At 48.7% G+C, this 242,572-nt stretch overlaps 15 protein-coding genes, 2 long non-coding RNA genes and 1 pseudogene across 29 annotated transcripts; 8 read left to right on the forward strand and 10 right to left on the reverse strand.

Moving 5' to 3' along the window:
* Window positions 1–48,313: 48,313 nt before the first annotated feature.
* Window positions 48,314–49,212, reverse strand: LOC101823474 (annotated as a pseudogene).
* Window positions 49,213–53,238: 4,026 nt separating this feature from the next.
* Rpl29 (ribosomal protein L29) lies at window positions 53,239–55,383 on the forward strand. The gene is made up of 4 exons (XM_005139232.4): window positions 53,239–53,351; window positions 53,733–53,777; window positions 54,257–54,321; window positions 54,916–55,383. Exons 2-4 carry the CDS (start codon window positions 53,741–53,743, stop codon window positions 55,264–55,266), a joined length of 453 nt encoding a protein of 150 aa, XP_005139289.2. The 5' UTR covers window positions 53,239–53,351; window positions 53,733–53,740; the 3' UTR covers window positions 55,267–55,383.
* Window positions 55,384–56,629: 1,246 nt separating this feature from the next.
* Acy1 (aminoacylase 1) lies at window positions 56,630–61,894 on the reverse strand. Its single transcript, XM_005074855.4, has 15 exons — window positions 61,676–61,894; window positions 61,187–61,291; window positions 60,663–60,727; window positions 60,470–60,574; window positions 59,880–59,974; window positions 59,540–59,616; window positions 59,361–59,450; window positions 59,214–59,270; window positions 58,723–58,796; window positions 58,588–58,637; window positions 58,309–58,453; window positions 58,157–58,225; window positions 57,148–57,227; window positions 56,970–57,030; window positions 56,630–56,887 (listed from the first exon to the last, which is right to left on the reverse strand). Exons 2-15 carry the CDS (start codon window positions 61,278–61,280, stop codon window positions 56,723–56,725), a joined length of 1,227 nt encoding a protein of 408 aa, XP_005074912.1. The 5' UTR covers window positions 61,281–61,291; window positions 61,676–61,894; the 3' UTR covers window positions 56,630–56,722.
* A 1,504-nt stretch (window positions 61,895–63,398) lies between these two features.
* On the reverse strand, window positions 63,399–72,502 carry Abhd14a (abhydrolase domain containing 14A). Of its 3 annotated transcripts, none has more exons than XM_013117106.3 (6): window positions 72,359–72,502; window positions 69,321–69,455; window positions 67,959–68,172; window positions 67,703–67,818; window positions 63,929–64,164; window positions 63,399–63,739 (listed from the first exon to the last, which is right to left on the reverse strand). In XM_013117106.3, the coding sequence occupies exons 3-6, from the start codon at window positions 68,150–68,152 to the stop codon at window positions 63,557–63,559; spliced, it is 729 nt and encodes a 242-aa protein (XP_012972560.1). In that variant the 5' UTR covers window positions 68,153–68,172; window positions 69,321–69,455; window positions 72,359–72,502; the 3' UTR covers window positions 63,399–63,556. The 3 variants fall into 3 exon arrangements, with proteins under 3 accessions (XP_012972560.1, XP_012972559.1, XP_040595483.1); XM_013117105.3 differs by having other exon boundaries at window positions 69,321–69,575; window positions 72,359–72,501; XM_040739549.1 differs by lacking the exon at window positions 72,359–72,502 and having other exon boundaries at window positions 69,321–69,724.
* An 853-nt stretch (window positions 72,503–73,355) lies between these two features.
* Abhd14b (abhydrolase domain containing 14B) lies at window positions 73,356–77,946 on the forward strand. Of its 3 annotated transcripts, XM_013117013.3 has the most exons (5): window positions 73,408–73,473; window positions 74,282–74,330; window positions 74,443–74,670; window positions 75,830–76,071; window positions 76,444–77,946. In XM_013117013.3, exons 3-5 carry the CDS (start codon window positions 74,460–74,462, stop codon window positions 76,621–76,623), a joined length of 633 nt encoding a protein of 210 aa, XP_012972467.1. In that variant the 5' UTR covers window positions 73,408–73,473; window positions 74,282–74,330; window positions 74,443–74,459; the 3' UTR covers window positions 76,624–77,946. The 3 variants fall into 3 exon arrangements, with proteins under 3 accessions (XP_005074917.1, XP_012972466.1, XP_012972467.1); XM_005074860.4 differs by lacking the exon at window positions 74,282–74,330 and having other exon boundaries at window positions 73,356–73,473; XM_013117012.2 differs by lacking the exon at window positions 74,282–74,330 and having other exon boundaries at window positions 73,386–73,473; window positions 74,407–74,670.
* A 449-nt stretch (window positions 77,947–78,395) lies between these two features.
* On the forward strand, window positions 78,396–88,743 carry Pcbp4 (poly(rC) binding protein 4). 5 transcript variants are annotated; one of them, XM_013117008.3, is made up of 14 exons: window positions 78,396–78,628; window positions 78,900–79,008; window positions 84,836–84,980; window positions 85,115–85,138; window positions 85,238–85,270; window positions 85,493–85,609; window positions 85,834–85,965; window positions 86,110–86,238; window positions 86,479–86,553; window positions 86,894–86,938; window positions 87,013–87,076; window positions 87,189–87,241; window positions 87,328–87,497; window positions 87,874–88,743. In XM_013117008.3, exons 3-14 carry the CDS (start codon window positions 84,900–84,902, stop codon window positions 88,160–88,162), a joined length of 1,212 nt encoding a protein of 403 aa, XP_012972462.1. In that variant the 5' UTR covers window positions 78,396–78,628; window positions 78,900–79,008; window positions 84,836–84,899; the 3' UTR covers window positions 88,163–88,743. The 5 variants fall into 5 exon arrangements, with proteins under 5 accessions (XP_012972462.1, XP_012972464.1, XP_012972463.1 ...); XM_013117010.3 differs by lacking the exon at window positions 78,396–78,628 and having other exon boundaries at window positions 78,823–79,008; window positions 88,071–88,743; XM_013117009.3 differs by lacking the exon at window positions 78,396–78,628 and having other exon boundaries at window positions 78,824–79,008; window positions 87,355–87,497.
* Window positions 88,744–88,942: 199 nt separating this feature from the next.
* On the reverse strand, window positions 88,943–90,991 carry Gpr62 (G protein-coupled receptor 62). The gene has a single exon (XM_013117011.3). It carries the CDS (start codon window positions 90,651–90,653, stop codon window positions 89,577–89,579), a length of 1,077 nt encoding a protein of 358 aa, XP_012972465.1. The 5' UTR covers window positions 90,654–90,991; the 3' UTR covers window positions 88,943–89,576.
* Window positions 90,992–96,761: 5,770 nt separating this feature from the next.
* Window positions 96,762–102,803, reverse strand: Parp3 (poly(ADP-ribose) polymerase family member 3). The gene is given in 12 exon segments (XM_040739550.1): window positions 96,762–97,335; window positions 97,657–97,702; window positions 97,704–97,813; window positions 99,325–99,502; window positions 99,733–99,819; window positions 100,002–100,148; window positions 100,370–100,596; window positions 100,675–100,798; window positions 100,958–101,140; window positions 101,311–101,436; window positions 101,909–102,092; window positions 102,671–102,803. Coding segments are annotated over 11 exon segments (1,575 nt in total). The 5' UTR covers window positions 102,086–102,092; window positions 102,671–102,803; the 3' UTR covers window positions 96,762–97,165.
* On the forward strand, window positions 102,667–111,839 carry Rrp9 (ribosomal RNA processing 9, U3 small nucleolar RNA binding protein). Of its 2 annotated transcripts, none has more exons than XM_040739551.1 (15): window positions 102,667–102,798; window positions 104,065–104,147; window positions 107,132–107,241; window positions 107,621–107,688; window positions 107,772–107,813; window positions 108,079–108,205; window positions 109,629–109,753; window positions 109,835–109,927; window positions 110,283–110,383; window positions 110,463–110,597; window positions 110,681–110,743; window positions 110,929–111,074; window positions 111,155–111,234; window positions 111,509–111,582; window positions 111,682–111,839. In XM_040739551.1, the coding sequence occupies exons 1-15, from the start codon at window positions 102,796–102,798 to the stop codon at window positions 111,773–111,775; spliced, it is 1,344 nt and encodes a 447-aa protein (XP_040595485.1). In that variant the 5' UTR covers window positions 102,667–102,795; the 3' UTR covers window positions 111,776–111,839. The 2 variants fall into 2 exon arrangements, with proteins under 2 accessions (XP_040595485.1, XP_005074922.1); XM_005074865.4 differs by lacking the exon at window positions 102,667–102,798 and adding an exon at window positions 103,476–103,807.
* Window positions 111,840–114,883: 3,044 nt separating this feature from the next.
* Window positions 114,884–116,952, forward strand: LOC101823557 (IQ domain-containing protein F1). Its single transcript, XM_040739993.1, has 3 exons — window positions 114,884–114,992; window positions 115,322–115,423; window positions 116,505–116,952. Exons 1-3 carry the CDS (start codon window positions 114,990–114,992, stop codon window positions 116,943–116,945), a joined length of 546 nt encoding a protein of 181 aa, XP_040595927.1. The 5' UTR covers window positions 114,884–114,989; the 3' UTR covers window positions 116,946–116,952.
* A 13,424-nt stretch (window positions 116,953–130,376) lies between these two features.
* LOC101823821 (IQ domain-containing protein F5) lies at window positions 130,377–131,805 on the forward strand. Its single transcript, XM_013116980.3, has 2 exons — window positions 130,377–130,407; window positions 130,535–131,805. Exons 1-2 carry the CDS (start codon window positions 130,377–130,379, stop codon window positions 130,975–130,977), a joined length of 474 nt encoding a protein of 157 aa, XP_012972434.2. The 3' UTR covers window positions 130,978–131,805.
* A 2,703-nt stretch (window positions 131,806–134,508) lies between these two features.
* On the reverse strand, window positions 134,509–149,532 carry LOC101824087 (IQ domain-containing protein F2). Of its 2 annotated transcripts, XM_040740198.1 has the most exons (4): window positions 149,441–149,532; window positions 149,234–149,281; window positions 135,997–136,071; window positions 134,509–134,951 (listed from the first exon to the last, which is right to left on the reverse strand). In XM_040740198.1, exons 1-4 carry the CDS (start codon window positions 149,456–149,458, stop codon window positions 134,565–134,567), a joined length of 528 nt encoding a protein of 175 aa, XP_040596132.1. In that variant the 5' UTR covers window positions 149,459–149,532; the 3' UTR covers window positions 134,509–134,564. The 2 variants fall into 2 exon arrangements, with proteins under 2 accessions (XP_040596132.1, XP_040596133.1); XM_040740199.1 differs by lacking the exons at window positions 134,509–134,951; window positions 135,997–136,071 and adding an exon at window positions 148,262–148,709.
* Window positions 149,533–159,115: 9,583 nt separating this feature from the next.
* Window positions 159,116–164,432, reverse strand: LOC121137594 (IQ domain-containing protein F5-like). Its single transcript, XM_040740213.1, has 4 exons — window positions 164,328–164,432; window positions 163,246–163,317; window positions 160,700–160,798; window positions 159,116–159,548 (listed from the first exon to the last, which is right to left on the reverse strand). The coding sequence occupies exons 1-4, from the start codon at window positions 164,343–164,345 to the stop codon at window positions 159,132–159,134; spliced, it is 606 nt and encodes a 201-aa protein (XP_040596147.1). The 5' UTR covers window positions 164,346–164,432; the 3' UTR covers window positions 159,116–159,131.
* A 41-nt stretch (window positions 164,433–164,473) lies between these two features.
* LOC121137598 lies at window positions 164,474–197,279 on the forward strand. Of its 2 annotated transcripts, none has more exons than XR_005874896.1 (5): window positions 164,474–164,555; window positions 171,232–171,336; window positions 172,806–172,892; window positions 194,412–194,890; window positions 196,299–197,279. It is a non-coding gene; the product is annotated as an uncharacterized LOC121137598 (long non-coding RNA). The 2 variants fall into 2 exon arrangements; XR_005874897.1 differs by having other exon boundaries at window positions 194,412–194,490.
* Window positions 176,393–178,761, reverse strand: LOC121137595 (IQ domain-containing protein F5-like). Its single transcript, XM_040740214.1, has 3 exons — window positions 178,612–178,761; window positions 178,308–178,448; window positions 176,393–176,834 (listed from the first exon to the last, which is right to left on the reverse strand). The coding sequence occupies exons 1-3, from the start codon at window positions 178,627–178,629 to the stop codon at window positions 176,406–176,408; spliced, it is 588 nt and encodes a 195-aa protein (XP_040596148.1). The 5' UTR covers window positions 178,630–178,761; the 3' UTR covers window positions 176,393–176,405.
* LOC121137596 (acyl-CoA-binding protein-like) lies at window positions 188,263–190,763 on the reverse strand. The gene has a single exon (XM_040740215.1). It carries the CDS (start codon window positions 188,674–188,676, stop codon window positions 188,398–188,400), a length of 279 nt encoding a protein of 92 aa, XP_040596149.1. The 5' UTR covers window positions 188,677–190,763; the 3' UTR covers window positions 188,263–188,397.
* On the reverse strand, window positions 194,564–226,765 carry LOC121137597. 2 transcript variants are annotated; one of them, XR_005874894.1, is made up of 6 exons: window positions 226,600–226,765; window positions 226,250–226,356; window positions 207,435–207,586; window positions 195,445–195,600; window positions 194,780–194,868; window positions 194,564–194,652 (listed from the first exon to the last, which is right to left on the reverse strand). It is a non-coding gene; the product is annotated as an uncharacterized LOC121137597 (long non-coding RNA). The 2 variants fall into 2 exon arrangements; XR_005874895.1 differs by lacking the exon at window positions 195,445–195,600.
* Window positions 226,766–226,857: 92 nt separating this feature from the next.
* On the forward strand, window positions 226,858–227,521 carry Iqcf6 (IQ motif containing F6). Its single transcript, XM_005074866.3, has 2 exons — window positions 226,858–226,962; window positions 227,100–227,521. The coding sequence occupies exons 1-2, from the start codon at window positions 226,858–226,860 to the stop codon at window positions 227,466–227,468; spliced, it is 474 nt and encodes a 157-aa protein (XP_005074923.1). The 3' UTR covers window positions 227,469–227,521.
* The last annotated feature ends 15,051 nt before the right edge of the window (window positions 227,522–242,572 follow it).

Consider the following 242,572-nt stretch of genomic DNA (forward strand, 5'->3'; position numbering starts at 1 on the left):
TTGCCTGAGGGGAGCCTGTGCCACCCTTCCCTACGTGATACACTGAGCACCCAGGAGAGGCAGCACCCCCAGCGTCTTTCTTCTTTCCCCTTCCTTCCCTTTCCCAGGAAAGCACAACTCTGATGGCCCCTCTCAGACTTAGGAATGTGAGCCACAGTCATTTACATAGGACCTCTCCACTCTTGCTGAAGGGCACCTTTCAGGGGACAGCCACTGCCAATTCACTGAGAGACCCTGGGCAGGCAACCTTCATAGTAATCGCCCAGTCTGATGATGATGATGACCTGGAGAGACCCGGCCCTCAGACTTTAACCCTCAGTCTTGGCTTCAGTTTTGGACGATTTGGCTTCAGTACTCAGGAGGAGCCCAGGGACCAGTGCCTAGCCTAAGAGGACCAGTGCTGAAGTCCCTTGGGGTCTACGGGCTGCCAGGACAAGGTGGGACCAGGCCAAGCTTTTTTCCACTCCAGCAGCAGACCCCTTCCCAGCAGCCTCTTCTGTTTTCCTGTCCCTCCTGTCTTCCCAAAGGACACCCTCCTTCACTTGGTCCTGAGGCCTAGGGGAAGTCAGAGTGCTCTTAGCAGAGAGCACTTAGCCTCTGGTCCCAGATCCACTGACTGCTCTCCATGCTGTGGTCTGGAGACCAGCATGAAGTCTGGCCATCCCCATGTGACCATTAATCTCAGTCCACTCTCTTCCAGTCTTGTCTTTGGATCTGCTCAGCTTCCTATCCTATTACTATCTCCCTCCCCACAGCTTCCCAGCCTGTCCACCCTGGCCCAGCATCTCTGGGAGCCCCTCTAGGCCCTCTAAGCCAGCCAAGATTGGGTTTCTACCTAGCTCCGCCTCTCCTCCTCCCTGAAGAGCTGGGAGCTGAGAACGGTGTACGTCAGACACGGGCAAAGCCTTGCTCACGCCTGTCTGAGACCCCTCTTTCTCTACCCGTTCCCTATGAGGGGATGGGAGACTGGATGACAGCAGTCCCCCTTGGTCACTAGACATTCTGGTAGTCTAACTTCTGCCTTGTCCCTCCCACACCTCTGGCCAGAGAATCTGAGTGTGATTTCTGTACATCTGTGATTCTCTGCCCTGGGCATCCTGCCCAGAAATGGCATTTCTGGGGCAAACACCTGTGTTCTGGTTTTTGACTTGGCTTCCGAAGGGAAAGAACAGGACTGTTTGACTTTCCTGCCGGGCCTGTTGTCGCTGACTTGCAAAAACTGAAAGTCCCCTGTCCTTGGCAGAGGCCAGAGACCTAGCTAAGCAACCCTCCGTGGTCCAAGCCCCTGCCTGCCGCGCACAGCCCCTCCTGGTTGGCCTTGCTTGAGAGTTGTGCTGACTGGTGAGATCCTCAGCAGTTCTAACTGCAGCAAGAGTGATGGTGATAATAACATACCCTGTGTGGTCCCGGTGTCCTGCAGGCTTAAGATGATAAACTCATTTAATCCTCCCTGCAGCCTTCGGGGGAGCGACTGAACTAACCCTGGTGGGTGATGAGCAGGCTGAGGCAGACCAGTGCAGCCATGCCACACAGGGTTTGGGGACCTTTGGTGTTTGAGATTTTTTAAAAAATAATTTATTTAACTTTATTTTGTATGTATTGGCATGAAGGTATCAGATCCCCTGGAACTGGACTTACAGACAGCTATGAGCTGCCATGTGGGTACTGGGAATCGAACCTGGGTCCTCTGGAAGAGCAGCCAGTGCTCTCAACCACTGAGCCATCTCTCCAGAACCCCGTGTTTGAGATTTTTAAAAGGACTTGTTTGTGTGGCCATACGTGAATTTGGGCATACTGAGGAGGTCAGAGGACAACTTGTAGGAGTCGCTTCTTTTCTTTCATGGCTTGGGTCCAGGGGACAGAACTCTAGTGTCAGGCTTGGCAGCAAGCAAGCTGACCCATCTCACCGACTCCTAAAGGAGACTTTCGGTCTTGATCCCCCTCCTAAGCCATGGCATCCCAGGAGCAGTGTCTCCTCGGAAGCAGAACATGGAGGCCCACCGAAGGGGTTCCAGTGTATCTGTAGGGAAGGAGACAGTTAGCAACAGTAAGGGAAACTTGGAATGGAGTCGGTGCTGTCCTACCCGAGTATATAAGCTGGAAGACCAAAGAGGCAGAGACACCAGCTCTAATAGGAAACAGCCTGGGAGACTCCTCAGAGACTCCAGTGAACCCCAACCTTCCGAACATCCTGCCTTCAGTCCTTGTGCGTGTGGCTTTCTGTTTCTGGAATGTAGAATTACTCACCATCCCTTTCAAGTGATTACCTCTTATCTGCCTTTTCTCTGAGCCCCTGTGTAGTATCAACCCTGGGCTGGGGAACATGGTCAGCTCTGAGCATCTGTCTGTCCTTGTGAGCTGTACACACAGAGGAACTGCCCAGGTCCCCAGAGGGTTTGCCCCTTTTCACCCCTCACATGGCCCGGTTACCCAGTCCTGCCTGTCCGGGCTTAGAGTGATGCTGAGGAGGTGGCAATGGGCATCCCCACGGTGCTGCCCCATGCCTCTGCCCACCCTGATTGCTACCCTGCCCTTGGCTGGGTTCCAGCCAGAGAAGGTTCTGGCCACTCCTGTTCAAAAGAACTGCCATTGCCCCAGCTAAGTGGAGGGGTCTGGAGGCCACACTAATTGATTAATTAAACCCTCTCGGTTAATTAGCTGCATCCCTCCAGGGAAAGAAGCCTAGAGCCGAGCCAAAGCCTAGCTGGGACTGGGGGAGGGGTTCATTAGCTGGGGTCAGACCCAGCCCGAAGTTGGATGCTTGGTGACTGGGGAGGCAGTGCAGAGAGGGAGGCTGGAGGTTTGTAGAGGAGTTCTGGGCTCTGGAGCCAGCTGGTCCAGGGGGGGGGCCGGGGTGGGGTGGGGGGAGTGCCGGGCAGGAAGAAGGGGCCTTTAGCTTTGTCCTGGACCCCCAATGACATTCCTGAGCACACCCGCCATGAGCTGTAGAGACTGGGGTGGGTGGGGAGTTGGCCCTAGGGGAAGAGAGAGACACAAAGGAGCCGGAGCAGACCTGCTGGGACAGGGAGTTGACGTGTTCCTGCTAACCCAGGACTGGGAGCATCCAGACAGTCTTGTCCCCCCGTTGCTGCTTCTATGCCTTGGGGGAGGCTTTGAGTGCCAGCACCAGAGCCTGAGATTTGGGTTGGGGGGGGGGGCAGGCTGTGGCAGGTTTGAAGCAGGGCAGCACCTGATCAGGTTTGGGCCTCGCAGAGAGGCTTGTAGGAACAAGAGAAGGGTGGGAGCTGGGGCACTGGGGCTTCTGGTCCCCATGAGGCAAGGATACCCTTCAGGTCCAGGGATATCAACAGATGAACTCCCACCTTGCTGGCTAGGAGCGCCCAAGTCCTTCCTCTGCTTCTCTTTCCTCGCTGTGGGCAAGGTGGGGGGGGTGCAGTGATGGGAGGAGGCCGGAAGGAGGTGCCCCTGAGGCCACAGCCTTGGGATATGAATGTCACTGGCATGTTTCCTTGCCCCAGGACAAAGCACCTTCTTACCTCCAAGCTCTGGGTGGCACTTACAGTCACTGAGGTTCCCCTGGATGTGAAGTGAGGTGCCCAGCCCCCCATCAGATCGTCAGAATTCTGATTCCAGGGTCTCAGAGGGACACCTGTGCCTAGCCTGGCCCAAGAGGAAGAGGGATTGGCCATGGGTCAGAGGCAGAAAGCCCAGGACATCCCGAGCAGCCACAGGCAGCAGGCAAGGGCTACAGCCTTGGCACAAAGCCTGCCATGGGCTGGTTCTCCAGCTCCCTGAGTGGCTGCCCAAGTGGGAACAATGACCCTTTCACGGCACGCCTCCTCCAGTCACAGCAACTTTGGCGCCGCAGGACAAAGGGGCCGTTTCATCATTGTTGGATTGGATCAACAGCCTGCCGGACAGAGCTCTGCTGCACACCCCCTCCAGTCAGGCCCAGGACTCTGTCTGGTTCTACCACATGGGTCCCAGGGACCCTCCTAGTCTCTACCTTCCTTGTCCTGGCTAGCTATGGGGATGCTGGACCTGCTTCTGAGCCTCCCCAGTGTGGGAAGACAGTAGGGCAATGGGCTGTCAGGCTCTATCCAAGTTGGCCATACTGAGATGATCTTCCACCTGTGCCATCTGTCCCTAGTCTGTCTGACCCCAAGGAGGGAGCATTCAAGTGGAACAGGGCAACACAGCCTTTGGAAGGGGCCTAGTCCTGAGGGTAGAGAAAGCAGACTTGTCTGAGTCCTTGTCCCCACCTAGCCTTCTGCTGCTAGTGGCGTTCCATAATATGAGCTAGTCTGAGGCCAGATCTACTCATTTGGGCTAGCTTCAGCCCAATGTGGACACCTGGCTATGCAGACGCTCAAGAGCTTGGCTTGAGCTGGGGTTGACTAAGGGGAAGATGGATAAGAGCCCTTTACCTTGCTTTTTGTGAAGGATACTTGCTTGGAAACCAAGACACAAAGTACATCACTGCCACTGCCAGAGCCACCCCACTGACACCAAAGCCACTGACACCAAAGCCACTGACACCAAAGCCACTGACACCAAAGCCACTGACACCAAAGCCACTGACACCACCCCTCTGCCACCAAAGCCACTGCCACCACCCCTCTGCCACCAAAGCCACTGCCACCAAAGCCACTGCCACCGCCACCCCACTGCTCCATGATCAGGACTAGAACCAGCCATCTGGGGCCCTACTTCCTCCCAAAGAAGCAAGGTCTGTGGGACACAGGACAGGTTGCAATTTCCTGAACCTTTGGGCCTGAAAGCCACCCTGGTTTTGATAGTTTATGGGGGTCCAAAGACCTAGGGGAGAGCAGAGGGTCAAGGCAACAGGTCTGGGGACCATAGCCGCTCACAACCCCACAGTATGAGCCATCCAAGCAGCCTGCTCCCACAGGAGCACTTTTGGGCCCTTCTGCACGGCATGGGCACAGACCCGGCCATGGCAGGCTGTTCAAACACAGGGCCTGAGTGTGCAGCACACATGGAGAGTGGCCCCCTGAGTTGCGGATGGATGGACTAGGGGCGCGTGTGTTTCATCCCCACTTCGCAGGTGAGAACCTGAGGCTCTGAGGTAGTGGGCATCCGAGCCGTGCTGACAGGGCTGCAACACCTCAGCCGTTAAGAACATTTACTCCGCTTGAGTTTGGTTCCCAGCATCCACATCGGCAGCTCACAACCATCTGTAACTCCAGCTCCAGGGGGAGCCAATGCTGGCCTCCTCAGGCACCCACACACACGTGCACACTCCCCACCATACTCACACAGTTAAATAAAATCTTGAACATACACACCGTGACTCTAGCAGGGAAGGGGCAGAGCTGAGCAGGGAGCTAGAACATGGGCGGGGCTCAGGGTGGCCCCTGGACACTGGGCAGTGTGTCGGATGAGGAGCACCAGCGTGGCATGTGTGGGTGTGGGAGACCTGCCCGGCTGGGCTGCCTCCGCCGTTCCTGCCACCACAGTCCCTGCAGGGCTGGCGGCTCTGCATACGCATTGCCCATTTACCGTGCCTCACTTCCTCTGACTAACCCTAAAGAATCACCCCTCCAGGGGAGTGGAGCCCTGGCATCCATCGACAGGAAATGCCCAGCTCAGCCTTCCCGAGAGCCACGTGCCCTGGCACCCTCATCTGGGTGCTTGCCCAGGCCTCCTAGGAACACAGGGTTAGAGGTGCTGCCTGTGCTTAAGGCTGCTGAGCTCAGCCTGGGCCATCGTTAGGTAGTCTGGGTAGAAGTGGGTCCCCTCTCACACAAAGCTGCCAAGGATCCCCCTGCCCCAGATGCCAGTCTTGCCAACACCCTAGCTTTTAGAGTTCTTGGTGTCGAACAACCCAGGGCATTGAGAGGAAGTTAAGGGCCAGGCAGCCCCCAGAAGACGAACAAGGCCTGGACTTTTGAGCATGTTCAACTTCCCTCAATTCCTCGGTAGTACCATTCAGGCATAGTGTCTATCCAAGAGGTTGAGAGAGTGTGACTGCCTCAATGCCTGGAGAAATGGGAGCCTGCCCATAGACAATGGAAACTAACCCCCCTGCCGGTTGCCTAGGTGATCCTCTGTAACTGTCATCAGGGTAAGGTAGAGAGACTTGGGCTTTGGGCAGTTTCTTGATCAAGGGCACCTCCCCTGGTAAGAGCCTGTCCTAGGCAGACTCCACAGAAACCCCAAGAACAGGTGCAACAAGCCACAGAGGTCCCCAGAAGGGCCAGGAGGCCAAACCCCTGGATTCCCACTGTAACTCTGCCCCTGAAGGGACACAGGCTTGCAGCCAGGTCCTTCCTGGTCTCTGTTCCAGTACTCCTTAAGGCTACACATTGGCCAGATGATGACCCTAGTTCAGACTGAGTTCTTGCAAAATACCTGCTAGGCCAAACACTCCAGTGTCTGTAGCCAGAAGGCTGAGTCAGCATGTTTCCAGAGAGTTCCTAGGAGGGTATTCCATTTGCCCCTTCATGGAGTGGAAGGGCACAAAGATTCAGTTAATAGCAACACCAGCCAGCATTGTAGCTGACTCAGGTGACAAGGTATTCTTAGATGGGGACTAGGCATGGAACAGCCTGCCTAAGACCAGTGACAACACTCACGCTGAGATTTACGTGGAGTCACCTGAAAGCATTTTCCCCACTCAAACCATAAGCAGTGCAGCTCCGGGGTGGGCATGGGACAAAGAGAAGGCCACGTGGCAGCTGGGCCAACAGCCTGTACCCCTGAAACTCCTCACCACCTCCTTGTACTCACTGCTTCCTGGGCCAGTCAGTGACTCCAGGCTATGCGATCCAGGGCCAGCCCTGCCCTGTCTGGGCTGTAACCACAAGTCGTGTACAGTGAGTTCCTGCCCTCCTTAAAGACTGTGGGCAGAATCAGAGATCTCAGATAAGAAAAGGCTGTGGAAACAGCTCAGTCTGGCTTTGCCATCAGATTGGTCTGTAGACCCTTCAGAAGGGACCCTCTGTGTGACTTCATGTCTTTGAGTCTCACTTGAATGAGGACAATGACGATACCTCATCAGGGAAGTGGAGCCCTGGATGCCAGATGTGGGGTACCCTGGGGCCTCAGGGGAGATGAGGACAGCCCCTCCCAGGACAGTAGTAGTGCATGCACAGAGGGTGCTCAACAGTTTTAGGAGTGCAGGCTGCTGGGCCAACTGTCCCAGGCCATCACCCTGAGGGCAGATGATACCAGACTCTGGTTCAGGGAATGGCTGCAGTGGCTCCTGGGTACCCATCAGTACCTGTTGCTGTTAACCCAAACTGCAAAGGCTTCTCCTGCTGAGGAAAGAGCCTGTGGTTTGGAGTTGCACTGTTGGGTCCATGCAAAGTACAAATAGCCCCACCATGGCATCTGCCCCAGTTGGAGGACACAGGAATAGATAGATACCCCGCCTCTAAACAAGGAATGTACGCTGGTGATCCTATCGAGTGGTGGAAGGAACAGAGTACCAGGCCATTGTGTCTAGGGGCACACTTGTGGGGGAAGGTGGTATCTCTTCCCCGACCATGATAGTCTGAGCCAGTGACCTGGGGGAATCCAGGGTCCTGAACCAGTGGCAATGGACTCTGCCAAACTGCCCTCCCAGGGCTCTCCTCCTTGACCTCTGGGGCAGTAATGACTGGTGCTCCAAGCTAGAAGACTTGGCTCAAGCTCTCCAGCATACTCCATTAGGTTCGTACTTAAGTGTGAGTGTGGACACCGAAGCCAGTGTTTAATAAAATGGGATGCAATGGGGACTCCCAAGGCCCCGGCTCTTGCTTGGACAGGAGGGATAGACTGGAGCTGCTTTGTCTTGGGTCTTGGCTCTACAGAGAGGCTTAGGAACCAGGCTGTCCCATGGCCCCCTATTAAGGCTATCCCTCTGTGCCAGTGGCTGCCTCATGTTTGAATTGGTATCACCTCTTCCAAGGACAGATAAAGGCTGTGGCTTGGCTGTACTCTCCCCAAGACAGGGCTAACTAGTTCAATCTTAAATCTCCAAAGAAGGAAGTAAAGTGGGAGGGGCCAAGAGAAGAGACCACAAGGCCTTGGAGCCTTGGGATCATGGTAGGGCCCTAGACGAACTCACCCCTGGCTCCAGGTATGACTGAGCTACCAGCATGGGGGTGGATAGCTCAGTCAGACGTGGTTCAGTTCTCCCCAGCTGTCTGGCAACCTCTCAGGCACATGCCATATTGAGCTACTTTCTGGAAGCCATGTGGTCACTTTAGCCTGGAAATCCCGTCTACTCCAGTGTGTCTGCCCCAAGGAAACTGCCACCTGAACGCAGAGAAGGGGCAGCCTCTAACTCGATCTGTGATCACATCAACCAGTCAGCTATGTCCAGACTCCTTCACGGGGATCGTGCCCTCCCACGGGCTTGTGGTTCCACATCTATGCCCTTCCTCGTCTGCCCAGGCAGATCTGTTTCTCAGGAATACAGATGCCCACAGAGGCAGGGAAGAGCAGGCTGAGAGCTTTAGCCTTCCTGTGTGCCAGGCTCCATTCTAGGCCCACAACACTCCATCCTGTCCTCACAGCAAGGTTTTATTCTCCCTGTTTTGTCATGCAACAAAACCAAGGCATCCAGTGAGACTGAGACACAGAGCCAGGGAACTCAGCTATAACCCTGCAGGCAGCAGAGGGAATCCTAAGAGGCATGTGGGCAGCGAGAGCATGTAAGCCTTTCCAGGTCCCTCAGCCTCTGCTGAGTCTCTGCAGCGTTTCCCTTCCAAACACTATAGCAGATGCTAGAGACAGAGGGTGGTGTTTGCTCCTCTCTCTCTCTCTCTCTCTCTCTCTCTCTCTCTCTCTCTCTCTCTCTCTCTCTCTCTCTCTCTCTCTCTCTCTCTCTCTCTCTCTCCCTCTCTCGGCCATGCATACCCCCCAGCCTCTGCTGCAGGCTCTGGATGTGCCTGGAATTCCAACACTGAGCTGCAAAGACGTCTGGCCAGAGCCGCAAGGTCAACCCCTCTCTCAGCACCGCACACACTACTGCAGCATCAGTCTGGCCTCAGAGGACTCCCACTGCCCCCCCTCGCCCCCATCGTGGAGAAACAGAGAATGAGTCAACTCCTGTCCCATCTCCAAGGGTAGCACGGGAGAGAGGCGGGATTCCTGCAGTTCCCTGGACCCATCTCTTCAAGGTAACGGCTGCCGAGCCACCCACATGCAATGTCCAGAGGGCTGAAGGCAGAGCCAGGCGAAAGCCAACACCCTTCCCCAGGAAAAGTATAGTTTAGCAAAGAGCCATGTGAGGCGGGCTGCGATCCCCTGAGAGCCACAGATGCCCTCCATGTGGACTCTGAGGGTCGGGATAGCCAGGTTAGAGCCCCAACTGTGCCACCTAAGGCTCTGTAATTTGGGGCACTTTACCCTAGCATGTCCCAGATTCCTGTTTGGTAAATGGAGATAATCTGAGCAGAACCTAATGAGTTTGGAAGAGGCAGGCAGGGCAAGATCTGATGTGACCACGAAAGCGCCTGCCACTGCCACCTGAGTGGGGCGTCAGTCCGTTCGGGCCCTACACAAAACCTTTTGTGTGCACATTGAATCATCACAAAAATCCCATGAGACACACCTGTTCTCCTCAAGAATTGGTATGCTCCATGGGTCACAGACAGGCGGGGCGGGCTGAGTCGCCTTGTTGTGAGGACAGTGATAAGGGGTGAGGAAATGTTGACTTGAAGGACAGCAGGGGTTGGGGGGCAGGAATGAAAATTGGATGGGATGCACTTGAAGACAGCAGTCCAAGCATAGGCAGGTTCTAGGCCAGCTTGTTCAGAGCCGAGTGTTAGTCTTGGTCAACTTTCCAAACTGCTGCAAAGGGAAATTGTTCCTGAGATCCCACTCTTAGTAGATGCCTGAGCCCTCAGCCCTGCTGTCATGGCTGCCAGCCCTGGTCTCAGCCGTGCTGCTTAGCCTAGTTGGGCTGAGATAGCGGTCCGTGCTCAGGAGGTGCCAGGCTTAGGTCCTTGATCCCAAGTAACCAGACTCCTATCCAGACCCTGACTGTCCGTGAGACACAGGTGCAGCTCCTGTCTTGTCTCCCTCCCCCAGTCCCAACCCAACAGAACGATCAATCGTTGCTCTCCAGCCTGCACATGGAGCTGGCGTGGCTCCCAGAGAAGTCACCAGCATGAATGGATTCCTTGCCCTGCCACCCCAGCCCCCAGCGGATGAGGAATCGTCAGCAGTGAGGCCACAGGAGGCCTGATGTGCCCTGGCAGCTTTCTCCTTCCTACGGAGAAAGCACCAGCTCCAGGCTGGAGACCCCAGGTCAAGGCCCAGCCTTGCCTGCTCTCCCTACACCCTACCAGATAGGGATCAAGGAGAGAAAGCTCTCCATGGTCCTCTGCCCTAGCCATTTTGTGTTTTGCTCCCCTCATCATGTGACAAGCTACTTGGACCCTTGGCCAACCTCAACCTGAAGACCCACCAGACTTGTCATTGGGCACCTGTGAGGCCCCCAGTGGTGGACTTTCGGGCATGGGAATGAAGCCTGAGCCCACTGAGGTGTGGGTCTTATTGCTGTCATGAGGGGGGAGGTCCAGGAAAACTGTAGGGGTAACATCTGGGTGGAGGTGGTCAGCTGCCATTAGGCAAAGGAAGCAAAAGCACTACCCAGTCAAGGCCGGGCCAGGGAGAGGACGCTCCTGGCTTGGGTTTTAGGCTTTAGGGCCAGCGGTCAGAGCCGTTCGTAGCTAGTTCTCAAGCATCCTGTGGCAGCCCAGAGCTGCTCTGAACCTCACCAGGCCAGGATGTGCAGTACTGAGAGAGGCAGGCTCAGGGTTCACAGTGGCTGGAGCCTGCTCTGACTAGCACTGGGTTCCAGTGGCCCCGTCTCGGGCAAGCCCTTAGCAGCTCTCACTGCACCCAGGCCACAGAATTCTGAGAAGCAGTCCTATCAGATCTTGGCACCAGCGTTCTCCAGCTGAGCAATCTCAGGCCAGGCTGGGTGAAGTAAGTTGCAGTATTTCAACGAAAGGGATCTAGGAGGCTGCGACAGGAAGGTTTTGACTGCATTCACTAGTTGTCTTCTTTTTATTTTTATTTTTTATATAAGCAAGGACTCTCTATGTAGTCCTGGCTGTCCTGGAGCTCAGTATGTAGAGCAGGCCTTCCTTGAACTCAGAGGTCCTCCTGCTTCTGCCTCCTGAGTGCTGGGTTAAAGACATGCAACACCGTGCCCGGCCCACTGGTTGTCTCTTGATCCAAGTTGACACCCCTGAGGCTTACTCCTTTCCACACTCTCCCATCCCTTGTCCTGTTTGGCAGATGGAGAAGCTGTGCTGAGTATAATGCCCTGACTGGTCCAAGGCCACAGGAAGTGTGTGTCAGAAGTGGTGTGGCTTGCCTCACCTCGGTTTCCCGGGCCACAGGAAATAGGAAGGTGTTGGGCTAGAGGCAGAGATGGGGAAGCCCCAAGGCCGTGACCCACTCTGGAGAGGCCTGGCTGTGTGCACAGCCCTTTCTAGCCTCCCTCTCACCCCTTGAAGCTTCAACCCCTCCTCTCTGATGCTGTACCCACCCTGAGCGTCGTCCATCTTCCTACTATGGGGCTGGGCCCAGAACCGCTGCAGGGGACAGACACTGAGGCGGGCGTGCGGTTCCTTTGTTCCTTCCCATTCAGGCTCTGCCCAAGGAAAACAGGAAGCCCAGATGAGGGTCTGGTCGTCACAGGTCAGCCCCAGACAGCTACCCACAGGTAGAAGAAAGTGCCATGTCTGACCTAGGACTGAAAAGTGTCTAAGGTAACAGGAAGGTGGGAGCACACAGTAGGGGACAGGGAAGGTGACAGAGACAGAGGAGGAAGGAGCTAGGTCAAAGTCCCTAAACTGTCATTCATGTTTGGGTCAGGAAGTGTTCCTGGGGTCTCAGCTCTGTTCATCTCCCTTTGTCCACAGCAAGTGTGCAGAGCCATGGTAGACAAGGGGAGGCTTTGAGGGGCCCCTGGTGGGGATCTGTGTGCACATAGAGGGTCCTGAGGATGTCTCCTGGGATGTCTGTGGGTGCCCCTGCGTACGTGTAGTCAATGCCACACGTGCCCTCAACTGGGATAACAAGCGTGCCACAGAGAGTTGGTCCACATCTGCTGAAACCATTTTCCCCTAGCCATGGGCTTGGGTTGCCTCTCTGCCTTGTCCCAGCCCCACCACCGGCTCCTGCACCCATGCCATTGGCATCCAGCGGAAGGACCTGAGACAGGGATGTTCAATTCCCCAGGATCCCACACTGGGAATCTTGCTGACTCGGGTCCCCTTGCCAGGACTGGGCTCTTAGGTAGGGAGGTACTCTGATCTGCCTTGGCAGCTTCCTCCTTCCTATGGAGAAAGTGCCAGCTCCAGGCTGGAGGCTCCAGGCCAAGGCTCAACCTTGCCTGCTCGCCCTACACCCTACTAGATAACGATCAAAGAGTTAGAGAAAGTTGGTCCCTCTGAGTGTGTGCACTGGGTATGAGGATTATTGATGCTCTGTGATTCCCAGCAGGGTTTAGCCCCTCTGGGCCTTAGCTCCTCATCTGTAAACAGGGATTAATAATTGTGCAAATCTCCCAGGGTCATGAGAATTAATTAAACAAGAGAATACCGGAAAACGGAGCTCAGCCAGCGTCTGGGGCAAAGCCAGAGCAGAATGTACTATTCCCCAGGTTTCTTTGGTTGTCCTGTGATCACATAGCTGCTCTGTCCCCCGAGAAGACCTACCTGCTCTGTCTGGAGCCCCAAAGCCAGCACCACCTTTGTCTCCCCATACAAATACCAGAACCACTTCCTAAGGTGAAGAATTTTCTAAGAAGGCTTTCTTTGCCCTGGCTTCTGGTTCAGGGGCCAGCCTAAGTACTTGTGTCCTAAAGACTGGAGGCTTGTGTCTCCCCATGGCTTAATGTCAGGTCACTCAACCAGTGTCATGTAACAAAAATACTTTCCATACCTCCCAGTCCAAATGAGCCCATCTTGGAGTGGGGGTGGAGGCCCCTGGCCAGATTGAAGGCAGGACCACTCAATATGGGAACCTTCAGGGCCTAAGGTAGTCAGGATGGCACCCATCCAGCAGATCTGTGAGATTCTTTCTGCATGACTGTAATGATCACAGGCTCCCTTCTGAAGCCCAGGGACCCTTCTGATCCCAATCTAAACCTTCACGTCTTCCCAGCAGGGCCCAGGCGAAAAGAGGACCCAGAGTCTCCTAGAAGATAGTTGTGGGCCCCAGACCCCACCAGTCCCCTGGGGACTTCTATTGCCTGCCAGATAGACTCAAAGGGAAATATCTAGGTTAAATATGGGAGAAATTCAGATTTCCTCTCCAAGACTTGCCCTGGACCCTGAGGTCTAACTCCTGAATACACTAGCCCTTAGGGATGCCAGCACAGAGGGCTGCAAAGGTGTTTGCCATAGTGGGGTGGTTAGTCTGCTTCCGGCACGGAGAAGGTCTCCTCCCTTCTCTGTCATCCTTCTCTTCCCCATCTCTGTAATCCAAGGCCTAGACTCAGCTCCTTGGCTTCCAAAAAGGGCACTGTCATTTTTTAATGGGGCATTCATAGGGACCCAGCAGATGATGGACACATATGTCCCCAGTAAGGAACTTGTCATATGCTGGCGAGGTGGCTCAGAGGGTAAAGGGGCTTACTGCCAACCCTGAAGATCTGAGTTCACGACCCAGAGCCCACATATCAGAAGGACAGTGTCCCCTGCAAGTTGTCCTCTGACTTCCACAAATGCACCGTGGCACAGGCATGTGTACATAACACTATAAGTAGAGAAATGCAATAAAAACCTTTTTAACATATTGTCATCAGCCAGGTGGTGATGGTACACACACCTTTAATCCCAGCACTTGGGAGGCAGAAGCAGGCGAATCTCTGGATTCAAGGCCACCCTGATCTACAGAATGAGTTCTAGGATGGCCAGGGCTACACAGAGAAACCCTGTCTTGAAAATAAAAAAGGTAAATAAATAAATTTTAAAAAGGAATTGTTTATGTCACATGTTTACTCCTTACTGAGTTATTTGTTCAGTTGTTTTTCTCTTCTCTTTTTCTTTTTGTTTTTTTGTTTTGTTTTGCAAGATAGGGTTTCTATGCAGCTTTGGAGGCTGTCCTGGAACTCACTCTGTAGACCAGGCTAGCCTCGAACTCACAGAGATCCACCTGCCTCTGCCTCCCGAGTACTGGAATTAAAGGCATGCACCATTCTCCTGCCTCTGTCTCCTTCAGCAAGTCCTGTCATGCTCCAGGACAGACCCCAAAGCTACAGAAAAACTCTGTCTCAAAAAACCAAAAAAAAAAAAAAAAAAGCATGTGCCACAACCGTCCTGCTGTTCTTCGTTTTTTCTTTTCTCTTTCTTTCTTTTTTTTTTTTAAGATTTATTTATTACATATGCAGTGTTCTGTCTACATGCCAGAAGAGGGCACCAGACTGGATTGTAGATGGTTGTGAGCCACCATGTGGTTGCTGGGAATTGAACTCAGGACCTCTGGAAGAGCAGTCTCTAGCCTCTGAGCCATCTCTCTAGCCCTTCTCTTTATTTTTTTGACAGAGTCTCTCTTATATAGTCCAGGCTGGCCTCCAACTCTCTATTCTCCTGCCTCAGCTTCCTGAGTGCTAGGATTGCAGGCATGTGTCACCACATTTGGCTGTTCAAAAGCATTTATTGAACTCTACTGAAAGCCAAAGGAGGGAGGAAAGACAGAACAATGCAGACACTTCAGGGTTGATAGCTTCTAGCTGGGCAGAAGGACCCTAGAACTTCCTTTACCTGGGGAGCTTGTTCTAGCCTCTGCCAGTCAGTGCCCAAGACCACCATGGGCTGACAGTGGACCACTCTGGCTTGGAAAACTTCTCCAAGTGCTCAGCCTTCAAATTCAAATTGGCTACTTCCAAGAGATGTTGCCTGGATCTACCGAATTCACCTGTCTGGGCACTGTGTCCGTCTGGGCACACCGTGATGGGAACTGCACAGAGGTCACATGGGGCACAGTAAGTACCCAGTAAGGTGTGTCATGAGTTTTCTTCCCTCCCACCCTGTTAAGCAGGGCAAAGGGCAGGTCGGGGCCCTGTGCTGGCTTCCTCTGCTGCTTCCAATGCCAAACCCTATACCTCAGTTTCCCTTTATGTCAGTGAGACAGAATCCCAGGGGTCCTGCCATTGCAGAGTTTGGCCAAAAGGAAGCATAATTCCCATGGGGCTGAAGCAGTCTATTCACCGAGGACCAGTACCTGTGACCTGCAGTTGTGGTAACAGGCATTCATAGCTTGGGTGTGGGGGTGGAAGTGGGCCCAGGGTGGAGACATGATTCCTCCTATGACCTCCGAGTGACCCTGGGCTATCCTCTGCAGACAGCTCCTTCCAGCTCTGCTCTCTGGCCACTGCTTATCTTCCTGATAAGTGGCCCAGTGTCCTTGCAGAGGAAAAGCTGTCTGTGTCCTTTAGAGCCCTCCCTGCCTGGCCTGGGCATAGCTGGGTGAAGGCCTGACCCTAGGCACATGACCCCTAGCCCAAGAGTTTGGCAGGTAATGACAGGGCTCTGCACCCAGGGAGCTTGGCTGTCCCCAGATAGTCCTGACCACCACAGTGTGAAAGGAGAAACAAGGTTTGGCCTTCCAGACTCTGAAAGAAGCAAGGTATGGGGCTGGAGAGATGGCTCAGCAGTTAAGAGCACTGGGTGCTCCTCCAGGGGATCCCGGTTCAACTCCCAGCACCCACATGGCAGTTTACAGTTGTCTGTAACTTCAGTTCCAGAGGATCTGATGCCCTCATACAGACATGCATGCAGGAAAAACACCAATGTACATAAAATAAATTAATTAAGAAATAAAAGAAGCAAGGTCTGGTTCTCACGAGAGACTTCTCATTCCTTCTCTGAGTGCCTATTCCCTGCATGCCCTACTGCGTGCATAACATGGGCCCTCAGATACACTAGGGAGGAACTGGACATTGCTTTGAATTGTGACCTGTATGTGACTCTTAGCAACCACAGTTGGGGACTCATCCCACCACAGACAGGGCATCTGTAGAAGAGGGAGGCCTGTGCTGTCTCTGTGCAGTCTCTCGGTCCTCACAGCTGTTTAAACACATCACTGGAGCACCAGGACCAGGCCCCCACCAGACACAGGAAGTTTTCAGGAGCCTGCAGACCCCTACCAGCCTATCTCTCTGCAGAGAGCAAAAAGCAAGAAAAATGTCTTCTCTTCCCTTTGGTCCAAACGCCACTAACCCTGCTTCTTCTCCTGGCTTTAGCCTGATGCCCACATCGGCAAAGGCTGGCTTTGTCTGTCTGCCCACATGTACAAGTGCTCATCCAACTCACAGTGTGTATTCAAGCTGAAGGAAATCTACCGATGGGTGGATGCTGGTTCCATGTGCTTGGGCATCTGAATATTTTCATCCAAAAACAAAAAGTGAGATAGGGTCTTATAAACTTACTGTGGAGTCCAGATAGGCCTTGAACCCCTAATTCTCCTGCCTCTACTTCCCAAATACTAAAATTACAGGTGTGTACCACCATGCCCAGCTGCAAATATGTTATTTTATTTTAAAAAATCTATTTCATTTTGTAACAAAATGGCCACGAACTTAGCTGGCATCACTGCTGTTGTTAATAGCTTCATGGCTGCCCCAAACCTGCCACAAGTGACACTGTCTGAGGTCAGAAGCGTGTCTCCCCATGGGTTAATGCTAGGTCACTCAGCCAGTGCCCTGTAGCAAAACCCTTTTCCATACCTTCCAGTCTCAAACATCCCAGTCTGAAGTGAAGGTAGGAGCCCACAGCCAGATTTTAAAGACATTGGGAGGACTCTATACTCAAATCTTAACCAAGCCTTAGTTATTTAGACATGGCTGTGAAGAGACCCTGTGACCAAGGCAACTTGCAGAGGGAAGAGTTCATTGGGCTTACAGTTTTCAGAGGGCATATCTATGACCATCATGGCAGAGAGTAGGCAACAGGCAGGCAGGCATGGCCCCGGTGCAGTAGCTGAGGGCTTACATCCTTAGCCATTAGCAAAAGGCAGAGAGAGAGAGCTAACTGGGAATAGTGTGGTCTTTGGAAACCTCAAAGTACCTCTGACTCCAGTGACATACCTCTTCCAAAAAAGCCACACCTCCTAATCCTTCCCAAACAGTTCCATCAACTGGGAACCAAGTATTCCAATATAGAAGTCTATGGGAGCCATTTTCATCCAAACGCTATAAACCACCTCTGCAAACTTCCTCAACAGGTGGATATGGGCTAATATACTTATACTGGGTACACCTGAACTTGCATTTTTTTTTGTTCTAGAAATACTGTGGTTTCTACATTCATTTACTCAATAATCATATGTATTTATTAAGAACACACTCTGAGTTGGGTGTTGGTGCACGCCTTTAATACCAGCACTTGGGAGGCAGAGGCAGGCGGATCTCTGTGAGTTCAAAGCCAGTCTGATCTGTAGAGTGAGTTCCAGGACAGGCTCCAAAACAATACAAAGAAAAGTAAAAAAAAAAAAAAAGAAGAATATATTCTGGGCTCAGTCTTTGGGTGAAAGTAATAAGATACAGCAACAACCAAGAAAATCATTGTATATTCTCTATAGTGGAGTCTGTTGTCAATCAAACACACACACACACACACACACACACACAGAATGATCTAATTACATGTTGAATGTGCTGTGGAGCAATGCAGGGGGCTGCAGGCACAGGGACCTATCCAAGTCTTAGGAGCCTGCGAAGCCGCCCTGGGAGCATAGTAAACATCAAAATGGGCCAGGTGTGCAAGCTCACACCTTTAATTCCCGCACTCAGGAGGCAGACAGTGAGCTAGAGGCCAGCCTGGTCAACATGGTGAGTTCCAGGACATAGAGAGACCCTGTCTCAGAGAGAGACAGAGAGAGGGAGGGAGGGAGGGAGGGAGAAAGAGAGACAAAATGGAATGATTCACAATTCACAAAATGGAGACACTCCTCAACATGCTGACATCATCATAACATGCTGACATCACAGAACATGCTGACATCACAGAACATTCTGACATCATCAGAACATGCTGATAGCAGATGCAAGCACCTGAGTGTAGTAACCAGCAAGACCCTGGGAGCAGTTGACCAATCAGGATCAGGCCAAAACGTCTGCAATCAGAAGATAAGCCTCGGAAGGACCTGAAAACCAAGATTGCAGGCAGCTCAGCGGACTCTGGCCTCCATGTACCTTAACACACACTAGTCACGCACTCTAGCAACAAGGGACCCTTTCAGTGACTGCATCTCCCACCATAATACCCTGACTCTGGCCTGGCTGTCACTTTGTGACCATTGAGTGTCCAGCACTGGTTGACCTGGCTGAGCATGACTGAGGCCATGACCAGTTAGGCTCCGTCACTCTCAAGACAGCACTCACTCACTGCCTTTCTCTCGCCAGGGGAGGAGGACATGGTGGCTTGCTATGCACTGGGCTATCCCCTCTGGATACTGCTGGTATCACTTAGATTGTTATATTCATTTGTTATGAGGTGCGCCCCACCCTTTGTGGGTGAACAATAAACAGTGCATTTGAAGAGGACACCTGACTGTCTGCCTCCCTGTCCTGTTTGGGAAAGACAGGGACTACGAAGCTGGCTCTTGAGCAGAAAGTGGCAGGTAAAACCAGAAGGGGAGGCGGGCCTCGTGGTGATACATGGGTTTAATGCCAGCACTCAGGATGCAGAGGCAGGTGGGGCTCTGTGAGTTCAAGGCTGACCTGGTCTACAGAGTGAGTTCCAGGATAGTCAAGGATACACAGAGAGCCTGTCTCAAAAAAAGCAAAGAAACAACAACAAAACAAACAAAATAACAAAAGAGGAAGGGAACAGGTTCCAGGCAGAAAGAAAAGCCTGACAAGGCCAGATGACCAGAGGGAGGCAGGGAGGGATGGAGCCAGGTAGCATATAGAGCCACTTGGGGAGCCATGGCAGGCCGGCCCGAAGGAGCAGGGGGCAGTGGTGGTTTTGACAGGCTCCCCTCTGGTTGCCAGGTGGAAAGTGGGTTCTGGAGGTCTTTGCTCCCAAACGTCTGGGGCAGGTTTTGTTATTATGGCCAGGGATTTATTGTCACCTGTTGCCTATGTCCTGGCTGTCTAGACTGAGAGCTCTGGGGGCAGGAATCGGGGTTAGGTCTGCATCTAATTCTTTTAGTCCTTCTCCCTCATCCTCTTCTCTCTTTGACATGAGGTTTCATTGTTGTAGCTCAGGTTAGCCTTAAATTCACTACATAGCCTAGGTTGGCCCTGAACTCATGATCTTTCTTCCTCAGCCTCCCAAGTGCTGGGAGGCTGGCATCTAATGAATTTCTAAAAGGCCAGAAGCATTGCAGAGTCCAACACAGAGGAGCTCACTGATCAAGTGTCCTCTGTCTGATGATGCCCCTGTCTCTACCTATGGGCTGTTATACACAACTTGGTCAGGCACCATTAGGCCAGCACAGGCGGGGTGTGCACAGTAACAAGCTTCATACTTCCTATGCCCCCATGCCGCTGTCAAGTGGGGAAGCTCTCACCTGGAACCCCACAGCCATATGGTCAGAGCTGCTGGCGCCGTCCATCAAGACCAATCAGTCTGGCAGCCAAAGCCACGCAGGCTGTAGGACTCAGGGCCCTGTCCAGAGTCCACCTGTCCCCAGGCTTTCTCAGGCAGAGGAGGTAAGGGACAAAGATGGGAGCTGGGGGTGGCTGCAGGTTAGCTTGCAGGGAGCCGTGGCTGAGAGCTTAAGGAGAAGAGCCCCTCATCCAGAAGGACGGCCCAAAGCTGAAGTTGGGCAAATCCCAAGCAGCTGGTGAGTGAAGAGCTGTGAGTCAGGGCACGGGCTGGAGGAGCCTCTAGCTCCTCGACATCCTGTCACGCACCCTTTGTCCCCTGGGGCTTGAGAAGCCGTGGGCTCCTGCCCTGCACCCAGTCCCTGTGATCGTGGTGTGCGTAGAGGAGGCTAATGTAGGGTATTCCAGAGAGCCCTCCCTACCTCATCCCTCTTTACAACACACACACACACACACACACACACTCACACATACACTCATATTCACACACACACTCACCCCCACTCACACACACCACACTCACACACACACTCACCCCACACTCACACACACACTCACCCCACACTCACACACACACTCACCCCACACTCACACACACCACACTCACATACACACTCACACACACCACACTCACATACACACTCACACACACTCACCCCACACTCACACATACCACACTCACACACACACTCACCCCACACTCACACTCACCACACACACCACACTCACACTCACCACACACATCACACTCACACATATTCATACATACTCACCCCACTTACACACATACTCACCACACACACATATTCACACACATTCACACAATACCACACACACATACTCACACACACAAACACCACACACACCACACATACGTATTCACACACCACACACACATTCACACACACCACACACACACTCACACCACACAACACGCACACACATTCACACACCACTCACACCACACAACACACACACATTCATACACACCACACACACACACCACACATTCTACACACACACACTCACACACACACCACACATTCTACACACACACACATACACACGCAGTCCTCTCCCATGGTGGGCTCTTCCCCCTCCCTTCTTCAGGAAATCTGATTCCTACCCCTACCCACCCCATAGTTGATTGACAAGGTCCCCAGATCTGAGTGCACCCCTGCTTCCACCCACCCCTGGTGTCACACCCCAACTCTGCTCCCTTGGAATTGTCTTCCCCTTTCTCCGCTGGTTAAAGACACACTCGTTCTTTGAGACTCAGTTCATCTGCTCCTTCTTTCAGGGAGTCCTTCCCTAACTCAACAGGAGTTCCCACAACCTCTTGCTAGTCCCCTGCCAAAGTTACTCACCCTGTCCTGTAACTGTCTGACCACATGACTGACACCTTCATAGCCACTCGGTGTTTCAGAGGCCAGCACAGTATCAGAAAGAGTATAAATGAATCATCTCCGAAATGCCTTTGAACTTGGGACTGGTCTTGACTGGACCTCTTTGGCTCCAAGCTCACTGTCAAATACCTCAGTATTGATGGGGAGGGCAGGGGGCAAGGACCTGGGGATCCTAGCACTGAGAAAGGGCTCCCTTTAGAACTCTTTTTGTAGCATGGTCCTCACTTGGGAGCTGGCCAACGGCGGGCCTCTGAGAGCCGGAAACAGGAAGGGAACTTGGCTTCTGTTCTCCCACCCATCTCCGATTTGGAAGAGGTGCACCCTGTGATTTGGAAGACTAATTTGGTGTGGGGTCAGGAGAAAGCACTGTGTGCCGAATGATGATGCCATGGGATTGGAGAGCACTCCCTCCTCAGATGGGGACCTGAGGCCTTGACCTTCAGTCACAGGCCACGCTGCTCATGCTCCAGGAGACATCTGAGGAGGATGTGGGCAGCCAGGGCTCAGGCATAGAAAGGGAAAAAAGGAGTAACCCTGTTGCTGGGACTTGGTGCTCCTCAGACATTGTCTTCACCTGGTCAAGGGTACCTTAAAGACCCAGCTACCTGAATGGGGCCTTCCTAGGGACAGTGGGCCCCAGACTAACCTTGTGTTTTGTAATTCCTCTTCTGCCCAAGTGGTCATGTTAACTGAAGTGTGTCAACCCAGAACATGGTTTTTGTGCTTAAGAGCTCCCCCTGAGGAAGGCTCAGTGCTACACTGGGATCCCAAACACTCAGTGTGCTCACTAACTGGCTAAAAAAGATTTTCTATGGGTTTAGCCCCATGTTCAAGCAGTCTACTCTGGTAGATAGCCCACAACAGACAGGTTCTTCTATATAGCCAAGGCTGATCTTGAACTTGAGTCCTTCCTGACTCAGCCTATTGGGATTAAAGGCATGCAGTTCTTGTAGCCTTGTTTCCAGCATTTAAACATGTTTTTTACCTCCTCCCCTGTAAAATCCTCTGTGATTGGCAGCCTGCTTCAGGTCACCTGCCTTTTAGGTGCCTGGTTGCTCTCTCATTAGGACATGGTTGCCCCTGTTTTGGCCCAGAGCCCTGCCCAGGGGTTGGCTCAGCAGAGCTTTGATATCTCATAGGCAGAGAGGTCACTCCACTCATGACTGTGTGGCCCTGGGCCAGAACTGGCACTTCCCTGGGCCTCAGTTTGCTAGTCTGTGGGTCAGACACAACACTCAGTAGTGGGCACTCTTGAGGGAGGAGCTGGGTTGTCCTGAGCAGTTCTTAACCCTCCTGCAGCCCAAGCCCTCCTCCCTTATGCTGCAAGTCTCCCAGCCCAAGCATGTCAACGTGGGGTGGGGTGGGGGAATCGCCCTTTGTATGACAAAGCTGGGCAGAAACCTGGAAGGGCAGAGCAGGTAAAAGTTGGAAGCTGTGACTCTGATGGAGGGTCAGGTGACAGGCTCAGGCAGAGTGGGACAAAAGACTCTCTAGGGTGCCCTCCCCCCCACAATGTATTAGTCCTTTCAACTCAAGGACCCAGGCATCCCAGGGTAGCACACCCTCCCCATGCTGCCCCCCCACCCCGCCCCCAGTTCACCCACACCCTAGCAACTCCGAAACTCCTGCTAACTGAGCTCAAACCGTCTGTCGCTGGCGCTGGTGATTCACACACTCCGCTCCTCTTTCCTCTTCCTGACTAATTATAGCTCTTGCGTGTTTTTCCTCCTGGAAAAATGTCGTCTTAAAAAATATATCCCCAAGACAGAGGTAATTAATTTGGGAGCCTCGCTGTATACATTTCTGACTGACTTTGAGGACAGGCAGGTCCCAGGTATGGGGGTATATACTGAGTCACACAGGAAGGACTGATGTAGGGTACACTTGAGGATAAGTTGCAGAAGCTCAGCCCATCCCTCACCCCACCCCCCACCTCTGTCCCATCATGTCTTTAGGGGCCCTGGAGAATAGCAGTCACAGTAACAATCATGGAGACTCTGCTGAACACTATGTCCTGAGCTTGGGAGCAAAACACCTGCTGTATGCATAGACATTTGTACCCTGGTATTTGCTAAAGCGTGCCTGGATATAGATACAACTCTTTAGAAGAGGGTCCCACAGTCATCAGCAACCTAAACAAAGAGACTCCAGGAGAATTAGCCCTGTGGATTAAGCTTTTCCTCTCTTGCCTTTAGGGAACCACAGTGACTGTCCCAGAACAGAGCACCACTAGCATCCTCCAAGCTTCACCGAAGCTTCAGCGGGTGCCTGAGTGGGCAGCCTGGCATGGGAGTAGGGTCCAATAGCAATCATGAAACGGGCAATCTGAGTCTGGATCAGAGAGCGCGAGGCAGAGCCAGAGAGGAAGCAGAGAGCCATAAGGTACCAGGTGGAGACAGAGAAGAAGCCGGAACCATGGTTAGATCTGGTTCCAAGACTGGAAGATAAGGATAAAACCTAGAGAGACAAGACAGGAGCAGGGACCCAGTAAGGAGAGTACTTGGAGTCCTGGACCTAGTCACAGGGACAGCTGAGATGGGCAGGAAGCCCAATCCTGCACAGCAGTGTTGTGGCTTCTGCTAAAAGACCAGGGGATATGACTAGGGACTAGGATACAGCACGGGCTGAGGACCATTGGGAAGAGAGTGGAGAAGAAAGAGTCAGGCTCGTGCCTTTACAAGCTTAGGGATGCTGGTGAGGCTCCAAAGAGATCTGACTTCAGATATGAACATACCCTGTGCCTCTACCAGTTCAGGAAGACAGCTGCAGTATCCCCAGGGCAGGGTGCACTCTGGCCTTGGGTTTAGCAGAGCTAATGTTGCTGGGTGAAAGCAATCCTGTTCCAGGACAGAGTCCTCTAATCCATGCTCTGTGAGTGGCCATCTTCTCTCCACTCTAACATAGAGATGAAGACTGGCCTAGGGGCTTGGAAAATCCAGGCAAGGCTGGAACAGCTCATTTCCTGCATGAGGAAATGCAGTCAAGCCCGGACCTCCTTTCTACCCCATTCCCCAACTGTCATTAAGAAATATACCATCAGCCGGGCATGGTGTCACATGCCTTTAGGCCCAGCACAGGGAGGCAGAGGCAGGTAGATATCTGCGGTTTCAAGGCCAGCCTGATGTACATAGAAGGTTTTAGGCTAGCCAGGGATGCTTGTGTGAGACCTTATGTCATAACAAACAAACAAAAATAAAGTAGAAATAAATAGAAATATTTCCCCCAGACAGGGATAGTGGCATAGGCTATGATCTCAGTACCTGACAGTCTAAAGCAGAAGGATAATAAATTCAAGGGTAGCTTGGGCTACACAGCAAGTTCTAGGTCAGCCTAGGGCACAGAATAAGAATTTGTCATTTTCTTTTTTTAATGAAAAATATTTTTATTTTGCCAGGTGGTGGCGCACACCTTTAATCCCAGCACTGGGGGGGGGGTGCAGGGGCAGGCGGATCTCTGTGAGTTTGAGACCAGCCTGACCTAGAAGAACGAGTTCCAGGACAGCCTTCAAAGCCCCCCCAAGAAATTGATTTTATCTGCATGGGTGTCTTTCATGCATGAATGCCTGTGTGCCAGGTGTGTGCCTGGTACCTGAAAAGGGCATCAGATCCCCTGGAACTGGAGTTACTGGCAGTTGTGAGCCACCATGTGGGTGCTGGGAATTAAACCCAGGTCCTCTAGAAGTGCAGCCAATGCTTTTAACTACTGAGCTCTGTCTTAGCCCTAAGATTCTGTCTTAAACAAATAACAAAACACCTAGTATGGTGGGGCACACCTGTAACCCCAGTTTTCAGTAGGCAGAGGCAGGAGGATAACTGTCCAGTTTATAGCCAGCCTGACCTTCATAGTGAGTTCCAGCCCAACCAAAGCTACATAGCAAAACCTTGTCTCAAAAAACAAAACAAAAGAACAGCAACCAAATAAATAAATAAAAGAAGAAGAAGAAAAGGAATGTGTGTGAATACATATGTGTACATGTATATATGTGTACATGTATGTATATCCTCTCTGCCAGCTCATAAGACCAGAAGCCTATCCCTTCTCCAGACTCCTCAGGCCAGATCCGTAGCATAGTATATAACCGCTTCTTTCCCTGGGCCCATCCCGGCAAGGTCTGTCTTCTGTTTAGACCCCTCAGGACAAAGCTTGCCAGATCCCCAGGACAAAACTTGATACCCTCCTCAGACTTCAGAACAGGGTTATCACCTCCTCAAACTCTTCAGGACAAGGCCTGATGCTTTTGGACCCCCCCCAAGATAAGTTTTGTCTCCTCAGACCCCTCAGAATAGAGCCCTGTTGCTCTCTCAGACCCCTAAGGGCAGAGCCCATCAGGTCCTCCCTCAGATCAACTAGATCAGGGCAGGACCCCTCCCCCAGTCCCAGGCCTTCAGGCCTCTGGCAGCTGAGGAGGTGTCGACAGCTTGCTAACCACAGGCAGACTGCATCTGACTTCAGCTATCACCTCCCCCAGCTTCTCTGGACACCTGACATGGCCTCCTCCTCATGGCCTGGGTCAGGGCCCAGTGCCCAGGACCTTTTAGCCAGGCAGCTGTCAGGATTTCCGGCACGAGGATTCTCTCAGCCACTTTCTTGTCTGGAATCTCCTGGCCAAGTCTGTGCCCTTCTGGGGTCTGTGTCTGAACGTGGGAGCATCTGTCATTAGAAAGGAGAGAGATACAACAGAGAGCAGGTGGCCTTTGGTGGCCTTTAGCCCAGAAGGCTAGGACAGTGCCCATGAGCCCCAGGCATGGGGGAAAATGACTCAATTCTGGGACAGGGCTTTAGCCAGGGAACGAATCAAAGAAGCTGCAGGCTCCTCACTGGTGGCCCAGGGAGCCCGCTGGGTCTGCAGTAATACATGATGGCTTGGGTTTGGGGCTTTTCTTTGTTTTGTTTTATGGAAACTGATGGTTTTTCATGGGCCTGCATAACAAACCAGAAATCTTCTTTTTGCAGTCGTAACTAGAGACAACACAGTGAGGGTCAACTCAGCTCACACTGGATAGACCATGCCACCCACCTCAGTTTCTTTATCTGTAAAATGGAGTACAATAAACCCTTTCCCACAGTCTTCTGAGGACAAGATTCTCACCTGCAACTAAGACATAAATGGGTGATATACTTTGGGCAACCCAGGCTCCACCTCATGGCTCCAAACCTTTCCCTGGAGCTATCTTTGAGCCCATAGGCAGCCCTTAGCTACCATCCTAACTCACTGTAGCCCAGGGAGGGCTACACTGAGCTCTGTGGGAAAGGGAAGCCTGGATGGGTACTTATAATCTGAGGCCTAGAGGGGACTCCCCCCCCCCACCGGGGAAGAAACATGGCCGGGCCCCTCCCTCCCTGTCTCTGCAAACGGGACACTGTTGGCTGAGTGCCTGCTACTCTGATGTGGGAGTCACAGGCCACGTCCAGAGTTCTTCCATCTCCCATGTCTTCACTCTGCCTCCCTGCCTTTGCCTTCCAAGCCATCCTGACCTTTGGCCCCAGCTCCTTCACAAGATGAGAGGGAGGAGAGATGGCCACCCCCATCCCGGACCGTTTTTAGCCCCCTGGGAACTCGGCGTCCTCCCAGCAAGGGTGCGTGGGTCGTAGTGGGTATTAATAGCTTGGCTGGAGGAGGTGACAGGGATTCTCATAACCAAACTCTGGAAGCTTCACACCCTAGGCGGGTCAGACAAGCCTCTTGTCCCCGCCTCCCCTATTGGCTGTAAGCGTCACCATTTCTGTCCCCCAGGGGCTGTCTCAGCCCCACCACCCTCACACAGGCCTCTAGCTACCCCGTGGTTTGAATCTTCTGCGGTCCTCTTGGGCCAGAGCCCTGGTGGGTTGGTGGCTTCAGGCTGCTCTGTGACCTGCCCATGGGAGAGGAGAGGAGAGAGGCCTGTGACAAGGCTTTCGCCTGCCTGCGCCTTTCCCGGTCCCCTGCTGGCCGCTCATCCTGGCACGCTCCTCCACCACTGGCTCTGCCCAGCTGTGCTGCCCTGTCCCCAAATGTCTGTTCCTGTTCCGCTGAGCATAGGAAGAAGTGGGGAAACTGAGGCAGAACGTTGAGACTCTGGAAAGAGTGCCTGCACACTGATCAGGTGCCACCTGTCAGGGATGCTCGGCCAAAAGAAAGGTACTCGGGCTGTGACTGGGGAGAAACTGACAACACCGAAGGCGGCGCGCCGGAGGTGACCCACAGCTCAGGGACTAGCAATGCAGGCCTGCCGTGGGGGTATCCTGAGCGCAGGAAAACAGAGTTGGAGACTCCTCCGAAGTGGGACTTTGCTTTCAGCCCTTTCAAAAGTTCAACCCTTGGAAGCCCTATCCTGCTTACTACAGGAGCCTCTCTGCTCCCAGCCCGGCTGATTTACTTCTAGGAAATGGGAGAGTTTCGGAGTCTCTGAGGGCCCCCTCCTCAGTCAGCAGCAGTTGACTAACACCATCCTCTGACCCCTGACCTCTAACCCAGCTTCAGCCAAAGTCCTAACCTTAACCACTGTCTGAGCGTGAATCTCCACCCTCAACAGATCTGAGAAGTTTTCCTGCCCTCTGACTCCAGACTCCAGCTCAACCTCTGGCTGCCAAGCAAGATAAAAAAAAAACTCAGCTGGGCATTGGTGGTGCAGGCCTTTAATCCCAGCACTCGGGAGGCTGACGCAGGCCGATCTCTGTGAGTTCGAGACCACTCTGGTCTACAGAGTGAGTTCCAGGACAGCCTCCAAAGTCACAAAGAAACCCTGTCTCGAAAAACAAAAAACAAAACAAAACAAAAACTTGAAACCTCTCACCTCAGCTCGAATTTAAGACTGGTCCCTAGCAGCTAGATGGATGCAGGATCTCTGATCCATGACCTGACTGAGCCTCAGATCAGGGTCAGGCCAGGAGGACTGTTCCCTTTCTCCCTTCCTGACCTTCCATCCTTGACTCACCCAGCTCCCCAGCTCTGGAGGGGGCTGTGTGCTCCTCACCCTGCACCTTGAAGCAGGATGACACTAGGAACACGTCACACCAGGTGATTTGTGACTTGGGAGAGCAGAGTCTGAAAACAAATGCTATTTCTGGGATGGATCTTAGTGGTTTAGACCGAGGAAGCAGAGCCCAGTGGGATGGGGAGGGAAGGAGGCAGATGAACCCTCAGAGACATAAATACTGCACAGCGGGCTATAGGGGCCTTAGATAACTCGAGGCTGGGCAAAACTCTGCTGTGGCAAAAAAAGACAGGCATCCATACCCACAACCGGGAGGAAACAAATTGTAATAACATCCATCCTCAACTCCTGCACCTGTTTTCCTTTCCAGTGAAGGAATATGTATGTATTCCTGGTGTCCCAGATGGAAATTAGGTAAGTGATTCTCCTTCCTAAAAGCAATGAACCGAGCCAAACTGCACAGCTTCAGCCTATAAGAAGCCTCTGTATTCCCATCTGTAAAATAGGATCCCGCACTACCTTCGATTCAGGATTTTACAACTGCCAAAGGCAATTGTGGAGGACATGAGTCTCTGCACATGTCTAGCACACACATGGAGAGCTCATGTGTGGTTAGGTATGGTGGTGAGAGGTGAGGGTAGGAGGGTCGTTCATGTCCAGCCTCAGCTACATAGTGAATTTGAGGCCAGCCTGGACTACATAAGATCCTATCTTAAAAAAAAAATAAACAAAGGAGGGAGAGCTAAAATCAGCTCTGATTATGAGGTGAAGACCCCACCTGCTGTCCTGACTCCAGTGTTCCTCTCGCCCTCTGAGCCAAGGGCTCCTGACAGACGCCTTGGAAGCCTTGAGTAAGATTCTTGGCCTGCAGCAGAAGCTCACAATTGCAGGAGCTGGGACAAATGGAATTTGCCAGCATGGAATTAGGTCACAGAACTCTTAAAACCAAGAAACTGCATAAGTCCCCCAAACTCAACATCCTGAGGGACAATGCTCACCAAATTTCCTGTGCCACAAACTGACCAAGAAAATATGGACTCCTGCCTTGCAGCAGCCTGGGCGCTTTCAGATCCTCCTAAGTGGCCCAAAACATAAAGGGAGGGTAAGGGCTCAGAGAGGGGAAGGGATCCCTGGCTTCACCATGGTCTTATCTTTTTAAAAGTTCATTTCATTATAATTATGTGTATATGTATGCATCTGTGTACGGGTATGTGCACATGGGTGCAGTTGCCTGCAGAGGCCAGAAGAGGGTGTAAGATCCCCTGGAGCCAGAGTCACCAACTGACCTCTGTGGGTTCTGGCAACTGAACTCAGGTCCTCTGCAATAGCAGCATGTGCTCTTAACCGCCTTCTCTCCTACTCTACTATAGACTCAAATCTTCTCATTTCCTGGGGATTCTTCTTCTCGGCCAGTTCAGGTGTCCTGATGGTCCAGCTTCTTCTAGACCACCCCCTTGGCCTGTCCACCCTCTTGTGACTCCTAGGGTACCACGTTCAGCTGAGCGAGTCTTTGGGATTGTCCCTGCTTCCCTTGGCCTTCTGACAGTACCCTACAGACTGGGATTCGGACACACTTGTCATCACAAGCCCTGTCCTCTCTGGCTATGTGAACACTGACAGTATGTGGGGACACCTACAGTACGCCAGTCTTTCACAAGCATCATTCCTAATCCAGGAACCCCGAGGACCAGGTAAGGGGATTACAGACCCAAGACCACTTTGCTGAAAGTGGCAAGGGAATTCTGAGGAGAGAAGGTATGTAGCAGCTGTCAAACAGATTATGGTTTAAGGGGAAGCAACAGACACCTAAGGCCTGATCACTGGTGTGGGGTGGGGGTGTAGCCTCCACTAAGGCTGGCTGAGCCCAGTCCCACATGACCTTTCTAGATAGTTAATGAGGGCCCAGACACCGCTCAGTAATTGGCCTCATTAGGCAACTAGGGCTGCCCAGGGGATGGGGTGGCGGATGCTGGGGCCCTGTGGGGACAGGCCAGACAGCAGCCTGTTAATTACCTGAGAAATCAGACAATTAGGCTTTCTGCCACCCGCGCGCCCATGTCCTGCTGGCCCCTAATTACTGAACGGCTGCTGAGCAGACAGACCAGGAGTGACCTGGATTTGGACCGGGGGCCAGCTTCTGCTATCTCCCCACCTCCTCTCTGCCTCCTCTCTACAGGCTTGGTATCTTCTCAGGGATAAACCCTTGCAGACCCTCTGACCTCCACTCCTTTTCCAGCCCTGGGCCCTCTTGTCCTATCTCTCCTACCAAAGGCAGCAAGAAGTGCGTACCAAGGTGTGCACTCTGACGGGATGCAGCAGGTGGGCTGTGGGAACAGGACCCACGGCCGCAGCTCCCTTTGCATGGTTTCCTCAGAGACTAGGTAGCAGGCTGTGCCCAGGAGCAGGAATGTCTGAGGAGATGGAGTTGAACATTCCCTCCCCCAGAGCCTGAATGTACCCCCAGGAGCTGTGTAGGTGGGGCTAGACCTGTCCTTGGGGATCCCTTCCATATAGAAGATGGACCTGAAGAGAGCAAGCCTGTGGTTGGGGAGGTATGAGGAGAGGGGCATGTTGGGAATTTCGGGAAACCTACCAGAAATAGGGTAATCAGACTGAGTCAGGTAAGGACAGTTTAGCAGCACATTTGGGGGCCTGGAGGTGGATTCTCAAACAGCAGCTGTGCATTAGGCAATTGACTGAAGAGAGCCAGATGGGCTCTGCCCTGGTGTGGTGAGTGGGGAGCTGGGGTAGCTAAGTGGGCAGCGCAGAGACATGGGCTGTGCCTCATCCTGTAAACATACAAGTTGCTGCTTTCCATCAGGGTCTGAAGGAGGCTGTGTGAGCATGAAGAACCAGCTTGCCCTAGGAAATACCTGGGCTGCTGCTTCCCACGCTGAGGCTTTTTGCTGGTTCTGTTATGGGACTGAAAAATCCTATCCACTGTTTCCATGGAGGATTGGGGGGGGCGGCAAAATTGCTCCTCAGAAAGGCATGCCTAGCCTGGAGAAGTCAGGAAGTTGAGTTAATCAGGCTAGGGGTGCACTCGGTTGGTAGTTGTACGCATGAAGCCCAAGAATCCTGGGTACCACATAAACCCAGACGCCCTGGTGCACATTGTAACCCCAACATACAGGGTATGGAAGGCAGGAAGATCGGAAGTTCTAGGTCATCCTCAGCTGCCATGACAGCAAGGTAGGAGAGAGACAGGCAGGAGACTAGACTGCAGGAAAGGCTGGACACTGGCATTTGTGAGCTGACGAGAGTCAGGTGGATTCTTGTCTCTAAGGGCAACGTCATGATGTGGGGCGAGGGGTCATCCAGAGACCCTGCCCCCACCCTCCTCCAGAGAAAGGGCTAGGAAGCCTTTGTGAGCGTCCTCTACATGGAGGCTGGATCTTGAGACTCACAGTGACCTGAAGCCAGAGGCTGAGAGCTGAGTCTGGAGCACACAGCTACTGAGTCACTCTTCTCCCCTCCCCACTGGCTTGAGGGCAAGCTCTGTATAGCCATGCTGTGCCCTCCAACCCTAATTGCTTAGGTACCCAGGTATTTCCTGATAAACACGGGGCACCAGCCTCAGAGATGTGGGGCCTCAAGGCTTTCGCCAACTATTTCCCAGAGAATCAGCCCTGGGATACATGTACACATGCGCGTGAGCTTACACACACACACACACACACACACACCACCTGTAGACCTAACTGCTTGTTGGCTTCTGCGCCCTACTGGGTTGGAACATCGCTATTCATTAGAACAGTTTGTGCCCTTGTACCTTCAGGGCACCACCGCAGACACTACAGTCATTGTCTCGATGATTTTATTCCACTGGCCACGTGCTTTCACCTCCAGAGGCAGGCCAGGCCCCGCTCCACACCATCTCCTTATGGCAGCTGGCTTGGCGCACAATACGCAGAGGGAGCACCGTGGGTGCGTGTAAGGTGAATAGGAGGCACGTGTATCGGGGGCGGGAGCCCTGAATGAGTGACTTGTCCAAAGACTCTCAGACAGTATAGCATATGAAGGACTTGGACCTAGGACCTGCACCTACAAGTGCTGCCAACTTACCCTGCACTTAGTCAGAACCCCCTGTAGGATGTTCTACACAATGGAGCGTCTTTGACCTGTGCTCTTACTTCTAGCTGACACTGGCCAGGGTAGATCACTAAGTCCTCTCTCTCTCTCTCTCTCTCTCTCTCTCTCTCTCTCTCTCTGTGTGTGTGTGTGTGTGTGTGTGTGTGTGTGTGTGTGTGTGTGTGTTCTGTTGTTTTCATGCTTGGCCAGATCCAAAAAAATTATACTGTAGCCAAGCAGTGGTGGCAAACACCTTTAATCCCAGCCACTTGGGAGACAGAGACAGGCAGATCTCAGAGCTCAAAGCTAGCCTGGTCTACAGAGTGAGTTCCAGAACAGCCAGGGCTACACAGAGAAACCCTGTCTAGAAAAACAAAAGCAAAGAAGAAGAAGATGATGATGATGATGATACTTCCTGTTCCAGAGCTCCCATGTGATGTCACTTTTAGGGTTCAGAGCTAGCAGGGAGCACAGCTGGGAGAAGGGCGGTATGGTAAGAGGGGTGAAGGGAGGGAGCCAGACAGAACCAGACAGCATAATGGCTTCAGAGCCTGCAAATTCCCACCCCAACTCAGCTTCCACCTTCTCCATGCCTCAGCTCAGTCAGCCAGACTTAGATACAGCTTGCTTCTGCCAATCACCGACTCGGTGCACACAGGCAGCCTGCTTCCTGTTGAATCCTCATCTGACTCACCCAGAATCAGGCAAACAATGAGATAAATACAAAAGTTCTCTGGATACAAACTCCAGGCCTCGTAGGTGTTCCACAAATGATGGCCACCTGGTATTCCATTTTTCTAGAAGGAAACAGAAGCCTGGAGAAGTAGGATAATATCCCGAGGACAATGGCAGGGCCAGGCCTAACACTCAGATTCTCTTGTACATGTAGCAACATGTGGCCACAGCGAATCCTGGTGTGGGGAAGGTTCAGTAAGGTCCAGCAGCTGAAATCTATGGCTTCATTTGGCTGTGTGGAAAAGCCATTCATGTTCAGTGACTCTGTCTTGTGGTTCCATAGCAGGGTGCCTGGCTCTCCTCATGAGGACTGCCCTGAAAGGAGACTCTGCCCACACAGTTTGTCTACAGCTCTGCCCGGAGCAGTCATTGTTCCTTCTTGGGGCTGAACCCTGCCTGCCCCACCTCTGCACACCGGATCAGCTTCCCAGAAGCTATCTTAGGCCACACTCTTGGCCTGAAGCATCTCTGGATGTGGCTAGACACACGTCTTGCCTTTGAGGACATTGGACCAGGATGGCCAACACCTTCTTGGCTCATTCTCAGAGTTGTACCAAGGTACAGGCTGCTCCTGGAAGACTGTAACATGAGCTGGGCCTGGTGGGAACTGTGTCATGGCAGCTCTCAGGCCAGGGACTGCAGGCTGTGCTGTGATTAGGCTCTGCAGAGTTGTACCCTGGCAAGCTAAGACCTGGACCTCAGGGTGTCATCAGAACCTTATTCTTTCCCCACAAAGGGGACTAAATGCCATTAACCCTCCCCCTCAACTGCATGGAGCATGACAACGATGTGTACATCACTTTCAGTTTCCAGTATCACCTCCCTCAGGGAGGGGTTGCATATACCAGGGTCTGAGCAGTATGGGCTTCAGTAGTGGTTTCTCTCTTCCTGGGCTGTGACCCTAGGAGAAGGGCCATGCCATCATTATTCTCCTTCTATAGATGAAGCTGTGAAAACTCAAGAGAGAATGGTCCATAGTTTGCAATCACACTCCTTCCAACTAGGCTCAGCCTGACCCCCTGAGCAAGCAGGTACCCCAGCTACCACCAATAATACAGAAGGCATATCTTCTACTAGCAGATGGACTAGAAGCCCAGACAGCCAGGCTGAGTGGCAGGGGTAGCCAGGGTCCTTGCACTATAGAGAAGAAGGTAGCGGTCATCCCAGGAAGACATCCTGGTTGGACCTATCCCTTTGCCTACTCATCGGACAGAGTTAAGAGCTCTACATTCTTGTGGGGTGATGGCAGAGGTGGCAAGGACAGTGACTACTAGCAGACAGCCGTCAGAAAAGATGCTGGCTGCATAGGCTCACAACTCTCTTGCAGTAATCTGTGTCTTGTTCCTGTCACTAAGAACTGACAAGCCCTGGATGTTCCCATAATCCTTTCCAAATGCCTCATTCTGACCGTCAAAGCAAAAAAAAAAAAAAAGATCCCCAACCGGAAACCCCGAGTCCGCCTCCCCACCGGATGGAGAGCTCGAGGCAGGTACTCACTGTTCACTCTCACAGTCTGGCAGCTAACACACAGACACTCAATGTATGTGTGCTAAGTGCACGCGTGGTTGACCTGATGGCTATGCCATGGTGTGTGCAGATCCTACAGTCGCTGCAAGAGAGTGCCCCAAATTTAGCGACTTGCAACAATGCAAATTTATTAAAGAAAAGGGTATCTCCATGGGCTGAACTCTCCCGGGGCTGCAATCCAGACGCTCTCAGGGAGTACCCACTTCCTTGCCTTTCCAAGCTTCCCATTTTCCTTGTCTTCTGGTCCTATTCCTTTAGACTCGGACATACTGGCCAAGTCCTCCTCACACTGTCCTCTCTCTGGACCTCTCTTGTGAGGCCCTCTTCTCCTCTCCAAGACCCTTGTGATTACATCAGGCCCACTCAGAAAATCCAAGGTAATCTCCCTATTTTGACTCCAGATAACTAGCGGCCCACATTCTGTCTGTAATCTTAATCCCCCTTTGCCATTGTTAAGTAACAATCTGGGTTCTGGGATTAGGACATCTTTGGGGAGCCATTATTCTGCCACTTACACATGTTAACTGCATGGACGTGTGCACGGTGGGTTGAGGGATGGATGGGATGACGGATGGCTGTCGGACGGCCTGCCTGCAGTGAGGGTGAGGTTGTTGAGACAAACTCCCTCCTTCTGTTTTCTGTTCAAGCAGTTAAAGAGCCCTACATGGCTGAGGGAATTTGACCAGGCCATGTTCTTCCATTCCATTTTATCTCCCCATCTGACCCTGGCACCCTCAGGCAGAGAGAGCTCCAGTCCACCTACCAGCCTGGCATTCGAAACTGTATCTGGACCCACTCATCTTGAGTGAGAGAATGACTTCATGGGACACTCAGCTAAGGCAGGGTATTGGGGAGTGTGCTGGTTTAAATGCTCCCCATGGCTCAGATGTTCCAGCATTTGGTTCCCAGTCAGTGGCACTGTTTCGGGAAAGCAGTGCAGCCTTCACGGAGGCTTGGCGAGTTCACAGCCTGACCCCACTCCTGCTCACTGTCTCTGCTTTAAGCGTGTGGCTGAAGAGTGAAAGCTCAGGTTGCTGCGTCTTCTACCATGCCTACAACTTGCTGCCATGCCTCACCACCGTGACAGATACTTCTCCCTCTGGGACTGCATGTGCAAATAAATGCGTCCTTCCTTCTGTAAGTTGTCTTGGCCACAACGTCTTATCCAAGCAGCAGAAAAGTAACTGATACAGTCTGAGTTGGAACTCCTGGCAAATGTGATGGCATATGCGTGAGCTCAATTCTCAGAACCAACTCAGTTGTGTGGGACTTTGTCCTGGAGTGAAGGAAGTCAATTAACTATGTGTCTTTACCTTGTTTATCTGTTTCAATGTAACAGGCTTGACACCAAAAACCCCCTGCAAGGGGTAATGGATAACAGTATAACAGAGACACTTGTCATCTTCCACAGACCTAAACAAAGACAACACCAACCTGCCCTGCCAGTGCACAAGCTCCCTGAGGTCTAGGACCGGCTCTGTCATGCTCACACCTGTGTCTCCCAGCATCATGAAGGGTGCTTGACACCCGTGGGCCCTGATAAATGCCCATGGGCAGAAGCTTCTGGCGGGCCTCCTTCAGCCACCCAGAGTGTCCCAAATTGCCATGTGTCCCTTCCCAGCCCTTTAACTGTTCTATCGTGTTTATATCAACCTCTCAAATGTATTTATTTTAGTTTGGGGCTTTGAACTGAATTGCAGCCCCTTGTGATTCGCTTGTTTCATCGGCACTAATATGGTCTAGGATTTACCCATGTGACTAGGGAAGCTGCAGTTAACTTCTGAATCCAGCCTCTGCTATTCCTGGAGTTTCTAGTTTCTGCTTGGAAACAGTGCTGCTAAAAATGACCCAGGGCTGGGCTGGTTACTGTTCTTAGAGTGATCACTGGTCTTTTCCTATTCAGGTAGATGCACACCTTCTCTTCCTTTCCCTGAACCCTTTGCAGGCACTGCCTGGACCTAGTCACTGATGTTTTTGTAAACTCAAGCCAGTCATGGATGAGTGCTGGGATTGGGGCAGGGGGAAACAGGCCAGGTGGAGACACAGACGCAGGGAATGTCTCATATCAGAATCCATCCTTAGCTGGGCAGTGGGGGCACACGCCTTTCATCCCTGCACTCAGGAGGCAGAGGCAGGCGCATCTCTGTGAGTTCGAGGCCAACCTGGCCTACAGAGGGAGTTCCAGGACAGCCAGGGCTACACGAGGAAACTCTGTCTCAAAAATAAATAAATAAATAAAACAAAAGCAAATGAAATAAACAAACAAATAGATAAACTCCATACCCATGCACTCCACCTCCAGTCCTCCATAGACATATCGGATCCCACTGGCCCTAGATTCAGAACCGGAAGAAATAGTAAAACGAGACTTGATGCCGGATGGTGTTGGTTCAGGTGTTCAGCCGTCAGGTCAGGTGAGTTCCGCTTCGCCAGCTTCAGTGTGCTGAAGAAGCGAGGACAGATAGCCTCAGTACTGTCCCACTGAGGCATTACAGAGCGCCAGAGAGCTTGGTGAAGGCTGGGGAGCTGATGTTAAACTGTTAGTTCCTGTCTTCCTGCTTCCGTGACCCACCCCTTCTCCAGATGACTGCCATGCTGCCCTCTTGCTGAGCAGCCTCCGGCCTGCCTTCCTGCCACTTGGTTCCCTCTCCCTGCTCTGTCCCAGTGGTCCTGCCTGCGGAACTGGGGATGGTCGGGAGGGAGGCCCGAGAGCATCACTGCAGGTACAGGAGTCTGGGCAGCCACCAAGCACATCTACCCTCTACAACCCCCTTCTCTATCCGGAGAACTCCGGGTCTGACAAAGGCCCACTATGCTTTAAAGGGTGGCCACTGGGCAGCCCCTTCAGCTGGCACTAAGGTTTGGGCAGTAACCAAGAGCATTACAGACAGGTGAGCATGGCCTGCACAGTGGGGACTGAGGCCAGTGCTTGATTTCATAGTCGCACCTAATTTTCGGATGGGGATGCTGGTTTCAGTGTCACACGCAAGGAACAAGACATAAGTCCAGATGCACGCCTCTGCCTGATGCCTGGTAGGCCTGCATTCCAGGCAGAAAGCCAAGGGGGGGGCTGGGTTCCTGCTTGGAGGGAGGGAGGGAAGGAGGGAGGAAGGAGAGAGCGAGGTCTTGTCCATACAGTCTGTCTGCCATGCCACACAGCAGCCAGGTCAGTCACCCCCCCCCCATACAAAAGAGCAGGGGTGAAAGCGACCTCCAGCCCAGCGGGCGGTCCGGGGAGAAGACCTGCAGGCAGGAGGAAACTGAGAAGGGACCAGCTCCCTTCCGCAACTACACCCTTTCCCCACCTGCCAGCACTCGCTCTTCTCTGCTTCCTTTCAGGGAACCCCCTCCTGGCTGCTGCCACATTCCCTCCAATGCCGCCCCCGCACCCCCAGGCCCCTCCTCTGCGCCAGGGTGGGAGCCGCAGCGATTCAAGTTATTTTTAGCCAAACTGCCTCCTCCTGGAGATTCGAGTCAAGGGGAAGCCGCCCCCGCGCCTCCAGGAGCTGCTTGCGGAAAGCGACCGATTAAAACCAGTGCTGCGCGGGCTGGGTGCCAGGCGGGTAGCAGGCGCTGAGACAGTCCTCTCCCCCGCTGACTCCGAGAGCTGGTGTACGTTGTTAAGAGTGCCGGGGGTCCCCAAATGCCCTTTATTGCCACCTCTCAGCCTCTGGTGATCAAACCAACCCACAGGTCCTCTTCCAGCTCCCCTCCCCCTCCCGCACCCACCCCAAACCACACCCACATCCCAATCCATTCTAAGCCAAGCACTAAGAGGGCAGGCAGCTCTCCTTCCATCAGCTGGGTGTAGGGCAGGGGAACCTCTGTTTTGCCTGTCTAGCTTTCTGCTCTTCCCTCCTTCCTTCCTTCCTTCCTTCCTTCCTTCCTTCCTTCCTTCCTTCCTTCCTTCCTTCCTTCCTTCCTTCCTCTCTTCCCTCCTTTCTTTCCTCCTGGTCTCTCTTCTCTTTCAGTAGGGTCTCCTGTAGCCCAGGCTGTATCAAACCTACGGATAGGCTAGACTCCTTAACTTCTGATCTTCCTGTTCTTTGCCCTGGCCATTCTGGGCTTACAGGGGAAGGGCTCTAGCAGGCCCAAACATGCCATCCACAGGTTTTGCCTTTACCCTTCTGCTCCATTCCCTCTACCTTGCTAAACTGTTGGATTATATTCCTAAAGCTAGGCAACAAGGTCTATTCCCTTATTTGGCCACTTCCGCCTCCTGAGGCTGACTACCAAGGTCCAGCTATCAAAGCACTGAACTCCTGCGATCAAAAGCCCCCTTTTGACTGCCCTAACTAACATGACCAATGAAAAGTAAACACCTCATCCTAACACAGGGTTTCCCCCTTTTACCTTTATAAACTGACAGTTTTTGCCTAGGGGCCACATCTGTCTCCTCTCTATCTAGAGGCAGTCCTTTGTCCCTCCTGGGCAAATACCCCTTCCCCCTCCCTTGTTCCCTTCTCCTTCCCCCTCATCCTCAATCTCCTGTCTTTGTCTCTTATTCCCTTCCCTCTGTCCCTGTGGGACAAGTAAATCTCCTTTGTACTGAGAACTTGGTCTTGGTGTGTCTTGTCCCAATACTGTTCCTTTCAATAGGTACACACCACCGTGTTATGGCTCAACTCACCCTTTATCTTTTGGGTGAACAATCTGGCAAGACGAGAAGGTGCCAACTCTCTGGCTGCCAGCTTCTGGTCTTCAGGAGTTACCAAGAGGCAAAGGCCAAAGCTACAGGCAAGCATAAGAGGCAGGGGAAGTAGCCTAGGGATCAGATGTGGCCAGTGAGTACCTGTATGAACAGGTCACCGAGTCAGGGTCCTGTAGAAGCTTGGACAAAATGGGTCTGGAAACCTCACCCCAGTCCACCCTGATTCTGGCAATGAGAGAGTGCTTGAGAATGCAGAGGTTTTCCTAATGACAAGAATGGGGTGGGGGGGACATCTTAGAGATGAAGGGGTCCTATGTCTCCCAGCTGCCACTGCTGTCTCAGCTTCCTTCCTTGAGCTGTCATCAGTGTCCAAACCAGAAGAGCGCCTAGGAGTAGTTTGATGGGGAAAGGCTCAGTTGGCTTTCCTCGACCTCAGCCTTTTGCAGTCTGGGATTACCGAAAGGTCTCGGTGAGAATGTAACAATGTCCAATCCTAACCATGCAAAGCTCCCTAGCTCCTGTCCCATGGAAAGGAGTTTTCCCTGCCTGACCCTGAGTTAGGATGAGTTCAGGAAAGGTAAGATGCACCCCATACCACCCCCAGCCCCAACACACACACACACACACACACACACACACACACACACACACACACACACACACGGGTCTCGGGAGTTTCAGAAATTCAGTGACAGTTCAAGGAAGTCTGGATCAGTTGGAGAGCTGTGGGACGCACTTGGCCCTTGTCCTGTCCAGCCTGCTATGTCCTTCCTTCCTGTCTGACCCCACAAGCTCTGCCTTTTCACAGGAGGGCTCCCAGGCCTCTCTTCCATGTCCCTACCTCCCTTTCAGTCACCTCTCCACTCTGGGTGATTTGTTCCCCAGGCCCCAGCCTCTGAGCACTCTAGCACTCTAGGTGGTGGCAGCAGTGACCCTGGCCTAACAGACACAAGTCTGGGACTTGAGCCCTACCAGGACAGCCTCTGATCTCCTCAGTGGAGCCTGAAGGTGGCCCTTTGTGTCTACAGGGTCACAGGAATCTCCTCCCCTGCAGAGGGGAATGGAGAGGCAAGAGGGGAGGGGGAGGAGCCCTTGGGCAGCTAGTCAAGTGTCTTACCAGTGTCACCCAGCTAGTCAAGTGTCTTACCAGTGTCACCCAGCTAGTCAAGTGTCTTACCAGTGTCACCCAGCTAGAAAAGGAGTGGGCTGGGATGGAGCCCAATGCCCACTGCCACATCCCTTGTGTTAGGGGACACGAGATGTTTAGGGGCATTTCCCAGCTCTCCAGTTCTCCCTGTGACAGCAAGTAGCCTCTGTGACTAGAGGCAGGCACCTCTCAGAGTCCAGGAGTTGATGGGGGGGCAGGGCAGGGTTTCTGGGGACCCCTGGGAGGAACTGCCAGACACTGTCTGCCCCGGCTGTGCTCTTCCCCCGGGGTGCTCCTCCTCTGGGTACTCCCCTGGAGTGCTCCTCCCCTGGGTGCTGCTCCCCAGGTGCTCCCCCGGGGTGCTCCTCCTGTGCCCTTCCTCACTTGCCGGGCCTCAGGCCTTTCCTCCTTGCCTAACTTTGCCATATTCTCCCCTCCTGCCACTGGACTGGGTCCTTCTCGGAGTCTCAGTTTCCCCACCCGTGAGCCTGTTGATCTGGGCAAAGGGGCTTGCAAGCCTGGGACTGCTGGAAGAGGTGGGGATTCAGAGAGTCAGGGCTTGACGTCTGAGGGCCATGATAGTCCCTCTCATCCATTCAGAGGAATTCTTTGAAAGGTCACGTCATCCTGCCCTCTCTTCCCCCTTCAAGAGCCTTCGAGAAGATCCCCAGGGAGGGGCGGTCCTGGGAGGCAGTCAGAGCTTTAACCCCAGGGCTGCTTGGTGAGCAGAGTCCTCCTCCCCACCCCCCAGGCCCTTCTTCAGCCTGAGCTGGGGGTGGGGGCAGGCAAGAGGGGAACCAGGCAAGAAGGGGTTACAAGAGAAAGGGGAACTGGAGGGGGTTGTGGTTGTCAAGGCAACGGCATTGCTGGGGCCAGTGGAGGCTGCTGGGGAGGGAAGAGAGAGGGGGTGTCCTCTCAGCCCTCTGCTTCATTCTTCCTGTTCTGATGCTCTTTGTTAGAAGAGTCGCCTTAGCCTCCTTTTGTGTCTGGGGGAGGGAGTGGGGAGCCACTCCAGGGACCGGTTCTGCCTAGCGGAGCTCACCTACTCCCCCCCTCCCTCCCTCCCTCCTCCCTCCCACCTTCCCGACCGCTCAGTCTCTGACTCTGAGCTTCTTGGTTCTCACCTGGCAGTCTGTCTTCCCAGACCAGCAACATGGCCTTGGCCTGAACTGACAGGGACCTGTCCCCCTCCCTGGGACACACATACCTCCCTCCTTTCTGGGCCTGCTGAAGGTTGACAAGAGGACCAGAGTAGAAGAGCCACCTCTCCCCCCGCAGACATTCTAAGTATCTGTTGGCCACAGACACCAGGGACTTTTATAAGTCACCTGGATGTCATTGTTATTATAGGTATCCTTGCATGGTCTCATGGAGGACAAACCATTCCATGTCCTCTGGGACCCTAGTGTGACCCTGGACCACAATACTTTTCCCTAGGGTTCAAGACCTCTAAACGGAGCCTGCTTTCCAAACTGTGATGTGGGTACCCAGAACATCGTTGCCCCCCCCCCACCCCCTGCTGCTGTGCTGCCTCCAGAGCTAACCCTCAGCCTCCAGGACACACAGCCAGGGCCCCGGGAGGCTTCCTGCTCGTTCCCTGTTGGGTACTGCAAACTGAAGTTTGGTGAGGAGAAATGCTCTTCCAGCCAGTGAAAGTCAGAATTTAAACCTAAGTGTGACTGGAATTAAAGTCTGCCGCTTTAACCGCTGGAAGGTCTGGCTTTGGAAAATCTGGAAGTGGCTCAGAGAGGCTGTGCCTAGCGGCGCTCACAGAGTCCCCTTTTCTTGACTGGGGGAAGACATCTCAACACCACCCAGGAGTCTTTAGCCCTGGGTGACCTGACATAAGAACCAACCTAAAATCCAGAGGCCGTGTCTGCAGATTTGCTGGTCAGAAAGGAATGAGAAGTGGCCTCAGCCTGGGTCTTTCCGAGAGGGAGCAGAGCTGCCAGCTGCAGCTGGACTTCATCTATGGTCCCATGCTGCCCCCTTGTGGACAATCTCCCATTCCCCGTTTGGGACACTTTAGCTCTGAGCAGCAGGAATCCTGTGGCCTGGAGCTGCAGAGCTCTGTGATCACCTAGCAATGGACTGGCCTGCACCTCCCACTTCCTCTGGAACTGACAGATCCTGAGCCCCAGGGCGACTTGCAGGCAGTGCTTCTTTCTCTCTCCCAGGAGCTTTGAAATCCAGGCTCTTGACAGGAAGTAAATTTAAGAACTGTATTTTTCACCGGGCGTTGGTGGTACACGCCTTTAATCCCATCACTAGGGAGACAGAGGCAGGAAGATCTCTGTGAGTTCGAGGCCAGCCTGGTCTACAGAGCAAGTCCCAGGACAGCCTCCAAAACAACACATAGAAACCCTGTCTCGAAAAACCAAAAAAAAAAAAAAAAAAAAAAAAAAGGAACTGTATTTTTCAGGGCTGTAGAAATGGCTTAGTGGTTAAGGGTAAGTGCTGTTTTTCCAGGGGGGGACCCAAGTTCGAATCTCCGTGCCCAAGTGCCTAGTGACTCACAACTATCTGTAACTCCTGCTTCAGGGCATCTGATGCCTGATTTCTGCTAGTGTAGCACACCAGGGCCAGGCAATGGTGGTGCTTGTCTTTAATCCCAGCACTCAGGAAGCAGAGGCAGGCAGATCTTTGTGAGTTCAAGTCCAGCCTGATCTATACAGTGAGTTCCAGGACAGCCGAGACAGTCAAAAATAAATGTTTTTGTTTGTTGGTTGGTTTTTCTTAGACAGGGTTTCTCTGTATTGCTTTGGAGCTTGTCCTGGAACTCACTCTGTAGACCAGGCTGATTTCAAACTCACAAGAGATTCACCTGCCTGCTAGGATTAAAGGCGTGTGCCACCAATGACTGGTAAAAAAATGAATGTTTTTTTAAGCAAAGAATTGTTGGTGGGCAGTGGTGGCACACACTTTAATCCCATCACTCTGGAGGCAGAGACAGGCAGATCTGTGAATTTGAGGTCAGAGTTAGTTCTAGGGCAGCCAAGGCTACACAGAGAAACACTGCCTTGGAAAAAGAAAGAAAGAAAGAAAGAAAAGAGTTGTATTTTTCAACCCTTCATTCCTTGTTCCTGATTCTTTTTCCTCCAGCCTCAGCTGCTGTTTGCATGTCTCTCCTATGAGGACAGTCACTACCCCTGAGAGCAGACAGTGGTTTGGGAACAGTTTGAGGGGTCAGGGTCTCTCCTACCCCAAGCTGACCTGGAATCCCACATGTGGTCAAGGATGAGTTTGCAGTTGTGAAGTGTGTGCATGTAATTATTCAGACATTTATTGGGTCCCCACAGATACCCAGTACTATGAAAGCTAACATAACCCCAGCTGCCTCCAACCCTGTCACTTTATTGAGCTGACTCTGTTGAACCCCACTTAGATTGAGATGTGGATCTGGAGAGGCCAAAGAAGGCTGTGTGGTTTAGATAGTTGGCATGTCAATTGTTTAGTCCGAGTTTGTCTTGTCTCTTAGGCTTTCATCCTTCTCCGTCTATGTCCAAGATGAAACTGGCTGACCCATGCCCCACTGAATTCAGCCAGTGCTCTGCTCAAAGACAATAGCTCAGAGAAGGGCAGGATGGTCCAGGTCTCCACGTGGACTAGACTGGAGGCAAAACCACTTACCCAAAGGTAGTGCTGGTCATCGTGGCACACTCTAGTCCCAGCCCTTGGGAGGCAGAGGCAGGCTTGTCTCTGTGAGTTTCAGGCTACACAGAGAGACCCTGTCTCAAAGAAAAAAAAAAACAGAAAACAAGATACAAATAGAAACGGAAGGATGCTAACCACAGAGGACCCGAGAGGAAGGGTAAAGTTCTCCACTGCTGTCTTTGTGCCTGATGCTTGACATTGTTTAGGCACCTCTTCTCAGAATAATATCAATGTATTTGTGTATTTTTTCTTTTCTTTTCTTTTTTTGTCTTTTGTTTCAAGACAGGGTTTCTCTGTGTAGCCCTAATGGTCCGAGAACTCAGTATGTAGACCCAGGCTTGTCTTGAACTCAGACATCTGCCTGCCTCTCCTTTTATGGGATTAAAGGTGTGTGCCACCATTGCCCTGCACAAAGGATTTTCTTCAAAAAAATATTTTTTAGATTTGTATGAGCGTTTTACCTGTATGTGTACCATGTGTGTGTCTGGTACCAGTGGAAGCCAGAAGAAGTCGTTGGATTCCCCCAGAACTGGAATTACAGACGGTTGTGAGCTACTATGTGGGTGCTGGGAACCAGGTTCTCTACAAGAGCAATTAGTACTCTTGAACAACTGAGCCATGTCACTAGACCTGTCAAAAAGATTTCCATGGCCGGGCATTGGTGGCACATGCCTTTAATCCCAGCACTGGGGAGGCAGAGGCAGGCGGATCTCTGTGAGTCCGAAGCCAGCCTGGCCTACAGAGCAAGTTCCAGGACAGCCTCCAAAGCAATACAAAAATGAAACCCTGTCTCAAAAACAAACAAAAAGATTTCTATGGCTTGCCGGGCGTTGGTGGCGCACGCCTTTAATCCCAGCACTGGGGAGGCAGAGGCAGGCGGATCTCTGTGAGTTGGAGGCCAGCCTGGTCTACAGAGCAAGTTCCAGGACAGCCTCCAAAGCCACAGAGAAACCCTGTCTCGAAAAAAACCAAAAAAAAAAAAAAAAAAAACTGTGTACAAATTGTACACATTGTAACAAGATGTAACAAACTGAATGACAAAAGGGTTCCCAGTAAGATTCCCTTATGAAGACCCAGAGGAGCCGCAAAGGAAAGGATGGTTAGGAGCACTGGCTGCTCTTCTGGGGAATCTAAGTTCTGTTCCCATCATCTGCGTGGCTACTCAGAACCACCTTTAACTCTAGTTCCAGGGGACCCAGTGAGCATCTTCTGCCCTCTCTGGGCTCCAGATACTGGGATTAAAGGTATGCACCACCACACCCGGCATAAATAAAATTAAAAGAGAAAGAAAAAGGATGATTGGCAGGTGGCTCCTGGTCATGTGCCCCTTGGACAGGAGTCACTGAGTTATAGTCAGAGGAAGGTCTTCACTGCCTTCCTCCCAGGCTGGCAGCTGGTCTTTCACCTCTGGTCTCTTCCTTTCACAGCCCAGTGGTATTGCATAGAATCTGCCTCTCCATCAGACTGTGTGTGGCCTTTCCATACTATTCTTTGTACGGCTGCCAATTTTTTAAAGATTTATTTATTTATTATGCATACAGTGTTCTGGCATGAATGCCAGAAGAGGGCATGGGATCTCACTTTAGATGGTTGTGAGCCACCATGTGGTTGCTGGGAATTGAACCCAGGACCTCTGGAAGACTAGCCAGTGCTCTTAATCTCTGAGCCATCTCTCCAGCCTTTTTTTTTTTAAGATTTATTTATTTATTATGTATACAGCTTTTTTGCCTGTATGTATTCCTACACATCAGAAGAGGGCACCAGATCTCATTCCAGATGGTTGTGAACCACCATGTTGTTGCTGGGAGTCGAACTCAGGACTTCTGGAAGAGCAGCCAGTGCTCTTAACCACTGAGCCATCTCTCCAGCTCTATGGCTGCCAATTTTTAAAAATGATTTGTTGCCGGCATTGGTGGCACATGCCTTTAATCCCAGCACTCGGGAGGCAGAGGCAGGCAGATCTCTGTGAGTTCACAACCAGCCTGGTCTACAAGAGCTAGTTCCAGGACAGGTTCCAAAGCAATACAGAGAAACCCTATCTCGAAAAACAAAAACAAAACAAAACAAAACAAAAAAAAAAAAAGGAAAAAGATTTGTTTATTCTTATTTTCTGTGCATTGGTGTTTTGCCTGCAAGTATGTATGAGGTTATCGGGTCCCCTGGAACTGGAGTTACAGACAGTTGTGAGCTGCTGTGTGGATGCTGGGAATTGAACCTGGGTCCTCTGAAGAGCAGCCAGCGCTCTTAACCACTGAGCCATCTCTCCAGCCCCCAATATTCACTTTGTAAAGATGAGTGTGGGGGGCTGGAGAGATGGCTCAGAGGTTAAGAGCACTGGCTGCTCTTCCACAGGTCCTGAGTTCAATTCCCAGCACCCACATGGTGGCTTACAACCATCTATAGTGAAATCTGGTGCCCTCTTCAGGCATGCAGGCACACATGCAGACAGAATGCTATATACCTTCTAAAATATAAATCTTTAAAAAAAAAAAGATGAGTGTGGATGTGCACATGCAGAGGGTAAAGTTAGTTCTTTCCTTTCACCATGAGATCCCAAGTTTGAACTCCGGTCACTGGGCTTGAATTTTTTTTTTTTTCTTTTTGAGACAGGGTTTCTCTGTGTAGCTTCGGAGCATGTCCTGGGACTCCATCTGTAGACTAGGCTGGCATCAAACTCAAATAGATCTGCCTGCCTCTGGCTCCCAAGTGCTGGAATTAAGGGTGTACACCACCACCGCCCAACTGGCCTTGGGTTTTACCACTGAGGGACTTTACCTGTTGAGGCATCTTGCCTGTCCCAGCCTGGTCCCTTTAAAATCATCATAATTCCCTTTGCAAAACTCCACAAAAATTAGTTACTTTCATCCCTGCGCTCCAGTCTCTGGCCCCACCGCTCCTGTTGACAGTGGCACAGTGGTTTCTGTTTGCACTGGCTGTCTCAGGGTTCTGTCCTGTTTAAACAACTAATGTCTGAGAGCTGCTGGTTACTGCCGAGGGCTTCCTTTTGTGGTCCATGAGTAGAAAATAATTGCTAGGGGCAGGGTATGGTTTCTGTGAGTTCCAGACCAGCCTGGTCTTTAAAGCAGATGTCAGAACAGGCAGGACTATCAAATAGAGAAACCCTGTCTTGAAAAACAACAACAAGCCGGGCGTTAGTGGCACATGCCTTTAATCCCAGCACCTGGGAGGCAGAGGCAGGCGGATCTCTGTGAGTTTGAGGCCAGCCTGGTCTACAGAGCGAGGTCCAGGACAATCTCCAAAACAACACAGAGAAACCCTGTCTTGAAAAAACAAAAGCAAAAGAAAGACAAACAAACAAAAGGTTGATTAAGAAAACCAACAACAACAAACAAACAAAAAAGTGCTGGGCAGTGGTGGAACACCTTTAATTCAGGAAGTCAGAGGCAGAGGCAGGCATATCTCTTAGTTCGAGGCTAGCCTGATCTACAGAGCTCCTGCACGGCTAGGACTACAAAGAGAAACTGCATCGGAAAACAAAATGAAATGAAACAAACAAAGCTGTTGATGTCCAGGTATGATGGAGCACACCTTTAATCTCAGCACTTGATAGGTAGAGGCAAACGGATCTCTATGAATTTGAAGCCAGCCTCTGCTGCACAGTGAGGTTCAGGACAGCCAGGACTACATATACTCAATAAATTAAATAAAGATTATTTATTTAACGTGTGTTGGTGTTTTGTCTGCATGGAAGTGTGTGTATTACATGAATGCAGTACCTACCAAGGCCAGAATTAGATCTCTTGGGTGTCAGATCCCCTGGGACTGAAGTTACAGATGGTTCTGAGCCTAAACATGGGTGCAGGGAATAGAAGCCAGGACCTCTGGAAGAGTAGCCAGTCGTCTCTCTAGCACCTATTTGGTTTTCTGTTTGTTCCTTTTGTTTTGGTTGATGGGACTGAATCATGTATGCTTTCATTCACTGTGCATGCCCTTTCCCATGATATCTGTTGCTCATCATATGCCTATCCCATCATGAACAGGCACAGGATGGACAATAGGAGTGTTCCCTAAAAATCCACCTGGAGGACACCGTTTATCTTATTGCTCATGCACCCAAAACTAGCGCATTCATTGCCTCTAGTTCTAGAACACGTTTCAAGATGTTTTTGCCACCCCGGGCATTGGTGGTGTATGCCTTTAATCCCAGCACTCGGGAGGCAGAGGCAGGTGGATCTTTGTGAGTTCGAGGCCAGCCTGGTCTACAGAGCGAGTTCCAGGACAGCCTCCAAAACAATACAGAGAAACCCTGTTGCTAAGGAGCTATTAGAGCAGTGACCAGTATAGAGATGAATGCGTATGTAGCTGATGCAGGTTAAGTGCTTTGTTGGGAAAGGGGTGTGTGTAACTAGAACCATGTGGGGTCCCCGGACTGGCAGGCTAGCACTGTGCTTGCCTGTCTCATGGGCACCGGCTGAGCCAGACATCTTACCCCATCCTCCATCCTGCCTCTGCTCACAAGCCCTTCATCCGTGGTCAGCACTCCACACGGATTTGTTCATGCAGAGACCTCTTCCTGTCTGGCTTCCACTGCTTACCTCTTGGTGCTAAGTGATTTGTCAGCCCATGGGCTTGCTCTTCTCTCTCCCAACTCACACTGCCCTTCTCAGGAATGCCTGGGTAAGCTGTGTAGCAGGACATTTCTCTCCCACTCACCAGTTCCCGAATAACCACTCAGAGACTTAACATTGGTTACAAACTGATTGGCCTATTAGCTCAGGATTATTATTGACTAGATCTTACAGCTAAATTAACCCACTTCTTTTTTTTTCAACATCCAAAGCTTTTTTTTAAATAACAGTAAGATCCAGTTAGTTTTTGTAGCCACGGCTGGCCCTTCTGCCTCCGGAACATTCGAACTTTGGGCCCTTGGAACATACATAGGGTTTGGTATGGTTGTGTGGGGTTCCTGGGGCCTTACCAAAATGCCGGTACACCTCTTGGCCCTTCCGAGGACCAGACAAGAGCACAGTGCAACGGCCCTATGGAGACTCCAGGGCTGGCTGGTCAAAGGTGAGGGTCTAGCCCCCAGCCTTCAGAATGCAACTTCCGGACCGGCTGCTCACCCGCAGTGCACGCACCTTCAGCTTGGGCACTTCGAGAATCTGCACGTCATATGTGACTGTCCCCACCACCACAGCTGTCTTGTTCTCTCGGCCAGGAAGCTTCATCTTTCGGATCATCCGGGACAGGGACAGAGGTGGCCGGTTAGTGCGACTCATAAACAACCTTGGCAGCACAACCTGATTGAAGGTGGAGTTGCTTCTTCTGGACAGAAACCTGTACAGTTGACTAGCAGCGGCAGGTAGATGTCCTGGCTCCTTGCGCTGAACCTTGCGGTCCTTGTGTGGAATGTCAACACCCATAATGTTGCCTCCTGCTCGGCCAGGTGCCGAAAGCAAACTAACCCATTTCTATTAGTTTATATTTTACCACGAGGTTTGTAGACTGTTACCTCACATCTTTCTCCTCCAGCAGCTGTTGACAACTCCTAGACTCTGCCTTTCTTCTCCCTGTATCTCTGCTTGGATTTCCCACCTGGCTCTATTCTGCCTAGCTACTGGCCAAATCAACTTCTTTATTAACCAATGGTAATAGAACATATTCACAGCATACAGAAAGACATCCCACATCATTTCCCATTTTCTGTCAAATCAAAAAGGAAGGTTTTAACTTTAACATAGGAAAATTACATATAACAAAACAGTTGTCAAGCAAGAATTACAGTTAAAATATTTAGTCTATTTGTGTTTGGCAAAATTAAAGAAAATAAATTATCTTGTTGAGTCTAAAGTTTTGTATCTAATTTAATTTCTATTACAACTATTTAGTCTTCAAAGACCCCAGAAGGTTGAAATGTACTTAAGGACAGGGACATCAGGCTATCTGAACAGTCATACAAAGTTTCTCTGTAATGTTGAGGCATCCATCTTTAGCCTACTGGCCTAGAGTGTCTGGCAGACTTCTCAGTGAAGCAGGAAATATAAAACTGTCCCGACTATATGGGCAGTTTGTCAGTCTTTTCTTCCTTGTCCTGCAGAATGTCTAGAAGACTCTTCCATGAAACAGGATCCCTGAAAGGACTGTCCCCTCTTGTTTTGGCAAGTTCAGCAGTCACTTGCCTGTGGGTCCTACATGTTCAATTTATACAGCATACAGTCAAGCAGTCCAGGCAAGAGCAGTTTCTTGCCCAAATAGAGGATAGTCTTGCTACACTGAAAGCAAACTCCATTAGGAGCTTCTTCCATGCCCGTCACCCTCTTGAAGAAACTGATGATGCCAGGAGCAGATGTGACTCACTGCTGAGAAAAGTCTAAGTTCTTAAGACATTTTAAATGCCATTTTCTGTAGGTCTTTGAAATGTTTGAAGATTATCTATCTATCTGAAATATATCTCTGTATATCAAGAAAACCTAACTAAGATGACTGTAAGTTTGACTGCTATAGATGACTATTAATTTGTGTTTTTTGTTTTTGTTGTTTTTTTTTTTGGTTTTTCGAGACAGGGTTTCTCTGTATTGTTTTGGAGGCTGTCCTGGAACTCACAGAGATCCACCTGCCTCTGCCTCCCAGGTGCTGGGATTAAAGGCGTGTGCCACCAATGCCCGGCTTAATTTGTATTTCTTAACTATACATAACATTTTAAATGCACTGCATAGCCTTAACCAAGAGTAGAAATATATATAGAGTAAAACAAAATTGACCTTAGATAAACCAAAATCTATACAAATGTGAAGGTATACGGTATATCCAGCCTATGAGGTGGGATGGTTCAGTGGGTAAAGGCACTTGCCACCATGCCTGACAACCTGAATTTGGTCCCCAAGATCCACATGGTGGGAAAGAGAGAACAGACTACCTTTAAGTTATCCTCTGACTGCTGGGCATTGGTGGCACACACCTTTAATCCCAGCACTCGGGAGGCAGAGGCAGGCGGATCTCTGTGAGTTCGAGGCCAGCCTGGTCTACAGAGTGAGTTCCAGGACAGCCTCCAAAGCTACAGAGAAACCCTGTCTCGAAAAACCAAAAAAAAAAAAAAAAAAGTTATCCTCTGACTTCCATAGACTTCCATATTCCTGCCATGGCATGCTCTCTCTCTCTCTCTCTCTCTCTCTCTCTCTCTCTCTCTCTCTCTCTCTCTCTCTCTCTCAAGATTAAATCAACTGAAGAGATGGTTTGGTGACTAAGATTACTCCGTGCTCTTCTAGAGGAACCCAGGTTCAATTCCAGCACCCACATGGGAATTAAGTCCCAGAAGATCCAGTGTCTTTTTTGGCCTCCCTGGGAGCCAGACATGCACATGGTACAGACATACACACAGACAAAACATGAAGAAATAAAATTTAAAAACAGGTATAAAAGGACCCAAGGCCTTACTGCAATGGGGAATGGACTGTAGGGCAAAGAACAGAGGGCAGCTGAGTCACTGGGAAGCAACACTTACTCGATTTTTTTCAATTTTTCATAATGTCTCTAAATGTTTTAATTAGTTAACAATTATGTTTTGAACACATTCATAGCTATCTAGTGTGCATGGGAGCTGAACACAGCAGTGAGTGTATTCCCTACATTTGTATCTTTTTTAAAAATTTATTTTAGAAACAACCTTATTTTATGTATCAATCACCCCATTTCCTTGCCCTCCCAACCTCCCATGGTCCCCACTGACTCCCCCCAACCCACCCAACCCACTCCCCAAGGAGAGTAAGACCTTCCACAGGGTATTATCAAAGTCTGTCACATCATTTGGGGGAGGGCCTAGGCCCTCTTTCGTGTATCTGGGCTGCAATAGTAACCCTCCATAGGGAATGGGCTCTCAAAGTCCATTTGTGCACTAGGGATAAACACTGACTGCACTATTAGAGGACCCAGAGACTGCCCAGGCCTCCCAGCTGGCCACTTACTCAATTTTGATGTCTCCCTCTCTCTGCCTGTTTCTCTCTTTGGTACAGGGATTGAATTTAGGGCCTCCTGCATATTGTACAAACATGTATCATGCTACCACACAGCTATATTACCACTGTAAGGAAAAGTATTGGCTCAGGACCCCAATACCAAGTTCTCAGCACAAGAGATTTATTTGTCCCAGAAGGATAGAGGACAGGGATAAGGGACAAAGACAGGAGATAGAGGAAGAGGGAGAAAGGGAAGGGAATATGGGAAAGGGGGCAGGGGTATTTGTCCCAGAGGGTCAAAGGACTGGACTGCCTCTGGATAGAGGAGACAGATGTGGTGCGTAGGAAAATGGCGGTTTGTAAAGGTAAAGGGGGAAGCCCTGTGTTAGAACGAGGTGTTTGATTTTATTTATTTATTTTGGTTTTTGAGGCAGTGTTTCTCTGTGACTTTGGAGGCTGTCCTGGAACTAAGTCTTACAGACCAGGCTGGTCTCGAACTCACAGAGATCCGCCTGCCTCTGCCTCCCCGAGTGCTGGGATTAAAGAGTCCACCACCACCCAGTGGTGTTTAATTTTAATTGGGCATGTTAATTAGGTGAATCACAGGAGGCTTCTGATTGCTGAACTTTAGTAGTCAGCCCCGGGAACAGGAAGTGGCCAAATAAGGGACTAGACCATGGTGGCTAGTTTCAGGAATGTAAGCTAATGATGTTTTTTTAGCAAGACAGAGAGAATGGAAGAAGGTTGAGGCCTGACAGAGCCACAGGGTCGAGAGGGCCTTCAACCACTGTAACTTGTCCTGTCTTTAAATTTTGTTTTGTTTTGTTTTTTTGGTTTTTCGAGACAGGGTTTCTCTGTGGCTTTGGAGGTTGTCCTGGGAACTAGCTCTTGTAGACCAGGCTGGCCTTGAATTCACAGAGATCCGCATGCCTCTGCCTCCCAAGTGCTGGGATTAAAGGCGTGTGCCACCAACGCCCGGCTGTCTTTAAATTTTTTAAAACTTCCTTTTCTTTTTCTTTTTTTAAGATTTATTTATTTTGTATACAGTATTCTGCCTGCATGTATGCCTTCAGGCCAGAAGAGGGCACCAGATCTCACTACAGATGGTTGTGAGCCACCATGTGGCTGCTGAGAATTGAACTCAGGACCTCTGGAAGAGCAGTCGGTGCTCTTAACCACTGAGCCATCTCTCCAGTCCCTAAACTTCACTTTTTTTTTTTTTTTTTACGAGACAGGGTTTCTCTGTATTGTTTTGGAGGCTATCAGTCCAGCTCGGCCTCGAACTCACAGAGATCCGCCTGCCTCTGCCTCCCGAGCGCTGGGATTAAAGGCGTGCGCCACCACCGCCCGGCTCAAGTGAGGTTTTTAAGAACACAGATTCGTTGGTCCCTACCATTCATGCCTTGCCTTTCGGGGTCTTTAATGAAGACAAGCCCCAAGAGCGAAGCAGGCACTGGAGGAAGAGAAAGATTCAGGGCTGGCCCGCGTCGGGGTGCGTGCCTGCACCGCGCTCTTAACCCCAGGAGCAGAAAGCTGCAGCGGGAGGATGGAGAGTCACAGTCCAGTCTAGGCTGTAGTGCAAGAACGACCCTGTCAGAAAGACAGTAGAGGTGGAAATAAAAGAAAGAAATCTGCGACGCCAAAGAGGGCGTGGCCAGGCTCAAACCGTGCCGGGTCTAGGCTCCAGCCCTTCCTTTCCGGTTGTGGAACCTTTTTTCTCCCCCAGTACGGAGGGAAGCTTTTTCCGTTGGTCCTTCCGGCGGCGTCGGTCCTATTTCCCGTGCTGCACTGCGGCCTTTCTCTTTCTCTTCCGGTCCCAGCCGCTTCGGGAGCCGCCGGATACCGTGAGTGTTGGCCGTGCGGCATCTGATGCCATCCGTGACTCGTGGGCGGCGGCGGGGCGTGGGGCGTGCTATGCGGGCCTCGGGGAGGACAGGGCGTCCCGCTGCGGGGCTGTGGGGTGTAGAAGCTGCGGGGCGGGAGTGGCGCCCGGCCGTCCTCAGGGAGTGGGTGTTAGGGAGAGCCGCCTCGGGGGCCGGCGAAGTTAATTTCAGGACCCCGTTGCCCGCGTTTGAGAGGTAGGGTCGGGTGCTGTGGCCGCTGCGAGGCCGGTGGATGAGAGCGTCTGCCGCGGCCGTGTTCTGGTTTTGCATGTTTCACCAGCTTAGGGTGAGAGGTGGCCCGGTCTGTGGGACCCCAGCCATGATCTCGTGTTTTTCTTGCAGGTTCAGGCATGGCCAAGTCCAAGAACCACACCACACATAACCAGTGTAAGTTCTTTGGGCTCCAGCCGGTGCCCGTGCCCTCGCAAGGATTGGTTTAGGGTCGCTAGATTATAGCGGACGGGAGGACGTGTCTCCCTTCCGGGAGCCTGAAGCTGGTGGTGGGTTAGCTAGTTTTCTAATTACAAGTTTGGGAGCCAGAAACCCACCTAAGCCCACGGTGCTTTACACTCGGTCCTGAGTGTTTTCCCAAAACTCAGAAAGATAATGCCCGCTGTGGTGTTAGTTCGGTGGTCCTCAACCTTCCTAATGCTGCGAACCTTTAATACAGTTCCTTGTGTTGTGACTCCCAACTGTAACACTATTTTCGTTGCTACCTCGTAACTGTAATTTTGCTACTGTTGCAAAAAGTCATGTAAACATCTGTTCCTGTGGTCTTCGGCGACCCACAGGTTGAGAACCGCGGTTAGGTGGTCTTACTAGGAACTACCTCTTTTTTTGATCTGTGGATGTTTATTACCCTACAGCCAGGAAATGGCACAGAAATGGCATCAAGAAACCCCGGTCACAAAGATACGAATCTCTCAAGGGGGTGAGTGTGTATTCCAGATCATAAATTATCCCTTGATTTCAGGGTCTGTTTTTGTTTTGTTTTTTCTGGGGTTAGCCTCTGGGTACTCCTAACTGCCCTTTGGCTTAATGATTTTCCAGTACTTTCTGGTCCTTTCTTTCCCGCCGGACTCAGCAAAGCTTTCCTTGGCCTCCCCATCCCTGGTGTGGTTTGCCTTCGATGGAGGGAGAGATGGATCTCGTGTGATGGACCTGTGTGGCTTGTCTTCTGCACTGACTAGTTCTATGTGCTTGGTCCCGCCTAGTGCTGGACTAGGGACCGCTTCGTTGCATGTGTGTGTGGGCAGGGCTTAGCTGAGCCTGCATTTAGCCTGTTCTTTGCTGCAATCTTGCTCTGATGTGAATCTGGTGGGCTTGGTATTTGACATCCTCCACTGAGGAGGAAGGGGTGGCCCTAGGGGAATTTCAAAAAACCTGCAGCTGAAGTTCTCCTGTAGAATTTCATACCCTCCAGTTCCCTCATTAATTTGATGTATTTAGTGTCACCCTTGTGGATAGGGATCCAAGAAATGACTTGGGACTGTGGTATATTACCATATACATCTCTGCTTTCCAGGTCGACCCCAAGTTCCTGAGGAACATGCGCTTTGCCAAGAAGCACAACAAGAAAGGTCTGAAGAAGATGCAGGCAAACAATGCTAAGGCAATGAGCGCACGCGCAGAGGCCATCAAGGACCTGGTGAAGCCCAAGGTGGTGAAGCCCAAGATGCCAAAGGGCCCCAGCCGCAAACTCAGCCGCCTTGCTTTCATCGCTCACCCCAAGCTTGGGAAGCGGGTTAGAAACTACATAGCCAAGAGTCGTAGGCTCTGCCAATCAAAGCCTAAGGCTCAGTCCAAGGCAGAGGCCTCCGCTCCGGCTAAGGCTCAGGCTCCCAAAGGAGCCCAGGCCCCTGTGAAGGCCCCATAGAAAAAGGTTTCTGCCACTGTGAAGACAGATGGACTGGTGTGACACACCTACACATTATCTGCAGGTGATCGTGCCCTGTGCTGTTTTTACAAATAAACTTGAGGCAAGACCTGTTAACCTGTGTCTGTTGTCATGGATGGGACTAGGGTAGAATTGTTACCCTCTAGAGCGGGGGATGATTGCAGCTTTGGGTGAAGGGGATATGGTTGGGAGTCAGGAAATGGGATCCTGGACTACAAGAGAGGGACTTAGTAAATGGAGTAGTTGGTACCTGGGGAGCTTATGTGGGTTTCTGGCTCCCAAACTTGTAATATCAAAACTAGCTAACCCACCACCAGCTTCAGGCTCCCGGAAGGAGACATGTCCTCCCATCCGCTATAATCTAGCGACCCTAAACCAATCCTTGCGAGGGCACGGGCACCAGCTGGAGCCCAAAGAACTTACATCTAGACTGCTGTGTAAGCTGAGGGAATGGAAGAAACAAACATCTGTCAGGTAGGGAAGGAACCTGCTCTCCAGCATGCTTTGGCTTGATGTTGATGACACCGACTTCTATCTGCGATGGCATCACTCTAAGTGGCTTTACAGGCTGCATTGGACCCTTTTACGTTTCTTTGTAAGGTGTATGGATGTCATGATGCTCATATTGGAATAGAGGACAACTGGGATCAGAACTCAAGATGGTCAGGGGTAGCAGGCTGAACCAGTTAGGCAGCCCTGGCCTTGCTGGTTCTAGTTGTGGGTTAGGCTCTCAGGGTCCCCGGGTTAAGCTGACTGCCGGCTTCAGGTAGGGTCTTACTCAGCAACCAGTGATTTCATGTTTCTGACGCTTTCTGTAGGATAGTGGATCCTCTCCAAGTACAACTGACCTTCAGAACCAGTTTTAATCCATCCCTGGACCCCTAGGTGACTTAGGGGGTGCTGTAATGCAAGTCCGTGATAGGGTTGTTCCGAGGTGTGTTAGTGTTCTTACTACCCATGCATGGAAATTGATCACATGGCTAGGGAGGGCAGGAGAGGCAGCCTTGCTGCTGTAAGAAAAGTAGTCCAAAGGCTGTAGTACTGCATGGTGTGCACAGAGCAGTTTAGAACAGTTAAAGACGGGCCCAAAGGCTGGGCGGTGGTGGCACACGCCTTTAATCCCAGCACTCGGGAGGCAGAGGCAGGCGTATCTCTGTGAGTTCGAGGCCGGGCTGGACCAACAGCCTCCAAAACAATACAGAGAAACCCTGTCTCGTAAAACCAAAAAAAAAAAAAAAAAGGGCCCAAAGGCTCAGTTTTCCCATCTGTGCAATGCGGATGAGAGCAACAAGTTCCCAGAAAAACAAATCCCCACTCCATGACTGTCCACAGTATAAAGAACTTCCCATCCAACACTGGCTTTATTACCAAGCAGGGACAACCGATCCTTGGCAGTGGTTGGGCTGAATGTTGCAGAGGTTGGAAGGCACAGGACTCAGCTTTCACCGGGCATGGCAGGCACACTAGCAAGTGCAGAGATTAAGTGCATATATATGTCAACCCCACGTAGAAACACAGCCTCATGTAGTCGTTCATTATGGTCATGTAGCAGCACAGGTGTGTGGTTCATGGGCGAGAAGCCCAAAGCTGGAATCCCCACCTGCAGGGGGGATACGGCACTATCAGGGGAAAGGCAGCCTTAAGACCAGCCCGCTGCCTGGCATGCCTTGTGAGTAGCTCACCGCTCGGATATAACGGCTATCAGTGGCAGCAGGGAAGATCTCTGGCTCTAAAGTAAGGTTCCTGCAGGGGAAGAGCCTGGTAAATGGGGAAGAACCAGAGGGGCACAGGGCGGTGGCAAAGACAACGAGGAGAGGTTCCGGGATCTGGGCTATGGGGAGAGGGCTGATGAGTGCTCACATTTCCTTGCAGGCCCCATTGAAAGCTGCCCACCAGGGATCTGAATCATCAATGTGTGTCATTCGAGGCTCCGTAAATTTCTGGGGATGGGGAGGGATGACAGGATAAGGACCAGGACTTCAAGTTCTACTATTCATAGATTGTACCATGCTTGGCACAGGACACACCCACCCATCTACCAGGCTTCCAGGATAGCCAGTGTCGCCCCAGGTCCTCTTCCAGTCCTTCAAATGCCCTAGGTCCCAGAGTTTCCCCAATTCCTCATTCTCTATCTATTTCACACTATTCTTCATACCCTAGCCTAATGCTTAAGGCCCTGGGCCTCAGACTGGCAGAATACATATTCTCTGAATACAAGGTTCCACTTTCCTGGACCACATGTGTACATAATCATATAATCACATCACAGTATTTTTTCTTTCTTTCAAGACAGGGTTTCTCTACACAGCCCTGGCTGTCCTGAAAGGACACTATGTAGACCAAGCTAGCCTCAAACCCACAGAGATCCTCCTACCTCTGCCTCCCAAGTGTAAGCCACCATGCCTTGCCTTGTTTTGTTTCTAAGACAGTCTTAGGTAGCCCTTGCTGGCCTTGAGCTTACTATGTGACCCAGGCAGGTCTTCATCAACCCGCATCTATCCTAGTGCTAGGAGTAAAGGCATGTGTCACACTGTTACTTTACGAGGTCCTGGGGATCAAACCCAGGGCTTCAAGTATGCTAGACAAGCGCCCTACCAACTTAGCTACATTCCAAATCTCCTATCAAAGTACACAAACATTTATGCTCCACCCCCTGCCATGCTGTAGGGAATATGAGCCAAGACCCCATTTTATCCCTCACCATTCACAATGGTCTCTACAGCTATTGCTGATGGGTAAATGAAACATCTTATAGCCAAGGGACTGGCCAGATGTGTACAGATGCACCGGGCATCCTACATCATCATCTTCAGTAAGACAAGTCTCTAGAGGCCCTGATGCTCCCTCATCACAGGCCCCAAGTCCATACCTGAGCAAACTCAAAGGTGACCCCCTCGCCCGCTTCCTGGCACCAGCTCTGCAGCTGCTTCTCAAAGGCCTGAAGGAAGGGAAATGAGCTGAGCCTCTGGAACAGGATGGAGAACCCAGGCTCTCTCCCTCCAACCTGGATGGAGGCGGCACCTTCATGTCCACATCTGGTGCCACTCGGATGTCAAAGCTGGCACTCATGGCAGCAGGTACCACATTATAGGCAACACCACCTTCTAGCTTAGTCAGGTTCACAGAGGTCACGGCCCCTTCCTTCAGGTGAGGGTTCGCCTGCAGCCTGCATCGGTGCAGGGCGCAAGGGGGCGGCAGAGGGCAGGAGCAGCAGATAAAAGGGTTGCACACGTCTCCCTCCATCTTGCACATCCTTCCAGAGCCACCCCCACCCCCCACCCACCCCCCAGGCTGCCTTACCTCTGCTTTTCCTTCTCTCGGAATGCCAAGATGGAGCTTATGACCTTATGCTAGGAGGGTATGAGGTGAAACGTGAGCGCGACCCTGGCTGGGACAGGGCCTCCCGAATGCCCAGTCTCCCCACGGGCCACACACCAACTTCTCTGCCGCTGTGTCCTCAATGAAGCGTGAGGCATGGCCTGGCTTCCCAGTGCTGGTAACCCGTATCCCTGGAGGAACAAAGTTCTCAGCATCAGAGAGCTGGAGACACAATGAGCCCTACAGTGCTCTGAACTGAGCCCCTGGCATAGTGCAGGATCCTGGCAACAGTCAAGAGCTTGCCCTTAGAACCTAGGAAGGAGGCTGGGAGGCAAAAGTCTGGATGCCCCAGACATGGACTTCTAAGACAGCCTGTGCTGTGCAAGCCCTAGCTAGCCCTTTCTGGCCGAGTTGCCACCTGGCTGGAAGCGGCCCATGAGGGGTGAGGGGAAGCCATTCCTTAAGTAGCTGTCACAGTAACCACATGAAGCTACACAGCATAAGGGTGGTGCAGGGTGGGACTGGGTGCCTTGGTCAGCTGACCCAGGGGATGACTACAGGAAAGGAGGCGGGAGAGAGTGATTCCCACGCTCCAAGTCCATACTCACACCAAGGACTCCGTTCACTATAGAAGACAGTGAAGGCATCGGAGGGGTTGGCCAGGCCTGAGGGAGAAAGTGAGTATACACACAATGGAGTGACTCGGCTTCCCCTCGCAGCCTCTCTATACCCGGGAGGCTTGCCAACCTGCTCACCCTCATCCAGGGCAAAGCCTGCCCGCAGAGCCTGGAACTCAGGCCGCTTCACAAACAGCTCCATCCCTTTGTGACCTCCGACCTCCTCGTCTGTAAAAGTATCGGGATGAGATATGAGAAGCCTCACAGCACACTTTCCTTCGTCTCCTCAGAGATGCCCCTCCCCCAGCCACTCCTACCAGGCACAAAGGTCAAGTGGATGGTTCTAGAAAAGCGGTGGCCCTCACTCTTCAGTCTCCTCACAGCCTCCAGATACCTAAGGAAGCAGAGCTAAATGCTAAGGATACGCAGGGTGTAGTCTTGCGCCCTAGATACCTCCCTGCCATGTATTTCAGGGACTTCAGAAAACTCCCTGCTCCTTTCTGGTCCTGTTTCCCCGTACATAAATGGTCATGGCAGTAATCTCCACTTTATCTAGAAGGTCAAGATGATTCCTGCTTGGCCTGGGGTCTTCAGTCACATCTGTGTTCCTGTTGAGTCCAGAAGGCCAGCAGGAGACTGGGAAGGGAAGGTACTCACTGGATGCTGACACTCTTCATGTCCTGGGTGCCCCTGGCATAGATGTAGCCCTCGGAATCCTTGAAGGCTTCAAAGGGGTCATGATGCCAGTGTTCCTGGGAGCAAGGGTGGGAAGAGGGGCCGGGCAAAGAATTGAAATGGCGAGAGGGTTGGAAGAAGGCTAAAGAAAACAGCCAGCTGATTTGCATCCTCCATGTTCCCTGCCTTCACTCCCTCCCTGGCGCAGAACCCTTACTGGACAAAGGCTGCTTGTAAGAGCCATGCCAAGTGAATGTTAAGAGTTAGTGGTGCATGAGCCAGGCATAGTGGCGCACGCCTTTAATCCCAGGATTTATGAGGCAGAGGCGGGCAGATCTCTGCGAGTTTGACACCGAGCTGGTCTACATAGTGAGTTCCAGGACAGACAGAGCTACATAGAGAGACTCTGTCTTGGCTTGGGGAGGGGGGAAACACACAAACACAAACCCAAAACCACAACGACAACAACACCAAAAAACAGTGAAATCAGCACCATGGGCCCCTGGGGAAAATCCATGAAGTTTACACACTTTGTCCATCCTCCAGGCTTGCATACACCCATCTATACATACCTTAAAGACAGGTACCACGTCCGTATGGGAGTTTAGCAAGATGGAGGGGAGTGTGGGGTTGGTGCCTGGCCAGGTCAGCACAGTGATCACATAGCCAGGCACCACCTGCAGAGAGAGAGGACAGGAGGCAGTCAGCACCCGGTGACAAGGTGTCCCCAGCCCATCCCCACCCTCCTCAGGGTCCCTGGCTCACCTCGACTTTCTGACAGTTCAGGCCCAGCTGGTGGGCTCTTTCCTCAAGGAAGGCAATGACCGCCCCTGGGGAAACAGAGAGCCTTGGCACTGCTTTTGCTGGTACCCACCAGCCCAGGAAGCCCAGAGATATACAGAGGTGTGCTGGCCTCGAACTCACAGAGATCCACCTGCCTCTGCCTCCCGAGTGCTGGGATCAAATGTGTATGCCGCCACCACCGCCCCACTGGGCTGTAGCCTTTGGTAGACTGGGAACACGGTGTGACTGCCCCAGCCTCCCCACTCCACTCTGGCCCTCGAGGAGCGAGGCGAAGCCACTGCTTAACTAGCTGCCCGGAGTAACCACGTGAGGCCGCACAGCATAGGGAAAGAGGGGTGCGCAGTGGGTCTGGTTACCCTGATGAACTGATACAGGAAGGGGATGGCAGAGTGGGGCTCCACTGGGTGACAGGTGCTGAAGACAGTGTACAGCACACTCCCAGCCCTTGAGGCGCCATCACAAGCCTTATGACCCCGCATTCTCACCATAGTCTGGATTGGGCTGCACAGTGCGGATGCGTAGGTACTGGCGGAAGAGCGTCACGGAGGGGTGCTCGGACTCGGGACCCTGGGTGGTCATGGCGCTGCGTGCTGGTTTGAGCAAAGTCAGTAACTAGTTACCACTCCCATCTCCCGCCAGCAGCTGGGGCCTGATGGGTTGCACCTGCACTCTGGCCTTTCCAATGCTGCTCCCACGGGGAGGAGAAAACCTGGGCTTGACTCCCCCATTCTGTGCTGTGCTAGTTACTTTCTAAACATTTCCTCACGTCAAGGCAGTAAGTTTGTGCCTCTGTGGACCCACTTGACAAAAGAGAAAGCTGAGGCTTAGAGAGGTTCAGAGCCAGCTAAGGAAGTAGAACTTGGTTTCAATGAGACATTGACTCCCTACACCCTCCTCAAAACATTTCTTCCAAAGGGGGGGCTTTTATGCCACGGAGACCCAAATCCCTCAACCCCTCCCTAAGGTCCCCCAACCTTGCTCTCTCCAGGTTTCGGTCCTGCGTTCTCCTCTCTCAGGGACCTCTCGGAACCGTGGTCAGGACTCAGGGTCCACCGAGGTCGCAATCTTAAAACCGCCCAGATACGCCCACCACGTGGCCAGGGCGGGGTGGAGGGGCGGAGACTGGAGACTATAAGAGCCGTCCCAGTTCCTGTGGCGGAATCGGTACGGTTGTCCCGGCCTGGCTCTGTGTGGGGCCTGCGCGGGGTAACTGGATCCACCCCCTGGGTCCTCCTCGCTGCGGCCAGCTCCGCCTTCCCCATGCTCCGCCCTGAATCCTGGACCGCCAGCTCAGGATGGTCTCGCCCCCAGAGGATCCTCCTCCGCCTGCAGCCTCCGGATAGGGCAAGAAAAGAGGGCGGGGCCTGGCGCTAAAAGTCGCCGCAGCGGCTTTGGGTATTCATCTGCTTTCTCGGTGTCAGGCTGCAAAGTGCAGCCTGTCCCTCTGTCCTCTCTGTCCTTTTCTTGCCTCCACTCCTCTGGGAGGCCCTCCTAGATTGCCTCACTTTTATGTAGTTTTTTTTTAAACGTCTGCCCTCCCCACCCTATGAGTTCCAGGATGCCGATGTGGCCAGGGGGTTCTAACCCTGGCCAAGAAGAGTGGGCGTCTGGGCAAGGTGCCATAAATGAAAGACAAATGCCCGTATGGGAGAGCATGCGGCTGTGAACATGTTACGGTGTGGCTAAATCCGTGTAGCGGTGGATATGACAGTATGAGTCTGAGATAGTGGAGGTGGCAAGAGTCGTGTGCAATCGTGTGCACCAGGTACAATCATGACACCGCAGTTACGGGAGATTGAGAAAGAGCACCTTGGCTGACCCTACATCAAACCCTAAGCTCTTCCGCCTCCAGCAGAGAGAGAGAAACAGAGGCATAGCTGTTCCTCTGGCCACCAGCAAGCTATGTGTACCTGTAGCTGCCAACTTGGGCACCTAGCTGCTCTTTGTACTCACAGCAAGTTCTGCCCCTTGTTCCAGAGGCTGAGCCAACTTGGGAGGGAGAAGGGACAGAAGACTTCAACCCTGGGACCAAGGGAGCAGGCTGGGAGGATCCAAGAGGGGGCCATCCCACCCTCTTGGGGTTGAAGTCTCTGTATGCTCATCCCTAACAAGGAAGCAATCGGGTTTGGTGATTCAACAACAGCTTTAATTTTTTTAAATTTACTTATTAATGTATACAGTGTTCTGTCTGCATGTACCCCTGCAGGCCAGAAGAGGGCACCAGATCTCATTACAGATGGTTGTGAGTCATCATGTGGTTGCTGGAAATTGAACTCAGGACCTCTGGAAGACCAGCTAGTGTTCCTAGCCACTGAGCCATCTCTCCAGCCCCAACAGCTTTAATTCTCAAACCACACAGCATCTCCACGTTCATGTACTCTGCATTGCTCTCACGCAGTTGGGAAGTCATCTGTATTCTCTACCAATCGCCGTGGAACTGCAGCCACAACAACACCTTTAAAAGCTCCCTCAGTCCTGTTAGTAGGAATTTCACTTACCCACATTCATTTCTCCTGATACTGTCACCATGCCAATTTTATAGAGGAGGAAACTGAGACACAGAGGAGGGAGCACAGATTATGAGGACTTCCAGGAGCACCGCCTCCAGCCTCCCTATCCATCCCAGTGCAAATCCAGACCAGCCTCCCACCAGCAGCCTCCCCAGCACAAGTCAGGAAACACAATGTCACTCTCCAGGCGAGACAAAAGGGCTTTTCTTTATTGTGCCTGTGAAATGGAATCAAAGGTCCTGGCTGGGCTTGACCCTCTGTTCCCAATCCCACTCAGGGCCAGCCTCCCTGGAAGAGGAGAGAGGGTCTAGACTGTTCAGGGTCAGTTCTGAGAAGTGAGTCCACTCAAGGCAAATGGTCAAGAAACTCAAGAAGGGCGTGGTGGAAGGCTTCTGGACTGTGGAGGTAGCAGGCATGGCCCGCTTTGTAGAGCTTCACCACGGAGTGGTTGGGCAGGTGGTGGAGATGCTGAAGTGACTCTCGTGCCAACGTGTGGTCCAGTTCCCCATACATGATCAGAGTTGGGGTCTGCAGGCAAGGCCAGAAGATGTTGATCCTGGGGCTTGGTGAGGATCCAACCCACAAGCTATTCCTTTAGGGAGCCTTGTCCCCACGCTACAGCTCTTCCACCCAACTGCAGGGGCCAGCCCCCTAAGGCCATCCCCCATGTGACGGGGACAGAGTGCCAGGATCTCTCGCAGATCACTGTCTAAGTACCTTCACAGCCCAGAATTGCTCCTGCGTGTAATTCCGTGTGGAAGTGGGCGCAATGGGCACAAATCCACGGAGCTGGTGGTGGCTTCGCATCAAGAAGGGCAGGGCGTAGCTGCCACTCATCGAGGGGCTCACCAATACGGCGTTCTGCACCTCCAGGTCCCGCAGCACCTGCCTCAGCAGCTTCGCTCGCCCTGCCTCTGTGCTTGCTTCCTTGGAAGGCGCTGAGTTCCCAAAACCTGGGAACAGCAGCAGGCACTACCTGAGAGGAGCTAGGACAGCGGCTCTGAACCTTCCTAATGCTTCGACCCTTTAATACAATTCCTCATGTTGTGGAAAAACAATTTTTTTGTTGCTACTTCAATAGTGTAATTTTGCTACTGTCATGAATCATAATGTACATAACTGATATGCAGGATATTTGATATGTGACCCCCAAAGGGAGCTTGACCCACAGGTTGCGAACTGCTGAGTCAGGAATTGCTCAGGACTTCCTGCCCATCACGGTGGGGGAACGAGCTGAGGACCAGTGGCACATACACATTCTACCCCAGCCGTTCTCAGAAAAGTTTTCACACTACAATAGGCCCAGCGGAAACTCAGTTTTCCAGCAGGTGAGATGGCTCAGTGGCTAACAGCACCTGCTGCACAAACCTGGGTGACTTGCATCTGATCCCTGGAACCTATGGGGTGACAAAAGGAGACTGGCTCCCATAAAGTGTCCTCTGACACACACACAGAGAGAGAGAGAGAGAGAGAGAGAGAGAGAGAGAGAGAGAGAGAGAGAGAGAGAGAGAGAGAGAGAGAGAGAGAGAGAGAGTGCATGCAGGGTTGGGAGAATGAACACCCGACGTATACATTTACACTTTACTTTCCTGGCTATACCATGACTTGTGGGTCAAGCCAGATCCTGAAAACCTCCTACACTGTTAATGCTGCAGTGTAGACCATGGGAGACATGGACAGCTTTGTATGCTCATTCCTCAATTGGTAGATTTAACATTTTCAGTGTCACCTGAAATACCCAAATATCTCTAACCCACGCTTCTTTCAACAGAGAGAGCTGGGCATGGTGGCACATGATTTCAGCACTTAGGAGGCAGGCGCAGTGAATCTCTGAATTCAAGGCTAGCCTTGACTACAGAACAAATTCCAGGACAGCCAGGGCTACACAAAGAAACCCTGTCTCAAAAGACAAACAAACAAAAGAAACATTTGGAGGCAATACTTTCTCTAGGTTTTTTTTTTTTTTTTTTTTTTTTTTGGTTTTGGAGGCTGTCCTGGAACTTGCTCTGTAGACCAGGCTGGCCTCGAACTCACAGAGATCCGCCTGCCTCTGCCTCTGCCTCCGAGTGCTGGGATTGTTTCTCTAGGTTTTAAGTTTTTTGACAAATACTATGTTACCTTTCAGAAAGGCTATATAGATTTATCCTTCCAAAGGTAGATGCCCATTCCTTACATCTTCCTAACACTGATTATAATGACTGAAAGATGTTTCTCCTTTTTTTTTTTTTTTTTTTTTTTTTTGGTTTTTACGAGACAGGGTTTCTCTGTATTGTTTTGGAGGCTATCGGTCCAGCCCAGCCTCTAACTCACAGAGATCCGCCTGCCTCTGCCTCCCGAGTGCTGGGATTAAAGGCGTGCGCCACCACTGCCCAGCTCCTTTTTTTTTTTTTTTTAATTGTTTTCTTTTTTGGTTTTTCTTTTCTATTTATTTATTACATATACAGTGTGCTGCCAGAAGAGGGCACCAGATTGACTTGTAGATGGTTGTGAGCCACCATGTGGTTGCTGGGAATTGAACTCAGGACCTCTGGAAGAGCTCTTAACCTGAGCCACCTCTCCAGCCCCCCCTTTTTAAAAAGATTTATTTATTTATTATGTATACAGTGTTCTGTCTGCATGTCTGCAGGCCAGAAGAGGAACCAGATCTCATTATAGATGGTTGTGAGTTTCTGGGAATTGAACTGAGGACCTTTGGAAGAGCAGTCAGTGCTCTTAACCTCTGAGCCATTTCTCCAACCCGATGTTTCTCCTTTAAAAAAATTTTTTATTAGTTGTTTTGTGTGTGTATGTGTCTTCTTTTTTTTTTTCCTCTCTGTATAGGTGGGTTGCCTGGGGCCTTGCATAAGCTAGGCAAGGACTGTACCATTGAATTATATTCCCATGCCTTTTTTATTTTTATTTTGAGACAGAGTCTCTATTAAGTTGCCAGGTTATCTCTGAACTTACTCTATAGTCTAGGCAGGTCTTGAATCTGGGATCCTCCTGCCTCGGCCTCCTGAGTTGCTCAGATTATAAGTCTGTACAACCAGGCCCACATGTGTCTCCATGCTTGGAAATGCTGGAAAGTGGGGGCTGCCACTCTCAGATGCTTAGAGACGGGAGAGAGGTGTTATTGGTTTCTAAGGACTTCACTTTTTATTTGTCTTCTTCTTTTGGTTTTTCAAGACAGGGTTTAAAACAGCTCTGGTTGTCCTGGTACTTGCTTTGTAGATCAAGCTGGTTTCAAACTCACAGAGATCTGCCTGCCTCTACCCACTGAGTGCTGGGATTAAAGGCATGTGCCACCTTGCCAGGCAGGACTTCATGTGTTTAAAAAATATTAATTTAGGGCCGGGTGTTGGTTGTGCACGCTTTTAATTCCAGCACTCGGGAGGCAGAGGTAGGCGGATCTCTGTGAGTTCAAAGCCAGCCTGGTATACAAGGCAAGTTCCAGGACAATCTCCAAAACAATACAGAGAAACCTTGTCTCGAAAAACAAAACAAAAAAATTAATTTAGCTGGGCATTGGACTTTAATCCTAGAACTCAGGAGGCAGACTCAGGAGAATCTCTGTGATTTCAAGGCCAGCCTGGTCAACAAGGCAAATTCCAGAACAGCCAGGACTGTTACACAGAGAAACCTTGTCTCAAAACAAAAAATACTGATTTTATTTTTAATTTATATGTGTATCTCTGCATGTAGGTTTGTGCACATGAGTTCAGGTTCCCTCAGAGTCTAGAAGAGGGCACTGGATCCCCTGGAACTGGAGTTATAGGTTTTTGTGAGCTGCCTGACATGGGTGTTAGGAAACAAACACAAGTCGTCTCCAAGAATAGCTCATGTTCAACTGTGGAGCCTCTCTCTAATCCCTGGGCCACCCCTCACCTCTGTTTTCATTTTTAATTAGAAGAATGCTACCACAGGGCTGGAGGTGTAGTTTAATGGTTGAGTACCTTCCTAGCATTCTTGAGGTCCTGGGTTCAATCCACAGTACTGGAAACAACAACAAAACCAGAGGACAGCATAGTCCACGTGTACAGTTAATAAAACAAAACCAGGTGGTAAGGTTGCTTAGTGAGCGGGTAAAGGGGCCAAGACTGACAATCTGAGTTTGATCCCTGGAACCCACAGGGTGGAAGGAAAGAACCAACTCTCACAAGTTATCTGCTGACTTCCAAGGTGTGCCCCCCTTAAAAAGCTACAAAAATTACATAGTCACAAAAGCACAGTGAACCCCCCCCCAGTGGCTGCTCATTAAACAAATCCCTTTTCTGTTTTCTCAATGACATACAACAACTCACACTGTAGTTTCTGAGGTAGAAAGCAAAAACAGGCTTTTATTGAGGTGCCTTCTTGTGACCTGCAACTGGTTTGTCTGGACATGGGGTCCCACATGCCCCTGCTTTACCTGAGGGCTTTGCTACCCTACCCCTCCAATTCTCCCTTCTGGCGACTGCTCCTTAGTTTCTGCTGCAGCCTGCTTTCTCTAAACTTGAATGTGGGGGTACTCACCTGGAAGGTCAATGGCCACGGCCCGGTAGCCCCTCTTTGACAGTAGCTGCAGCGTACCCAACTGCTCCCATATGTGGGAATTAAATGCCTTTCCATGGAGAAACACCACTTCCGCCCTGCAGATGGGGAAACGTGAGGCATGGGACATGGACAGCCACCATCCTTTCTTCTCAGGCATCTGTCACTGCCCTCCAGGCTCCTGAACCCTGCGAGTTGGACTGGGGTCCCTCCATTAAACCCTTGGCTAATTACTTACCTGTGTGTTTGCTGGAGAGGCAGCACCTCACGGTAAAAGATTTGAGAGTGGCCTCGGGTGAGACCAGCCAGGACTGTGACATTGGGGCCTCTCCAGAGCTGGGAAGTCTGCTCAGGCGGGCCAGGCAGCCCCACATACAGGAGAAGCATGAGCAACAGGCCTAGACCCAGCAGGGCTGCCTGGTGCCGGCTCATGAAGGTCTGTACCACACAGCCTGGAGGAGAAAGGGAAGAGACGGGCTGAGGAAGACCTTGATGCCTCTTCCCTTCCCTCGCTCTAGATGAATGTCTGGATGATCATACCCAACTACTCCTCAGGCCAGGACAAAGGCCTGGGACACTCCACTATGTGTGTGAGTGTGAGTGTGAGTGTGTGTGTGAGTGTGTGTGTGAGTGTGTGAGTGTGTGTGAGTGTGTGTGTGTGAGTGTGAGTGTGTGTGAGTGTGTGTGAGTGTGAGTGAGTGTGTGTGAGTGTGTGTGAGTGTGAGAGTGTGAGTGTGTGTGAGTGTGTGAGTGTGAGTGTGTGTGAGTGTGAGTGTGTGAGTGTGAGTGTGAGTGTGTGTGAGTGTGAGTGTGTGTGAGTGTGAGTGTGTGTGAGTGTGTGTGTGAGTGTGAGTGTGTGTGAGTGTGAGTGTGTGTGAGTGTGAGTGTGTGTGAGTGTGAGTGTGTGTGTGTGAGTGTGAGTGTGAATGTGTGTGTGTGTGTCCCGGCACAGGCACGTTTAGTGGCCACCATCATCGCTGTGCTAACCACAGCCTTTGTGCTTGACTGTCTACATTAAGCACTTAGAAGCCAGAAGAAAACATAGGGAGCAGATCTGGCTACAGTTCTCTGGCACAAGGAATCCAGGCTCACAGATGAATTCTCTACCTCAGCAGAAGCAAGGGACTGGGGACCTGGGGCTAGTTTCCAAAACACCAGGCCAGTACTGGAAAAAAACAGTATTGGCAGGAGACGGATGGACTGGAGACTCAGTGGTGGGTGGAGGAGTGAAGACTGCAAGAGGTGGGGATGGGATGTCCCTGTCTTCATTTATTTGGGCTTAAGATGAGCAAGTTTGTCTTGTTTCTGGGTGTATTTTCTTTCTTTCTTTCTTTCTTTCTTTCTTTCTTTCTTTCTTTCTTTCTTTCTTTCCTTATTTATTCCCAAGAGAGGGTTCCTCTATGTGACCCTGGCTGTCCTGGAACTCAATCTGTAGAGCAGGCTGGCCTCAAATTTACAGAGACCCATCTACCTCTGCCTCCCAACTGATGGAACTAAAGGCATTGTGCCACCACTGCCTGGCTCTGGATGCATTTTTATTGAGTGTAAATCGAGTCTGTGGTAGGTCTAGAAGCTAGAGCCTGCACTGAGCCACACCTACCTCTGCTGAATCTGTGGGACTCTTCTGGAGATCTCACTCTCTGGCTCTGAAGTCAGGAAGCCTGTGGGTAGCAGTAGATCCTCCAGTGCTGATGGGAAATCAGGAGCCAGGTGGAGAAGGAGAAGGCTCTTCTTCCTAAACCAGAGCAGCCAATGTTGTCTGCCTCCAACGCGGCTTTAGCTCAGGTTCCCAGGAGGCCAGGGAGCATCTGAGAAGGACCTCTCTTAGTGGTCCACCAGGGCCAAACCTGTGCTTCTTTTAGGATGAAAGGGTGGGGTTTTGTTTGTTGCCATGGCAACCCAGGGCACCCAACACTATACAATTGTTGGGGTTCTGATGCAGATTGCTGGGCAGATGAAAGACAGGAGGAGTAAACTGCGCTTGTTCTGGATACTGGAATGTGTACACACTCACACAGAGACAAGAGTCTTGCTTCCACACATATCAAGAAGCTATTCCCATGCCTTTGATCCCAGCACTTGGGAGGCAGATACAGGTGGATCTGAGTTTGACGCCAGCCTGGTCTGCAAAGTGAGTTCCAGGAGAGCCAGGACTGTTACACAGAGAAACCCTGTCTCAAAAAAGAAAAGCATTAGGCATTGGTAGTGCACGCCTTTAATCCCAGCACTTGGGAGGCAGAGGCAGGCAAATCTCTGTGAGTTCGAGGCCAGCCTGGTCTACAGAGCGAGTTCCAGGACAGCCTCCAAAACAATTCAGAGAAACCCTGTCTCGAAAAACCAAAAAAAAAAAAAATCCCCAAATGTACAGCAGCCTCTTTGCCCTCACACTGGCCTATGGGCAGTCAGTTTCTTAAAGTAACATCCACAAAATCACATGCATGGCTGTGTTGACAGTCTCCTCTGAGGTCAAAACATTCCACGTCTCAGGGGAGCTCCTTAAGCAGGGAGGTAAACAACCAAAAATTAGCTTTGGGCTGGAGAGACGGCTCAGAGGCTAAGAGCACTGATTGCTCTTCCAAAGGTCCTGAGTTCAATCCCCAGCAACCACATGGTGGCTCACAACCATCTACAATGAGATCTGGTGCCCTCTCCTGGCGTGTAAGCAGACATGCAGGCAGAACCCTGTACACATAATGAATAAATATTTTTTTTAAATGAGCTTCAACAACTCCCTGAAACTGATCAGATTCATTGGGCCCCTCCACACCAGGTAAATAATAAAGGGTGAGATTCTCTCTCCCACCAAATAAGGCTAAGCTACAAAGAAGACTCTGAGACCAGAGCAGTTCTGAAGAAGGAGGAGGAGGAGGAGGAGGAGGAGGAGAAACAACCAACCACGAGGTGAACTGCCTGGAAGGGCTTTAGACCAGCCGAGTCACTTGGAAAGGACACTCTCTAGCCTGTTGAGCTATCTGCAGGCTATGCAGTGTGCTCCTAGCTCCCAGCTTTTGTGAACTGTTACCCATGCTAGGGTGGGCTCTGGTGATGCAGTTGTCTTTGATTCATTTCTGCTCCTGTAAGTAACCCCAATAAAAGTGCTTGGTTTGGGCTGGAGAGATGGCTCAGAGGTTAAGAGCACTGACTTGTCTTCCAAAGGTCCTGAGTTCAATCCCCAGCAACCACATGGTGGCTCACAACCATCTGTAATGAGATCTTCTGGCCTGCAGGGATACATGCAGACAGAATACTGTATATGTAACAAATAAATCTTAAAAAAAAAGTCATTGGTTCACCAAGGCTTTGGTGGTATCCGTACTTTAGTCTGCCATGGCTCCCTATCTGGAGCGAGTAAACAACTGTGTTTTGTCCCCAGGAAAAATTTTGTCACCCAACAGTCAGTTATCAGGAAGGCAGAGAGATGGACACATGTATCTCAAAACCATATACAAGCCAGGTATGATGTCATACGGCTTTAATCCCAGTATTCAGGAGACAGGCAAGAGGATCTCTGTGAGTTTGAGGCCAGCCTGGTCTACATAGGGAGTTCCAGATCAGCCAGGGTTACATAGAGAGACACCCTTTCAAAACAAAACAAAAACAAACAAATGAAAACCCATACTCAGGCATGGAAGCTAGAGAGACTGAGACAGGAGGATTATAGGTTGAGGCCAATTGGGCTGCTTCATAAGACCCTGTCTCATAGTAAACAAACAACACCAAACATCCCCAAAACCACACGCAGACCCTCAGAGTATTGAAGCACAAAATCATACCCAGTCTGTAACCCACACATAAGCACGCACTCCCGGCCTCAGAGTGTAGCACTCAAGTAGAAGGATCCACACAGCAACAAACACTCAAACAAACAAAACACAACAACAAAGACAGAAACAAGTGTCCAAACTCAGGAGTATTGGATGTTCAAGACCTAGCTAGGCAACGTAGTGAGACCCTGAACTAAATAAATAAGGGTAATGTGATGGCTCAGTGGGTAAAGGCATTTGCAGAAAAGGCTGACAACCTGAGATCAGTATCCAAAACCCATGGGAAAGAATCAAACTGAGCTCTTACCTCCATACACACCCCATTGTATCCGTTCACACACACCCCAAAATAAAATATTAAAAGGAGCAGAGTTACAGATAAAGGCACTTGCTGCCAAGCCTGACAATCTGACTTTATTTAATCCCTGGAACTCACATGGTGAAAGATGAACGGACTCCAGCAAGTTGTTCTCTGACCACCCCCATGTTCCCAAAGACCCAGGGAAAGACGCACTACCTAGCAAGCAAGAACCTGGGGGGCAGGCATGGCAAGGAACGCACCAGCAGAGCGACACACAGAAACCTTATGAAACAACACGTCAGATGCAGAGATAAACACACAAAAGAGACATACAAGCAAGCAGGCAAGCCGGTGAACACCCCACCCCACCCCACCCTCGGCAAAAGCGAAGAGAAACACTTAAACCCAGACATTCAAGAACACACTCAAGACACTCGCGCGCGCACAGCACAGGAACACTGCACACGCGTTGCCCAGCGCTGGCGCCTTCCGAAGGACTCTGCCCCAAGCGGCGGGGACAAGGATGACCGGCCCCCGGACAACCTGCGGGCCTCCTTCCCGGGAGACACTCACCGTGTTAACAGGGGTGACCAGGCGGGCTCCGGTGAGGCGGGGCCGGCCGAGGCGGAGCCAACAGCCAAACAGCCCCGAGTCTGGCACCGCCTCCGGCTTGGCTAACCAGCAAGGCCAAAGTCGGTCCACCCCTGAGCGCCTGCGCAGTACGCAGCTGCGGGCCTTGCCTAGTTACCGAACTTGGGGCGGTGCCCCGAGACACCCAGGCCCGCCCCTAGCGGCCCAGATTTTCGGAATTGTTATGGGTCTAAGGCCTGAGAGCCTGTGGAGAGCCACTGGTTCTTCACTTTTTATCGTTTTGTTTGCAAAATGGGTTTTAAGAAAAGACCCACCGCACAGGGATGTCATAGGACTTACGGATAGGTCAAGCCTCGGAACACCAAGGCCTCCTGGCACCGAGGTCTAGTGGAAATGCCAGATGATGTCCAGGCTTCCGCGCAAGCACTTTCTTTCCTCGCACCATTCCCCTGCCTTGAGGGAGGAGGGCGAGTTCTGGGTCTGCTCAGTACACTTATTATTGGTTGGTAACCTGTGACCAGCATCTGGTCGGCCCCCAGGTTCAGGCTTCTGTGTTGCAACCAGGCCCCGGGGCAAGGAGGGCGCAAAAAGGTTCACTACTTGTTGGTATTCTGCCAAGGTTGGCATTAACCAGATCATTCTATAGGCTCAGAAAAGACTACTATGCCACCTGGCTGAACTTGGACGGAGCCTTCCAGGCTGGTACGTAACGTAGGCTGTCAGCTTCATGACAGGTGCACAGCTCGTCCCTGGACTGTCCTGACTCGGGGTGAGGGCGGTTTAGGGGGGCGGACAGCAGGGATACCAGAAATAGCTTTCTCCTTCAAGGCAGGCCACTTCCGTGTGGGGCAGATAGCTGAGGGTTTCTAGATCTTCAGCCCAGCTTTTGGGGCACTTGGGGCTGGGGGCGGGGCTGGGGAAATAGACTCAGTCGGAGAACTAAAGGTTAAGGTGTCATTTGCGGTAGTTTGTGACCAAAAGAGGGCGCCCGGGATCCCCAGTCCTGTCCCCACCCCCTGCCCGGCCCCTTTCCTACTTTTCTCCCCACCCGCCAACAGCACTCGCCATTCTCCTGCTGAAGACCACGCAACCCCCAGGTATCACTCTGCTCTCTCCACTCTTTCTTTGTGTCTCCACTCAGAACCCGCGTGCCCCAAGCCTTCTCATCTCGGCTCTCCAGGTCACCTCTCTCTGGGCTGCCCCTCCTTCCAGTGCTTCCTTCAGACAGTTCCAGGAATCGGGAATTGTGGGGCGGGCACGGAACGCAGGTCACTGCTGCGTCAACCGGTTGGGCTCCAGCGGCCAGCACTCTGTACACCCCGCGTCCCTGGCATTCAGGAATTCCAAAGTTCTTGCCGACTGGTGCATGTGTTTCTGCCTCTGGAAAATGGGCCTTTATCCCAAGCAAACTTGGTCTCACTCCTGCCTGTATTGCCAGTTCACCTACCGTATGATAGTGCTGGGTTAGATGAGGCCAATCAAGACAGTATTTATTCTCGATTGAGCACTTAGTATGTTCCGGGCATGTATGAATCATGTTTTTGTTTTTTTTTCGAGACAGGGTTTCTCTGTAGTTTTTGGAGGCGGTCCTGGAACTCGCTCTGTAGACCAGGCTGGTCTCGAACTCACAGAGATACGCCTGCCTCTGCCTTCTGAGTGCTGGGATTAGAGGCTGCGCCACCAACGCCCGGCCTTTCTTTCTTTTTTTTTTTTTTTTTTTTGGTTTTTCGAGACAGGGTTTCTCTGTAGCTTTGGAGGCTGTCCTGGACTCGCTTTGTAGACCAGGCTGGCCTCGAACTCACAGAGATCCGCCTGCCTCTGCCTCCCGAGTGCTGGGATTAAAGGCGTGCGCCACCAACGCCCGGCTCCGGCCTTTCTTAAATTCCTAATTCTGCCATATTTCAGCTAAGCCAGTCAAAGTCCAACATCACACAACTGAGTGGAAGAGGCAGAGGTAACACCTGCTTTTCCTGACCATAATTCAGATCTTAGGGACTGGTAGTCACCTAACTGCTCCCTGCTGTCCCCAGGCAGGGTGTTCTCATCAGCCTGGCTTTGAACTGCAGGCACACCACCATCGAGCATGGCCAGTGTGGATCAGCAGGAGGGCACCATCCAGGTGCAGGGCCAGGGACTGTTCTTCAGAGAGGCTCGGCCTGGCAATGGGCAGGCTGCTCGGTTCTCTGTGCTGCTGTTGCACGGTATCCGATACTCCTCTGAGACCTGGCAGAACCTGGGTACTCTGCATAGGCTGGCAGAGGCTGGCTACAGGGCTGTGGCCATTGACCTACCAGGTACTTCTGGGTGGGCTTCTGGGCCAGGGTTGGGGAAGACTTGAGGACAGAGGACTGGAAGGCTTCAGCCAGGCAGGGCCCTGAGCTTGACAGTTAGGCATATACTGCATTTGAACTTTGAACCTGTCTAGTCTTGCTCTGGTTGGTAGGGTCGATAAACTAACTGTTGAGCTGCTTTTCACTGTTTCTGAGCCTGTGTCTCAGTGTCTCTGGGCTTCACTGTACCATACCACAGCAGGAGGAGGCTGTCCCTAGTGAGCACAGAGGGAGGTTGTCGCTGTGAATGTACTGCGGAGTAGTGATGGTGCTCAGATGAGCGGAAGTAAAGTACCCTGACAGAGCCTTACTCACAGGCTGGTGGAAGGCTTGACAGTAAGGCTTTCGGGGCCTTGGGAAGCATGACAGGGCCTGATGGGTGGCTAAGTACCTGGTCACCTATTTGCAAGGAGAGTCCTTGGGCACTGCAGGAGGAGGGAATAGCTTCCAGATTGCCTGCCCTAACCTGGATCACCAAGCCCCACCCATCTTAGTGCCTAGTGAGAAATTGGAGCCATAGCCTATCTGAGTGAATCTAATCCCCTCACGTGTGAGAGCTGATATGGTTTCAGGTTTCAAGGGCAGATATCCACCCTGGCCAGGCTTGCTTCCAACAGTGGGTTGGGCTGAGCTTCAGAGTGAAGGTCCACAGCTAATGTTGTTAGGGGGGATAACGGGTGGGTCCCAGCGCAGAAGCATTCCCCTCAGGACCCCATCTGGTGTCAGTTCAGAGCTAGGTGCCTTTTAAACAGTTTTCACATGTTTAAATGGCAGGGACGTTCCTCATTCCTTTTAAACAGAGAGGGGAAACTGGGCAGCTGTGGAGGGCTGAGAGGTCTGACCTGTGGTCATCTCTGTAGTAAATGGAGAACTGGGACTTAGACCTGTCTTGGATAGACTCCAGAGCTTGATTCTTTTTCAGGACACTGTTAGTAGGAATGCAAACCTGGAAAAAAGTGCCTCATTCTTGCCACAATATGGTACAGTGGGCTGTGGGTGTGAATGAACCCAGTCCACCGGTGTTACATGAACCTGGGCACAGAAGGATTGGCCGAGGAGCACTTGCTGAAAGAAGTGCTTTCCATTCATTGCCTTTGTCTCTCCTACACCTGGATCCCTGCAGGTCTTGGGCGTTCCAAGGAAGCAGCAGCCCCCGCTCCTATTGGGGAATTGGCCCCTAGCAGCTTCCTAGCTGCTGTGGTGGATGCCTTGGAGCTGGGATCCCCAGTTGTGATCAGTCCATCATTAAGTGGCATGTATGCACTGCCCTTCCTCGTGGCCCCAGGCTCCCGACTCCGGGGCTATGTACCAGTGGCTCCGGTCTGCACGGACAAAATCAAGGCTGCTGACTATGCCAGTGTTAAGGTACAGTGTGTGTGTGCGCGTGCATGCGTGCGTGTGCGTGTGTGTGTGCGCGTGCATGCGTGTGTGTGCGAGTGTGTGTGTGAAGCTGAGGTGGCATGTCAGGAGCAAGGTGGAGTCCATCCGTGGGCCTTCCTCAACTGGAAGCTGGCTAACCAGTGGGGTGGTTTCTGGGGAGATCTGACCACCTAACTCCTTTGGTTGACTTGATAGATTACATGCCAAAGCCTGTATAAAACTGTGTACTGGGGAAGGTACAAATTCAGGTCCCCACCACTGATCAGCTTATCTGTCCTTGGGTGGGCAGGAAGAACTTAGGAGACTGGGGCTGGTGAGGCAAGCCCCTTGATTCTGCCCTCCTTTTCTTTCTCTCAGACCCCAGCTCTGATTGTATACGGAGACCAGGACCCCATGGGTTCCTCCAGCTTTCAACATCTGAAGCAGCTGCCCAACCACAAAGTGCTGGTCATGGAAGGGGCGGGGCATCCTTGCTACCTGGACAAGCCTGATGAGTGGCACACAGGGCTGCTGGCTTTCCTGCAGGGGCTAGCATGAGACCCAGTCCTGCTGAAAGGGGTGACGGCCTGCCTGCTCTGGGATCTCCCACTGTCTTCTGGTCTCTGGCTTGAACCTCACCTGCAACAGGTCTGTCTATACATCTGCCTGGGTTCCTGTCATTTCTGCTTTTCTCTTGCAGTGAGTGACAGGTAAGATCAAGGAGGTAAAATCAAGTGGATGAAGCCTCGGGTTCAAGGGGAGAAATCTGATTGCGGGTAATCCATGAGCTCCTCCTATGGGCTTCCTTGCTTGGAGAAAACTGATTGCGGGTAATCCATGAGCTCCTCCTACAGGCTTCCTTGCTTGGAGAAAACTGATTGCGGGTAACCCATGAGCTCCTCCTACAGGCTTCCTTGCTTGGAGAAAACTGATTGCGGGTAACCCATGAGCTCCTCCTACAGGCTTCCTTGCTTGGAGAAAACTGATTGCGGGTAACCCATGAGCTCCTCCTACAGGCTTCCTTGCTTGGAGAAAACTGATTGCGGGTAACCCATGAGCTCCTCCTACAGGCTTCCTTGCTTGGAGAAATCTGATTGCGGGTAATCCATGAGCTCCTCCTACAGGTTTCCTTGCTTGGAGAAAACTGATTGCGGGTAACCCATGAGCTCCTCCTACAGGCTTCCTTGCTTGGAGAAAACTGATTGCGGGTAATCCATGAGCTCCTCCTACAGGTTTCCTTGCTTGGAGAAAACTGATTGCGGGTAATCCATGAGCTCCTCCTATGGGCTTCCTTGCTTGGCTTTCACTGCCTTCCTTTCCTTTCCCTTCACCTCCTTCCTCAGCTGCCGGGCAGGCCAGACCTTCCCTGCACTCCCCCACCCCTCTTAGGCCACAGAAACATACACATATGAATGTTTGTTTAGATTTATCCCACACCCAAACAGAGCCCTTCCCTCGGGAGCAGCACGTGGGTCTACATGCTGGGAATGATACCCACATTCTTGTACATTTTGCATCGCATGCTTGCACAGGTGCACGTGCAATTCCCTGTGAAGGAAGGTGAGAACCTCCTTATGAGCCAGTCTTTGTAAAAGACCCACCTGTCAGGGTAAGGATGTGGCCAGCCCTAGATTTCTCTCACCTACACGTTGCAACTGGTCCCACACTAGAATTGCTTCCTCAGAAGGGGAGGTACACTCCTCTGACTTTCAAATATCCTCGTTTATCTTTTCCCCTTCTTTTTGGGGGGCTGCACACCTCCCCAGGTCATCAAGGCTGCATCTTCTCAGCCAAGCTTGTTTCCTGCTATGAGATTTGGGGGGTGGGATGCGGAGACCGACTGTGGAAGTCCCAGAAATAAAGTGATGCAATTAGACCTCACATGCTTTTGCTGTCTCTGGAGCGCCGCCCCTCCCCCTTCCCCTTGGGACTGCCACTGTGGGCTCCTCCCCCACTCTGGCGGGACCAGATGGTTCCCCCTGCCCTTTGTCCACTAGGCCAGATGGAGGGAAAGAGAGATTGGATTCCCCTCCCCACCCACACACACCCAGGTGCCAAGAGATTCAGCTTAGGGGGGAGGTGGAGGTCAGTGGGACCAGCATGAGCGGATTACGGAAAGGGGGAGAATATCTGCTCGGAGATGGGGGAGGGGCAGGCTCAGCACCCCCCTCCACACGCACTCGTATCCCTTTCCTAGTAAAGGATCTAATGGCGATTCGTCCCTTATAACCCTAGGTCCAAAAGGAATTTGGCAGTAGACTTGGGGGGATCACGGGACTGGGTGCTTAAGGGCCACACCGCTTTCAGGCCCCTCCTCCAGCTGGTCCGGTAACCTGTCCTAGGCGGACTAGGGCCGGATGGTGCGGAAGCCGTAGGTGGTCGATCTTGTAGGTTTGGACCCCGGAGTGAAGCATGGAGAAGCGAGAGCCGGGGCAGGGCGTAGGGCTGTGGGACCGAAGCCGGGAGGCGCGGCCCGGGCTGAGATGAAGGCTGCGGGGAGCTCGGCAGAAGCGCTGGGCGGGAAAGACAGCGAGAGCCACACTAGGAGGATCCCGAGGACCTGGTGAGCCGCAGAGGAAGGGTCGATCGCTCCCTCCCGGAAGCGGCGGCCGCTCGGGACGCCGGACGGCGCGGCGCGGCGCGGGGCGGGGCGGGGCGGGGCGGGCGGCTGCGGCACTGGGGCTGCTGGGGCGGGCCCGCCGCGCTGTAATCGGATCCGGGGAGGGGGCGGGGCGGGGCCGGGCCAGGCGGGCCGGGGGGTGGGGGTGGGGGGCGCGGAGCCGGGCTCCGGGCCGGCCGGGCTCCGCGCCTGTCAAACCCCTCATTGTTCGCAGCTGATGTCACTCGCAGTTGTGAGCGGCCGCCTTTCCCGGGGACAATGTGGGACTGAGCGGCCCAGCCGCCGCGCCGCCGTTGCCGCCGCCGCAGAACAACCCCAGCGAGGTAAGGCGCGGTCCGGGCGGGGGCCATGAAGTTTGGGGGTTCGCTGGGGGGCGGAGAATCCTCTCCTGTGTGCACCGATCGCGGTCCTGGGGAGACTGCGAGGAACACGGTCCCTGTCCAATACGGCTGAGGCCTGCACAGGTGGGGGGCGTTGGTTTTCCAGGGGAACACCCCACTTCAGGGAGGGGTTTCTTGGACCTTGGGTACCAGGTTTGAGGCTCCCATCCTATTTGCTGTTTCTGTCCTTTGAGCTTGCTCTTAGTTCTGGACCTCATTCCCCAGGTTCGGTTTCTACTTCGTCTCTTCTCATCTGCCATTCTCTGCGGCTCCTGGCTCGCACACACCCCTTCCCATTCTCTGCAGCTCCTGGCTCGCACACACCCCTTCCCATTCTCTGCAGTCCTTGCAGGAGCCAGACAAGGACCTCCAGGCCAAGGGGGGGATGGAGATGATGTCTGGGAGCACAAAGTGGTCCCTCATTCCCTGTGGCTCTACATCTTCACCTCTGACCTAGCTTGTTGGCCTGGGTACTGTGGTGGGGTGGCGGTGAAGGGTCCACTTACTTCAACCTGGCCCTCAGGCATGCCTGGCCAGGAGAGGGAGGTGCCCACCTCCTCACTCTCCTAAACCAGGCCCGCCATCTTGAGACCTGTGGCACCCAGGGCCCCGCCCCACCCTGGCACCCAAGGGAATGGTCTTCAAGGGGATGTACCTTGGTCCACCCTGTCTCTCAGAATGTGTGGCTGTGGGTCCCCAGGATGGTTACCTTCTTGCTGGACCAACAAGGCATGTGCCTCCAGGGGCCCTTCTTCCCCCTATAAAGAGCTCTTAGAACCCAGGCGTTGGTCAGGAGTTGATCTCTGGCTTTTGATGTTCAGTGCGGTCACCCTGGTGGCCTCAGTGCCAGTACTGGGGGGGGGGGTCTATTGTTTCTTCATTTGAGAATATTATCCCTCTAGGTCCTGGAACCCCCTCAACTTTCGCAGCACCCCATCCCAGCCCCCACCCCTAGCCTTCATCAGCATGCAGGCTCAGGCTGCCCAAACACAAGGGGATTGTTCTCTTTGCACGCTCAGGGTGGGGGGCTGGGAGCCGCGGCCCACACACCCTGGCAGGCCCAGGCCGCAGAGGCTAGCCTGCCCCACCCTGTGTCCCCAGACAGGCTCGGTCCACCCTCCTGCTCTCCTCCAGCCTCCGTGACCGTTACTCTTGAAGGAAAGGGCTCTGAGCTGCGCAGGTGGACCCATGGGTTCTCCTGGCTTGCCTGTCACCACCAATGCGGTCTTCTAAACAACCCTCTTCCTCCCTAGGCCTCAGGTTCCTCTCTTGATTGGTGAGGCTTTTCTGGTTGTGATTGGCTGAACCCACCTCAGTGCTGTGAAACCTATCCGTCTCACTCTACAGCATTTCTACCAGCTCCTCTTGCTGCTAGGGGACCCACTCTGGTTTCTCAGAACTCTCAAATTCCTCACAAACGCCAGCAGGGACAGGCTAGGATGCTGAGCCGGAACCTGGAATTCTGACCAGGCATGTCCTGATGCTACCCATGTGCTGACAGCCCCAAGACTCTGAGGTGTGATGGTCTCTAATGTTACAAGGCCCGTGAGCCCCAGCCCTACCCCCTTCCAGGGCCAGGTCCTGTCTCAAATTTCCTATTCTTCTGTGGCAAAAGACAGGCCCAGAAAGGCCCCACTGGGCCTCCTTTGACTTGTAGTTGTGACTTTGGGAAGCACAGAGGCCAGAAGAATTTCATCTGATTTGAAAGGTTGGAGGGCTCCATGGAGGAGGAGGCATTCCAGAATAATTTTGCCAGATAGCGAAGGGGATAAGTATTTCAAGGCAGAATTGCAGCCAGGCAAAGGCTCTGTCTGAGGCCTGGAGGTTCTAGAACTATTTTGCGGCTTGGTATGTATAAGGAATGGGATAGAGATGCCATGCAACAAGAGGGGTTGGTAGGGGCTGGGCCATAGAGGTCGGACTTTACCCCCTGGGGCTCCGTGGTGGTTGTTAGACAGCAGAGTGAGCACACACTCTTCAGCATGGAGAATGGCAATTGGAGAGTTTTCTCAACTTGGTTAGACAGTAGTACTGAGCCCGGCCTGAGCCTGCCTTGGTTTCCCTCGGCTGTGAAGACTCTTGGGTGGCTCAAAGGAGAGGGGGATAGCATTTCTGATATCTACCAGTTTTATCAGTTTCTAACTCTTCTGTGTTCCTCCTCCCTGGCACTTTACCAGACAGACTTGAATCAAGAAACCAGAGCCTGCAACTGCTCCCCTAGTCTCCGTGTCCATCCCCCACCCCATCCCCCACCGTATCCTCCCTCCAAACTAGTGATGATTGACCATCCTGGGAGCCGAAAGGCTGAGCTGGGCCCCTGGGTCTAAGGATGCTGGGCAGTTCTCTGGGGACCAGGCTAATCAGCAAGGGTGAGCATGCCACAGAGTAGGGGATGGACAAGGGAACCAGGAGCTCTCAAGGCTGTCAATCCCCTCCTCAAGGCCCAATGGCCACCTTCCTGCCACACCCTGCCATGCCCGATGCTTAACCGTTCCCCAGCATCATCGGGTGTGGCCATCATGAGTGTTTTTGGAGTAAGCATTGAAAGAGACTGCTTAGGAGTGCTAAGGTGGGCATGAGACATGGAGTGAAGTTGGAGACTGGATTCTCCCAACCTCTGCAGCCCAGGTGGGTCCACAGTCTCTAGTGGTCCAGACACACTGGGCCGTAGAGCAGAGGGAATCCCCCAAGGGGCGGGCCAGCTTACTTAGTTCAACTGGCCCCAGGAGCCCTCCCCTCCCCTGGATTGTTCTTGCACTAGAACAAAGCCAGGGAGGACACTTGATCCCTGCTTGTGGGGGGGGGGGGAAGCTGGCTAAGCCCCCGGCCCTTTGATTGGGCAGCTGTCATGGGAGAGAGACAGCTGGGGGGGAGGGGCAGGAAGGGGGCAGTCACCATCGCTTACACAGCTGTCACCCCCCTCACAACCCCTCCATCCTGAGTGGCAGGAAGCCAGGTTCAGAAGGAGTAGGCACTCGGTCTGGGGAGGGGGCCTGGGAAGCAAGACCGAAGGCCCGAGGTCAGAGGATTGGTCTGAGAGTGGGATGTTCTGCCAGGGAGCTCTGCTGACCAGAGGGGGCTGGGCACCCTCAGAGGTGAGCTGGAGGTCAGTGTGGCATGATGTGTGGCTGCCACGTGGGTGGCCCAGCAGAGACGGGCCCACCAGACTGAAGCAGAAAGATACTCCTTAAAACCCCAGTAGAAGCAGGGCATCTGGTGATGAATGCCCAGCGGGGCTACTTGTGCTTAGGCCTCTGGGAAAAAGGCCTGGAGGGGCGTCAGCAGCCCTATTCTTCCCAAAAGATAGGAAAAACTCAAGGGTCTCTCAGAACAGGGTTATGGAGATACCGGCAACTCTCCCTTACCTGGACTCCCCTAACAATGCAGGTGGGTAAATCTAGATCCAGCACAGGGAAGAGCTAGGCCAAGGTCACACATTGAATTTGGGGCAGTGGATTTCTGCTGCAGACCTAGGCATCTTCGTAGCAAGACTAGCAGTTTCATTTCTCCTGGGGTCACAACAGATCTCCCACAGTTTATCACCCAATTTTGAGTCCACCGAATTCTGGAGGTTAAGATTCTATGGCCCAAGATAAGCCATCAGTGTTTTCCGAACAGATTTTTCCAAACATCCACTTGTTAGGCAGAAGCTCCCTGGGCCACTGAAGTCTAAGCCCCACTCAGGAAAGGGCTGAAAGACCAAGACTGCAACAGCCACAAATGGGACCCAGATGGAACCTGGTCCAGGTCGACAGGAGCTTGCTGGACCCCGTTCTTCCCTCTATACCCCTTCTTCCCATGACCTTGGGCAGGTTACAGACCCTCTATGCGTTAGGTTCCCCTTCTGTGGAACAAGTTCATCTGCTCCCGTCACTGGTCTGTCCGAGCACCCTCTGCAGCCTGGCTCTGAACTGAGCCCTGGGGACACAAGGAGAAGGTGGCAGCTTTGGCTCCTGTTCTAAGGGGCTCCCAGGCTTGGCTGTCCAGGGAGTCAGAAACTATGCACGTCATCACAGGCGCTTTGATGGGGGAAGTGCAGGCAGCCAGGGGAATGTCTAGCAAGGGCAGCCAGCGTGAGGCTGGCCAGGATGCCCAAAGAACACAGGCCCTGAATCTATTGCTGGTCTCCACCCTCTGGCGCGTCTATGGCAGAACTCAAATGGAAGAAGTGGGCACCTGGAAAAAAACACTTAGGAGTAATGCTGCCATCCTGATTGTCCCCCTTGCAAGGAGGAAAGGAAACTGCCTTTTGGTACAGTGGATCACTCAGGTATTCAAGAGAAAGCCAGGTTGGGAACCCCCTATCCATATTCAGAAGAAGGCTTTGGGCAGAGCTCTGAAACCTGGCAAAGGTGTCCTGAGTCCTCTAAAGTACTCCCGTTGGGGACCATTTATCCTTTGTCCCAACACCCTTCTAGGCAGAAGGAATTCCTGTGGTTAATGACATCTGGGTTCAGACTCTCTGTTGGCACCAGTAGATTTCATTGTCTGTCCTCCTTGAATTCTGGTCACCAATGAGTTCCCCATCAAGGCTGGGCCTTGGCGGGAGACAGCCGCTGCTAAAGGATTTCTGAGGAGGATTAAGGTTCAGGATTAAGTTGAGGCATGAAAAGGGGTCGGGTGGGGAGGGTTGGCGGCTAAACTAATCCCAGTAGCTAATCTCAGGCTCGGTTTTGCTCCATCAGCTAATGGCCTTGACATTCCTGCAGCCCACCAAATCCTTCTCTTACTCATTGCCCAGTTCCAAGGGGGCAGATCCTTTCTGATGTGTGTGGAGATTGAGCCCCAGTGACATGTTTCTGGTACAGTAGTGTGTTCTAGGTGGGGTATGTGGCTAGTCTTCACACTTCTTACCTCCTGTGCACGGGCCCTTCTGAGAATGTAGGAAATGGATAAGAAATGCCACTGTAGAGAGCCTACCTTTACCCCCATGTCACTGTTGAGTGGATTGTGCCTAGAGTGGTCTACAGTGACCCTCTCCTCTAATGACCGAAGTCCATGGGAAATCACCTCATGGGGCTCCTGCCCCAAACCTTTGCCAGGCTCTAGCTTCCTCTTTGACCTCTTCTCCAGACAGACAGCCCTGGCCTCTGGAAACATGAGTGTGAGTACTTAGGGTAAACTTTTCTTTCTCTTGTTGAAACAGGGTCACACTACATAGTTCAAGCTACCCTTGAATGAGAGCCTCGTGCATTAGCCTGGGTGCATCCTGGGTTTATAGGCATGTGCCTGGCCCAGAGTAAACTTTCGGCTTTGATTCCACAGTGGAGGCTCAATCTACAGGGATGCTCTCCTCCAAGGGAGGGAGGAAGCTGGCCTGCGCTTTCTCATGGCTGTCCAGACCTCTTCGTGTATTCCCTCTCCTCCCACGCTGTGCTCAGGCCTAAGGCGGCATATATTCTAGGCAAGCAGTCAAACACTGAGCTCTAAGCCCCTGCCATCCTCCTAATACTTGAGAGGAAGGGAACAATAGTCAGGGAAATGGGTATCTGTCATGTGAGTATCTCATCTTTTAACTCTCATAAATTGGAGGGTAGGACTTGGTAACTATTTTCTAGGTGACTGAGGCCCAGAAGGCTTAAATGACAAGGATTACACAGCCAAGAAGATGCACACAAATACACTGGTCAGAGGGACATGCAGAACTCAAGACCCACGCTGTCTCCCTTCTCTTTGAGTTTGGCGGGCCTGGCCTTGAGGTCCCCATGGAAGAGCAGTGGCAGGGTAACCAGGGCACCTCTCAGACTCTGTTTCCTTCTGTCCCACCCAGAGCCAGCTGAGCCACAGCGTGGACACACTCCCGGGCCGCTGTGGCCCCAGCCCCGCCTGACAGAATGAGCAGTTCAGATGCGGGGCTGGAGGAGGAGCCAGAGCTTAGCATCACCCTCACTCTGCGGATGCTGATGCATGGGAAGGTGAGTGGGTGGGGCTGGCATAGGCCAGTGGCAGCACATGTCTGGTCTTAGTGCTGCTTCCCTGCCGGCGAGACAGGAGGAGCCGGGCCTGGCACATTCATACCCATCTGAGTCTACTCTTGTTATTTCTACAGGAAGTGGGCAGCATCATTGGGAAGGTAGGTGTCCAGTTCTGCTCTCTGTGTTCCCCTCAAGTTGAACTTCAGCCCTGGTTAAGAAGCAACCACTTAGGAAATCTTGGTTTTTGTCTCCCACAGAAGGGAGAGACTGTAAAGCGAATTCGGGAGCAGGTAAAGATGGGGTCAGGGGAGGAGCCCAGGGCCCTGATGTTGAGGGGAGGGAGGTGGCCACCCTTTCCTCTGAATCACTACACCTGGGGTAACTGAGTGCCCCAAAGAATGCCGGTTTCTAGTATTGGCTGGGGCCTAGTGGGTGGGGCAGGCAGGCAGGGCCCCCCCCGGCACCACAGTGGGGAAGAAGCCTGCTGCCCAGTGCTTGTCCCACATCTGCAGAGCAGTGCCAGGATAACCATCTCTGAGGGCTCCTGCCCCGAGCGGATCACCACCATTACTGGGTCTACAGCTGCTGTTTTCCATGCAGTCTCCATGATCGCCTTCAAGCTGGATGAGGTCCGTGCCTAACGGGTGGGATCCGAGGGTGGCTGCCTTCGAGAAACCTGACCCTGTCTCCAGATAGTGGCTATGGGGGAGGGAAGGTCAAGTCCAAGGCCATGCTCTCTTGGAGGACGTCTAGGGAGGAAGTACTCTCCTTATCCCTCTTCAGGAAAGTACTTGAGGGAGGGCTGGGGAGTAGCAGGGGCACACATGGCTGACTCACTGTCTCTCTGCCCCAGGACCTTTGCGCTGCTCCTGCAAACGGTGGCAGTGTCTCCAGGCCTCCCGTGACCTTGCGCCTTGTCATCCCTGCCAGCCAATGTGGATCACTGATTGGGAAGGCAGGCACAAAAATCAAGGAGATCCGGGAGGTGAGCAGAGAGAGATAGCACCCCTGGGTGTCTTCTACCCATCACTGGGAGAGGGAGCTGGAGCTCGGGAGGTGCTCCAGGCCCTTGTGGCCTTTCTCTAGACCGTTGGAGCCAACAGAAGCCGGTACTGTTTTCTAATTGTAGACTACGGGAGCCCAGGTGCAGGTGGCAGGGGACCTGCTCCCCAATTCCACAGAACGTGCTGTCACCGTGTCTGGGGTGCCTGATGCCATCATCCTGTGTGTGCGCCAGATCTGTGCTGTTATTCTGGAGGTGCTTCCTGGGGCGGGGGTGGGGGGGTTGGGGGGAGGGCAGGAGAGAACCCTAGATGCTTGTCACCATCTAGGTCTCATGGCTGTAACATCATGGTTTGGGGCAGGCAGAACCATAGACTGATTATAAGCTCGGGGCACTCTGGGATACATTTCCATGGGAGCCATGGGGATGCCTTAAGGCTATTGGGTTCTCAGGGAGGTTTGATCCTGACAAAGCTTCTCTATCCTTGCCTTCCAGTCCCCACCCAAAGGAGCCACTATCCCATATCATCCAAGCCTCTCCCTAGGTACTGTCCTCCTCTCCGCCAACCAGGTGAGGGAGCCATCAGGAGGGGCTAGAAGCCTTACTGGAGAAGGGGGATCAAGGTGGAGGAGGGAGTGGAATAAAGAATTGGAAGATTGCTGGGCGGTGGTGGCACATGCCTTTAATCCCAGCACTTGGGAGGCAGAGGCAGGTAGATCTCTGTGAGTTCGAGGCCAGCCTGGTCTACAGAGCCAGTTCCAGGACAGCCTGTAAAGCCACAGAGAAACCCTGTCTTGAAAAAACAAACAAACGAAAGAATTGGAAGATTTGAGGAGAGTACAGTGGTGATCGGGCCAAATTATCCTGAGCTCTCATAGCAGCTCCCTTTTTAACCGCTTGGTCCTCACAGGGTTTCTCTGTCCAGGGTCAGTATGGAGCAGTGGCCCCTGCAGAGGTGAGTGACCCACAGCCCGAGACACCCCTTTCTGAATCGCCCCCTCTAACCTCTGACCCTGTTCTCTGGCCCAGGTCACCAAGCTCCAGCAGCTCTCAGGCCATGCAGTTCCCTTTGCCTCACCCAGTGTGGTACCAGGTAGGCACTTCCTGCTGAAGGAGACAGGAGACGGGAAGGGCTGGGCACCCCTTGCGGTGGGAGCCCCTAGAAAACAAGAACAAACCCTCCCAGTCCTTTTCTTCTGCCTCAGGACTGGATCCCAGCGCACAGACCAGCTCGCAGGAGTTCCTGGTTCCCAATGATGTGAGCAGAAGGTGGGGGGCTGGAGGGTGGTGAAGGGGTCCGGGGCATAGACCTTGCTCAAGGGTTAAATTCTGCCTCCCCCCTAGCTGATTGGCTGTGTGATCGGACGCCAGGGCAGCAAGATCAGCGAGATCCGGCAGATGTCAGGGGCACATATTAAGATCGGGAACCAAGCAGAAGGTGCTGGCGAGCGGCATGTGACCATCACAGGCTCACCGGTCTCCATTGCCCTGGCTCAGTACCTCATCACTGCCTGGTAAGCATGGGGTGGACTGTGGCTGAGCACAGGCGGGGAAGAAGGGATAACTTCCTGTCTCTCTGGGCCAATCCCTGCTGCTCCTCAGCCCCTTTCCTTTTCCTGTGGTATTCTTCTACCTGAGTCATTCATGTTGCCTCAGTGATTACTTCTGTCTCTGCCCCTTGTGATGTGTCTCTCCGCTGTTAGCCTTTTCTATTTCTCCTCTTAACCCAAGTTATATCTGCTTGTGTTTTCTGCCCTCCCTACCTTTGCAAAACACACCCGCTCCATGCCTTGTCTCCGGTCTACTCCTCTCCTGCCTTTTAGCTAACCTCAAGGCCCCTGTCTCACCCCCACCTTCCCCTTCACCTCCCCTCTGTGTCCCTCTCTCCAGTCTAGAGACGGCCAAGTCTACCTCTGGGGGGACACCTGGCTCAGCCCCCGCAGACCTGCCCACCCCTTTCTCGCCACCCCTGACGGCCCTGCCCACAGCTCCCCCAGGCCTGCTGGGCACACCTTATGCCATCTCCCTCTCCAACTTCGTCGGCCTCAAGCCTGTGCCGTTCTTGGCTCTACCACCTGCTTCCCCAGGGCCACCACCGGGCTTGGCGGCCTACACTGCCAAGATGGCAGCGGCCAATGGGAGCAAGAAATCTGAACGGCAGAAATTCTCCCCCTACTGAGGCCAGCTGAGGCCCAGGTGGGGGCAGGCAGGACCGCCGGCAGGGGCTGCCTCCACATCCTTCCTGCCCAAGGAGACTCCACCATGGGGTCTCAAGCGCCAGTAATGCCAGACGCATGGATGCATCCCCTACCCTGCCCCGTCTTTGGAGTTCCTCCTCAGAGAGGGGACAGTTTCTGGCCCAGGGTTCTAGGAGTTATGGCAGCCCTCGAGCAGGGGCTCCACCCCTTCAGACCCATGCTTGGATGCCAGGAACGGCCAGGGCCTCCCTAGTGCCCTGCCATGGGAGGATACTCATGTCCTCCTTCCCTTTGGGCTTTTAAAGCCTACTGCCCCCGTGGGAACTGGAGGAAAGTGAGGGGTGGCTGGGGCCAAGCTTCTCTTCATCCCCTGCAGATCCTGCTGCTTCCACTGATACCCTTTTGACTGGAATAGACTGGCTGGGCTTGTCAGGGGGCAACCCAAAGAGGGCTCTGCCTGGGGTGGGGGAGTGGCCTGGGGCGGGGGCCCAGTTCTCAGCAGCAGACTCTGTACAGTTTTTTCAATCCCTGTTTTTGAATAAATATTCTCAGCGACCAGAAAGCCGTGAATACTGGTGTTGGGGTGACAAAACTTCCAGGGAAGGGGTGTAGCTGAAACCCTGGAAAACCCCAGTTTGAATCCAGCAGCCCGAGTTGATCACCGCCCCTTCCGCCTGTCAGTTCTGGGATGAAATTGCAGGACCCTTTCCGGGGTCATGTCTCCCGCCGTTAGCACCCAACCAATCGGGCTGTTTTCTTTCTTTTAAAGATTTATTTCATGCATGAGCGCTGTTTGCATGTACACTTCTACCCCAGAAGGGGGCATCACTATAGATGGCTGTGAGTCACAATGCGGTCGCTGGGAATTGAACTCAGGACCTCTGGAAGATCAACCAGTAGTACTCTAACTGCTGAGGCATCTCTCCAGCCCCCTTGGGCTGTTTTCCTAGCTGTCTGAGTAAGGAGTTTGAGTCGAACTGTCCAGCTTTTCCACGACACAGATGAATGTCTCTTCACTGGTTCCTCCCGCTGTGGCTGTAACCCAAACCCTGTCCAGTTTCTCTCATCCTTTGGCTGTGAGCTCTTAGGACTTTCTTGCCTGTGACCAGGCCGGCTTCTCTCCCCTCTGGGACAGGGAATATCCATGAATTTTAAAAACCTACACTAACTGGAGGGGTCCTTAGGAGGTGGTTCAGAGTACAGATGGGGAAACTGAGGCCCCAGGAAAAGAACACAGGTAGTACTGAGCTCAGAATCAGGTTCTGACCAAGCAGCACCCTCTCCCGTTTCAGAGCCAGTAGTCCAGGCAGAGTACCTGCCAAACGTGTGCGGGGGGGGGGGCGTAGATGTACCCCTCTGATCCCACCCTCCTTTCTCCAACTCAGGAGAAATCTTTCAGGTGGCTTCTGACACACTCGAGCTCTGTCCTGCCAATTCTGGGGTCTGTTCTGGTACCTCGGAAGGGCCTAGGGCAGGATTCTTGCGAAGTCCCTGGAGGCGCTGAAGGAGTGTCCGTGGGTGCCAGGCCTGCGGCATGCATACTTTTGGGGGCCGAGGCAGCGCCTGGCGAGTGAGGCGGCCCAGCGCCAAGCGCACCGGGCGCTGCAGCAGGCCATAGAGGAAGGGGTGAGCCGCGAAGGCGGAGTAGGCTACCCAGGTGACAGCCGCCTCGGCTGCAGCAGCGCGCGCCGCAGGCGCCAAGCACGCGCAGCCATAAGGCAGCCAGCAGGCTGCAAACTGGCCCACGGCCAGGGCTGGGGCCAGGGCCGCCTTGCCCCCGGGTAGACGTGGCCGGAGGGATGGCAAGAAGGAGAGGCGGCTGTCCAGAGAGTCGGAGCGGAGCCGGGTCCCTCGCGGGGGCCGGAGAGCGGCGCGCCGCGCCACCAAGAAGATGCTACCGTAGGCGGCCAGCAGCAGGAGGGCGGGCAGCGCGAAGGCCAGCAGCGCCCAAAGCGGCCGGAAGGGTCCGAGCCCCCCGGCTAGGACGGAGCAGCGAGCCGGAGCCGGAGGTGGCGCGGGCGGTGGTCCGAGCAAAGAGAGCGCGCCCAGGAGCGCTGCCGCCGCCCACACTGCGGTGAGCACTAGAGCCGGCGCCGGGCGCGCGCCTGGCCGCAGCGGGTGCACTATGAGACGGTAGCGCGCCAGGCCGAGCGCGGCCACGCCGAGTGTGCAGGCGGGGAGCAGAGCCGCCGAGAGGAAGCGTGCGGCCCGGCACGATGAGGGGTCCAGAGGCACACTACCCAGCCCCGGCGGCCCGGCCAGCAGGCTCAGAGGCATGATGGAGGCGGCTGCCAGCAGGTCCACAACGCACAGGTGCGCCAGGTAGAAGGCATCTTGCAGCCCGGGCGTGCGCAGCACCACCACGAGCAGAGTGCCGTTGCCCAGCACAGCCCCCACCTCTACGAGAACCGCCAGGATCAACCCCACCGAGCCCGCGAGTTCCGTGGCTCTTATCCCCGTGTTGTTAGCCATCTGAGCGATCAAGCTTCACTGGGGCTGCTATGGGGAGAGCGAAATGGAGCCTCCAGCTCCAGGATTCCCATGACCTGTCCCATGCTCCTCAGGGCCCCTCACCTCGTAGGCTGCCCAGGAGGTGACTCCGACGCCCAGGCTGCCATCTTCTTCTGGGGTTTGGTGGGCCCTATTGATGGATGCAAGGCTGAGCCTGCCGTAGCCCAGCTTCAGCAACACAGCCTCTGTGGAGATGGTACCGGCTGTCACTCTGATGCTGCCCTTTGGAGACACACAAAGCTAGTAAGGGAGGGTTGGGCCCGGCGCCAGCCCCCTTGGTCCTAGCAGCTGCCAGCTGGAGACTGGAGGCTCTTCTGTGAAGCTGTCCAAGGGTACGGCTTACTGAGCCTAGACCCTTCCCCGCCTTGCGCGCGTGACATGGGGCATGGATGGACGGACAGACCAGGGGATAGTTAGGTTCGGCAGTACTTTTCTCAAGGAATCAGTCGGGAAAACTTTTAGGTTTGCGGAGTTCTCAGGGCATGGCACGGAGTGGGTGCTCAGCTAATGTTACCTCACCTTGTGGAGTAAAATGCCTTAGCAGGAAACGGATGCTTGTACTGTCACTGCTGACAATAGAGAGAGTCGGCTCTCTTCTAAAAAGTGCCCTGCCTGTGCATTAGGAAATTACCCCCTCCCAGACTCAGAACGTGCAGCTTGAGTAAACAAGGTCTCGACATAAAACTCAGTCCTGCCAACCGTGGTGGCACACGCCTTTAATAGCACTCGGGGAGGCAGAGGCAGGGAGATCCCAGTGAGTTCTAGGACAGCCTGGGCGTTTCACAGAGAAACCCTGCCGCAAAAAACAAACGCAAACCCCTCAGTCCAGGCCAGCCTGTATGTAGCATTCCTAACATCCCGCACCTTCCTGGCACCACCCCACACCCTGTAGATGACTCTAGGAAAGCCCTGCAACTCAGGGGACACAATCTCAGGTTACAATCACCAAGCCCCATGGCAAAAACCCGTTAGGTGTCTGAAGCTCCTTCTCCCTTGAACCAGACTTGGATCTCCCTAGGACTTTGATTAATGGGGCTCTCAGACATCCTGCGTCCTGAACAGAACCAGGACTCTTGACTATATCCCACTGGCCCCTTGCAGAATCTTCTTGGCAAATTGCTGTCACGATACAACTTCCTATCTTTCTAGCTTTCCTTTCTCCTACACCCAATCTAATCCATCAAGATCCTGGGAATCCACTTATTTCTTCTGTCTCCTCCCGGCGCCTGCTGCTGCTGCCCATCAGAGCACAACAGCACCCTCCTAACTAGCCTGGCCTTGGCTCCTGCATCTCAGGCAGCTTTTCTGCTTTGCCCTTAGGTTCCTTCCCCACTCTCCCTACCCTGTTCTTGCCAGGCGTGTTTGGAGGAATTCAGGCAATGAAAGTTAACTCAGCAGAAAACTGGAAAGTGGGAGGTAGGGGGAAGCCAGTGCTTTCCCTCTGGTGCTTAGCCTGGGCCTCTACAGCCCCCTGTGGAAGACATCTTTTCTCCCTGTATGTCTGGTTTCCTTCACAGAGCCCATTCTGTGCTCTTGCTCTTGCAAGATCAACCTGGCCCCATCACAGTCTCCTCCCATTATCGCTCCAGCTTCTGGGTGGAGGTTGGTGATGACTTCCTTGCTGTTGCTCATCTCTGGATTGCCTCATCATCTCCTGCTTGATAGTTTCTGTTCTTTCTCTATATCCAGTTCCTGGGGTCTTCCATTATCCAATGTAATTCTTTTTTGTTTTTGTTTTTGTTTTTCGAGACAGGGTTTCTCTGTGGATTTGGAGCCTATCCTGGAACTCGCTCTGTGGACCAGGCTGGCCTCAAACTCACAGAGATCTGCCTGCCTCTGCCTCCGGAGTGCTGGGATTGAAGGCGTGCACCACCACTACTTGGCTTTATTTAATGTAATTATTGTCTTGCTGGCTGGATTGTTCCAACTTGTTCCTGACAGTCCACTCTTAGCAGTGTCTAAAAAGGACAGTTGAAAAAATAAATCAGGTCCAGTGGTGGTGGCACATGCCTTTAATCCCAGCATCATGAAACCTGTTCCATTCCCCCCAAGAGCTATCCGTCGCCAGTTTGAGCTCCACTGTCCAGTTGGTGGCCTCTATCGCTGTCTTCTGCCACCTCCCACCACCCCTCCTCCTCCTCCTCCTCCTCCTCCTCGCCCACCACGCTTCCAGGCACAGTAGTTATTTACTGTTTGTGCCTCTCACCTGGCAAACTGCTCTCCAGGATCTTTGCATTGCTGCTCCCTCTGCCTGCCCACAACTCGATTCTTGGTGCCCTATGGTTTGTGTGTTTATTATTTTTGAGGCAGCAGCTAATGTAGTCTAGGCTGGTCTCATGTGCTAAGGATGACCTGAAGTTTCTAGTCCTACTACCTTCATCTCCTGAGTGCTGGGATCCCAGGCATATGCTGCCAGGCCTAACTTTAAAAAATAATTTATTTAATGTTATTTCATGTGCATTGTTGTGAGGGTGTCAGATCCCCTGGAACTGGAGTTACAGATAATTGTGAGCTGTCATGTGGGTGCAGGGAATCGAACCCAGGTCCTCTGGAAGAGCAGACCCATCTCTCTAGCTTCCCTTGTCTAATTTTTGTCCTGTTATTTATTTACTTTGGTTTTCTACTCACAAGAGAGGCCTGTCTTCACTATCTCTTCTGAAAGCACTCCATCTTGGGCTCACATCAATCCTTTTGCCCAGCTTCAGTGCTCTTGCAGGCACTTTCCTGATATACTGTTTCATATATATATGCATGGTTATTTGGAGCCTCTTTTACTGGAATGAAAGAGCTGGGCCCTTCTCTGCCTCTTGCCTCCAAAGTCATCACAAGAACAAGGTCAGCATCACTTCAGCTCTAGAGATAAGGCTCTGGCCTCTTGCTATGACTCATCCCATAATGGAATTGGTAGGTCAATGTTCCATCACTCAGATGAAAAGGGAGGGGCACCGAGAGGGGAGGCATGTGCTCAGAGCATACAACTGGAGGTCTGGTCACCTGCTTCATTGCCATCCCCTTCCATACTCGGGCACAGCTTCCATGTGGCATTTGCCTCTAGGGAGTGAAGTTGGATCTTTGAGATTTTCATTCAGAGGGTGGGAAAAGCCAACTCCTCACTCCTCTGCTGTCTGCCCTGCCCTGTAAGTGTGGGGCAACCTCTTGGGCCTCCATAGCCCAGGAAAGGCTCAGCAGGGTCCATGAGACCAGCAGATGAGAAAGGGAGTCTAGAGAGGACACTGAGGGGTGGGAATTGTGGTGGGTTGGTGGGTGCATTCTCCCTCCCAAAGCACTTTTTTTTAATGAAAAAAAAATAGATGTCGGACATGGTGACACACACCTTTAATCCCAGCACTCAGGAGGCAGAGGCAGGAGGTCTCTGAGCGTTCCAAGGCCAGCCTGGTCTACATAATGACCATAGTGGCTACATAGCGAGACCCTGTATTAAACAAATAGAGTTCTTTGTCGTGTGACACTGCAGAGGAATGCAAGGAGGATAAGTCAAAGATCAGTGCAGTGGGCTCACTCCAGCAGATGAGTGAGGAGAAGGACAGGAAGGGTGATGGGGGAAGTCCTGTGTATATGTCAATAAAGCACTTTTGGCCAATAGGGAACCAAGATAGGTGGGACTAGGAATCTAGGAGGACTCTGGGTAGGAGAAACACAGGAGAAACTCAGAGAGTCAAGATGTACCGCCATGGGGGTAGGAAGCCCGGAAACCTCTCCGGTAAGAGAAATACTTAGATTAGCAATTATGGGATAAATACTTAAGTCAGAGTTAACTAGTAAGAAACAAGCAAGGCCAACAGCTTCATAATTAATACAGCCTCCTGTGTGTTCATTTGGGACTCATGCGGCTCTGGAACCAGGCTGGCAGGAAGGCTTCTCTTTACAGAAGGGTCTTCCATTTCATCTTAGTATTATCGTGGGGAATGTGTCGGGCTGCTGTGGCATGCGTGTGGAGGCCATTCACCTTTATGTGGGTTGGGTTCTGGAGATCAAACTCAAGTTGCCAGGCTTCACACTAGGCAGCTCACAACCATCTCTAACTCCAGTGCTAGGGATCTGATGCCCTCTTCTGGTCTCTGTGGGCACCAGGCATGCAAGTGGAACACAGACATAAATGCAGGCAAGACACCCATACACATAAAGCATAACTTAAGGAGACGTTCCGTGAAACAACTGTCTGGTGTGCACTCTCCCGAATGTCAAAGCTAGCTGGATGTGATGTCACACATTGGCAACACTAGCGCTTGGGAGGGTGAAGTGGGAGGGTCAAGGGTTCAAGGGCAGCCTAAGCAATACAGCAAGACCCTGTCTCAAAAAAGTTAATGTTACCAAAGGAAAAATGGTTGAGGAACATTTTTCTGGTTAAAAGTAACATAAAAGACAGAAAGTGACAGTTGACCCACGAGCAGGACCCTGACCTTGCTTTCTGGCACTTGCACCCCAGGCTAGGACAGGGGTGTCCAGATGACAGCTGTCAATTTTTGAGGAGTGCCGAGCTGTGCCCCTCTGATTCAGATTCAGCGTGTTTATAATGTCTAGATGTGAGACACACAGGGGCGCTTGGTTCACCTGGCAGTGTTTAAGCTAAGGAGACAGAATCAGGTGGGTTTCCAAATAACCGTTTCTGAGTTTGGGATGAGGCCCCTCTTTGGATGCTCGCTCGGTTATTAGAAGAGATAGGTGTTACAGGGATAGCCTTGAGTGGGCAGGAGTGGGTGCGGCCATCACAGTTCAGGTGAGCACATACTTCCTGGTGTTCAGCTGGAGCTGCCATGTGTAGGGCCACCATGGAGAGAACAGAAGCTGTGACCACTGTCTCATAGAACAAGCTGAGGCCAGGGGCTCACGTTTAACCTGCCTGTGAGGCTGCGATGTAGCTCAGTGTTATAGCACTTCCCTTAACATGCCCAAGGCTCCCCTTCAGTCTCCAGCCACAAAACAGAAATAAAAGAAAACCCCCAAATGGGCTGGAGATGTAACTCAGTTGGCAGAGTGCATGAACTAATGTTAGAAATAGGATCTAACCCATCTTAGCCTGTGCCTCTTTAAATATCCCTTTAGGAGGCAAGGTTCTGGGGTCATAGCCATGGCCATCAGAGGGTATTGGAATCACCCTTTGAGACTCAGGAGGGGCCTGGCAGGAAGAGGTGAGATGGATTCAGCAATCCCACTACTCCAAAGGAAATGAAACCAGTAGGTTGATTTTTTTTTCAGCATTGTTCACAATAGCCAAGACATAAATCATCCTGAGTGCCCCGTGATAGGTGAATAGGCAAAGAAACTGTGGTGTGAACATGTAATGGAATACTATTCAGCCTTTAAAAAGGAAATACTGGTGTTTGACACAACATGGGACAACCTGCAGGACATTATGTTAGCCAGGCACAGAAAGACAAATACCACAAGATGTCACTTAATATGTGGAGCCTTAAAAAGTTGAACTTGGGCTGGAAAGATGGCTCAACGGTTAAGAGCACCGGCTGCTCTTCCAGAGGACTCAGGTTCAATTCCCAGAACCCACATGTCATCTCACAACTGTCTGTAAGTCTTGTTTCAGGGGATCCGACACCCTCACATGGACATGTATGCAGGTAAAACGCCAATGCACATACAAATAAATTGTATAAAAATTGAATTTGTGTATACAAAATTCAGACAGGACAAATGGGTTCAAGAATCTATTGCACAACACAATAACTATAGATAATGACAATGTGCCGTCATTTTTTTACTTCATGATGGTGATACATTCTCATGACTGTGCCACTAGGTGATTTTGTTATGGTGTGTAGCCTGTCTATACATACTGAGATGACAACAGTGTCATTAAGTTATCTAACCTTAGTATGTGCAGCCCATCATTGACCAGAACATTGACTTGCATATTTTTTTTTAATTTTTTTTGGTTTTTCGAGACAGGGTTTCTCTGTGGCTTTGGAGGCTGTCCTGGAACTCGCTCTTGTAGACCAGGCTGGTCTCGAACTCACAGAGATCCGCCTGCCTCTGCCTCCCAAGTGCTGGGATTAAAGGCGTGCGCCACCAATGCCCGGCTCTTTGACTTGCATATTTTTGAGGCAGGGTCACACTCTGTAGCTCAAGCTAGCCTGGAACTCACTGTTTAGCCCAGGCTGTCTTTGAATCCACAGTGATTCTCCTGCCTCAGCCTCCCAAGTACTGGGATTACAGGCATGAATCATCATTGCCTGCTTCAGAACATTGTTAATTGGCTTTGTCTCATGATTGTAATATTTTTTTATATACTTGTCTTACTATGTAGCCCAGACTGGCCGCCAGCTCACAGGGTAGTGTTTGTCTTGCCTCTGCCTCCTGACTAGATGGGGCTATAGGTGTGTGCCAATGTGCCTGGCAAGTATTATGTTCTTGGAACCCAACGGAAGTATGGGAGCCAGACAGAGGAGCGTGAAGATCGAGATCATGGCCCAGCCTGGGACTTGGGAAGGGCAAGCAGTTCAGAAGTGGATCTCCAGCAGGTAGCGCAGACGACACTGGCTCTCCTTGTATATGAGGTACTCGCTCTGGCTGAAGTGGGAACGTCTGAACGACGGACACGGCACAGGCCGGCCTTGAGGCACCACTACCTGCTGCCCGTCCAGCTCGAGTTTAATGTCCTGGGTGGGATCTGTAAGGGATGGAGAGCCAAGGGCTCACTGGTGCCCGGTGCTACCTGTGACTCTCCAGTCCCCTCCCCATTCGCCCCCTCCCAACCCCCCCAAGCCCCAACCAATGGCATGACTCTTTCAGCCCTCTCTAGACACCCTGGAGGGATTTGTTGACTCGGAGGGCGTTTGTTGGATGACACAGAGGATCAGTCCTCCCAGGAAGACTGCATGTTTTTGTCTGTATATAGTCCACTCCCTCTGTTGCCCTCTTTCTGCAAACGCCCCAGTCCCTTCCGCCGACTCCACTTTCATCTATAGGCCTGCTGATAGCTGGGGCTCACCAGGCTCTGTTTGGCCTCTGGCGATGACACTGTCAAAGCCAGGGGGGTGGACTCTTCAAGCTGGGATCATCGACGGTGATGTGGTACTCTCTGCCTAGGGCCACCTCGCCCAGGAACATGTAGCCCACCTGGAGGTCCCCACAATGCATGGGAGTAACTGGAGGACACGGAGGTTCAGTGGCAGCAGGAAGCAGCGCGGGCCCCTGCCCAGCTCTCTCCTGCAGTGACAATGTTGTCTCTGCCAGTTTCGCAGCCCGGGACAGCTCTTGCCCTGTGCCCGCACCCCTCATCCTGGCCTGTCCCTCCCATCCCCTCCCCCACCTCCCACAGGCTCTCAGTTAAGGAGTCAGTGACTATCCCAGCCGGGGAGCTGGGAAGGGGCACCTCTCCCTGGCCTGCTCTGTTCACTCAGTCACTGGCGCTCCTCAAGAATCTTTCCATAGGTCTTCTGAGCCCTGCCCCCCCCAGTCAGTCTTCCTTGGGGTCCTCTGTCTCTCGGTAGACTCCTTTGTCCACCAAGGGCTTCGGTCCATTTGTTCTTGGTTATAACCTTGCTTTCTTGGACCGGCAGGTGCGGGGTGGCCTCCAATGCTGTGTTCAGCCTGGGCTGCTGTGGTCACTGTAAAGTGAGGACACCCTGACCATGCCAGTGGAAGCCACTGGAGATGCCTGTGTCCTTCTCCAACAGCCATACTCCTGCCTCACACACTCTGCTCATGGAGTCTCTCAAATCATCTCTGTAATTTCTGTGGCCCTGGGGCCAGGGCCAATGGGGATGGGGGGGTGGAGAGAGAGAAAGAGAGAGAGAGACAGACAGACAGACACAGACAGACAGAGATAGAATCAGAGAGACAGAGAGGCAGACAGAGAGAGGCAGAGAGAGAGAGAGAGACAGACAGACACAGACAGACAGAGATAGAATCAGAGAGACAGAGAGGCAGAGAGGCAGAGAGAGAGAGACAGACAGACACAGACAGACAGAGATAGCATCAGAGAGACAGAGAGAGGCAGACAGAGAGAGGCAGAGAGAGAGAGAGAGACAGACAGACAGAGATAGCATCAGAGAGACAGAGAGAGGCAGACAGAGAGAGGCAGAGAGAGAGAGAGACAGACAGACAGAGATAGCATCAGAGAGACAGAGAGAGGCAGACAGAGAGAGGCAGAGAGAGAGAGGCAGAAAGAGAGACAGACAGACAGAGACAGAGATAGAATCAGAGAGACAGAGAGAGGCAGAGAGAGGCAGAGAGAGAGAGAGAGAGATAGAGAGATAGAATCACCCTCCCTTCCGCTGCCATCTTCTCTACGGCTGCAGCCACTGAGATCTTCAATGTGCACAGCCACCTCTGTGGCTCTGGCTCCAAGTCCCTGCCTCTCCTTCTGCACAGAACATGCTGGCAAGGCCTGGCCCACACAACTTTCTTTCTCCCCGTCCTTCAAGGTTTCTCTTTTCCTGCTCGGAGTCTTTGCTACTCTCATCCTTTCTGCCTCCCTCTTGCAGGATGGCATGTCCCCGACTGCCAGGTGCTTCTCAAGTCCTCGCGACCTGGGGCTCCTCACTGTGTGCTCTGGTCAGGTCAGTAATGCTTCTAGGATTTACCTCTCAGGAAAGGGCCCAGTCCATCCTGGTGCCTCCACCCCAACCCAGGTCTTGACCCAGGGGCACCTCACCATAGCCAGCTGACTTGCTGTTCTCTGAGGCGAAATAGATACCCTTGCCAACACGGCCACCAGAGTGCGGCATGATTCGTAGCCCGCTGGTGAGGATAGCGGCCACCGCGGCCACATTGGTGCCGTGCCACAGCAGCCTCCGGTTGCTCAGTTTGGAGTGAGCCTGGAACCTGTGTCCCTGAGTGGGGGAAAGGCAGGAAATAGTAATAACATGCCGCCTGTAGGTTCATGTGTCCCTCCCTCTTCTCGGAGAGTGTGACTGAAGCCTAGGGCCCCACAGGTCGCTGACATGCACTGGGCCTGGTAGAAACCGGTCAGAGTTTTGCTGAACCAGCTTAGCAAGGAGTGGTAAGTAAACGTTGTCCCTTAAGGGACAGGGTGGTGACATAGGGGCTGGACACTCCTCACCTCTCCTTCTCTGTTCACTTTCCACACATGTCGCAGAGCTGGGCATCTGTAGGTGTCGCTGGTCTGTTCCAGGTAGGTCTGTATTGCCTGTGGAGAACAGAGCCTGGTGACCAAGGCTGGGAGACTCAGACACTAGTGCGCCGTGGTTCTCCACTCCAGAGCTCTCCTTAGGTCTGGGCATTCAGGAGAGAATGCTGAGAGCCAGGGCTCCCCAGGCACCTCAAGGGCAGGAGGGCAGGAGGGCAGGAGGGCAGGAGGGCGGGGCTCACCTTGTACTCGGGCACCCCACTGTCCAGCAGTTGAAGCTGGCACCTGAGGAGCTGGTAGTCCCGGTCCAGTGGGTGTGGCACTTCTTGCAGTGTCTCCTCCCCAGGGGCTGCCTGCAAGGTCTGGGCCAGCTCGATGTCTGCCAGCACCTGAGGCAACGGGCGCCGGGGCTTGTCCGCCTCCTGGGCTCCCACTTCCACCCCACCCTCCCATGGGACAGACGCCCCACCTGCCCGTCCCACCCCATGTCTGTCTGACTTTCTCCTCTCTTGGTCCACAGCCTGCCCGTTGCAACCTGGGTCCCAGGACCATCTGCTCCTCTCCTCTTCGCCCAGTCTGTCTGGTATCCTCAGTGCCTGCCAGCCCTCACCAGCAGCATGTCCTTCTTGGCACGAAGAATCTCAGGGGAGCTGATGGGCGGGGGCCGGCTGCGGCCGAAGTTGTGTGGGATGACGGTGTAGAAGCGGGAGGACAGTTCCTCTAGGCTCTGGCCACCGCCTGCGGGGCCTTTTATGGCCTCCTCCAGAGCTTCCAGGGCCTCAAAGCCCCGCGCAATCTGCTGTTTGCTCAGCTTTCCCAAGGGCATCTTCTTCACATCTGGGGGATGAAGGGATAGTCTTAGCCCTGTCCCCCTGGTATGGGGACCCTGCCACTCTGCTCAGGGCCCCTCTTCACCCAGGTTCATGAGGGTCATCGCGTCCTTGAACATCTCTTTGCTGAAGATGTTGGTGATGAGCTTCTGAGTGGCCGGGTCTAGGGAGCAGGGCTTAACCTCAGACCTCACTGGGCCTCCATCCACCTGTGGAGAGAAAGCCTGAATGGACGCCCACACAGGGAGCAGGGCAGGACACTGGAAAGGGCCCAGGCTGAGGCCAGAGAGGGCGGCCAGCATGAGGGTGGACTTCCGGGCCGGCAGCCCCTTCCCTGTGTCCCCTACTGCCCTCCCCTTCACCTTCACCTCAGCCACTTGGGTTTCAGCGTCCCCCTGCACGTCAATAAGAGTGTACTTGTTGGGATGCACCACAAAGTGGTCCCGCTCCTTCCACTTGTTCTTTGTCTTCTCCCGAAACTTCTTCTCAAAGTCCTTCTTGGCATCTTCCAGGCAGGGGAAGGGGTTCATCTTGGTCTGGCCCACCTCTCCCTGTAAGTGGCAACTTTCAGGGGTGTGCCCATCAGAAATGTCTGCTGGCCTCTGGTCTAGGCTGATTGCCTCTGAACAGCCGAAGGTGAGGCGGGACTCCTGAAGTGTGTGCTGAGGAGGGGCGGGGAGGGGGGGGGAGGCACAGCCGCCATGGGTGGTGGGTCACTCACCACCCGGCCCCAGCGGTTCCAGCAGAAGAAGCGGCCGTCCTCCTCCAGCAGCTGGATGATGTAGAACTTATTATTGTTGTTGCCGATGTTGGTCTGGTTCAAGGTACAGTCATAGTCCTCGTGGACCTGTGTGGGGCGAGGCCGGGAGGCAGCTTGGCTGGGCATGGACTGGGCGTGGGAACCAGCGGACGTCAGGAAGGGTCCTATTTTTGCACTTGGTATAATGGCTCTGCCCTTGGGGACACAGTCTGACTGGCTGTGACTAAGCCCTGCTGTGGGAGTGGGAATTTGGAGGGGATGCGACTGTTCCCTGGGGGCGGGGCGGGGATCTGAAAGAGACCTGGCTCTGCCCTGAGGGACGAGGTTGAGGGAGCGCTGGTGAGCCCCGGGGGCAGATGAGTCAGACCCCTTCCTCGAGTGTGATGCAAGAGGCAACACCACAGTGTCTGACGGTCAGACGTGACACACTGACCTGACAGAACACAGTCTACCTGTAAGCAACGTGGAAGCAAGCCCTGCCTTACTTAGAGACTTTGAACTAGGCTAGAACAGAGACCCCCACGGAGAAGGCTGTGAACCAAACACGGGTGCAGCTCACCTGAGCTCTGGGGTTGCGGCTGAGTGGGCATGCGGGGTCCACACGGATGATGTGCTGCTCTGCAGGGGCTGCTCTGAGAGCCTCGGCAGCGGATCGGAAACTGTCCTCCTCCCCTGTCCCCCGTCGCTTCTTCTGGGAGCCCTCAGGTTGCACTGAAGACTTTCGTTTTGGAGCCATGGTTATCCTGGGGTGAGGGGTAGGGAGTGTTCAGGATCTCCTTTTAGGGAGCTGGCCTCCTCCTAATTCTTGGTACACAAATCCCCACTTTTAAAACTGCACCTCAGATACGCCCCCTCCCCAAGCTGTAAGTGCAAGGTTAGAGCCTGTCCAGTCTGCCCACCCCGGGCTAGGAAGAAGTCGGTCCCTACCCTCCAGCATTTCCGTGCCTTGCCCTGAGGTAATAGGAAAGTGAAAGGAGATTAGTCCCTCCCACTTGTTGACATCTCCCTTTCTAGAACACTTCCTCCTCCTGTCACTAAGCATGGCAAGACAGCTGGACTGAATCACCTGTCTTGGAGGGTAGGGGTGAGGGGAGCGGGGTGGGGGCTGGGGGGCGAGGGCAGCGCAAGAAGCAGCCCTTCTGTAGCCAGATCTACCTCTCTAGAGCTGAGGTATAGAAGCCTCTTCCTAACACTCCGAAGTTCCAGGGTGCCAGCCAAGGTTTCAGATAAGTGGCCTTCAACTGCCAGCGATAAGAAGCCACTTACACGCACCCTGCCCTGCCCTGCAGAGGACTCCAGGGCAGGACCACAGGACACTCACCCCAAAGAAACAGGACCCTGGAAGAGGTGGCTGTCACCCAGCCGGGTATCAGGAATGCTCCCAAGAAGCAAGTTCCAAGTCCGGGCTCCTGTCTGGTGACCCTCTGCAAGCTTTCCGCTTGTCTTATGGTAGGATTTCCCAGCAACCACCAGAGCAGGGGAGAGAGAATAAGGGGTGGTGTAGGATTCCAGTTATTTGGCTCCTAGTGGGGTGAGTCAGAGGCTGGGCAGGCTGAGATTGGTGGCCGGTCCCACAGATGAGAGGACACTAATCTAGACACATCCCAAACGGCAGGGCCTGACACGCCCCTCACGCAGCTTCGGCCAGGCGCATGCAGCATGTATCCGTTACTTGCCCGGTGACACGGGCCCCGGGTTTGGATACTGCCTCCTGTCCAGGGCCGCCTGGACTCCGGTCTCTGTGTTTTAGAGCCTAGCTGGGTAAACTTTTTTTTTTAAGATTTATTTATGTATTTATTATGTACACAGTGTTCTGTCTGTATGTACGTATGCCTACATGCCAGAAGAGGGCAGCAGATGTCATTACAGATGGTTGTAAACCACCATGTGGTTGCTGGGAATTGAACTCAGGACCTATAGAAGAACAGCCAGTGTTCTCTGAGCCTGGCTGGGTTAGCCTTGTCGCGGCCCCAGACTGGGAAAATGGAACGCAGACCTCCGCACCTCTGGCTCCCCCAAGCGGTCATGCGACTCAAGCGCAAAGAATGTCCTGGTCCCGCCCCTCCCTGTCAGGCGGGAGGTAGCAGAGCGCAAGCGCCACAGACCCAGGCCGGAAACAGGAAGAGAGACTTGTGTTTCCTACTCCAGCCTGGCGCCGGAGCTCCTCGGAGCTCTTGGAGGCGTGGCCAGCTGGCCGGCCCAATAGACGATTGGGGGAGTGGCGCGGTCTTCTGCAGGGTCCAATGGAGCTGCGGAGGGCGGGGCCCGCCGCGCCGAAGGAACCTATCAGGGCTTCGGGTCTTGCCATGCGGCCGGGGTTTAGCAGCCATGTGAGTTCCCCCGCGGCCGCTGCAGCACCCACTAGATGAGCATGTCCACCGCTATGGCAACTCGGAAGCGGGCAAAGCCGGCCCCCGGGTCCGGGGCCGATGCGGTGGCCGGCAAGCGGCGTCGGAAGGTGAGCATGGCGTTTCCTCGGGCGCCACCGATCTCGCTACTGGGACAGCCATTCTTCCATCCCAGGGCCCCATCTGGATCCTTAGCTTCGCCCAGGACCCCATCCCATTACTCAGGGCCCCATCTGGATCCAGCCTCGCTCGACCTCTGTCTTCCACCCACCGAATCCTGGGAAGCCTTCCGCTTGGCCAGGGCCAGGCGCTACTGCTTTTCTCAGTTCCGGGGCCCTAGACCAAGAAAGGATCGTATTATTTCCAGGTCGACTCTGCTCGGGACAGGGGCAAATCCAAAGGTGGTGGCAAGATGAATGAAGAAATTTCCAGCGATTCTGAGAGCGAGAGGTGAGCATTTTTTTTCCATCGAGGGGGAAGGGTAAACTGAGGCTCACGGTGAATGGAAGACTCAGTGAGAGCTGTGTGGAGAACTCGGCATTGCCTTTGTCTCACAGATCGTGGGTCTTTCCTCCGATAACTGGCTGTGAGGTGTCTTTTATCTGGTGTGTCTATGGGGAGGGCCCTGGATCCTTGTGGGGGAGAGCTTGCTTGAGACCTTTTTTTTTTCTTTCTTGCTTCATGGCAAGGATGAAGGCACAAGACTGGATTGAGAAGCAAGGGGAGAAGGTTGCAGAACCACACCTGCAACTTCTTGATTCCATTTTCAGACAGTGTCACAATTGCTGGCATCCTTGTTTGAAATGAGTATTGTTCAATGTGGCCCTGGATTCCTAGTCTCAAATGATCCTACGTTTTACCTTCTTTTTTTTTTTTGGTTTTTCGAGACAGGGTTTCTCTGCGGCTTTGGAGACTGTCCTGGAACTAGCTCTTGTAGACCAGGCTGGTCTCGAACTCACAGAGATCCGCCTGCCTCACGTTTTAGCTTCTGAAGTAGTTAAAGACACAGTGTTTATTGACACATATCTAGCTTTCTCTTGACTCTAGCATTAGGGACTGGTTTCACTGTTGGGGATAGGTGGGAGGCAAACAGAGAGGTGTTATAGGAAGGAGTGCATTGTGCAGGTATGTGTTCTGAGAACGGAAGCTTTTTAAAAATAGGGCTTGGAACAATACAGAGAAACCCTGTCACAAAAACCAAAAAAAAAAAAAAATAGGGCTTGGAGAGATGAGGAGTGTCATGGAGAGGTAGGGAAGTCATTCAGGGATCAGAGACAAGTTTGAGGTGTAAGTATCCTGGGGTGGAAGGTACAGAATTGAGGGAGGGGTTTGGACAATCCCCTTATTTCAGTAGGTGATGGGGGTGGCTACAATGTTTCAAAGATTGGGACAAAGTGTCCTCCCTAGGGGTGGAGGTTCTCAGGCCAGGGAATCCTGAAGTCTTCCTTATAAACTGGACTTTGCAAATCTGTGTCCCTCTCTCTGTCCATTAGGGTTTCTCTGTAGCATTTGCCCTGTATACCAGGGTGACCTTGAACTCATAGGTCTACCTGTTTCTACCTCCTGAGTGCTGAGATTACAGGCCTGGCTAGCAATTCTGCTTCTAAAAGTAAACATGTGTTGCCTTAACTTCTCATGGAGACATTCTCTTTTGAAATAAGGTCTTTCTATGTAGCTCTCCTGGAACTAGCTATGTAGATCAGGCTGGCCTCAAACTCAAAGACATTTCCCTGCTTCTGCCTCCAGCACATGTGCTAAACTCTTTTTTTGTTTGTTTTTAATTGTATGTATATACATGTACATGCATGAGTTTGTATGTACTACCTGTGTGCAGATGGTCAAGGAGAACTGAGGCCATTGGGTCCCCTGGAACTGAAGTGACAGGTGCTTGTGAGCCACCAATGTGGGTGCTGGGGATCGAACACAGGCTCTCTGCAAGAGTGGCAAGAGCTCTTACCTGACCATCTTTCTTGCCCACTCCCCCCTCCCCAGACAGGATTTCTCTGTATGGCTTTGGAGGCTGTCCTGGAACTCACTCTGTAGACCAGGCTGGCCTGGAACTCACAGAGGTCCGTCTGTCTCTGCCTCCCAAGTACTGAGATTAAAGGTGTGTGCCATCAACGCCCGGCTTCCAGCCCACTTTTAAGTATTTTAAGAAGTTGTATTATGAAATGATTTTTTTTTCCGAGATAGGGTTTCTCTGTGGCTTTAGAGGCTGTCCTGGAACTCTGTAGACCAGGCTGTCCTCGAAATCACAGAGATCCGCCTGCCTCTGCCTCCTGAGTGCTGGGATTAAAGGTGTGCACCACCAACGCCCGGCGAAATCTATTAACTATAGAAACATCACTCAGTTTTCTTTTACTGATCCTCTAACATGGGCAAAAATAAAAATAAATGTATACACATAAAATTCAGGGCTGAAATATGTTTTCTTACAAAAGCTACTTTTTAACAAAAAAATGATGCCAGTTGTGGTGGCACACACCTTCAATCTCACCACTTGGGAGGCAGAAAGCAGATGGATCTCTGAGTTTGAGGCCAGCCAGATCTACAGAGCAAGTTCCAGGACAGCCAGCGAAACACAGAGAAACAATGTCTTGGAAAACCAAAAAGATAAAAAAACAGAATTGCTAAATTGAATTTATAAGGTTTAATAACAAGTGCTGGTACTGATGAGCCTATCTCCCACCACTTTTCCTACTTTTTTTTTTTTGTTTGTTTTTACGAGACAGGGTTTCTCTGTATTGTTTTGGAGGCTATCGGTCCAGCCCAGCCTCGAACTCACAGAGATCCGCCTGCCTCTGCCTCCCGAGTGCTGGGGTTAAAGGCGAGTGCTGGGGTTAAAGGCGAGTGCTGGGGTTAAAGGCGAGTGCTGGGGTTAAAGGCGTGCGCCACCACCGCCCGGCTCCTACTTTTCTCTATGTCCCTTAAATAACCAATGACTGGTTTGTGTAAACTCAGGAAGATCAGAACTCTGGGTCATGGCTTAGCTTGACCTTCCTGAGAGGTGTTTTGGTTTTGGGGTGGGTACTTACTTTGTAACCCTGCTGTCCTGGGACTGTGTAGACCAGGCTGGTCTCAAACTTATAGAGATCCACTTGCCTTTGCCTTCTGAGTGATGGGATTAAAGGCTCATACTACCACATCTGGTATGTTTTAACTTTTTTTATATTAATGATGTTAAATATATTTTGTGTGCTTATTGTGTGTCTTCGGAGAAATGTCTGTTTTAGATCCTTCACCTATTTTGGAAAAGTTGGCCATTTTCACGTTGTGCCGGGTGGACACTGAATGGGATCTTTCAGTTGGTCAAGTCACATCCTTCAGTTTCACACACGTGTCATCGGCCTTTGGGATTGACAATGGCAGGGCTGGCTTTGAGGAAGCCTAGTCCTGGGGGCCAGCTCCTTAGACTCAGTCCCTTCTTCCCATAGCTTGGCTCCAAGGAAAACAGAGGAAGAAGAGGAGGAGGAGCTAGAGGAGACTGCACAGGAGAAGAAGCTACGCTTGGCCAAACTCTACCTTGAACAGCTCAGGCAGCAAGGTGAGCTGGGGGACTAGATGGAGGTCAGGGTCTCTGCCACAGCCTGTCTGCTGTCTGTGTTGCAGCCCCAGTATCTGGTCACTCACATGGGTTCCCATTGTCCGCTAGTGCTGCCGATGTTGGCTACCTTGTGGAGGGTGGCTAGGATCTCTAATGGGCCAGTATTCTGCATGAAAGACTAGACCAGCTAAGCCCATTCTGATAAATGAAGTCAGGAAGGGACTGTCTAGTTTCCCCTTCCCTCTGCTGAGGCATGGGAGCTTCCTGCAGAATAGGCAGTCATGGCCCAGCCCTGGGGTGGAGGGCTAGGCATGGGATGGGAGGAGGGACGGGGACCTCCCTCAGCCTTGGATTCTGTGGACTGGTCTGCCCTGTACAGAGGAGGAGAAGGCTGAAGCTCGTGCGTTTGAGGAGGATCAGGTGGCAGGGCGCTTGAAAGAGGACGTGGTGAGTATGGAGGGCAGGGTGTGAGTGTGGAGGGCACTGGGCCTCCTCCCCGTCCTCACTCCTCTTTCCCCCTCTCTTTGCAGCTCGAGCAGAGAGGCAGGCTACAGAAATCGGTGGCAAAGGAGGTGAGTGTGCAGGGCACTTGGTGCAAGGTTAGAGAGAGTCAGTGCACTCGCCTGGGTTGCCAAGCAGATGGCTTAGTGCTGCTCAGGCCGTTTTGTGGAATGCGGTGGATGCTTAGGCTGATATGGCTGTGTAAGAAAGGGTTTTATTCTTGTAGCCTTGGGTCCTGTTTTCCTTCTGGCTGGGGGAGTCGGGGGTAAGAATGGTTCCAGGTGGGGAGTGTCATGGTTCCAGCCATAGTGAGTGACCCAGTCCCTGTCTGCCCAGATCCAGGCCCCAGCTCCCACCGACATTCGAGTTTTGCGTGGCCACCAGCTCTCCATCACATGTTTGGTTGTCACTCCCGATGACCTGGCCATCTTCTCCGCCGCCAAAGACTGCACCATCATTAAGTGTGAGTGAGACCTTGAGGGCGTGTGTCCCGTGTGGAGCCCCGGTGATGGGAGCTTCTGTGGCAGGTTTGCTACCAAGAGGGGGCTTTGTGAGTGACAGTCGAAGCTTCCAACCAGCAGTGGGGCTTCCGAGCTCCATGGGGCAGAGACAGGATGCGGATGGCGTTAGGAGCTGTGCTTGCTGGACACTGAATGGGATCTTTCAGTTGGTCCAGTCACATCCTTCAGTTTTCTGCACATGCATCAAGAATAGGAACTGAGACCAATTGGACTATAAGGTGTTTGAGGCTGCACACTGACTGGATGGAGTCTTGGTCCTTCTGGGTTCCACACCTGAGCGTAGTCCTCACCTTCCCACCTGCATCAGAGGAAGGGATCATGTCAGTAGTCCCAGTGCACCTCTCTCTCTCTCTCTCTCTCTCTCTCTCTCTCTCTCTCTCTCTCTCTCTCTCTCTCTCTCTCTCTCTCTCTCTCTCTCTCTCTCTCTCTCTCTCTCTCTCTCCCCCCCCCTCTCTCTCTCCTTCCCTCCCTCTCTCTCCCCCTCTCTCTCTCTCTCCTTCTCTCCCTCTCTCTCTCTCTCTCTCTCTCCCTCTCTCCCTCTCTCTCTCTTTCTCTCTCCCTCTCCCTCTCTCTCTCTCTCTCTCTCTCTCCCTCTCTCCCTCTCTCTCCCCCCTCTCTCTCTCCTTCCCTCCCTCTCTCCCTCTCTCCCTCTCTCTCTCTCCCCCTCTCTCTCTCTCTCCTTCTCTCCCTCTCTCTCTCTCTCTCTCTCTCCCTCTCTCCCTCTCTCTCTCTTTCTCTCTCCCTCTCCCTCTCTCTCTCTCTCTTTCTCTCCCCCTCTCTCTCTCTCTCCCTCCCTCCCTCCCTCTCTCTCTCTCTCTCCCTCTCTCCCTCTCTCTCTCTTTCTCTCTCCCTCCCTCCCTCTTCCTCCTTTTTTATACTTTAAGTGTATTTTATGTACATTGGTGTTTTGCCTGCATGTATGTCTGAGGGCGTCGGATCCCCTGGAACAGGACTCACAGTTGTGAGCTGCTGGGAATTGAACTCAGGTCGTCTGGAAGAGCAGCCAGTGCTCTTAACTGCTGAGCCATCTCTCCAGCGCCCTCTTTCTTCTTTTTGTAATGCTTTTGTTTTTTGTGTGTGGTGTGCACACATGTAGAGATGTCAGAAAACAACCCGTGGGAGTCGTGGGTTCTGGGGATTGAATTCAGGTCTTGGACATTGCACGTGGTCCACACTGAGCATACACCTCCAATCTCCAAGACACTTTTGCATTCTTCCTCCTCTGGGGGTCTTGGATGCCACTGGGGACTGAAGTGCAGGGCTCTTTTCATGACCCCTTGTCCATGCTGCTTCCATACTGGGGGAGGGGAGGTTGCCAAGCAGCCAGCGGTACCCCATCCCAGTAACTTTTTGCTCTCTTGTCAGGGAGTGTAGAGAGTGGGCGGAAGCTGCATGTGATTCCTCGAGCCAAGAAGGGGACCCAGGGACAGCCTCCAGGTCACAGCAGCCATATCCTCTGCATGGCCATCTCCTCTGATGGCAAGTACCTTGTAAGACCGGGTTGGTCCTGAAGGCAGGTGGGTGGTTTGGGTATGTAGTGTGTGCTTGTGGCTATTATCTTCATTCCTCAGGCCTCTGGTGACCGTAGCAAGCTCATTCTAATTTGGGAAGCCCAAAGCTGCCAGCACCTGTACACCTTCACGGGACACCGGGACGCTGTGTCGGTGAGGCTCTGTGGGTATTTATTGGATACCTGCCAAGGGGACCCACCTGGTGCTAGGCCCTGGCTCATCTTCAGGGGTCCTCCTCTCTGGGTAGTGAGTGATGTGTAAAGTGCATACGTGCTGAAGACATTGGGAGGGATGGAAGGAGATCAGGGAGGGCCTGAGGAGTGTCCAGGTGTTTGGGGATAGTAAGCGTGTTCCCGGCTCCACACAGGGCCTCAATGTGGTACTCAAAGTGCTCTAGGGGAGCAGGCTTCCTGTGTCATGTGACCTGCTTCAGAAGAGCCTCTCTGGGCCTGCCCTCTGTCTCCCCTGCCGTAGTCCTGACCCCTTTGCCCCTCGCCATTCGCTGTAGGGCCTGGCCTTCCGACGAGGTACCCACCAGCTCTACAGCACTTCCCACGACCGCTCTGTGAAGGTGTGGAACGTAGCGGAGAACTCTTACGTGGAGACTCTGTAAGTGTGCTCAGGCAGACAGCATGCGGATGTGGGTTCTCGTGTGACACGCTCCCCAAAACCCCGTTCCTCCCTCCAGCTTCGGGCACCAGGATGCTGTGGCTGCATTGGACGCCCTGAGCCGAGAGTGCTGTGTGACGGCCGGCGGCCGGGATGGGACTGTGCGTGTGTGGAAGATCCCAGAGGAATCCCAGCTCGTCTTCTATGGCCACCAGTAAGGCAGTCCGCTGTGGTGTGTCGGGCTCTGTGGGCTGGGTGAGCGAGCTGGACCTTGTCCCTCACAGTCTCTCTCTCCAGGGGCTCCATTGACTGCATCCATCTGATCAATGAGGAGCACATGGTGTCAGGTGCAGATGACGGGTAAGAGTTACCTTTCTGGTGCGTCTGACCATTGCCCGTGAGCATTCCTGCCTGTGGGGCTGGACTTGACTCCTGTGGACCAGTGACCCTGTCCACATCCCTCAGCTGATCTGTGTGCTTGGTCCTCCCTGCTGTTTGCCTTCTGTTTTGCTCTGGCCCCTCAGACTTACCTTCCTTACTCACAGCTCCGTGGCCTTGTGGGGCCTCTCCAAGAAACGGCCACTTGCCCTCCAGCGTGAGGCCCACGGGCTGCATGGGGAGCCAGGCCTGGAGCAGCCCTTCTGGGTGTCATCGGTGGCAGCCCTACTCAACACAGACCTTGTGGCCACAGGTGAGGGGACTCTGAGGTGGGGAGAGGGGACGCAGGGCGAGTTGGTAGAGGGGTTGCTCATTGACCCTCTGTCCTCCAAGGCTCCCACAATGCTCGTGTGCGGCTTTGGCAGTGTGGAGAGGGCTTCCGGCAGCTTGACCCTCTTTTTGACATCCCCCTGGTAAGTGGGAAATGCATAAGCCTGTCTTTGCCATACTCTGGGGTCCTAAAATGAGCTCTTTCTGCTCTTCGCATGAGCAAGGCTACTTGCTGTCACAGAGCCTGGCAGGGACTCCCTCTTTCCTTCCCTGGCTCAGACAGTTGGCGGAGGCTGCGGGGAGAAAGGACTGGCCTACCTGAGTGGGGCAGGAGGGTTTTGACTGGTTTTATCAGACTTGATGTTGGCAGCTGTGGTGAGGAATGCTCTGATGTCTTACTGTGTCTCTCTCTTGTAGGTTGGTTTTATCAACAGCCTCAAGTTCTCCAGTGCCGGGGACTTCTTAGTGGCTGGAGTGGGACAGGAGCACAGGTACCTGATTGGAGGTGGGGCCGAGGCAAGGTGGCACTTGCCAGGCGGGAATAGGAGAGGGGTGGTGTGGGTCTGCCTCAGCGGACACTCTCATTCCAGGCTTGGCCGATGGTGGAGGATCAAAGAGGCTCGGAACTCAGTCTGCATCATCCCACTGCGCAGGCTTCCTGCGCCCCCTGTTGCTGGCTCCTGACACTCCTCCTTATTTAAGTGCTTTCCAGGCCCTGCCCCCTTTTGTATTAAAGCCTCTTATTTTAGACCTTGGTCTTCTGGTTTCTGGGAGGGTAAGGTGTGTGTGTGTGTGTGTGTGTGTGTGTGTGTGTGTGTGTGTGTGTGTGTGTGTCTGTCTGTCTGTCTGTCTGTCTGTCTGTCTGTCTGTCTGTCTGTCTGTCTGTCTGTCAGGGACCAGGAGCTGGCACAGACCTGAGTAAAGACAGGACTCTAGACTTGGTTTTTTTAGAGGACTGTGGGTGGGAATCTCAGCTGCCGCTTGTATGACCTCATGGTCCAGCTGTTCTCCAAGATAGGGCCGAGTCAGAGTTCACTCACCCTTCAGCCAGGAAACTCTGCCTTTCAGTGCGTGAAGGTGCCAGCTGGGATTTGAGGACCAAATGGGATAGCAGGGTCTACACTTAGCAAGCTGGAAGGAATAGACTGCCCCCGAAGTGGGAGTCTGGCATGCTTGGGGACAAGGTCAGAACTGGGGAAGGGGTCTTCTGTCTGGAGCCAGGCAGGGACCCTGCTGGAGACATGTAGCAAAGGAATCTTTCTTGCTTTTACATATTGGGTGGCTCTCTCTTGCCATGGGGGTGCAGCAGTGGGGGAGAGGAGAGACTAGGGAAACTGAGGAGTAGGATAGATGGTCTGATGCCCTCCAAGGTGCTTTTGAGAGGTGACATTGAGATGTGAAAAGCGATGGGGAGAATGCCTGGGGGGGGGGCATCCAGCATGTGGGTAGCAACGTCCCTGAATCTACGTTGGCTAGTTGCAGAAGCCATTTTATCTTCGGCAGCCCCTCAGCACTGTTGATTAATGCCGCCTCTCTCCCAACCCTCTGAGTTCAGAACTGTGTGATCACCTTTGTCAGGCCTTTTCCAATGCCTGTGAACACAGCCTCGAGTTCTCTATGGCCAGTTGGCGAGAGAACATGGTTTTCTTACGAAAATCAACCTGCAGAAATGCAGACATCAGAGTTGGAGCTTTGTCAACACAGTTCCAGAAAACAAATTAGAATCTAGACTTGAGAGGACAGCAGAGGATATTTAAATCCTCTCCACATGCTTTCAGAAATAAAAGTTGGGCTCATACCTTTTCAAATTATTTTGAAAATAGTGCATATATAATATATGCATATAGATACATACATACTGTATTTTTGTTTTTCCAAGACAGTTTCTTTTTTTCTATGTACCTCTGGCTGCCCTGGAGTTCTATAGATCAGGCTGGCCTTGAACTCAGAAATTAGCCTGCTCCTGCCTCCTGAGTGCTGGAATCAAGGTTGCACCACCACTGCTTGGCTTCACATATTTTACTATTTATGTGTATGCCTATATGTGGATGTCATGTGAGTGCAGTACCCTTGGAGGCCAGCAGAGGACACTGGTCCCTTGGAGCTGGAGTTGACAGTGAATTGCTGAGTGTGGATGCTAAGAACCAAACTCAGGTTCTCTGCAAGAAGAAGAACACCACAGTATCTGAGTCAGGCCAGGCAAATATTCCACCCTGAACCACATCCCTGTAGGGGTCTTGATCATGGTCTCAATGTTTTCTTAGAACATGAGATTTCTCTGCTGTTAATGTAGCTCATGGCCAATGTCAGCTGACTTCTGCTGAGGCTCTTGTGGCAGATGGCAAGAGCATAATTCAGGGGTAAATCCTGCAATAGTCCTTTCCAAGGGTAGCAACCTCAGTGACCTAAGAACCATCAAATAGACTCCAACTTACCTCTTAAAGGTCCTTTTAAAATTAAAAAAGACACTTAAATCCCTCCATGTGCGTATATTGAGAGGTTAAAAAATTGTTACAACCACCTGTATATCATACTTTCCAAATAGACTAATGTGTCTTTCTGCCACTCTGCACCCAGAACCTGCCTCCCGCCTCTCCCACGGACACGTCTAGACTCACACGATCCTTCCTCTTCTGTATAGTCCCTATTCTATACTAACCATGTTCATTCTCAAAGCACTGCCCAGTGACTCCTGGAACCGTGAGCCTGAATGCACTCTAAGATGGGTCTCTCGGAGGTGAGACCAGCAGAGCCCTGGGTAGCAGCTGCCATTCACCTGTCTGATATCTTTAAGGACAGAAGAAGGAGAACACTGAACCCAGAACTGAGGAGCCCAGGCTGGGTCTTGGGGTCTCCTGGTAGATAGGATATGTCAGCAGTCCAGTATCTCTTGTCACTAACAGTTTCTGTCAATGCCTCTCACCTCCCTGTATTCATGTTCAGATATGTGAGTCTTTACACATTTTTTTCCTGAGACAGGGTTTCTCTGTGTTGTTTTGGAGGTTGTCCTAGAACTTGCTGCTGTAGACCAGGCTGGCTTCTAACTCAGAGATCTGCCTGCCTCTGCCTCCTGAGTGCTGGGATTAAAAGCGTGCACCACCAACGCCCGGCTAGAGTCTTTATGCTCTTAGTTTGCACAAATGCAGTCACAGTGATTGAAGTTTCTTTACTTACAAATGCCTCTCAGTAGTATAGACTAACTCATCATTTTTACTTTGAGACTAGCTCAGGCTGGCTTTGATCCCAAAGCAATCCTCCTGCCTCAGTCTCCTGAGTGCTGGAATTGCAGGCATGGATCACCATGTCTGACTTAACTCACTACTTTTTTTTTTTTTTTTTTTTTTTTTGGTTTTTCGAGACAGGGTTTCTCTGTGGCTTTGGAGGCTGTCCTGGAACTCGCTCTGTAGACCAGGCTGGTCTCGAACTCACAGAGATCCACCTGCCTCTGCCTCCCGAGTGCTGGGATTAAAGGCGTGCGCCACCAACGCCCGGCATACTCACTACTTTTTAATATTTATAAAGGTATAAGCAGTCTACGGCCACACCTCTCTGAATGTCTGATCTTATAAGTTATGAGCAGACTATAACTCACTAAATAAACCCTCCATTGATGATTATTCAAAAATGGAAACGAAGTGTTATTACCAGCAGTCCATTATACACCTTTATATCAATGGACTAGTGATTCTGGTGATTTGAAGCCAGGGCTTTGGGCATTTATGGCAGAAAAGCAAATGGACAGCACTCTGCCTCTTAGAAGGGTGTCAAACTGCTGCTTGAGTCACAGCCGCCCTTGTGACATCATGAGTCACCCTCCTCTGCTCTCTGCTCAAGCCAACGCTGGAGCAGCACAGACCTGAGGGGATTTGAACCATCTACACCAATCCATGTGTGAACAATGGTAAGCAAGAGAGGGCAGACACATTAGGCTTGTTATGTATGTCCCCATAAGTCTCTCACCATGAGGGACCCCCTTTTGATAACTCAAGATTCTGGGAAGCAGCCTGGGCATTGGTGGCCCTTGCCGTTGGGAGGCAGAGGCAGGCAAACCTCTGAGTTCAAGGCCAGCCTGGTCTACAGACTGAGTTCCAGGACTACACAGAGAAACCTTTTTTTGGAAAACGTAGGGGAAAAAAGTCTAGAATTCTCTGGAAGCCAGGGATGTCTGGGGTACAGCACAGTGAGGGAGAGCTGGCAGCCCACTCTGACTTCCCCAATTGTTGAGACCAGGATGAGGCACAGCCGAAGCTTGAAGACTTTGAAGAGCCCACTGAAGATGTTCCTCAGAAGACGCTGCCAGCTGGTCTGCCCTCAGAGACAAAGAAGGCAAAGGTAGGAGGAGATTTGGCTTGGGGGTGCTGGCTCTTGAACTGAGCTAAGCACAGGAATAAATGATTTACCCTTATTTTCCCATGTTCCCATTTAATTTTCAGCCTAAAACTCTGGTTCAGAAATGGAAAGCAGATAATGTTAGGGTGAAATTGGGAAAACTATGACCTCTCAAACCAAAGGACTGGGGCTGAGTCTGGGAATGCGTTTATGGAATGGAATAGCTAAGTTGTAAGGAAGTTGATTTAAAATTGTGTGTGTATTGGCCAGGTGTAGTGGTACACACCTTTAATCCCAGCCTTTAGGGACAGAGAAAGGTGGATCTGTGAGTAGACCAGCCTGGTCCAGGGCTGTTAAACAGAGAAACCTTGTCTCAAAGCAAAACAACCCTCCCCAAACCAAAACTAAAACAAAGCAAAAAAAAAAAAAAAAAGAATTGTGTGTGCATGTTTACACTTCTGCAATATGTCTGCTTGTCAATTAAAATGAGAAGTGTGGAAGTCTTAACAAGCCTGATGATGTACACCAATAATTCCAGCACTTGGGACGAGTAGGAGAGTGAGATTGAGGCCAGCAAAGGTCATAAAGACCTTGTCCCAAGAGAAGATGAGCGATTGGAACATACGAGTTGGGGAAACCTATCATGAGGATTCAATAAGAGGGAAAAGGTCAAGGACTCGGGTGGGGTCAAGGGAGAGGGACAAGTGAGCAAGGGACACCAAGTGCCCAGGGGGGGTCCATGGGAAGGGACATGGTCCTGGTTAGGAGGCAGGCTTGCACAAGGACATAACCATTTGATGTGAACATGGGTCATAGGTTTTGCTCTCAGCCCACTAACCTGGTCTGAGAGAAAGCTGGAGAGACAAACTCAAGGAACTTGGGGAGCAGCTAGTGGCCTGAAGCCAGAAGGTGATGGTGTCGGGATACTGACTCAATCTAGTTCCTAGCCAGTGTCCTGACCAAGGCTATGCATTTCAGGGGAAAGGGGGACAATTATTGATGAGGAATCAGGCCTTTCTCGGCATATCCTTGCGCTGAGGAGGATGAGGAAATTCACTAAGCATCCCCTCTTTTTTCTTGCAAGGTCCAAGGAAACCAGGAGCTCTCTGAAAAGACCTCAGCTGTGAAGATCCAAGCCTGGTGGCGTGGCACACTGGTACGTCGGGCGTTGCTGCACGCGGCCCTCAGGGCCTGGGTCATCCAGTGCTGGTGGCGGCTGATACTGCCAAAAATTATGGAGAAGAGGCGTCATTCGATACTGGATACCTTCCAGCAGGAGCAGTGGGCAGCGGTCAAGTTGCAGTCCTGGGTCCGCATGTGGCGCATCCGAAGTCGTTACCACCGGGTGCTTAAGGCTGTCCGAATCATCCAGGCTCACTGGAGGTGCCATTCCTGCACTTCACGGGGTGTCATCAAGGGCCACTACCGAATTACGGCCAGCCAGATGCATCTTGAGCTGGAGATTTTTCTGGGCTCAGGGCCTTGTATCGTGTCCGAGTGTATTCCCCTCCCAATAAAGCAGTGAGACAGTCTTCCGCAGTTTCTCTGTTTGGTACGTTCCAGGAGGGCATGATGGGAGACACGGAAGTGGCAGCCCGGGTTCTTTTCTCCCTACTGAACTGGCTTTTCATCCTCAACTTCTGAGTTATAATCTGACACTCAAACAGGACACTGCCTAGACAGTCCTGCCAAATTCTTATTCCCACGTCTCCCCTGAGCCCCCAAAGGAGACGAGGCTCACTTTTTTCCACATCTGGCTGACATGAGCATACTCTGGCATTATGCTGCAAACCCCACCCTCTTAGCTAGGCCCCAGGTGATATTGACCCAGTTTTGTTTACCTCTGCATGGGAATTCCAGTCAGTGCTGGGCTCTCTGAAAGTCCCTTCCTGTGATGTGGTGTCCCACGGGGGAGGGGGGGTGATCAGGGCCAGGTGATAGTAAAAGGTTAAAGGCAGCCCAGGATAGGCGGTCCCTCTTCCTGTCTGAATATTGCTGTCCTAAAGACTCTTTTTTTTTTTTTTTTTTTGAGACAGCGTCTCTCTGTGTAGCTTTGGTGCTTGTCCTGGAGCTTGCTCTGTGGACCAGGCTGGCCTCTAACTCAGAGAGATCTGATCCACCTGTCTTTGTCTCCCTAGTGCTGGGATTAAAGTCTTGGGCTACCACTGCCTGGCAGGACTTGATGGGTTTCTCTGTGTAACCCTTGCTGTCCTGGCACTCACTCTGTAGATCAGGCTGTCCTCGAACTCACAGAGATCTGCCTGCCTCTGCCTCCCGAGTGCTGGGATTAAAGGTATGTGCCACTACCGTCTGGTTTAAAGAATTTATTTTAAAAATCACGTGTATATGTTTGTATGGGGGTGCAGGTGTATATAGGTGCCCATGGAGGCTGAAAGAGGCTCTTGGCTCTTCTGGTATACGTGGTTGTGACCTACCAGACATGGATGTTGTGAACTAAACTCAAATCCTATTCTGAGAGCAGCAAATGCTTTCAATCACTGAGCCTCATATTTCTTTTTATTCCTTTTATTTATCATGAATAGTGTTCTGCTGGCATTTATGCCTTCAGGCCAGAAGTGAGCACCAGATCTCATTACAGATGGTGTGAGCCACCATGTAGTTGCTGGGAATTGAACTCAGGACCTCTGGGAAAGCAGCCTAGTGCACTCAACCTCTGAGCCATCTCTCCAGCCCCTCAGCCTCGCATTTCTAACTCTTACTTTTGAGACGGAGATAGCTTCCGACTCCCACAATCTGAAACAGATGGGATCTCCCTAGTATTTGACAAGTCAGTGGTTGCTGCCAGCTTCAGCTTCTCTGTGCAGACCTGTCCTGCTGGAGCAGTGACAGGCACGCCCCCGAGCACAGGAGACTGTTGAGCTCAGGCTTCTGCTCAGTTAGAGCCCTGTTGCTCTGCAGAAACGCTCCTCATCGAGCAGGAGCTGGAAACACTTTGCTTTGGGCTTCTTACCTCTCCTCATCTGTGTCCCTGCTTCCCGGCTTCCTCCTCATCTGGGTGGCTGGTCCTGGCGTCTCCCTGTTGTTTGCTCCACCCCACCCCACCCCCTACCAGCCTAAATTCTTTCTCCTACTTATTCTCCCTGCCTGGAAGTTCCACTTAAACCTCCTCCCTTGCTGCCTCCATTCAGAGTTTTAATTAGACCAATCAGGTGCCTTAGGCAGGCAAGGTAAAAATATCAACACGTCTTTACTTAGTTAAACAAATATTGCACAACACCTAACCTTGGGGGTAAGGACATAATTGCCTTCTTTGATCCTTATTCAGTCTGTTTTTACACAGGCAGAATCCATGGGTCTATAATGTGTGAAACTTCCTTGTTTTCATTTTCCATCCTCAGCAAATCTCTCGCCTCTGAGCATCATTGCGCTATAAAAATCATCTTATTGTGATCTGCAAGTAAATTGCCCAGTGGGGAGTGGAGTTTTTCCATGAAACAATCACACCATACTAGATACAGTCGGATCCTTTCACACAATAATCACACCATGCCTGATCCAGTAAGAACATAATAGCGGCAAGCGGGAGAAATGGCGGCAAGCTGGAGAGATAGCGGCCACCGGGAGAAGGCACAGCAGAAGCAAGAGGCATTCCGGAGACACCTCCCCTTCCAGGACTTCACCTCTCTGGGGTGCATTCATTATAGCTGTGCTGTCCAGCCAGCCGCCCTCCATAAGCTCCATTGCTGACTTCAGCTCCTTCACCAAAGAGTGAAACTAATATCCTCAGCGGACGAAAGAATCTTTGTTAGGTGTGAGATAACTATCGGCAAAGAGCCATTAGAAAGGAACTCCATAGGCCATTAACTGATGGGATGAGAGGAACACCAACTGCAGATTCATGAGTGTAGCATTTGACATGAAAGACCCCCTTGGGCTGCAGTTCAAAAAGGCAGAGAAATGCAAAGATCAGAAAAGAGAGCGAGAGAGAGCGAGAAAGAAACAACAGTGAAGGGTTCCAGGCATGGCTGAGCCCCCAAGAAAGGATAGCAAAGTGGAGAGGAGAGCAAATCCGTTACAGCATGGGCAAGATTCCTACAGGGACTCGCTGGCCCTTAAAAGATGAAGGGAGACAGGTGGCATTCCACAAAGGTCACAGCACAATGCCATAACGGATGAAGATAAAATGCTTAGTAGTCAAGAGGAAAAAGATAAGCAGGTTAGCTTTGCAGGGTAAAGGTCTCAGGTTGTCATGGGTGCTTTCAGCGGCAATGCTGGGTGGAGGAAGAGTATGGAGTAACTGCAGTTCTCTGAAAACGATCAAGGAGCACTGAGCAACCTGTGACCCCCAAATGTCACTCAAATGTAAGACCAAAGTTCAAGGCATTTTTTTTAAGACAAGGTCTTGTGTAACTCGTCTTAGAGTAGCTATGTATCTGAAGATGGCCTTGAACTCTTGGTCCTTCTGCACTCCCTTCCTGCCCAAGTGCTGGGATTACGAGTGCACACCACCACACCTAGAGATGTGGGCTTTGGCTGAACACCAACAATGAATGCATTGGCTGCCTCCAGCTCCTGGGAGTTCCGGGTGAAGCTGTCTGCTTCTTCAGGGACTGCTTCAGTGGCTATTGTGTAGTAGTTTCCTCTAAGATGAAACCATCTTGGAGGATGGTGTGTTCAGTCACAGGAGGCTCAGGTCATGCAGCCGCCTGGAAGATGGAGAGACCCTCTGAGTTAATTGGAAGAGCAAGAGCCCAACTCAGCTGCCTGGGGTGAGCTGCTTGGAGGAGAAACGCTCCAATTGTTGAGCGGCTGGCAGATTGGGCAGCATGCTCCAGGTTCTCAGCCTTTGTCAGCAGTCACCTAATGCTGGGTGAGTTTTGGTGATATTTCTGTCTTTGAGCCATTTATACCCCTGTAAGTAACCAAGCCCTCACCTATACCCCTGTAGGTAACCCTAATAAAACTCACTGGCTAACCAACTTGGGTTTGGGTGGCATCCTTCCTTCTCTTGTTAGCTCCTTGTCTGGGTGAGTAGACATTTGTTCACATCTTTCCAGGAACAGTGTCACACTCAGTGGCAGAGGGCAGTCCCAAGCCCAGTGACTGATCCAAGCGAATATAGAAAAGATCTGGTGTTGTAATTTAAAAAAAAAATGGTACCAGAGAGAAAGATGCCAGGCAACAGAGTTCAAGTGGAAGGATTTTTATTAGGGAAAGGGATCATAAAAGGGGAAAGGGGAGTGGGGAGACTGGCCTCTGGGGGCAGGAGCAGTGGGAGACTGAACCCAGGGTCATCTGGGAGAGCTAGTGCTCTTAACCACTGAGCCATCTCTCCAACCCTGGGTTGATGCCTTTGCAGGGGATTGTGGGATACCTACTCCTTTCTCTTCCTCGTATTTTGGCTTGTCTAACCCTTCAGGCATCATGTGCTTCCGGAAGGGACTCTAGCAGGTCTGAGCATGGTGAGCATGGCTCTGGCAGGCCTTGCCTTTATTCCCCATTCTCTCTGCCTTGCTGAAAATCAGTAGATTATATCCCTGAAGCTAGCCCCCAAGGTCTATTCCCTTATTTGGCCATTTCCTCCTCCTAAGGTTGACCACCAAAGTCCAACTATCAAAGTATTGATTTCTAGCAATCAAAAGACCCCTTAGGCTCACCTAATTAACATGCTCAATTAAAATGAAATATCTCATCCTAACATGAGGGTTCCCCTTTTACTTTATAAACCATCATTTGCCTATGGGGCACATCCATCTGTCTTCTCTCTATCCAGAGGCAGTGCTTTTTTGTCTTTGCCTGGCCCCTGGACAAATATTCCTGCCCCCCCCCCTTTGTTCCCTTTCCCTTCTGCCTCATCCTCTATTTCTTCTCTCTCTCTCTCTCTCTCTCTCTCTCTCTCTCTCTCTCTCTCTCTCTCTCTCTCTCTCTCTCTCTCCCTCTCCCTCTCTCTCTCTCTCTCTCTTCCTCCTTCCCTCTCTTCCTCCCTCCCTCCCTCCTTCCCCCCTCTCCCTCTCCCTCTTTGTTTTTGGTTTTCATTTTGTTTTTGTTTTTGTTTTTTTTCTGTGTAGTCCTGGTTGTCCTGGAACTATGTAGACCAGGCTGGCCTTGAACTCAGAGATCTGCCTGTCTATGGCTCTGTGTGCTGGAATTAAAGCTGTGTGGCACCCAGCTTGTTTTTGTCTCTTATTCCTTGCCCTTTGTCCCTTTGGGGCAAATAATCTTCTTTGTGCAGAAAACTTGGTCTTGGGGGTCCCTTTCACTCCTCGTACCAGGAACCTAAAGAAATGGGGCTGCTGGATTCTGGGCAGAACCTCAGACCTCAAGCCCAAATAAATATTTTCTTAGAGCTTGAGCTGTAGTTCTGTGGTAGAGCATTTGCCTCACATATATGAGGCCTTGGGTTTGATGCTTAACATGGCCAAAATACCAGATCCAAACCAAACTCAATGACAACTAAACTAGACAACAAACTTAGCAGAAGAGTGACTTTATTTTTATGTGAATATGTGTGTGGATGGGCATGTATATACAGGTACCCACAAGACAAGAAGAGGCGGTCGGATGGATCCCTGGAGTTAGAGTGACAGGCAGTTGTGAGCTGTCTTCTGTGGGTTATTTGGAAGAGCAGCAAGTGTTCTTAATTACTGAGATACCTCTCTGAACCCAAACAGACTTAAAAAAATTAATTACTTCAAACATATTATTATACTGGTAGAAAATTAACTAACATACCTTCATTCCAAGACCAAACAAGGATAATACAAAAATACAGAATTACCATTATACCTCATAAAAATAGAAAAAAAAGTCAATACAGTATTAGCAAATCCAATTTAACAGCACTTGCTAAATATAAAGTCTGTATTATATACTGCATGGCAACACATATACCACAACTAAATGGGCTTTATGTCAGATACTCGGTTTCAGTATTTGAAAAGCAATTGCTGTAACTTGTTGTAATATTTGAGAACATTCTATGTTTATGTGTTATGTAGTGGAGGCTGAAAGTTAGTGTTTCCTCTCATCACAGTCAATTGGAAAGTTGGAAGTGATGACTTATGCCTGTAATCCCAGAACTTGGAAGACGGAGGGAGGAGGACCAAGAGTTCAGGGTAGCAGGCTTTTCCTTTTGAACCACCAACCAGCTCCCAGAACCTCTGGAAGAGCAGTTAGTTCTCTCCATCTCTCCAGCCCTGATACAATACATCTTTAAATAGCTAAATAAATGCAGCATAAACAAATGTAATATACTTTTACACAGTTAAACTAATGTTTCATAGCACAAGCAAATGTAACTCATCTTTCCTTAGTCAAAATATGTTCCACAACAGTTCAAGGTCATCTTTAGCTACACAGCAAGCTCAAGGCCACCTTGAGCTTCATGAGACTTGGTTCCAAAAAAGAAACAACAAAACTCTAAAACAACAATGAAAAAAATCAATAGAAAATGCTTGTCTTGGGCTGCAGAGACGGCTCAGAGGTTAAGATACTCTGAGTTCAACTCCCAACAACCACGTGGTGGCTCTCAACCCTCTATAATGAGATCTATTGTCCTCTTCTTGCATGCAGGCAGAACACTGTATACATAATAAATAAATAGATAAATAAATCTTAAAAGAATAAAAGAAAATGCTTGCCTTGAGCCACGAAGGGTGGCAAACATCTTTAATCCCAGAACTTGGGAGGCAGAGGCAGATTGATCTTTGAGTTCCAGGCCAGCCAACAGAGCAAGTTCCAGCACAGGAGTACACAGAGAAAATAAATAAGTAAATAAAATTAAAAAGGAAATGCTTGTCTTGAATGAAATATTATATATTTGTTCTTTGAAATTTTCTTTTCACAGTACAGCTACTGTGTAAAACATTTGGCACTGCCAAACACTACCATACACCCATGAACATACTATCCTTATTGAGAAGATCCATCACTTGGGAGACAGTTACAGGGTTCTATTAGGTTCTCCTCCTGATATTTCCCTTAAATGTGTCATCGTACCATGGATTTTTCCCATCTGAAATGTGGGTGGTTGCTCTTCAATTGCTTGATAAACACATCTAGACATATGGAAGCCACTCTCATTTTTGCGTGGAAAAACTGACAACAGTGGCTGCTGTATCTATAATCTGAGCTCAAAATATATTCAGTGCAGATTTGTGTACAAGTGGATGTCTCATGGTAGCACAGGAAGTATGCAGCGAAGCTTGACACTTTTTAGGATTCAAAATTATTTTCCCTTTGCCAGAGTACAAATGTTAGCTACAAGCCCCAGGATTTTGCCTTTTTCCTTAGCGATTCATTTATTTTTATGTGCATCAGTGTTATGCCTGCATGTGTGTCTGTGTGAGGGTGCCTGATCCCCTGGAACTGGAGGTACAAAGAGTTGTGAGCTGCCATGTGGGTGCTGGGAATTGAACCCAGGTTCATCTGGAAGAACAGTCTGTGTTCTTAGCCACTGAGCCATCTCTCCAGCCCCAGAGAAAGACCTTCAAAAGGAAGAAGAGGGGACTAGAATGCATGTGACATAAAACCAGAAGGAGTCTTTGGGGAAGGGAAGAGACCAGAAAGTGGGAGGCAGAGGGACTGGGGTTTTGGAAGAGAATTAACAAGGACCTGGCATGGTCCATGCCCATAGCCAAGTACATGGGAGGTAGAGGCAAGAGGGTCAGGAGTTCAGTAGTGAGTTTGATTTTGTTTTATTTTTATTATTATTATTTTCTCAAGACAAGAATTCTCTGTGAAGCCTTGTCAATCCTGGAGCTTGATCTGTAGACCAGGCTGGCCTCAAATTCAGAGATCTACCTGCCTCTGCCTCCCAAATGCCGGAATTAAAGACATGAGCCAACACAGTCTGGCTGCACAGTAAGTTTGAGAGCAGCCTGGGCTACATGAGACCTTATCTCAAAAGAAACAAACAAACAAACAAACAAGCAAACAAGCCCCCTACCCCAAGAAAACCAAGAACAGCGTTGGAGCTCAGCTGGGAAAGTATTTGCTTCACAATAGCGAAGACTTGAATCTAACCCATTGAAAACCCAGGGGTTGTGACACAGGTTTGTAATTCCAGCACTGGGGAAGTTGAGACGGAAAAAAAATCCCTGTGGTTTTTGGTGAGCTCCAGGCCAATGAGAATCTAAAGACAGAGAAAAAGGTGGGGCCTGTGAGATGACTCAGCGCCCTGTAAGTAGTCCCCAGAACCTGTGTGAAAAGGCCAAATGCAGCGGTGTGCATATGCAGTCCCAGCGCTCCTGTGGGAGATGGGAGGCAGGGAAAGAGGATTTCCTTGTAGCTCATGGCCAGGTAGCCTAGAGCATGCAGCATGGTAGAAATTAGAAGACCCTGTCTCAGCAATGTGGAAGGAGAGAACTGACTCCAGTGTTGTCCTCTGACAGGTATTCTTGAACACACACACACACAGACACACACACACACACCCCACCACCACCACACACACCACACACACACACACCACCACACACAACACACACATACACACATACACACTACACACACCACACACATACACACTACACACACACATACACACCACACACACATACACACTACACACACACATACACACCACACACACATACACACTACACACACTACACACACTACACACACATACACACACAGTACACACACACATACACACCACACACATACCACATACACATACACACCACACACAAACCACACACACACACACACACACACACCCCACCACACACAACACACACATACACACACATACACATACACACACTACACACACCACACACATACACACACATACACACACAGTACACACACATACACACCACACACACATACACACCACACACAAACCACACACACACCACACACACATACACACACACCACACACACATACACACACACCACACACACATACACACCACACACCACACACACACCATACACCACACACACATACACACCACACACACATACACACCACACACACGTACACACATAACACATACATACACACACACACAGGTGAGGGGGTATAGTCAGAGTGTAATGGCCCACACCTTTGATCCAGCACTTGGGAGGCAGAGGCAGGTGGGTCTCTGAGTTCCAGGCCATCCTGATCTAACAAGCTCCAGGTCAGCCTATACAGAGAAACCCTGTCTAAAAAAACAAAACAAGGGGCTAGAGAAATGGCTTAGCAGTTAAGAGCACTGGCTGCTTTTCCAGAGGTCGTGGGTTCGATTCCCAGCATCCACATGGTAGCTCACCACTATCTAACTGTAGTCTGATCTGATGTCTTCCTTCTGGTGTGCCGCTGTATGTGCAGGCAAAACACTCTAATGCATAAAATACATAATAAATAGACACTTAAAAACACACGAAACAACAACAAAACAACTTCCCAAGCAAAGCAACAACAAAAAACCAAGTAAACCATTTAAACGGCAACAACACTATGGAAGGAGGACAGCTTCTCAGGAATTGACCTAAGGTAGACTTACAGCTTTTATATATACATGTACATGTGAACACACATGTGCCCCTGCACACACAGAAACATGTATACACATACCTGTATGAAAATGCCAAAAGGAAGCCCATTACTTTGCATACTAATCATATTTATTTATAGATTTTGTAACTAACAAAAAAAGGGGTTTATTTATTTTATTTTATGTGTCTGGACATTTTGTCTGTGCACCACATTCACACAATGCCCATGAAAGTCAGAAGAGGGCATCAGATCCCCCTGCAATTACAGACAGTTGTGAACTGCTATGTGGGTGCTGGAGGCTGAGCCTGGGTCCTCCGGAAGAGCAGCAAGTGCTTTAACCTCTGAGCCATCTCCCCAGATCCTTCCCTCATGCTAATTTTTAAGAATCCTAAAAAAAATCAAAACCCCTAAAAATGGAAAAGAAATATGAAGGCAGGTATGATAGTTTGAATGTAATTGGCCCCCATAAGCTCATCGGGAGTGGCACTATTAGGAGGTGTGGCTTTGTTGGAGTGGGTGTGGCCTTGTTGGAGGAAGTGTGTAACTGAGGGGGGTGGGCTTTGAGGTCTCCTATGCTCAAGATACTGCCAGTGTCTCAGTTCACTTCCTGTTGCCTGCGGATCTAAGCTGTAGAACTCTAGCTCCTCCAGCACCATGTCTTCCTGCACCCTGCCATGTCCCGCCTTGATGATCATGGATTGAACCTATGAAATGAGCACCCTCAATTACATATTTTCCTTTGTAAGAGTCATGCCATCAGCCGGGCGTTGGTGGCGCACGCCTTTAATCCCAGCACTCAGGAGGCAGAGGCAGGCGGATCTCTGTGAGTTCGAGACCAGCCTGGACTACCAAGTGAGTTCCAGGACAGCCTCCAAAGCCACAGAGAAACCCTGTCTCGAAAAAACCAAAAAAAAAAAAAAGTAAAAAAAAGAGTCATGCCATCATGGTGTCTCTTCATAGCAATAGGAACCCTAACTAAGAAGTAGAACACAATTTCTTTTCAGGAGTGGCCAGTGTTTGATACTAGTAGCTGCAAATGGTTTTTCTCACTCAGAAAATTTGAATTTTGTTTCAGTCAAACATTCTCACTGCTAAGCCATGGGACCCCAGGGTGGTTGGGCAAGTCAGCTCATCTAGCTTTGATTTTTGACAAACATTCATGGAATTGATGATGGTTATATCAATGATGCCAAGTAGTTTCCTAGTGACATGCAACACAGATTCCATGGTTTTCTGTAACTCACCTGCTAATGGACATGGATACAGTGAGGAGACATAGGCTTTCAGCACCACACACTCTTGTTTGAGGTGCTGAGGTCAGATCCCCAGGGCCTTGCACACGCCAGGCAAGCATTCTGTCCCTGAACCCTAGCCAAGCCATTCGTTTCATAAGCCTGTCCCCTTGAGCCTTCTCCTGCCCGCATTGCGTTTCAATCCTGTTTTCATTACCTTTGGGCTTATCACTTCCAGGGAGAGTCCATGTCAAGTGGTGCTGAGTTTTTGTTTTTATTTTTTTCCCTTGACTTCTTCAACAGATAAGTCTCACATTTGTTTCATACACACTATTTATAGCTAATTCTCAGCCATTTCAAGCTGGTGTTTGCCCTGCCGGTGGCAACAGCTGGTCTGTGTTGGTGCATCTGTCAACTCATTAAGAGCCAAAGAAAACCACTTGAAAACATTCTCCTTGTCTTGAAATTGACTATTGATGTTTCCCCTTCATGTCTTCAGTTTCCCAGCAGTTATTGAAAAGCTAACACTGCTGTTTGTTCTTTCTGGACACGTTTCTTCAGCTGCTGCAATCAAGGTGATTTAATTAAACTCACTCCCGCTAAGAGCTTTCCTTGTTTGGTGAGCAAATGAGCGGGTTGGAAATTCATTTTCTTTGCAATCTCATTTTCACATTTTAGTTTTTGAAAAAGTCCGCTGTGATAAGATATGCATTGAACATTTCCAACCTTTATGAAAACTGCTCTTCTGTGAGTCAGGAAGATGCGGTTTGCTGAATATTGATTTACCTTTAACTTTATCACTTTGTATGTATGTATGGTTTTCCTGCATGTGTGTCTATGCACTAGCATGGAGTGCCCTCAAAGACCAGAAAAGGGTGCTGGTCTCTTATAAACTGGAGTCAAAGATGGCTGTGAGTCACCCCATGGGTGCTGGGAATTGAACCCAGGGCCTCGGGAAGAGCAGCCAGTTCTCTTAACCACTGAACCATCTCTTCAGCCACTTATCTTTTTTTTTTTTTTGTGACTGTGATAAAATACTGATAAAGTTCGCTTAAGGAGGAGAAAGGTTATTGTGGCTTCTACTACAAGGCACAGCCCATCATGGCAATGAAATCAGGGTGGGGGAGCCTGGAGCATCTGCTCACATTGCATCTAAAGTCAAGACGTAATGAATGAAGCCAGCTGCTGCTCAGTTCCCTTACTCATTAGTACAGGCAGAGATCCCATGCCAAGGGAATGGCTCTGCCCTAAATTAAGATGGCTCCCAGGCCCATCTCCAAGGTGACTCTAGATTGTCAAGTTGACAACACTAACTTCCACATTGATATCTTGTGATGGCTAAATAAGCTAGGCATCCATCTTGGTACCTACTAAAAATTGTAGATCTTTAAAATTTTTTATTATTTTAGCTGGTCGATGGTGGCACACGTCTTTAATCCCAGCACTCGGGAGGCAGAGGCAGGCGGATCTCTGTGAGTTCAAAGCCGGGCTGGACCGACAGCCTCCAAAACAATACAGAGAAACCAAAAAAAATATTTTATGCATGAGTATTTGCTTGCACGAATGCCTGTGCACCACATATGTGTAGTGCTCATGGAAGCCAGAAGCATTGGATTCTCTGAAACTGGAGTTACACGTGGTTGTGAGCCACCATGTGGGTATTGGGGATTGAACCCAGGTTCCCTGGAAAAGCAGCCAGGACTCTTAACTGCTGGGCTATCTCTCCAGCCCCAAAGAAGCTTTTCAAAACAACAATTCATTTTTATTTTATGTACATTGGAGTTTTGCCTATGTGTGTGTTTGTGTGAGGGTGTTGGATCCCCGGGAACTGGAGTTACAGACAGTTGTAAAGCTGTCATGAGGGTGCTGGGAATTGAACGGTGGTTCTCTGGGAGAGCAGCCAGTGCTCTTAACCATTGAGCCATCTTTCCAGACCCCCAAAGAAGCTTCTGAAGTAGTGAAAACTTACTGTGGGAAGCAAGTAGATTTGAGTGGTATAAAGAGATGGGTTATGTGGATGTGTGTGTGTGTGGTGGATCCCTCCTTCCTAGCCGATGAGTCATCACACAGGTGCTGAGAACATTGACTGTCAGAAGCCATCCTGGTGTTTGTGTCATAGGTGCCCTTGTGATGTCATCATTCTCTCCCATCTACTCTCTCTGCTGGATCAGAGCTAGAGGAGTGCAGACCAGAGGGTGATGGAAACATCTAGCCCCTAATCGTAGGTAATTTAGTAGAATATAGATCTTTGGGGGATTCAACCATACATGCCTACATCAGGCCATTGAATGCTTTATAAGAGATTGATCTATTCAGGTGTGTCCAACCCACAGCATACAGGCAGTAAGCAGATGAGGAGAGCTATGAATGTGGCCCAATATAAAATTGCAAACTTCCTTAAATTGTTATGAAATTTATGTGTGTGACTGATTTTGTTTTGTAACTCAGTTGTGTGTGTTTCACGTGAACTTTGTAGGTGGTAATGTCATTCACAATGTCTAAAGGTTGATACATTTGATAGGGCAGGGTAAGGTCTCCTGTTTAACATAGGAGGGGATTCCCCCCCATGTCCAGTATTGTAAAAAAGGCCACAAATAGCTGGATGTGGTGGCCCACAGCTTTAAACCCAGCACTCAGGGAGGCAGAGGCAGGAGGATGTCTGTGAGTTCAAGGGTAGGCTGTTACTGAACAGTCATAGCTACATAGTGAGTCCCTGTCCCAAACAAATGAAAAAAAGGAAGGCCAGAAGTGGGGTTGTGTTGACTTGGTACCTATTTTCCTCCCAAATCAGAGTTTTAAACTATCACAAGACAGGAATATAAACCAAGTACCTGGGAGGCTGAGGCAGATAAATTACTATGAATTTGAGGCCAGCCTGGGCTACATACTGAGTTCCAGATCAGCTTGGGCTATAGAATGAGAGGCAGCCTGAAACAAAAAGAATTATCGGGATGGAGAGATGGCTCAGTGGTTAAGAGCACTGACTGTTCTTCCAGAGGTTCTGAGGGGGGACATCAGATTCCACTATAGATGTCTGTGAGCTACCACATGGTTGTTGGGATTTGAACTCAGGCCCTCTGGAAGAGCTGCCAATGCTCTTAACTGACCAAGTGAATATTAAAATTATTTTACTTCTAAATCATGAGGTCTTGCTCTAGACTGACCAACTAGACAACCCATGGAAAACTGGGTGAGGTCGCTAGGGGAGGTGTGCCCCCATTTGCCGATAGGCACAAGCCTAGACACTCACAGGTCAGGTTGATGTATTCATGCCAATTAACCAGCATGTGCCAGACAGAGGTAGGCCACCTAGCTGGTCACCTGGGTGCAGCTGTGGCCCCGCGGGTCGTGCACCTCCTTAGCGGAGGATCAAGATTCCTGTCTGGCACAGCCTGAGCTTCCTAAGCATCCTTTTCTCTCTTGCAAGGCCCAGAAGAGAATACTGCTATGACAGAAACATCTGCAGCTGTGCTCATTCAAGCATGGTGGCGTGGCACACTGCTGCGACGCTCACTGCTGCACGCTGCCCTCAACGCGTGGATCATTCAGTCCTGGTGGAGAAAGATACTGGTGAAGGTGCGGGAGAAGAGACGGCGAGCGGCTCTGGAGTTGTATGCTCAAAAAGCGTGGGCAACTGTCAAACTGCAGTCATGGTTCCGGATGTGGCGCATCCGCCAGCGATACTGTCGTTTGCTAAATGCTGTCCGCATCATCCAGGTTTATTGGCGTTGGCATAGTTGTCACACTCGTGGCTTTATCCAGGGCGACTATGAAATCAAAGAAAACCATCTGAATATTCAACTTGAAATTTCCCTGGGCGCACAGGCTTGCAAGGTGCAGCAATGCATAACCCTACCAATAAAAGAGTGATCAGGTCTGCTACACCGGTGTCCTCAGCTCTCTTTTATCAGAAGGATTTCCGGGTCAACAAGATTAGAGTCAACATGGCAGATACCAGGTGCTTGGCAAATCAGCGCTGAGGTGCCCTACTGAGAAGGAGCCTCCGTGCTGGAGGATAAGGATCTGGGATGGATTAGTAATGTCTGCCATGGGCAGGAGCATTAGGATTTCAGGGTTTCCAGATGTTTCAGTTCCAGGGAGAACTTCCAAACGGTCTCCCTTGATAATGCAAAATGGAGGCCTGTATTTTGGGGCTTTATGTTTGCTACAAAATTTAAAGACTTATTTTAGAAATCATGGTAAATATTTGACTCAAACTCACTATTTTAAACTAGATTGAAAGATTCTTATATTGTGCAATTGTCACCATCCACCTCCATAGCATTTTCATCTTGCAAAGCTGAAAATTTCTACCCAGTAAATAGGAATTTTTTGTTCTTCCCTCCAGCTCTGGACAACTTATTTGTCTCTATGCATTCAACTTTTTTTTTTTTAAGTGAGAGACACCCCTCTACGTCCATTCTGGAGAACCTAGAGGACTCACACAAAACCTATGTGTAGCAACTAGCTTATTCCACTTCCTCCAAGTTCATGTTGTATCAGGTGCCAAGTTTCCCCTTTAAAGGCTGAATAACAGCCCCAAAAATGCATATACTGCCTGTGTTCATCTGTCGACTGAGATGTGCCACACTGCCTCTTGCTATTTGAACAATGTGGCTATGGACACTGATGGATAAATAGCTCTTTTCCTTCTTTTTAAAAAATTGTGTGGGTGGAGAATAAAGAAATAAAAAACCATGTGGTGTGTGCATGTATGTGTGTAGTAGTGTGTGATGTATGCATGTGTGTGTGGTGTATGCATGTGTGTATATGTGTACGAGGTATATGCATGTGTGCGTGTGGTATATGCATGTATATTTGTGTATGAGAGTCTGTGTGTGATGTGTGTGGCATATTCATGTGTGATATACATGTATGTGGTGTATGCATGTATGTAGTGTATGCATGTGGTATACTCATGTATGTGTGTGTGTGTATATGTGTGGTATACTGTGTGCGTGTGAGTCTGTGTGGTGTGTGTGGTGTTTACATGCATATGTACATGTTTACACACATGCCCACAGGCTACTCTTAAACTCACTCTGTAGTTGAGAGTGAACTTGAACTTCTGATCCTCTTCCCATCTCCATCTCTCCAGTGCTAGGATCGCAGGTGTACAGTTAGTTGTGGGTTTGTTTGCTTTTTGAGACCTGTCTCAGGGTGTAGCTGGCCTTGAGCTCTGATCTTCACAAAGGAATGGAGAACTTGCATCCCCATAAAACCTTGAGCATGCATGATTTCAGAAGCCTTATTCATAACTGCCCAAATTTGCAAGCAATTGCAAGCAACCAAAATGTCCTTCAGCATAGGAGGGGATGAATAAACTTGGTATGTCCCTCAAGTGGAATGTTATGTGGTGTTAACGTGTGTAAACAATGATAACTCATGGAGGAACTTACATGCATATCACTCAAGGAAAGAAAGCAACTTGAAAGGCTACATACTGTGTGCAGTCTAGAAAAACAAATTATGGAGACAGTAAATAAAGTAAATGTCAGAGATTGGCACTCAGAAGGCAGAGGCTAGAGGGTTGCAAGTTCAAATTTATCCAGGGCAACACACTCCTCCCTCCTCAATACCCGCCCCCAAAAGCCTGCCAATCTCCTCTTCAAATACTCAATTTTGCTTCTTCTTCCCTCCACTTGTCAAAGAAAAGGGAACAGATTAGATCCCTAATTTCCTATCACCTTGTTCTCCATCCCAGCTGTACCCCACACTCACTGCTTTCCCTCTAGTGAAATCAAATCAGGTCTTTGTCCTGATCACAAGCCAATGGCTCAGTTTACATTTCTGCCTTCTCGAGCTGCTTGAGCCCATATATGAAGCCTACCAGTCCAAATTATCTAGGAGTCAAACCCAGATCCTCTGGACGATCAGTCAGTGCTCTTAACCACTGAGCCATCTCTCCCACACTCTTGGTAGATGTGAGGAGCAAAACTGGCTTAGTATAATTGAGTATTTGAAGAGGAGAGATTTTGGATTATTCAGCCCATAAAAGGGAAATGCAAACACGAGATAAAATCTGGGGAATATTCAGTCGAGACACAGAGTTGAGCATAGACCTTGCTCAAATTGCACTATACTGTAGGTAAGGGAGCAGGAAGGCAGGTGGGCTCATCCCACAAGTGTTGAGGGAGGGAGGGAAAGGAGGAGGGATGGCGAGGAAAATAGATGGACGAAGGAAGAGAAGAAGCCAAACTCTGCAGAGAATTGATCATAATAAAGCATAGAATCTGAACTGGTAAAGAAAGCTAGGCACGGCAGGAGAGATGGCCTGAAAGACTAGCAGAATCTAGAGACTGAAGATCTTAACACAGAAAGAGACACTGCTGGTTATTGAGAAGCTGTGCTGGAAGGAAGGGAGGAAGTAACCAGAGACGGAGCGTTGGAGAAAGCAATTTGAACAGCATTCCATCGCAGGGGCTGAGTGTGTCTAGAACCTCACTAGCCACAATGTGAAGAGTTACATTTAAATTAAAAAGGTTAAAAACCCATTTCCCCAATTTCACTAGGTATATTTCCAGGGGGTTTCCGTGCCAGACAGTGCAACTAAAGAAGGCTCTACAAAATAGTGCTATTTTAGTATGGCCAAGGGAGCAGAATTGAGGAGCTTGGGAGGGTCGTTTGGGAGTTGGGGAAGGAGAGATGTCAGAGAGGACCTTGCTTGTTGCACAACCCTCCGGAAGAGGAGTTTGGGTGAGGGAATTGAGGGGCTGGGAGGGTCTTTTTTTAAAAACGATTTATTTTTTATTTCATGCACATTTGTGTTTGGCCTGCATGCATGTCTGTGTGAAGGTATTGGGCCCCCTGAAACTGGAGTTACAGGAGGTTGTGAGCTGCCATGTGCGTGTTGGGAACTGGAGCTGGGTCCTCTGGAAAAACAGCTTAACCGAGCTCCAGCCCTGAGCGTCCTTTTCCACTTCTTCTCAGGGTCATCTCCTTGCCTCTTGACATGCCCAGCCCCAGCCCCGGACAGCACTAAGGCCAACCTCCTGTCTTCACTTGGGGCCACACTGTGACGGCCTCATTCAGACTCTGGCATTTTCTTTAGATGCTTCCCAAAAGAGGAAACGGGAGGCTCTAGATCGCAGCCAGCCATGTCTGCAGACCCCAGAGTCAGTCAGTGCCTGCAGAGGTGTCTAGAGTTTTCATGGGATGAAGTCTTCAGATCAGTGATGAGGAGAAAGGAGGGGCCTGGGAATGGGAACTGGACTTCTGGTTGTGTCGTGGGTCAGGTCAGGTTGGGACCTAGCTGATGCTTTGATGACTGAGTGGCATGTGACCATTCCCATTCCAATATGCAAACACAGGAAAACCACACTGTGTTCTCTGTGAGAGACAACAGGAGTCAGCGAGGCCCAAGTCTCAAGGCTTCCATTAGCTGGGAACATAAACATGCGCTAACCATTTAGACCTTTACTGGGGACGGAAGACATAGTGTCCCTCCTAGTGAGCCCTCAGTGGTCAATGATCTCAATATGGAACTGCAGGTGAGTGGCAGTGATCATACAGTGACCCCGTAGGAAGGAGCAAGACTGGCAGTTGTGGTATTTCCAGTGGGCCTGGATGACGTAGATCGCACTGAGGACCTGGCAATACCGCCACTGGACGCGCCACATCCGAATCAGGGACTGCAGCTTGACCACCGCTCTCTCTGTGTGTGAGTAGTCAACCAGCGCACTCCTCCGCTTCTTCTCCAGGATCCTCCCGAGAGTCAGCCGCCACCAGCACTGAATGATCCAGGCTCTGAGGGCTGCGTGTAGCAGTGTCCTGCGCACCAGGGTGCCACGCCACCAGGCCTGGATCTTAATGGCTGCTTTAGTTTTTTTTTTTTTTAACTTTTTCTAGACAGAGATAAGAGAGGTTACTCAAGGACCTTCCTGCTACCAACCTTCGGGGTCTTCTTGGAAGGGCTCTGGACTGTCTCTTAACACTGGCTCTCCCTCGGAGAGTTCTGGGGTCTAGCAGAACTCTGATCAGGAGCCAAGAGACCTGGTAGGGGCCCTTCCCTGCCGCTGTGGACACCACCTTTTTCTCGGTGTCACCGTTCCTCTCTTTTTCTTTCTTGTTTTTTTTTTCTTTCTTCAAGACAGGGTTCCTTTCAAGACAGACAGCCTTGGCTGTTCTGGAATTCACTCTGTAGACAGGCAGGCAGAGATCTACCTGCCTCTGACTCCTGAGTGCTGGCATTTAAAGGCCGGCACCACCACCACCCAGCTGTTCCTCTCTTTTTCATTCCATGTATTCTAGGCTGGCCTTGAACTCCTTATACAGTGGAGGGCGACCTTACATTTCTTTTTCTCCTGCCTTCATCTCCCAAGGGCTGGGATGCCAGGGGGTGCACCTCCATCCTTGGCTAATAGCATCCTTCTCTTGCCTACCTCATTGCTGCCTAAGAGAAAACCAGAGTCCCTGTGTACTGGCATAAGAAGAGTTTTGCTGTAGTCACACCGCATCATCAGGGCTCACTGATTTGGGAATGTTCGCTCTCCAAATCTTTTGCCCCAAAACACACCATCTGACTACTCTCTGCAACAATCAGGTATTTCTATTTCGTAGTGTGGTTTGGAGCACTTCCTGCACGTTCTACAACTAACCTTCCTGTATTTAGACCGTTCTGCCTAATGCAGAGTATTCGTGTTCTCGGCTTCTAAACCCATGCAGTTTCTGATGGGTTTCCCTCTTCAGGTCGCTATGTCACAGTCAGACTCAGATGCAAGAGTCCAGACTGAGGAGGAGGAGACAGAGGGGAATGAGCAAATATTGACTTGGCTCTTGGTTATTTTAGACTTGGACGTACATGAGGCGGAGGCCCATGCCCCAGGACATGGATACAGATGACTTAGAGTTCTCTGCACTATGTGTAACTCTGCTCACGTGTCCTCTTACCTTTAGTTTCTTCTTCTTCCTTCGAATAATTTCCTTTTCATCTTCAATTACAGATGCAATTAAACTGCTCTTGGACTGTCACCCAAAGTAAGTGAGAAATACATATCCGTGAGTAAAACAATTCTCTGGATGGTTCTGTTCAGAGACACCCACTGCTTTAGTATCCCCTCATTCCCCTAGCCCCGTGGAGGTCAGGATGGTACCCACCCATACCCTTACTCATGCTACATCTGCTAGATCTCATGTCTCTGACACAAAACTTAAGCACCATAACCAGCCTGCGCCTACATGGTTCATTTGCCCTGATTTCTCTGCTTCCCAAGGTCTGGTATGAGTGATCCGAGGGAGGGAAAACAGAATTCACAGTGGCTTTGTGACACAGGATTAAGGTCTCTGCCTCAGACTCTCCTTTCGAATCACATATGTCCTATTGCTCCTCCTTTCTTTCTTTTCTTTTCTTTTCTTTTTTGGTTTTACAAGACAGGGTTTCTCTTGTAACTTCACTTGTATTTGGAGGCTGTCGGTCCAGCCCGGCCTCGAACTCACAGAGATCCACCTGCCTCTGCCTCCCGAGTGCTGGGATTAAAGGCATGCGCCACCACCGCCCGGCGCTCCTCCTTTCTTAAGCCCCTTCTCCCAGTGATCCCTTACTAGCTTCCTGGCCTCTACAGGCATTCCAAGTGTGTGTGTGGGAACACCCACGGACCTCAAAGTTCAAAGCTAGGATCTGCGTATGACAGAGAACATGCATTTGTCTTTCTGAGCCTGGATTACTTCACTTGGTAGAGTACTTTTGAGGCCCACCCATCTACCCATAAGTCTAGTAATTTCATTTTTTTTACAGTTGAATAAAATTCAGTTCCATGTGTGTACCACCATTTTCAGTATTCATTGTCAGTTGGTGGGCATCTAGGTTGACTATTTCCCAGCTAGTGTGAATAGAATATTGATGAACACGGTGTACAAGTATCTCTGCAGTCAGAACTAGAAGCTTCAATTCTTCTGGCTAGCAGAACAATGGATCTGACAAGATATAAACACTGGTGCCACAGTGGCACAAATATTACGGGAATAACCAACCACTTTCAGATTGGATTTTCTGCCCATTCTAGAAGATGGAACCCAAGTTTGGCATTGCTACCTGAGCCAAGAGTCCAGAGAAGGCTAGGTCACAGGCCCTAGGGGAGAACTTTGTACTTTTCTGCTAAATGGCCATAGTAATAAACATACTATAAACACCCCCTAAGCTCTTATTTTTATACCTATAGATTAGTGCATCTTTCAAGTCTTATCAAAGAAGCGTCTTTTTACAGTAGGTGAAGATTAACACGGAGACCCAGAACCCACTGAGATGGCCATTAAAGTTCTACCGTAAATATATCCGATCTGAATCTCTAAAAACGTATAAATTCAGATGTTACGCATTAAAAACTATCCTAAAAGATAATAATTTCCATCAAGAATTTCTGTAAGTCCAGTATGTTGCTATTTCTTTAAGAATCATGTGTGTATTTCATTTTGTCCAGATCCTTTCACTTACTGAATGTTTTCATAGTCTACCAATGTTGCAGGAGGCATCAGTACCTTATAATTTTCTACTGCCAAGTGGTATTCAACTGCCCGGACAACCTCGTTATACTCATCTGCACCCTCTCCACGGATGTTTGTGCTACTTGATTTTCATCTTTGTGTTATTATAAACAGTGTAGCTATAAATATCCATGCACAAATGTTCCGTGAGTAACCTCTCATTTCTATATAGCTAGGAACTGAACTTCTAGCTCTGAAGAAGCATTTGAAGAGCAGAGGCACTGTTTTCCATAGGGATCACCCACTTAAAATTTCTGCTGGTGTGTATGTAAGCTCTTAATCTTTCCTATTTTTGCCAACACTTGCTACTGACTGATGTTTTGATGAATTGTCCTTCTGGGCATGTAGGGGTATCATCTTGAAGTTTTTAGTTTTTCTTTTTAGTGTTATGTTTTAAATTAGCTGGGGGTGGAGTGAGAGGACGGGCTGGGGAATGTTTGAAAAACAGTATACAATTCTCAAAGAATTAGTAAAATATTATATTTGAAAAGACTTCTCCCTTCCCTCTCATAATTAATTCCCTTTCCATGACCCCTCCAGACATATAATACACATGTAGGTATTGATGCAAACACATGTACTCTTTTTTTTTTTTTTTTTTTTTTTGGTTTTTCGAGACAGGGTTTCTCTGTGGCTTTGGAGGCTGTCCTGGAACTCGCTCTGTAGACCAGGATGGCCTCGAACTCACAGAGATCCGCCTGCCTCTGCCTCCCGGGTGCTGGGATTAAAGGCGTGCACCACCAACGCCCGGCTCCACATGTACTCTTAAATGTAGGTTCTATACGCATATCAGAGATGTACTTAATTTTTTTTGAAACAAGTTCTCACTGTGTAACCCTGACTGTCCTGAAACTCTCTATGTAGGACAGGCTGACCTTGGACTCACAGAGATCGGCCCTCCTCGGCCCCTTGAGTGCTGGGATTAAAGGCTCCTACTGCCATATCTGATATGTTTTAACTTTTTGGGGGATTGATGATGTCAAATAAGTTATTGGCCATTTGTTTTTGGAAAAGTGTCTGTTTTTAGATCTTTTGCCTATTTTAATTTATTTATTATAATTTTCAGAGGGAATTAAAATAACTTAAAAACACGATGACGTAGGGTCAATGAGAGGGCAGAGTGGGTAGAGGCACTTGTACACAGGGCTGATGATCTGCACTTCATCTCTGAATCCACAGGGTGGCAGGAGAGGACTGAGTTCCCTAACTCTGGAGGCAGTCGACAGCAAGCCTCACAGCCTCCCACTTAAAATAATAATAAATGAATACAAGTCACAGTTTAAAGTATAAAAGACAAATAGCAATGCAGAAGAATTAAGAACCTGTTTTGTCCAATAGTCCCATAGATACTTTAAAGGAAATAAAAAATAGCAGTACTGTCAAAGCATAGAGAACAGGCTTTAGAAATCAAGAACTACAAAAGCACTTTGAATAAGAAAGCATTTGTGAGTTTCGAGGTCAGCCTGGTCCATGTAGTGAATTCCAGGGCATCCAGGGCTGTACAGAGAGTCTGTCTCAAACAACAACCAAGTAAAGCATTCCTGTTCCACATGGCCCATTGAGTTACCGCTAACTCCGGGCGTGTCTTGTGTTTACAATGACCGTGTGAGCTGTCTCCTTCCACCATGCCACCAGGTCACACACAGAACACTGGCTTCACAACACTCCAATTTTTAACTAAAAAATGTAAACACCTCATTTTTCTTCTTATATGTGTGCAGAACCTAGATCTAAAAGTAGGGGTGTGCATATCCCAGATATGTGAGTATTTATATGCATGGAAGGGCCATAAAGCACGAAAGGGAATCATGAGAGGGAAGGAAGAAGTATATATTTTATGTTACATTAATATATAAATCATATAATTTCATACTTTATTATTCTCAACAACAAAGCCTTTTCATGCTTTGGTTTTTTTTTGAGAAAGGGTCTCTCTACATAGTCCTGGCTGTGCTGAAACCCACTATGTAGACCAGGTTGGTCTTGAACTCACAGATATCCATCTGTCTCTGTCTCCCAAGAGCTGGAATTAAAGCAAATATAATAATAATAGTTATTATTATTATTATTTTGAGACAGAGTTTCTCTGTATCTCAGCCCTGCTTGTCCTGGGCTGGCCTTGAACTCACAGATATCCATCTGTCTCTGTCTCCCAAGAGCTGGAATTAAAGCAAATATAATAATAATAATAATAGTTATTATTATCATTATTTTGAGACAGAGTTTCTCTGTATCTCAGCCCTGGCTGTCCTGGGCTGGCCTTGAACTCACAGAGATCCCCCTGCCTCTGCTTTCTGAGTGCTGGGATTGGTGGCATGAGCCACCATGCTTGACACAAATAACATTTTTGCTTGCATATGGAGTGACTTTGTAGAGCAGCTGAGCCAGGGACTCCCAGGAACCCAAAGGCTCTTCCAGCATGCCTTATTTGTCCCTTTTAAAAATTAAAAATCTTTTTTAAAATTTCCCTCTCCCCTTCTCTTTTCCCTCCAACCCTTCCGTATCCTCCCTGCCCTTCTCCCTCTTAAACTCATGGCTTCTTTTTCGTTACATACATACATACAATCTACTGAGACCATTTATTGTCATTTGTATGTATGCCTATTTTGACTGAGCCCTTAGTATTGGGTAACCAATTAAGGAGCTTATCCCCGAGGAAGACTGATTTTTCCCTCACTGTCATTAGTTGCCCATAGCTTTTATCTAGGGGTGGGCCTTATGAGGTTTCCCTTAAAGTCACAGTAGTCTCAGGGCAGGAGAGAGCAGGCAGAGACAGCGAGAGAACTTGAGGCAAAAGGGGAGGGGCAAAGAGGAGGGAATGAATCCTTCTGTAAAGCCAGACTCCAGACTGTCATTCTCAAACTTGACGCATCCACAGATTTGAGGGAGAGTCAGCCTGCGGAAGTCCCCCTTGGCACCGGACTCCTCCATCCTGTGGGCTGAGATCAGGGTTTCAGATTCAGCTCTCGGTGAAACACAGCCCTTAGACAGCAGCAGTGGACTTCACTCCTGTTCTTTCTGTCCTGTTTGACTTTCCATTCTTTTTATAATAGTTTAGCCTTCCTCTGTCCCTTTCTCACTAGGGAACTGTTCAAAACTACTCAAAACATGAATGGGTTTTGTTAGTTTTTTTGAAAGCATGAGTGTTTTAATAAAAGAGATGATGTCCATGGCAATGGCCAGTTTTAGGTCTGGGTTTTCAATAGGATTCTTTAGGACTTTCCCCACTGGAGTTTGAGGAGGACCATGGAGACTAGGGACTTTTCAAAGATCGGGATCATGATGTAAAGGGCACACTGCCTGACCCAGCCTTATACAGCAGAGGGTCTCAAGTTCACCAAAAATGCTGCCCCTCCACCAAGACACTGACAGCACACACTTCCACATAGATGCACAGCATGGATACTGAGGTACCGGGAGAAACTCGATGAGGTTTACAGTTAACCAGGATCCTCTTCAATGAGATTTGTTAGGTATACATTTGCCAAGTGGACAAACAGCATCCTTGGGGCTTGTTTGGAAATACCTCAAAAACAGATCCTTCATGGTCTGTGTTCTATGGCAATTCTTATAAAAGAAAGCAATTAATCGGGGCTTGCTTACAGTTTCAGAAGTCTACTTTATGTTCATCATGGCAGGGAGCATGGAGGCTCAACGACAGACACAGTGCTGGAGAACTGAGAGTTCCACATCTGGATCCACAGGCAGCAGGAAGAGGGAAGGAGCCACTGGGCCTGGCTTGAGCTTCTGAAACCTCAAAGACCACCCCCAGTGACATACTTTCCCCTAACAAGGCACACCTACCCCAACAAGGTCATACCCACTCCAACAAGGCCAAGCCTCCTAATCCTTTCAAACAGTGTCACTCCCTAAGCATTCAAATATATGAGCCTATGGGGCTATTCTTATTCAAGCCACCACAGTCCTCTTTCTAATTTGTGTCTCTGAAGCATTTGAACATCAATGTGCTTTAAGTCTCCTTGCCCAGCAGCCCTGGCCCAGGCCCCCCAGGCAGTCCACAGCTGGTGTTCAGGGCTGGACTTGGTCTGGTGAGCCTGGCAGAAGTGGACATACCCAGCCTTGTTGCTGCCAGGGCTATGCTGCCTCCTTAGCCTTGACCCAGGAGCTCCAGTCAGGTGCATCGGAATTTTATTATGAGTTGTTGCATAGTAGACACAAGTTCATGAACAGATCTATGATTTTCGAAACATTTTCTGTCCTTGTGTGGGTAGGCTGATAGTGAGCTAGTGTGCGATGCACGAGACCTGAGTTTGGGTCCCTGCTGCCGACATAAAAAAAGCCAGTATGGTGGCACACACCTATAATCTCCCTGCTGCAGAGGCAAAGCCATGCACATGGCCATGAGGCTCGGTCTTCAAGATACTTACTTCCTTGGATATGTCCCCTGAAGCACCGTTCTGGGTCATGTGGTAGTTCTATTTTGATTTTTATAAAGGATCTTCCATATTGTTTCCCATATGGCTGTCCCAAATTTTCTCTACACTCTCGTCCACACTTTCCCTCTTGTCTTTGGATGATAACCATCCTAACAGATGTCAGGTGATGGCTCATTGTGGTTTTGATCTCTTTTTCCCAGATGGCCAGTGATGCTGACTACCTTTTCATGTACCTGTTGGCCAACTATGTGTTTTCTTCGGAAGAAAATGCCTTTTTAGGAGTTTTGCTTACCCCCCTGCCATTTTTAAAATCGGAACGTGCGTGCCTACAACTTCTCCATTCACAGCTTGTTTAGTCTGTGCAGAGTCCTTTGTGGCTCTGTATGTATTTAAGTTGGGATCTTTTTTTAGATGCTTAGAACATTCTCATTATATTTTGAAATGCTGAATTTTTTTAAAAAGCTCATTTTTTTAGAAATATTGTGTTAAGGGTGAAGTGTCATTTCAGGAACTTGAGAAACAATTCTAATATTGGATAAAGCTCAAAAAATAGAAAGATGCAAAACAAAAAGGCACACAAAGCAGTTAAAATTATCCCCTCACAGCAAAAAAAATAAGGTGTGGTTGAGTTTTTTGGTACCATGACAGATAAAAGTTTTTAAACATCTGTGGAGTTTTTGCTGTGATCATAACTGGGCTAATGTGCTCCTGTGTGTAGCCTGCCTCAGGACAGAAATATGAAAGGGGAATGCTACTGTTCCATTTGAAATGTCTCCCACCGGATTGTATTTCGAATGCTTGTTCCCCAGCTGGCAGAGCTCTTTTGAAAGGCTGTTGCAGTTTCAGGAGGTGGGACTTAGCTGGAGGAAGTGGGTTGGTAGGGTGAGTGAGCCTTTGGAAAGCTCTGCAGTTTTAGGGGATGGGACTTAGCTGGAGCAAGTGGGTTGGTAGTGTGAGTGAGCCTTGGAAGGTAGGGTGGAGCGTGACTCTTGATACCCATTGGTTTTTGCATTCTGATTTGCAGGATGGAAGCCACCTCTACCACACAGTCCCCCTGCCAGGAACTGAGCTGTCTTGCCACAACTTCCCTGCCATGATGTGCTAAAACCCTAAAATGGTTAGACCTAAAAATAAACCCTAAAGTAGGGTCTCTCTATGTAGCCCAGACTGGTCTTGAACTTGCAACTCTCCTGTCCCCACTTCCATAGTTCTAGGATTTTAGGTATGCAACACCATGCCTGACACTTTTTTCTTTTCTTTCTTCTCTCTCTCTCTCTGTCTCTCTCAGCTTTCTGGAAAAAATGAATTGAAATCTAAACTGTATTTCCAATTACTGAAATATAATATTTGTACCAGGAAGTGTCTATTCATTTTGGGACATAGCTAGGGCAGCACAGCATTCAGCTTTGTCTATTTGGTGGTCTAATTCACTAACAAAATGTCCAAGAGTGGTCAGTAAGCCACATAGCTATACTAGAGCAACAATATTGTCTTTGAACTTGGACCAAAACTCAAAGAGTATTAGTTCTTCTGAACAAATAAGCTATAACCATTTAACTGATACAGTGCCAACATTCAATTTTATTTATACTTTGAGATAGACAGTCATGTAGCTGGGGGCTGGCCTTGAACTTCTGATCCACTTGCTTCCACCTCCCATATGGGTAAGATTACCGGTGTGTGTCACCATATCTGGCTCAATATTTTTTATTATTTATTATTGTTTTGTGGTTTTGTTTGTTTGTTTTTTTCAAGACAGGGTTTCTTTGCATTGCTTTGGATCCTGCCCTGGAACTCACTCTGTAGACCAGGCTGGTCTCGAACTCGCAGAGATCTACCTGCCTTTGCCTCCTGAGAGCTGAGATTAGAGGTATGCACCACTATGCCCAGCTATGTATTTTTTAAAAATATCTTTTAGGGAGCAGAAAATTTTTTTTAACAAATTATTAGCAGTACAACTCACAGCAATCCTCCTGCCTCTCCTTCCTGAGTGCTGGGATTAAAGACATGCGCCACCAACGCCCGGCCTCAGTGAAGATTTTGATAGCTCTAGGTCATCAAAGCCCACGAGATAGAGAGAACTATCAGTCGATTCCTCCGGATCTCCATATGACGAGGTGTGTAAATCTGGCAAGACTTAATGACTGGCAGGAGAGGCAACCTCTGGACCTTCAGTGTTCTGAGGTAAAACACAGCATGCATCATCTGTGGGCACACTTTTGTCTTTTCTCAGTATCCTTGGGACCTTCGGCCTTCCCAGGCTTGCCCTCTGGGTTCTCTTCTGCTTGCCCCCTCTACATGAGGGAGAGCTTTTATCTTTGCTTCACCTGGGAGTGAGTATTTTAGTTACTTTTCTATTGCCATGACAAAACACTATGAGCAAAGTAACTTATGAAAAAGAAAGCATTTAATTTGGGGCTCACGGTTCCAGAGGACTAGAGTCTATGACCATCATGGTGGGGAGCATGGCAGTGGTCAGTCAGGCAAGGCACTGGCACGGCCTCTGAGAATTCATATCTGATCCACAAGCATGAGGCGGAGAGAGCTAACTGAGAAATGTACCTCCTCCAACAAAGCCATACCTCATTCTCTCTCTCTCTCTCTCTCTCTCTCTCTCTCTCTCTCTCTCTCTCCCTCCCTCCCTCCCTCCCTCCCTCCCTCCCTCCCTCCCTCCCTCCCTCCCTCCCTCCCTCTCTCTCTCTCTTTTGATTTTTCGAGACAGGGTTTCTCTGTGTAGCTTTGGAGCCTGTCCTGGCACTCGCTAGGTAGACCAGGCTGGCCTCGAACTCACAGAGATCCGCCTGCCTCTGCCTCCCAAGTGCTGGGATTAAAGGCGTGCGCCACCAACGCCCGGCTCATTAACCTTCTCAAACAGTTCCACCAGCTAAGAACCAAGCATTCAAATATATGAGCGTATGGGGTCATTCTCATTGCCTTTGAGAGGTCACAGCCTTGCCTCACTTCCGGTTTGCTCTTCCTGCTTCCTGTTTGTGGTGAAAGATGAGATTTTCAGCTTCCTGCTCTTGCCACAATGACGGCCACTTGACGCAGTGAGGGACTCTTATCTCTCTGGAACCCAAGTAAACTCTTTTTTCCATAAGTGGCTTTGGGTGTTGTGTTTTCTCACAACAGAAAAATAACTAATACAGTGACCATCATTGTGATCTCCTTCTGTGACATTTTCATCATTCAGAACAAAAACAAAAGTCACCACCACCAAAAAACCCTTTAGCAGCCACTAGTTTATTTATAACTCTGCAATTTACCTCTCTTGGGCATTTTATATAAATTTTATGTAACTCTGCAATATGTGTCTGTCTTTCACCTAACATAATGTTTTCAAAGTTAACTTATGTCGTAGAGCTTCTGTTTTTCACATTTATTCTCCCCGCCTCCTCTCTCTCTCTCTTTTTTTTTTTTTCCGAGGCAGGGTTTCTCTGTGGCTTTGGAGGCTGTCCTGGAACTAGCTATTGTAGACCAGGCTGGTCTCGAACTCACAGAGATCTGCCTGCCTCTGCCTCGGAGTGCTGGGATTAAAGGCGCCACCAACGCCCGAATGTGTGTGCATGTGCCGCGGGGTGTATGTGGGGGTCAGATGGCAACCTCTCCCCTCATTCTCTTATGTTTTCTAGGAATTTTGTGCAATGCGCTTTGATGATACTCACTTCCTCACTCCGCCCCGATCCATCTTCCCTTTTAGCTGACTCAACTGTGTCCTTCCCCGACCACCAAGTGCAATGTGTACGGCCAGTGTACTCTTTGGTATGTGCGGCCTTCCCTGGAGGACAGTCAACTCACCAGGCCACACCTTAAACGCACAGCAGCTAAAAGTGGCTGATAGCTCTTTATCTAGGGGTGGGACTTAATGCCCACCTCCCCTCTGTATGCTGGGGGTTTTGTCTGATGGGAGTTTATGCAGGTTTTCTACATGCTGTCTCAATTGCTGTGAATTCCTATGTGCAAGTGCCCTGCTGTGTTCAGAAACACGATTTCCTGGCAGTCAGCCATCAACTCCAGGTCTTATAATCCTCCTGCCCCTTCTTCACTGGTGATCCCTGGGCCTCGGGAGGAGGGGCTATGAAATAGGTGCCCTATTTAGGGCTGAGCCTTCTTCAGTTTGCTATTCTCTGTGCCCTGACCAGTTAGCTGTAGGTCTCTGTGTGCATTGCTATCTATTGCAAAAAGAAGCTTCTCTGCTTAGGTTTGATAGATACACTAATCTAGGGAAATCAGTTTAATACTATGTCTATTTAGCAGAGTCATAGCGGTAGGCTCTCCTGTGACTGGTCTAGTCATAGGTTCATGGCCCCAGGAATGGTGCCAGGTATGGGATTAAACTCGTGAAGTGGGCCTTAAGTTTAGTAAGAAAGTGGCTGGTTACTCATGGTACTAGTCACTAGTGACTCTTGACAGGTCAGCCATTGGTGTAGCTCACAGGGTTCACAACTAGCTAAGAGTGGTTGGTCATTCCTTTCTCCTCTGGTAGTGTGCATAGCACCTTCCAGCTCCATGAAAGTTGTGATGCCTCCTTTTGAGTAGCACCTTGATGTTTCCTTGTTCTATGACTCAAGAGTGTGGTATCTTTAGCCACAAGGTAAGGTCTTACCATCAAGTTTTGGAGGTAACCAAGAGCATTGGAAATATTCTGAAATAATTGGGGGGTCCATGTCACTCACTTGCCAACAGCTTCAAAAGACGTAACACATTCCCAGCATCAGGTTTTTGTTATCCTGTTGAGTCTAGTAGGGCATTTTTGCCCTGCAATAGGGTAATTCTAAACTCATATACGTATATGTATGTGTGTTAGAAAGAAAGCTTCTACAGTAAGGAGGCTCCTTATGAGTTTTTCAAAATATCTTCAGTGTTATCCCTCCTGTATTCCTTCTGCTATCCTTTCCTCCAGTCTGCTTCTCAGAGGACAGCTTGTGGAAGTCAGTTCTTTTTTTTCCAACATATGGATTCTGGGAATTGAACTCAGGTCTTCAGGCTTGGAGGCAAGTGCTGTGGTGATATATTATTTATTATTTATTAAAGCTTGTCTGAGGGCACAGAAATCAAAGCCAGTCTCAAGCTAGAAGGATCAGGCAGTGGTGGTACACGCCTGTAAATGCAGGGCTCAGGATTAAGAGGTAGACAGATCTCTGAGTGCAAGAGCACCCTGGGCTACTGGAGAGTGAAAGATAGCTCATGCCTTTAATCCCAGGATTTGAGAGGTGCAAAAGGTAGAGGCATTCAATCTGAGAGCTAGTCTCTAGCCGCGTTGAGGAGCACAGCAGTCTGAGAGGATCTGAGGAGCAGTGAAGTCTGAGTGTAGCTAGAGGTAAGACATAGTGGCCGACTGCTTTGCTTCTCTGATCTTCAGCTTGAAGCCTGAACCCCAAGATCAGTCTCTGGATCTTTTATTTTTCGTGTTACAAAGTGACTTTACCAGCTATGTCACCAGGCCACTCCCCGCCGCCTTTTTGGCAAGGTTTCTCCATGTAGCCCAGTTTGGCCTCCCTGACTCAACCTTGCTAACACTGGGATTAAAGGCACACCATCACATCCGGTTTCTGGTTAGCTTTTTAAGGGATTGACAAGTGGTTTCCTCCTGTCCAACAAGACTTTCCTTTTTAGCTCATCGGGTGCAGGGCTGAAGCAGGACAGAGCTAGGCTCACTCAAAGGTGGGGAGAGAGAGTCACTGGGATAAAACTGTAAAAGGGGCAAGAGCATGAACAGCACAGTGGAGAGTGAAACTGGTTATGTCTGTCTCCGAGGAATTCCAATCAGACTTTAGAAAATATTTGTTTAGTGTACAAGAATCAGTAAGGCCAGGTAATATGTGGGGTTTAACATTCAGTTTCTATTGCAACAACCTTGCTGTATAGGTCCCAGTGTTCTGACCTTTCTCGTAGAAGAGAGAAGGCAAGAAAACAACGACAAAAAATTGGAGGCTGGGGTGGTAAATGTATTATTTCTGCGCTATGAGGGTGCTCATAGTGATTATATCAAGTGTTTGATAGTAGGCAGAGAATCTGCATATCTCACATATTGCTTCAGGAACATGAAGCTTTGTCCCCTTAATTCCAACTTCAAAAGACAGAGATGGTCCCAGGGTTGTGTAATGGGATGCCTGGCTCTGCATAGATACAGATACCTTGAGCCTCATTTCTTAGTTTGGAGGTACCAGGCTCTGTGGGGATAGGGAAGGTCTTCTTCCCCTAAGGGATGTAGAGTCTGAGTCCCTGGCGTGGGATGTCCCCTATGGCATGACAATCACTGAGACTCACAAAACCAGGTCAGGTGTTTATTGAGGCACTGGAGCTAATTCTTTGTGCTACAGGCCTTTAGATGGACAGGATTTCAATGTGGAATTCTGGCTGCTTGGAAACAGCTTCGTATTGGACCTGAAAAATATCATCGTTCTGGAAGGTAATGCTTCTATCGAGGGACTGGACCACACAGAGCGTGTTGCATATTTGACTGAAATACCGACGGCACTGCCACATGCGAATCCAGGCCTGGAGCCTGACGGCCGCCTCTTCCTCGATGGCATATATTCTCAGCAGGGCCAGCCGCCGTTTAAGAAGCTGCCTGTGCAGGATGTTCCTCCACCAGCACTGAATCACCCAGGCATTGAGGGCAGCAGCCAGCAGGGTTTGCCTCACCAGGAATCCGCGCCACAAGGCCTGGATCTTACTGGCTGCTTTGGTCCTTTTTAGGTGGCGTAGTTTTGGAGGATGGCGCTAACCAAGCAAAGGACAGGACACTCAGTGGATGGGGAGATACAGGAGAGATGGATAGAGTTTTTGTCTCCACCACTGTCTTGTCCATGGCCCATCTTTGAGCCACAGTGGCCTTCTCTATAAAGTGAGGTATGCTCATACTGCGGTGTTCACAGGGGACCCAGGGGAAACACTTTCCAATCCTGAAGACCTTATGAGGACTTCGTAAAGAAGAATCATAGGATATCAGCCTGCATCTCAGTTCTGAACCAGCCCACAATTCTAGGTTCTTCTCTCACGTCATTTCCACCTCGATCATGCGGACCCATGGCAACCGCTGTCTACCTTCTCACTGCCCACCTCTCTGTGACTCACCTTCCTGTGTCCTGTGCACAGGTCACTCAGGATAGGGAAGAGATTTAAGGAACAAGAGAGCAATACTGAGCTGACTGAATGGGAACTGATATGGCGCCTCTATTTCTACAAACACTGAGGCCAGGGGTTTGAGGGGTTCTCGTTCATTTATGGTCCTGGGTCACACTTACCTTTGGTTGCCTCTCTTCCTCAAATAGATCGGATTTAGAGTCATACTTCTGCAATTTAAATGGAGAGCCACATGTAAAAGCCAGCACCCATGCAAAATCCCTGCAGTCCAGCTCCCCAGTCTTCCCCAGGGTCCCCTAGAATAGCCCATGACTTCCCTCTGCCAAGAAGCACCCCCAACCCTAGGTCAGTGGATCTGACAGTCTTACACAACATTGAGCACCCATGGCAGAGAGACGGGGCTCAGGTGATCATCCCCCTTCAGTGGCTGCTCATCCGACTCCAGCAGGTCCAGGATGACTGATGGAGGAAATGGCCATGATGTCATAAGGGCAACTGTGACCCAGGGACCAGATTGCCTTCTCCAGTATCACAGGTTTTGGATGAATAAGAAATATCTTTCTGTTTCTATCCAGGAGTGGACTAGAGTCCTTAGGGTGTGAGTCTGTCCTATCCCAAAGTTGAATTATGGTTTGGCTATATCAAGCACATTCTGTCACTGGCCACTGAGGACAGTAGTTCATGTTGTGACAAGATGGTATATGGGCCTCTGACCTCCCTTACTTATGCTCTTCTCCAACTCTCTGTCTTCCCCTGGGGATGAAGAAAATCCTTCTTTTAATGGTTGCAGAATGTTTTTTCATCTCTTCATTGCTGTGGTGAAATACCTGGGTGCTAGAACTTGATCCTGAGTTCTCTGCAAGAACAATCACTGCTCTTATTTGTTGAGTCACGTACTGGCTGTTTTGATGCCAATTGGACACTGAGAGGAGGGAGATTAGGCTGTAGGAAGCCTGTAGGGCACTTTCTTAGTAATTGGTGTGGTTTAGCCCATTGTGGATTGTGCTATCCCTGGGTTGGTGATCCTGGGATTCTATAAGAAAGCAGGCTGGGCAAGTCAGGGGGAGCAAGTCAGTAAGCAGTAAGCAGCACCCTTTATGGACTCTGAATCAGCTCCTGCCTCCAGTTTCCTGCCCAGTATGAGTTCCTATCCTGACTTCCTTCAGTGATAAACAGTGATGTGTAGCCATAAACCAAATAAATCTTTCCTCCCCAACTTGTTTTTGATCATGGTGTTTTATCATAGCAACAGTAACCCTAGCTAAGACAGAAATTGGTACCAGGAGTGGTGTGTTTATGTAACAGACCTGACCATGTTGTTTTTGGGAGGATTGTGGAAGGTCTTTGCAATGTTGGGTGGAAAAACCATTGAGTATTGAGAGCTCAGTGAGCTGTTTTGTGGGAGCTTGGAAGATAAGAATGTTGGAGGAAATGTGGATGATGGAAGTCTGGCTTGGGAAGTTTAAAGATTCTACTGGGGCCATTTGTTATTTTGAATTAAGATTCTGAGGCTCTGGTCTTCTGGGTCTGAAGAGTCAGGCATGACTAACAAGAAACCAGCACCACTGAAGTGAAACCTTTGTATTACTGGGACATTTGATGCTGGTTGTTGAGAAGAGATCAGCATTACTGAGGTGAAATCTTCTGGGAAGTGCTTCCTGAGAGCACAGCAAATGTTACAGAGGTGGCCAAGGTTGTGCCTTGTGCTGGCAGGTGAACTCAGTAGTGTAAGAGTCACCAGGTTGTACTGGTTTTGAAGGCTTGAAGGGATCACAGAGAGCAGCTGAGGTGTGACTTTGTGAGAGACAAAGGTAGGGCATTGGTGAAGGTGCAGCTTTAGTAGCAGTTGAAGGCTCAGGGTAGAAGGAACCATGCAGAGAAGTTGACACTCGACACCATGAAGAGAGCCCAGGAGACACCATTGATAAAAATGCAACCCAGCTGCAGCAGCAGATTTAGCATTTTGGAGTTCCCAGTACTATGGGACAACTACTAAGAAGAGCAGCAGTGGTGAAGTGGATCCAGCCAGAGCCTAGAAGACAAGCTGTGTGTCTTGCAGGGGGTAGAGCCAGAGAAATGACCTAAGCTCCACTGTGGAAGAATCCTTTAGTATGCTGTGAAGATGTTTTGCTCTCATTGGTTTAATAAAGACCCAACTGGCCAATAGCTAGGCAGAAAGAGGTATAGGCAGAAGTTTCTGTCCCGCCTGGTTCCATAGCTGTTTAGTCCCAAATAAACACACAGAGGCTTATATTAATTATGAACTGTTTGGTCAATGGCTCAGGCTTATCACTGGCTAGCTCTTGCTTAATTATTAACCGATTTCTATTAATCTGTGTATCTCCATGTGGTCTTGGCTTATTGGAGAGTGCCCAGGTGTCCTACCTTCCTGGTAGCTACATGGCATCTCCTTGACTCTGCCTTTCTCTATCCCTGTTTGGATTTCCCACCTGGCTAAAATTCCATCTGTCCATTGGCTGAAACAGTTTTATTCATCAACCATAGAGAAACATATATTCACAGCACACAGAAGGACATCCTCCATCAAAGAGGTTAGGTGGGAGAGCCAGACTGAGAGAACTTGGGGAAGAAGGAGGACAGAGTCACCAGCCAGACATAGAGGAAGCAGGACGTGTACAAAATTAGGTAATAAGCCATAAGCCAGGTGGCAGCATGTAAAGGAATAGAAATGGGTTAATTTAAGATGTAAGAACTCGTTAGAAACAAACCAAAGCCAACCAAACAAGCACAGGGCTTACATAGGGCTTCTTAGAGACAGAGTTTTTCCAGGGTGAAGATTTCCAGAGTGGGAATTGGTTGGATTTCAATCCCTGAACTTGGACGAGCTCAAGGATTGGTTGTTTTTTGTGCTGGGTTTCAGGGTCAGGGGTGTGTTTCCTTGGCTCTGGTTCCAGGGCCAGGCTGTGTTTCTTTGGCTGGCCCTTTTTCCCTATGCCACATGTGTGTCTGGAGGTCAGGAGAAGGCACCAGTTGATGTTGATCTGGAACTTTAGAGAAGAGTAGTTGTGGGAGGTGCTTCACATGCAGATTATAGTGGGGTTAGAGCCTGAAGAGGGCCCTGATGAGAGCCTCAGCCAACTTCTAGGCTTCCTTGTCTGTTGCTGTCACTCCTATTGGTCTTCTTGTATCTATACCTTTGTTTCCCAGCTGAACCCTTACAACAAGCCATGCCATCCTTTTTGATGGGGGTTTTCCAAAGAGAAACCATTGTACAAGAGAATGGTGCCTGCCCTGATCATTGTAGTAACCCGTTTGAAAGGGTCAGATAGTTTTCTAGGCTGATGTCAAGCCAGCATTACCAGCTTGTCCCCCTTGCCACCTCTGATTATATCTCCTCACTTCAAGGTTACTCATTCCCTTCTGACGTGGGCCAGGTTCAGCCCCTCCCTGGGCAGCCTTGGCTTGGCTCTCTCGCTCACGCACCAGGGGGTTTGTGAGTTAGTGCAGGTCACATGACTTACATGGTTATGTGAAGGGCAGGTTAAGGAAGTCCATGAACGCCTCAGTAAAAGAATAGCAGATATTTATTTAGGGACCACTCACACACTGAAAGGTAAAGCCCCACCTCGGTCTTCTGCACCTGGAGGCGCAGGATGCTGCGCTGTAGGATGATGGTCAGGTCTCAGCCCATCACACCACGAGAGAGAGTGCTGGACCCCTCCTCTTTCTTATAGGAGATCACCGAAGTCACACCCTAAGACTCCAAAACTATTGGTGGAAACAAATACAACCATGACCTTGAATGACTATGTGTGGGTCACTCTCTAATTTACCCTTTTCTATTTTTTACATCAGCTTTTAAGTTGACATCCATAGTAATGGATTTCATGATGGCATGTTCATGTATTCATGTCATACTTTGTTCTAATTTGTCCTCCTCCCCTATTCCCTCTGTCCTATTCACTGGCTCACCTCTTCTCCCTGAACAATCAATCTCCCATTTCTGGATTTCATGTCTCATTATTGTCTTCATAAGGTCAAAACGAGACATGCTCATGATGTCTCGTGTGCCCCCTACCCTGTCTCTCCTCTGCATGCCCAAAGTTCCCTTTCCTCTTCCCCTCCTCTTTTCTCTCACTCCCCCCCCCCACAAAATCTTTCAATGTGTGATGACCAATACATCACAAAGATAGCTGCAGAAACAGCTCAGGAAAAACAAGTTCATTGCTCTCCTAGGTCATAGGAGAAAGGCTCATGTGTGCCCTCAGGATCACAGGGGAATTTTCAGGTTTGGCAAGAAGGCAGTGGAGAGAAGCAAGGAGAGAGGTTAGGCCCAGTCTTATTGGTGTTTCCATGGAGACATCAGATAGGACAGGCAAATGGTGTAGGGTTGGCTAGGTGGAAGTGCTGGAACCTTCATGGTCAGAACTGTGCAAGGTCCTGGCACAAAGCTCTGCATCCCTGAAGTTGGCTTCTAGATGAGGTCATGTATTAGTCAGGCTTCTAACAGAACTAATGGAATGAACCTCTCTCTCTGACTATATAAGGAGGAATAACTGGAATGACTTACAAACTGAGTTAATTCAACAATGGCTGTTTGTGGAAGGGAGACTAAGAATCCAGTAGTAGCTCAGTTCTCAAGGCTGGATGTCTCTGCTGGTCTTGAGAATAGATTCCCAAAGTAGGCTCTAATGCCAGCGAAGGAATGGATGTGCTAGCAAGGTGAGGGCAAACAGGCAAAGAGCAAGATCCTCCCTCCTCCCTTACATGGGCTTCCAGCAGAAGGTGTGGCCCAGATTAAAGGCATATGTCTTCCCAATCTAAGGTCCAGACTGGATGCAGAGTCACCCACTTCAAACCAAGAAAAAATAATCTATCACAGGCGTGCCCTCTGTTTCTGGATTGTAGTTCACTCCAGGTGGGGTCAAGCTGACAACCAAGAATCGCCATCTCAGGTCAACGGACAATGAGGTTAGATACTCAGGACCTGATAAGAACTTTGCACTCAGACCAACAGTTAGGGAGCTAGAGGCAACAGATGAGGTCAGGGAAAGCTATGTAAACCAGGAGGTTCCCCACCCCAGCCTTTGTGCATAGATAGACCTGAATGAAGAGAGCTTCAGTAGAGAATTCCCAGGGGAGCAGGCAGCAAGAGAAAGTTCTGAGATGCGAGAAAGCTTGGGGTGTTCTCCTTGGGATGTCTGATGATTGGCAGCTTGAACAGGTAGGACTGTTATGGAGTCTGCTTGGATCCAACACAATTGAAACACCAAGTCAATGCGGAAAAGAAAAGTTTATTGTAATCCAAGCCACTACTGATGGATCAGGGATGTAGAACAGACTTGGGAGCTGAACTGTGACCCTGAGCCAGAATGCTACAGAGCTGTTAAGCACAAAAATCACAAAAGCCACAAAAATCTGTGCCAAGTTACATTTTCCACCAATCAGGATTCAGGGATAGGGGACTCTCCTATGGACATTTTTTTTTGTGGTATCCTTATCCTGTTCCCATTGGTTGGTTTACTCAACTCTGGCTGTGTGACTTGCCCCACATTCATGTCTCGACTTGCTAACCAGGATGTCAGTCACCCAGTGTTGGAAACTTAAATTTTATTTGACCCCTATTCAGAATGGAAGTTTCACTCAAAATGGCTTCATTTTGGGTCTTTTTAAAGGACAGGGACTGTGAATCCAGAAAAGAAATGGATAAGTTGTTGCAGGTGGTTTTCATCATGTCTTGGCCCGATGCCCTCCTCAGCCCCAAATAAGCACAAAGACGCTATGTTAATTATGAAACTGTTGGCCGATAGCTTGGGCTTCTAATTGGCTAGCTCTCTAAATTATTAACCCATTTCTACCAATCTATGTATTGCCATGAGGCTGTGGTTTATCTGGTAATGCCCTGGCATGCTGTTACTTCTTTGGCAGCGTGGCGACTAGGTGGTCGGCTCCTTCTGCCTGCCTTTCCCAGAATTCTCCTTGTCTCCTAGTCCTGCCTATCTTCCTGCCTCATTGGCCAAACAGTGCTTTATTCATCAACCTATAAGAGAAACATATATACCAAAGGACATCCCCCTGGCTAAATAAAAAGGGTCTAACTTTAACATAATAAAATATATAACAACAGTTATCAAATAAGAACTATAGTTAGCAATATCTAGCCCATTAACAATTGGTAAAATTTAAAGAAAATATTCTATCATTTAGTTTATCTTCGTGAGTTTAAAGTTTTATATGTAACTTGCCTTTTATCATAACTAAGGAAAACCATAATCATAACTATCTGTCTTCAACTCCATCAAAGACTACAGAAGGATAATATATAAACTCTAGAATTGACAGAGACATCTTGCTGCCTGGACAGTCACCTGAAGTTCTTCTGTAATGTTGGAGCATCCATCTTCAGCCTATAGGCCATAGTGTGTCTGGCAGACTTCTCAGTGAAGCAGGAAATTTTAAACTGTCCACCTGGCAGTTTGTCAGTCATTTTTCTTGTCCTGCAGAATGTCTGGCAGACTTTTCTATGAAGCAGGAACCCTGCAGGACTGTCCCATCTTGTTTCAGCAGTTACTTTCCTGTGGGTCCTGTGTGTCCAGTTTATACAGCAACAGTCAAACAGTCCAGGCAAGAGCAGTTTCTTGCTTAAATGGCTAGTCTTGTCACATTGAAAGCAACTCCATATTGAGTTTCTTTGATGCCCATCTTCCTCTATGACATAATTGGTGTTGCCAGGAGCAGTTGTGTCTCTTTGCCATGAAAAAACCCAAACCATTTTAAATGTCATATTCTGAAGATCTTTGGTAGGTTTGAAGACTATCCATCTCAAATATATCTCTGTATATCTAGAAAATCTAACTAACATAACTATAAGTTTTGACTATTATTGGTGATTACAATCTGTGTTTAATTATACATTTCATTTCAAAATGAGCTACATAAACACAATATCTAAACAAGAATAAAAATATATCTATAACAAATTTGACCTTAAATTTGTATCAATAAATCAAAATCCATATCAAAGTAAAGTATTCATTTCTATATAATATTCCCCTTTTGGCTATGATCATTAACCATTTATAAACAACCCCATTTAAATGAAAAGAAAAATTATAAACAATATTTGGGAATTTGGGCATCATCCTCTCCAAACTACTTCCTATTGTTTGGGAGTGCTGTCAATACCATGTGGATCTTGAGAAAACCCAGAAACCTAGCAAAATCCTGGCTGTAGTAGTCTGCAAGGCTGCATCATCCCAGGTGTTTTGGATGTTGGATCACATGGGACACTGCTTCAGGGGGTCTTGCTTGATCAAACCATATTAGTCTGGAAGGAATCTTTTCATTTTCTGTGGAAACACAAACAAAATCTCTTTTCCAAAGTAACATGTCCTTACACTTAAATTTCGAATTCAAAGCATTTTCAAAATGTGTAAGTTGGATTAATTCAGTAGCATTTGTAATTAAACATCTGTTAGCAGTTGTTGCTCCTTCCTCAGCAATCAAACAATTCAAAGACAACACAATAACATCAGCATCCAGACTCTGTGCATTTTCCAACTTTACATCACTTTTCTATTACTCTATTTCTTTTACTTTTATTTATTCATTCATTCATTCATTTATTTTTTGAGACTTGGTTTTCTCTGTAACCTTGTTGCCCCTGAACTTATTCTGTACACCAGGCTTGCCTTGATGTCACAGAAATACACTTACCTCTGCCTCCTGAGTGCTGGGATTAAAGGCATGTGCTACCACTGCCCAGCTACCCTATTTCTTTTTTTTTTCTTTTCTTTTTTTTTTTTTTTGGTTTTTTGAGACAAGGTTTCTCTGTGGCTTTGGAGGCTGTCCTGGAACTCACTCTGTAGATCAGGCTGGCCTCGAACTCACAGAGATCCGCCTGCCTCTGCCTCCCAAGTGCTGGGATTAAAGGCGTGCGCCACCAACGCCCGGCCTATTTCTTTTTTTTAAACCACTTTATTCTTTTTCTTTTCTCTCCCAAGCCTACACATATTTTTAAACACACTGTAAACCCTTTAGAGCTTTTTCTTCATCTGAATCTATTTTTACTGTATATCTTTATCTTTTTCTGGTCACAAGTTTTTACTCTGCTGAACAGCATAGCTAAAACAGCTGTGCAATTTTTTCTGCTTATGCAGAGTCAGGAAGCATCTCTTAGAGAAGCCATGAGCCTCTGCTTGTCTCTAGCAAACAGAGCCTACTCTAGAAAATGCTGCTACCAAGAAGCTGTGCTTAACTTTGTTGTTTCTAAAATCCCTTTTTAAGCTTTTGTCAGGTTTTACATGGAAATTGGTGCAACCTACATTGGTGCCATTTTGTAAGCATGAGTTTTGTGGCCTGGCTGGGTCCTGGTGCTCTTGTATATATTATAAACTGTTGGCCGGTAACTAGGGTTTCTTATTGGCTAGCTCTGTCTTAATTATTAACCCATTTCTATTAATCCATGTATTTCCACGTGGTCTTGGCTTACTAGGGAATTCCAGACCTGCAACTCCTTTGCCTGCTACATGATGATTGCTCAGCGTCTCTGCAGAGAAGAGAGTGATTTCCTGTTTGTCCCTGCTTATATCCTGATTCTGCCCAGCTATGTCACTTCCTGTCTGGCCAATCAGCCAATCAGTGTTTTATTCATAAACCAATAAGAGAAACATATATACAGAAGGACATCCCCCATCAATAAGTTCTGGGCCTTAATATGTATTCTGATATCCACTGAATGTTTGAATGTGTCTTTTCCCCATCTTCTCCTTACAATGCACAAAAGGTCTTTCTTTATACTTTCCTCTTATTACAAGGGCCAAGATGCACTGTGAAGACCAGGGTGGGACTGTAATGTTTCCAAGGATAAGATGATTGTTGATATGTATTATATACAAGGAAGATGATCCTTTAAAAATGCCATACCTAGGGGCTGGAGAGAGATGAGTCAGCAGTTAAGAGCACTGGCTGGTCTTCCAGAAGACCTAGAATCAATTCCAAACATCCATATGATGATTTACAATAATCTTTAACTGTAGTTCTATGGGATCATAGAAAAAAAGGAAAAATTTAAAAAGTCTGCCCTTGGTACCTGTGATGGCTATTCTTGAAGACTAGTGAAGAAATTCAGCCCGGTAGACTGAACAACTACTGGATTTTCAGACTTTCCTTCTGTAAGCCTTTCTAATAAATCCCTTTGTATGCACATAATTCATTCTATCAGTTCTGTTCCTCTAAAGAACCCTGATTAATACAGTATCTGATTCAAAAATTAAAACAAAAACAAAATAAAAAAACCAAAATTTCTAGGCCCTAGTCCATATTGGCAACTCATTGAAAGACCTGTCTCTTTTTAAAATTTTTATTTATATATATATATTTTTTAGGTATGAATGATCTGTCTGCATGTATGCCTACAGGCCAGAAGAGAGCATCAGATCCTATTATAGATGGTTGTGAGGCAACATGTGGTTTCTAGGAATTGAACTCAGGACCTCTGGAAGAACAGCCAGTGCTCTTAACCACTGAGCCATCTCTCCAGCACGAGACCTTTGTCTTTCATGCATGGGCCAGCATCCTCTCTGTCCGTGTTGAACTCCTTTAGCTCCAGCTGACCCCACCTTCCCCTATCCATAATACTTTAGCCTGTAACACGCTCTTTGCCTGAGTTTTGTCCTAATGCCACTGAAATCAAAGTGCCCTCCTGGCCAGTGTCACAGGAAGGACGCTGATAAGGTGCAAAGATCAGGCCAGACCAAACGAGGTTCCTTGGAATAAGGGGAAGAGTTAAATCAGGAGAATGCTGGCGGATGAGCTCTTCCGTATTGCAGAACTTGAGGGCCATCATTTAAATGGATCAGTAAGGCGGTCTCTGGAGTTGGTCATGCAACACCTGAACTCTACAGCACCAGTATTCCAACCAGCAGACACTACTAATCAATCATAGCTCTTGCTCATGCAGCTTGAGACTCTCACATTCTCTGCTCCTAGGGAGTGCAGGCGTTTCCTCTTGATTCTCCAGAGCACACTGTGCTTTAAGTCGATATCCAGCGGCTTGTCTTACAAAGACCCAGAGACAGATAGTAGGAGCAACCCTGGTCAGTTCTTTATTGGGAAAAGTATGCAGTCTGAAAGCCGACAGATTTGTGATTCAAAAAAGATATCAATGTGAAGTTTTGGCTTGTTTCCTGTGATCTCATAGCAGCCCTGGACCATATTATTATTTTCGCAAATGCAGTGCTCATTCCTGGAGTCTTGCAGTTTTTGGAGGTAACGCTTCCGGACGAGCCACATCCGCACCCAGGACTGCAGCTTCACAGCTGCATGTATTTGCCTCAGGCTGTAACCCATCACCTTCTGTAACTTCTTCTCCAGCAGCCTGGCCATGGTCTGCCTCCACCAGCACTGAATGGTCCAAGCACTGAGGGCGGCGAGCAGCAGGGCCCGGCGCACCAATGTGCCTCGCCACCAGGCCTGGATCTTTATGCTTGCCTGCTCCATGTCAACAGGCAGCTTCTATTTTGAAGAGAAGTTGCATGAAAAAGAAAAGACACTCATGAAATCATCCTCCGATACCTCAGCCTCAGGGTGGGGAATTAGGGAGGCTCTTAGAGACCAAGAAGGGCATTCGGCCTCTGGTTACCCCTCTCTGACACATTTACTAATGGATATGCATGCATCACCTTGAGTCTCAATGTCCCCACTTATAGAATGGGGTACATCTGCTCTTGATACCTCTTCTGGCTTTCCACAGAGCTGGGTTGGTTGGCCAGTTTAGGACAAGAGTCCTGTGTTCTATAGAACTGTCTTGGATCTGATAGCCACCAGGGTCCCTTGACCTCTTCCTTCAGACTTTCATCTGCAGGTGTGAACTTAACTTTTCTATTGCCTTAATTCACCCTGCCATCTCCCTCTGTCAGACCCGAAGATTGATTCCCTCTTTTGTACAGTCTGGGATCTTTCTCTTCCATTTTTCACTTAATTTGTTCACTTCCCACATCTCACACACACACACACACACACACATGTTCCACACTCTTGTATAATTTACACACACACGTTCCACACTCTTGTATAATTTACACACACACGTTCCACACTCTTGTATAATTTACACACACACGTTCCACACTCTTGTATAATTTACACACACACATTCCACACTCTTGTATAATTTACACACACACACGTTCCACACTCTTGTATAATTTACACACACACACGTTCCACACTCTTGTATAATTTACACACACACACACACACACACACGTTCCACACTCTTGTATAATTTTGGGCATGAGATTCTCTCTGTTTAGCTGTTTATTCACCAAACACACACCATGCCCAGCTTTGTACCCCAGTCATCTGCCTGTCTGAGGCCAACAGGCGACTGGATAAGACAGTCAAGGATAAGCAAGCCCTATTCGTAGCAGATTGGAGAGTGTAACTGCCCCAGTTAGCTGGGACTGTCTTGGTTTCTGAAGGTTGTTCAGGGTGATGGTTTTACTCAGACCTTTCACTCTCACATGTACCATGCCTGGACTATCAATTCCATGACTGTCCTATGGTATGGGCCACAAACAAAGCCTGCATCAGCCTGGGTGATGTAGGTCAAAAGGTGTGTTAGGTCAGAGGTCACTCCAACACTGGGACCCTACACCACCTACCTTTGGCTGGTGTGTGAGTTTCATCTTCATTGCCTTTCTTTTCTGAAGTTTTCTACCTGTCTTTGCAGCTTTAGTTTTCTCAACTTGGGTTTGCTTCTTCTATCATCAGAATCAAAGGACAAAGTAGATCATTTCTGTGTCCAAGTCAGTGCTGATTCTAATATGCACACAACCACTTCGCTTGGACAGCCTGCCCAAACACAGGCCTGTATCCTGACCACTAGTGGGAACCCACTTTCCCCTGCATACAGCTTGTCAGTGGGCTGACTTCAGCCTGGGTTTTCTAATGTGCCTCTGGCAAACGCTCTGGTCAACTGTGGGCAGCCTCTGAGGACTGTGCTGCTCCCCGCTCCGTTCTCTTGGTTTTCCCTCTCACCTCAGATGGTCTGCTTCTGTGGGATGGGTAGGCTGTTGGGGATGTGGTGTCAGTGTCCTGGTAAGGATGTGACAGCAGACCCTGCTATGGCTCCTTGAGCAACCTCAGTCCTCTTGGAGACAGACAAGTCATTGCTCCTCTTGGAGGGAGAGTCCAAACAGCTCAATGGTAACCCAAGCCCCAAGCAGCCCCTGGACGGCTGCTTCTGTGCATGGATGGCCTGTGTGGACTTCACTTTCTCAATTATATTAAAAATATATTATGTACAGCTTTGACCTGTTTTCTCTGTCTTGTCACATTGCCTTCTGCTTAGGGATTCCACACCATTGCTGCCTGTGGATTGATCCTTATCACACCCCTTTTAAAGGTGCAGTAGATATTTTTGAAATGATGCATTCTCTGTTTCTCATTTGCATGGGGGCGGGGGCAGGGCCTATGCCCAGCATTTGGATCCAGTGTTGGGCATTCTGGCTTTTGCTGTTTGTTTGTGGTGGTGGTTGTTTTTGAGTTTCTGGATACTTAGGTTTCCTTTGAAGTGAGACCCTGAAGTAGATTTTAGTCAGTGACTGAGAATTTTCTTCTATAGGCGTCTTGTTACTTCTTAAAAAAATCTAAAAGTGTAGTTTCTTCTCATCTCTCACCTTCTAATTCCCTTTCTCCTTGAACGGAAATCAATAGGCTGAGCAGTAAACACAGCTGGACAAAGAAGTCAGCCTTAAATGACAGTGGGCATGTCAAGCCAGGTGAGGAAGGCTGTGTATGGGAGGGGTCCCCAGCAGGAAGCCCAGGCCGAGACAGGAGGGGTCACACAGAGAGGCTGACACTTCTGTGCTCCGGTGGATGAAGGGGACCTTTGGATGGGTCAGCCGGCCAATGAGGAGGCAGGAGCCTCATCCCAGCGAGGACTGGGCTCACCCGGAGATGGTGCCAGTTGCCAGGCACAGTGCTGGGGCCCGAGTGGGTCAGTGTGGAGGATGGAAGGTGAGGAATGACGATCAGAGAGACTGACTGGGGCAGGGCAGGGTATCCATAGAGAGGGATGCCCAATATAGGGCATCAGAGCCTTGGCGGGGTGAGGAGGGCGCCAGAGCGGGACCACGGGGCAGCGAAAGGTGGTCATGAGCGGGAGGGGAAGGGTCACATAGAGATCACTATGGTAGTTATTAATGATTGGGAACAAGGCTCAGATCGTGTCTGCTCTTCCCTTGCTCCGTCTCTCCTGCTTAGTGTTACAAAAGAAGCGATCTGTGAAGGACTATGCGTTTTTTAAAGGATTACACAGGTTGTGAAACTGTCGTCTATGGTGCAAGCCCAGGCATGGGTGACTGAGGTGGGGTGGAAGCTGCTGGAGATGAGAAGGGAGTGGTTGTGAACCCCATCAGCTGATTCTGGAGTCTTTAAGAATGTCACGATGCTTAGGGAGGAGGGGACTACATACATCATAGAAAACCTAGTGCTAAGGGGCGAGGATAAAAAAGCGAGATCTGGACTATTTTCTTCTCTGTATTTTTGCAAGAAGCAACTAACAAGGACCCTCAGGGCATTTGTCAAAAACACATGGGGCTCTAACAGTCACCCCATTTCCTGGACACAGGGACAGGTGTGGTTTTGCCTGTCCCTTTGTCTTGCCCATGGTTACAGGTCACATTGGCTCACCCTCTGAGCTACAGCATTGTTGTCTATCAAGCGAGATTACACTTGCCACATGGACCTCACAGGGGGAGCTGGGGGAAATGCCTTCCTCTGTATGTAGGAAACAACGGGTCCTTCCAGGGAAGAAACTTTAAATCTATGACCCGTGACTCTGTCCTGAGCGCAGGGTGCTGCTCACCAATGTGTGACAGTGTCCTAGCTACCCAGGGTCTCCCTCACCTCTTTTCTATTAATGTCTGCTCCTGCCTTTCAAGCTGCTCCATAACCTTTGGGGCTTATGCCAACCTTTGTCTACCTCCCATTTCTTACCATCCTGGGCCTCACCTTCCCTGTACTCTGCACGCTGTTTACTCAGGGAGGGGATGTCGGAGACAGATCTGTGGGGACTGGGGAAACCCACTTCCCCTTCGGCCTGGGAGCAGGCACAGATCGATCAATCCTGTGGGGCCAGAGCTGGCTCTTCTAAGACTAGGGATGGTGACATCATGGGTTTGCCATCTCCGGTTTTCTTACCTACCTTTAGTTGCTTTTTGTTCTTTGACTTTTCTTTTTCTTGTGTTGGTTTCTTTTTCTTATCTTGACCAGACTCCTGCAATCAGAATTGGGTTGGTATGGTAGTTTGAATAAGAATGGCTCCCATAGGCTCATACATTTGAATGTTCGGCCTCCAGTGGGTGGCTCTATTTGGAAGGATTAGAAGGTGTGGCCTTGCTCGAGAAAGTGTGTCGCTGGGGGTGGGCTCTCATTCCAAGACCCGAGTCTCTCCCTGTTGCCCATGGATCCATTTGTAGAACTCTGAGCTATTCCTCCAGCACCAGGTCTGCCTGCCTGCCACCATGTGTTCCACCATGATGATAGTGGACTGAACCTCTGAAACTGTAAGCCAGGCCCAATTTAAACACTTCCTAAGAGCTGCTGTGGTCATAGTGTCTCTTCACAGCAGCAGAACACTGTGACAGTTGGGTTGGTTTGGGATATTTGATTGCACAGTGAGACTCTGAGTCTGTTAATAAAGTTAAACCTTGAATTAAGGAGTGGAGTCTATGACTAGCTGACCGGAATTAGTCATAGAGATTTTAGAGGACCAAGATAGATATAGAAAGAGACAGAGGGGTGCTTGGAGAGATTCTCAGGTCTTTCAAGCCTCCGGGAAGGTAGAGAAACAGAGTCAGCTAACCATTTCCCTACCACTTCCTTTTTTCTTTTTCTTTTTTGGTTTTTTGAGACAGGGTTTCTCTATGGGTAGCTCTGGCTGTCCTGGAACTTGCTCTGTAGACCAGGCTGGCCTCAAACTTAGAGATCTGCCTGCCTCTGCCTCCTGAGTGCTGGAATTAAAGGCTTGTGCCACCCCTGCCAGACTCCACTGTTTTCTTGATCTATCAGGTTTGTACCCAAATATCTGACTCCTGAGTTTTTATCAATAGTAGAATAATATAGGTAAATGCTTCATTGGGTTGTGGGTTAAGACTACCTTCTCTAGGATATGTCTAATGCCTCAGCTCCCTATGATATCCCTGAAGCCCATGGCATTGTCCAGGGCTCCCTTCCGTCAAGGGACAAGTCTCCACCCCGGGGAAGGTGAGTCTGACAGAATCTTACACAGCACCGATTGACCATGGTGGGAGGGCCAGGGTTCAGATGTTCATTCCCCTCTCGACATTGCTCCTTTAACTCCAGCAGGGGCAGGGCAGGTGGTGGAGGAGGAGAGGACCATGACATCACAAGGATATCTGTGACTCATGATTGTCTTCTCCTAGCTCAAAGACTCTGGGAAACACTTGACTCTTACCCCCCTGCTGGAATGGACTAGAGATGTCAGGCTGACATGTGAGTTTTTACTGCCTCAACGATGACCACTGTTCTGACCCACACCAGGGCTCCTCCTGTCACTAGTCATTGAGGAGAATACTTCCTGTTGCCACAGGAGGCACATGGGCCTTCCCACCCTACCGACTCAGACTGGGTTTCCCTGATATTCTCTGCCTGTTTCCACGGTGTCTGAGACACTTGTATCATAAGAATGCCTGGCAGCCCTCTGGAATTTTTCTAGTGACTAGGACCAACAGTTGCTGGCCTTCATTGGTCATTTTCAGCCATTTCCATGGTCCCTCAGCCTCAACTCTGTGCCTTCTTTCATCTTCTTTTGATTTCTGCCTTTCCCCTGCTTCCCTCCTGAGCTGCTGGCTGGAACCGTTTGGGTGAATCTCGATGCTGCAGTGACGGTCACAGTTACCAGCACAGGGGGAGAGGTACCATTTGCTGCTTGTCATTGTCATCACTAGTGCTGTCGCTCCGTTGCCACTGTCTCTGCTGTCACTCTGCTGTCACCCCTGTCACAGCCGTCACTACTGCAGCCAGACTGCTCCAGTTCTGCAGCCACTCCCCTGCCATGACCTCATGGCTGTTGTCATCGATGCCGTATTCACGGCAGCCACCATTGCAACTGCCACGGCCAGCTGCTGGCCACGCCCTTGACTCCACTGTTGGCGCTGTGCTGGCTCCTGGCCATTCCTGTGACTCTGCTGTTGCTGTGGTAAAGCTGCTCCACCATCTTTGCTCAGCCCACTCTACTGTCTATGGGAGTCAAAGCTAGGCAAGGAAACTACCACTAGAGAGAAGCTTTGCATTGGGCGCAATGCTACCACACTGTTTTGTTGGTGTGTGGGTGTAGGGGACAGCCCAGGAAGTTGTGTCTCAGCAAGATCACAAAGCAATCCAAACGAACCTGCCTCTATAGCCAATCATAGCAGAGCTTCATGCAAATGAAGGACTTTATGTACACAAATCATGACATTTGTCCCCTTTGGGTCAGCCAGAACAGTCAGTGTTAGGCTACTAGAGGATATGCTCCCCCTCTGATTTGGGTGGAAAAGTTGCAGGCTCCTTTATAGTTCAAGTTTTGTGACAGCAATCAGTTCAGAGCAGACTGTTGGAACTAGCTGTGACTGTGGTTGCACCTTTAGCAGCTAGAGTTGTGCTACAACAGCAAGCAGCTGTGATTATTGCTTCCTCAGAGTCAATGGAATATTCAAATCAGTCAAAAGTGGGCTTACAGGTAGTTCAATTTGTTGCTCGGCTGAGAACCCTTTGTTAAAGGAAGACAGGACATTAGGGAAGAGTTAAACAGCTGCCAATTAGGAAGTCAAATTGCTCCTCCCATTCAACAACATAATTTATAGGAAAAAATAAACATCAAAGTGTTTAAAGGACTGTGGTGGTTTGAAAGACATCGGCCCCCAAAGAGAGTGGCACTATTAGGAGGTGTGGCCTTGTTGGAGTAGGTGTGGTCTTGTTGGAGGAAATGTGTCACTGTGGAGGTGGGCTTTGAGGTCTTGTATATGCTCAAGCCATATCCAATGAGATAGACCACTTCCTGTTAGCTGTAAGATGTAGAACTCTCAGCCACCTCTCCAACACCATGTCTGCTTGAATGATGCCATGTCCCATCATGATGATAAGGAACTGAACCTCTGAACTATAAGCTACCCAATTAAATGTTTTTCTTTATAAAAGTTGCCATGGTCATGGAGTTTTTTCTCAGCAATAAAAATCCTAAGACAAGGACTGGCTTTTAAACTTGGAAAATTTTTAAATTGAAATGTAATTACATAATTTTCCCTGTTCCCTTTCCTCTCTCCAGTCCCTCCCTTGTTCCCTCTCACCTCCTCTCAAGTTGGTAGCCTCTTTTTATTTATTGTTATACACACAAACACATATGAATATAGAAATACAGAAATACGACCTGCTGAGTCCTTTTAGTGTCAGGGCTGACCACTTGGTATTGGGTAACCAGCTGGGGACTCATCCCTGGAAAGATTAGTTCTCCCTCTCTCAGAAGTCATTAGTTGCCTGTAGTGTTTGTGTAGGGGTGTGCCCCAAGAACATTTCCCCCTTGGAAGTTAGCTTGCCTATTGGTGTCATCATTGTTCAAGTCTTGTTTTGGCAGCTATGTTGTTGAGGTACCATGGGTGTAACTTCCTGCTCATTTCTAGGAAACACAGTATTACAGAAGATGTCCTGATCCTCTGGCTCTTATGATCTTTCTAGCTCTTCTTCCATTATGTTGCATTGTAGATACATCTGTTGGGCATCCCATGATCAGTCCATCTCTATTTTGACCATTTGTAGCTTTCTGTAGTGGTCTCAGTTGCAAAAAGAAGTGTGTCTGATGAGGAGTGCGAGCTACATTCATCTGTGGCTCTAAGGATATGTTTTAGAATGTGGTCTACAATCATACTGGTTAGTAAATTGTGGTAGGTTCTCCTCTAAGATCCATGCATTAGAAGTAATTTTAATATGTCTAATAATCCTCTTGACAATGCCTACTAACCTGCCCTACTGCCTAACTCTTTTCCATGGCTGATGGGATTGTAAACTGCTAATCAGTCATAGTGACTTTAGTCATAAGAGCCTAAACACATGTAAGTCAGTGTGATAGATTCTCACATGGGAATATTATGTAGTAACATTATGATCCAGACTGCGATGTGAATGAGTTTTGTCCATCAATGCTGTGTACTGGGAGGGGCCATACACAAATGATGCATGGCTATGATTGTTTATATGAAATAGATGACTTCTATAGGGCGAGGATACATTTTGAAAGGCACAAAGGACTGGAGGAGAGGCTAATGAGGAATGGACACTAAAAGGATCAGAGATTATACAGACTGATAAAAATACTTTGGAAATTTATGTAGGTGGTGGCTGCTTAACAATTTGAACACACTAAATGGCATTGCCTTAATAGCTACTCTTTAATGAGTGATTTTCATTTTAAACACACAAAAGCACAAAGACATGTGTGCATTCATGCACATACATACACATATACACACATGCACACATGCATGAGCACATGCATACACACATACACACACTGTGATGATCAGTCCCTGTAGCAACAAGAAGAGGTGACACTCTGCAAAATCTGGGTACAGAGCCCTGCCCCTTTGCAGCTGGCTGTGTAATGGGAGGTCTATGGACATCTCCAGTTCTGATGAGGACTTTGCAATCAGGATAGCAGAGCTACCAACTAGAGCCAAAAGAAGCTGGGCCAGGATAGCCATCCAAGCCAGGAAGATAGAGGGGGGCTCTCTAGGGAGTGTTTGTGCAGAGACTGAGCTGAATGGATAAAGCTCTTAGGAGAGAATACCCTAGGGGACCAGGAGAGAAGGTCCAGCTTCTGAGTGGGAACAAGGCTGGCATGCTCTGCTTGAGATACTTCGTGAGTGGCAGAGTGTCCAAGAGGACACGGGAGAGTTTGAAGGATACAACTACACCGTGTAGGGGTGTGGACATAGGGAGGGTGTCAGACTTGTTCTCATAGATGGGGAGACCTTAGAGCATGACGACGAGAGAGTGGCATATTGAACAGCTAAGGGGAGCAGGCATCTAGCAGTGCTCCTGGAGACTTTACCCCTCCTCTCCAGGCATGCAGGCATTGCTAACCAGACACAGGCACTGTCGTGGTCCAGGGCTCTCACATCCTCTGCCCCTGGGAGGCCAGACACATGCTGCTTGCATGTGCCGATGATGGCGCCAAGTGGTTTGTATAACAAAGACCCAGTGTCATCCGTTAGAAGACCTGAACAGTTCTTTATTGGCAAGGATATGGCAAATCTGTGATCCTGGAAAGATGTCAAGCTAAAGACTTAGTTGGTTCCTTGTAAGGACACTGATCAGTCAACCGCTGACCCAGGAGACCAGGACATAATGCTGGCACCATTTCCCTCCTGTTTCTGGTCTTTGCTTTCTGCCATGCCAATTAATGATCATGCATCACCTTGTGTCCTGACTCTCAACCTATAAAATGAGAGCATATGCTCAGTGTAGAGAAAGAACCTTGTGACTTAGAGGATCCATCTGGACTGGACCACATACAGGGCCCATGGCCTCCCAGATCGTCTTCCATTTGGTGGGAAGCTAACATTCTCAGCTCACTCTGCTCTCTCCTCCTCTACCTCAGTCAGCAGCCTGACAGTTCCTCCTGTCAGGTCCTAACAATGAGTTTCCTTCTCCATACAATTTGAGATCCTTATCACTCTTGCTTATTTTGCTTCTAGAACCTTGTGCTTACACACACACACACACACACACACACACACACACACACACACTCCTGAACAATAATAATTCTGGGCGTGAGGTACCTTCTGACAACATACAACCACAACCCAGCCCTCACACCCTGCCCTCCAGCTCTGTTGAGCACTATTCCTACTCTTGCGGGTTTCTCTTCCTCCCACCCATCTCCATGCCTCAGTCTCTGCCTTGCTCGGGTCAGCAAGATGACTGAAGAAGACAGCCATGGGTGAGCAACCTCATCTCTGTTCATTTCAGTTTGGGGTAAGGCAACTGTTTATTCCAGCTAGCTGGAGACGGTCCTGGTGTCTGACAGTTGTTTTGACAGTAAACATCCCAACCCTCTTTCTCACAGAAGGATTCTGTTTGGAGCATAAATTCCAGGACTTCCCTACGGTGTAGGCCACAGAGAAGACCACTATCAGTCTGGGTGGTATAGGTCAGAGATGTGACAGATCACAGGTCACCTCCAACCTTGAGCCACCTACCTTTTGAGCAGATGGAGGTGTGAGCTTTGGTTCTTCTTTTTCTTTTGTAGTTTTGGTTCTTGTACTTCTTCCACAGGGATTTATTTGGCTTTAGCTACCTTTATAATCAGAATTAAGGAGGAAAGCTGTTAATGGATTATCCTTTGAATAGCTAGGAAACTGTTTTAACACATGCCCAGTTTTCCTAGACAGCCTCATAATCTGATTAACCAGAAACCAGTCAGGTTCTACAGCCTATAATCTACCCCACACAGAGAGCCTATGTTTGGAGACAGATGGTTCAAATCTCCCAAGTTTGCAGTCCCTTAAATTCCCCCATGACTGGGCTTATGATGGAGCCCCCATCTCAGGTCTGTACTGAAGAATGAGGGAAGGGAGCCCATGATGGTTTCATAAGGAAGCCTGGGATACAGGAATCAGAATGGCTTCCTTGGGTAGTGGGTAGGATCCCATTCATTCCTACAGAAATTCCCAAAGTTGGGCTTTAAATGGGGGCGGAGACAGAAGGTAATAGTTCTTCTATCCTGTTGGCAGAAGTGTGACCCGAACTACTGCAGAAGACAGTGTTTGACAGTTTCCACTAATACCGAATATGTATTTACCCTATAACTCAAGGTCCCTCTTCTGGACAAAGATAAAAAATGAAAACATTTATGTTCAAAGTGTATACACATGGGTTGGGGTTGCAATAAGTCGGTAGAGTGCTTGCCTCATCATTTCTAACCCCCAGCACTGGATAAATGATATGGGTGTGCGTGCCTGTAATCCCAGGAGGTAGAGACAGGAGGATCAGGAACTCAAGGCCATCCTCAGCTATATTCAGCAACTTGATGAATAAATTTGAGGCTAGCCTAGGATACAGGTAACTGACAAAACAAGCAACAACAAAAAAACTGGATGTGGTGGTGCACACCTTTAATCCCAGCACTTGGGAGGCAGAGGCAGGCGGATACCTTTAAATTTGAGGCCAGCCTGGTCTACATATTGAGTTTCAGGACAGCCAGGGATATAGAGAGAAATTCTGTCTTGAAAACAAACAAAAACAAGTTTTTAAAGTATGGTATTGCATGCCTTTAATCGCAGTACTCAGGAGGCAGAGGTAGGCAGATCTCTGAGTTCCAGGCCATCCAGGGCTACATAGTGAGAACCTGTCTAAAAAAATAAGTGTGTGCGTGCAGATATTCACAGCAGCCTTTTTCAAAACCAATAGATCAAAAGTAGAAGTAGTCCATCTACCTACCAGTATAGACGACTAGACAGGGAATTAGCTTGGTCATGAAACAATTCCCAAATAAGCCCCAGAAGTCACAATGGGCACTATACACTATAGTGTATAGTGTATAGAACAGTCTCAGAGTCTGCTAAATGAAGATGCCAAGTGTAAAAGATTATCTGCCTGGTGATTCCGTTTGTATGAAACGACAACTCTAATCCACAGGCAAGAGAAATCAGATGAACATTTACAGCTAAACTAAGGATATAAAGGGTAGTGCCTGGAAATAGTACAGAGAAGCAGAAAGAAATACCTTAGTATGTGGTAAAGGAGTTTGGCAACAAATCAAATTGAGTGCTTCATGAAGCTGCAAAAAGAGCTTGTCTCTGTGCTGCCCTGGGAGAGCACAGAGGAAACAAGTCACATTTGAAGGACAATGTGGTCCCTGCTGTGCTTTTATTCATGAGTTATAAAATCTCTATAAAAGAGGAGATTAGGAGTGTGTGTGTGTGTGTGTGTGTGTGTGTGTGTGTGTGTGTGTGTGTGTGTAGGACAGGAGTAAGAAGCAGGGACATCTTCATTATGCATCCTGGGCTATCTGTAGGCTCCAGTGTTATCAGTTTCCTCAGAAAGCAAGACATTTGCAGGCCTGAAAACCATTAGGCCCCACCTAAGGCGCGAACACCTTTGACTGTTGTGTCTTTCTCTACCCTTGCAGGAGGCAGGTCAAGGGCAGCCACTTGGGCAGAAACAGGGTCCCAACTCTGTCTGTTCCTGGCTCTGGAAACCCCACCAGAAAGAAGGTCATTGAGCAGAAAGACCTGTGAGTAAGACCTCAGGCCCTGGTTCCCCTCTGGGAAACTATCCAGGGGCAAACTGAGGCATGCACTTGGAGTTAGTTGGTGGGAAGCTGGTGCAGGATTATGGGGAACTATGGGGAGTGGCAGAGACCATTTCAGGATGGGACAATCAACATGAAGTTGAGGGGTTGCCTAGTTTTTAAGGAGGAAGACAGAGAATTGGTGGGGAGCTGCACAGGGACCTGGAATGTGCAAGAAGTATTTGTAGTATCTTAACAGTGTTGAACAACCCCAAATGGCAGACTGGAATCTGTATTTTCTCTCTTACTTTGGATCACAACCCAGAAATTTAAAAATAATTGCTGGGGTCATTGTTGCAATTTTTAAAAAGTGGCTTGAGAAAAACACCATGTAACAGAGTTCAAACGGGGGATTTTTATTAGGGGAAAAGGATCCTAAAAAAGGAGAAAGGGGAGCAGGGAGATGGGCCTCGGGGACAGGAGGAGTAGCAGGAGAGAGGAGAGATATGAGAGAGAGAGAGAGAGAGAGAGAGAGAGAGAGAGAGAGAGAGAGAGAGAGAGAGAGAGAGAGAGAGAGAAAGAGAGAGAAAGAGAGAGAAAGAGAGAGAGAGGAGAGAGGAGAGAGAGGAGAGAGAAAGAGAGGAGGTAGGCAAGGCCCTTTAAAAAGGGAACATAGTGAATAGGCACAGGTGGTGCTCTCAGTGGCAGCAGCTGAGGGCGTATTCCGTCAGACCCTCAAAGGCCAGTACAGATGCCTGAGTATTAACAGTGATAGCTCAGTTGGTGAAGTATTTGCCCTGCAAGTACTAGGACCCTATTTCTGTCCCATAACCCATGTGAAAAAGCCAGGTGTGGGGCACTGTCTTGTAGCCCCCCCCCCCACTGGGAAGGTGGAGACAGCAGATACCTTTGGCCAGCCGAACCTACTTGGAGAGTTCCAGACAGTGAGAGACCCTGACTCAGATGGGCCCACCTTTATACGTGGCTTAGTGTTTTTCTCTTACAGTTTCCAATATACTTTATCAGTTCCTTGTATTTAGCATTTTAACTATAATATGATGTGTGCTCTATTTCCCTGATCTTTTGTGTTCTAAATACCCTTGTACTTGAACAAGCATCTCTTTCCCTGCTTCGGGAGACTTTCCCTTATAGTTTAATTGAAAACGATTTTAACACTTCAGCCATTAAATTCTTCTCCTTCTGTGTCCGCCATTCATGAACCTGGTCATGTCATAGTATCCCATAGGTCTTGCGTGTTTCATTTGTATATTTTTGGTTATCTTTGTCATTGACTGGGTATTCCACTTCCTCTACCTTGGCTTTAAGCCCTGCTACTCTGTCCTGCTTGTGACCCATTCTATTGGTGGAACTTCGATGAAGCTTTTCATTTGACTTATCACAGCGTTCATTTCCAGCATTTCAGGTGTATTTTCTTACTATTTCACTTTATTGAGTTTTAATTTTATATTTAGGTTGACTTCCTCACTTCATTCATCTGTTTATATTCCCTTGGACATTTACCTTACTGAAGAAAGAAGTTGGGAAGGGAAAAAAACACGGTAAGACTAGTGATTAGTATTGGGGTCATAGGGGAAAAAGGAGACAGCAGAACATAAGTAGAGGGGGCTGTGATTGAGAGAGCTGAGGCACTTTTGACTAAGAGTAGAATGAAAATAAGTGATCACATAGATCTTGGGCGCCTCAACACAGAGACCCTATAAGCAAGGCCAATCTGTGTTCATTGGGACATGTGGAAAACAAAAAAGGAGACAGGAGAGTGAAAAAGAGAAAGTGGGGGGGGCGAGGAAAGGAGAGAGGGGGAAGGAGGAGAAGACAGAGGAGAAGGAGGAGGAGAGGTAGCAGTACAGGAACAGAACAGGATGGGCCTGGGCTGCTAAACTGCCCCTGGGTGTTAGAGGAGGGGGAGTAAATGTGGAGGAGGGAGAGCTGAATGGGGGTGCAGTGTGTGAATGCCATCATGTCTGCTGGATTCAGTCTGGAGTCTCTTGGCATGCTTTCCCTGACACCCAGAAGTCTGTCCTGCCTCGGGACATTCGTTTGTGAATATTTCAGTGTTCAACGGACTATCAGTGTCCCTTAAATTCCTAAATGATTGACACTAGAGCAGTGACTGGTTTCTGTATGGCTATTACTGTGCTTTTTAAATTTTAACCTTTGGTTAGATTTGTCCTCTGGCAATTTCATACACACATAAACCATACTCCCATCACCGCATCCTCACTGTGGACCCTCTTTTGAGAGATCAGGTTAGTGATGCTGGTACGGTCCATGGGTGGTGTTCACAGGTGACATCTCAGATCTGCACACATCCTTCTGGGGTCCAGATGAGAATGCAAACCCTGCTCTATAGTCAGACTTCCTTTGGACTGCCAGCTCTCAAATAATGACATGGAGACTTCTTATTAAGTATGAAAGCTTGGCCTTAGCTTAGGCTTACTTCCAACTACTGTACACCCCACTTCCTTCATGTCTGGTTAGTGAATCCCACTACTCCTCTTTCCATAGTTTCCCTCTCTCCCTGGAAGTCCCGCCTATTTTCTCCTGCCTATTGGCTGTTCAGTTCTTTATTAAACCAATCAGAAGATGCCTTGGCAGATACAAACCTTCATAAAGAAAAAAAAAAAAAGATTATCCCACAGCACTGCTTCTGTGTAATCCTCCCCAAAATCTGACTGCTTGGGGCTTGTGTGAGTTTCCTTCCAGACCCTGGCTCTGACCAGGCTTTTTTTGTAGTTCTTATTCAAAGTTTCTTTTCTGTAATCTCACAGTTCTATTGGCCAGGCTTTAGCATACAGTCCCATGATACTTACTGTGAGTTCCACAGGACTATGGTCTGGGTCTGCTGGGCCACTGACATGGAAGGGGTCTTTTTGTTTTGTTTTGTTTTTCTTTGTTTTACCGAGACAGGGTTTCTCTGTATTGTTTTGGAGGCTGTCCTGGAACTCCCTCTGTAGACCAGGCTGGCCTCGAACTCACAGAGATCCACCTGCCTCTGCCTCCTGAGTGCTAGGATTAAAGGCGTGTGCCACCAACGCCCAGCAGAAGGGTTCTATTTATATACTTATTTGTTTCTTTTTGAGAACTTCATATATAAACACAGTACCTAAATAATTCCAGCCCCCGTCTGCAACTCCTCGCACCCCTCCCCTGTTCCCAAGGTCATGACCTTTACAGAAGGGGTCTTTTCAAAGTGACATCTTGCCACTGTTCCACTGAATGCTGGGTTTTGTGTCCAAACTGCTGAGCACCCAGTGCCAAGAAATCCCCCCTATTTTTCTATTCCTTAAAATTCCTGATACAGAAGCACAGCGTAGCCGGGCAGTGTGGTACATACCTCAATCCTGGCACTCAAAGTTACAGGCAGATCTCTGAGCTCAAGGCCAGCCTGCTGTGTAGAGTGAGCTCCAGGACAGCCAGAGCTACACAGAGAAACCCTGTCTCTAAATCAAAATTCAAGTCAGACAGAAAGCAGAGCACAGGCTTTCTGAACCTCCCTTTGTTAAATTGTGGCTTCTGTGTCTGTCCTTGGGAGTTTCCAGGAGGGAGCATGTGACTTTAAGCCAGTCCCACTGGGTCATGCTGTGGCCCTCCTGCAGTGTTAAGTTTATGGTTTCCCATATCAGCTAAAGTGTTCAGGGGCCACGAACCTGAATAGCTTTTCTCCAGTTTTCCCCAGTCTATTACCTGAAGACAGTGTCTGCGATTGTCTGCCAGCCTCCTAACCAGAATTCTTAATTCTTTCTATTTCTGTGGTCTACAGCATTCCAGCATCTAATGAGTTATGATTGATAACATGTCGGGACATCTCAGGTTTCTAGAGCACTCATCTCAATGTCATGCACATCCAATGTAATTTTTTTTTGAGACAGGGTTTCTCTCTGGCTTTGGAGCCTGTCCTGGAACTCACTCTGTAGACCAGCCTGGCCTCAAACTCAGAGAGATCTGCCTGCCTCCACCTCGAGTGCCGGGATTAAGGCATGTGCCACTACTGCCTAGCCACATCCAATGTAATTTAAAGAAGGTTTAGTATTTGGCAATAATTCTCATCAAACCTCATTAGTTCAATTTTTCTAAATACTTTATATATACTTATTTTTCAAATAAGTATATACAAACATTACAAGTATACAGTGCCTTATAGACAAGAAGAGGGTGTCATGCTGGCCAGTGGAGGCGCACACCTTTGATCCCAGCTCTTGAGAGGCAGAGGTAGGTGGATCTCTGTGAGTTCGAGACCAGCCTGGTCTACAAGAGCTAGTTCTAGGACAGTCTCCAAAGTCACAGAGAAACAGTCTCAAAAAAACAAAAAAACAAAAAAACAAAAAACAAAAAAAAGGTCCCCCAGAATGGAGCTAACAGGTGATTGTGGGTTACCATATGGGTGTTCCTGTAGACCAGGCTGGCCTTGAACTCAGAGATCCACCTACCTCTGCCTCCCGAGTCCTGGGACTAAAGGCGTGCGCCACCACTGCCTAGCTTCATTGCTACTTCATAACTGTAATTTTGATGCTGTTATGAATCATAATGTAAATATCTGATATGTGTGACCCCCCCCAAGGGGTCGAGATCCACAGGTTGAGAACCACTGCCCTAGGGGACCAGGAGAGAAGGTCCAGCTTCTGAGTGGGAACAAGGCTGGCATGCTCTGCTTGAGATACTTCATGACTGGCAGAGTGTCCAAGAGGACACGGGAGACTTTGAAGGATACAACTACACCGTGTAGGGGTGTGGACATGGGGAGGGTGTCAGACTTGTTCTCATAGATGGGGAGACCTTAGAGCATGACGACGCCGAGAGAGTGGCATATTGAACAGCTAAGGGGAGCGGGCATCTAGCAGTGCTCCTGGAGACTTTACCCCTCCTCTCCAGGCATGCAGGCACTGTCGTGGTCCAGGGCTCTCACATCCTCTGCCCCTGGGAGGCCAGACACATGCTGCTGCTGTCACAGAGCAAACTTGTGTGATGCTTTGTATCTGCTGTCATTGCTGCTGGATGGGGACGCCAAGTGGTTTGTATAACAAAGACCCAGTGTCATCCGTTAGAAGACCTGATCAGTTCTTTATTGCCAAGGGTATGCAGTCTGATATACGACACACCTGTGATCCCAGGAAGATGTCAAGCTGAAGACTTAGTTGGTTCCCTGTAAGCTCATAGCTACCCTCAAAAATGCCACGGGTATGGCAGTTATACCAGCGCCACGACACCTGGATGATGTGGGTAGCATAACGCAGACGCCAATATTGCTGGCGGATTTGCAGCATTCGAATCCAGGACTGAATAGTGACACAGGCCCTTGCTTCTTGTGCCATCCAGTGCAGAGCCTCCATTCGTCTCTTCTCCAACCTCTCGGCCAGCGTCTTTCTCCACCAGCACTGGATGGTCCACGCACTGAGGGCGGCCTTCAGCAGTGTGCGCCGCACCAGTGTGCCTCGCCACCAGGCCTGGATCTTTCTGGCCTTCAGGTCTTTGTCACATGGAGGCTGTGGAGATGGATGTTGTGGGGTGTAAGGTGGAGAACGCTTTCAATTTTCAGGGGTGTAGCTCTTGGTAAATTATCTTGAGCTATGTAAACAAACCCCTCCTCATGCAGTGACACCCCCCCACACAAGTTAGGGTGAGGGATACAACAGGAAATGTGATCAAAGTACATTATATATATTTGCATGAAAAAGAATAAAGATATAAGGCCGGGCGTTGGTGGGGCACGCCTTTAATCCCAGCACTCCGGAGGCAGAGGCAGGCGGATCTCTGTGAGTTCGAGGCCAGCCTGGTCTACAAAGTGAGTTCCAGGACAGCCTCCAAAGCTACAGAGAAACCCTGTCTCGAAAAACCAAAAAAAAAAAAAAAAAAAAAAAGATATAGTAAGAGGAAGGTTATAGAGAACACATTCCCCATGGTATTCTCAGAAGATGCTCTGATCCTGTCACTAACCATGGACACCTCTCAATTTCTTCTGTACATGGCAGGGCAACATAATGAGCCTTGAGAGCAGGAAGGCATATTACCTCTGGTCTCCTTTGTCTGCCTTATCAGTTCACGAACTAATGTCACCTCAACACCTACGTCCCCATTTATAGAATGTGCTACATTCACTCTTGTACGTGCATTTTAAATTTTTGTATGCGTGAATGTTGTGCCTACATGTACGTTTGCACCATGTGTGTGCCTGGTGTCCTCAGATGGAGTTATAGACAAGTGTGAGCTGCCACGTGGGTTCTGGGAATTGAACCCAGGTCCTCTGGAAGAGCAGTCAGTGCTCTTAACCACTGAGCCATCTCTCCAGCCCCTCACTTAGGTGTCTATGAACCGGGTTGGCCAATTTAGAGCAAGAGCCTTGTAATTTATAGGTTCTTTCTGGACAGGCCCACACAGTGAAGCTGAGGCTTCCCAGCAGGAGCTTCCAGGGAACTGGCATTCTTTATTCACTCTGCCCTCTCCTTTCTACCACTGTTCACAACCTGCCCCTTCCCCCATTAGGTTCTAGTAGTAAATTCATTCCTCACATAGCTTGGGGTCCTGACCTCAACTGTTCTCACTTTTCCTTCCTAACACAGTCATACATGTGTGCGTACGCTTACCCGCACTCTTACACAACCCCATATGTATAGGTTCTTCTGTTTAGATATGTTCCCTAAACATAGATCTCATACCCCACTCCCCAGTTCACAGGGCATTTTTCTCACTGTCTGGGGATCCCCCTATATACCACTAGGCATCATGTTTCAGGCAGATAAGAAGACACTCAAAGAAGAGCCCCGTCCAACCTAGCTGCCAGTAGGGAAACTGGCTTCTTGGTTTCTGATGGCTGTTCTGAGTGACAGTCAGCTTCCCAACCTCTTGCACACACAGATCTATGTGTAGCATAAATTCCATGACCATCCTGTGTTGTGGGACAACCATAAGTCTGAGTGACATAAGTTAGAGATGTGGCAGAGATCAGGAGTACTTCTAACCTTGTGGCGTGATGGCACCTTTGGAAGGGATGGAAGAATTGACTTTTTTTTCTTTTTTGGTTTCTTTTCTGTTTCTGGTGGTGGTAGTTCTTGGACTACGTAGACTCTTTCAATTTCGATATCACAGCAACCACTCCCGTTCTATAACCATAGTTAAAGGAGAAATCTATGAATGGGTTATTATCTGAACAATTACATAACCACTTAAACACATGCCCAGTTTCCTCAGTTACCCCCGCATGCCTAGACACAGGATTTATTTCCTGATTAACTAGAAATCCACCATCTATAGTCTACAACTTACACTACACAGAGAGCCCATGCTTGGAGATAGATGTTTCAATCTCCCAAGACTGCAGTTCCTTAAATTACCCCATGGCTGGGGTTATGATGGAGCCATCATCTCAGGTCTGTACTTCTCCAGCCATGAGGCTGGCAAGAAGAGTGAGGGAAGGGGGCCCGTGATGATGTCATAAGGGAGCCTGGGATACAGGAATCAGAATGGCTTCTAAGAACTGGGTAGGATCCCATTCATTCCTAAATAAATTCCCAAAGTTGGGCTACAAGATCAGGATGTAAGCAACACTTGTTCATTGAATAAAGGTGGAAAATCTTAGTTATTTTTATCCAGTTGAAATTATTAAAATGAGTACAATCTGACATACCAACAGGGGTTTTAATACATGGGTTTCGGCTCAGTCACACAGTGGATCTAAACAATGGGCCCATGGCAAAGTACATAGCAAGTGATTTTCAGAAGAAGGTTCATGAATGGCTCCTAAAAATATGTCCATTCTGGAGAAATGAGGTAAGAAACATGGGCAGCCTTAAATGGGGCAGAGACAGAAAGTAATAGCAGTCTTCCCTTCTGGTGGCAGAAGCATGACCCAAACCACTACTGTTGAAGATGGTTTGGCAGTTTCCAATAATGCCAAATATGCATCCACCCTATAACTCAAGGTTCCACTCCTGGGAACAGATGTAAAACGAAACTGTGTCTTCACAGTATGAGTGCGCAGTCTGAGGTTTGTAGTGTAGATGGTACAGTACTTGCCTACCAAACAGGAAGGCCTGGGTTCAATCCCCAGCAGTCTATAAACTTAGAGTGTGCATACTTGTAATTTCAGTACTCAGGAGGTATAGACAGGATCAGAAGTTCAAGGTCAGCCATTCTCAGCAACACATACCAAGTTTGAGGCTGTAGGTTATAACAGTCACTATCTTAAAAATACACACACACACACACACACACACACACACACACACACACACACAGCTAGCAAGATGTCTCAGTGAGCCAAGTACTTGTCATACAAGTCCAAGGACCTGAGTTAAATCCCCAGATCCCTTGAAAAGGCGGAAGGTGAGAACTGAGTCCACGAAATTGTCCTGTGACATTCACACAAGTACCATAGCATGCTCTTCCCTATAGCACAATGAGAAAAAAAGTGTCCACCAGTATAGATGACTAGAAAATGAATTGTATTTGCATAACCAAATCATCTCTAGCAGTGGCAACAAGCACATGGACACACAGTAAAACAGTGTGCTAAATGAACCCAGTGTGAAAGATTACTTGCCAAGTGACTCCCTGGATATAAGATGATAAATCCAACAATCCAAGGGCAGGAGAAATCTCACCACCCTGGAATAAAGGGAGTGCCTGCAAATAGCACAAGGAAGTCTACAGAGCAGTAGACCGTATGTCTGTGGTGGTTAGACAGTTTGAGAACTCATCAACTCAAATGCTTCATGAAGCTGCAAAGAACGCTTGCGTCTGCATTATTGCGAGAGAGCACTGGCCAAACATGTCAAATGAAAGGGCAATGTGTTCATATGCATGTGCTATAAGTCACTATAGAGGAGGGGAGGGAGATCAGAGCAGAGCGTAGTGGCACTTGCCTTTAGTCCTAGCATTCAGGAAGTAGAGGTAGGCAGGTGTCTGTGAGTTCCAGGCCAGTCATGGTTACACAGTGAGATTTTGTCTCAAAAAGTAACGAAGGACTCTTGAGGACATCCAAGGCTGGTTTTAGTTCTTTGACGGTCTGGACACTCAGTCTAGACCTGTGCATTAAATATTTTATGTGTGTGTGTGTGTGTGTGTGTGAGAGTCAGTGATATGTGTATATGTATGTGAGTGTTTGTGCACATGTGTACCATGGTATGCTTATGGAGGTCAGAGGATAACTTTCAGGAGCCAGTTCTGTCCTACCGTATGGGTCCCGGGGTTGGCCTCATGTCACCATGCTTGGTGGGAAGTGCCTTTACCCATGGAGATAACTTGCCAGCCAGAGGCCTTTTCTTCTTCCAGTGATTTATCTTTTCTATGCATTGTTGTTGTGCCTGTGTAAGGGAGTCAGATCCCCTGGAACTGGACTTACAAACAATTGAGAGCTGCTATGTGGGGACTGAACCTGGGTCCTCTGGAAGAGACTCAGTGCGCTTAACCACTGACTCGTCTCTCCTTCCTTTTTTTTTGAGTCTCTCACTGTGTAACTCTGGATGGCCTGCGCTGGCTATATAGACGAAGCTGGGCTTAAACTCTCAGAGCTCAACCTGCCTCCCAAATCCTGGTAGTAAAGGTGTACTCCAAGGCCAGTACCTGGGATCATTGGGAGATTTTTAATTACTGCTTTGTTGTATTGCTTATTATAGTTTGTTTAAATTGTTTATTTCATCCTGGTAGGTCATATGCACCTAGAAATTCATTTTTTTTTAGATCTTCCAGTTTAGTGGAATGTAAATTATTAAGGCAGGTCTTCATATATCAGAATTCCATTGTTACCTGTTGTAATTTCTCTCTTTATATTTATTTCTATTAATGTGGATATTCTCTTTTTTGTTACTTTGGCTAAGGGTTTGACAATCTTGTTTATCTTAAAGGATCCATTCTTCATTCCACTGATTATATTTTTTGTTCCTACTTCACCAATTTCTATGGAATTTCAATCTTTGTTATTTCTCCTTATCTGCTTTGGGGTTTGGTTTGTTCTTATTTTTGCAGTACATTAAAGTGCATGATTAGCTTATTTGAGATCACTCTGTTTTTTTTTAATGTAGGAACTTAGAGCTAGAAACCTCTTTTGTTTAATTTATTAATTTTCCGAGACAAGGTTTCTCTATACTACAGTCCTGGATGTTCTGGAATTCACTCTGTAGACCAGACTGACCTTGAACTCACAGAGGTCCTTATGCCTCTGCCTCTGCCTCTGCCTCTGCCTCTGCCTCCTGAGTGGCTGGGGTTAAAGGCCTGCACCACCACTATCCGACATAAACCTCCTTTGTAAGACTGCTTTAAATTCTTAAAATTGTATCCCACTGGTTTGGGTATGTTGCATTTTCATTTTCATTCAATTCTAGGAATTTAAAATATTTTCTTCATTTCTTCCACGGCCCACTTATTTAATGGAGTTGTTTAATCACCATGGGTTTCTATAGTTTCTTTTAACTGATCATATTTGTTTGACAGTTTCATACACGTATTTAATGTATTTTGATTGCTCTTTTCTCCATCTTCAGTCCTCTCCCCTCACTTGTTCCCGCTCTTAATCTCTCCCTCAAGCTGGTGTCTTTTTAATTGACCATGGCTATCTGCCAGGCCTTGGGATTGAAACCGCCCACTAGAGTCTGGTGGGTGCATCTGTGGATAACTGGAGACAGTGGCTGCCCCTTTTCCAGTCTTTAGTAGCTTTTGGTTTAGAAGTAAGAGGTAAGGTCCCCCCCCCATCTATGACTGACTGCTGAGAAGGGTGTTCTGTGGAACCGTTGTATGTAATCACAGCTTGCCACCTGGGGCTGTGCGGGTCAGTCTGCCCACCCACTACCATGGAGTGCCTGGGATTCCGTGGATCTATGCGCATGCCAGTCTAGCAGTCCATGCTGACTTTTCCCTTTAGTGTGTGTGTGTGTATGTGTGTTTGTTTGTGTGTGTTTGTGTGTGTGTGTGTACATGCGTGTGGAGAACTGAAAACAACCTCAGGTGTCATTCCTCAGCAGCTTTGAAACAGCCTCTCTTATTGGCCTAAAGCAACACTTTTCAACCTTCTTAACGCTGTGACCCTTTAATACAGTTCATGTTGTGGTGACCCCCAGTCATGAAATTATTCCCACAGCTACTTCATAACAGTATTTTGCTGCTGTTATGAATTGTAATGTAAATATTTTTGTAGATAGTGGTTTGCCAAAGGGTCGCAGCCCACAGTTTGAGAGCTGCCGAACTAGAGTTATTGATCAGTATTGATCAGGCTTGTCCAGCTGGTTAGAGAGCCGCAGGGACCCGCCTGTGTCCATTCCCCCAGTGTTGGTGTTGCAAGTCATGTCGGCTGACCCAACTTTAGAAATAAAATCACTCTTTGATAATCGTATACAGTGTATCTTGAGCATGTTTATCTTCCACTCCTTTCCTAAGTCCTCCAAGACCCGCCCCACCTTCCTACTCTCTCAACTTGATATTCCCTTCTGTGCGTGTCTATGTCAGCTTTTTAACATGGGTTATAGGAACTGAACTCAGTGCCTTGAGCACGCAATGCAAGCGCTTCACTTAGAGTGATTTCCCAGCTTCAAGAACAGTCTTTATAAAAGAGTCTTTGTGTGATTTCTCCACAGCGACACAAGTGGCTGCTCCTTGTGTCCTTTTCCCGGAGGCTTTCATTGCTTTAGAGGCCATTGCCCGGTGATTATATGGAGGCCGTACTGGAAACTTCTGGGTCTTTGCAAATAAAACACAGTCCTTCATTTTCCTCTTACAATGGATAACATTTGGCATGCATTTATAATTCTTGCTTAAAAAGAGATTTCTTGATGGGCTGTGATGTTGCACACCTTTAATCCCAGCACTCAGAAGGCAGAGGCAGAAGGATCTCTGTGAACTGGAGGTCAACCTGGTCTACAGAGTGAGTTCCAGGACAGCCAGGGCAACACAGAGAAATCCTGTCTCAAAAAACCAAAACCAGAGAGAGAGAGAGAGAGAGAGAGAGAGAGAGAGAGAGAGAGAGAGAGAGAGAGAGAGAGAGAGAGAGAGAGAGAGAGAGAGAGAGAGAGAGAGAGAGAGAGAGAGAGAGAGAGAGAGAGAGAGAGAGAGAGAGAGAGAGAGAGAGAGATGTATTTTTCCAGGAAGTTGGGGTTGCTGGTCTTCTCTCTGCTCTGCTGCCGCCGCCAAGAGTCTGACTTACTCCCCAGGAGGTAGCAATTGACTTTCTTCTTCACAGGCCCAGCATCTCATCCCATGTCTGGCTCCATCTGTATCCAGTCATCTTGGCTCAGCTGGATGGTTCACACTGGTTTTCCGAAAGTCTCTTTTTCAGACCCTCCTTCTCATCAACAGCAGAAAATCCTCTTTACAATGCTTCTTTTCTGAGCAGCACACATTTGACACGTACTGGAACCCCTGGTTCTTCCAGGGACAAGTTGTCAGGAATATATGGTTTCCTGGGCAGGGGCAATCCTGAGCCAAGTTCTCACTCGGTGACACCTGTCACCAGGCCCTTCCGTGCTTTCCAAAACCAGACACATCTCCCTAGGTAGATTAACTGTATTAGTTACTCAAGGTGGGTTTAAATGAGTCCACAAATACCCTCCCAGGGCAGTTGCTATGCTCTGTACGCCCCTGTTACCATAAAATACATCCAGAGCCAGCCAGCTAACTTCTGATTGGTTCCTTACCACATGGAGGGTATCTGGCTTCCTAGTGACTGGGGCAAGGTCAGGCAAGGTCGGAAGCTGGTGGGAAGCTCAGCACATGTTGCTGAGTCAGGCCTATATCTTGCTGGGTCTTTTCTGCAGCCTGTCAAGACAGACTGCCAAAGCAGGGGACTGGGTGAGGGTCTGGTCCCTTCATATGTAAGCAGAGTCTAAATTAAACTTGGGCTGTCCGGTGTGCTGGAAGGCATTGAACAGGCAGTCCTCCGGAATCTATCCTGCGTTTCTGTCTCTATTCTTTTTATCTGCCTTTTCTCAGTCCTCACACCCTTACTCAGGTAACCCAGCTGACTCACTGGAGCAGGCTCCAACAGAACCCCAAACAGGAAGCAGAGAAAACACTTTAGGAGTGGTACAGGCCTTTGAAACCTTAAAGCCCACTCCCAGTGACCTATGTGAGCTACACCTAAATCTCCCGAACATTGCCACCCACTAGCAACCAAATATTCAAAGAGCTGATGCTATGGTGGGGGGAGGGGTCACACTCTCACTCCAACCACCGAATTCTACTTCCTGGCTCTCGTGTGTTCATGGTCATACCGGTAATGCAAACTGCATGTAGTGCAACTTCTAAAGTCTCCATAACCCTTCAGTCTCAACACAATTAGAGTCCAGAGAGCCAAGGAAATCTTTTAATTGCAAGCCCCTGCAAGGTAAAAAAAAAACAAAAACAAAAAATAATATACTTACAACATACAATGGCACTGAATATGCCTTACCATTCCAAAAGAACAAGGCACGGTGAGGATATACTGGACCATGAGAGAAACAAAAGGAGGCAAAAAGATAAAAGGGCCAGCATAGCCCAGATGGCTGCATTATGTAGGGGAGAGTGGAAGGGGATTAGAGGAGGGCAGCCCAGCCCCCGGACTGGAGAGTTCAGGGTAGAGGGTGGGGTATGCCAGCCATGCTTTGTGCTAGGTACGGACTGAGGGAGAGCCTGGTGTCTCAGTTAACCATTCATTAGTTTGTCTTGGGTTTGAGACCTAACACAAAGCAAGACCAAACCCAAGGAGGGAAAAGGTCAGATCACAGCTCTGCCTTTGATATCAGTGGGTTAAGCAGGCTCTACACTTCCAACTTTGCTGCCTGCAACATTCGTTTCTTTTTTCTGGGTGTGGGTCTACTAGTTATGTGTAGCTCCCTTTGGCAGCCATCCCATGCCCGTGGCATGTCCGATGTCTTGGGGTCTCCAATGTAACTCAGGCTTCACTTCCACAGCCTCCCACTGTGACCTCTCAGGGCCTCTTGTGCACTTAGGGTCCTCATGGAGACACTGTCCTGCCACATGTTGCCTGGCTTTGTCTCTGAAACTGCATCAGATCCTGACTTCTTGCCACAACATTGCCAGGTTGGGCTGCCAGCCTGGCATGGAACCTGGGCCCTTAAATCACATTTGCAGCAGCTTTTGTTTGTTGTTTCCAGGAGCATAGATAGCATCCCTGAGGCCCTATCAGTTTCAGGAATGGGTGAGGTCCTGCCTTCAGGGTGCCCTTCCCTTTTAAGGAAGACCAGGGCTCTGCTTATTCAAATCTCTTCAGCACAAATCTTGGCTTCAACATTAAGTTCTTAAAGTTTTAATTTCACATCTTTAAGAGATATATCTTTATTAAATTTAATCTTTAGGGATGTGTGTGTATACACATGTACATGCCTGAATATGTGGGTGTGGACCTGGAAGCCAAAGGTGTTGAATCCCCTGGAGCCAGTTTTACAAATAGTTGTCAGCTGCCTGATATGGGTGCTGGGAACTGAACGCTGGCCTCTGTAAGAGCAACAAATGCTCTTAACCACAGAGCCAACTCTCCAGCCTATTCATTTTAGTTTCAAAAGGTAATTTTGTATTTCCACCCCTGCTTGCTCCTTTTTATTATTGTAGTCCTAAGGATGAATGCCAAAAACTACATGACAGAGTCAATACTATATATTCTTCTCCACTGAAGAAACCAGTCAATTAAAAAAGAAGCCTCAGGCAAGTTCTTAGGAGCCACATTTTTTTTTTGTCAAAATATCACAGGAATAGTCTCTAATAATCTCTAGCCTGTTACTAATATTGCTGCCCCCCCCAATCCCTTTGAGCTGGGCCTCCGCAGTCCACATTGCTCCGAGCACTGTTTTCCAAGCTTCTACTCGGATGGCCCATGAAGCTCTGCCCAGAGCCGTTCAATCACTTTTCTAGTCCAAAGTTTTTCAAAGCCTCCCACTTTCCTCAGAAGACAGCATGCCAGGTCTCTTGCAGCAACATCCCACTCCTGGTACCAATCTCCGTGGTAGTTTGAGTTTCTGTTGTCATGACAAAACACCATGACCAAAAGCAACTTAGAGAAAAGGATTTATTTCACCTTGGCCTCTCAGATCCTACATTATCATAGTGGGAAGTCAGGGCAGGAACTTGGAAGCAGAGCCTAAAGTAGAGAGAAGATATGGAGGGATGGTTTGCTCAGCTGCTTGTACTCTGTGGTGTGCTCCTCCTGGTTTCTTTTCTTTTTTTAAGATTTATTTCTTTATTTATTACATATACACTGTTCTGCCTACATGCCAGAAGAGGGCACCAGATTGAATATTAGATGGTTGTGAGCCACCATGTGGTTGCTGGGAATTGAACCTCTGGAAGAGCAGTCAGTGCTCTTAACCTCTGAGCCATCTCTCCAGCCCCTCCCCTGGATTCTTATACAACCCAGGGCCACCTGCACCGGGTGGCCTGGGCCTTCCTATACCAGTCATTAATAAAGGTACTACCCCACAGACTTGCCTACAGGCTAATGTTATGAAGGCATTATTTCAGCTAAGATTCCGCCTTCACAGATACGTATAAATTTGTGTCAACTTGATATAACCCAAACAGCACATTAACAGCACTTAAATTTTTTTCTTTTGGGTGTATGGTAAAAATAATGAAGCAAATTTTACTGAGTACTGAGAATTTTCTTCTACAGAAGACAGATATGGCAGGATTTATGTTGAGTTGGCACTCCTAAGGAAGGAACTGATAGAAAGCCAAATTATGTGCTAAGGAGTTTCTGGAAGACTTTAACGGCTGAGGAGCTGTTGACAGAAGACACCTGTGACGGGAGAGTACACGTGAAGGTGATCAAGCCTGCCCCAGGTGTGGGAAATTACAGCCCTAGACTAAGGAGTGCACATCTCCCTCCAGCAAAAGGTGATGCTAGATATGGAGCTGGCTTGCCCAGTCAGGAAATCCCCCAACAGCCAGGTCTGGTGGATGGAGAGGCAACAGATACTGCTACATCCACAGTGCCAACCAGGGCCAGTCTGACAAAGGGAGCCAGCAGGTGCAGCAGGAGAGAGCCCCAGCTCCCCCTGGCAGATTAAGTCATGCCCACTGAGTCTATCAGGTATGGAGAAACGCAGGGAAACTCCTAGAAGAATTCCAGGGTATGCAAATGCCATGCCTCGGAGAGAAGGGTTGAGGATTTCAGAAAACTAAGTTACAGCCTCCTTCCTCTTCATGCTTTCTACCCAACCTTGATGTGTGGAGAAAGTAATTGGTACAAATGGATGGGACCTTTCCATGCTGTGTTAGATGCTGCTAATGGTCTACTTTAGTATCTTCTTAGTTGTGAACTCTGGGGTCACCCAATACTTGCTCAGAACAGATGACAAAGGACTTTGATGGTACTTCACCAAGGTTATCTTTGCGACCCCACTATTTGTTATGGGATGTCTTGTCTATCCTCTGGATAGGTTTTGCAATATAGTGAATAATGCTAACCCCTAAGTGTTGTACAGACTTGTACATTCATCTACCTTATAACTGCTGGACTGGGTTAATTGAAAGGAAAAAGAAAACACAAAAGGTCATAAGGTTATTGAATAAAACCCCAACACCAGAGGTGGACTGCTTCTCTGTGAGTTTTTGGCCAGAGAAGCGACCGAGGCCCCACAAACCAGAAAGTCTATTGCTACTGCCATTGGTTGTATTCTAGAACTAGGTGGTAAGACCCTATGGCTGAAGACACCACATGCTTTGACTCTAGAAATGGAGAAATGAAGCTAAGACTGATTTGGAAACTCCCACCCTGCTGACTGGCTTTCAAAGTGCCAAAACAGGCCATGAAGTAAAAGTAAAGGGTTGGGAAAAGTTTTTCCAGGCAAATAGAAACAGAAAGTGGGCAGGAGTAGTTATATCAGACAGAGAACTACACAAAGAGACAAGGAAGGAGGTTATATAAAGCAAAGGAAATAACAATCATAATTTTAAAAAGTAACATGTACTTTTAATTGATTTCGGGTAAAAACTACAAAGAGAGGAGGAGGATCAGTGATTAATTCTGGCCCCAATTTATCAGTGCAAATACCATCTGCATTAGAAAAAAACAGGACCTTATGTCATCACAGCTCACATGTGTGGCCGGCCATCAAAGCTGCTCTTTTAAATTCCGTATTTCTTCTTGAGCTCTTCCTTTTCCATACAGGTTTTCACAGCACTTTCCTTGGATGTCCCGTTCGGCTTATTCCATGAATCCCACTTGGCCTTGTCTTTGAGATCCAACAGCCCAGGCTGCTCAGTGCTTGTGTCGCCCACAGTGACATATTTGAAGAGGCCACAAATGAACAGCATCTCGTCATCACCTGGCTGAGTCCAGAGGCCCTTCACCCCCTCAGATTCAGCCTTCACAGGCCAGCAGGCCACACGTAGTACCTCAGACATACTAACAAGTATAAGACAAAATACTGATGGACCTAAAGAGAGAGAAACTTCAATACAATAAGAGTTCGAGAGTTCAACATAACTCTGAAGCCTCTAAGACCTATGAGACACCATTAAGGAAATGCCTAATTCTAGAGCTGGAGAGATGGCTCAGCAGTTAAGAGCACTGGCTGCTCTTCCAGTTCAATTCAATTCCCAGCACCAACATGACAGTTCACAACTGTCTGTAACTCCAGTTCCAGAGGATCCAACACCCTCATGCAGACATACAAGCAGGCAAAACACCAATGAAGGTGACATTAAGGAGGAAGAAAAAAAAAACAGACATATAATGGCTATCTCTACTAACCCTCTAAATACTAAAAAGATAACACAAGGTTTCCAAAAACTACTCTACTCACATAAATATGACAACTTAGATTAAATGGACAAATATTCCAAAATACAAACTTTTAATTTTCTCCATATGAAATAGATAAATGAGCAGTGCTGCACTGTGACAGAAATTAAATCTACAATTTAAAAACTCCATCCCCAATTTTAACAGCCCCTTAAATAGTTAAAACCGATTTCTACGACCTCTTTTAGGAAATGGAAGAAGAGAGAACTCTTCCCACGTTTTCAATGAAACTGATGTTGACCTGATACCAAAACAAAAAACTTTAAAAAAAAGAAAATGCAAAAGTCCTTATAAGTATTAAATATAACCCAGCATACAAAATAACTACATAATGTGACAAGCATATTTTATTCCACACAGGTTCAACACTCAAAACCCCACTATTACCCATCCACTATAGTACTAGGCCAAAGAAGATGTGATTGTATTAATTGATGCATAAAAACCTTCGAGTCTGAGGATGTGACACAGTTGGTGTGCACTCGGAGGACCTGAGTGTGGGTCCCTGGCAATGACAGACACGTCTGTAACCACAGCACTGAGGAGGAAGGGAGATAAAGGCTGACTCACTGCCCAACCAGCCTCCCTGAGTCACTGAGCCAGGGAGAGAAAGACTTAAGATTTGAGACAGTGAAAGATCCTGTCTCAAAAAAAGAAAGGTGGACAGCAACTAAAGAAGACACCCATAGATCTCTGGCCTCCATATGCACATACATGCATCTGCACATGAAAACACAATATATATATATCACAAAAGCATTTGACGAGACCCAGTAGCCTTTCACATATAAACCATTCCCAATCTTATTCAACAGAGGGCTACAAGTAGCCAGTGTAATAAGGCAAGAAAAGTAAAGTGCATGCCTACTATAATGTAAAAAAGAAAATCATCTTTGCATGATGTAATTTCCTATGCAGAAAATCCCATGTGATATACAGAAATAAAACAAAAACTTCGAGAACTAGTAAGTGAAGTCATTAAAGTCAAGGATGCAAGACAAACAAAAAGTCAATTTTATTTTTACATTGAATGAGCAAATGCTTCCCCCAAATTTTAATGCCATTTATATCTTTAGTACAGTGAAAAACATACCCAGAGCTTGTATGATTAAAAAACTACAAAACACAGATGGAAGTAATTGGAGAAGATCTAAATAAGTAGAGACAAGGCATGCCAATTGGACGACTCAGCATAGTAAATAAGCTAATTTTCTTGCATTTAAAAAGTTTCTGTTCACAGGTGCCTATTGAATTGCCTTTGAGACCATCCCATCAGGAGGTCTGAAGAATTTTATTGCACCCTGGGGAAGGTAGGAGTCTATGCTGCCCACTCTGCCTTGGATGGCATGCTGTTGTTGGGCATTTGATTGGAGTAGAGGGGTTATAGCTAACAGTTTTATCTTGGTCTGCATTTTTCTGTTGTTTTGGCCAAGGAGGACTTTGGGGGTGGCTCTTGTCCTTGACTATTTGTGTTTCTGGCTTCTTCGGTTCCAGTTCTAAACCGAGAGCAAGGTAAGGAAGTTGACCCTCATGGTTGTTACTCAACAGACTGCTACAAGTTACAGCCAGTGCTGTAAGGCAAGAGAAGTAAATAAAGGGTACCCTGGCCAAAGAAATCCCAGGGAATTCACCCTGGGTGTGTTTTTTGGGGGGATTAGGGGTCCCTAGCCATCATTTTAATTCTCTCTCTCTGTCTCTCTCTCTCTCTGTCTCTGTCTCTCTCTCTCTCTCTCTCTGTGTGTGTGTGTGTGTGTGTGTGTGTGTGTGTGTGTGTGTGTGTGTGTGTATACAATGTCCAGGGCTTTAATCAGAATCAGACACTGAAATTGAAGAATTAGATACAAGAAGCTAGACATACTCTTCATTAGATTAGGGTATGCCCTCTTGCCTCTTCTGCAGGGAATAAGTCTCAGCCACTGCTTGATTAACATGTTAAGGGCTGAAGAGGTGGTGAAATGCTGAACTGAAGGAAAAGAGATCTCTGAAGAGCTCATGAGAATGGAGAGGGGAGGCAGCTGACCCAGGGTGAGAACAGAATGTCCCTCCTGAGGGGCATCTTCTGCCTCAGCTCAGGTTAGGGCTGACTACTGACAAACTGTATCTACCCTCTGGCACAGGCCTGGGGCTTTCTTTAAATGCATGTGCTGGTGAAATGGCAAGGCATCAGAAACGCCCTGCCTTCCTTCCTGATACATTATGTGACTCCGATAGCAGGTGCCACCTACCTGGGAGACAGTTTCACCACGTAGAGTCTTCTCTTCTGCCCTGCCCCCATCAGGCTCCAAAACCTAGTTAGCAGATGTTCAAAAAGGTTATACTCCCCCCAACTTAGATTCTAATTTCATTTCAAATTTGTATTTGGATCATTTGTAGAGCAGAAAGAATGAGTCACTTGAGCTCACCGAGTCTGCCCTTCAGAGCCAATTTTAAACAACTTTAAACAACCTGTCCACCACACACCAGTGAACTCTCCAGGGACTTGTGGGATTCCAGACACAGTGACCTTAGCTATTCAGTGAGAGTAGGCACAGCTCTCACAGTGATGCACAGGGTTTCTTTCTCGTTGCTTTGAGTCAAAGAGGTGGAAGCTATCCCAAAATGCCCAAAGAGAGAGCCCCTAAGACATAAGTCTAAGCTGGGCGTGGTGAAATGTGCCTTTAATCACAACACGTAGGAGGCTGAGGCAGGAAGGTCATGAGTTTGAGCGCCAGCCCAGAGCATGTCTTATAAACCAGAGCCTGGAGAGACGCTGAGTGCTTTAGAGTGTGTACTGCTCTTCCAGAAGACGCAAGTTCAGTTCCATGTATCCTCATCAGGATACACTCTGCCTATAACTCCACCTTTGGGAGATACAGGACCCTCTGCAGGCTTTCATGGGCATGCACTTGCACACACACACACATGTGGAGTATATATATATATGTGTGTGTGTGTGTGTGTGTAGAGTATATATATGTATATATATATGTAGAATATATATATGTATGTATATATATATACATATATACATATATATATAAATCAATCTAAAAACAAAACGAAACTCAAAGGCCTTGGGCTAAATTTTTGCAGCATGGTGTTGGGCATCATACTGAATCTTGAACCCGAAGAGTGCCCCTGCTGTCCTGGAGACCACCACCACCCTCACACACAGAAGAGGCTTGGGGTTCGGAGAAGCTACCCTCAGTTGCAGAGCCTGGGAAGGCCTGTCTTTCATTGCACAGCTCGAAGCTGGTCTGGTCCTCCTCCAGGGTCCAATTATTTAAAAAACCCTGGGGAGAGAGGAACCTCAGGCACCCGAGGGAGCCAGGTGAAAATGAAGGATCTCAGGCCTAGATAATGAGGCAACTGAGAAGAAAGTGAACCACAGATACCAAGCCCCAGAAAGCTGAGTTCCGGCACAGCCACTGAAGCTGGCCCAGGGGAGGGAGGCAATCCAGGAGGGATCAGCACAGCTGCTTTTGAGGTCGTAGGACTTGAAGGCTGTGAGCCCGAAGCCATGGCCTCCAGTCCTACCCTGCTTGTGTGTCCACCCCAGCTGCCCCTCTCCACTCCCAAGCCATGCCTGCTTCTCCCAGGGAGTGGCCAGCAGAGGGAGGGAAGCCTTGATGCTCAGCCTCAGGGGACAGAGGCAGCAGTCACAGCTGCTGCCCCTCCACTCAGCTCTGGCCTTCTTCAGGGGCGGGCTCTGGAGCACCGCACTGCCAACCCCACAAGCCCACGGGACTGGGCACGTGTGTGTCCCGCTGCTGCTCAGCTGAGGTGTGCTATCCTCCTGGCTCCCTGCCAAGTCCTGTGCTGGCCCCCAGGGCCCTGTGGTTCAGGATATGGAATCCCTGTTTTCCCAGTTGGCCCTGCTGCAGCCAGACTCTTTTAAGCTGAATGGAGATGCTTAGGCAGGGGCTGCAGAAAAGTCCAAGGTCCATTTTCCCTTAGGTGGGTGGGGTGGGGGTGGGGGATTACAATAGGCTCCTTCCTGTCTCTTTTGGCATTTGGTTTTAGTCCCAGGATCAGTTTCAGACATGAGCCTTTCGAGATCTGCCATTGGGAGCAACAGCCTACAGTGGCCTCAGCTTGGCCAAGTGTGCTGATTAGCTGGATTTTCTTCCAGCCAGGCCTCTGTGCCAAAGGTGTCTCTATTTCAAGTGCATTTAGCTTGTTGTCACTGCAGACTGAGCAGATGTGATGGGAGGGGTTGGGAACATTGTTTGGGCTCTGAATCCAACTGCCTCTAAGCCTGTATTTGACAGCTCAAAAATAGGCCTTGTGGTAGGCTAAAAAAACTGGCCTTCAGAAATCTATCCCTGTCAACTCCCTGGAATCTGTGAATGTGTCTAAGTTATGGGTCTTGTGAGGAAAAGGAGTTTATCCTTGATTGTCTGAGTGTGACCTAAATATAGTCACATACTTTATGTGAAGGAAGCAGAGAGAGGCCTGGGGAGATGGCTTAGTGGGAAAGAACCATTGTTGCCCAAGCATGAAGATGGAGTCCAAATCCCCGGAAGCCACATAAAAAGCCAGATGTGGTCACACATACCTGCAACCCCACTGCTGGGGAGTGGAAACAGGAGGATTGCTGGTTTGCTGGCTGCTAGCCTAACTCCAGGTTCAGTGAGAGACCCTGTCTCAAGAGAATGAGGCAGAGTGTCGATACTCAATATTCCAATGTCGTCCTCCTGCCTCTATGCATGTGTGGGCATGTGCACCCACACAGACATGCACAGATGTCTCTCTCTCTCTCTCTCTCTCTCTCTCTCTCTCTCTCACACACACACACACACACACACACACACACACACACACAGAAGGCAAAGGAATACTGAGAGAGACAAAGAGAAGGTGATATGAAGATAGTTACAGAACTGGAGAGCGTGACCTCCAGTCAAAGAAAGCTGGTGACCCCCAGAAGCTACATATGGCAAGATAAGCTCCTCCCCTAGAGCTTTAGATTGGTCAAGGCTTACAGACCCCTTAATCTCAGACTCTGGTCTGCATAGTCATAACATCTTTCTGTTGCTTTTAGCCACTGTGTGATTTGTCAGGATGGTCACACAAATCTACATATTCCTTACGTTGTGTAGTTGTTGTGATATCCAGACAGAAGTGTGCATGGCAGAAGACAACGCCCAGTCACAAATGGAGATGGCCCGCCACTGACGATTGTTATACTGTTCTGGCACGAATGGGGATGTCTAGCCATTCGTACAGCCATACAGGAATACCTATGCACTGGGCAAATGTCCACCCCGGAGACAATCCGCCATCTGTGAGGAGGTGTGCCCACGTGTGGGAGCAGTCAGCCATGTGACTTGTTACCCTTTGTCTCCCTCTACAGGTGGGGTGTTCAATAATAGGTCAGCTGCTTTCAATACTCAGGCATGATCAGGACTGCCCAGCTTCTGGCCTAGAGGAAGGTAAGCCAGTGTAGGCAGACGAGATAAGCAGGAGGGACAGCCTCATTTTACAGCTCATTTTTCTCCTACTTGGCTACCAACTCCCTGCCAAATGAGTAGGTATAGTTGCAACCCCTGTACAATGGTAAATTCCTTTAGCTTGCTTCTGGATGGTTGAGTCACCTGGCATGAGAAAGAAGACAAAAAGGAACGTTATGAGATCAAGACTGACCACAGTCCAGGGTCTAAGAAACTGGTCACAGTTGAATCTTCTTCAGGAAGAGACTTATGGAAAGGATGTAGCTCATACCTGTAACACCAGTACTCAGAAGGCAGAGACGTGGAGATGGAGAATTGGAGCCCAACTGGGGTACTTAGTGAATCCAAAGCTTCCCTGAGCTACACATGGAAACAAAACAAAGTAAGCACTTACAGGAACAACAGAAATAAATCAAGAGGTGTAAGTATAAATAATGTGCCCCATCTTATCGTTCCCATGCCGTCCCGAGAGAGCCCTGTCCTTGTGTAGTGATAAAACGGAGGGCGGAGACCACATTGCCCCTTGTCGGGAACATTGCTCCTAGCTGATCTTGCACAACTCTCTTGCTGGCCCCAACCCTGGTCTTTTAGTCTAGTCCCTTTTTCTCTTCTGTAGGCTTTCAAGCACGTTCCTCATAGATACATACAGATTTTCAAGATTTCATACACAAAGGAGTGTGGGTGCTGTGAGAAAGTTTGTAATTTCGACAGTGCCCATTCCCAAGCCCTGGTCCTTATCCATGTGAGCTATGCAAGGAACTACTACATGCTGTGCCCATACTCCAAGGTCGCCAGTGATAGCCAGTGCAACTTCCTGGCTTAGCAGGTTCTCCTAGACGTCAGCCACACCACTGCCTGTATTCCTGAGTGTCTTCTAGAACAACACGACCAATAGCATGAAAGTCTATTTACAGGGAAATTGCTAGATTGGCTTACATGATACGGTCAGAGTAGCCCAAATGTGCTGCCTTACACAAGAAAGGCTGAGAACCCCATCTTCAAGGCTGAGTCCCTCAGCAGTGGGGATCCAGTACCAAAGGCCTGGAAGATTTCTGGAGAGCCGCTGAAGACTCAGGAGTGCCAGGTCACCTTCTACAAAAAGTGAACAAAAATAAAACAGGCGGTGGGTTTGGTGGGGCAGCACTTTGCCAACTCCTACTGAAAAATATTCTTCTTTTTAACACTTAAACGTTTTGTTATGAAAGTTCATTTTGTTTGAATTTGCCAGACATATCTTCATCTATCCTTCTCTTTTATATTTTTATTATTTCATGTGTAGGGGGGTTTTGCCTGCACATATGTCTGTGCACATGTGTGCCTGGTACTCACATAGGCCAGAGGAGGCCATCATATCCCCTGGGACTGGAGTTAGAGATGGTCGTGAGCTGCCATGTGGTACTGGAAATCAAACTCCATTCTGGAAGGGCAGCCAGTGCTCTTAGCTGAAAAGACTTTTCTCCAGTCCCTCTCCCTGTTTTTCAGCTTGTTACCTTGTTTTATTTTGACCTTTCAGAACATTATATAAATCTGTCTGGTATGTTTAATTGAATCTACCAACCCGCTTTTTTTTTTAATTTTTGGGTTTCTCTGTATTGTTTTGGAGGTTGTCCTGGAACTAACTCTGTAGACCAGGCTGGCCTGGAACCCACTGGGATCCTCCTGCCTCTGCCTCCCGAGTGCTGGGATTAAAGGTGTGTGTCACCAACGCCCTGCCCAACATGCTTCCTAATCATTTTACCTATTGCACACATGACAATTATTAATCTCTTTGGTACTATTTCCGTCTTCAGCCTTAGAACCAGATCTGGCCATTACCAGCAGGCTGGGTTGGCAATCAGAGCCCATGACTACAGAATGAGCTCCGGGTTCCTTAGAAGAAACAGGCCAATTTGCATAGCAGCTTCCACCTCCTCAGAGTCCCAGCGTCTCCTCGCCCCCTGCGGACTCACGTTCCTCCTCTTTCTGGGAACATAAACAATTGCTGGAGACAAGATCAAGGTGTGAACTTGTTCCGTGTCTTATTGGCCTTTTATGTCCTAGGCACCAGGCATGTGGCAGCATTACAGCTATAGCTCTCCCAGTCTAGGGGATTCATAGTGATCAGGAATGGTAACTGCTCTATGGTGAACCGGTCTCAGAGAAGCACACACAGACATCAACAGGAGAAAATCAAGATTGATCTGGTCGGTAAAGACACCATGATCCACTTTAGATTCAGTTGATCCAGTGGGTCTCAGCTCAGACAACAGAGGGGGCTCAATGACTGCTCCTCATACTGTGGGATGCCTCACCACAGGGGAGCCAGTTTTAGGCTGCTGCTAAGAGGTATAGATCCTGCCTCAGTATGGGGGGGTCAGAAAGCCCCGTGTCCCCATCAAGACTTGAGAGGAGATGGAAATTTGTCCTGACAGCCTTCTAGCCTCTCCCGGGCCAGGAAGATCACACGTGAGCTTCATTGTGTGTGGACAATGCCCAGTGCAACACTGTCACAGCAAAGCCATTCTTCAGCGACTCCATCCTGACTCTCACATATCCAGCTAAGAAATCTCAGGACCGCGGCCACTCCATCGGAGACTCGTTAGTTGTACAGCTTGGGATGTGAGAGGCCCGTTTTTCTTTTCTTTTTAAACTTTCTGGACCTACTTTATTGAATCTTTGAGTACAAAAAGGTACATGCTGGGCAATGATCTAATAAATTGTGTGGTAGTTGCAATCGTTTTCGTTGTTTGGATTTAAATTCCATTTCATGTGTCTTGAGTGATTTTTTTTCTTTTTTTTCTTTTCTTTTTTGAAACACTCTTATTTACATATCCATCCTCCCATTCCTTCACCCTCCCATCGTCCCATGCTTCTCACTCACCAACCCCCCCAACCCACCCACCACCCACTCCCCAGGGATAGTGAGTCCCTCTACAGGGGATCGTCAAAGTCCATCACATCATTTGGGGGAGGGCCCAGGCCCTCCTTTCCACATCTGGGCTGCAATAATATCCCTCCATAGGTAAAGGGCTCCTAAAGTCCATTTGTGACTTAGTAATAAACTCTGCCTCCACTATTAGAGGTTCCATAGACTGCCTTGGCCTCTTCTGAATACCCATATTCAGGGGGTTTGTTTTGGTCCAATACTGGTTCCCCTGCTTTACGACTAAGATCTGTGTGCTTTCATTAGGTCAGGTAAACTGTTTCTCGGGTATCTTCAGTTCCCTCTTGGTTCATTTGGTCATCTCTCCTCCCTCTCTGCAACTGGATTCCAGGAGTATGCCTCAATGCCTGTGGGTGCCTGTTTTTGCTTCAGTCAGCTACTGGGTCAAGGCTCTAGGAATGGTAACCAAGGTAGTCATCAATCTCATTATAGGGGAAGAGCATCAAAAGCAGCCTTTCCACCACTGCCTAGATTCTTAGTTGGGGTCATCCCTGTGGATCCCCTAGCATTTCCCCTGTGTTAGACCTCTCTCCAAACCTGTACTGGCTCCCTTTATCAAGGCATGAAAGGCCCATTTTATGTGGTTGGGGCAACATTGAGAGTTACTGTGATCCCTGCCTGAGTGCCTGCAAACAAGTCAATAAATATGCCAGTGGTCCAGATGTGGCCAGAGATGTTGGTTACTGTACGCCCCCCCAACACACACACACCTCAAGCTGCCATCAGAAAGCCCAGGGTGGTGCCATCGTGCCCCTCACATGAGAGTTTGAGATAACAAGTAGTCTGAGAACCATTCAAAGCAGTTAAACTAAACCATGGCAGAAGGAGGCTGAACAGAATCGTTCAAAGTTGACTTTATTCTATCCTCTCAAGTGCACCTGGTTCTTGCTGACTGCTAAGTGTTTGGGGAGCTTTTAAATTGAAATATTTCCTTGGCATATGGCTGCAGTGTTCCTCACACAGGCTGGACACCACCCTGAGTCAGGGTTAGATGTGGCAATCTCCCAGTTAGCTGCTTAATGCTTTCCCTCCTCCTTCACCTCTCCCTGGGGCTTCCTTAACCACATGGATAAACCTGAGGCCTCCTCTCCACCCTAGCGTACTGTTTCTCCCCGCTCTGTTCCATTCTTCTGTACCCAACACTATTTGCAGCTTGCTAGAAATCTTTCCTGGGTTGTCACTGTTGTGACCCCAGCCCCTACAATGGTGTCTGACACTTAGTGGGTGCTCACTAAGTAACTATTGAGTTGAATAAATTCCATCTAGGCCGGTTAAATAAGTTGACTTTAGCACAGACCACTCAGTCACAGGTTATACCCACAGATCTATCCTTGGTCAGAGAGCATGGCCATGGTTTCCAAGCAACACTAAGCTCAGAACTTGTGTTCTGGGCATTTGTTAAGAAAGTATTGAAACCCTGTTATAGGCAAATGTCATAGACAAATAGCTACCCTAACTTTGACCAAGGTCACCTTCCTGTGAGTGACAGGCCAATGTGTATATGCTTCTCATGTGCTCTGGTTCCATTTCTGTTGTGGTAGTAAAATACTCTTTCCAAAAACAATTTAGGAGAGAAAGGTTTGTTTTAGGCCACAACCCCCAGGGCACAGTTCATCACTGAGGAAAGTCAAGGCAGGAAGTCAAGGCAGGAATCTGAAGGCGCTTACTCTTCTACATGGCATTACCACCAGCCAAGGAACTCCTTTCACAGCAAATGAGGCAGAGGCAGAGACCATGGAGACGACTACTTGTTGGTTCAGAATTATTCTCAGCTAGGTTTTTAGACACTTCATGCCCCACGGCCGAACTGGCCCCTCCTACATCAATTAACAATTAAGACAACCCCCAGCCGGACATCTCTGCAGGCCAATCTGATCTAGGCAATTCTCAATTGAAGTTCTCCTCTCTGAGGACTCTGCTAAGTTGACATTTAAAGCTAACCAGGATCCCAAGCACTGGGGAGACTGCGGTTTGTGTTTGCCTTGAACGACAAATAGCACATCACATAACCTAGTCTGAACAATGTTAACACTTAACAGCATGGGCCCAATGTCTAAAAAGATTGCAACAAAATTCCAAACCTGAAACATTTGTTACAAACCAGCAAGGACAAACAAATCCTGCTGCTGCTATTTTTGCCTCCCCTAGAGGGAGCTCCTTGCCAGCCAAATCAAGGCGAGCTGGGAAGTGCTTGTTCTGAATGCCTTCCTTCTTTATGTGGTATTGTCAAAAGGAACATTGTTTACCCATTAAAATTCAGAGTTGATGGTAAAAATATATTGTATGACATTTTAAAAGAATAAATAAAATATAATTAAAAAGTAACAAAACAAAACACAAACCCTCTTAGCTGAATTCTCAAAAATTTGGAAAAACAATTTCCCCAAAAAGTTGTGTTGATTTATTAGTTTAAATACTTTTTATTTAGCCAGGCAGTGGTGGTGCACGCCTTTAACACCAGCACTTGGGAGGCAGAGGCAAGTGAGTTTGAGGCTAGCCTGGTCCAGGATAGCCAGGGCTACTCAGAGAAACTATCTATATATCTATATCTATATCTATATCTATATCTATATCTATATCTATATCTATATCTATATCTATATCTATATCTATATCTATATCTATATCTATATCTATATCTATATCTATATCTATATCTATATCTATATCTATATCTATATCTATATCTATAATTTGTGGGTCTACTTGGCTCATGGAGGGATGGACATAGGGGTGATTGGACAAGAGAGTCTGGCTAAGAGGTGGGACAGATCCAGAAGCACTGAATGTGGGCTGTGGGCACGGGTGTGCCCAGTGCCTTTCCCTTCCTCCCCAACCCCAAAGTTGCACTTTATTCGGTTCTTGCTTTGGTGACTGGGTGGGCCTGGACTGGTCCCAAGGATGTGTGCAGAGCTTCACCCTGCCGGCTTTACAGCCCCTTACACCCTCAGTCTGCTCTCTGACCCCAAGCCAGGGGCCCACAATGGCCTCTTAGTTCAAAACAGAGGTTCCTCTGGTTGTCTCCCACCACCCATACACACTGACAGAGACAGCAATACCACACCCCATATTAAATAAATGTGTAGCAAAAAATGGGGCCAAGCATAGTGGTGCACACCTTTAATCTCAGCACTCAGGAAACAGAGGCAGGTGATCTCTGTGAGTTCAAAGTCTGCCTGGTGTGTATCCAGGCTAGCAAGGGCTATATATTAAGACTCTGTCTGTGTCTGTCTGTCTGTCTGTGTGTCTGTGTGTCTGTCTCTCTCTCCACAAACACACACTTAAAGTTAATATTTTAAAAGAAATTGGAACTAAGATTATAAATATTGAAATCTAGGGAGCAGATTTCTAATTATTTACACATGATATGAGAATCTAGTCTACTTACATAATCTACTGAAAATCATTAAACTACTAACATACATCTAGGCAACACATTCTTACTGGTTTTCAGAACAGTCAGTTATTAATAGGAAACATGGAATCTTCTAGGCATACTTCATTGAAAGCCTTTCTAGAATCGGTGGATGCAGTTAGAAAGTAAATATCCTGAATTAGGAAGCAGAACCTCATGATGCTGGGCTCCTTTCCTTGTTGGGGACATTCGATCACACGGTGAACCCCATGTTTGCATTAATTAGATAAACTAGCCTCGAGTCAGGAGGCTCAGTTAACAACTGGTTGACAGAAAGTAACCATAGAGTGTCAGAGGGCATTGGAAGAGATAGAGAGACACAGGAAGCAGTAGGGAGGGATTTGGAATGTTGCAGATCTTTTTGTTTGGTGGAGCAGAAGAACTTTTGGGGGGGGGCAGATGCCAGCAAGCTAGCAAGTTTTCACCCCAGTCTTTGAATCTCGAGTTTTAGTTATAAAAAGAAAGATAGAAAATTAGCTAAAGCTGCCTTTAGCAGCAGCAACAGGGCTGGTGCCTATGGTAATGGAATCCCAGCCAGGCTGCAGCCTGAGCAAGCAGGCCGGTAACTGTGGAGTTTCGATTACTGGCTGAAATTTTGTTAGATTAAAGCACAGCCACTGTGCTGAAGTTAAAACAACACCTCCTCCCCTCAGAAGGCAACTGAGAGGCTGGAGAGATGGCTCAGCAGTTAAAAGCACTGGCTGCTCTTCAAAGGTCCTGAGTTCAATTCCCAGCAATCACAGGGCAGCTCACAAGCATTTTAGCCTGGAGATGGTGGTACACACCTTTAATCCCAGCACTCGGGAGGCAGAGGCATGCGGATCTTTGTGAGTTTGGGGCAAACCTGGTCTACAAAACTACACAGAGAAACTCTGTCTTGAAAAATAAATAAATAAATAGATGATAGATGGATGGATAAAAAGAAGGCAGCTGAATCTAAACTCCAGACCATCAGATCCTTGTAGGTCAGAGGTTAAATCACGATATCCCAAATTAAGAGAAACCAACTGCCTAGTCCAAAACATGAACAGACAGTTCCACAGAAAAAGAAAGGGCTGGAGAAAAATATACCAAACATATGTGAAGTTGCTGAATTCCTCCATAAAAAAATTAAAGGAACATATTGGTGACAGGTCCTCTGCGTTGGCAGGGGTGGAGAGAAATAGTCAGCATTATATATTTTGTTGTTCAGAATGTAAATCAGCAAAAAGTCTTTGGATAGCAATTTGACACTATCCATCAAGAGTGAAGATGTGCAGACCCTTGGCTGTAGCTCTTCTACCACTGGGTTTTTCCCACAGAAATATTCTTGGCAGGGCATGGTGACACATGCCAGTTATTGGGAAGGTTGAGGCAGGTGGGTCTTAAGTTCAACATAATGAGATGAAAAGCACATATTTAACACTAAAAGCAGATTAGGAGCTGCAAACATAGGAAATGATCAGAATATCTTTATCTACATATAGAAATATTGACACCTGAATCCCTGGTGGTTTCAAATAACAAACAAATGAATATGGTTTATCTCACAATGCATGTAGATTGGCTATTGTTTATTTATTCATTTTTAAATTTAAATTTAAATTAGAAACAAGGTTGCTTCACAAGTCAGTTCCGGGTCCCTCTCCGTTTCCATCCCCTCCTCCCCGTGCCCTCCCCCCAATCTCCCCCAATATCCCTTCATTTCCCCAGGGAGGGTGTGGCCCTCCATGGGGGTGTCCGTAGTTGTCATTTCATCCAGGGCAGGGCCTAGACCCTCCCCCCAAGAGTTCAGGGTGAGAGTGCATCTCACATTGTTGGATGGGAGTCCAAAGTCCATTTGCATACCCGGGATAAACACTGATCTACTGCCCAAGGCTCAATAGCTTACGTAGGCCTCCTCACTGGCACCCACATTCAGGGGGTCTTGATCAGTCCCATGCTGGATTCCCAGGCATCAGCCTGGGATTCAAGAGCTAACCCTTGTCAGGTCAACTGTTTCTGGGGATAAAACCAGCCCAGTCTTAACCCCTTTGGTCATCAGTCCTCCCTCTCTGTTACTGGCTTTGAGTTCATCTCAGTGCTTAGCCGTGGGAGTCTGCCTCTTCTTCCATCAGCCACTGAATGAAGGTTCTGTTTCCCAGACTCTCTGGCCATGGGATTGCAGGCTGGCACTCCCCAGATCTATGTCTAATGGCCATTGTTTATAATCACAAACAACATCCTGGTTCATATTCATTTAAATGTGAACATACACACACTGAATATTCCTAACCAATTGTTAGGAAATCTGGTGACCAGGCCCAGAACATAGGCAGATCAACAAAAGTCTGATGACAGATAACATTGTCACGGCACCAACTGTTGAGGATGCCACCGCCAGCACAGAGCATGTGATCCTGGTGTTCTGGATCCCAAGCTCAGACCAGAAACCCCTCACGGGTACATTCGATTGGTCAAACCTGGTCTCATGTCGGCTGATGTGTAAGAGCAGCCGGGAAAATGAAGACTTGATGTTTCTATAACTGCAGACTCTCTTACCAACACAGGTAAGATGGGTAGTCCCTACCACATGGGGAGGGAATTCAAGTATCACATAGCCAAAGCCGACTATTGTGATGAAGATTCCACTGTAGAAAAATCTGCCAATACAACTTGCCGTATTAATAGGTCAAAAAGAAACACTAAGCAATCCTCTCTGCAACTGTGAAAAGTCATTCCTTTAGAAAAAATAGTAGTCTTTAAAGTATTTCTTAAAACTGTATCATAAAGAATCTGTGAATAAAAAAAAAAAACCAAACACACAGCAAAATTAACCAAATGCAAAGTTTGCACATCCAGTCAACATTTCCATGGTTAGAAGAGCTACTCTGCAACTGTGCTCACACTGGGTTTACACTCACTACCACAGATATTTTTATGCACTTATCCTCTAAGCAAAACCTCCCCTGAAAAATCCCGACAGGGCTGAATCGGCCTCGTAAACTCTGAGGACTCACGTGTCTGCCACTTGCATGGAGTCCTCCCTCACCACCTAATAACCACCTTTTTATTCTCCATCCCACACGGTAAACTGAACCCACGTGTACATTTGGTTACTTACATACATATGCATTACAGGCGTGGATCTGCATATAAGAGAGGATTGCTGCTTTTTCATTCTGAGATCATATGATTAATATTATACATTGTAAGTCCAATAAAATCTTGATTAAAAAATTGTACCTGGGTTAGGATTTTAAGACGCTAGGTAAGGGAAAGCCTAAGAAACCCTGTTACTGTCAGGGGGAAGCAAGCCACTCCCTCAGTGTTCTGCAACATCATACTCAGGTCTTTGTGCAAAAGGAAAGGAGGAAGGAAAGGAAGAGAAAAGGAAGGGAGGGAAGAGGAAGGGAAATGAAAATCTGTGTGAACCACTCACTTCCCACAGAACAGTGGAACACTTGACCACCACAGGGTGATTTATGGCAATACAAAAGTAGTTTCATAAATATTTTTGGTGACCATATCTTATAAAATCACAATGTAGTAATTAAAAACTTATTTTGTTTTTGGTTTTTCGAGATAGGGTTTCTCTGTGTAACAGTCCTGGCAGCCCTGGAACTCACTCTGCAGACCAGGCTGGCCTCGAACTCAGAGATCCAACTGTCTCTGCCTCCTGAGTGCTGGGATTAAAAGGCGTGTGCTACCACTGCCTGGCATAATTAAAAACTTAATGCCTTTCCTCGAAGGAAATTAAAATCCTTGATAGATGATGGAATCTAAGTGAAATTTCAAAAGCCCATGAATAGAAAATAAACCCTTCCCCAGGCAACACTGGGAGCTGGCAGAGACAGGAAGACAGAAAACTCAGCATTCATCATAAAAAAACAAGACAAAACAAAACAACAAAATGAATGGGGATGAGGTGATAACAGTAATTTTGAATTAATGAAATGGAAAACCAAACAACAGAAGTTTCAGGAAATATAATTAAGCTCAAAAGCTGATTGTCTATAAAGATCAACAAAATATATGCACTCATGACCCGGATTAAATTATAAGGAGAGAGGGGGCGAAAATACAGGAGACAGGAAGTGAAAGTTAAGATATAGCTGCAATTGTGGTGAAATTAAAATGATATTAAAAGACTATTTAGGCAGATTTACAGCAAGCCAAGTTTGGGTGTTCTAAGGAAGCAGACAATTTTCTAGCGAATGTTCAGCACCAGCAATCCAAGAAAAATGAAAACCGACAGTTATTACACGAGATGTTCATGTGTTAAGATTTTATGTCTTTATTGCTTTAGGGCTGGAGAGGTGGCTCAACGGTTAAGAGCTCTGGCTGCTCCTCCAGAGGACCTGGGTTTGGTTCCCAGTTCCCTCATGGTGGCTCACAACCATCTGTAACTCCAGTTCCAGGGGATCTGATGCCTTCTTTTGGCCTCTGTAGGCATCAGGCAGACATGTGGTGCAAAGAAACACATGTAGAAAAGCACGCATACACATAAAAATAAATAACTCTTGTGCACACACAACTTATGGTCATGGCCCCTAGGATGGACCCGCTTTTTCACAGGGGGTCACATATCAGATATTTACATTACAATTTGTAACAGTAGCAAAATTATAGTTATGAAGTAACAATAAAAGCAATTTTATGGTTGCGGGTCCCCACAACGTGGGGAACTATATTAAAGGGTCACAGCATTGGGAAGGTTGAGAACCACTGGTCTAGGACCCAATGGTCTCATAGCTAAGTTTTATGCAGAATTTGTAGGGGAGATAATTCCAAAGTTCCATCATTTTCTCCCCCCCCAATCCAGGCCTTGTGCCTGCGTAAGAGAGTGGCCATGAACTTCATCCCTGGCATCTAAAGCTGGTTAACTGTTCCACCTAACAGGAAAAAGAATCCTTCCATTTTATCAAAGCATCTTCATTGCAGCACCAAACCAATCAAGCAAGGCTCCAAGAGAGATAAGACTAAGTTTCTGTGAGAACCTAAGAGTTAAACACTTCAGGTTTGCAAGCATATGACCCTTGTTCCAACCTTTCAATTAAATAGGTTATATAGTGATATGCAGTCCGTCTTTACTTACAGACATTGAAATCTAAATCTGATATAGTGTCAACTATTTTGAATTTTGTCACAGCCACTGTTTAAAAAAAAGTAAAAAGCAGGGGCTGGAGAGCTGGCTCAGGAGCTAAGAGTGCTTATTCTTCTTGCAGAGGTCCTGAGTCCCATTCCCAGCACCCACACAGTGCCTCACAGCTGCCTGTGACTCCAGATCCAGGGGATCTGCCGCCCTCTTCTGGCCTCAGTGGGCACTAGGTGTGTATGTGGTGCACATACACACACATACATAGACAAAAGATCCATTGATATTAAAAAATAATTAAAGTAAAACCATTTTTATAACGTATTTTTTAATTGAATCTTTGGGTATTTCACATTCCACTCTTCTCCCAGTCCTTGCATATCTGCCCTTCACCCTGGTAGCCTCCCCCAACAAAAGTTAATGAAAAATAATAAAAAAGAAAACATCTTATCAACCCCTCTGGGCAACGACCTGCTCCTCCGTCACCTGCAGTCTTCTGCGCTTGTGTCACCCCATCCTCTGTCCCCCGCATCTCCGTCACATACGCATTCTCTGGGGTGGCACTGAAGTTGCAGTGTGTCACACACAGTGTACCCTTTTGCCTAAGCACCTTTACTTGAGAATATTCATTGCAATGAATCACTAGGCTAGTTCAAGACCTCTGGCTTCTGCTGCAAAGTCAATACTGGACCGTCATAGAGACTCTGAAATATCCTGCTGTTGCCCTGATCTGTGGGGGATCTTGGCAGCTATGGATCCACATGCCTGGCCCCTCATGCCTTCTAACAGTTCCTAAATGGGGAAGATGCTGTGGTGGGCCAACCCAAAGCCCTGGATCTGGGCCTGGGTGGTGGTTGAGTTGGTCAGCTTGCCAGGTTTCCCACAACCACAACACCAGAGACGGCTCACCCTCTGTCCAGGTGAGGGGCACTGCCAGCTCTCCTGCAGCAGCCAGAGAGGGGTAGGGACAGCTCTCCCAAACCCAAGGCATCAGGCTGGCTTGCCCATACCTTGCTACCAGGGCCAGTTCTCTCACGCTGCTCCAGTAGGGTCAGCTCTCACACAAGCATTACACAAGCTCTCACACGACTCTCCTGTGCTCATGACATCAGGGCCAGCTCTCCCGTTTCCACAGCAGGGCCTGCTCTCCCACGCAGCCCATGGGAGGAGTAGGACCAGCTCACCCATGCCCACACCATCAATGTTCTCCACTTCCCCCGTGAAGGATAATGCTGGCTCTCCCATATTCAAGCCACCAGGGCCAGCTCTCCTGTGCCACCCCAGGGAGGGCTCTCCCACACCATTGGGGCCAACTCTCCCAAGCCCATGTCACCACTGGTACTGCATTGCATACCCCAGGCATCCTCAGCCTTTCGTGGTAGCACAGGTCACTGACATCAACACAGACCCCGGCTGCATAAGTACCATGGACCCAGACATGGCTGTTGGCTGCAGCAGGGGCCCAGACATCACGCGGTCTCAGGTGGCTGTGCAGGGCTCTCATGTCAGAGTGTTCCTCACTGCCATTGTACCTTCAGTCCTGCCTTTCTTCTCCGCTCACAGAATTCTCAGCTCCTCTTTCTCTCCCGTTTCTCCGTGACATATCTGCTTGCTTCTTCCTCTCCCGTCTCTACCATATTCTCCTCGTTTCCCTCTGCTGTGCTGGCCCAGCAAGAGATGGACACTGTAAAAAAAGGTCACATGAACAGTAGGCTAGACTTGACTCATGGCCGTATTTTTTGGTGACCTTGGCAATAAGACAACCTCATTATTGATTACAGAACCAAAAATATGGAATGATACATTGCAAAGTAGAATCCAGAAATGTGTCCAAAGAACAAGATATCAAGAGTAAAATAAAGAGCTGAGTGCAGCAGTAACATCTATAATCCTTGCACTTGAGAAGCTAAGCCAGGGGGATTGTTATTAATTCAAGGTTGGACTGGGCTGCTCAGTGAGTTCCTGGCCAGCCTGGGCTACCAGAAACTGCCTCAAAATCCCCCAAAACAAATAAGAACACGTAGGTTTGTTCTAAGCATGGCTCAGCATCTAACACAGGGTAACATCGTCAAGTTTTCTTCTTTTTCCTACTTGATTTTGTGCTGTGCTTTTTGCTAGGAGGCCACCCACTTCCTCAATATTTTCAACTTGGCTCACCATATATCTGCCTTCGGTATTGTATGTCACCTTTTTGTTAGTTATAGTTTGTCCTTGGGTAATTTCACACACGTGCACAATGCACACTGGCCACTCTCACTCTCCCCGGCTTGTATCTCACCACCATCCTCGCCATTCCACCTCGGCCTACAAATCTCTCACGTTCACGTCTGTTCCTTTTGTCATGTGATTCACTGGGTTTAACCAGAGCCTTCTGCGTGGTCATGGGTTTGGAGCTATATGTAGGAACCACCAGGCTCAACTGTGTGTACACAACCGGAGACAGACTCGCTCACCAGATAACACTACTTTAGCAACAAAAGGTATGTTCCTGTGAGCACCCACTTCCAAGACTGTTGACAGGGCCAGCCTTATGTGAGCCCAGAGCAGGTAGCCACCCTTGTGAGTTAAGTGCAATGGATCTATCAAATCCAGAGAATGGCAGTTTGCAGTCTTCCACCTTCTTCTTCCAGCTCTTATGTATACTTCCTGCCTCTTCCTTCATCCTTAAAGCTCCATGAGCATCAGAGGAGGAAGTGTAAATGTCTTGTCTAGGGCTGTTATTCTCAGCTTCTTAGGCTTCCAGGAATCTCTGCATTCACTGCCATTCCTTGTAAGGAGAAGCATTTCTTATTAAAGCTAGGAGTATCTTTGTCTGTAGGTAAAAACGTAGCTGTTTAGAAGGTAATTTGATGCTATGTCAGTTTAGGTAAACAACGGTAATAAGTTCCCTCAACTATGACCCGAAGCCTGGGTTGTTAGTTCAGCTTACAGTATCAGCCATTGTCCCCTCACCCCACCATGGGATAAGCCTCAAATCCAAACAGGCCAATTGGTTACCCCCATAACAGTTAAGCCACTACTGTACAGGTGGACACATCTTGCCTTATGGTTGGCCCATGGTTCACAGCAGGACGAGACTAACAACAGCTTCCCCAGCAGCCCACACAGTTCCCTCCCACACTTGAAAGGCCAGCCAGCAGGGAGGAAGAGCTTTGTTGGGTCTAGTTTACTTCCTCTGTCTACTGTCGAAGGCAGTGGTCCCTAACTCTCCTAATGCCGAGACCCGTTAATACAGTTCCTCATGCTATGGTGACCCCCAACCACAAAATTGTTTTTGTTGCTATCTGATAACTGCAATTTTGCTCCTGTTATGAACTGTAATGTAGACATCTGTGTTTTCCAGTGACTTTAGGTAACCCCTGTGAAAGGGTTGTTCAGGAACCCACTGACCCATAGTTTGAGAACCACTGGTCTAAGGTATATGGTATCTTCTGAAATATAGTCTTCTCTGGTTCTGGTGAGCAAACATGGTGCTATTATTTTGGGGGGAGCTTTCGAGTCCCCCTGACCAGCTCCTGTGGCATCATCTCCTGCCACTGGAGACTGTAGTCAGCAACCCACTGCTTCTAGGAACTGCTTCCATCCAGCCACGCAGAGTAACTCCCTTCCACCCCTCTTATGCATTTTTATTCGGGTTACAGGACTGCAGGTTTCCACATGGCTACTCCTCCCCTACCCCACCCTCTCATTTGCTCAAGGACAGTCTAGACCCTTCTTAGGGCACTGAGAGATTCATTCCAGTTCCTGGGGTTTCTGACTTGGATAAAGAGCAGCATTAGGCTCCAGCCAGCGGCAGCGAGGAGCCGCCAGCAAGGCTCTAGTATGTTCCTTCACGCTCAAGTACAGTCTATGCGGCATCTTCCCACATGCACCCCGGCCAGGGCTCACCAGATAGCCCTGCTTGCTAATGGTACCTCCGTTCTCATTGTCATTCTGTGATCAGGGAGGCTGGAGAGCTGGTGCCAGGGTAACTGAGAGCAGTTCGCAGCGGGCCAGCTTCAGCTGTAGCCTTTATTAGGACCTTGACTACCTTAGTATTGTGATTGTGAAAGAGGAAGTTTCTTAGATGCTGCCTGCCTACAGCAGGTCCCCTCTCCTAGTAATCCACTAGTAGAGATCAAACCTGGGGCTCTCATAGACGCTAGGCAAGCATCTGTCGCTGAGTGATATCCCAATTCCTGCCCCACCTAGGTAGGTAGGACCTCCCTAAGTTTCTCAGGTTGGCCTAAGTACAAGGGATTACAGGGCCATGGCACCAGGCCCAGAACCTTCTAGTTTTTAAGTTTGGAAAAACTTTCTAGTCCAGGTAGAAACCTAGAAACTAAAAAAACATAGCTACAGCCATGCATTGTGGTTAACGATTGTAATAATCTCAGTTTTGGGGGTGTGGATACAGGAGTTCCAGATCAACCTGAGCTACATAGCAAGACCTTGTCTCCCCGCCCCAATAAAAACAATAAAAAAGAAAAAGATGTATCAAAGGGGGGGGAAACAGATGGAAGGAATTAAAAGGAGTTGATAGATGAAGCTTTCATGTCTAGAGTTAGAGAGCTGTCACAGAGTAAAACCACAACTAAATAGGAGATCAGCCAAAAAGACTTGGATAGAGGAGCAAATATTTTATCAATCAACCAAGGAAAATGTGCTCAATCTGTTCTGAGAATGCAAAGTGAGGTGACTGTGAGGAATCCTTTCCACCCTTTGAATAGAGAGGAATCTTGCAGAAGTGTGATAATAAGTACTGTTGGCAGAGATGTGTGTTCTCAGACATGGATGGCAGAGGAATGGGAGTTAGCACAGCTTTAAAAAGAGCAGTTTGAGCCTGGCGTGGTAGTACACGTCTGTAATCCCATCATTTGGGAGGCTGAGGCAGAAGGATAGAAAGTTTGAAGCCAGCTTGGGCTACAGAGTCTAGAAAACAAGTCAGTAATCTGGCACCATCTAATGAAGTTTAATAAGACTGGGAGCCAAGGGAAGCCAAGGAGGCTGGAATTCACAGACCACAGGGAAGAAGAAAGCTGCAGAGAGAGAGAGGTTTGTGGATCTCTAGATGATCTCTCCTTGAGTATTCGGTAGAATGCCATCCAGACCTGCCTGAAACCTGAGGCCAGGTGGGAAGAATAGTTGCCGAGACAGTGTCTTATGCCCACACAATCAGGTACAGCATCCAGAACAGGTGTTTGGGACATTGGACAAAGCAGGGTTTCTTAAACTTTTCTGCTCATAACCCTTTCCACCCCACAAATGTATAGGTGACTCTGGATATTAGGTATTTAAAAGTAGATATATGAAGCAGTTATTATTGATAATAAATCATAAAGGAATTTATTTTAAGTAAATGTAGATGTATATACATATTTTATCATGTATTAAAGATGAATCAAATTTGTATGCTAGCAAGATGGGTGTGCTTATTTAGTTTTGCGTAAGGAATTAAATCTTGGCAGAATATTTGACACTGTGGGATGAGGAGCATTATCAATGCTCTCCAGAGTTGGTCAATATTTTGATCTTATAACCATGAATTTACATGAATAGCATTGCATAAATGCATAGCACAAAACAACAAAAGTGTGTTTAGGGATCTTTCAGAAATTATTGGAAATTCTGCCTTCATCTCAAGCCAAAATTCATCTGATGACTTAAAAAAAAAGAAAGTCAAGTCAGTCACTGAAATAGCAATTCCCCAAATTAAATATTCTAACATAATGTAGTTTAAAGATATATTAAATTGATACATGCTGAAGAACGACTGTAGGATAGTATTCAGTATTTGACTTTGTTTCTATGAGAGCAGAAAACTCCACATGTACAGTAAAGACACTGCAGCTCCGAGCACACTAGTCTATGCTACTGAGCCTAGGTGTCCTGGTCTGTGTTTGTTGCTGTTTCCTGGTGATGCTGCTGGTGACTGGATATGGGGACACATATTTTCAGGCTCTTAGTGACTGATCCAAAAAATTGAAAATCACATAATTGTGAAAGAAGCAAGATAATTTCACTTGGAGCAAAGCAACAGTGCAAGTTTTGGAGAGATACACAGTCAAGATTGACAGTGGGCATTTGAGTGAGGACACAAGGGCCTTGGTTATTATTTGGGGTTTCTTTTCACGGGGTTCAAGAGGAGGGGCTGGTTTGATAAGTCACCTAACGGTTTTTCTACTGAACATGTCCCTTCCCCTAATACATCTGACTTTAATTATGTACATGCCCAATTATATATAGGCATAAGATGGTAAAGCAGTTCAGGCCAGATTGGCGCCTCTACTCTTCATACCTAGACACTTTGGGAATGTATTTGAATAGACAGTGTCTCGTGTATAACATCGAGCAAAGATGGGCGTGTATGTAGTCTGATACAGGTGGGTTCCAGGGGGTTCTGAGATAACCAGGTGCGTTGTTTGGAGATGGATATGTGTGCATAATTTATACAGGTGAAGGAACTGGGCTGCCAAGTGCATTACTACAAGAGAGGGGTGTCTGCACAACCCCAAACCAAATGGGTATCCCATGGTACTATCTCCTACGCTCGCCTGCCACAGAGTCTGGGTGTCTGTAGTTGGAAGCACACAATGTTGCATGTTCAGAACCAAAGATACAGTGCAATGCATCATGGATAAGCTCTGTCAAAGTACCTTGAAATTTGAACTAAGTTTTGGCCATTGTACTTTTTCCTCTTGCAAAATGTTGCACAATCCCCATATTCAATTCAATGAGGTCAAGACCTACAGTTTAGGAAGCCCGATGTGGTGCTCAGAATGGCCTCACAAAGCTGTGAGGAATAAGGAAGACTAAACACGACTCTCTTGTTCCCTAAAGAAGTTTAAAAGCCAGATCTAAGAGGAACAAACTGTTTCCAAGTATCTTAATTGTATCCCAGAGAAGAAAATCCAAGAGTATTTATAGGGACACAAAAATATCTAGCATCCAACAAAGTATAAGTATCATTGACTGGCATCCAACCAAAAACTTACTAGGCAAAGAAACGGGGAAATACCACCCATATTTGGGGGGTGGGGTAGCAGTCAATCAAAACTGACCCAAATACCAGACTTAGAAAGCAAGGACATTAAAGCAGTTACTGTAACTGCACTCCATATGGTCAAAAGCTTAAATATAGAGACATAGGAGATATTTTAAAAGATCCATATTGAACTAGAGGTGAAAATGACGGCATCTGAGATAAAAAATATAACTGGCAGGTTAACAAATTACAAAGGACAAAAACAGAAAAAGAAGGAGAGGAGGAAGGAAGGGAGAGGAGGAGGGGGAGATGGTCTATCCAGCTTTCTGATTCGATAACAAATGCAGAGAAAGGGTTTATTTTGGCTCATGCATTCAGAGGTTTCAGTCTATGATCTGTTGGTCCATTGCTGACAGGCCTGTGACAAACAGTCACTCTTGCATGTAGAGAAGACAACCACTCGTGCCATGGCCTTGCACACTTGAAGGCGTGCCCCAGTGACCTGAACCCTCTCACTAGGTTTCACCTTGTAAAGCCGCCATCATTTACCCAGCTGAGGACCAAGCCTTGATCAGAGACCACCATCTGGGCGGCACTTAGCCAAACCAACCAAAAGGAATCAGAAAAACTGCTGAAAAAATGGCTGAGAAATTTCCGATTGATGATTTTTATTTTGCTATTTAAATTTTTCATTTAATTAAAATATAATTACATCATTCTCAACTCTGTCTCCTCTTTCCTACCCCTTCAGTGTCTGCCCCCTCCCAAATCCATGGCAACATAAGCATATAATACATCAACATAAAAATACAAACTGCTGGATATATTCAGTGTCGCCTGCATGTATGTTCCTAGGGCTGACCACTTAGTATTGGAAAACCACTTAGGGGTCCCATCCTGCTGGAAAAACGAACCCTCCTTTCTCAGCAGATGGTAATTGCTTGGAGCTCTCCCTCTAGGGATGGGACCCTGTGAGACTTCCCCATCTGCGTTGGGCTGTCAACTGTTGTTGGAATTGTTCAAGTCTTGTTTAGGCAGCCATGATGTTGAGATTTCATGTGTGTAGCTTCCCTGTCATAGCTAGAAGGCACATTCTCCTAGAAGTCCTCTGGCTCTTACAATCTTTCTGCCCCCTCTTCCCAGATGGTCCCTGAGTCTTAAGTGTAAAGTTGTATTGCAGATATATCCTTTGGGGCTGGGAACTGCATGGTCAATTGTTCTCTGCATTTTGACTAGCCAGGGCTTTCTGTGGTGATATCTCCTTCTGCTACAAAAAGGTTTTTTTTTTTGATAAGGGGTTAATTAAAAATTTTAATTCACAGAATCAAGAAGTCTAGTGAAAATCAAGCCTCCAAAACAAGAACACGAATGTGCACTAAAGCCTTCTGCCACCAAACATGTACGTGAACTTCAGGCTTGCTCACGAACTTCAGGCCTGTACACGAACCTCAGGTATGTGCATGAGTTCCAGGTACATGCGTGAGCTTAGATGGGGCGTCTCCAGTTCCAGTCTAGACTTCAGATGACAACAACCCAGACATCATGTAGATGGTGGCCCCAAGGCAGAACTTTCCGGGTAACACACCTGGATTCCTGACTCACGGAAACGGTTAGGTAGCAGTTGTTAGTTGTCACACACACACACACACACACACACACACACACACTCAAACACACAAACATACACACACATTTTTAAAAAGTCATTTCTGTCCTGACATACTTGGACAAACAAAAATACCATGTTAAAAACACAACACTGGGGACATAGCTCAGAGAAGGTCACCTTTTCAGTATTCAGGAGGTCCTGGGTTTGATCTCCAGTACTTGAAACAAAAAAATCCCTCTACTAGGACAGTAAAAACTGTCCAAAACTATCAGTCAGTTTTCCTGGAATCTGGAAACCGGTCAAAAGATCAAAGCATCAGGGTGAGCGCTTAATGAAGAAAAACCAAGCAAGGCAAACACTGACTGTGGACCACACTGCTTGGTGGCTGTTTAACTTCCTGTCTCACCCTTACTTCCGGCTCAGCTGCAGCCTTAAAGACCGCAGCAGGGGTTCAGCAGCACCAGCTTGGATCTTACTCTGAGAGAACTGTGGTCACTCACTTTATCCTGTCTGTTGTCTCCCTGCAGTCGTGGCCTAGAGGGCTTGCCTTTATTTAGCCGGATTCCACTGAGCAGCTGCCCAGGGGTGTTTGTGGAAAACACTGAAAGCGAACCCATTAGTCACTACCCCATGGCACAAGCGGTAGCAGCAGAACAAGCAAAACAAACTGAAACCAGGGAACGGAACAGGCTGTGGACAGCTACCCCATTCCTGTCATTCTAGAAGATGCATGTGGAAGAGATATGAGGATCCTCACAGCGGGAATGACATGACAGAGATGGCTGAGGGGTGTTAGAACACGTCTGTGGGTAAAACCATTCCCAGACTCCATAAGGGTATAAAGGAAGATTTCAGTATCAGGGGCAGGCTATGTTTCTATGCACTGTTGGCCAGAGAGCACACTGAGCCCCCCCCCAACAGTATAAGCTATTGATACTGTTATTCTCGCCCTCCAGAACAAGATGATAAGACACTATTGTTGAAGACACCGCATGCTTTGATTGCAGAACACAATGAAATTAAGTGGGAACTGAGCTGGAAACTTCCCCCTGCTGGTTTATATTCATGTCATTATCAGTTTTACCCAGCTGTGATCCCTGCGTGCTAAACTACTGACCTACCAGGCAAAATGTGTTCCAGAGCACAATAGTGGCATGGCTGTCAGGAGGCTAACCAACCACTTTCCGCTCGGATTTGAGGCACCCTTCATGGGAAGGGATTTGCATCTGGTGCTGTTGACCCGGTGCTACAGGCACGGCCTATGACTGGGAGGTCCTAGGTCCTAGGAGGGAAAGCTGTTACTGTTGTTTTGTTAAATGGACATGATGCACCTGCAAATTGCTTTCTAAATAGTTATGCGTATGCCCTTAGATCAGGGCTGCTGCTGGCTTTGTTTCTTCAGTGGGCCCCATGACTAGAGGCTGGTAATCAGTCAGAGTACTGAGGCAAAGAGGCTGCTGAGTTCACAGGCCAAAGTGAGACAGCTGCACCGCCCCCTCCAAGGCACAGGGGACATCGTGGAATACAGGGCAGGCAGAATGTAGGAGGCAGAGGAAGGGGAACAGAGATACTGTCTTCCAGGCATGATATATCTTACAGGCAGGTTTTTGGTCTAGCAAACTGGGCTCACTGCATCCCTGTCTTTCTGTTATGTGGGCCACTCAAGCACTGAACTTAAAATGGTTCATATCCTATTTCCATACATATTGCTAGTTTGTATGTTCACTTCTCCCTCTCCTTCTCTATCTCCCTCTCTCTCCCTCCCCCTTCACCCACCCACCCACAAGCTTTTGACTCTTCTTTTAGTGACCTAGAATAGACTCCTCTCCCAAATCACTGATCCCTCCCTGACCAGGATCTATAAGTAATACACTTTTTTGACTAGCCTATGTAGTGATATGTGTCTAATCTATGCCTTCCACATGAAAAACCAGCAGCTACCCCAGGCCAGATCTTCACCAGACCTCCAGGAGACAACAAGGGCAGGCTTCCAGCACCAGACTGATGGCTGACGAGGACAGATATAGGACATCTGTCAGACAAGAGCTATAAAGGCATCTATCTATCAGTACAAACAGCTCACTGTGAAGGGCTCCCGGTCATAGTCCAACAACCAGACAATAGGCCTGGCTGCCAGGCCAGCGCAGTGTCTGTGAAAGGCACACTATAAACACCTGGGCATACCTAGTTCTTTTTCCTTACCACTGAAACTCAGTGCTGCAGATCCAATTCCCCTGCCATGACCACCTCGTGGAACTAGATGCACTTCCCTTGGCCATGCAGAACATTATGGCTCACAGAAGACCCTCCATCCATGTTTTCACTGACTCTTGGAGAGTCACAAATAAATTATGTGTTTGATCAACCCAGTAGCATGGAGAGAAATCCTTACCCAGGCCCATCTTTGCGGGATGCCTCCATCTGAGAAGATGTGGCCAAATGGCCAATCATAAAGACTTATAAGGAAAGTTACATGGTCTCATTAGGGAGCCAGGAAGTGCCGCAGATGTGGGTGGACCAAAGCATAGAGTCATGGATGTCTGTGGAGAGTCAGCATTGCAGGTAAACATTGTCTTATGAATGGCAATGTTGACTCTCTCTCTCTCTCTCTCTCTCTCTCTCTCTCTCTCTCTCTCTCTCTCTCTCACACACACACACACACATCTTCCTCTCTCTATCATGTCTGTCTCCCCCCTTTTGGTCTTGCTATGATACACTATGGTTAATATGCTCTCCACGGCTTGTGCTGTATTGCACCCGTCCTTATTTCATAATTAACAACATATATGGTGCCGAGACTGCTTTGACTGAGATGCCGACAACCTGTGAACTTCAATTCGGTCGCTTTTCCAACTAAGGATCTCTGGATTCTTCCATCCACCATCACCATGTCTGAGAGACAGGCCAGCTGCTGGCACCACCCTATTCCCTCCAAGAAGACTGGTGGACGCTGAGGAAACTCCGCCCACAAAAGTGGCAATGCTGGCCACTGAGCAACCCTGCCCTTCACTTCAACTGCTTTAAAGGACTCTTCAGTGGACAAGAGGACACTGGAATCGACTTTTCTCCACGTTGCTAAAAAGCCTTCCTAAAAAGTTCCCAATCAACGGGTCTCACAGTATCAGCAGAAGGCAGGTGTCCTTGGAGCCTCTGACTTCAACAACTGTGGAGGACCTTGGGGGTGGCTGTCCATGCAGTCAGCTAGTAAGGCTCTCATTATCCAATCTCAGGTAATATTTTGCTCTTCTCAAGAACTCTTATGCTTTTGACGGTTGGTAGCTTTGCCAGCTTAAAGTAACAGACAAGGCAAAGGTCTAACTGTCACAAAACAGATTTCAGGAACAGGTATTCTAAGGTTTATCTATAAAACATGTTCCAGATTTCTCTCTTTCATTATGCTATTGTTCATAGTCTTAATATTAATAAAGTTCTGATAAGCTACTAATCTAACTCCAACAGAGTACAAAACATCTATACCACTATACGATCATAACTACAAAGTCAAGATTAAGGTACTTTTCACTGTGCTAAAAATATCTGTCAGTTTTAAAAATTTTAATGCTTTCAGCCAAGTCATTTCTGACACAATTATGCTACTGATATGTCTAACACTTGTGTTTTCACAAACTCAAAGGATTCTTGTACGTTCCAAGGAGCTGAATTGGACCCATCCAAACAGGTCAGATTCACTCCAGATATTATCCAACCTCTCCCTGGTCCCAGGCTTCCCTTCCCTCATCTTGGGACCCCTTGGGAGCCCCTCCCTCATCTTACAATCTTCCCCTCAAATACCAGGACCCAAGAAAAAAATTTTTAACCTAACTTTGTCCTCTACTCTGCTAACATCTTACCAGGTCTAAGAGGTGCCAGAGAGTTCCACACAGCCTGGACTACAATGGAGCAACTAGCTACTCAGGACATGGCAACACCCCAGCTTTCTCAAGTTCCCCCAAAGATGGTCGATGTCCCCAGGTCAGCAGGAAGCAGTCTTAAGAACTCAACATCCTTATTCCCTAATCTGCCACGCCTAACACCCCCACCTCTTTTTAATCATAAATAAAGGTGGGAATGAAAGGTTCAGGCATTACGCTGGCCTGCCCTGTTAGCTGACAGGATGCACTCAGGCAGCACTCGGGCCAGCCCAAAGTTCCATGAGAACCAGTCTGCACGCAGGTGCAAAGGACCCCTTTAAAGGACAGACCCCTGCCCCCCCTGTGATGTCTGCTCCCCCCTTTCGGTCTTGCTATAATAAACTATGGTTAATATGCTCAAAAAAAAAGAGTGGCAATGTTGGTGGAGTCAATGCCTGTAGCCTTCATGATACCCTAAGAGACAAGTGCTTCTTCATACAGGTGGACAGTTCCCTCTGCCCATCGGCCTCTGGCTCTGAGACTGCTAAAATCCTTGTTGTTAGATACCCCTTTGCTCTAAGACATTAACTATACTAAACTCCAGGCCATTGTCACCATTCTTTTCACTGTAATTGGGCACACACAGCCACGTAGCCCATATTGGTAATTCAGGGTAATCAGTATTATTATTATTATCTGAACTCCCCCTGTGACTTTAAAGTGTCAGTTGTTTTGCTTTACACTAACCATTGATCACCTAACTGGAGACAGATGAGGAGTCCTTTCCCGAAAGCAGCCCTGCAGTGCTGCTGCCCATTTATACCCATCTACCCACTGAAATCCCTGCGCACGTGGCTTTCTTGGTGCTTTATCTACATCTGACTTTTCCAAGAGGGAAAAAGAAGCACGACACAGTGCACAGAAAGCACAGCGCGGACCCAGGGCCTTTTGACCTCTATTACAGTCAGCTAGTCAAGCCCCCCACTACGCCATGCCCACCCCAACAAAGGTGAGCTGCTCTTATTCCCATAAGCCTGTTGCTTTTATTAGCAGGTGGTGAAATGAGCATTACAGCGCTACCCATTCAAGTTATCAGGCTGGTGCAAACTTAGCAGACACACAGATCTATTGTAGCATAGCCTTGTACTGATGAGACATTGGCGTGAGCTTCTGGTCCAGATGGTGGGTGTCAGATGGTTGACTTGTGCTGTGTGTTCCTGTGTTTTGTGTACCTATGTCTCTATCTGTGTAAGTGTCTATGGTGTGTGCCTAGATTATATGCCATCGAAGAACAACATGCTGCGGGTATAAATAATTCTGGCCAAGCACAAGCTAATCTAACAGCTGTGACTCAGCAAGTACAGATATTAATAATATCATTCCCACCCTGGCTCCGAGTGAAGACTGTGACCTGTTCTCTTGGCTCAACCCTACAAAATGGGGTGAATGGCTGTGTACAACATTGCAGCTCAGAGCAAGTGTCTTCATACCATTTGTTGAATTATATTGTTCCCCTAGCCTTAATGTCTCCATTATTCATACAGTACCCACCACAACCCACAAGGTCTAATGCCTAAGCATCATGGTGCCACCTTGTTCCCTTGCTTCTGGTTAACCGTCATACTCCGCCCAAGCAGACAGTGAAGGCTCTTATAAGCTCTTCACAGTTGTAAGCTGGCAGAAAGCCGGAGAATACCCCCAAATCCACAGAGAGCACTCTGAAAACCCTGGGAGTTGAGGTGGTGTGCTTCTTTGCCCTAAAGAAAATCTCTGCTGAATCACAAAATGACCACTAAGATAACAACATAAAGATATTAGCTATACACAACAAATCAGGCAGACTTTATAAAATTATTTCAGAAAATTTACTAAAAAATCAATAACATTCTGGGTAAGGAGGATGATCTTTTGGAATTCTCTATCTTCCTCTCATACACATAGACAGCAAATGAGAAACTGGTAGATAAATGTGTATTAAAAAGAGATAAAGAATAGCTAAGAATCTGGGACATGGTACACGCACACACACACACAAACACACACACACACAGACACAGACACAGACACACACACACACACACACAGACACAGACACAGACACACACACACACACACACACACACACCCCTATATAACCCCAATACTCCATATGATAGCCTGGGCTAAATAGTAAGTTCTAGGCCAGCTGGGGCTATATAGTGACACCCTACTTCAAAAAGCAGGGGCTTCTGGGTAGATAACTCAGTTAACAAGCATGGGGATTTGAGTTCATACACGCAGCACCCATGTAAAAACTAGCATGGTGACACACATCTGCAGTCCCAGCACTGGGACTCAGAGACTGGAGGCTCTCTGGAGACTCACTAGACAGCCCATCTAGCCATGTCAGAAAGTTCCATGTCCAGAAAAGAATCAGGTGGGTACGTCTTCTTTGCTCACAGCTGATCAACAATGTCCTGGAAACTCTAGCCAGAGAATTAAGCAAGGAAGCACACTAAGACTCTAAGACAGACCCAATCTCCTCTTGCAGATGAAAGGGCCTTGAGGACAGAAAATCCAGGAGGATATGAGGACGTCCTGGGACAGGATAAACTGGATCACAAAACAGCATGCTGGAAGTCCAACATATAAAACTCATTTGCATTTCTACATACCAGAAACGAAAGATTCAAAAAGGAGATTAAGAAAACAATTCTATAAACAAGAGCACCAAAAAAGAATAAAATTGTTAAGAATAAATTTAACCAAGCAGGTGCAAAAACTTGTACCCAGAAAACCATACCACCCTGTGGGAAGAAACTGAAGAGAATCTAAGTAAGTGCAAAGACATCCCAAGTTCACAGGTAGAAAAATAATCTATAGATTCAATGTATCCTTATTAAAATTCCTACTGTCTTTTTAAAAAACAAATCACTTGAAAAGCTAATCATTGAGGTTATATATAATACAAAGGACCCAAGAGCTAAAACTATCTTGAAAGCAAAACAAAACTGGAGGACTTACGTTTCTCAATTGCCAATTTATTTTATTTTATTTTTTTGTGTTTTGAGGCAGGGTCTCCCTGTGCAGCCTGTCCTGGAACTAGCTCTTGCAGACAGGCTGGTCTCGAACTCACAGAGATTCCTGCCTCTGCCTCCCAAGTGCTGGGATCATTAAAACTTACAGTTCCACCAACTGGGGACCACGTATTCAGAGATGGTAGCCTTTGGCTGGACATGTATTTGGAAGAACTTTTGCTTAAAAAGTTACCAGATGCCTTTAATCAGAGGCAGAGGCAGGCAAGTCTCTGTGAGTCTGAGGCCAGCCTGGTCAACAAAGTGAGTTCCAGGAGAGCCAGGGCTACACAGAGAAACCCTGTCTTTAAAAAAACAAAACAAAATAAAAACAAACAACAACAACAACAAAAAAACACAAGGAAAACCCGAGTCACAGTGAGATATCACTTCACACCCAAGGATGGCATAATGTTTTAAGGGACTGTAAAAAGTGTATTTGAGAATGCAGAGATTGATGGCCATGGAAAATGGTTCAGTTGTGTAAAAACAAAAATCAGAGCCAAGAGGTGGCGGCACACCCCTGTGATCCCAGGACTCAAGAGGCAGAGGCAGGCAGATGGATCTCTGAGTTCCAGGCCAGTCTGGTCTACAGAGTGAATTCCAGGACAGCCAAGGCTGTTACACAGTGAAACCCTGTGTTGAACCTTTCCCCCTCCAAAAAAAAAATCAGTGTTCTGGTTTCTTGAAAAGTTAAGTGCCAAATTACTATATGATCACTTCTAGCTGTATCTGAAAAGAAATCAAAAACAGGCCTGCATTTTTCATTCTTCTCTTCCATATTACATCTTGATCACAGTTTCCCCTCCCTCCTCACTGCCCAGTCCCGCCCCTACTTCTCCTCTTCCCCATCCTTAAAAAATCGTTTCTTTATTTTTAGTTTTGTGAATGCATACACCGGTGCGTGGATATGTTCCTGTGAGTGCAGGCATCTGTGGAAACCAGAAGCTGTCAGAGTACCTGTAGCTAGAGTTATAGGCAGCTGTGAGATACCTGATATGGGCATTAGGAACCAAACTCCAGTCCTCTAGAAGAGCAGTTTGTGCTCTTAACTGCCAAGCCATCTCTCTAGCGTCTGAAGACTTGGGCACGAGTGTTCATGGTAGCACCATTAACAGTCATCAAAACGTCGAAGTAACTCAAATACCCACCATCTGATGGACATCCAAACAAATGCGGTATGGCCAATCAGCAGGATGCTAGGCAGCCGTAAAATGGCTGAAATACTGGCAGGCGCTGCAGCATCTATAAGACTTGAAATCATTCCTCTAACTGCAAGAAGTCAGTCAAGGAAGGCCTCTGAGATATGATTCCACTTATAGGAAATTTCCAGAACAGGCGGATGTATAGGCTGAAGGGCTGGGACGGCAGAGAGGCAGTGGAGAGTGGTTGTTCACTGGACACAGAGTTCCTTTTTGAATTAGGTGAAAATGGAGCTAGAAAGTGGAGGTGGTTTTTAGATACCGGTGAGTGTGCCAAAGCCTCTTGAGGGTCAGTTTTAGGTGGTTAAATGCTTGATTTTATGAGATATCCTAAAACTTCAATTTAAAAAGATACACAGATATACATCTACTATATATTACAAATATAAATATGAGTTCTTTATAAATTTACATAAAGAAATATATATATGTATTTCTTTAGGCCACAGATGTGGTATTTATAAATGTCTAGGAACCACCCAAGGCAGGAGCAGCAGTAAAGGAGCAAACATTGATTGTCAAGGCAAAGTTTGGTTTGAAATATATCCATTTTTATATAAATATGTCCACCTTTTTAGCTTTTGTCTTTTCTTTATTAATTTTTGGGTTAGCAGACAAAGTAGTGAATGTCATGTGGTATTGTCATACATGTTCATGTTTTAAGTTGTTTAAATACTTTAATGGAAAATTAAGTCAGTATATGCATGGCATAGAGGGATGTATTTGAGGGCAAATTTCATAAGAAATTTACTTTCCACCTTTTATCAAAACTTTAGCAAAAGAATATATCATATGTTTAATCAGAAAAAATTAAGCAAGCAGAGAACATGGTACCAGAGAGACGGCTCTGCGAGTAGGAGTGCTCACTTAGTACTTTTCTGCGAGTAGGAGTGCTCACTGCGCGGTGAGGGCCTGAGTTCAGGGGCAAGCATGTACATGACAACCTGGACTCACTGGCATGTACTCCTGTAACCCCAGAACTGTGGGGAACAGAGACAGGAACACTGCTGGGCTTTGATGTCTGCCTCGCCTAGGAGCAGGTTCAGTGAGAGTCCCCATCTCAAGGGAATATGGTGGAGAGCGATAGTCAGACAGCCTATGTCATCCCCCGGCCTCAGTGTATTTGTATGGGGAGGGAGATACAAGGAAACAAATAGCAAACATCAAACTTAGCAAGAATGAGGGAGCTCACCCCACCTCTTGACTTAGTCCAAGTAACTTAACAAAGAAGGGAGTTCACTTTAGTCGTAGCTACTGAGGTTCACGGACCTGTCACCAGTGTTGTTCATGGTGGCTGGCATCTGAATGGGGGAGATATGGGGAAGCCAGAGGGTGGTTCTCAACAGCTTTGGGGGTTTCCAGACTCCTGACATTAATCCATCTGTAGGGCAGCACCCCAATAATAAGACCTCCCCCTAAGGCCTCTCTCTTAGATGTCTCATCTCCCAGCATGGCCACCTTAGGGACCAAGTTTACAACACATGAACTTTCTAGAGGACGGAGCACACAGGAAACCGGAGTCAGACCACAGCGCTGCCCAGCACACCAGCTGCCACTGCGTAACTGAAAAACACGTGAGCAGAAAGGAACAAATGGAGTTTTTTTCAAGTTCATCTGAAAAGAGCATGAAGCCAGGATACCATGGCAACCTCCCCCAAAGCCAGGATGGAGGAAAAGTGGGGAGTGAAGCCTGGGCCACAGCAACCTACTGCCATGGCTGGACTGGAAAGATGGGCGTGTCCACAGCCCCCCTATGTGATCCCTCCTGTAGGAACAGACTTCTGATGCCACCGCTTCGGGGTCACCACGAAGACAAATGCCCTCGGGGTGACTGACAACCGTGCGCTGCTCACCGGCTAGAGAGCCATCAGGACTTTGAACATGATAGGAAGAGTTTGCTCGGTTGGACCTGCCTCACATCCAGATGGACAGCTCCATGCTGATGTATGAGCAGAGGGAGCCTCAATTACACATAAACAGGAACTGTGGATGGTGTACAGTCCCATAGCCATCCACATGCAAAACCCTCCCACGTAGAAAAAGGAGCAATCACGCTGAACCCAGAATGGCCTCTCAAACCCCAAAGGGCTGGCACATCTCTGTATCACTCGTCCTTTTGTTCCTGGATCATCGGGCTCTAATCCCAATGCTGAGTCTTGGAAACACAATACTTGGTGAGCTCCCAGGAGATCTGGCTGCACAATGGCACGCTCCCAGCGTGAAGGGACAGATTTGGGTTTTGTAGGGCCTGAAGCTTATAGCATTTAGAAGGGCGATTTTCAGAAAAGTACAAAGCACACAGAATTGCAGATACAAAGTTAAGTGAGCCTTCAGGACAGGAAATCACAACTGATCACCTGCTTCTGAAAGTTGGTTGATAGCTCATGCTCATGAGGTTTCTTTGTATTAACTGCCCCACCTCTATAATACTTTCCTATACCTCAGACTGTATGCGATGATTTTATATCATTTTCTGAAAAAAATATTGATACTTGGGATGCTTAAATCATGAGGTTTTTTTTCCCTGTAAATCTCCACATTGTTGTTCTCCTGGGGTTGACCCAATAATCACAGAGATTCTGAGAAATCCTTTTAAAATCGTGTGTGTGTGTGTGTGTGTGTGTGTGTGTGTGTCTGTGTCTGTGTCCGCGTCTGTGTGCATACATGTAAATGCATGTGGGGGGAGTTGCTCACCTAAGTTTGCACATGTGGAGGCCAGAGGTCAACTTCTTCAGGAGCCTTCCTTAATTGCACCGTCCCCTTTTATGACAGAGGCTCTCACTGAACCAGAAGCTCACCATTTTGGCTGCACTGGCTGGCCAGTGAGCACCCAGGATTCTCCTCTTTATCCAGTTTCTCCCAGGTATGTAGTTATCAGTGCACACATCATGGCTAACATTTTGCATGGATGCAGAGGACCACACAGTCAGGCATTTAGGCTCACACAAGCACTTTACCTACTAGCTAGATCTTCAGACCAATTCTGATAAATTCTAATTCAAAAAAGTTCCATCAATAAAAGAAAAAAAAATGACTGGAGATATAGCTCAATAGTAAAGAGCTTTCCTAGTATGTAGATGGCTCTGGGTTTAATTCCCAGTTCTACATTAAAAATGTAGGTGAAGGAAAAAAACAACAATGATATATATTTATACTTGTATCATTGCATTGCCAAGTATGATTTCAACAACAAAGAAATGGCTCAGCAATTAAGAGCACTTACTGTTCTTGTAGAGGATGCAGATTTGGTTCCCAGCACCACATGGCAGTTCACAACCACCTATAATCCCAGTTTCAGCAGATCTGATGGCCTCTTCTGGCCTGCACAGGCCCCTGCATGTACATGGTGCACATACATTCACTCAGGCACACTAATGTAAAAGTAGATAATTTAAAAAATATTGATGAAGATAGAATCTTCAGCTCAAGGAATCATGCACCTGGTATTAGGAACGGTTTTCTCCAGTAGGTTTCTGGCTCCCTATTTTCCAAACCTTACTTTTCCTTTCTGATCCACATACTTTTGGTGCCAGGTTCTGCGAGACACGTGGCTGTCACAATAGCAGTACCTCTGTCCTTACATCTTCATGCTGTGCCAAAGGGTGAACACAGCAGCTGCAGAATGACAGGAATAGAAGTCCCTGCTCTCGCAGGCAACTGTGACTCACATAGGGCTATGCTGTTAATCTAAACCAGCCGCATCCCAGCTCGGTTCAGTGCATCCCCAAAGAAGCTGTCTTTCCACACAAAGCCCCAGGAGACATGACAGAGGAATCTAGCGAAGAAAAGACAGAGGCCCTCATTAATCAAAGCTACGAAATGTGGACAAAAATACACATTTCTATTGCTTCACGTTGCTTGGCACCCCCACCCCCTAAGGAGCCCTGACACGGAGGCCTCTCCAAACCCACAATGGTCCTGAGCAGCCGTAACCAAAGACCTTCTTAAGGAGCCCTGACACGGAGGCCTCTCCAAACCCACAATGGTCCTGAGCAGCCGTAACCAAAGACCTTCTTACCTGCAAGAAGGTTGCATGACCACTGGTACCAAGAGGTGGTGATGAGTCTGAGAAGTAACTGGAAGCCACAGAAAACTATACACCCCACGGAGGGGAGTACGTGAATAAAGAGCTTGCCCAACCCAGAAGGCAGCAAGACTGGAGTTAAAATGTAGGCAGACAGGGCCTGATGAGAAGGCTCCTGTGCAGATGGGCGGAGTCCAGTGATGGGCATGTGACTAATAGTTGAGGGCGGGGCCTAAAACTAGGGTAGCCTAAATGACAGATGAGTGGACTCTAAAGACCAAGGCCATGGACATACAAACTGTGAGTACAGCCCTTTCAGAAGAGACCTGCCTGGTGGATAACGAGGAGTGCATAAAGGTGGGTAGGGGTCTAGAGACGGGAGGGCAGGACAGCCCAAGCCAAGTCCCCTTCCCTCCCAAGTCCCAGAGGTGGGGCTAGAAATGGCAGAGAGCCCCACTGAATATCTCCACATTCTTCCTCCTGCCCCCAATCAGTTAGAGAAGACAGCTATAAAGATTCAGTCATGGTGGCGTGGCATCGTGGTCAGACGAACACTACTGCATGCAGCACTTGGAGCGTGGGCCATTCAGTGCTGGTGGAGGTCAATGCAAAACAAGATGTTGGAGCAAAGACGGAGCCTGGCGCTAAAACTCTACACCTGCCAGGAGTGGGCGGTGGTGAAGGTGCAGGCACATGTCCGCATGTGGCAGACCCGCAGACGATTCCTCCAGGCACGCCAAGCAGCCTGCATCATCCAGTCTCACTGGCGCTGGCATGCCAGCCAAAGCCGAGGCGTGATCCGGGGTCACTATGAGGTCAGAGCCAGCCAGCTGGAGCTTGACATCGAAATTCTTATGACCTAGGGTTCTGGCAAAGCCACAGGGGGCTGGATCTCCCTCCCAATAAAGACACTTACTGACCATAGACTCGCACTGTGGATATTGAACCCATAGCGAGAACTTAGCCTCTAACTTCCTTACCATTCATTCAGAAATATTCCCTGGTGTGGCATAGGGCCTTTGTCCTGAGACCCATCATAGGCCCCTGCTCCTAATGTCATACTCAGCCAATCTTTCACATAAGGGGCTGCAGGGCTCAGACCAGGTGTTGACACCTCCATCAGTTGGATTGGGGTCCCTCTACCATGGGAATAGGCCTTGCATTTTGCTCTTCTGCAGCCCCTGCCTAAGCATCTCCATTCAGCTTAAAAGAGTCTGGCTGCAGCAGGGCCAACTGGGAAAACAGGGATTCCATATCCTGAACCACAGGGCCCTGGGGGCCAGCACAGGACTTGGCAGGGGGCCAGGAGGATAGCACACCTCAGCTGAGCAGCAGCAGGACACACACGTGCCCAGTCCCGTGGGCTTGTGGGGTTGGCAGTGCGGTGCTCCAGAGCCCGCCCCTGAAGAAGGCCAGAGCTGAGTGGAGGGGTAGCAGCTGTGACTGCTGCCTCTGTCCCCTGAGGCTGAGCATCAAGGCTTCCCTCCCTCTGCTGGCCACTCCCTGGGAGAAGCAGGCATGGCTTGGGAGTGGAGAGGGGCAGCTGGGGTGGACACACAAGCAGGGTAGGACTGGAGGCCATGGCTTCGGGCTCACAGCCTTCAAGTCCTACGACCTCAAAAGCAGCTGTGCTGATCCCTCCTCGGATTGCCTCCCTCCCCTGGGCCAGCTTCAGTGGAGTCTCTGACCAGGCTTAGGTATGTAGTTTATCTGGTAGGCATGTGCTAGCATGCACAAAGTCTGGGTTTTGTCCCCAGTACCACGGAAGCTGGGCATGGTAACTTGTGCCTGTAATCCCAGCACTCAGGAGGTGGAGGATGGAGGATTAAAAATTCAAAGACAGGCACAGCCACAAAGCAAGTTCTGGGTTATACGATACCTTAAGCAAATGAAGTCTTTGATTAGCCTTGCCTCTGAAAACTGAGTTTGATAGAAAGTCTAGAAGCAAATGTCTGCTGTATAGAGGAACTTGAGTGTTTTGAAAGGGAAAAAGGTTTCTGGCCACTGCCAAAGCTGTGATATGTGAATTCATGTGACAGTAAAAGACTTAGCACAGAATTTGACTGAGAGTTAAATGGACACTACTAATAAATATGCTGGGGAAACAGAGACTTCTCTGATCAAAAGGAAGTTCTCATAGTTGGGGTACAGAGGATGACTGGAGGTAAAAGGTAAGGAAAGAAGAGAGAAAGAATGCTGTAGTCACACAGAAACAAAATTCCATCCATAAGACAGTGTTAGGAAACTGAGTTACTAGTGTAGCCCCTGCCTGTGCCTTCCTCCATTCGCTCCCCACAGGTCACCCCAACAGGAGATCTCGGGATCGTGTGGCTCAGATATTGCAAGGTGCCCAGGTGCTGCATCTGGGAACTGTCCCCATGAATCCAGAACCCTCCTCCATTATGAGACTGCATAAGAACCAAGATTCCTATGGGGTTTTTTTATTGTGTTACACTGAAGTTTTAGACAAAATAAAAAGGAGGAAGTGAACATCAGGACTCATCTGCCGCTGCTTCCTGCCTGAAGATTCAATGTGACCAGACACACAGTTCCCACTACTGTGCCTTTCCCAACCTGGCGACTGTGTCCTCTCAGACTGAGAGCCAAAGTAAACACATCCTCCTGTGAATTAAACACACTCAGCATGAGCTGATTATTGTTGAAGCTGGGAGATGATGTCTCACCCGCTTCTGAAGTGTTTAAATCTTCCACAGTAAAAGCTTGCTGCGAGCAGTTAGGAGTAGGAACCCCCAAACCACTGACTTGTTTTCTGAAACAAAACAGAAACTTGTTTTCCCTTCTCAACATGAAGCACAGCCACGGGACGTCTAAAGTGTAGCTGCCACACATATTATCAGCAGAGTGGCCCCTTTTCATCCTTGTGCCCTGTGGCTCTTCTAGGATAAATTCAAGTCCTCTTGCTGCCAAGGTGACTCTCTTGGGTCCAGCCCCTATGTTACACTTGAGAAAAAAACAAGAGGAAGAGCAAAAACAACGTGCTCGTGTCCACAGAGTTAATTCCTTTAAAGACCTTACCTAAAAGACACATGCCAGGGACCTCCACTTACGTTCACTGGCCAGAACTGTTACATGACCCTCCCAGGTTTGGGGACTGTAATTGCCATCATGACTGAACCTGGCCATAGCTTAACAGACTAGATTCTGCTGTGACACAAACTTGCAGAACTCAGGGACTTAACGAAGTGTGCTTCCTACACAAAGCCTGCTGCGCTTCAGGCAGCATGGTCCCCCCTCCACCCGCCCCCCGGTGTGTGTGTTTGGTTTCCTGGCTGCTCTGCCCCATGCCATCCCATGTGGGCATCCAAGCGCCTGTGACTATGCTTCTGCTAATGGGAAGGGAGGGAGGGAAAAAGAATCTACCAATTCTAATTTGCCATTTAGAAACGCCATTTCACTTCTGCTCCCAGTGTGTGTGTGTCTGTGTGTGTGTGTGTGTGTGTGTGTATCTGTGTGTGTGAATGTGTGTCTGTGTGTGTGAGTGTGTGTGTGAGAGTGTGTGTATCTGTGTGAGTGTGTCTCTGTGTGTGTCTGTGTGTGTCAGTGTGTGTCAGTGTGTGTCTGTGTGTGTGTCTGTGTGTGTGTCTGTGTGTGTATCTGTAGACATGTGTACATGTGGATGAGTGCACGTGTGCAATAGAGTGCACATGGAGGCAGAAGTCTGTCGGGTGCCTTCTTTAATCATCCTCTTGTCTTTTGAGATGGAGTCTCCCTGATCCTGGGTCGGCTAGGCTGGCTGGTTAATGAGATCTAGAGATGCACCCAGGCCCACCTCCAATTGCTGGAGCTACACAGACCCTCATCAGCACCAGATTTTTACATGGGTGCTGGGGATCTGAGCTCAAGACTTCATGATCACACAGCAGACACGTTACTAACTGAGCCATCTGCCAAATGTCTGGTGCCATTTTTTCAGAGTGCTGTGGCTTGAACCTGCATCCTAAGGATAATGACCTCTTTCTCCAGCTTCCATGATGTTGCCTCAGTTAGCCAAGGGCCGTATCTAAGCTTTTTTGCTTGTTTGTTGTTTTTTGAAACAGGGTGTAACAGCCTTAGCCGGCCTGGAACTCACTCTGTAGACCAGGCTGACCTCACACACTCAGAGATCCACCTGCCTCTGCCTCCTGAGTGCTGGTATCAAAGGTGTGTGCCACCACCGCCCAGCCAGCTGTGTCTATTTTAAGGAAAATGGAATTATAAGTTTTCCGTGTGGCTGAAGAAGAAAGGGAGAATGTTCACACACAGAACGACGCCCCCACATCGGGCTCTCTCCATGAGGCGGCAGGTGCTGTGGAAGCAGTTATCAGCGTTTGCTAAAATGAAGAAAAGATGAAAGAAGACCCCCAAATGAGAATTAGTCTGTATTAAGTGAAAGCAGGTAAAATTCATCTATTAACAGAACCTCATTTTTTAATCTAACCATATGTTGTTTATAATGGACACACCTGAAATGAAAGGAAGCTGTGGGCTGAAACTAAAGATGTGAAGGGTAACACAGGAAGGAATCTGTCTTAAAGCACATTTAATCATCTCTCTTGAGACAGAAGACGATGAAGACAAACCAATCGCTTCCATCCCCCAGAGCTAGCACAGTCATGAAGAGCAGGAGAGAAGCCACTGGGGAGAAGAGAGAATGGCATCCCAGAAAAGGGAACCCAAGTATTTGAAGAACCGTGAGATGGGGGATGGGAACAAAACTCCCAGAGGGATGAGAAGAGGAGGCTGCTAAGGCTCAAATGCAGTTTCTGATTCCAGAACCAGGCTCTTAAACACTCTGTCACCTGCTTCTTAAAGAGGACTTGTAAAGGCCCTAATCTATTTTTTATTTAAAAAATTTTTTTATTAAAAAAAAATAACACACATAGCCGGGCGGTGGTCAAGATGTGACCTGACCAGTGAGTTACAAGAAAGGAAAATTGAGACCATTCTCAAAGATAAATACAGACATAAAACCCAAGTAAAATACCAGTCAATTGCAACCATTGTTCCAGGAAAGCAATGATGGAGACACTGAAAATCCCATCCCCACAGTTGTGGGAAGGTGGCAGACACACCAGCAACTTCAGCACTCAGGAGACTGAGGCAGGAGGATTTGTTCAAGTTCAAAGCCAACCCGATATATAGTGAGACCTTTTTTTGTTGTTGTTGTTTTAAGGAAAAATCAAAACAGATATGGTGGCTTGTGCTTTTGATATTAGCACTTTAGAGGCTGATGCAGGAGGATTATCATGAGTTTGAGATCAGCTCACATTGCAAAGTGTATAGGACAGGGCAGTGGTGGCCCACACTTGTAATCCCAGCTCTCAGGAGGCAGAGGCAGGCGGATCTCTGTGAGTCTGAGGCCAGCCTGGTCTAAAAATTGAGTTCCAGGACAGTCAGGGTTGTTACACAGAGAAACCCTGTCTCAAAAAAAACAAACAAAAAAGTGGTGTAGGGGCCTTTTTTGGATGTTAAGTTGTCAAGGAGTAGTTTTGTGATTGTTAATCTTGTCAATAATTATGCCGAGATATGCCTAGGAGATTACTTTTTATTATTTATTTGGTGTGTGTGTGTGTGTGTGTGTGTGTGTTTTAGGGTTTCTACTGCTGTGAAGAGATACTATGTCCACAGCAACTCTTATAAAGGAAAACATTTAATTGTGGTGGCGGCTTACAGTTTCATTATCATCGTGGCAGCATGATGGAGAATGGGAACATGGTGGCTTGCAGGCAGATATGGTGCTGGAGAAGGAGCTGCTACATCTTGATCCACAGGCAACAAAAAGTAGACTATCACTCTGAGCTTGAGCGTAGGAGACCTCAAAGCCCATCCCTCACAGTGACACACTTCCTCCAAGAAAGCCACGGCTAAATAGTGCCACTCCCTATGCTCTTCTGGAGGCCACCACACTCAAACTACCACAGTGTGTGTTTGTGTGTGTGTGTGTGTGTGTGTGTGTGTGTGTGTGTGTGTGTGTGATGTGGTAAGGGGCAATGTTTGTGTGTCACTGCACACAGGTAGAGGTCGGAATTGGTTCTTTCCGCTGTGGTAGCTGGGGTTTGAATTCAGGTCAATGAGATTTGCACAGCAAGCTCCTTTACCCACAGAGCCATCTCAGTGGCTTACCTATGAAATCAAAAAAACATACTTCTAGGTGTGGTTATGTACAAATTTCCTATGTTATTCAGCTTTTCTTTGCTGTAATAAAAATGGAATAAAAAAACTAAAAGACTGGACACGATAATATAGCAAATTTGAAGCCATCTCAGTCTACATGAAACCCTGTACTGAAGCAAAAGAAAACAAAAACAAACATAGCAATCTTTGATGTGTGTAGGCTTAACATCAGAGCATCAAAATGTATGAGGCAAAAGCTGAGGGAATTGCAAGATGAATCCACAGTATTGTAATTGAGGGCTTAGACGGTCATATATCAGGGAAAGCCAGAATCAGAAGTGGTAAGGGCCAAGTGGACTCCACATCGCCAAACCCTGACTGACTAGAATGAGCTGGCCATCTTCCCCAGCACAGTTAAGCCAGAGAAAGAGATAAAAGGCTTTGGAGTCTGGAAGGAAGAAATAGAATTGTCTCTGCTTGCAGGTGATGTGATCTTATGTACAGAAACCCCAAAAATCAACCCCAAAAAACCAAATGCAGTCCTGTGAGACTTATTAAACAGACACAGTGAAGTTCTGCAGGCTACAACATCAACCAAGAGGGATGTGGCGGTGATCTGGCTGTATTACCCAGCACCCCACTAAACACAAGGATAACCTGGCTGACCTGACTAGTGAGGTGGGTGTCCCCTTTCTCCCTCACCACTCCCTAAGTGCTCAGTGAGGATGACCTTCCTCCCTCCATAGATGACTGTTCTTCAGTCAAGAGTATACAATGGCTACAAGCTCCCAAAGTCAACCAAACAACACAGTTACACTATCATAATGAACGCATGTAGGAATAAGTTTCTTTTATACATATGCATGAGGGCTTGCATGTATGTATAGGCATACATATGTACCAGTGCCTGGTTGCCCACAGACACCAGAAGGGTGAGTTGGATCCCCTGGAACTGGAGACAGTTATGAGTTACCATGTGGGTGCTGGGAACCAGTGTGGGTCTTCTGCAAGAACAGTAAGTACTTTTAACCACTGAGCCATCTCTCCGTCTCCTAGGAGTAATTTGGTTCTTAATTTTATGCATATGTGTGCTTTGTCTGCATGGAGGTCTTATGTACCATGTGAGCATCTGAAGGCTAGAAGAGGGCATCAGATCCTCTGAAAATGGAGTCACAGATGGTTGTGAGCTGCCATGTGGGGGCTGGGGATTGAATCCAGGTCCTCTGGAAGAGCAGCCGGTGCTCTTAATCACTGAATGACCTTTCCAGTCTCTTTAGGAGTCATTTTAATCAAAGAGATGGAAGACCAGTACATTGAAAACTATAAAACATTGATCAAAGAGATTTTTGACAGAAAGGGAAAGATAACCCAACCCCTGTTCAATGAATTAGAAGAATTCATATTGAAATATCCATTGTATCTGAAGTAACCCACAGATATAATGCTAATCCCTTCCCAGATTCCATTGGCAGTTCCCACAGACACAGGAAAGAAATAATTCTAAAATTCACATGAAACTACAAAAGACCCCCGAACTCCCAAGGTTATCTTGATCAAAAAGAACAAAGCTGGAGACATCACAGTACCTGAACTTAAATACCTTTCAGGAGACAGAAATCAACACAGCACAGTACCAGCATAAAAGCACACAAACAACCGAACAGAACAGAGGGCTCAAAAATAAAATTGCATAGCAACAAAGCAAATAACCTGATTTATTTACTTTAATTTAAAAAAAATGGCCGGTTGTGGTGGTGCACGCCGGTAGGATTTGCTGAAGGAGGTAGAGGCAGGAGGATCACAAGTTCGAGGCCAGCCTGGGCTACACATTGCTGGGCGGTGGTGGCGCACGCCTTTAATCCCAGCACTCGGGAGGCAGAGGTAGGCGGATCTCTGTGAGTTCGAGGCCGGGCTGGACTGACAGCCTCCAAAACAATACAGAGAAACCCTGTCTTGTAAAACAAACAAAAAATGTATTTGGGGCATGTTGTGTACTCATGCATGTGGCATATGCGTATGTAATGCTCATGTGGCTATGTGACAGTCTGGAGATTGACACTGGGTCATTTGCCTCCATCACTCTCCAACCTGTTTTCTGAGACTGTCTCTTACTGAACTCAGAGCTCATTGAGTCACAGAGACCAGTTAGCCAACAAGCACCAGGGTCCCCTGTCCCTGCTTCGCCCGCACTGGGAGGACAGGTGTGCACTAACGTGCTTAGCTTTTTACATATGTGCTGGGGGTACAGGTGTGCACCTATGTGCCTAGCTTTTTACATGGGTGCTGGTATCTGAACTCAGTGATTGTACGACAATCACTTTACCAACTGAACCAACTCTCCACCCTCAAATAACTTGATTTTTGAAATGGCAAAGGACATGCATAGATATTTCTCAGATGAAAACATAGCAGCTACCAAGCTTGACTAACCATCAAGGAAATGCAAATGAAAACCAGAGTTACCACCTTGCACATGTCAGAATGGCACAGAAAAAGAGAACACGTGTCAGTCAGGGGGTGGGGAACAGAGATTCCTCATACACTGTGTTAGAAATGTGAAATGGTGCAGCTGCTATGGAAAACAGCATGAGGTTCCTCCAAAACTAAAAACAAAACCATATATGTGACTCAGCAACCCAGAATCTCAGGGTATGCCGAGAGGAAATAAAGTTAGCATATTGAAGAGATATTGAATGGCCGGGCATGGTGCCACACACCTATGGTCCCAGCACTTGGAGCCTGGGGCAGGAGAATCTTGAAATTTAGGCCAAGTTAGGAGATATAGTGTCAAAAAGAGCAGGAGGAGAACCAGATGTAGTAGTTTGTACCTTCATCCCTGCACTTGGGAGGCTGGGGAGGGTGGATCTCTGTGAGTTCAAGGCCAGGCTGGTCTACACAGTGAGTTCCAGGACAGCCAGAGCTACATAGTGAGATCCTTTCTTGAAACAAACAAGCAACAACAACAAAATAAGAGGAGAAGGGAGGGGAGGAGGAGGAACCTGCATCATGTTCATTGTGGCATTATTTACAAGTTATGGAATTAACCTAACTAAGAATGAATAGTTAAATGTGCTTTTCCACTGAGATGTTTATACACAATAGACTGTTATTCAGCCATAAACCAGAATGAAATTCTGTTGTTTGTTACAATGGAGATGAGTCTGGAGTACATCTAAATGCAACAAACTAGTTAGACAGAGAGGACTATGGCATGATCTCATCTGTAAGTGGGATCTAAAAAAGCCAAAATATATAGAAGCAGAGCCAGGCATGGTGGTACATGCCTATAAGCCTAGCACTTGGGAGGAGGAGACAGGAGGATCTGGGGTTTAAGGTCAAACTTGGCTATATAGTAAATTTAGGCCAGCTTGGGCTACATGAGAGCCAGTCTCAAAAAACCAAACAAAGCAAAGCAAGACTAAATAAAAACCAGAGAGAGAGAGAGAGAGAGAGAGAGAGAGAGAGAGAGAGAGAGAGAGAGAGAGAGAGAGAGAGAGAGAGAGATAAAACAAAAACCCTCCAAAAAGCAGAACATAAAATGTTAACAGCCAGGGTTGGGAGTAAGGGATGAGGAGCTGTTGTTTAATATGTAGGCAGTTTCAGTTTAAGCATATAGGGGCTGGGTATCTGTGATTATAGTTAACAATAACAATAATGTATCATCTCCCCAAAGATTGCTGAGAGATCTTCCAAACCTACACATAGGAGGGTAATTATGTGCTGTGATGAAACATAGTTTAACTGGTAATTTTTTGTCATTTATAATTTATACTTTACCACAATCAATTGTGTATTAATAGACTAACAGAAAACAGCCGGAAAAATGAACTGATGTTTTGAAAAGTCTCTTCTGGTCACATAAAAAATCAGACACCTAAGAATAAATTCAATGTGATGACTGTAAAACTGCTACACTGGGAACTAGAAAATAAGATGGGAATTAAAGCTGAAATAAAGAAGGTATGCCAAGTCTGTGATTGAATGGCAATATTGTTAAGCTTACAATTGTCGAGCACTTTCTTAAGTGTCTTTTAGCCATTCCTCTATTGAGAATTCTCTATTTAGTTCTGAACCCCACTTTTTAATTGGATTGGTGTTTTGGTGGCTAGCTTCTTGAGTTCCTTGTATATTTTGGAAATCATCCCTCTGTCAGATGTGGGGTTGGAGAAGATTTTTTCCCATTCTGTAGACTGCCGTTTTGTCTTGTTGACTGTGTTCTCTGCCTTGCAGAAGCTTCTCAGTTTCAGGAGGTCCCATTTATTGTCCATATCAATGTCTGTGCTACTGGTGTTATGTTCAGGAAGCATTCATCTGTACCAATTCATTCAAGGGTACATCACACTTTTTCTTCTAAGTTCAATGTGGCTGGATTTATGTTGAGATCTTTAATTCATGTGGACTTAAGTTTTGTGCATGGCAATAGATATGGATCTATCTGCAATCTTCTACATGTCCACATCCAGTTATGCTAGCACCACTTGTTGAAGATTTTTCCCATTGTATAACTTTAGCTTCTTTGTCAAAAACCAGGTGTTTGTAGGTGTGTGGGTTTGTAGGTGTGTAGGTGTAAGTGCTCAACATCCTTAGCCATCAGGGAAATGCAACTCAAAACAACTCTGAGATATCATCTTACACTGGCCAGAATGGCTAAAATCAAAAACACCAATGACAGTCTATGCTGGAGAGGATGTAGAGAAAGAGGAACACTCCTCCATTGCTGGTGGGAGTACCACTCTGGAAATCAGTGTGATGGTTGCTCAGGAAAATGGGAATGAGTCTGTCTCAAGATCCAGCAATTCCTCTCCTAGGCATATATCCAAAGAATGCACATTCATACAACAAGGACATAGGTTCAACTATGTTCATAGACGTGTTATTTGTAGTAGCTAGAACCTGGAAGCAACCTAGATGCCCTTCAACTGAAGAATTGATAGAGAAAATGTGGTACATTTACACAATGTAGTACTACTCAGCAGAAAAAAAACAATGGAATCTTGAAATTTGCAAGTAAGTGGATGGAACTAAAAGAAACTATCCTGAGTGAGGTAACCCAGTCACAAAAAGACAAACATGGTATGTATTCACCCATATATGGTTTTTAGGCATAGAGAAAAGGATTACCAGCCTACAATCCACACCGCCAGAAGAGCTACAAAACAAGGAGGACCTCAAGAGAAAAACTCATGGTCCCCCGAAGAAGGGAAGGGGGACAAGAACCTCTGAGCAAATTGGGAGCACAGGGGCAAAAAGGAGGGAGATGGAAAGAGGAGAAGGGGAGAAGAGGGGAGGAGAACAGGAGGACTGAGACAGGGGGAATAGAGGAGGGCAAGAAAGGAGATGCCTTGATAAAGGGAGCCAGTACAGGTTTGGGGAGAGGTTTGGCACAGAGGAAATGGTAGGGGATCCACAGGGATAACCCCAACTAAGAATCTAAGCAGTGGTCAAGAGGCTGCCTTTGATGTCCTTCCCCTTAATGAGATTGATGACTACCTTGGTTACCATTCCTAGAGCCTTGACCTAGTAGCTGATTGAAGCAGAAACAGGCACCCACAGGCACTGAGGCATACTCCCAGAATGCAGTGCAGAGAGGGAGGAGAGATGACCGAATTAACCAAGATGGAACTGGAGATACCCGCAGAAACAGTTGACCTGACCCAATGAGAGCACGCAGACCCTAGACGTAAAGCGGAGGAACCAGCATTGGACCAAACCAAACCCTCTGAATGTGGATGGCCAAGGCAGTCTGTGGAACCTCTAACAGTGGAGCCAGAGTTTATTCCTAGGTCACAAATGGACTTTGGGAGCCCTCTCCCTATGAAGGGATACTATTGCAGCCCAGATGTGGAAAGGAGGGCCTGGGCCCTCCCCCCAAATGATGTGATGGACTTTGATGATCCCCCATGGAAGGTGTCACTATCCCTGGGGAGTGAGTGGTGGGTGGGTTAGGGGGGTGGGTTGGTGGGAAGCATGGGAGGATGGGAGGGTGAGGGAATGGGGGATGGATATGTAAATAAGAGTGTTTCTAAAGATAAAAAATAATAAAAGATTACAATTGTCTATAAATTCAGTTTTTCCCAAAGCTGGAAGGACTAGTGTCAAAATTCATGTTGGAATGTAAAGGATTTGGGAAGACCAAGGCAGCATTAGGCAGAGAGAGCAGAAAGCCAAGGATGCTAAGCCTCTCTCATCCAAAGTCTTCTCTAGAGCTAGAGAACGTAGACAAGGTGGTGCTTGCCGGGATAGACCCATAGCTCACTGGGATGCAGTAGTGTCCAGAAAGAAACAGAGATGCCTGTTTCTAGCCAAGCAACTTGAGGGCACCTCAGCTGCAACACTGGAGCAACTGAATATTCGTGTCGTGGAGACTTCCATTGACTCTTACCTCACGCCACACCAAGAAATTAATTCCTGAGAGACCAAAGACTTGAAGGGAAATGATAAAACTCTCCGGTCTCTGGCATGAAATCAGAGGAGAAGTGGCTCTGTGAAGACAGGAGCCCATTCCTCCACAGCGGTGAGATTCCCAGCCTGTCTCACTCCCATTGTTGACTGTGGCAGCACTGCCAAAATGACAGGCCAACAGGCTCCATCCGGTCCCTGTGTCCTGTGCGTGGACCTGAGAGTTATCAGCATACCCTAGCAGGTGAGTCATGCCATTAAAACTGCAAGAAGGTTGACAATAGGTCACACTCTGGGGACTGAAGGAATGTTTACCTTCAAATGTCACACCAGCTCTTTTCTTAAGCTTAGAGGGCTCATTCTGGGAGAAAAAAAATCTTTTGTGGTGAAGAAATGTATGCAAAGTTCAAGAATGCCTTCCAATTTTACTTCAGATTCATTTTCTTCAATTAGAGTCAAGTAAAATTAAATCCACTAAAAAATAGACATATGGCATGATCCCATTTTTATGAAAGTATTTCTATCTCTCCTATCTGTAAAAATGCATAGAAATATGTCTAGCATGCTGTACCAGAAATGTTAATGACGGTTATATTTGAATCATGAAACTTGAGGCAATACTTTGATTTTCTTTTTTGTACTTTTCTGCAATGCTTAAACTATTTACAGGGAGTATATACTGGAAAATTATCTTTTTTCCTAAAAAAAGTAAGAAAAGGGGGAAAAAAAGCAATCCTAAGCCAGGAATGGTGAAATATCCTTTAATGCCAGCACTCAGGAGACAGAGGCAGGCAGATCTCTGTTTTCAAGGCCAGTCTGGTCTACATCAATTCTAGGACAGCCAGGGCTATATAATGAGATGCTGTCTCAATCATTATCATTATCATCCCCACCATCATCATCATATTACCATCATTGTCACCTGTCTTAGTTGAGTTTTGATTGCTGTGAAGAGACGCCATGACCACGGCAACTCTTTTTGTTGTTGTTGTTTTGTTTTGTTTTTTGAGACAGCATTTCTCTGTGGCTTTGGAGACTGTCTTGGAACTAGCTTTTGTAGACCAGGCTGGTCTCAAACACACAGAGATCTGCCTGCCTCTGTCTCCCGAGTGCTGGGATTAAAGGTGTGTGCCACCACCGCCCGGCTGACCACAGCAACTCTTACAAAGAGAACATTTAGTTGGGGTGGCAGCTCACAGTTGCAGAGGTTCAGTCCATTGTCATCAGGACAGAGAACACGGCAGCGCGCAGGCGGCACTGGAACAGCTGAGAGTGCTGCATCTTGCAGGCAACAGGAAGCCAACTGAGGGTCATTCGAGCAAAAGAGGCCTCAGAGCCTGGCCCCACAGTGATCCACTTCCTCCAACAAGGCCATACTTCCTAATAGTGCTGCTCCCTATGGGGGCCACCTTCTTTCCAACCACACCAACTCCACCATCACAATCCCCATTGTCACCATTCCTATTGTCACCATCCCCACCATCCCCATTATTACAACTACCTTCATCCCCATCACCATCCCCATAATTCAATCACTCCATCATTCAATCACTAACCCCATCATCCAATCACCATCACCATTCCCATCTTCATCACCATCATCATCATCACATAATCATCACAATCACAATCACCATCACCATCATCCTACTGTCACCACCATCATCATCCCCATCATCACCACCCATCATAATCCCCATCTTCATCATCCCCATCATCCAGTCACCATCCCCATCCAGTCACTATCCCCACCATCACCATCATCACCGTCATCAGTCCTGACATCTTGGTAAGAGTTCTCAGGGTTTCATTCCCATCTTCCCCATTCCCCACCCCCTTTTTCATCTCTCCCTTTCTCCTGGCCCTGCTGTCCCCAGAGCTAGCCTCTCTCTCTGATACTGAGAACACTTCACCTTATCATGATTAATGGGCCCATGGGAACAGGAGCAGTGGGTTTTTTCCTTTTCTCTGCTGAGACTTGGAGTGGAGACATTTCAGGAGGGGTTTGAGGCCCTTGACAAAATCTCCTTTCCCTTCCCTCCTATGAGCTTCACAGTAGTAGAGGAGGCAAGACAGAGTGGCTGGGATGGGACAGCATGGGGAAGGTGAGTGCCCGAGTGCCACTCAGGGAAATCTATCCACCCAGGGATGCTGGGGGATGGGAGAGTTTGACTTCTATCCCTGACTCCACGTCATTCTTTTTGTCACCACACCTTTGCTCAGTATATTGCTGCCATCTCCCTTCTTAGACAGTTATTGTCTCAAGGGTGTGCTCCTAGACAGGGCTAAAATGTAGGGGAACATCTATCATCAGAACTGCCCCGGTGATGTGACCATCCCCTACTCCGCCATACCAGGCCTTGGGGATCTGAGATGCCTCAGTCACTCTCCCACAAGTGACTTGGGGAAGGGTCAGCGGGCCCACGAGACAGAAGGACTTCCTTGATGTTTTCACAGGGCCAATGCAAGGGACAGATGCAGGACAGGATTGGAGCTGGGAGGGTCTGAACAAAGCCATCAGTGAAACACCCGTACTGCTGGGAACTCTGCTTCTTTAAGCAAAGCATGTGGGGTGACAGTCAGATGGTCGGTTTACCGGGGTGGACATTTCTGGGGAGGAATTGCAAATGCCTGGTATCTGGTCCTCTGAGCCCACAATGAACAGGCTGATTGGAGGACTCCAAGCTTAGTGGAAACAAACCTGGTGGGGACCCTATGCTCCTGTCCCTTTTCAAGTAGAGGTGTTAAGGCTCTGTGGAATGTGGGATGTGGCATTGGAAAGAAGAATAAGAGACATAAACCCAGGACACAGGAAGTAGGACTCAGGATGAGATGACATGGCCTGAGCTTTATAATTTGTAGTAAGAACTGAGAATTGAGATTCACTGTCCATGGGGCTGGGGAGATAGTTCAGCCAGTGAAGTATTTGCGATGCAAGCCTGTGTTCAATCCTTAGCCCATAGAAAAATCGAGGTGTGGTGGCTTTGCTTATAATCCCAGCACTGGAGTAGCAGAGGCTTACAGGTCCCGGGACTCACCTACCTATAATCAGTGATTTTTAGGTTAAGCTGTCCCAAAAGAGATGGTCACCCCATGTGACCTATGACCTTGATATGCATGTTTGAGCACACATGCATGCGCACGGACACACACACACACAGATTCACTGCCCCAGCACTATAGAGTGGGGGAGGGGTGGCCACAGACTATAATCATGAAGCTTGTACCCACAGGGCAGGGGAGGGGAGACCAGAGGAAGAAAGGTGTAGTGGACACTTGAGACATCAGGGCTTAGGAATTCTCCACCCGTTCCTTGTTTCTCTCCAGATTCCTAGACTTTGGGTTCTCCTTCTTCCCTCAGATGGTGCCCATGACAACAATACTAATTACTAAAAAGGGGATCCCTGAGTGATACAAACAAAGGCATTCTTAGCTTTCCAGGGGCTCAGAGTGA

Source organism: Mesocricetus auratus, unplaced genomic scaffold (assembly GCF_017639785.1).
Source record: "Mesocricetus auratus isolate SY011 unplaced genomic scaffold, BCM_Maur_2.0 Super-Scaffold_100691, whole genome shotgun sequence".
Lineage (NCBI taxonomy): Eukaryota > Metazoa > Chordata > Mammalia > Rodentia > Cricetidae > Mesocricetus > Mesocricetus auratus.

Bases quoted from the DNA above. Each gene is read 5' to 3' on its own strand.
- Rpl29 (XM_005139232.4), top strand. From the start codon at position 53,741: ATGGCCAAGTCCAAGAACCACACCACACATAACCAGT. The intron at 53,778-54,256 runs GTAAGTTCTTTG...ATTACCCTACAG, and splicing joins CCACACCACACATAACCAGT to CCAGGAAATGGCACAGAAAT. The intron at 54,322-54,915 runs GTGAGTGTGTAT...TCTGCTTTCCAG, and splicing joins GATACGAATCTCTCAAGGGG to GTCGACCCCAAGTTCCTGAG.
- Acy1 (XM_005074855.4), bottom strand. From the start codon at position 61,280: ATGACCACCCAGGGTCCCGAGTCCGAGCACCCCTCCGTGACGCTCTTC. The intron at 58,454-58,587 runs GTAAGGCAGCCT...GCACCGATGCAG, and splicing joins CGAGAGAAGGAAAAGCAGAG to GCTGCAGGCGAACCCTCACC. The intron at 57,228-58,156 runs GTATGGACTTGG...CCCCATCCCCAG, and splicing joins TCACCTTTGAGTTTGCTCAG to AAATTTACGGAGCCTCGAAT.
- Abhd14a (XM_013117106.3), bottom strand. From the start codon at position 68,152: ATGAGCCGGCACCAGGCAGCCCTGCTGGGTCTAGGCCTGTTGCTCATG. The intron at 67,819-67,958 runs GTAAGTAATTAG...CCCCATCTGCAG, and splicing joins CCTCTCCAGCAAACACACAG to GGCGGAAGTGGTGTTTCTCC. The intron at 63,740-63,928 runs GTACTTAGACAG...CCTTGCCTGCAG, and splicing joins AGCAATTCTGGGCTGTGAAG to ACCCCAACTCTGATCATGTA.
- Abhd14b (XM_005074860.4), top strand. From the start codon at position 74,460: ATGGCCAGTGTGGATCAGCAGGAGGGCACCATCCAGGTGCAGGGCCAG. The intron at 74,671-75,829 runs GTACTTCTGGGT...GGATCCCTGCAG, and splicing joins TGTGGCCATTGACCTACCAG to GTCTTGGGCGTTCCAAGGAA. The intron at 76,072-76,443 runs GTACAGTGTGTG...TCTTTCTCTCAG, and splicing joins CTGACTATGCCAGTGTTAAG to ACCCCAGCTCTGATTGTATA.
- Pcbp4 (XM_013117008.3), top strand. From the start codon at position 84,900: ATGAGCAGTTCAGATGCGGGGCTGGAGGAGGAGCCAGAGCTTAGCATC. The intron at 85,610-85,833 runs GTCCGTGCCTAA...TCTCTGCCCCAG, and splicing joins TCGCCTTCAAGCTGGATGAG to GACCTTTGCGCTGCTCCTGC. The intron at 86,939-87,012 runs GTGAGTGACCCA...TCTCTGGCCCAG, and splicing joins GAGCAGTGGCCCCTGCAGAG to GTCACCAAGCTCCAGCAGCT.
- Gpr62 (XM_013117011.3), bottom strand. From the start codon at position 90,653: ATGGCTAACAACACGGGGATAAGAGCCACGGAACTCGCGGGCTCGGTG.
- Rrp9 (XM_005074865.4), top strand. From the start codon at position 103,715: ATGAGCATGTCCACCGCTATGGCAACTCGGAAGCGGGCAAAGCCGGCC. The intron at 110,384-110,462 runs GTAAGTGTGCTC...TCCTCCCTCCAG, and splicing joins AACTCTTACGTGGAGACTCT to CTTCGGGCACCAGGATGCTG. The intron at 110,744-110,928 runs GTAAGAGTTACC...CCTTACTCACAG, and splicing joins GTGTCAGGTGCAGATGACGG to CTCCGTGGCCTTGTGGGGCC.
- LOC101823557 (XM_040739993.1), top strand. The intron at 115,424-116,504 runs GTAGGAGGAGAT...TTTTCTTGCAAG, and splicing joins CAGAGACAAAGAAGGCAAAG to GTCCAAGGAAACCAGGAGCT.
- LOC101823821 (XM_013116980.3), top strand. From the start codon at position 130,377: ATGCCAATTAACCAGCATGTGCCAGACAGAG. The intron at 130,408-130,534 runs GTAGGCCACCTA...CTCTCTTGCAAG, and splicing joins CCAGCATGTGCCAGACAGAG to GCCCAGAAGAGAATACTGCT.
- LOC101824087 (XM_040740198.1), bottom strand. The intron at 136,072-149,233 runs GTAAGTGTGACC...TTTGGGTGACAG, and splicing joins AGGAAGAGAGGCAACCAAAG to TCCAAGAGCAGTTTAATTGC. The intron at 134,952-135,996 runs GTAAGAGGACAC...ATCTCTGTCTAG, and splicing joins GGAAGAAGAAGAAACTAAAG to AAAAAGTTAAAAAAAAAAAA.
- LOC121137594 (XM_040740213.1), bottom strand. The intron at 160,799-163,245 runs GTAGGTAAGAAA...TTCTGATGATAG, and splicing joins AGAACAAAAAGCAACTAAAG to AAGAAGCAAACCCAAGTTGA. The intron at 159,549-160,699 runs GTAGGTGGTGTA...TCTTCAAAATAG, and splicing joins AACTCACACACCAGCCAAAG to AAGCTGCCTGTTGACATGGA.
- LOC121137595 (XM_040740214.1), bottom strand. The intron at 176,835-178,307 runs GTTAGAAGTACT...CCATCTCCACAG, and splicing joins AGGTGCCATCACGCCACAAG to CCTCCATGTGACAAAGACCT.
- LOC121137596 (XM_040740215.1), bottom strand. From the start codon at position 188,676: ATGTCTGAGGTACTACGTGTGGCCTGCTGGCCTGTGAAGGCTGAATCT.
- Iqcf6 (XM_005074866.3), top strand. From the start codon at position 226,858: ATGACAGATGAGTGGACTCTAAAGACCAAGGCCATGGACATACAAACT. The intron at 226,963-227,099 runs GTGGGTAGGGGT...GCCCCCAATCAG, and splicing joins ATAACGAGGAGTGCATAAAG to TTAGAGAAGACAGCTATAAA.